At 38.1% G+C, this 288,358-nt stretch overlaps 12 protein-coding genes and 1 long non-coding RNA gene across 25 annotated transcripts; 11 read left to right on the forward strand and 2 right to left on the reverse strand.

Moving 5' to 3' along the window:
* The first annotated feature begins 29,592 nt into the window (after positions 1–29,592).
* pex12 (peroxisomal biogenesis factor 12) lies at positions 29,593–35,257 on the forward strand. Of its 4 annotated transcripts, none has more exons than XM_044099009.1 (4): positions 29,593–29,969; positions 31,477–31,604; positions 31,683–32,218; positions 33,976–35,257. In XM_044099009.1, exons 2-4 carry the CDS (start codon positions 31,482–31,484, stop codon positions 34,364–34,366), a joined length of 1,050 nt encoding a protein of 349 aa, XP_043954944.1. In that variant the 5' UTR covers positions 29,593–29,969; positions 31,477–31,481; the 3' UTR covers positions 34,367–35,257. The 4 variants fall into 4 exon arrangements, with proteins under 4 accessions (XP_043954944.1, XP_043954942.1, XP_043954943.1 ...); XM_044099010.1 differs by having other exon boundaries at positions 29,657–29,969; positions 31,480–31,604; XM_044099007.1 differs by having other exon boundaries at positions 29,656–29,969; positions 31,477–32,218.
* A 1,174-nt stretch (positions 35,258–36,431) lies between these two features.
* On the reverse strand, positions 36,432–44,063 carry prmt1 (protein arginine methyltransferase 1). Of its 2 annotated transcripts, none has more exons than XM_044099011.1 (10): positions 43,938–44,063; positions 41,624–41,719; positions 41,375–41,530; positions 41,231–41,294; positions 41,014–41,156; positions 39,545–39,632; positions 38,408–38,523; positions 38,174–38,324; positions 37,036–37,157; positions 36,432–36,958 (listed from the first exon to the last, which is right to left on the reverse strand). In XM_044099011.1, the coding sequence occupies exons 1-10, from the start codon at positions 43,962–43,964 to the stop codon at positions 36,875–36,877; spliced, it is 1,047 nt and encodes a 348-aa protein (XP_043954946.1). In that variant the 5' UTR covers positions 43,965–44,063; the 3' UTR covers positions 36,432–36,874. The 2 variants fall into 2 exon arrangements, with proteins under 2 accessions (XP_043954946.1, XP_043954947.1); XM_044099012.1 differs by having other exon boundaries at positions 41,624–41,710; positions 43,938–44,042.
* Positions 44,064–48,785: 4,722 nt separating this feature from the next.
* ap2a1 (adaptor related protein complex 2 subunit alpha 1) lies at positions 48,786–80,261 on the forward strand. 4 transcript variants are annotated; one of them, XM_044099015.1, is made up of 23 exons: positions 48,786–48,899; positions 49,543–49,642; positions 51,952–52,163; positions 55,181–55,374; positions 58,405–58,534; positions 58,627–58,728; positions 60,841–61,100; positions 61,386–61,554; positions 61,649–61,786; positions 62,495–62,677; positions 63,660–63,757; positions 63,838–64,069; positions 64,152–64,340; positions 64,411–64,565; positions 67,876–67,938; positions 70,470–70,532; positions 71,236–71,318; positions 72,327–72,416; positions 72,715–72,838; positions 73,962–74,078; positions 76,757–76,826; positions 76,933–77,067; positions 78,626–80,261. In XM_044099015.1, exons 2-23 carry the CDS (start codon positions 49,576–49,578, stop codon positions 78,701–78,703), a joined length of 2,952 nt encoding a protein of 983 aa, XP_043954950.1. In that variant the 5' UTR covers positions 48,786–48,899; positions 49,543–49,575; the 3' UTR covers positions 78,704–80,261. The 4 variants fall into 4 exon arrangements, with proteins under 4 accessions (XP_043954950.1, XP_043954951.1, XP_043954952.1 ...); XM_044099014.1 differs by having other exon boundaries at positions 48,799–49,249; XM_044099016.1 differs by lacking the exon at positions 67,876–67,938 and having other exon boundaries at positions 48,796–49,642.
* A 3,017-nt stretch (positions 80,262–83,278) lies between these two features.
* Positions 83,279–87,997, forward strand: si:ch211-195b15.8. The gene is made up of 5 exons (XM_044099018.1): positions 83,279–83,434; positions 83,700–83,792; positions 85,029–85,188; positions 85,372–85,495; positions 87,026–87,997. The coding sequence occupies exons 1-5, from the start codon at positions 83,297–83,299 to the stop codon at positions 87,726–87,728; spliced, it is 1,218 nt and encodes a 405-aa protein (XP_043954953.1). The 5' UTR covers positions 83,279–83,296; the 3' UTR covers positions 87,729–87,997.
* Positions 87,998–89,998: 2,001 nt separating this feature from the next.
* On the forward strand, positions 89,999–100,553 carry rras (RAS related). The gene is made up of 6 exons (XM_044099019.1): positions 89,999–90,631; positions 92,440–92,527; positions 94,556–94,658; positions 96,004–96,112; positions 97,236–97,354; positions 98,029–100,553. The coding sequence occupies exons 1-6, from the start codon at positions 90,545–90,547 to the stop codon at positions 98,114–98,116; spliced, it is 594 nt and encodes a 197-aa protein (XP_043954954.1). The 5' UTR covers positions 89,999–90,544; the 3' UTR covers positions 98,117–100,553.
* Positions 100,554–103,128: 2,575 nt separating this feature from the next.
* prrg2 (proline rich Gla (G-carboxyglutamic acid) 2) lies at positions 103,129–110,493 on the forward strand. Of its 2 annotated transcripts, none has more exons than XM_044099021.1 (7): positions 103,129–103,239; positions 103,332–103,422; positions 104,913–105,085; positions 106,206–106,239; positions 107,300–107,438; positions 108,273–108,422; positions 110,126–110,493. In XM_044099021.1, the coding sequence occupies exons 1-7, from the start codon at positions 103,198–103,200 to the stop codon at positions 110,163–110,165; spliced, it is 669 nt and encodes a 222-aa protein (XP_043954956.1). In that variant the 5' UTR covers positions 103,129–103,197; the 3' UTR covers positions 110,166–110,493. The 2 variants fall into 2 exon arrangements, with proteins under 2 accessions (XP_043954956.1, XP_043954957.1); XM_044099022.1 differs by having other exon boundaries at positions 107,303–107,438.
* Positions 110,494–110,573: 80 nt separating this feature from the next.
* prr12b (proline rich 12b) lies at positions 110,574–151,553 on the forward strand. 2 transcript variants are annotated; one of them, XM_044099020.1, is made up of 16 exons: positions 110,574–111,156; positions 114,367–114,524; positions 119,237–119,398; positions 119,563–124,022; positions 126,314–126,526; positions 131,382–131,465; positions 133,858–134,671; positions 135,669–136,270; positions 138,569–138,685; positions 140,151–140,284; positions 140,391–141,133; positions 142,613–142,732; positions 145,161–145,258; positions 145,375–145,506; positions 148,361–148,456; positions 150,505–151,553. In XM_044099020.1, the coding sequence occupies exons 1-16, from the start codon at positions 111,074–111,076 to the stop codon at positions 150,637–150,639; spliced, it is 8,151 nt and encodes a 2,716-aa protein (XP_043954955.1). In that variant the 5' UTR covers positions 110,574–111,073; the 3' UTR covers positions 150,640–151,553. The 2 variants fall into 2 exon arrangements, 1 of the variants encoding a protein (XP_043954955.1); XR_006368982.1 differs by lacking the exons at positions 148,361–148,456; positions 150,505–151,553 and having other exon boundaries at positions 142,597–142,732; positions 145,375–145,414.
* Positions 115,991–117,931, forward strand: LOC122821257. Its single transcript, XR_006368983.1, has 3 exons — positions 115,991–116,656; positions 116,990–117,577; positions 117,669–117,931. It is a non-coding gene; the product is annotated as an uncharacterized LOC122821257 (long non-coding RNA).
* Positions 151,554–152,840: 1,287 nt separating the features above from the next.
* On the forward strand, positions 152,841–169,618 carry si:ch211-195b15.7 (synembryn-A). Its single transcript, XM_044099023.1, has 14 exons — positions 152,841–152,941; positions 154,133–154,235; positions 154,976–155,023; positions 155,889–155,906; positions 158,695–158,784; positions 159,301–159,803; positions 160,326–160,461; positions 161,805–161,993; positions 162,518–162,612; positions 162,824–162,974; positions 164,189–164,284; positions 165,419–165,563; positions 167,259–167,541; positions 168,691–169,618. Exons 2-14 carry the CDS (start codon positions 154,146–154,148, stop codon positions 168,860–168,862), a joined length of 2,016 nt encoding a protein of 671 aa, XP_043954958.1. The 5' UTR covers positions 152,841–152,941; positions 154,133–154,145; the 3' UTR covers positions 168,863–169,618.
* A 4,971-nt stretch (positions 169,619–174,589) lies between these two features.
* aoc2 (amine oxidase copper containing 2) lies at positions 174,590–189,821 on the forward strand. Its single transcript, XM_044099025.1, has 5 exons — positions 174,590–178,028; positions 180,586–180,704; positions 182,263–182,429; positions 188,568–188,700; positions 188,791–189,821. The coding sequence occupies exons 1-5, from the start codon at positions 176,456–176,458 to the stop codon at positions 189,079–189,081; spliced, it is 2,283 nt and encodes a 760-aa protein (XP_043954960.1). The 5' UTR covers positions 174,590–176,455; the 3' UTR covers positions 189,082–189,821.
* Positions 189,822–195,692: 5,871 nt separating this feature from the next.
* LOC122821260 (potassium voltage-gated channel subfamily C member 1-like) lies at positions 195,693–254,662 on the forward strand. 3 transcript variants are annotated; one of them, XM_044099027.1, is made up of 5 exons: positions 195,693–196,356; positions 219,499–219,630; positions 220,045–220,906; positions 222,029–222,241; positions 241,391–243,953. In XM_044099027.1, the coding sequence occupies exons 1-5, from the start codon at positions 195,814–195,816 to the stop codon at positions 241,432–241,434; spliced, it is 1,794 nt and encodes a 597-aa protein (XP_043954962.1). In that variant the 5' UTR covers positions 195,693–195,813; the 3' UTR covers positions 241,435–243,953. The 3 variants fall into 3 exon arrangements, with proteins under 3 accessions (XP_043954962.1, XP_043954963.1, XP_043954961.1); XM_044099028.1 differs by lacking the exon at positions 241,391–243,953 and adding an exon at positions 246,588–254,662 and having other exon boundaries at positions 195,696–196,356; XM_044099026.1 differs by lacking the exon at positions 241,391–243,953 and adding an exon at positions 239,482–241,367 and having other exon boundaries at positions 195,696–196,356.
* A 2,106-nt stretch (positions 254,663–256,768) lies between these two features.
* Positions 256,769–265,617, reverse strand: ube2z (ubiquitin-conjugating enzyme E2Z). Of its 2 annotated transcripts, none has more exons than XM_044099030.1 (7): positions 264,755–265,617; positions 263,168–263,240; positions 262,528–262,715; positions 261,835–261,946; positions 260,193–260,305; positions 259,997–260,084; positions 256,769–257,660 (listed from the first exon to the last, which is right to left on the reverse strand). In XM_044099030.1, the coding sequence occupies exons 1-7, from the start codon at positions 265,198–265,200 to the stop codon at positions 257,478–257,480; spliced, it is 1,203 nt and encodes a 400-aa protein (XP_043954965.1). In that variant the 5' UTR covers positions 265,201–265,617; the 3' UTR covers positions 256,769–257,477. The 2 variants fall into 2 exon arrangements, with proteins under 2 accessions (XP_043954965.1, XP_043954964.1); XM_044099029.1 differs by having other exon boundaries at positions 259,997–260,087.
* An 8,823-nt stretch (positions 265,618–274,440) lies between these two features.
* eve1 (even-skipped-like1) lies at positions 274,441–281,471 on the forward strand. The gene is made up of 4 exons (XM_044100250.1): positions 274,441–274,545; positions 277,740–277,815; positions 278,386–278,609; positions 280,995–281,471. Exons 1-4 carry the CDS (start codon positions 274,441–274,443, stop codon positions 281,469–281,471), a joined length of 882 nt encoding a protein of 293 aa, XP_043956185.1.
* Positions 281,472–288,358: the final 6,887 nt, after the last annotated feature.

A 288,358-nucleotide genomic window follows, 5' to 3' on the forward strand; every position in this document is an offset into this window, starting at 1 on the left:
TAATATAACTTGGAAATGCTAAGAAACAGTAAATCTGGTTGTTTGAAGCTGGAAGCAGTTCAAAATTTTGAGTTTTAAGCTTTTTTTTAATTTCAGAAATTTCAGCACCACAATCAATGGACAGTTTGTGAAATTTCAGCACCACAATCAAATTTCAGCATAATTTGGTTAATATAACTTGGAAATGCTGAGAAACAGTAAATCTGGTTGTTTGAAGCTGGAAGCAGTTCAAAATTTTGAGGTTTAAGCTTTTTACTTTTAGTGACCAACGCTTTATCTCAGCGAGAGAAGCCGAAAATGGACAGTTTGTGAAATTTCAGCACCACAATCAAATTTCAGCATAATTTGCTTAATATAACTTGGAAATGCTGAGAAACAGTAAATCTGGTTGTTTGAATCTGGAACCAGTTCAAAATTTTGAGTGTTAAGCTTTTACTGTTAGTGACCAAAAACGCTTTATCTCAGCGAGAGAAGCCAAAAATGGACTGTTTGTGAAATTTCAGCACCACAATCAAATTTCAGCATAATTTGCTTAATATAACTTGGAAATGCTGAGAAACAGTAAATCTGTTTGTTTGAAGCTGGAAGCAGTTCAAAATTTTGAGTTTTAAGCTTTTTTACTGTTAGTGACCAAAAACGCTTTATCTCAGCGAGAGAAGCCAAAAATGGACAGGTTGTGAAATTTTAGCACCACAATCAAATTTCAGCATAATTTGCTTAATATAACTTGGAAATGCTGAGAAACAGTAAATCTGGTTGTTTGAAGCTGGAAGCAATTCAAAATTTTGAGTTTTAAGCTTTTTTACTGTTAGTGGCCAAAAACGCTTTATCTCAGCGAGAGAAGCCAAAAATGGACAGTTTGTGAAATTTCAGCACCACAATCAAATTTCAGCATAATTTGCTTAATATAACTTGGAAATGCTGAGAAACAGTAAATCTGGTTGTTTGAAGCTGGAACCAGTTCAAAATTTTGAGTTTTAAGCTTTTTTTTAATTTCAGAAATTTCAGCACCACAATCAATGGACAGTTTGTGAAATTTCAGCACCACAATCAAATTTCAGCATAATTTGCTTAATATAACTTGGAAATGCTGAGAAACAGTAAATCTGGTTGTTTGAAGCTGGAAGCAGTACAAAATTTTGAGTTTTAAGCTTTTTTACTGTTAGTGGCCAAAAACGCTTTATCTCAGCGAGAGAAGCCATAAATGGACAGTTTGTGAAATTTCAGCACCACAATCAAATTTCAGCATAATTTGCTTAATATAACTTGGAAATGCTGAGAAACAGTAAATCTGGTTGTTTGAAGCTGGAAGCTTTTTACTGTTAGTGACCAAAAACGCTTTATCTCAGCGAGAGAAGCCAAAAATGGACAGTTTGTGAAATTTCAGCACCACAATCAAATTTCAGCATAATTTGCTTAATATAACTTGGAAATGCTGAGAAACAGTAAATCTGGTTGTTTGAAGCTGGAAGCAGTTCAAAATTTTGAGTTTAAGCTCTTTTACTGTTAGTGACCAAAAACGCTTTATCTCAGCGAGAGAAGCCAAAAATGGACAGGTTGTGAAATTTCAGCACCACAATCAAATTTCAGCATAATTTGCTTAATAAAACTTGGAAATGCTGAGAAACAGTAAATCTGGTTGTTTGAAGCTGGAAGCAGTTCAAAATTTTGAGTTTTAAGCTTTTTTACTGTTAGTGACCAAAAACGCTTTATCTCAGCGAGAGAAGCCAAAAATTGACAGTTTGTGAAATTTCAGCACCACAAACAAATTTCAGCATAATTTGCTTAATATAACTTGGAAATGCTGAGAAACAGTAAATCTGGTTGTTTGAAGCTGGAACCAGTTCAAAATTTTGAGTTTTAAGCTTTTTTTTAATTTCAGAAATTTCAGCACCACAATCAATGGACAGTTTGTGAAATTTCAGCACCACAATCAAATTTCAGCATAATTTGCTTAATATAACTTGGAAATGCTGAGAAACAGTAAATCTGGTTGTTTGAAGCTGGAAGCAATTCAAAATTTTGAGTTTTAAGCTTTTTTACTGTTAGTGACCAAAAACGCTTTATCTCAGCGAGAGAAGCCAAAAATGGACAGTTTGTGAAATTTCAGCACCACAATCAAATTTCAGCATAATTTGCTTAATATAACTTGGAAATGCTGAGAAACAGTAAATCTGGTTGTTTGAAGCTGGAAGCAGTTCAAAATTTTGAGTTTTAAGCTTTTTTACTGCTAGTGACCAAAAACGCTTTATCTCAGCGAGAGAAGCCAAAAATGGACAGTTTGTGAAATTTCAGCACCACAATCAAATTTCAGCATAATTTGCTTAATATAACTTGGAAATGCTGAGAAACAGTAAATCTGGTTGTTTGAAGCTGGAAGCAGTTCAAAATTTTGAGTTTTAAGCTTTTTTACTGTTAGTGACCAAAAACGCTTTATCTCAGCGAGAGAAGCCAAAAATGGACAGTTTGTGAAATTTCAGCACCACAATCAAATTTCAGCATAATTTGCTTTAGTATAAGTTGGAAATGCTGAGAAGCAGTAAATCTGCTTGTTTGAAGCTGGAACCAGTTCGAAATTTTGAGTTTTAAGCTTTTTTACTGTTAGTGACCAAAAACGCTTTCTCTCGTGTGTTACGGAGTAAAGCTTCTTCTCAAACAAAATGGAGTCTCCTATTTCTTTTACTGAACCTTTCTGTTCAGTATTTATTGAAGAGAAAAAGAATGGCCTCGGCAGAAAAAGAATAAAACAAAAGGGCAACCCAAACGTTCGTAACCAATAGCAATCAGAAGTCAACAAAACAAGATAGTGACAATACAGTAACAGATCCTAAAGCATTCTTCAAATTACAGGACTTCCTGTATTCAAATAAATCATGTCTTGCTCTTACATATATTTCACTTCACCTTTGTAATTATATACAATCATGTTCAATACAATTAATAATAATCATCATTTAAATTATGCTTAACATATAGGTCTAAGTATAAAAAAGTCACAACAGCGAGAGAAGTGAAAAATGGACAATATGTGAAATTTCAGCACCACAATCAAATTTCAACAAAATTTGCTTTGGTACAACGTGGAAATGCTGAGAAGCAGTAGATCTGCTTGATTAAATCTGGAACCAAGTTAAAATTTTGAGTTTTAAGCTTTCTTAATGTTACTGACCAAAAACGTTTTATCTCAGCGAGAGAAGCCAAAAACGGACAGTATGTGAAATTTCAGCACCACAATCAAATTTCAGCATAATTTGCTTTAGTACAACGTGGAAATGCTGAGAAGCAGTAAATCTGGTTGTTTGAAGCTGGAACCAGTTCAAAATTTTGAGTTTTAAGCTTTTTTACTGTTAGTGACCAAAAACGCTTTATCTCAGCGAGAGAAGCCAAAAACGGACAGTATGTGAAATATCAGCATATGTACCCCCTTATGCTATGTACCCCCCAAGCATAAGGGGGTACATATTTATTAAGACTACAAATATGCATCACTGTAGTTCTAATCAACACTCAGTTAAAACAGAGAGCTGAGCTGCCATTTACTGGCTGTTTTGGCCCGTAAATAATGGATTTAACCCAAAGACTGTTAGACATTGGATTAGTGTGATCATTTAGCATAGCACTTTTTTAAAAAAAATAAATAAATAAAGGGCAAAGGGCAGCCTGAAGACCCCGATGATGTATAATAATTTTGGACTACGTGTTCCTTCGCCCGCACTCGGGTCACCGGGGCCCCACTCTGGAGACAGGCCTGGAGGGGGGGCACGACGGCGAGCGTCTGGTGGCCGGGCTTTTACCCATGGAGCCCGGCCGGGCACAGCCCAAAGAGGAAACATAGGTCCCCCCTCCCATGGGCCCACCACCTGTGAGAGGGGCCAACGGGGTCGGGTGCATTGTGTTATGGGTGGCAGCCGAGGGAGGGGACCCTGGCGGTCCGATCCTCGGTTGCGGAAGCTAGCTCTTGGGGACGTGGAATGTCACCTCTCTGGTGGGGAAGGAGCCGGAGCTAGTGTGTGAGGCTGAGAGGTTCCGGCTAGAAATAATCGGCCTGAGCTCGACGCATGGCTCTGGTTCTGGAACCAGTGTCCTTGAGAGGGGCTGGACATACTTCCACTCTGGAGTTGCCCAGGGTGAGAGGCGTCGGGCAGGAGTGGGCATACTTGTTGCTCCCCATCTCGGCGCCTGTACGTTGGGGTTTACCCCGGTGAACGAGAGGGTAGCCTCCCTCCGCCTACGGGTGGGGGGACGGGTCCTGACTGTCATTTGTGCTTACGGGCCGAACGACAGTTCAGGTTACCCACCCTTTTTGGAGTCCCTATAGGGGTACTGGAGAGTGCTCCACCTGGGGACTCCCTTGTTCTGCTGGGGGACTTCAATGCTCATGTGGGCAATGACAGTGAGGCCTGGAGGGGCGTGGTTGGGAGGAACGGCCCCCCCGATCTGAACTCGAGTGGTGTTCTGTTGTTGGACTTCTGTGCTCGTCATTGATTGTCCATAACGAACACCATGTTCAAGCATAAGGGTGTCCATATGTGCACTTGGCACCAGGACACCCTAGGCTGCAGTTCGATGATCGACTTTGTCATCGTTTCATCGGACTTGCGGCCGTATGTCTTGGACACTCGGGTGAAGAGAGGTGCGGAGCTGTCCACTGACCACTACCTGGTGGTGAGTTGGCTCCGCTGGTGGGGGAGGATGCCGGTCAGACCTGGCAGGCCCAAACGTGTTGTGAGGGTCTGCTGGGAACGTCTGGCGGAATCCCCTGTGAGACAGAGCTTTAACTCCCACCTCCGGCAGAACTTTGAACACGTCCCGGGGGACGTGGGGGACATGGAGTCTGAGTGGACCGTGTTCCGTGCCTCCATTGTCGAGGCAGCTCATCTGAGCTGTGGCCGCAAGGTTGTCGGTGCCTGTCGCGGCGGCAACCCTCGAACCCGTTGGTGGACACCTTCGGTGAGGGAAGCCGTCAGGCTGAAGAAGGAGTCCTATCGGGCCTTTTTGGCCTGTGGGACTCCGGAAGCAGCTGATGTGTACCGGCAGGCGAAGCGGCATGCGGCTTGGGTGGTTGCTGAGGCAAAAACTCGGGTGTGGGAGGAGTTTGGAGAGGCCATGGAAAAAGACTTCCGTACGGCTTCAAGGCGATTCTGGTCCACCATCCGGCGTCTCAGGAGGGGGAAGCAGTGCAGCACCAACACTGTTTACAGTGGGGATGGTGTGCTGCTAACCTCAACTCGGGATGTTGTGGGCCGGTGGGCAGAATACTTCGAAGACCTCCTCAATCCCACCGACATGCCTTCTATTTTGGAAGCTGAGCCTGGGGACTCCAATCTCTGGGGTCAAGGTCGCCGAGGTGGTCAAAAAGCTCCTCGGTGGCAGGGCCCCGGGGGTGGATGAGTTCCATCCGGATTTCCTCAAGGCTCTGGATGTTGTAGGGTTGTGTTGGCTAACGCGACTCTGCAATATCGCATGGACATCGGGGGCAGTTCCCCTGGATTGGCAGACCGGGGTGGTGGTCCCCCTGTTCAAAAAGGGGGACCGGAGGGTGTGCTCCTATTTTAGGGGGGTCACACTCTTAAGCCTCCCTGGCAAGGTCTATTCCGGGGTTCTGGAGAGGAGGGTCCATCGGATTGTCGAACCTCGGATTCAGGAAGAGCAGTGTGGTTTTCGTCCTGGTCGTGGAACACTGGACCAGCTCTACACCCTCAGCAGGGTCCTGGAGGGTGCATGGGAGTTCACCCAACCAGTCTACATGTGTTTTGTGGACTTGGAGAAGGCGTTCGACCGTGTCCCTCGGGGAGCCCTGTGGGGGGTTCTCCGGGAGTATGGGGTACCGGGCTCCTTGATACGGGCTGTCAGGTCCCTGTACGACTGGTGTCAGAGTCTGGTCCGCATTGCCGGCAGTAAGTCGTGCTCGTTTCCGGTGAGAGTTGGACTCCGCCAGGGCTGCCCTTTGTCACCGATTCTGTTCATTACTTTTATGGACAGAATTTCTAGGCGCAGCCAGGGTGTTGAGGGGATCCGTTTTGGTGGCCTTAGGATTGCATCTCTGCTTTTTGCGGATGATGTGGTCCTTTTGGCTTCATCGGGACGTGATCTGCAGCTCTCGCTGGAGCGGTTCGCAGCCGAGTGTGAAGCGGCTGGGATGGCAATCAGTGCCTCCAAATCTGAGGCCATGGTCTTGAGCCGGAAAAGGGTAGAGTGCCTTCTCCCGGTCAGGGGGGTTGTCCTGCCCCAAGCGGAGGAGTTCAAGTATCTCGGGATCTTGTTCACGAATGAGGGAAGAAGGGAGCGGGAGATCAACAGGCGGATTGGCGCAACGTCTGCCGTCAAGCGGGCGCTGTACCGGTCCATCGTGGTGAAGAGAGAGCTGAGCCAAAAAGCGAAGCTCTCGATTTACCGGTCGATTTACGTTCCCACCCTCATCTATGGTCATGAGCTTTGGGTCATGACCGTAAGAACGAGATCGCAGATACAAGCGGCCGAAATGGGTTTTCTCCGCAGGGTGGCTGGGCTCTCCCTTAGAGATAGGGTGAGAAGCTCAGTCATCCGGGAGGGACTCAGAGTAGAGCCGCTGCTCCTTCACGTCGAGAGGGGCCAGTTGAGGTGGTTCGGGCATCTGGTTCGGATGCCTCCTGGACGCCTCCCTGGTGAGGTGTTCCGGGCACGTCCCACCGGGAGGAGGCCCCGGGGAAGACCCAGGACACGCTGGAGGGACTATGTCTCTCAGCTGGCCTGGGAACTTCTTGGGATTCCTCCGGAGGAGCTGGAAGAAGTGGCTGGGGAGAGGGAAGTCTGGGCCTCCCTTCTGAAGCTGCTACCCCCGCGACCCAACCCTGGACAAGCGGAAGAAGATGGATTGATGGATGGATAAATAAATATATAGAAGCCTCAATTTCCCCTTCAGGTTAATATTAGCATGCATTATATTCTTCTCTCAGGTTAGGGTTAATTAACATTAGCCTTTTACTTTAAAAAAGCTATTAGCTATTTTCTTACCTATTAGCCTTGTTTAACATACTGAATAGAGTAAGTCAATTACAGACAGCATTCTAATGATACCCCACATGCTATTGACAGCATTTAGGGAAGGATATTTTCAGCCTGCTTTGATCAGAAAACCTAACTGCTTGAAACAGTTCGAATTCTGTCTCTCCAAGTGTCACTCACATGACATGCTGCTCTTTAGAACTACAAAGACTGAAGGTTAGAACTACAACATGGCGGAACTGTCAGTTTCTACAGAGGAGGACTAAGCTGACCTTTAGAACTACAGTACTTGTCTTTTGAGCATTGATAGGTATTTCTCAAACCTACAAAAAAAGAGAACCACAGACAACGTTTACGAGTTTTCAACCAAGCTTCTGCAGAAGGAGAAGACACAGCAAACCACTTCTCCAAGGTGTTTACCATGCATTGTGACTCGCTGTAGCAGAGCCTGTCTTTTTATTAAACAGGAGGAAAGAAAGGAGTCGGGAGTGAAATGTGGGAGAGTGATGAATAAAAAGAAGGGGGCTAATCTGAAACAAGGAAGAACTTCATACACACAAGCAATTTAAAGAGTATCCCAAGGTATGAAGCAGCTACAGCTTCAAGGTTTAGGGAAAAAGTAAGTTTTGTCTTTCACACGTTTTAACAAATTCTTCCTCTCTGGGGTGTGAAAACTAAACCTTTAAAGGAAAAGCAAACCGGTAACTGCACCGAAAAAAGTTCCTCTTTGGATGAACATTAAAAAATCATGGAAAAGTTTTCCACCTGATTACTTTGCTTTATTTCAGCACCATGTAATTCTGTTACATGGTGTTACACATTTGCTATTTAAAGCAAATGTGTTAGGTCAACTTAATTAATTAAGGTTATTCCAATGTAAAGCAATTGTGTTGGCTCAACTTATGTCATTATGGTTATTCTATTAAGTGTTGGCTCAACTTAATTTATTATGGTTATTCCAATTTAAAACAAATGTGTTTGCTCAATTTAATTTATTAAGGTTGATTCAACTCATTTACTAATGTTGGACCCAATTTAAAAGGGTCAGCCCAACTAATTTGCAATGCTTTGGACCAAACAATTTACTTGACTAAGATTAATGGCAATTTAGTTGAAACCAACTTTTTTTTTCTGAAGAGTTTTTGCGGCACCAGTGGCTCGTATTTTTTTGAGACAGTAGGCAGACAGGGTGAGGACATAGCAAAGGTTGCCAGGACCAGGAGTTGAACCAGCAACATCTGCGTCGAGGACTAAGGCCTCCAAACGTGCAGTGTGCTAAAGCCCTGCACCACCACAGCATGCTGGAGAAACCAACTTATGTCACAGTGATACCTTCACACTACTTATTAAGTTGATCCAACTCATGAAAATTAAGTTAGCTCAGCAAACATGCTTCATGGTGAAAAAAAGCTATTTAATCATGTGGAAATCCTATTCATGATTTAATTACATTAATTCAAAGACATTTTATAAAAAAGTGTTGGTTTTTTTTTTTATATTTTTTTACAGTTCTTAAATGCACTGTATCAGTGCATTTAAGAATAGTGCCCTGCAGAGAAAAAAATATATCTATAGTTTAATGTGTAACTAAAACCGCTTTGAAGTTTTCCCAGGCGCATAATTTCTCATGATAGACCCTCTGCGGAGGGAAATGAATCTGACTAAATTGAATTACGTTATCTCAACTTGACATCAAGACAAAAAATGATTGTCTTGCGTGAACTCGCGTGATATCCCATGATCTCACTCGGCTTCTGCACAAGATCAGTCTGACTAATGAATCGTGTTATCTCAACATGATTAAATTTCATAAACGTGAAGTTGCTGAATTTCTTGTTTATCCAACATGATTGTATCACGATTTTGTTTGAAACATGAAATTATTTAGTTAAAACATGATATTCTTTTGTTAATGTAATAACCCCTTAAGTTCATTTTTTACAGTGTAGAGACTTCAAACTTGGACTGGATTATTCTTCTCTAATAACCTTTTCTGCTTGTGTTTCTATCCAGGTGATGCAAGTAAAGGAGTCATTTCTACCATGCTCTAACATGGAATACACTTTTAATTAGTGAATTTGTGTTTCCTTTTTGTTTGTCTGTCTTCTTAAGCTCCCCAAGATTGTTGCTCATTTCATCCATAAAATCTTCAGATATTTCTGAGCCCAGTCCTGAAATGTACCATTTCTCTGAGTTCTGAACATTTTCTAGTTACTCCAGGTAGGTTAAAATTATGGGATTCAGTTTTTCTTCATACTTGATTCTTTTCAAAGCATTGGTAGTTATTTTTTCTTTTTTTTCCCCCTCAACCTGTTTCCTCTGTCAGGATCCATGTTTCTCTGTGTATTTATTTCTAGTTTTCTTGTGTGTCTGAGTCTCTGTGTTGTCCTGTCTCCCCGTGATTAGTTCCCAGGTGTGTCTCGTTCCCTGATTACCTCATGTGTATTTAATGTCACCTGTGTCTCTGTGTCTTGTTGGATCCTCGTCTATGTCTCGTCATACTTCGTCGTCCTGTTCCCTAGTGGTATCCTGTTCCCTGCGTTCTGGTTTTTTTTTGTCATTAAACTTCATCATTTCACTTTAACGGTCCATCTGCGTTTCTGCCTCACCTCCACCACCTCAAAACATGACAGAAGGATCCGACCACAAACGAGGTGAGGTAGCTACCTTTTTGGCTCAGTTGGACCGGGAGGTTTTTCGGGGGACTAGACTGGTCTTGGCACCCCCCGGATACGGTCCCCTCCGTTACCTCCGCCAGGGAAGTAGGCGACCTGAGCCGCCGGTGGACCCGGCCCCTGGTCGCTTCCCGAAAGCACCACCTCCGCAGTCAGTCTGGAGGAAGCGGCGTGAGCCGCCGATGAACTCGGCCCCTCGTTGCTTCCCGGAACCACCACCTCTGCAGTCAGTCCGGAGAAAGCGGCGTGAGCCGCCGATGAACTCGGCCCCTCGTCGCTTCCCGGATCAACCACCTCCGCAGGCCACCCGGAGACAACGACGTGAGCCGCCGGTGGATCCGGCCCCTCGTCGCCCTCCGGGAACGCCACCTCCGCTGCCGGCCCCGAGGCGCTTCGCCGGCACTCCTCCGCTGCCGGCCCCGAGGCGCTTCGCCGGCACTCCTCCGCTGCCGGCCCCGAGGCGGCTCGCCGGACTTCCCCCGCAGCCGGCCCCGAGGCGGCTCGCCGGACTTCCCCCGCAGCCGGCCCCGAGGCGGCTCGCCGGACTTCCCCCGCAGCCGGCCCCGAGGCGGCTCGCCGGACTTCCCCCGCAGCCGGCCCCAGTGCCAGTGAGGAGTTTCCCAGTGCCAGTGAGGAGTTTCCCAGTGCCAGTTCCGAGTTTCCCAGTGCCAGTTCCGAGTTTCCCAGTGCCAGTTCCGAGTTTCCCAGTGCCAGTTCCGAGTTTCCCAGTGCCAGTCCCGAGTTTCCCAGTGCCAGTCCCGAGTTTCCCAGTGCCAGTCCCGAGTTTCCCAGTGCCAGTCCCGAGTTTCCCTGTGCCAGTCCCGAGTTTCCCTGTGCCAGTCCCGAGCCTCCCTGTGCCAGTCCCGAGCCTCCCTGTGCCAGTCCCGAGCCTCCCTGTGCCAGTCCCGAGCCTCCCTGTGCCAGTCCCGAGCCTCCCTGTGCTCCTCGTCGCCGCCCCCGTGCGGCCCTAGAGACTCCTCGTCGCCGCGGACGGCCGCCGGACCGCCTCCGTGGCTCCCGCCTCCTGCGCCGCGGACGGCCGCCGGACCGCCTCCGTGGCTCCCGCCTCCTGCGCCGCGGACGGCCGCCGGACCGCCTCCGTGGTTCCCGCCTCCTGCGCCGCGGACGGCCGCCGGACCCCCTCCGTGGTTCCCGCCTCCTGCGCCGCGGACGGCCGCCGGACCCCCTCCGTGGTTCCCGCCTCCTGCGCCGCGGACGGCCGCCGGACCCCCTCCGTGGTTTCCGCCTCCTGCGCCGCGGACGGCCGCCGGACCCCCTCCGTGGTTCCCCCCTCCTGCGCCGCGGACGGCTGCCGGACCCCCTCCGTGGTTCCCGCCTCCTGCGCCTCCGCCCACTCTGTTGGGTTGGTTTTTTGTTTTGGACTCTTGGCCTTCCTGTGCCTCCGCCCACCCGGTTGGGTTTGTTTTGTTTTTTTTGTGTTGGACTCTGGCCCCCCGTCCAGCTCCCCTCCACCCACCCTTGTGTTTCAGTTTTTGGGCGTCTGGGAGCCGCCCGTTTAGGGGGGGGTACTGTCAGGATCCATGTTTCTCTGTGTATTTATTTCTAGTTTTCTTGTGTGTCTGAGTCTCTGTGTTGTCCTGTCTCCCCGTGATTAGTTCCCAGGTGTGTCTCGTTCCCTGATTACCTCATGTGTATTTAATGTCACCTGTGTCTCTGTGTCTTGTCGGATCCTCGTCTATGTCTCGTCATACTTCGTCGTCCTGTTCCCTAGTGGTATCCTGTTCCCTGCGTTCTGGTTTTTTTTTGTCATTAAACTTCATCATTTCACTTTAACGGTCCATCTGCGTTTCTGCCTCACCTCCACCACCTCAAAACATGACATCCTCTGACCATGCTGGCTATTTGCAACAAAACATTGGAATGTTTTTTGTGATCATGTTCCAATATTTTATCAATTTTAAGATGTCCTGCATCCTTCTGAGACACTTTAGGTTATTTTTGGCTTTTCAAAGTAAGATAATAATTTTTTTGGCCCATTTTGCCTAAAGAAGCTGCTCGATATTCATGCACACCTTGACATAGTGTCTTGACCTCCTTAGGCCTCACTCCTACTGACTACACAGAAACACATCACTTGTTGTGATTAAAGCCATTTAAGTTTATCCAGTTTGGAGTTAGAAAATATTCATAGAAAAAGGTCTTATGATCAAAATACTCACTTCCCAAATAATGGTGCACACAGCTTAGTTAAAAGCCTTTGGACATTCTGATTCCAGAACTGTGCATGGACAGAATTTACACTGCTTATCATCAATTTAGCCAGTAGTTATGTCTATCTCCCCTTTTCTGCAATCTTGTCTAGCTAAACCAAACTCTCCTGAGTGGAAGAGATCAAAGTTTTTACTGTAAATGTAATCCAGAAAGAAGATAATTCCAGCACTCGTCTCTCAGCTTGAGTCTGAGACGAGTGCTGATGGATTCCATGATGGATTAACTTCCATTATGGAAGTTAATCTCCCACTAATCCTCATTGTTCCTGTTTAAAAACCAGGGCAAATAGATCATGTAACTCTATCTGTGATGGCATATAAACCTTCTACTGTGCTATCACTGCACAGTTATTCCCATATCCTGTCTTACTTTAGGAGTAAGACAATCAGGTAAATTCTTATCATTAGCAAAAAGTATTCTAATTTAATGGTCAGTGAGAGAAGTGCATAGAAAATTAAAAGCAAATTATTCAGTCAAATAAAAACTAACTCTAAATGAAGCCAATCAGTCATGTAGAACAAAATAATTAGTAGAAAAATAATGGGAAATTTATCAACGAAGTATAATATTGCTGTAACATTTTTAAAATTTTGACAGGTTGAAAGCACCTTAAAAAATAGATCAAGCATGTTATCCAGTTTATATTTGACTGGCTTTCAGTTTTTTGGGAGTATTTTTGATAACAAAGTCTAAATTGAATCAATTGTGCTGATGAGCCAGGGTGAGTAACGCACCTGCTGAATAACTCCAGAATGGCTATCAGAGCTAACTGTACACCTAAAAATTAATAATTAATAAAATAATCTCCAGTAAAAGTATTCATATCTTTAAAATATTTTACATGTTGTCACATTACAACTACAATTTGCTATTTAGAATTTAATTTGATAGACCAATGCAGAAAATGATACATGATAAATAATAAAAAGTATGTTTGCATACTTACAATGCCTGTAAAATGTTCTCAATACTTTGGATCTCTTATACGTTTTTAGAAAAGAAAGTGTACCAAAAACTACTTTTTATGTGAAAATGGATGACAATCAAAATTAACATAAAATAAGTGATTGCATACATATTCACTTATTCATTCAGAGTTGATTGAATTATGAAAAATTATGAATGTTGAAACTAGGGTTCAATCCTGGAAGAAAACCTGTCACACTTGCAAAAGACTTGACACTGGTTGAATGATCCACATTCTATCAGAACACAGAGGCATTACAGCTAAAACTACAACAGAATGCTCTAAATCAGTCTGTAGAACAAACAACTTCATGTACTTAATACAACATCCACTGCACAGAAAAACCCCCAAACGAAAAAATATTTATTTTACAGAAGTGTAACTAAATCATAATTTAGAAAGCTTTTATTAGAAAGCTTAAATTTAATTCAGTCAAACTCCGAAACTAAGCACAGTTGAAAAGTAAACGGGTTTTTAATTTAATATATTTACATAAAAATAATTAATGTAATGTTCAAATAAAATAACACAGTTTATTAAAACAAAATAAATTATACTGATGTAAACAGTGACATATAGAAAATTCTTAGTTATTTTTGCTGAAATTTACATAAGCATTTGCTCATACTTTGCAGAAATCTAAGAATCTAACCTTTTCAATCTCTGAAGTCTATTTATTTAAATGCAAAACAAATCTACTCATGTAAGAGTATCAGTGGTTCATAATGTTTCTTAAGTAACTGTAAAAAGTAGTGCAGCAAAAAGAGTTGACTCAAAGTTGACTTGAGTCAACTTTTTTCCGAAAAGTTGACTCAAGTAAATGTAACCCCCTCTGAACATAGATAACACAACTAGTAGCTTATTTTTAATAGCTTGTCATTATTTTGTTAACTTTATGTGCATTCGACAGCATTACTCAACTCACTTGGTTTGTTTAGAAAAGGGCGCAAAGTTCTTTGCCTTTTGCTGGTTTGCTGCTATGATTCTGACACATACGGATGTGCAGCTCTCCACGGTAGCACGTCTCCATCGCTGCTGCACAGGTTGACTCTGTTGGGGGCCAACATTCCCCAATGCCCACCAACAAGGCCTGGCATGAATTGGAAATTATAGGTGCACAGAGTGATACTGTTATCTAGGTGGATAAAGCCTGAGATTTTTCTTTGAATAATCTTTTAGTCTCCTTAAGATGGTAAGAGCAACATATTTTATTTCAAATATTTGAAGTTAAGCTAAATTCTGGATCTGTGTGGTCACAGATGCAAGTGCTTTCATACCCAGTGTTAGAATAATTATGTTTTGTTATCATTCTTACATAAGTAGTTACCAGTTTGCTTTTCATCTAAAGGTTTAGTATTCACACCCCAGACAGGAAGAATTTGTTAAACTGTGTGAAAGACAAAACTTGCTTTTTCCCTAAACCTTGAAGCTGCAGCTACTTCTTTTCTTGGGATACTCCTTAATCTGCGAGTGTGTAGAATGAAGTTCTTCCTTGTTTCAGAATAGACCTTCTTTTATTTATCACTCTCCCATATTTCACTCCCGACTCCTTTCTTTCCTCCTGCTTAATAAAAAGACAGGCTCTGCTACAGGGAGTCAGAACGCATGGTGAACACCTCGGAGAAGTGGTTTGCTATGTTTTCTCCTTCTGCAGAAGCTTGGTTGAAAACTCATAAACGTTGTCTGTGGTTCTCTTTTTATGTAGGTTTAGAAAATACCTATCACCCAGTTAATCCATTAGAACAGATATATTTCTAGCTGCTTCTTGTCAGCATGCCTAAGTTTTCTGTGATTAGGTAAAACAGCTGAAAATCCTACAAATCAATAATTAGAGTCTTACTTGCTTTCTTGTAGAGTAGGTGGGTGTTTGGTCCTAAACTCCCATCACACTGCTTTAAGCACATGCACATATTTAATGAGTCCAGAGATAGCTGCAACATAAAGTCTGACTATTTGACCCCAGTAGCATTCTGTCATTCTCAAACTACCATGCAGTGGACTTCTTGTAAAACTATTGGACCAGTGATGGCCTGACCAGCTGCCTGTTCAGATTTTGAAACTGAGAAAGAAATCTGACACAGTATTGTCCTACTGCTGGAGGGAATGCAGCAGGTCCAAGGTCAGTCTTCATATTTCTTAGCAGATTTATATTTGCAGCCTTCTTTTTCTGTACTAAAAGCAAATAGGGTAAAATGTGTACATGAGTTATAAAGCATTTTTTTTTTAAGATGGGGGACTTTGTGAATCAGCATCCCAGTTCTTTCCACGACTTTTCTTCCTGTTTCTCTCTGCCATCACCACAGCTGCCACCACAGTCACCAGGACAGTGATGGTAATGACGAGGACAGTTGCCGTCTCCGCAACACAGAGCTGGCTGTCCACCCAGGCCAGAGAGGCCCCCACCAGCTGTGGGGGGTCCTTGCAGGTCACATTTCGGTAGTCGTCAATATGGAGGTAGCGGACATGTAAGATCTTGCTGAAGACACGATGTAGCTCACAGTCGCAGCTCCATGGGTTGCCTGGCATGGTAAGAATAAGAGTGAGAGAGACACAAGAAAGTTCTACTCTCAACATTTTTTTGACTTCTATTATTCTGTTTTATAAGCTAAAGATATTTCTAATGTCCAAGTATGTGAAGGGAAGGGTGTCAATCTGCACTTATTTTTATTTTAAGTAAATCACTGCATTTCTGCTGTCTCTCTTTGGTCCAGTGTACTCCGATAAAGGTGTCATATTGTGTGGAGGTTGAAGTGGACCTGTACACTGAAAAAACTAACTTAGGGGGTTATCAGAATAACAAAAGAATATCATGTACTTTTAACTAAATAATTTTATGTTTCAAACAAAAAGGTGATACAATCATGTTGGATAAACAAAAAATTCAACAACTTCACGTTTATGAAATTTAATCATGTTGAGATAACATGATTCATTGTAGTCAGACAGATCTTGTGCTGAAGCCGAGTGAGATCACGGGATGTCACGTGAATTCACACGAGACAATCGTTTTTGTCTCTACTAGAATATCGTATTCAAGTTGTGATAACGTGATTCAATTTAGTCAGATTCATTTCCCTCCGAAGAGGGTCTAGTGAGATCAGGGGATCACGAGAGATTATGCAACATAACTGTTTTGCGCCTGGGAAGACTTCAGAGTGGTTGTGGTTACACATTAAACTATAGATATTTGTTTTTCTCCGCAGGGCACTATTGGCATTTAAGAACTGCACTGAAACAGTTCTTAAATTTCTTTCAGCATTTAAGAACTGTAAAAAAGTCTTCTTTTGAAAAAACACGTTTTTTGAAAAACATCTTTGAATTGCGCTTTTACAGTGTTAACACAGCAGGTGTGTGTCAGTGTGTGTCGGGAAGAAAACCTGGAAAGGATTTCTTCCCGAACCTGGAAAAGAACCTGGAAAAATCATGGAAAGGATTTCCACATGATTAAATAGCATGAAGCATGTTTGTTGAGCTAACTTAATTTTCATGAGTTGGATCAACTTAATAAGTAGTGGGAAGGTATAACTCTGACCTAAGTTGGTTTCTCCAGTGTTCTGTGGTGGAACAGGGGTTTAGCACACTGCATGTTTGGTGGCCTTAGTCCTCGACGCAGACGTTGCTGGTTTGATTCCCAGTCCTGGCAACCTTTGCCACATGTCCTCATCCTGTCTGCCTACTGTCTCAAAAAAATACGAGCCACTAGCACCACAAAAACTCTTCGGAGAAAAACAAAGTTGGTTTCAACTAAATTGCCATTAATCTTAGTCAAGTAAATTATTTGGTCCAAAGCATTGCAAGTTAGTTGGGCTTGCTCTTTTAAATCACATTGGGTCCAACTATAGTGAATGAGTTGGATCAACCTTAATAAATTAAATTGAGCCAACTCATGTTATTTAAATTAGAATAACCATAATATATTAAGTTCAGCCAACACTTTAATTTAGAATCAACCATAGAATAACCATAATGACATAAGTTGAGCCAACACAATTGCTTTACATTGGAATAACCTTAATAACTTAAGTTGACCTAACACATTTGCTTTAAATAGGACTAACAGAATTACATGGTGCTGAAATAAAGCAAAGTAATCAGGTGGAAAACCTTTCCATGATTTTTTTTGTGTTCATCCAAAGAGTCATTTTTTTTCAGTGTAGAGAAATGTCAAACTGAAACGTGGTTTAATTTGAAAGTTATTTTTTTTATTTTTTTTTTGCCATTTTTATGTTCAAAAATCAAAATTTTACACATCATGTGTCTCAAACATTGACCCAACCCGTCTAGTAAAATCTAATTAGTTAACCTAAAAAATCAAGTAGAATAAGTTAAAGATTAGTGAGTAAGAAAACTTAATTTATTTTAAGCAAGCAGTGCTAAATCAACAACTAAAATAATGAAATTAAGTTCATGTAAGTAATTTGTCATGTGTCGTGTTAACTTATTTTTAAATATTTTTGTGTACTGCTTGATACAAATATAACCCTGCTTAAAAGGAATTAATACCCACATTTTTCAAGTTCACTTAAATTAAACAAACCAATTTTATTGAATGAGTTCTTCTCTTTCTCTCTCTCTCTCACTTCTTTTATTAAAGTTTTATTATCTGTAGTGGCCTTTATTTGAGAGTGGTCAGACATTAAAGTGGGTAATGAGAGAGGAGGAAGACATGCAAGCGAGCATCATCAGGTCAGGACTCAACCCTGTGAGAGGACAAAGAGGCCTCCATACGTAGGTTGTGTTTTACCCCTGCGTCACCACAGCACCCCTTTCTCCCACTTCACAGAATTAGTGAATGCAGCAAATATTTGAAATACACAATTATATACAAAACCTATTTTGTTCGTTAAATATACCATAAGGATGAATTCACGCTCCCTCTTGATCATCATTGTCGCTTGCAGGTGCAAAGTTTTCCGGCTTGGGATTTTTGCAAGTACAGAAAATGCAGTTAATGCCCCACCCCCCCTAACTAAAAACTAGTTAGTTGACTGTGTTGACATCTCTAGAGTGGCAGTCCTGTCTTTGGTAAGCTCAGACTGTTATTTTTTGGTGAATAAAGTTAGCATATTGTTAACAGCCTAGCTTAAGATAAAAATAGCCATGAAGGAACGTGTCTGTAAAGATGCACAACTAAACGGTATTATAATCATTAAGATTAAGATAAGTGTCACAAATGTGTGCAGCAGCCATCTTAGTGATGGAGCTGTAGGAGAAGCGTTTTGTACTTCACTCTGACAGCAAACACATAGCCGTAACACAGAACCTTGACTCTGGGGGCCGGGGGGATCTACAATCCTATTTAGAGTTTTCCAGACAATAGTGGAACACAAAAAAAAAATCATCTTTGTTACTCTTTCAAGGAGTAATCAATTAAAATTACTTTTTCTAAGTATCTATGCCATCACTGAGTGTAAGTGCGTTTGCCAATTCTTTTGCTGCATCCTTACCAGTCAACTAATTTACCAATAAAGTCCAAAATGGCCAGAGAAGAACCTTTCAGAAAAGCTCTAGTTAACCTGAAAGCTGAATGTGTGTTGCTGTCGTATGAAGACTGATGAAGGTCTTAAACTTCAGGTGATGCAAGTTGTTTCCTTCCAGATTAAGAATCGCCAGACTATAGAGAGGAGCCAGAGCGTCAGAGTCTATCTGGGAGATGTTGTTGTTACTCAGCTGCAGCACCTAAACAGACACACAGGCACAAACTTTGTACAGAGAATTATTTTCAAAATCATGAGAGGAGATGTTCACATGTCTGATTTACATTCAATTTACACTCTTAATTATTACTATCATTCTTTTTACACAGGACAGAATGTTTTATACTAGAATGTATTCTGACAGTTCCTAAGGATTGATTCAATGCACTTTTTATTTTTATATCCATGCATCCTGTATATAACAGGCTTGTCTTTGTGGGATTTAGACGGGTGCTCGTGTCTAACTCCAGCAGTCAGTGGGCGCAGGTTTTTTAAAATCTGATCTCAAAATTAAAACGGAACTCCTAGATCAGTGGTGTCCAAAGTCATACCTCAAGCACCAGTACGCAATATGTTGGCCCTGCTTCAACACACCTGCAGGCTTCTGCAGACGTTTATGACAAGTTTATGACATGTCTGCTACAATACAGCTTATTCAAATTGTCCATCTAAAACTGCACTTTCTTAACCCCTAACTTCATTCACAATAAAAAATGAACTTTGGGGGTTATCAGATTAACAAAAGAATATTATGTAAATAATTTCATGTTCCAAACAAAAACGTGATACAATCATGTTGGATAAACAAGAAATTCAACAACTTCACGTATATGAAATTTAATCATGTTGAGATAACACGATTCATTATAGTCAGACTGATCTTGTGCTGGAGCCGAGTGAGATCACAGGATATCACGCGAGTTCAGGCGAGACAATCGTTTTTGTCCCTACTTGAATAACGTATTCAAGTTGAGATAACGTGATTCAATTTAGTCAGATTCATTTCCCTCCGAAGAGGGTCTAGCAAAATCAGGGGATCCCGAGAGATTATGCGACATAACTGTTTTGTGCCAGTGAAGGTATCACTGTGATATAAGTTGGTTTCTCCAGCGTGCTGTGGTGGTGCAGGGGTTTAGCACACTGCACGTTTGGAGGCCTTAGTCCTCGACGCAGATGTTGCTGATTCGGCTCCCGGTCCTGGCAACCTTTTAAATTACATTGGGTCCAACTATAGTGAATGAGTTGGATCAACCTTAATAAATTAAATTGAGCCAACTCATTTTATTTAAATTAGAATAACCATAATATGTTAAGTTCAGCCAACACGTTTGATTTAGAATCAACCATAGAATAACTATAACATAAGTTGAGCCAACACAAATGCTTTACATTGGAATAACCTTAATAAATTAAGTTGACCTAACACAATTGCTTTAAATTGGAGTGTGACAGCTGACACTGCTGTCACACAGAATTGGTAATGGTTTTTTGTTCTTCCTTAATGTTACTTTACATATATTAATAAGTGCTTAGTTTAGATTTATCTTTATCTTTGAAATTATTTTTATTAGTCTGACCTTTTAAGTTAACTATTTGACGTGCACACATTTAGTTAACTTTAGTTGTCAGTTCTTTGTATTTTTTGTTAAAGACAACCAATTAATTTCTTTCTTTTGAGTTATTAGTTTCCTTTGGACCTGCCCCTGGAAATTACAGATGAGCTCCAGCTGACTGAGGTCCATGTCAAACTCCCTCAGCGGGCCGGTCCATGTGTTCACCAGGGGAAGGGGATATTTGGTTTATAGTTTATTTTGACCATTTATTTAATGTTTCTTCTTTTTGAAAGTTAGTTTAAATTTGATATTTATTTAATTTAAAGATTTAATAATATTCTCACCAGTATTTGTTAGGTTCTTGTGTGTTTAGTTACCCCCTTGTGTGTGTTAGCAGTGGTCTGATCAGCCACTTTTAAGTTCCCCTCATGTCTTGTTGTGAGGTCAGTTTATGCTTGAGTTTCTTTTGTTACCACTTGAGTTACACTTTGTTATGTTGACCTCAGTTTTTGGGCCCAATTTGTCATTTTTGAATTATTTTGGACATTTTTGGTAATAAATTAAGATTATTTTTGGAAATTATTTTATGTCTCCTTGGCTGGTCTATGCAAAACCCTCACAAGGAGTAACAGAATTACATGGTGCTAAAATAAAGCAAAGTAATCAGGTGGAAAACCTTTCCATGATTTTTTTTATGTTCATCCAAAGAGGTATTTAAAGCAGTGCTGGAGCTGGTCACCATTTCTCTAGATCAGGGGTGGGATCTAGAGAAATGATGACATCTACATCTAGATCTAGGTGATCTAGATCTTTTCAATGTGTCTTAAATAAAATTGCTGAATAATTCCAGTATTCAGTGAAGTTTTCAAGAGTCCTGCTAATTATTTGACTGAGGTGTGTTGGAACAGGAACACATATAAAGCTGGCAGAGCACCAGCCTTTTACAACTGGAGTTGCCATTTCTGCAGGAGTTAATATATTTTATATTTATATCGACTTTATTTACCTCAAGTCCAGGCAGCATATCAAGGCTGCCTTGCTCCACCGCTGTCAGTCTGTTGTTGTGTAGAAAGAGCTGTCTCAGCCTAGAGAGGCCCCTGAACACACCAGGGCCAACAGAAACCAGCTGGTTATAACTGAGGTCCAATTTTTCCATGTTGTCCAAGTGCTCCAAGCTGGAAGGTTGAAAACAAAAGGTATTATGTGAGATTGTCCAAAAACTCAAAGAAAGAAGAGAAAGTTTAGAATAGGGATCTACATATGCCAACTTTTGGATGCATCCTTGCTCCATCACACCTTAATTACCTTTCTGGCATGTCCTGTTCACGAACCATACCCATTTAAAATGAATAACTTGTTCAATTGATTCAGGTTTGTTTTACCAGGAATGAATCCAACAGTGGCAGTATGGTGGATTTTGAGGATTGGAGTTGCACTGAAAAAAATGACTCTTTGGATGAACATAAAAAAATCATGGAAAGGTTTTCCACCTGATTACTTTGCTTTATTTCAGCACCATGTAATTCTGTTACTCCTATTTAAAGCAAATATGTTAGGTCAATTTAATTTATTAAGGTTATTTCAATGTAAAGCAATTGTGTTGGCTCAACTTATGTCATTATGGTTAAATTGATTCTAAATTGATTCTAAATCAAACATGTTGGCTCAACTTAATATATTATGATTATTCTAATTTAAATAAAATGAGTTGGCTCAACTTATGTTATTATGATTATTCCAATTTAAAGCAAGTGTGTTTGCTCAATTTAATTTATTAAGGTTGATTCAACTCATTTACTACAGTTGGACCCAATGTAATTTAAAAGAGCCAGCCCAACTAATTTACAATGCTTTGGACCAAATAATTTACTTGACTAAGATTAATGGCAATTTAGTTGAAACCACCTTTTTTTTCCTCCGAAGAGTTTTTGCAGCGCTAGTGGCTCATATTTTTTTTGAGACAGTAGGCAGAGAGGGTGAGGACAAGCAGCAAAGGTCACTGGGAGTCAAACCAGCAACATCTGCGTCGAGGACTAAGGCCACCAAACGTGCAGCGTGCTAAACCCCTGCGCCACCACAGCACACTGGAGGAACCAACTTATGTTACAGTGATATGTTCACACTACTTATTAAGTTGATCCAACTCATGAAAATTAAGTTAGCTCAACAAACATGCTTCATGCTGAAAATAAGCTATTTAATCATGTGGAAATCCTTTCCATGATTTAATTACGCTAATTCAAAGATGTTTTTCAAAAAACGTGTTTTTTTAAAAGAGGACTTTTTTACAGTTCTTAAATGCTGAAAGAAATTTAAGAACTGTTTCAGTGCAGAGAAAAACAAATATCTATAGTTTAATTTGTAACTAAAACCGCTTTGAAGTCTTCCCAGGCGCAAAGCAGTTATGTCGCATAATCTCTTGTGATCACCTGATCTCACTAGACCCTCTTCGGAGGGAAATGAATCTGACTAAATTGAATTACGTTATCTCAACTTGAATACGTTATTCAAGTAGGGATAAAAATGATTGTCTCGCGTGAACTCACGTGATATCCCGTGATCTCACTCAGCTTCAGCATAAGATCAGTCTGACTATAATGAATGATGTTATCTCAACATGATTAAATTTCATAAACGTGAAGTCATTGAATTTCTTGTTTATCCAACATGATTGTATCATGTTTTTGTTTGAAACATGAAATCATTTAATTAAAAGTACATGATATTCGTTTGTTAATGTAATAACCCCCTAAGTTCATATTTTACAGCGTGCAGACCCCTGGTCTAGAACATCATCATCACCTCTTTAGTACATCGCTCAGCTGAAATTATTTATCAAGGTCTGTTATTCACCTTGACCCTGGGAGATTTTCCCAGCTTTTCGGTAGCTTTTAAAGTACCTAAAAAATATCATTTAGCTAAAATCTACATTTTGCCATGGGTGAATTTTCTATAATAATAAACCAAAACAAATACATGCATGATTAAAAAGAAAAGGGAATTGATACATGGTTTTCAGTATTTTCTATGAGCACAAATCTGAAAAATGTTGTGTTTAATTACATTTTATTTTAATGTTTAAACTCATGTAGGAGTAATATCATACATGTACGTTGAAACAACATACTCTTGTATAACTACCTACCCACATCACAATTATGCACAACTCAGTATTCCTGTATTCCATTAAATCTAAATAAAATAAAATATTTTTTATATAGTAAGATTTGAAAATGTTCTCTCTCAAAAATCTATGTCTTTGTAAAACTCAGAAAGGTACCTGAATCCAGAAATGTAATTTAAATTGTTGTGCTCCATTCGGAGCTCCTTGAGAGCAGACAAGCTGGAGGAGAAGTCCACAGGGAGAGTCGTTATCTGATTCCAGCTGAGATCCAACTTTTCAAGAAAGGATAAAGAAAAAAAAGCCTGCAAATACAAAGATGAGAAACTTCTTATTCTTTAAAAAATCATTCTTAAGTTATTTCTGTCCCGCTAAATATTAAGCAAGATAGTAGTTTTTTCAATTCAGTTTCCTTTTCTTTCAACTCTAATTCTTAGAAACAATATTTTATCTGCACCCTTGTCATGATCTCCTTCTGTTTCTGTCTTGTGAATGACTGCTACTTTACATTTGACACTTTTAAGTCCTTCCAAAAGAATTCTGGCCTATTTTTTCCAGCAGAACTTGTATAAATGAATGATGTTTGTTGGACATCTTGCTCGGACACACGGAAGCAGCTTGTCCCACAAATTATGCCACATGGTGACTAATTTGATGATATACTCGGGGTCTTTTTCAATTTTGAGGTCCTATTTGCCCCCAAGCCATGGTTTCCTGGCTGGTGACTTGCTTTCAATCAATCAATCAAACTTTATTTGTATAGCACATTTCAGCAGCAAGGCATTTCAAAGTGCTTTACATCAAATCAAACACAAAAATACAATGCAACATAGAATCAACAATAAAAACACAACATAGTCAGATTCCGTCAATAAATTTGCAATTGATTACGTTTCGAATACAACTCTAAACAAGTGGGTTTTTAGTTGAGATTTAAAGGAAGTCAGTGTTTCAGCTGTTTCACAGTTTTCTGGAAGTTTGTTCCAGATTTTTGGTGCATAGATGCTAAATGCCGCTTCTCCTCGTCTGGTCTGCTCTGCATCCCCAGAACCAGAAGACCTGAGAGGTCTGGAAGGTTGATACAACAGCAGCAAATCTTTAATGTATTGTGGTGCTAAACCATTCAGTGATTTATAAACTAACAACAGTATTTTAAAGTCTATTCTTTGAGCTACAGGGAGCCAGTGGAGAGACTTTAAAACTGGAGTTATGTGCTCTATCTTCCTGGTTTTAGTGAGAACACGAGCAGCAGCATTCTGGATCAGCTGTAGCTGTTTGATTGATTTGTTGGACAGGCCTGTGAAGACGCCGTTACAATAATCAATATGACTGAAGATAAACGCATGGATGAGTTTCTCTAGATCTGGCTGAGACATTAGTCCTTTAATCCTGGAAATATTCTTCAGGTGATAGAAGGCCGTCTTTGTGACTGTCTTTAAGTGGCTCTGAATGTTCAAGTCAGAGTCCATCACTACTCCCACTACTGGTTTTTAGTTGTAATAACTGAAGCTGTGCACTGACTCTAGATCGTTCCTCTTTAGGTCCAAAGATAATAACTTCAGTTTTGTTTTTGTTCAGCTGGAGGAAGTTTTGGCACATCCACACATTTATCTGTTCTAAGCATCTGTTCAGTGATTGGATGGGTTCTGAGTCTCCTGGTGACATCGTAATGTAGAGCTGTGTGTCATCTGCATAGTTATGGTAGCTAATATTATTTCCTGTTATAACCTGAGCTAGTGGAAGCATATAGATATTGAATAAGAGGGGTCCTAGGATTGAACCTTGGGGTACCCCACATGTGACCTTTGACCTCTTTGATGAGAAGTTTCCAATTGAAACAAAGAAATCCCTGTTCTTTATGTACGATTCAAACCAGTTAAGCACTGGACCGGAGAGTCTGACCCAACTCTCCAGTCGATTCAGTAATATGTCATGGTCAACAGCGTCAAAAGCTGCACTGAGGTCCAACAGAACCAGCACTGTGGTTCTCCCACAGTCCGTATTTATATGGATGTCATTGAACACTTTGTAACACATGGCTTCTTCATGATGCCATGCATTTTCTGATGCAGACCCATTCTATCCATCCATCCATTATATAACACACTTATCCTTGCATGGTCGTGACATACCCATCCTGTCTGTGGGAAATTATGTGAACCTAAGCTTAAGCATATCCACTTTTCAATCAAATGTATTTCAGTCAATTCTCAGCTAATGTTTTTACCCTTTTTCTTCCATCTGTTTCTGCCTACCTGTGCTTGTATTTCTTTGATGTGACAGTTGGTCAGCACCAGCACCCTCAGGGACCACAGTCCAATAAAGTTTCGGGTTTCTATGATGCTCAGATTGTTTCCTCCAAGCTTCAGCAGCCACGTACCATGAGGGAGGCCCCTGGGTACATGTTCAAATTTGCCATTGCGGCAGTCCACCAGGTCAGCATGCTCATAGCAAATGCACTGGTGAGGGCACATATGTGAGCTTCCCACAGGCAGGAGCAGCCACCCAGAGAAATTAATGGAAAAAATCACAAAGAGGATGGAAGACAAAGGAATGTTCATTTTTGTGGGAAAATAGCCAAAAGGAAATATAATTGGAGGAGTAGCTAGAGGAAAGGTTAAATGAAGGTTGACATCTCCTGTTTTCTGCTCCAAACACAGAGGTCACCTCGATGAAACTGTGAAAACAAAAAACAAACAAACAAGAAAAACAAAGAGTTTTTACAACAAGGTTTACATTCACACCAGGAAAAATGTTTTAAACCTTTTCAGTGTTCCACTTATTATTTTGGACAAAATGCCCTTTTTGTATACCTGCTCTACAGAAACTGGGCAAATTGAGTCCATCAAAGTGTTTTTGCACTTTCCCTCCTTCCAGAAGAAGTCTACATTGTTCATTTGTAACAACGTCCTATCTATCTCAGCAGACAAGTATGATCTTTGAAACATCCCTGAACAATGCCCATGCGAACAGTCATACAGAATTTTAAATTCTACTCAATGAAATTTATTACATTTTCCATTAGTAGATCTGACACCAGTAACACATGGATCCTTCTTTAAGTTCTGCTCAGAGCTCCAGGATGATCAGTCTGTGCAATCTAAATGCTAATAAACCATCATCAACATCTCCCAGCAGATCAATATAATCTCTGAACACAAAAAATCCTTCTATGGGTGATGTTCTCCATCAGTTCCAAGGTGTTCCACAATTATGCAGCCCACCTTTGTGTGATTGTCTACACACATTGTTCACCTTAAGAATAATCAAACCTGACCTGTTTGGAGTTAATCTTCTGATCCAACTCTATTTTCTTTTTCAGTGTAAATCAAAGTGTCCCACAGATAGCATGTATTTAATGCACTTTGGCGCTCAGACCAATCTGTTACATCTTTATGAGACATATACTTAGGAAATTCATTATTTACATTCGAGTGAGGTTTTTCCATTCTTTTATTGCTATTTTATTTATTTTGTGTGTGTTACTGTCTGAGGATAAATGTGGTTAAGTTTCATTACTTACATTTAGACAATAAAAGATTAAAATTATGAAAAAACATCAGGTTTGATGCTCCTAAAATGACACTGAAGGGTTTCAGATTTCAGTGTATTTAGGTGAGTTTTACTACTTTGTAGTTTATTATTGTCCACAAAATAAGTTTGTGGACAATAAACTTATTTTGTTTATTGTCCACATTCTTCATGATGCATCATGAAAATGGCGCACATTTTCACAGCAGGTAAAAAATGTGCATATGTTTACGTTCATTTTTATACATGCTGACTTGTGCGTAAAATATGGCGCTGCACATTATTTGTGTGTACGCACGCTTTATACATGAGGCCCCTGAAGTGAGGAAGCTTACACCGCGAGGGGGGGTAGGCACCATTGGGAAAAAATATTCCAAAAATACCGAAGCAATATCCGTGGTCAACATAAAGCTTGGGCACAAGAGGGTCTCCCACATAAGTTCTAATCATAATCATATCATAGGTAATAAAGTATCTTAAAGACAGAACAGTATTTGTTTTGTAGTGATCATCACAAAGACCTGGTCTCAGTCCCACAGAAAATTTGTACATTGAGCAGCAAAAGTGTTTGTTAGTCAAATGACCTACAAGCCTGATCACTTCAGCTACACCACCTCTGTCAAAAGGAATGGACAAAATTCCAGCAAATTACAGAGAGACGGTTGTGGAAAGATAACCAAAAATTATCTGAATGGAGAAAATCGATGTCTGAACATGTCTGAATTTGAAGAAAGTAAGAAGCAAAAGCATACAAAAGCCTTTGTCTGCTTTGTGAAGACATTAAACTGCAACTTTTTTGCAATGCCAACAAACATCCCAGAATACAAAGATCTTCAATCTTCACATAAGTCAAATTGCGTTCCAATAATAGCTTGAGCTTATCTTGATATTTTTTCAACTCACCTCTTCTGCTCCTGAAGACTCTGAACATCATGTTGCTGTATCTCAAACTTTTTCTGTTCCTTAATCAGCTAACTGACACTGAGACAAAGGCACCAGTACAGACACCAGCACACAAAAACAACTAAACACAAATCAATGTTGATGATGGAGGCTTTGACAGCAGACGGCTTTGTTAATAATCCATTAATCCCTGTCAATCACCAAATGCCTCCACTCATCACTGATCTCTCTGCAGTGATGGAATTTCTGTAGTCGTTTCCTCCCGCTTATATCACGTTAATTCCTCTGCAATGCCCTCCCATCTGTCTGTTCCTGCATAGTTTTTATTATATAAAGAATGTCTGCTTAGTGTTTAGAGTCTCTGTGTTTGCATTTTTTAGAAAACATCATGGAATCAGTTTTATTTATTCTGAAAAGTTTATTAGGGCCTTGCAAAAGTAAACTATACATCTTTTACACTTGTTTTTACATTTGGAAATAGGAAAACTAACATTTCTGTCCAGTCTCTTTACTCTGTCACCACTAAATAAAATCCAAATCAACCAATTAGTAAAAAAATAGAAAATACAGTCCAGTATAATTTAATCTATGTATTAAAGTTACAAGCAATTAAACAAATATTAACATAAAGTTACATACCGCAGCTTTATCTACTTAAATATCTATACATTACACACACACACACACACACACACACACACACACACACACACACACACACACACCTATCTATCTATCTATCTATCTATCTATCTATCTATCTATCTATCTATCTATCTATCTATCTATCTATCTATCTATCTATCTATCTATCTATTATTGAGGAAGAATTACTAAGTTAGCTTAATTTTGGAAAAAAAGCTTGGCTCTCTTTTTCTTCCTCTTTCCCGGGTCCTGAGCGGATGATTTCACGGCCGGAAGAAAACAATGAGGCGTGCTGACGTCACAGTGTTACAGAGTTTAATCCAATAGAAAACCACAATGAAGGAACAACAAAAACTGCAAAGCAACCAAGATACAGACTCATTACCTGAGACAGACAAAAAATAAAAAAGCAAAGACAGAAAGAAGGACAAAGACGCGTCTTTGGAGAGAGCTGGCAGGAAAAGCAGAATCGAGCAGCTATCTGAATTCTTATTATTGAGCATTCACTTTTCTAGTGAAGGCGTTTCTTTTTGTTAATATATGCGAATAGGGCGTACCCCTGTTTTGACCAACCAAAAGCTACCTTGTAAAAACTTATACCTTCCCCTAAGTTATGGCAGAAATCAAAAGTCGTTTACTACTTGTTAAAATTAAGTTATTTTCATTAAACTTAGTTTTCTGCTTTTCTGATTTCAGCATCTCCAAAAACTTAAATCTTTGTCTTGTCACAGAACAAAATGAGGTAGAATTCCTTTTTGTAATTAAAACAATTTTCTTTGATTCTGAAATTATCCCTGATAATACACTTTTTCAAATACATTCATCATCTAGTAGATTAATACTTCTAACTTGGATAATAAACTTTAATCAAAAACATGCGATTAGTATTTAAAGATGTATTAAAATTAGACGTTAGTACCAGGCTGTAACCATCTCCAGACGCAGCTCTCTTCTCTGAGAGACCCCCGACCTTCGACCTCTGAGCCAGGGAGATATGGTTTATGGCCCACCTAATTTAAAGCCTTTCAAGAGAATAGTGTTTTGGTTAAACTCCTCCAAGAGAATGTTTATCTCTTGCCTCCTTGCTGTCTCCTGGCTTACATCTGTTTAGCTTTTGTCCAGATAAGAATGTTCAATCTACCTAAATGCACATTGCTGTGAGATTAACTATATTAAACACTCAAAGTAGTTATATTTCCTCAACACTATCTATCTATCTATCTATCTATCTATCTATCTATCTATCTATCTATCTATCTATCTATCTATCTATCTATCTATCTATCTATCTATCTATCTATCTATCTATCTATCTATCTATCTATCTATCTATCTATCTATCTATCTATCTATCTATCTACATGCACACATACTTATACCTACTATATATTATCAAATTCTATTAAATAATTTAGTTTTCGTTTGAAATCGAATAATGATTTGTATGTTTGTTTACCACCTAAGTTCTTCAATAACAAGACCATCAAGAATCGCGCTCGATACCAGTACAGTAGATACCGCCTGGCGGTAATTCTACTTCACTTTTTTTGCCAACCGCCAATGAAAATCAAGAAGAAGAAGAATACTGTGGCAGTTGGTGGCAGTAATTTCTCTACTCTGAGCAAGAGCTCCAGGAAAAGCGCAGCGAAGAAGAATCTGTGTGCTGTGTGAAGAAGTGGCGTCTGCTGTAACTGTAGTCAGTAAGGATTCTTGGTTGCAGACTCTAAAGTAACGGAACCCTGGAGAACGAAACATTATGTCGGCATTCTTACCGCGAGGTCTCACGCACCTCGACCTGTTGATAAATCACCGCGTGACGCTGCAATAGTATGAAGACACGTTAGTGACGCTGCTCTCCTCTCCAGGAACAACATCAGCAAGGTGGGTTCATGTGGCTGACTCAGACAGCTTTCTGTTTTCTATTTTAAATAGATGATTGGAGACAACCTCACAGCTGAAGAATCCAACTAAGCTGCACGTGCTCCACTACGATATGAATATAGTGGATTTGTTCAAAAATATTCAGAGACTTGCTAAATTTAAATTAATTTTATTGCAGACTCAAAGTCTATGGAATTTCGTAATTCTATAATCTCGTAATTCCCAAAAAAACCCAATAATAAATATAAAAGTACATAACAGACCCCTCATACCAATGTTTCCAAAAAACAGATCAGTACCCTACTGCCGTATATTTAACTGTAGTCAACAACAGGATAATACTATTATAATACTTGTTCAATTGGCAAATAATAATATAGATCCGCTTTCATAAAACAGCCATCAAAGAGCTGACACTAGCATACAAACTGGTCTAGCTGGGGGTTTTTAACTTAAGCCTTTTTTTTTCTAGTTTTCATTTTTTTAAATTGAAATTGCAAAATGCTATGTAAATCTGACATTTTGACTAGACATAATACTAATTCAAGATATTAGTAATGTCATTCTGAGTAGTCAAATGTTAATTCAAGATATCTCAAATAGAAAAGCTGTGTAATTAAAGCTATCTAATTCATTTGGAGAGAGCTTAAAGGGAATGTTGACTTGTCAGAAGATATCTCTAATTTTAGTTGTGCTAATTAGTTGTGTTGCTAGTCTGAAGGAACTGATTGAGGATGCCGCAGGGGAGAGGTGTTCCGTTCGTACACTCCAGCACCCAGGAGGAGCGGGCGGAGAGGTTGCATTGATGTCAAAATCAAGTGTCACAGTAACATAAGAAAAACTCTTTACAGCATTACAGCAATAAAACTTGTCTCACAGTTGCTGATACTGTGAGGTTGTTTGAGGTTTCAACGCTTCTTCCCATGACAGTAATCTTCAGATTATTCCATATTGGTAAAATTAAAAGATTACTTTTACACAATTTTTACTCAACTATACAGAGGACTCCGTGTTTCAGGTTTTCTACATTTACTTTATTTAGCCAGGTGTGTTGCATATGGGGAAAAACATCTGATCTTATTTTATGTCTTGTTGCTACAAATAAATATCAGAAAACTGTTCATAGATGAAGACTATGATCACAAACACTACCACCAGTCTACAACAGAATACTGTAAACCAGAGAAACTGCTCAGTCCCATTAAGTTCAGGACTAAATCTTATTGAAATTTTGTGTTTGAGGACCTAATGGATCACTGTCAGCAAACCTCCATGAACCAAAAGAACAATGCACAGGACTCTGGCTCAGATTTCCTCCACATGTGAAACACTGAATTTGTGAAGTTGTACAGAAAGCAAGTTCTTTGTTTTCACCACGACTGAACATGGGTCCACATGCAAACAGAAGGCATCCTTTTTTGGGGATTAGTGGGTATAGAAATAACTCTTCTGTTTAATTCTTAGACATTTTGCCAGATAAATGAGGTGACAGGTTTGTCTCTTGCAGAAGGCATGGCAGAGGCTGGAGCCCACCTGACCTCCACGGTTGTTAATGAGCAGCCATCCATCTTTGAAGTGCTGGCCCAGGAGTCTCTCATGGAGGCTGTCAGACCTGCTCTGAGACATGCAGTCAAGGTGAGGCTTCCTGTTGGTAGATGCCAGACTATAGGAAGATTTTCCTTTCTTCTTACCCTACTGCTCCAACTGTCTCAGGTTCTGGCTGAATCCAACCCGTCCCAGTTTGGATTCATTTGGAAACGCTTCGATGAGCTCTACCTGCTGTTGGATGTCCTCCTACAGAACCACTTCCTGTCCCAGTGCAGCGCCTCCTTCTCTGAGAACTTCTATGGGCTCAAGAGGGTCTCAGGTGGGCGGGGCCTTCCTGCTCGCCTGGGCTTGCACAAGCGTTCCCATTGGCGGTCCCTGCTGCTCTTGTGCCTGGTGCCGTACCTGCGGGCCAAGCTGGAGGTGATGCTGGCCCGGCAGAGAGAGGAGGAAGACTTCTCCATCAGGCTACCACAGACCAGGAAGCAGAGGTTGTACCGAGCAGCAGTGGCAGCATACCCGTATGTCAGTTCGGCCTGGCAGTCCTGGATCTTCTGCCAGCAATTGCTTTTTGTTTTCGGAGTCAGCAGAACACACAGTCCCCTGCTGTGGCTGGCCAATGTCAGACTGGCACGGCTCACCACACATGACCTCAGAGATGCACAGCAGAAAACCAGCTGCAGGCCCAGGCCGGCCGATGGGAGGTAGGTGAACTGTTCAGGTTTTTCAGGAGTAGGGCTGGGTATGATTGAGATTAAATTTTATCGCAATATTTAGAGGTACGGTTGTGATAACAATAAATATTATGGTAAAGTATTACATCTACTATAGGTCTCTGTATGCCTGGCACTGTATGGCACAGCATTCATAGCACTAAAAACACAAACATTGGACAAACATTCCCATTTTAACCAGTCTTCTTCAGGATACTACCTACTGAAAGAAGTGTAATACATATCACTAAATTGTTTTTTATCATATAAATCTACTGATATTTCTTTATAGTCCTGTGGAAGAAACAGTGGAGAAAATAGTAAAAAAAAAAACTTCCCCTAATACTGTCAGGTTTTTTTTCTATTTAACATTTTCAATTGAAATTTATAGAAACAATAAATCAAAACTCTTTTATAATACATTTTTCACCATAAATGATAAAACAATAAATGCCCACTTATGCAGGAGGGAAAGAACATGTATGCTGCTGGCAGAGGAAGGGAATTTTTCACACAACAAATACAAACTTGAAAAAAGTCAGAATACAGAAATTTACGGAGGGATTCCTTCACATTCTGGAAAAGAGGTGAACCATTAAACAAGTATCATTGAAGAAGTATAGCACATGTTTTTTTTTTCTTTTCAGAAAAAGGGTGCACTGCACTGCACTCAGGTTTTGCAGATTTTAGGTTGGAATCCTGTCCTGTATCATATAACAAGATATCAGAACCAGACTAAGCAATTTTAATGAGAACAAAGTCAATATTAGCAGAAGAAAGTCGGAAACTCACTACAAAAACTTGTTTGAGGACGTGTTGTGGTGGCGTAACCCACATTTGGAGGCCTTCAGTCCTTGACGCGGTGGTCGCGGGTTCGATTCCCAGACCCGGCTGACGTTTGCCACATGTCTTCCCCCCTCTCATTCCCCCTTTCCTGTCAGCCTACTTTCGAATAAGGGACACTAGATCCCACAAAAAGACCCCTGGCGGGGGGGAAAAAAAGAAAAACTTGTTTGAGTGAGAGTAAAGCTTTGACACTAATCAGGATGTTGAGGTGAGCAGCTCTTTTCATGGTTCTTTCTTCTAAACAGATCCAGTCGTTGGCTCAATTGATCCCAAGTCCTGCTACTTTAAATAATCTGATGCTAATATGTTAAAAGATTAAGTATGCCCTTATTTGTAAAACTGATACCACTGTATAACTTGATGCTCAGCATTCCTCATTTTAATTTAGTATTGTGTAGAAGTCATAAAATTACTGCTTTATTTTACTAAGACTTCATTCTACTTTATTCCCATATTATGACTTTTTTCTGAATTTAAATGCAATATTGCAACTCAAACTTGTATTTTTTGTGCTACTTTTTTCTCTCACTAATATAACTTCATTCCTCCACTTAACTTTTCTTTAGTTTGGCCCTAATACTCAGTCAGGCATATCTTGGATAAAGTGATGGTGTACTGGAAACCCTAGAAACGGACCAATGTAGCATCAGTTTCAGTGTTCAAAGGGAACACTGCAAAACAAACATGTTGTTCTGCTGCTTAAGGGCCGTTTGTTTTTGTCATGTTTTTATATTATTGGTACCTGAGAAAACAGAGCTTCAGGATTTTCTTTAGCACTTATTTTTATTAGTTATAAAAAAAAGATCCTGGTTCCAGATTTCCTGATGAACACAACTTGAACATAATGTGTATATCTGAATGGAGAACAGAAAAACATCATGCTGTTGTTCCTTTGGTTGCAGAGTATTGCAGAGAGCATGGTGGCTCATGTCTCGGGCAGCGCGGGGTGTGGCCATCTCCCTCTCCACCTTCCTGTCTCTGGGCGTCTTCTTCCTGCAGTTCCTGGAGTGGTGGTATTCCTCGGAAAACCAGAGCACAGATAAAACCATTTCTTCCCTGCCGGCACCTCCTCCCCCGCTTCATCTGCAGGAGGATGTCCGACCAGCAGCAGATGAGAAGAACTGCCCGCTGTGCCAAAAGCTGCGGGCCAACTCCACGGTGCTGTCCACATCTGGCTTTGTCTTCTGTTACCGCTGCATTTACACTTATGTGAAGGCTAACCACTGCTGCCCACTCACTGGATTCCCCACAGAACTGCAACACCTCATCAAGATCTATGAGTCTGAGAACTAGGAGTTCTCTGGAGGTCATTCCAGATGTTTCCCGTCTTTTGGAGAAATGTGACCTTACTGTTTGCCACATTCCTTCTATCAACAGCTCTTTGTGAAGAGTGAAAATGGTACTTTACTTTTGTGTGCAAAAATTGATTTTAAAGTTGATAAATTATTATCTAATTCAGATTTTAATGGCTTACACTTTGCCTTTGTATTTATTAAATCAGTAAAAATACTCTATATTAGTGCTTCAAATAAAACCTTTCTTACCGCTTTTATGAAACTGAATCGACGCTTAATTCCGCCAAGATGCCCAAAAATTCCTGGTTTAATCCACTTTGCTGGTTTTGTAAAACAGCTGGATGAGAAGACAATCGATTGTCTGTTGTTTGGTCCCTTTAGAAGGGTCGTCCTGTTATGGTATTGAGGCCTCAGCCTAACGCCAGGAAAGGGAATTTCACATTAAATGACAGCGTGAATCACAATCTGTCTGCATGGAGAAACGCACAAGCCTGATTTTGATCAAAACGTAAAAGTATGAGATAGTCTCAAAGCTGGGCTGGATTGTGTAGATTGGGAACGGCTATTGAGGGGAGAAAACAGGCGTGGACTTAAATATTTAAGTAAGTACTTAGAAAACAAATATTAGGGTTCGAATTTGGAAAATAAATATTTAGTTTGGAAATTAAATATATAGGAGCTAAATACTTACACTAAGTATTTATTTTGGAACTAAACAGTGAACTAAGTATTTTTGCTCAGACATTTGGGAACTAAATATTTAATCTCCTAACTAGTTTGTGTACTCAATATTTATAGTGAAGGCCAAAATATTGCTGTAAATGTTTCACTGTGTAACTTTACAAACAACACCCCATAGAAACATGAACACACAGTCATGATTTTGCAGTTGAGGTTTATTGAAATGAAGTTACACCAAACCTAACAGACCAAAGTTTTTGAGGATGATGTCAGAGATTACAGAACTTCTGCTGCCAAGTTCTGAAATGGTGACTAACAACAAACATAAATTCCTATAAAATTAATCGAACCATTGGCTGTTTTCATTTGAACAGGCAGCCCATTTCTGATCATGATGGTGTTTCTGTTCCAATATCAGGGAAAGACAGTAGACATTCCCTGATATTTGGAATATCAGGGAAGTTTATTAAAAGCTTCCAGTCATGAAACAAAGTTTAGAGCCTGGAGTGAAGCAAGGTGTGACTGAAATTCTCTAACATGCATCATTAATCCACAGCAATACTGAAAACCTACAACATAACTGGTAAGTCTACCAGTTATGTTGTAGGTTTCAACCAATCACAGGCTCTTATCACTGATAGGCTGCTCTGCATGAATAATATTCAGATAATAAAGCCACTATATTTTGTACATAAAATTAAAGTTATGTTTTGGAAGTTCGTTGTGATTTTGTTGTTTGCTGAGGAGTATAAATGATGCACTTCTAGACTAGAAATGCATCCAACAATGACTATTAACGGCTTTAGGTAATCAGACCCAGGTTAGATACACGTGACCGTGACGGCAGAGTGGAGGCATTGTACTCCACTCTGCCACTCTGTCTCAGCAGTTGAAAATATTCGACTTGACGTCTGAGTTTCAAAAATGGAAAATCTACAACTTTTGAAACAGAAATTATAAAGTTTATTTTAGGAAATTTCTGAGCATGATGTCAGAAATTAAAGACAAAAACTACAGAAGTTGAGTTTTTGTCAAAAGTTTGAATTTTGGAGCTCAGAAATTTTCTAGGAAAGAAAATTTCTGAGATCAGTCTGTAAATTACTGACGTTTTTATTCCCCCCCCCGACAACAATCCCAACATGCCACCATATGTACCTCTTTATACCCTCAATCGGTTACATTCAAAAACACCATCCACTAAAGAGTCTGTGGCACATTTTCCCTCTTATCTCAGTCATTAGAAAAAAAATTTAATTAGTCCATATTTGGACTGGCAGGGCAGATGTCAGGAAATTAGAAATCTGCATAGACCAGAAAAAGTCTGATTGATGCACCTCTACCATGAAAGGTTGGGAATCTTTTAGAAGGTCATGAACACAGAGTGAGGGAAGAAAACCAGCAGTTTATTCACTTTATTTGTTAAAAAGAGCAGCAGCCAAAAACAATACAAAAAAAGAGAGAAAGAAAACCTTTCATTTGGCCTTGATTTCAACCCATTTGCTTTTGGACGGCAACATCTCGCTGTAACAGGTCTGTAGGCTGCTGAGGAACACGTCATTAACAAGTGGGCTGTTTGTACTACAAGACCTGGAAGCAGAACCCAGTAGGATGCTGAGAGTGACTACTGTACAAGGAATCAACACATCAATTTTCTTGAAACGTAAAGATGTGGAAATGTATAATACTATGAAAAAAAAGACAAAAAAAAATCATGTCTTTAAAAGGTTGCTGCACGGGAGCTTTTACTAGAGAACACCCTCCCAGTGAACCTGTATACTGTGACTGCTAATAAAGACTAACACAAAGACAGGGGGGAAGGGCTTCCTTAACGCATCTTGTACTCCAAAGTCTTTGACATCTCACACAGCTGACCCCTGAAGTCTACATCAACGGCAAAGTCCAGGTCCCTCTGCAAGAGAGAACACAGGTCAGAATTAGGGAGACTAAGTGGAAGGTGGTGGAACAGGACCTGCTTCGTCCACTTACATTGTTTTTGACGTTTGGCTTCATGCTTAAGGTGCCGAAGATTTCTTCTCCGGTCTTTACGGTCAGGTAGTCGTCCAGGTAAAAAACTGTCTGCTTCCAGTGGGTGTAAGGAGACTCTGGGCCTGGAAGCACAAAGATACACCACCTGAAGGTTACCTACTGGAAACTCCAAAAAAAATTTTCCCCTAATTGTGAATGCTCCATGTGTAGGCGTCTAAAGCCTGGTGTCAGCTACAGGTGCAGGGGGAAAAAATTAAGATCTAGAGAATCACAATTCCTGGGAATTCTGAATCAATTCCAAAGGCTCAAGAATCGATTATTCTAATTACTTTGTAAAATTATAGTGTGAATAACTCTGACCTTTTTTAATTAAGAAAAAGCCAGGGAGCAAAAGCTAACTTAATGCTAATAATTTAAGTTACAGAATTTATGCACAAACCTATTTTTGTTTAAAGATAAGCATTAGAACTTTGATACAGCATGGAACCTTATAAATAAATGCGTATTTGTTTACTGAGGTTCTTTAAAGGTATTTGCTACTTTAAATTAACATTTGTTATTATTGTGACTGTATATGGGGCGACTGCAGCTCTGTGGGTAGAATAGTCACCTTGTGATTGCAAGGTTTTAGGTTCAACTTCAGCCTTGATATGCCTCTGGGCATTGCTTACTGATCTGCATATATAAACGTTTAAGTATTTCAGTGCAAATAGGTGAAAGTGACTCTAGTGAAAAGCGCTTTGATGGTCAAAATGATTGTGAAAGAGCTATATAAGTTCAGTCCACTTATACAAAACAGACTAGGGTGTATTTACTAACTTATTGTAAAGGAATTCAATAGTTATTAGGAGGGAATGATATATTTTTGCGAGGTAACAAAAGAAAATAAACAGTACGATTACAATGGGCCTTCGCAGCGCTTTGCTGCTCGGGCCTAAAAATCTCCCATGTCTCCTAGGCGCTTTGTACAACAGAATACCACTAAAATATTATTTTACACCCACGTGAGAAAAGTTGATTTATTTTGTGCTGATGGTTTTTCTGACACTTAAATGCCCAGTCTGAACCAGAGCTGCTGCTGCTTGTAGGAAATCAGTGTGACTGGGTCCTAATTCAAGAAAGAGAAAAGCCCACTGACTGGTGGAGAAGCCGATCCTCTTGTGGCAGCGAGTGAACTCTATGTTGAAGTAGGTGACCAGAGCGTGGATGTAGTCGTTCCTCTTCACTTGCAGGCAGAACGGTGAGGTGAAGGTCAGGTCCTCTGCCTTCACTGTGTAAATGTCCACCTCCTAAAAACACAGAACAAATATTACCTGACACGTCCTCTGACCACTTAACTAGTTTGACTACGGACCTGTCCATATCCACTCACCCTGATAAGACAGGAATTGGTGACCAGCTGCTTGGGGTCGACCACGTCCACCAGGGGTTCCTTTATTGCCACCTCCTTGATGCAGGACATGTCAAAACCATAAACATTCTCCCACCCTGAGGAGAAAGCAGGTCACAGGTCACATCCAGCAAAGCCGTTTCAACCCTGACACGACTCCACAAACTTACAAGGAAACAAACAAAAAAAAGTGACTAATAGAGCAGGAAGTAAAAGAACATCCGTCCTCTAAGAAAGAGCTGAAGATGTATAAAAATAGCAGCATGTAGTGACCTTTGACCTTTCGGATCAGTGATGATAGAAAAACCAGCAGCCTGCTTGGAACATGGTCTGTGTTTGTTACATTACTTCCAGTCAGAAGTAACAAGTACTCAAATTAGTAATGAAATTACTTTAAGCTAGGGATTCTCTAATCAGGTTATCCTGTCGTTCACTGATATCGATCACACAAATTGGCTTTTTAATTCTTTGAGAAATGCTACTGACCATGTGATCTGGCAAAAAGGAAACTTCAGTCACCTGAATTTTGACAACAAAAAAATAACTTAGGCAACAATGCAGCAGGACAACTGAAATCCTAACTGTAAGACACTCTAAACTCAAATAATTCGATTCCCGGACCCGCCGACATTTGCCGCATGTGTTCCCCCTCTCCTTGTCAGCCTACTGTCATATAAGGGACACTAGAGCCCACAAAAAGAACCCCTGGTGGGGGGAAAAAAAGAAGAAAATGTACAAAATCCTTTTAAAATCTTTAGATCCGTAATGACTAACAACCCGTTACTACAAAAAAGCGCTACATCCGTTTGAGTTTAAGGTTTCTTTTTTATTTCTTGGCCCGAGAGTACTTTTGACTCAACGATTTTGGCCCATGTGATAAAACGTTTAGACACTCCTGATCTAGAAAACACAACTTCTTGCACCTGTTTACTGGCCCCATGCATGACTGAGTTAAGGTGAATGTTGAAGGTTTGATTTTTTTTCTGCTGTCTCCCAAACTACAAAGACAGAGGAAACAGTTAGGCCTGTCGCGACAAACAATAAATCAATTAATCGCATGATAAATTAAAATGAGGTCCATAGTAAAATTAGGAGACAAAGCTAGAAGCAGTTACTCACAGTGGATTTTGTAATCCTTGTACTGTCTGTCTTCAATAGCAGTGACATACAGTGTGGCTCTGTCCGGAAAAATCAGTCCGTCTGGTTTCTGTTGGAGAGGTACAGTAGAAAAAACAAAAACAAAACACAGACATTAAGACCATCGTTCTAAATGATACATTTAACACACCATCATCAGAAACTTCTGGATTTGGGCCAAATGCAGTTATCCATTCGTGCCAGTAGGTGGCGTAGTCCAAAGTAAAACTACCTACGTACTACACCAAAAAGAAATTAGAAAATCCTGAATAGATTACTCGGATCCAACTCCTGATGAACCACTGCCAGATTTTTATCCAGATTAATTAATCCATAGACTAAACGATAACTAGTGCTGTCAATCAAAAAATATATACATCAGAATAATCCAGGGCAGATGTTGGAAAAAATCCTTAGCCTAAACTTTTTCTGTCCACAGGAGGGGGATATGATTTGTGGGGTGTTGCGTATGCGCCGCACCTTTAACACATAACATATAATACTATATAAAAATAACTCTTAACCAATGGAATAATGGACTCCTGGACACAGATGTTCAAAAAGTTTGGTTTTGTATTTAACTCTACTCATCCATTGGAAAGAGAAAAGAAAAACTGCAAAAAATAAAAAAAATAGCCCCTTAAATGATAGATTCTGGTGAATTTTGTGGACAAATGGAAACATTCTGAAGAACATTGGTGAACAGAGTTCAGATTGGGCCAAGCCTATTACCAGGGATCTGCAGCCTGCAGCTCGAGAGCCACAACTAACTAAAAATAATCAAGAAACATGTTTTGCAACTAGAAAATAAATCAATCCATATTTTAGTAATTTCTATTTCATGGAGTAATTACATTTGATTTTCACAACAGAATGACTTTCAAGTCATTCTATTGTGAAAATGACTTAAAGCCCAACATGAAAATTACTTAAAGTCCAACATGAATGTACTGTTGGGGATAAATGAGTTTCTTGAAGAAGGATAATCTGGATTTTGTCCTTCTTATCTTGGACATTACTCTGTTCCTCTTAACAAGTTTGTTGAGACCTTTAACATTCCATGAAGCTGCTCTAATATTACCATTAGTCATATCAGTTTGTCTATGCTGACAGCTCAAACACAGAAACAACAAAAACCTAGAGAACACAACACAAACAGGAGGACTTCCACCCTCAAGGTTCTACACTGCCCCATCATCCAATTTTCTCTCATTGTAGGAGGAACAGCCCTAATAGTGGCTCCTTCTGCTACATGTTATAAATTAAATTTGTAATTCAGTATGTTTATGTCTCTCCTCAAAAAAAGAAAGGTTTTGTCAATACAGCAACGATTTTCTGAATCAGATTAGTATCGGCCGATACTAAATCTCATATCTGTATAGGAAAGAAAAAAACTGGATCGGCGCATTCTTAGTTAAAACCTTCAATTAGTGACATCTTCCAATACATACCAGCCATTTGTCTCTGGCATAAATGACTGTATTGAGCATGGACTCGTAAAAGAGACAGTATCCCATCCACTCTGAGATGATGATATCAACTCCTTCCACAGGCAGCTCCACTTCCTCCACCTTCCCCTTAATGATGGTCACAACTGCAAGGAAAAGAGCACAGATTTGACCCCTGATTCTTCCAGACCCAGAGTCCTGCTGGTTTCCATGGACTCACCATCATCCAGATTGTTGGCCTTCACAATTTTCACAGCATAGTCTGAAATGCTACTGCATTCTATCTGGAAAAACAAATCCCAAGCATACAGTTAACCTGGAGAGCCAGACAAGTGGAGCGGCTGAAGGGGAACTGAATGCATACCCCTATAACTTTCTTAGCTCCAGCTTTGGCTGCAAACATGCAGAGGATGCCTGTTCCACTGCCGACATCCAGAACCACCTTGTCCTTGAACAAGTGCTTGTTGTGAAACATGGAGTTGCGGTAAGTCAAAGTGCGAACCTCGTCTTTCAGCATCTCCTGCAGAGACGGGAGCAGAGTACAAATTGGAAGGCGAAAACCAGAAATCAATGAAGATTGTTTTCGTTGGGTAAATAAAAACTGAAAAATTACCTCGTGAATTCCAAAGTGAGCATAAGAGTCAAAGTAGTAGTCCTTAGATGTCATGTCCTCTGCTGCAGGTTTGACAGAACTCTCCCCCTGAGAAACCTCAACAAAGGGAAACACAGTGACTGGCTGAAGCTGGCAGCATGGATCAAACCTAAGCCTGTCGCAATAACCAATAGATGAAATGCATAATAAATTAAAATGAGCTCATTCTATATTCTGATGATTTGTATTTTTGAAGGTTTAATTTGTTTACAGAGGCTTCGTAATCAGTTTCACTTATGGTTTTGGTTGTGGGTGGTTCCTATTTCTTTTATGTAAAAAGCAATTTCATACTGAAACATGAGAAATTTTATTAATTGTTGAAGACCCTTAGAAAATCTAGAATAGACAAAAGAATATTGAATTGATGGAATGGATGGATTTATCATCAAAGTAGTTTGTTTTTAACTTATCTTTGAAATTGTAAAAAATTCAGTAAGGTCTGTAAAATGCTAAATTGTTGAGGATGATCTGAATTGAAAAGGTCTGGCTTTACAAAAGCAACCTACTCATATAATAATTACAGCTTTTGTTTTCTTGAAAAAAATTCATTCTGAGATTATTAAACCCACACATTCAGAAAAGCAACATGAGAGATAAAGATGTAGGACATCCTGGTTGGCATCTCATCGTGGCGGAGGGGTTTGAATGTCCCAGTGATCCCAGGAGCAATGCTGCCTGGGGGTTTCATGCCCCTGGGATTCTTTTAATGTATTTATGCTGAAATCATTAAATCCAATTTAACAGTATTGACATTCTCGATAGACAAATGATAAATTTCTGTAGTCTGTGTTAAAATATTATCATTATGGGGGGAGCATGCCTTATAAACAGCTGCTTAATTCATTTATGCCATGGGCCAGTTGTAAATGTGAGCAGCATTACATCATGTTTTTAGATCCACCAACTGATGACTTCATTTGGATTTAACAGACATGCAAATAATTGATGTTTATTTAAAACAAAAGATACATGATAAAAAAACGTAATAAATGTAGTTGAAATGATAAATAATAGATTGTTTTGTTCAAAATAGATTTTGGATTTAAAATTCATTTCAGCTGATTTATTTGGGGGTTTTGGTGTCAAACTCCAGTCCTCCAGGGTTTTAAAAACCGTTTTTCCTGCTATTTTTAGATGTGCCACAGGTACAAAACACTGGAATGAAATGGCTAGAATACCTCCTTCTTGTGTAGATCAGTCCTCCAGAGCCTTGTAATGATCTAATTACTCTATTCAGGTGTAGTGCAGCAGAGACACATCTAAAAGTTGCAGGACACCTAGTCCTTAAAGACCAGATTACTACAGTTTGACACCTGTGCCATAGTAGGACAAGGGGAGTTAAGATCGCACAATGGTTAAGGAGCTGCTGACTTAATGTGGATTTAACAGAAATGCAAATAATTAATATTTATTTTAATTCGGGTTTTTTTAATTATTATTTGTTGTTTTTAAGATTCTATAATTGAAGGTTTACGAATTGTCGGCAATGTCTTCCAGTAACATAATTATCCAGTAATATTTTTCATCTCCTGTCAACTTAACATCTTAACACTTAACACGGTGGAACGAATCCATGCCCCGACTTCCAGGCCTAGCAAATTTTCTTGGGGAAACCCTGCAGTTCTAACAATCGCGGGTGGAAAGAGGAGGGTCCGAGACCTTCCATGACTGCTCTTTCCAGCTATTAGCGTTAACTATTTCGAACACCGGCAAACTTTTCTCTGAACCTAATTGTTACGCTCAGAAAAACATGCCTAAGAAAAAACCGAAAAGCTACATACAGTTCCCAGTAGAAGAGTAAATGTGTACACTGAATGGTTTCGGCTCTGGTTCCCTTTTAAATAAAGAACCAGCGGAGATGAACGCAGCATCCCTTTATAAGCGGCTAGCTCAACTAGCTCAAGATGCTAACACGTTGAAGCCCATGCGGTCCAACCGGCTGAGGTAGCACACCATCTGAGGGAGGGGGAAAATCATCCGCTCTCTGCTCACACCTGCCTTAACCGCCCAATAAAAAACACCTTACTGAGTGTTTACATGATTTTTTGGGGTATCTTTTTCAATTGCGACAGAAATGAATGACTAAAGGCATCATTAAACGTTGACGCCGATATAAAATGGACGCTTTGCTGCTCGTTAACTACGAGGCCGAATCTGAAAACAAGTAGAGACCGAAACACATATTCCTAATTCTGTTGTAGACTAAGGTATGGTGTGAGTGAATCTAACAGAGCCGTGAAAGTCAGTTGTCGTGTTTCCTCCGCTAAGATCTTACCTCCATCCTCTCTGCTGGCGCGGCCATTTCGATCTTCTGCTGAACGTAGTTGACTTCTTCCTCTACTACTTCCCTTTCCTCCAAACAGGTCCAACCGTCCTATTTCAGGAGCTTACTGACACCTACCGGCAGGTCTCCGCTTAACAACCACAGAAGGAAGGAAGAGAGGATTATCCTTGCTTAGGTCCTGAGGAGAGTGACACTATGTTTGATCGTGTAACAAATGAAATATGCGAACCAAGGTTTATGCTCTTACTTGGTTTATGTGTTGTTAACCAACAACACAATTCTGAAAACTTCTTAGAATTGTGTTGTTGATTAAGTTAAGTCCTTTTTAACGGTAACTGACACCACCATTGGTAAAGCTTGTTTTCTTTCAGTTGTTAGATTTTTAAAAATGACCCATGCTCTTTTAATGTGAACTTTTTATCAGAGTATGTAAAGGTCACATTCCAGACTCAGTGAATTTTTTAAATTATCTTAATCTGTGTTTAAAATCTATTTATTCAACAGTGTTATTGTCTTTGTACAGCACTTTGGTGCAGTTTTAACCTGTTAGATATGTTTCTCTATGAAGAAGAGTTTGGAAAATGCCCACACACATAACCAGTCACATATAATTAATAATTAATTTACCAATAATTATAATTAAAATATTCTTTTTATTATATTCTAAATTAGAATATAATGAAAATGATAGATTTAACATCTAAATTAAATCTCGATTTAAATGTCAAAATTAACATCTGACAAGATGTTATTTCTGTACCTTCAGTAGTTTTCTGCTGGAAAAAGGTGCAGGCGTATTATCAGAAATTAAAAAAAAAACAACAAAATGAAAGATGTCTCCTTTAAACTGTTAAACAGAATTTGTCCTACTAATCCTCAGAACCAGAATCCAACATGGAGAAGCAAACAGCATTCAGTTTTATCTAATCTGAAACAAACTTCCAGAAAACTGCTAATCACCTGAAACATTGAGTTCCTTTTAATCAAGGCTAAAATCCCATTTGTTTAGAGTTGCCTTTGATTAATAATAACTGGAACACTGATTAATTCTTGCCTTCTTTCCTATATTTGACGATAATGATTTAATATTTTGATATTGGCATTATGATGTTTGTTGCTGTGTTGTCAATTCATGTTGTCAACTTAATTGCTTTTTGTGTCTTGTTTTTGTCACGTAAAGCACTTTGAACTTCCTTGTTGCAAAAATTTGCTATATAAATAAACTTACATGAAATAAAATTCAAAAATGTTTGTAAGAACAAAATAGTGGCTAACTTATTAGTATAAGAAAAAGGGTTAAAAAAGAAGGAAAAAATATTTCTGTTTTGAAAATTATAATTTCATTTAAATTTAGAAACATGTTAAAAGCATAGAATATAGAAATGTGAATTTCTAATCCACATTCTGATACATTGGAATTCTTGCACACTGTAATTTCTTAGATTGATTTTTTTTGTACATGCATGAGCTTGTTAAGAAGACATGCTAGAAATCCAACATTACAATTCTTCACCAGACCAGAGGTTTAGAGTGACCAGGTCAAAGTGTCTGTGACTGGTACCCCACACTCCCGGAGAGCCCCCCACAAGGATCCCTGAGGGACATGCTTGGACACCTTCTCCAAGTCCACAAAACTTATGTAGAATGGTTGGGCGAGCTCTCACACACCCTGTACGACCCTGTTGAGGGTGTAGAGCTGGTCCAGTGTTCCACGACCAGGATCAAAACCACACCACTCTTCCTGAATCCGAGGTTTAACTATCTGGTGGATCCTCCTCTCCAGGGCCCCTGAATAGACCTTGCCAGAGAGGTTTAAGAGTGTGACCCCTCTGCAGTTGGAGCAGACTCTGCACCTCCTTCTTGAATAGGGAGACCACCATCCCAGACTCCCAATCCAGGGGAACTGCCCCTGATGTCCACACAATATTGCAGAGTTGCGTCAATCAACACAACCTTACAATATCCAGAGCCTTAAAGAACTCGGGGCAAATCTCATCTACTTCTGGGACCTTGCCACCAAGGATCTCTTTAAGCACCTAGGCGACCTCACCGCTCGAGATTAGAACGCTCCACCCAGAGTACACAGACTCCGCTTCCTCAGTGGAAGACATGTTGGTGGGATCGAGGAGGCATTTGAAGTATTCTTCTTACTGGCCCACAAGGTGTGGTCAGCAGCACATCATCCCCACTATAAACAGTGTTGGTGCTGTACCGCTTTCCCCTCCTGAGAAGCTGGATAGTGGAGCAGAATTGCCTTGAAGCCATGTGGAAGTCTTTCACTTGGCCTCTCCGGACTCTTCTCATATCCAAGTTTTTCCCCTAACAACCACCCGAGCTGAATGCCGCTTGAACTTGTGGTACCCATCAGATTCTTCTGGGGTCCTATAGGCCAAACAGACCCCTATCGGACTCCTTCTTCAGCCTGACAGCATCCATCACCGAAGGTGTCCACCAGTGGGCTTGTGGGTTGGCGCCGCGACAGGCATAGACAACCTTGAAGAAGTGGTGAACAGATGCTGAAACGGTACCATGGTTGAGAGTGGACTATATACCAAGGGTTACTTTTTAACTTACACATATGTATGATTTAAATCAATTTCGAATATTTGATCATTCTATTGGCCATATCTACTTATTCTTGCAGGTCTGCAAGGGGATGGTGTCTATCGATAGCAGTCAGTTTTTAACTTAATTTATGTTGGCATGTGAGCAAGATTTTTAAAAAGGGGATAGGTCATGTTCAAGGCTTCTTTAACTCTTTCATGTCTTATCACAACCCTCAGTAGGAGAGCAGAAAATGTTGCAGTCAGACAGTAGGGAAGGGGGGTTGTTGTCCTGTCAGACCATCACTTTCCAAAACAACAGAACGAAGACCTTATGAAAGCATACATGAAGTCACTGCAACCCTGCTGGACCATGCACTGACCGAGTAAAAAACACAGAGTAAAAAACTTGTGGGGTCTAAATGACTCCATACTTGAAGACTATGGATATCTGTAGGTAGATTTCCTCCAGGGAGAAAAGAGATTGCGATCTGTTTAATGTACTTTTAAAAAGTACTTAAAACTTTTAAAACACATATAAAAGACTCATATTACTCAACCGTCAAAGCTGAATAAGTAAGTAAATAAGCAAGTGAATAAATAAATTGTCAAGTTTAACACCTATTAAAGATAAATTAAGCAAACACAAGAAAGACAAGACAGTTAGATTCTTTTGTACTCGCGAGGAGAAACAGCCAGAGATATGTTTTCAGTTCACAAATCTCTTCCGTTTCTCAAAACATGTGTCCGTTCTCCCTTTTTATTGCTGTTAGGATCCCTGTCACACAGAACGTTGCAATTCTCAAGGGGTGGGGAAAACATTTCAATCACATAATTGTAACGCAAATGTCAGTCACTATCTAGAAACATGGTATTTACACACTAGATTATTCTGTTCCAGGCACAGGGTAAAACAGAGCAAGTTGTACGTCTTCTATCTAACAGGTCAGGAAGGCCGAGGTTTCTGCTGAGCGATAAACCCTGCTGGACCTGGTCGTCACTGGTTTTCTTCAGAGAGGCCTCCTTGAGGAAAGAAACAGAGCAATACAACAACACAAACATTCTTTAGGCTAAGATAAAACAATAAAGGTATACAAGTCAAAAACATTACTTAGGTAAAACTATAAAGCTACATGAAGCAACAAATATTTGATAATAATATATACAATTGACCTAACATAAATAAATAAATGTTTCTCAAAGTCTGAGATCTACGGAAGAGGATTAGGGCCACTAGAAAAAAAAATAATTCTGTCAGAAAGTCCGAATTCTGAGATTAAAGTCAGAATTATTATTATTATGTTTTTTTTCGGTGGCCCTAATCCTCTTCCGTAGAGAGAACAAGTAGGAATACATTAAAAAATTTTATTTAAAAACAAGATTCCATACTAGTTGAGCTATAATACCTGGAAGACCCCTCAAATTTTCCTAAGACTCCAAAGAACTTTCGACCGGCTAGGGGTACCCAAAGTCGGTCTTGGGGGCGGCATCCTGCATGTTTTAGTTCTCTCCCTGGTAGTACCAACAACCTTCTTCTTCTTCTTCTTCTTCTTGTTTTTTTTTATGGCGGTTGGCAAACAACTTTTAGGTGCATTACCGCCACCTTCTAGACTGGAGTATGGATCAGATGTAAAATCACTATAATCTTCCCATAATACCTGTTCTCCTTAGAAAATTAAAAATACTATTAAAAACTACATCCCCCGATGATCTTTGAAGCAAACTTCTAATATCTAATTTATTTTTATTCCTATTTAAATTTCTAATTAACTCCTCCCTTTCTCGAACATACTTACTACATTCTAAAAAAAAAATGTTGTATTGTTTCTAATTTCCCACAATAACTACAGAAACCTGTATCATGTTTATTAATTACTTTAAGAGTACTGTTTAAACCTGTGTGTCCAAACCTTAATCTAGATATAATATCCTCTTCTTTTTTATTCCTGCTACATTTCCTAAATTCTCCAACTTTTCTTTGGATGCTATAATAAAATCTGGCATTGCTTCCTTTATCCCACTGTTCCTGCCATTTATCCTTAATATACATTTTACTAATATTTTTAACCTCATTTTTACTCATTTTAATATTTAAATCAACAATACACTTTTTTGCTGCATTCTTAGCAAAACTATCTGCCAGCTCATTCCCTATTACTCCAATGTGAGCAGGAACCGTACCAACAACCTTTTCAGCATGTCGGTGTTTCTTTTAGGCCTTCTAACGAGCCATCATTTGATCCAGGTGCGTTAAACCAGGGAGAGAACTACAACATGCAGGATACCGGCCCTAGTGCTTCCCTCAGCTTTCAGAGCTTTCCATCGTGCCCCCCCGTTGGCTGTTAACAGCGTGCACGTTCACGGCTGCGCTGCGCGGCCACGTTGTTTTGCTGTCACGAGCCTTCCGACAGTGAGTGGAAGCTGGTGAATTACAACGGACACCACATTGAGGTCAACACTTGCGACAACAAAAACAGGCAGTACCACAGATTTCTATTGTTCCATGGCAATTTAAAACCTGCCGAGTTATTCGGGTCAGCTGGTGATGTTTTGCTGTTTTTGAATGATACAGCTAGCCAGCTAGCTGTTGAACTAGCTTAACGGTCCGCGCGAGTCGAAGAAACTTAACATCATTTTCCAATCGACATTCATACCAACACGCCTGTCTGCTTTCATCTCAAAGACATCCAACTAGTAGACATTTTTAAGCTCAACGGCTTCTTCTTCTAGGTGTTGCGCGTCACTTCTAGCCCGAGTGAGGTAAGGTTTGAATGAAATAACGTTAGCTTGTCATAGCTAGCGGAAACAAGCCAGCTAACAAGGAAAGCGTTAACCTGTCTTGCTGCTGGACGCTTCCTCTCCGTCCAGTGAGTCTAGCAAATGCTACTTGGACTAGCCGCCGTCAAACATACAGTCTGTAGTTGGACAAGTGTTATTTACCGAATTGTGAGGAGCGACTGGACGTGCAAATTAGCTAGTTCCTTCTAGTTAAGTTGGCCATCTTCCCTCCAGTCCAGCGTGATAGGCTGTCCAGCATCGGCTTGTTTTTCCAGATAAGGCCGGAGTGAGAAAAAGAATCTGCAAAAATGCCGGCTGTGTCGAAGGGAGATGGAATGCGCGGATTAGCCGTTTTCATCTCGGACATTAGAAACTGTAAGTGGCTTTACTTTGATCTGTTTACTGATATGTTTCATTTAATCCCGACCGCACAGGTTTACTCTTCAGTTGGTTGGTTTTACGGAGACTCGGTGAAGTGACGTGGTGTCACATTGCTCCACACACTGTAACTAGGCTTAAATGTTACTTTAAACGTAACCTTTATACAACCACGCCTGTCACTTAATGTTGTCTAATGCTTCTGTGTAATTAAAAGGCTCTTGATTTTCTGAGTTTATAAGACATCCGAGTTAGCATTGTTTTAATCTTATAGGACTGCCGCCTTGAAGCATTAGCAGCCCGTGCCAGGTGCACAAGTCTGTTTTTAGTGAATGAAGGATTAAAGCACCCTGACATGACCTTTTCCCTCAATTAATTAAGATACACTGCTGAGCTCAACCCGTGAGAATTTTATGAAAAATGCTAATGCATGTTCCAGGTTTTGGGACAAAGTATCTATCCACAAAATGTAATTAAGTTTAGTTTATTTAATGCCAGTTCAGAACAATCTCAAGGCACTTTGCAAAAAATTTGTTTTAATTCAATCACACATATATCCTACTTATCAAACAGAACATGTACATGTAAAGTATATTGCAAGCTATTAATTTTTTCCAAAACAATTTCCAAATAAATAATATTTATTTCTAAACAAAGACGTAGGTGATATTTATAGTTGCTGTTGGCATTAGCCTCATTCAGTTGTGCGGAATTGCTTTCTGTTTTAAACACAACTAAATGATATAAAATTCTGGCCTGGACTTGGACATCCCTCACCTGGTTCAAGCAGTAAGCATTACTGTTGCAAACATTAGCCCCTATGTATAATCCATGTTGATGGAGAAGTCTGTTTGGACTGAGATATTTCCAAATGATTCCTACATTATCTCATGACTGAATTTGATTGAAATGTGTAAATTGGAGCAGCCTTAAGTGATCATGATAAAAAAAAAAGTTTTTCTCAAAGCTTTTGACGTTTTTGTTTTTCATTTGACATTATTTTTACCTGAACTGTTGAAGCTTAATAATGGTTCATTCACCCATCAACAAAAACATCAGATTTTTAGAACCTAATGAGTCATTTGGCAGTCATGAGCAGTGGAGAATAAACTTTGTAATTCTGGTTTCCACAGCATTTATCAGAGCAAGGAAACGGTTCCAGGATAACTGAGGCAATCAATAATAAATGCAGTATTATGAGAAAAATGATGGATAACTATTTTAAGCAGCACTGTCATAATTATGTGAGGTAGTTTTCAAACAACAATTGGTTGTCGTTTTCTGCATTATCCCTGATGCTCTTTAGTGAGTTCTTGATGTCCCTGGAAAGTCTCCTTATCCAGGAATTTATCTAGACATTGCCATTTGTTTTCATTTATTTTCCATGAGTAGTGATTTGCTGTTGTCTGACTTTTGTAAAATATTATATATTTGTATCTATACATGTATGTATATATAAATACATATGTATTCAGATTAAACATAGTAATAGTCTGTTTTCACTAGGTGAACTCTTTGCAATCTAAGGCTCAGAATCTTTATAGAATAAGCTAAAATGTCTCTAAGCAATCTGATTTCTCCTTATCTTCAATACCTTTTAACCAAAGGCTTTTTTAGGGAAGCTCTTGGTGGCTTTTACACAACAGTGTACCTGCTTATTATTTACCTTACATTGGCTCTTTGACTTAGCTAAGGTTGTTGACTCCTGTCATTGGGATTTTTGATTAGCTGTGGGAAATAGAAACATGACTTTGATGTTCTGAGGCTTGTTTTCTTGTAAAATGTTATGAAAAACTTTGTCATTGAATCAGAGTTGTTCAGTAAATATGATGCCCTGAAACTTATCTGAAGCCTGACTTAGATTGACTTGTACAGAGACTAAGGGTTGGTAAGCTAGCAGATTTAAAGTGAACATTTGTTGTGGTAACGCTGATATAAATAGTATTTTGACTGAAATTCCCAAGTAACCATTTATGAAACTTGCAGAGAAAACGCATTGTGTTCTTTTATAGCTGAAAAAATAAGAACCTCACACACTGGGACCACTGTCAGCTAGTATAGCTGTAACACCCATTGTTATGTTTTGGAGGGATATAAAATATAAAGCCCCACAATGCTAGTTTTCACATTCTGAGATGTATTCTGCATTTTCTGTAATTTTAAAAACCGGTCAGTTTATGCTCAAGAAGTGATGATTTTAAATGTTCTAGCTTTTTTTCTTGAATGCAAGAGATTTAATTTATAACCAGATTACTCATGGCTACCTTTCTGATAACAAATCTGTGGTACATTTTTCCATCTCTCAGGTAAGAGCAAGGAGGCTGAAATCAAACGGATAAATAAGGAGCTTGCCAACATCCGCTCCAAGTTCAAAGGTGACAAGGCTCTGGATGGTTACAGTAAGAAGAAATATGTCTGCAAGCTGCTCTTCATCTTCCTCCTGGGCCATGATATTGATTTTGGACACATGGAGGCAGTCAATTTACTTAGCTCCAACAAGTACACAGAGAAACAGATTGTAAGTCCTTTGTTGTTGATTTCTTATCATTTTGACATCAAGAGCAGAGATTTTAAATTACACAGAAGGACTAAAACCGTAGAATGGTGTGGCTGCAGGGAAGTTTTATGGTTTTCACTAGCATAAAGTTAAAACTTTCTGTGGAAACATTTTATTTAAGAATGAATTTAGTGATTTTTATTAAAGGTTGGTGACAATGACTATCACAATTGTGATAGTCATTGTGAAGAAACCTTAACAACTGTAGTTTTTTACAGCAAATTAATGATTGGTGATTGAGATACATATGCAACATATAATGTGGTTTGTGCTCAAATGTATAAGTTAAACTGCTTGTCTGTGGCCATTTCCTAATTCGGTTCTGGACAGTTTTCTCAGGAACAGGAAATGTTGAGTAGGCAGAAAAGGATGAGTCACCTTCTATCTTATTAGTGGATTGGGTTTTGTCCACCATAGTAAATCACTGTTCAGACAAATTTCTTTTAGATCTTTTTCAGGAAATGTGGAAACCATCCATGCATTATAAACGGTATTATTGCAGGACAAAACTAGTACTTGAAAATCTTAATTGATGTATCATCAATATTTTTTAAGTAAAGGGACTATAAAAGATAATCCATCTGTCTTTATTAGTTGTTTTAGTTAAGAACACCTTTGGGTTAAAGTGTTCTAGCACAAAAATGTTTTAACTTCTGGGTTAGAACACAAGAGTTAGAAATGCAAAGAGCATTTGCCAGGGGTCCCCGAAGTGGGTCCTGGAGGGCCGGCCTCCTGCATGTTTTAGTTCTCTCCCTGGTTTAATGCACCTGGATCAAATAATGGATTGTTAGAAGGCCTAAGAAGAACATTGACATGTGAAAAGGTTGTTGGTGCCACCTAGGAGAGAACTAAAACATGGAGGATGCCAGCCCTCCAGGACCCACTTTGGGGACCCTGAAATGCTGTGATTGGCTCTGTGTAGCCGCAGCCAGGCTTTAATACTAATCTTTTTATTTTAACTTAATGTTGTGTGTTATGGTGGGACAAGCAAATTTCCCAACCCGTTGGGGATCAATAAAGTATTATTTTATTATTAATAAAAACTCAAAAATGTATAATTGCTACTAAAGAAAATAAGCAATTAAATGAGTTACTTTAAAAGTATGATTACAATTTGCATAATATTTTCTGTAGGAGAAAAAAGTATCCTAACATGAATTTGTAAAAGTGTATTTATACTTCTGTCTAAATTGGGCTTACTCATAAAATGTATGATTACCAAGTGTATCAATGATTCCTACATTGTAGTCCATGGGCCAGACAGCGCTTAGATTTTGGTCCATCTTAGGGTGGCAAAGTCGGCCCGTATTTTGTAAATGATGCACGTCTCTAGACAATATTTTGGTATGGTAACCGAGTCGTAGTTATCGGTTCTGCGTTTCTTTGAGAGTTAAAATTTTTTTCATTTTGCTATACTTTATTTAATGCATGATATTAAAATGAATTATGAAATAAACCCAGATATTTTATTTATTCTTTTATTGAAATTTACTGCTGGACCAAACATAATGATAAAGACTCAGATCAGCTGATTATTTCTCCATGTATTTAAATATAATTACATTGTGGCACTTAATTTTTTTTTTTTTATGTCCAATCTTTTGGATTTAGGCAGTGCAGTCAAAAGGTGTAAACCAACAGCCATACATTAACTTTATTTATTTTAAATCCAATGGAAAAAGGAAAATTCACATCACAAGTTAATATTCTATAATTCCAGTGTCTTACATTGTAGGCTCTAAACTGCAGCTCTGTCAGAAAGCTGACCGCAACTGCACAGTTTCTCTGTTCCTCATTGCTGTTCATTCTTCATAGACAAGCTGCTAGCAGCACCGCTAAATCATGATCATTCCGCTCCTAACCTTAACACATGTGTTAACGCCTCCTGTATTACCATTAGGTTAAAAGAAATGTAGTGAATTAATTATGGTGTCAATTGTACAGAGGAAAATTAATTTTTTTGAATGCTATCGACTTAATGATTTCGTTTATACAGGAGGTGGCGGTAGTATGCTTGTTGTGCAGGCATAAAGAAGGCTAGTACAGTGGCTAACAGGAGTTGGTCCAGTTTTCCTTCATGCTTGGTCTAAACATGGAGAGATACTGATTCTTTTTTTGCATTGTGGTTGAAACCGTTAAAAGTATGCACACTCTGAGCAGAATCCTAAACAGAATGACAGAATGGTACTGCACAGAACTTGAGAAGGAAAAAATGACATTTGAGATTTTTCATGTGAGAATGAAAAAACAAACGTGCACACACTGCTTCTTATACCTCCCCATTCACATACAGAACCTCTCATTAGCCCTTTTCCATCGGACTTATAACAAAAGTCTCAAAAAAAGCACAATTTGTCGATGGGGCGGGGGGCTGGTAACTTTATGAGCTGATAACTATGACTCGGCTACTTTGGAAGGACTACCATATCAAAATATTGTTTAGAGACATGTATTGTTTAAAAAAATATGAACAGACTTTGCCACCCTGAGATTGGCCAAAAATCTCAGGGTGGCCCATGGACTAAATCAACTAATTTAGTAATCAATTAATTAACTTGGGTTTACAGACTCAAGAAGAAGTGTGCTTGCTAAAAGACTAAACACAGTCGGAGCAGTAATTAAGCCAAAACGGTAGAAAATGCATTTACATTTTGCATTTAAGATTAAAAAAACAAAAAACACCCTATCTGGAAATACGATTTAACCAAAATCCAAGTGGTAGCTTTAGCTTCACCTGGTTCACAGTCACTAAATAAATACTGAATCACATTTTTTGCTACGAGATATTTATGTTCCTTTAAATCAGAAAATGACCATTTGTGTATTACTTTTAATTTGTTATATTGTATAAAAAATGCATAATTGGTGAAATGAAAAATCTGACATTTTTTAAAATTATCAGAATAATCAATTTACTAAAATAATTGTTAGTTGCAACCCTAAAATTGAATGGTCATCTGATCTGTCTCTCTCTCCAGGGCTATCTGTTTATCTCAGTGCTGGTGAACAGCAACAGTGAGCTGATTCGTTTGATCAATAATGCCATCAAGAATGACCTGTCCAGCCGTAATCCAACCTTCATGTGCCTGGCACTTCACTGCATCGCCAACGTGGGCAGCCGGGAGATGGCTGAGGCCTTTGCCAGTGAGATCCCTCGCATCTTAGTGGCTGGGTGAGTCTGGTTAAGGGTGGGACATGGGAAGAAGTTGAAATAAACTGAAACGTTTTGGTTGTCATAGTATAATCGACTTTTTTGGGTGGTGAAGTGAAATTGAATTGAACAAAATGTCTGGATCTCAGTTTCATACCTTAGAACAGGGGTGTCAAAGTCAAATGGACGGAGGGCCAAATAAAAAATTTTGCTACAAGCCGAGGGCCGGACTGATCGAATGTTCATTGAAATTTTTTTAAATGACGCATATAGTCTAGTGAACCTAATTGAACCTACTGAAAACCTAACAAATATATTCTAATATGATCAGATAAATAAAGCAATATTTTCTTATGGCTCTCTCAGTAATCTTTAATTTTCAACAGACACAACTGAAATATTTTTAAAATATAATTGGATTGAAATACAATAAAATAAAGTGCAAAAATCTATTAATCAAAAACAACACTTTCATCAAGGAGAAGTAACATGCAGTGAAAACAAATATTAAACTTTAACTTTTAAACTTGAACTGAGTAAAAACTAAATATGTGATTGCACAGTAATGTTCACTTGTTTGAGGTTGAGGGTGATACTTGGTGGTGTCCCATCTTTTCCACAAGTTCATCAATGTTCGGGGTAAGGCTCTGAGCTGAGGAAATCCCCGGTTCTCAGTGTCCACCTTCCTTTTTGCCATTTTTGATGGGTATCTGAAAGTTAATTTTACAGTTATGCTGACGACTGCTGTGCTAATAACCCTTCTAGACCGGACGTGTCACCGGCGACACATCTAAATTTGCAGTACCGTAATTCCGCCACACGTAGCGCTAAGTGGAAAAATTCCAACGGTTTCTGAAAGGGGAGACGTTGCACTTTCCAGGTTAACCCGATACTTTTGCAAGTATCGGGTTAATACAGTAACTTTGCAGCTGCAGAGGGTGTAATTAATCTGGGGGGCACTCGTTTAATAGACGGTATATTTTGGCAATAACTTGGTGGATATTGAAAGTTCCGGTTGTTATGGATACATGGGTAAGTACATCATCTCACAGAACATTTAAAGAACTACTTACAGTTCAAATAAGGAAGATATTTTTTTTCAGACGGGGTGCCGGCTTGCTGCGGTCTGCGGGCCGGTTCTAATAATAAATCAAGATCATCCCAGGGGCCGTAAAAAATCTTCTCGCGGGCCGGATGTGGCCCGCGGGCCTTGACTCTGACATGTGTGCCTTAGAAGCACAGAGTGGTGGATCCTCTGAGTGAGTGGCTTAAAAAAAGTAAAGGCTGAGATGTGAGCACTAAGAAGAGAAGACCGAGCAGTATATATTCATTCATTCCATCTATAAATTTGAGAAATTCATGTCCAGACATTTCTTCATAGGTGTTTTGTGATTGCAATGAAGGAATTGGAGAGCTGGGCAGAGAGAAGGAGGTGTTGACATTTTGTCAGTTTGTTTTGGAATAATTTATTCCTGACATGTGGAGAGTTGCATCCTAATCGGATGTCCTTAAGGCTGTTTTTCTGAAGCAGTGATCACATTGTTCTTATTGATAAAATGAAAAGGGTTTGCAGTGAGTAGCTTTATCCCATGTTTTTAGATGGTGTCCGCCTCTTCCAAAGAGGTGAAAACGAAAAGAAGGTCACTGAGCTGGCAGAGCACACTATTTTCAGCCATTTGTTTATGATTAGCAATCTGTAGTAATTTTTGTCTCCCCATCGAGTTGATAAAGTTGGACCACTGAGAAATGGCTTCATTTTTAGATATCCAATAGTGTTCAGTAGAGTGGTAAAGTCCTTTTTCAGAATCTCTGGTCTTTGTTTTGCCAGATCATTAGTACCAATATGTACAACTAGAGTCAATATTTGGCTGATCAGTGGCTAGAGAGTATTTTCTATGGTATATCGGACACTGTCATTGTGGGGAAGGAAGTTACTGTCGTCTTCTTGGCATTGCAAAAATAACTCATTACATTTACTGCCTCATTTCCAACTTTTGGCATTTTTTTTGTTTTCTTGCTGTTCACTTTGGGAGGTGGATGTGCTGATCTTGCATCAAACCTGTTGATGTTTGAAGGTGAGGTTTCCCTCAGAAGTAAAGTAAGGTCATTTTATTTATATTGCACATTTTCAGCAACAAGGCAGTTCAAAGTGCTTTATGTAAATTACATTAGATACAAACAAAAGAAAAGCATGAGAAAAATAAAAGTATACTACATATTGGTTCCCCATCTTTAATAAGAATTTATAAACTAGTAGGGGTTTCTCTGGATTCTTGAGTCAGAATTTGAGGCTCGGGCTGCTCACTTTTTCCTTGGAAGCGGAGTCAGAGTTGTTTTGGTTTCCTCTGCTTGTTTATTTTTCTTTGGTGGAGCTCAGAGGTGGCCACGTTGATTTGTCTAGATGAAAGGTTTTCCCTGTTGGTCGTCTCGTCAGATTTGAAGTGTGAGACTTTTTTTTCTTTCTTTTCTTTTTTTTTTTTTCTGGTTTAGCTCCCAGAGAGTTCAGGTTGAGCTGTTTGGAGTGGGGTGTGCGACTTCTCAGTTGATTTGAGGAAGATTTGTTTCATTTCCATAGGCAGTGTTTACCTCAAAGTTCACCTTCAGTCATTGAATCTTCATTTTTATTGACTGCAGACATTGTGTGATACTGAGCTAGTTGCTGTTTTGAGTCATTACTGGAGTTGAACCTGGGTTGACCTCAGTATTCCTCTGCAAAATGTGAATCGTCATTTCTGCCGATTGGAGTCTTTGTATTATACTGCTAATGTCCTCGGAGTTGGCCAGAGGTATCTCTCTCTGGTTCAGCTTGGAAGTGGAAAAAGTAGAGTTAAAAAGTAAAGCCTTCAACAGTCCTTAGGTTTGAAGTCGTCCAGTTATGATGTCGACAATGTAAGTATAATTTTAAAAACTGTGACTTTAAAATGACATGCAGGCAAAGTTATCAAAAAGGACGAGGGAGAGCAGGATAAGCCATTCCTCCTTCAGCTAATGATCTACTGTGAAAACTCATCTATCTGATTTATTTATGTATTCTGTATTTGTGAACCACAGGGACACGATGGACAGTGTTAAGCAGTCGGCTGCCTTGTGTTTGTTGCGCCTCTATAAGACATCTCCTGACTTGGTGTTAATGGGTGAATGGACATCACGTGTGGTGCACCTGCTCAACGACCAACACATGGTAAGAGTTTAGACGCAGGTTGCATCAAAATGAGCTGACACGGTAAACGGTAATTGGTCTCTAAATTTGTGAGCTCTTTGTTGTGGATGCAGGGTGTTGTGACAGCAGCAATCTCTCTCATCACCTGTTTGAGCCAGAAGAATCCAGATGAGTTTAAGACATGTGTTTCTTTGGCTGTGTCCCGACTCAGCCGGGTGAGTGTGGCAACAAAACACTGGGTTTTAATTTCTGTAAATGCTGCTCATTTCCAAGCATTATTTCTGATGAAAGTTCAGATCTGTATTACTTTATCATGGAAAATTCCTTGTTATATGAATGTTAATTTATCATTATCACAATACATTTCAATTAATGTAAAAAAATTGTATGGGTGTACGAATATTTTATTAATAAATAATAATTTTCTACAGCACTATGTGGCGCTACGAATAGTGTTACCTAAAAGATGTAATACATTATCATTTATATCTCTATCAAAATAGTAGCTACTATAAAATATTGTGATCAAATGTTAAGATCGTATCACTCACTCATATTCCACAGCCAAAATTTATTTACGGTAATTAATTTTTCAGAGATGTTTATTATTTTAATACCAACTAATTTTTTCTTTAAAGACATTTTGGAAACTCTTTATTTGATGGGGTGTGGATAAGACTGACATGACACTGTCATAAACATAATGGTCATGAACAGGAAGGAGTTTTTATGAATGTTTACAACTGTTGTCTTGTCCATTAAAAGACCATTATAAGTGTCAGCTTTGCATTTGGTCATTATTTACCAAATGACACTTCATGACAAAAGTCATAAACATCCACGAGGACTCCTTCATGTTTATGGCAGCTGTTATGTCATGTTTATGACAGTGTCATGTCAGGCTTAGGCACACCCTGTCAAACAGTGTTACCAGCATTTTATTGAATGAGGGATATATCATTCTATCCACTTCGACAAAGATAGCTTGTGACTGTAGAAGGAGCGCTCAATAAAAAGTTGTTAGTTACTGAAGTCTTGATAGCAGAGTTGTGCTGTTTTCCGTTTGTCAGAACTCTGAGGTTAGATCTAGAAGAGACATACAACCTGAGTAGAGTTTTTTTTTTTGGGTTGCAAGCTGGAAATTAGTAGGGTTTGCTAATTGTTGTGGATGTAATTAAGAGACATTTCTGTGTGTTCAAGTAATGGTTTATGTGTGGCAACCACATTGAACTTCAGGGAACATTCTAGTTGTACTTTCAACTTTACACCATATTGTTGTCCATAATTGTTTCATAAATGTAGGAATCACTCCCATTGTCTGTGTTATCCTTGAATCTTTTAAGAAGCTTACCTTTTTTTTTTTGCTTGTTAAATAAACTAGAAATTTAAACTCTGCAGTTCAAACTAATTTTACTAGAGGCTTACCGTTTTATCAGTAGTTGAGTAAGATTATAAAACATTATTTTAGTGTTTCAAGTTCATTTTGTGACAGTTTTTCATGGTTTTGTAAAGCCATCCTCCATCTTCTGTATGGCTTTAGAGCAGAGGCTTTTTGGTCTTCTGTAGTAAAAAGGCAAACTCTTTTCTGAATTGGTCATACCTCCCTGAGGGGCAGCCTGAATGTTGCAAGACCTTGTATTATACAGTAATCCCTCGTTTATCGCGGGGGTTACGTTCCGAAAATGACCCGCGATAAGTGAAATCCGCGAAATAGAAAACTTTTTTTTTTTACAATTAGCAACTATTACATGTACTGTATACAAATACAGTGACTCACGTGTAGGCCGTTTCACTGCTCTTCAGACTGGGCCGCTGCATCCTGACTGCGCTCTGCAGTGTTCTCTTCTTCGAAATTACAAGATAATTTGGCCAACTTAATGTAAATTTGCCAAGCTGTTTTATGTACGTACATATAACTGCACGAGACGACAAAATGATAGCACAATTTGTAGCATGTTTTGATACAAGAAGCGGGAGTGAGTTTTTAGCGAATCAGAATGCAGAGCACAATGCACCAAAAAAAAAAAAAAGCATTATGAAAATCCGCGAAATAGCGAATCCGCGATAAGTGAACCGCGAAGTGGCGAGGGATCACTGTATTTCTTTTTTTGCATTTGAACACAGTTATTCTTCTCACTTGGTTTGACTCATCCCTGATTGAATGTTATAGTTGAACCTCTTTATAATACAGAGGGCCCACATGAGCACTTGCTAATAGCCCATCATCTCCTGCCATTGTGCCTTAAAAGATGCCAGTAACAATTTCTGAAAGAATTATTTTTTTTAATAAGAGACTTAGTTTTTTTTTGGGGTTCTTTTGCCCACAGATTGTGTCATCAGCCTCAACTGATCTGCAGGATTATACCTATTATTTTGTACCTGCCCCTTGGCTGTCCTGCAAACTGCTGCGATTACTGCAGTGTTACCCTCCACCAGAAGATGGTGCAGTCAAAGGCCGTCTGGTAGAGTGTCTGGAGACTATCTTGAATAAGGCTCAGGAGCCGCCCAAATCTAAGAAGGTGCAGCATTCCAATGCCAAGAACGCCATCTTGTTTGAGGCTATATCACTAATCATCCACTATGACAGGTAAGTTATTGTTTTTTTTGCAGCCACATGGCAAGAGATTTAAGGTAGCAGAAAGTTGGCTTATGGGTGTCAGGATTGTAATAGTTTTGGGTTTTACATTGTAGTTTAGTTTTATTTCTTTGTGACATGATGTTGTTTTGTGTGTGTGTGTGTGTGTGTGCACTTTCTCTCTCTCTCTTTCTCACACACACACACACACATCAAGTATAAAGATATTACAATTTATGTCTAATATCTGTTGTTATAGCTTTGCTGTTTGAGAAGCAATCTTTTTTTGTTTGCCAGTGAGCCAAACCTTCTGGTGCGAGCCTGCAACCAACTTGGCCAGTTCCTGCAACACAGAGAGACCAATCTACGTTATCTAGCTCTGGAAAGCATGTGTACTCTGGCCAGCTCAGAGTTCTCCCACGAAGCTGTCAAGACTCACATTGAGACCGTTATCAATGCACTCAAGGTGCAGCCTCACAAAAAACACTTATATTCATATCTGTAATGGAGAATAGATGCACTTGGTGACCTTCAATTTATTTTCAATTTTTTTCTTTTAGACTGAAAGAGATGTAAGTGTTCGACAGCGGGCGGCTGATCTGCTTTATGCTATGTGTGATCGCAGCAACGCTAAGCAGATTGTAGCAGAGATGCTGAGCTACCTGGAGACAGCGGACTATTCCATCAGAGAAGAGATGGTGCGTGTGAGACAATGATGCCCTGAAGAATTTGTGAATTGATTAAGTAGATTGCCACCAACTACTCTGAGTCACCTTGTGTCTAACACTAATGGGAATATATGAGTATTGTTCATTTTTTCTTCAGTGCATCATCCATTTACTGTAATCAGTGAAAGTAATTAAAGGTGAATGGTTTCAATAGAGGGATCATTTTATGTAACTTATTTTGGCAGAATAGCAACATTTTTAAACTCTGTTGGTCTGTGCCAGCCACATGGAGATGGCATCAATGCCATAACAGTCTGTAGCCCCAAGAATAACCAACCCAATCAACGACCTTCCTGAGTTTTTTTTTTTTTGTTCTAATTACAGGTTGCCTCTAAACATTGTGTTTATACTTCAAGCATAGGAAAGCAAGATTAAGATTTGCTTTGCCAAGAGAAGTTTTTGCTTTGGAGATATACGAATCCCTCATAATTTTATTAAGCAAGTCCAATATTTGGATTTGTTTAATACTCTTGATGCAGTTTAATACTGCATCAAGAGTAGCTGAAAAACTGTTGATGCAGAGAGTGTAGATTGGTTGAAATCACAAGCAATTGGAACAATTCAATTATAGTACGGAAACAACTAAGTGGACGGCGTCACATAAAATGTTGACAACATTGTTGCCAACAGTGAGTGGAATTGTCCAAACATTGACAGACTTGTACTGTTTCCATATAGGTGCTGAAAGTAGCCATCCTTGCAGAGAAGTACGCTGTGGATTACTCCTGGTATGTAGACACTATTCTTAACCTCATCCGCATTGCCGGGGACTATGTCAGCGAAGAGGTTTGGTACCGGGTCATTCAGATTGTGATCAACCGAGACGATGTGCAAGGCTATGCCGCCAAGACAGTCTTTGAGGTACCTCTGCCAAATAATTTGTCAACAACAATATTTTACAGATGCACTAAGGTTTTGTGGCCAATTTTTTTTTTTTCTCCAATTTTCCATGTCTAATATAGTCAGGTTGTAGAATTCAGCTTGATTTAAAGTGGAACTTATAATATACTCAAGGGGGATGTGTCACAGGAATCAGGTAAAATGTTTAATTTAATTTGATAAAGTAAATATCCAACCGCTCAATATGAAATTTGTTGATTTTTAGCAACAATGATTTATTCAAAAAAATCACAATACTAAGAAATAATAGTTATTCTGATAAATAACCAAAAATCTCAAAAAAAAATAATTATAGGTTAGATTTAAATCACTGTTTATATCAGCAAAAAAACCTAAATAATTAAATGTCCAAAATTTTCCGTTCTTTTTTTATTTTATTTTTTTAAAAAGATTAATGTCCGCAAAGGAGTTCCATATCCTCAAAAAACAAAGTCCTGGAAGTATTTCTCTGTTTTAATCCAAAAGAATAATCTAAAACATCAACTCCCCCAACCCCCAAAAAAGATGAGGGGAAAAAAAAAGAGTGATATCCCCAAAAAGAAAAGTAAAGTTCTTATCTGACCGGGAGCAACTTTCTTTCCTTTCGGTGGCGTCCTCTTGCACCAGGCGGCGTTTCCTGGGTGCAAGCTCTGATCTGATTTCTAAATGCACAATCTGTGGCACTGGGGTGAACTTTGATGTTGTTTTATATCTTTTCTTTGATAATTTTTTTTGTACTTGTTTTAAACATTCAATCAAGTCAAATCTCCTGCTGCACAGATCTGGTTGCGCTGACGCACACGCCCCTTTTTATTTATTTTAACTCAACTTGCTCATCAGACATTTAATAATGTCTTGTCCAATGACTCTTGCATTCACTTTCAAACAACCAAGCTATCCAAAAAGCTCTTGAAATGCTTCAGTTTTAGCTTAAATATATGAAAGTGGGATAATTCTGTTGCAGGCCCTGCAAGCCCCGGCCTGCCATGAGAATATGGTGAAGGTTGGAGGGTACATTCTGGGAGAATTTGGGAATCTGATTGCTGGAGATCCCCGGTCCAGGTATGTTGTATTTTGTACTTTTCTGTACACATCTGATATTTGAGGCTTAACGTTTACCTTGTCATTTTTTTTTTCTCTAGTCCCCTGGTCCAGTTCAACCTTCTCCACTCTAAGTTCCACCTGTGCTCTGTGCCGACCCGTGCCCTTCTTCTGTCGGCTTACATCAAGTTTATTAACCTGTTCCCAGAAACTAAGGCCACCATCCAGGAGGTGTTGCGCTGCGATAGCCAGATCCGCAACTCAGATGTTGAACTGCAGCAGCGAGCTGTGGAGTATTTGAAGCTCTCTTCTATTGCCAGCACGGATGTCCTGGTAGCGCCAACCGCCCGCTTTGATCAGACTTAGCTGTGTAAAAGAATTCCACTTGCAAAGGTTTTGGTCTCCTTTCTCTCAGGCCACTGTTTTGGAAGAGATGCCTCCGTTCCCTGAAAGGGAGTCATCAATTCTTGCTAAGCTAAAGAAGAAGAAGGGGCCAGGAGCAGTTTCTGTCACTGAGCTAGAAGACAGCAAAAGAGAGAGCAGCGAGTTGAATGGAGCAGGAGAACGGGGACCGGACCAATCAGTCATGGCTGCCTCTAATGCAGTAAGTTTCATTTGTTTTCTACCATCCCCATCCCTGGTCAGATTGCACTCCAAGTCTCCATGTTTTCCAGTCTACTCCATCTCCATCAGCCGACTTGCTGGGGATTCGTTCTGCGGCTCCAGTTAGCACCGCTCCAGCCGGTGCAGGCAGTCTACTGGTGGATGTTTTTTCAGAGGCGGGACCCACTGCATCTTCTGGTGCAGTGAACGATGACGGCTTCCTCAGGTGAAAAGCCTACTCTGTTCATCAGCAGGTTCAGAATCATCCAGATAAAGTCCAGTATGAATGACTGCACCTCTAGTTATTTGTCATTCATTTAATGACTGATTGGTCACGAGCTAGTCTGAAAGATTTAAATTTCTTTAGAGAACTGCACTATTGAGAATGTAACCAAAAAAGAAGCAAAATTCCCTCCAGTCAGGAGGGAATTACCTGGTGCACATCTGTTTCCACTCAAAGGATTTCACTGTGAAGTTTCTTCAAGCAGCACTCCTTCCTTGAAGGAAAATCCCCCTAAGGCTATTGCAAAGTTTTTTCGAAAAGCTAAATAACTACAAGTAGACATGAACAAATGTGTTTTTTTGGGTTTTTTTGTCACTCCTATCCTTAGCATTCATAAATAGCAGATCTCATACTGGACCTGAATGGCCATCACATATACAGCACATCATGTGCTGTTGATGTTGACCAGTCTACAAGTACAGCTCCAAAAATGAGTATCTGGAAAAAGAAAAAAAAATTCAGTCATTTCAGAAAGTCAAACTCTTAAATTATGCATATTTTGTTATAAATTTATTACCAGTTACACATAACTGCTTTCAGGTGACTTGCTTTGTTCCTTCTGGTGTCTCTCATTTTCCTCTTGACCATTCTCCATAGCATTTCTATGGGGTTCTGGTTAGGCCCATCTAACATTAATGCAACATTTTCACCGTAACATTTTTCCTTCCACTTGACTTTCAATGAACATGCTTAAACTTTTTTTGCAAAATCAAAATCTTCTGAGATTGAATTTTGGGTTTTTATTATTTGTAAGTCTTAATCATTAAGATTGCATGACAAAAAGCTTAAAATGTTTCACTATGTAGTAGGGGTTGATCAACATATTATTTTAAAGTTGACCACAACACGTTAAAAGTTGACGTTGACTAGCTGCAGTGACATAATAGAAACGTAAGCGAAAATACTTGACAGCAGCTTACAGGCTTTGTTTGGTAAATTCACAGCACATATTAAAGAAAAACCCAGATAATATTAAGCCTAAGTTTGTTATGCAGAATTAAAAGAACAAGAATCAGAACATTATCTCTGACATCAGCAGCAGAGCAGAGGGGGTCTGAAAAGCTGCACAAAGTAGAGACTGACTTTTTTTCTGATCACCAGCTGGTTCTGATGATCAGGTATGCTCATATTGCTAATCATAAACAAAATGTATTATGAACGCATCACGTTCATAATTGCAGTTGACTACAATTAAATTCAGCGCAGCCACCTGCTGCTCCCCTGCCCCAAAGCGTAGCAGGACATTCCGCTGACTCAGCAGCGGCTCGCTGACTTTGCAGGATGAGCAGACAGATGGCTGCACAGATGGCCTCTGTCAGATCCTCAGAATGCATCCTGAACTTCATTTCCAGATCTTGTAAAATAGTGTTTTCATAAAAGCATGAAGCTGCCTGGTTAGAAGCTTCAACACACAGGGTGATGCTGATCAGTTGGATGGATTAAAAGCTTGACATCATACTGCATTGGCGCACAGTATTGCCCTAGTGTTTTTTTTTTTTTAATTAGTTTATTCATTTATTTTTTTTAAGAAGTGGCCTTTCTTTGACAGTATCTGACAGGAAGGGGGCTGAGAGAAGAGGGGCAGGAGAGAGAGACGTGGCAAAGGGAACAGAGTCTGGGAGTCGAACTCTAGACTGTTCCGGTTTACAGCCTTTATATGCAGGGCGTCGTGCTTACCACTGTGACATGCAACGCCCCGATCAGTATAGCATTTGCTGGAGTTTGCAGTACCCGTTTGGTAAATTTACATTTTAAACAATTCAAACTGTTTGATGAACTCACCTAGTTCATCTGTCTTATATATTTATTTAGTTTTTTTTTTTTTGAAAATTCAGTTTTATTATGCGATTGTGACTAGTCGTGTTGCCCCATAAAAAGTTATTGCAGAGTAAAGATTCGACTAGTTGGTGCAACCCCTACTATGAAGTAAATATGAATTCCAGTATTTCTGAAATGAGTGACAAAAGTAACAATATGCAAATTTTTTTTGCCTTCACTTGTAAATGGCTGTGGTCTGTTGGTGTTTATAGATTAGTGTGTTTGTGTTGGTTGTGTTGTGGGACCATTGGCTCTGTATGTCTTTGGTTTATCTTTGTCTCATTCAGACCTGTCAACCTGAAGATTATCAGTCCAAAAGTCAGTAAAGAATAAACTTCAAATCAGGTTTCCTCCAGGCCTTCATTTCAGAACTACTAATATTTTCATGAACCTTGCTCATTCCAGTGGTCTTGGAGTCATCTTATTATGCAGTCTGGTTCTAGATTGAAGTCAAATAAGCTGAAGGTTTTAAGCTAAAATCCAAACAGCCTAAATACTGCTGCACTCTAAAGTCCCTTAAACACAAGCTGTGGCTCTAATGTTTTAGAGCCACAGGAACTGCATGGAACTGTCAATTTCCAGTTTCTCATTTTTCTAAAGCTTTGGCCAGATTTATTTACAATTTCCTTTAAGGATTATAAATAACATTGAAGATATTTTGTTTTTGCCTTTCTGTTGTGAGATATCATTAATTATATCTGAGGCACATATAAAGACATAATTCAAAAACCAAATTATTTTGTCTTTGTTTCAAATTGACAAGCAATTTAAAACAGTCAAAACAATTCGCCACCTTGAATTGACATTTTAAAGTCTTTGTCAGCTTATATTACTGATTTGGCATTACCAAAAGGAATATATGAGTCTCTATATGCAATCCTTTGGGATCATAAACCTTTTCACTCACCGAGGCTGTTAACATTTCCAGATCCAGCCAGACTGACCGGTGGTCAGGGCCGGTTTACTTTAAATTCTGATTCTTGTCACCAACCAGTTCTTTATTCAGAAAATTAGTATTAAGTAAAATAAAAGCTTCTGTCTGTCTTAAAAGTAGTGTTGGTTGTGTGACACTGTTGGCTTTACTCAGAGACCTATGATACTAGTCTCCTATACTGACCAGAAAACTGAAATACCTTCAACGTAAAGTTCTCTGTCAGGACTCTCATTTTATTTTTTGCCAACTTGAGGTGTTGTAAGGTAAACCTTAGGACAAAAGAGAAACTTTTCTCTAACAATCTGATCGGAAGACTGATCACTGATGTAGACTTCAGCGTTGGCAGATCTGTAACACTTGTTGATTTATCTTGCTCTGTATGTGACTGTCTTTCGTCTTTTTCTCTCCTTCCCCTTTCTCTTATTTCCCTCTTTGTGTGTGTGTGTTTTGACTTGACTGTGTGTTTGTTCCCTGTCCTCTATCGTGATTGTATACTGACAGAGATCTGGAACAACCCCCTGAGACCTCCGATCCTCTTTTGGTGGAGGGTTCTGGTGACTCAGAGTAAGGTCCCTGTAGTAGACTTAATCAAAATATACAAATGTGGCACCTAGTCAATTCATATTGTTGGGTGTATAATTATGCTGTCTTACTGAGTGACAAGCCTTACAGCACATTAGCTTTATTTAGACACCTGACGTGGTGATGGTTATTCCCTCTGAACAGCAACATTGCCATAATCAGCTGTCATGAAAAAAAAAAAACTTTGGTTAATTATTTTTGGTTGCACTTCTTTCCATCCGACACATTTTGGACATCAGTTACACAAAGTTTTAGTTTCTTTTTTCCCCTCTCAAACAGTATACAGAAACAGTATTATGTAACAATATGTCTTTGTTACTTTTTTTTTTCTCCTTCAAATTTAAAAATAGCTAAGTTGATAGTGTATGGAGTATTGAGAAAATTTATGCATGGTAAAAAACACAATCTCACCAAGTTTTATTGGTCTAGTTTCTAGTGGAAATATCTTAGTTTTGTTTTAATTCAAGTGTGCTAATGTACAAGTCTCTTTTCAGTAGAAAATATGGGCTGGTTCAAAGTCAAGAAATTCTTGATTGTGATGAAATAGTACTAGTTACAAGCGAAATAATCTGCTAGTACAACAAGATATTTTTCTCAGATTATAAATCATAATATGGCAAATATGAAAACACCCAATATTATCCATTCCATCATGTTCCCCAACTGTTGTAGGCAGCTGCTGAAACTAATTAATAAAATAACTTGTAATCTAACAAAGTTGCTTTTAAAATCAAGTAATCAGTAAAGTAACAAAGCTTAAGTTTTCAGGGAGTTATCAAAGATGAAGTTACTTTTTTAAGGCAACTATGGGGTTTCCTCCAGAAAACTAGCTAAGCCCGGTGGTCGGGGCATGGAGACAGTCCACCAGTGGCCAACCATGTTTTCATGTTAAAAGACGTTAAGTTGACAGAAAATGTAAAATATTACAGAGTAATTATATTTAATACGGGAATATTATCATCGAAATGCTATATAGTTGTAAATATAACTAAATATTAAAGAGTACAATTAAAATTAAAGCTGCAAGCATCATTGGAGGCCCTCCAGCCCCATGGCGACCGCTGGAGCTCCAGCAACACCACCCACTCACCGTGGTCAATGCTCTTGTGCAGCTTGCACACCGATGTGTTGAGCAGTACTCCCTGATGATGCACAAAAAAAATCTGGTGCAGATTGGTTAATGTATTAAGAAGATATAGCCTGTTTGAAAGATATAGTGAACACGGTGGAGTCAAAGTACAATTTAATGCTACTGGGCTTTTTTTAGAAGTTAACAAAGGTCATTCATATCGGAGAGAAGTTCAGCTGCTAGACGCACTATGTTTACAAAGTAGAAACATCTCTCAAACTGACAAATCATTTCTCCCAGGGTTTTTATTTTGGTTTGTATCAGTGAAACTGGAAATAGTAAAATGACTTGGATCAGTTTTCATCAAATTACTATTAACACTCACTTTGAGTAAGATACTTAGAATTTGTAGTTGAAAGGTTTCTCCAACTCATTCTACTTGAGTTGTATAATGTAGAAAAAGTAAGTCTTTGATAATTGTACATTTAAGTACTTTTGCTCAACACTGCATCCATCCAAGTACAAATGATGTTTTTTTTCTCTCTGTTCTAGAGCCAGTGATTTATCTCATCTGACTCATGATTAAGAGATAATCCTGGTGTTTCCATGAATAGAAGTCTCCATGTTTCATCTGAAAGAGGGTTACAAACAATTGAGAATCAAATTTTATTTGTATAGCACATTTCTGCAGCAAGGCATTTCAAAGTGTGAAATTCCTTGCAGTCTCAAAGAATGAGACTAAAAAGGGCAGAAAAAGAGCTGCTATAGGTATTAGCCATTTTAAATATTTGCATCTCATCAAAACTGAAAAGGCTCGTATTGGTGGACCTTTTTAATATTTAATTCGTCATGCTTATTTATGCATTAGCTGTTTTCATTGCTTTATTAATCCCATTTTTCTACCAAGTCTAAAACATTCTTATCCTCTAATCAGGCAATCACACAGTAAACAGAAGAATGAATTGACTGAAATCCAGCAATAGATATGGAGACACCTGCATGTTTATTCTTTTTAAAACGCAGTTCATGGCATGAAACTTTGAACACTGTCACAGTAGAGGGACGTCTGCATATAGAATGCAGAATTAGTGACGCAAACAATATCTATTTCTTTTATTCTTTTAATTTGCTTCAGCACAGCAGTAAAGCTTGTGAGACTTACCAGACACATGTAGAGTATATGCCAATGGGTTGCACAACTGTTTAACTAAATGGGTCTAATTATGTCATATTTTGGGTTAAAATGCTTTTACTAACAACCTCTGCATTTTATTCCCTTGTCCCTCTGACTTCCCTCCTGTGGCTCCTCTCGATTCTTTGTTGCTGTCCTGTTAAAACAATGGCTTTGTGATCTCCCATCTCTTCTTCGTCTTGTTTTTGGATTATCCTGTTTGCTCGTCTCTGGGCTGCCTGTTCATCCCTGTGCTGTCCTGTGGTCTCTCAGCTCTGCTCCTCCCTCTGAGGATCCTGCTCCTCCTTTATCTGAAGCAGAGGAGCTTCTTAACAAGTAAGGTTGTCTTCCGTACATTTGCAGTGTTCAGTAAGCATCTTTTAGGCAGGGTTCTAACCCCTCTTTTGGATGCTTTGTTTGCCAATATTCCACCACAACTTCACTTGTAATTCCAATTATGCCCAGTTCACCTGGCAAGATTTGCCCATTGTTTTCCAGCTTTTCTCTTTCTGACAATTTTAAGAACATCCTGATTTTCAGAATGGTTCTTGGCTACAACAGGTTTGGTTGTACACACCAGGAATATTTCCTAATTTTATCCTAAGTTTTTTTTTTTTTTTTTTTTTTTTTTAATTATTATTATTATTGTAAAGTTTTAAAAAAAAAAATCATGTTTTGAAAATTTACAATTTTAAATTCTTGCCATGTGAACCAGGCATTTGGGCTGCACCTAATATCTCTTACTTGTTCATCTGTTGCTGTCCAGTTTTAATTTCATATTCAACTTGAAATTGATCCAAATCCTTTAAGGTAAAACAATAGTTCTCATAATTTTCATTTTAATTTACTTCTATTCAATTTTTTTTTATATTTTTTTGCCCTCTGGTTTAGTGCAGATAAATAACAACTGGAGGTATGTTAGTCCTTCTCTGGTGGACTGCTGTCTGAAAGATTACAGCATCCATGTCAGGATACAATAAGAACACTTGGTGAAGTAAAAATTAAAGTACATTTTAACAAATGAATTGTCTCCCTCCAGGTTTGTCTGCAAGAACAATGGGGTTCTGTTCGAAAATCAACTTCTGCAGATTGGCATCAAGTCAGAGTACAGACAGAACCTAGGTGAGTTTACTCTGCATCAATATGCGATGCTTTGTGTGCATTAACATGTTCCGTCATATTGGGTGGATTGTTTCGCTGTCACCTTGACATCAATGGAACCCTATTGCCGGGTCGCGATGATGCAGTACCGACGTCACGCATTGCGCAGATGGGGGGTCAGGAAATAAATGCAGCCCATTTACATCTGTTGATCCAGCATCAAAATGCCTAAAGTCTTTGTCTGATACAGTTGTTCCAACAGTGCTAATGCAGAGAAAGATAAACATTATTTTTGTGTTCTGAAGGCAGTTGGTCACAAGGGAGTTGATTTTTAAAAACTTACCAAAGAAAGAAGATTGGAAAGAGGAGGTCCCAAGGCCTACATCTATCTGACTCCAACTAGAAAAGCCATCACAGGATCATGGTACAACAAGGAACCACCAGCTGTAAAGCAGTTTGTGGTTAACTGCAGTCAAACGGAACGTGTTCATAATAAGCTTGGTTTATGATGTTCCAAAAGCACAATCGTGGTCAATATAATAATTTGGCTCTTATATGTGCAGCTATCCAAAAGGAGGATATGCGATCATTAGTATCATCAGTTCGAGGGACAAAAACAAAGTCAAACCCAACTTTGTTCAATTTTTGGGACCCTTTCTGCTCCGCTGCTGACAAAGAAGTCTCAAATAATGTTCTGATTCTTGTTCTTTTAATTCTGTATAAAAGACTCATTCTAAACTTTTTTATTAATATTTTCTGTTAATTTTGCTAGTAAATCCTGTAAGTTGCCGTGAAGTATTCCTGACGTCAGTGCAATTAGTCAATGTTGACTCGACTTTTATCATGTTGCAGTCAACTTTAAAAAATATGAAGTCATGCAACCCCTAGTCTACATACTGCAGAAAATTTAAATCTTGGCAAGGATTCCTATGAATGTTTGGCTCAGTTAGTGTGTGAGACTTTGCCTGCTGAGTTTGAATCTTTTTGTTCCCTCTCCATGTTAACAGTGAATGTGTTCTCCTTCTTCAGGGAGAATGTATTTGTTCTATGGCAACAAGACATCAGTACAGTTCGCCAGCTTTACCACCACAGTGAACTGTCCTGGAGAGCTTCAGACTCATATCCTTGGAATAGGTTACCAGAATACACAAACCTTTAAATGCTTGACATTAATTAGCACAATTAATTACATCTATTAGATGATCTAAACTCTGTCCATTCTTTGTCAAAGTTTTTGGAGAAGAAGAAATCTGAAGAAGAGCATCCAGTTGAAACTGGATCACCCTCTTTTTACAAACACACAGATAAAAATGCCAGTTATGCTCCTCAAATGTGTAGCTATCATTCTTCTCCATGTCGGGACATTAACAGCAGGCTGACTCAAGTGTGTAGTTGCAAGTCCTTGACAACTGGCTACAGCTCAACGTTCAGAGCAAACCAGTGGAACCACTAGTGGAGGGTGGAGCACAAATCCAGCAGGTCCTGAACATTGAGTGCCTGACAGACTTCTCTGATGCTCCACTTCTCAACATCAAGTTCAGGTAGGCTTTGACTTCTTTTCCACTAGCTAGGAAACTGGTATATTGACAGTCACAGTTTGGTTTAGGTGTAGAAGCTGAAAAATTGAGAAAGATAAAACTGTTACTCTTTAGTCATTAAATGACTTGTGAATACCGCTATTGCTGATCTCAAAATTGAAATCTGTGAAAACAAAGATTTAGATTTACTTTTATACATAAATGTCCGACATGACCAAAAGAAGTGGCTGGGGAGAGGGAAGTCTGGGCCTCCCTTCTGAGGCTGCTACCCCCGCAACCTGACGCCAGATAAGCAGAAGAAGATGGGTGGAACTATTGCTGACCTCAAAATTGAAATCTGTGAAAACAAAAATTTTGATTTACTTTTTTACATAAATGTCCGACATGAGCAACCAACTTTCATCTGCAACCAACTTCAGGGTTTCCCCCAGTGTATTATAAACCTGGTGGCCTGCCAGGCTTTACTAGGACCCCCGCCTGGCTAAGCGTTACTTGTTTATGTTTTTAGGAAAATATATATTTTTTTAAATTGCTTAATTAAAAAAAAAAAAAAAACTTAAGCTGGACTGGAAGCATCTCTGTTGCGCTGAGCGTTTCACTGGCGGAGCAGATTTATTCCTAAAATATAGGTTTATGCGTTTAAAGGCGGAGAGCAGACTGATGACTCTGCACGTTGCGTCTCACGCTGCCGCTGCTTAATGAAGTTTATCTCAACGTGGATCACCCACTCCTCTTTTCACTCAAACTGGTCACACGCTCACTTGTATGGATATTTACATCAATTTCCTGTGAGGAATTATGTTTCTTTGGAGATACAAGGTAGGAGTTTAAACCTTGGCACATTAGTTCTGGTTGCACAGCTCTATGGGAATCGTAGGAATAACCTTTTTTCCATCTACTGGGTTGGAGTGAATCAACCAGGCTACACAGGGCATAATTTTGTCAGTTGTTGATGCTATGCATGGCCATAATAAACAGGAAGTAGACGTTGTTAACTAGCATGGACGAGACATCTCAGAAAAATTAAGATTTGACATTGCTTAAAGAAGCTCTTGGTTTTTCTTTCTTTTTATCCAGCACATCTATGATGTTTCAAACTTATGGGGGTTGTTATTTCTACTGTCAGATATGGAGGAGCTCTGCAGAACCTGACTCTCAAACTGCCGGTCACCATCAATAAGTTCTTCCAGCCAACTGAGATGGCCTCTCAAGACTTCTTCCAGCGCTGGAAACAGCTCAGCCAGTGAGTGTGTATGATGGGTGTGACTCACTTCCCCAGGCTCTCCTGTCATGTTGGCTATTGGCCTGAATCAATCTGTGGTTTACAGTTCAGCTTTACCTCTATTAAGTACAATCACTGCTTTTGCAAAGTTTTTCTGCTGTTTGATTCTCATTATCTGCCTAAAAATATCCACCAACTGCAAATGATCCAGAATGTTGCTGCTGGCATTCTCTCTAAAACCAGGAAGATGGAGAACATCACCCTAGCTCTTTCCACCTTCTCCTTGTAACTCAGAGAATAGACTTTTAAATACTTGTTTTATTTTATAAACTATTGAATGGCTTAGCACCAAAGTACTTTAAAGAACTACTGCTGTTGTATCAACTTTCTGGACCACTCAGATCTTCTAGTTCTATTTCTGCTCTGCATCCTCAGAACCAGAACCAATCATGAAGAAGCAGCATTCAGCTTCTGTGCAAATCCTGAACAAATGTCACAAAAAACAGCTGAAACACTGAGTTCCTTTAAACTAAGACTAAAAACATGCACTGTAAATGCTAAATTGAATTGATCAGTTTTCATCAAATTACTGTTAACACTCACTTTGAGTAAGTTACTTGGAATTTGTAGTTGAAAGGTTTCTCAAACTCATCCTATGTGAGTTGTATTAATACAGAAAAAGTAAGTCTTTGATAATTGTGCATTTTTTCAAGTACTTGGATGCTCAACACTGCATCCATCCAAGTACAAATTATGTTTTTATTTTTGTTCCTCTTTTCTAGAGCCAATGATTTATCTCATTTAACTCAGGATAAAGAGATAATTCTGGCGTTTCTATGAATAAGAGCACATTTACATAACAGAACATCAGGAGTCTCCATCTATCATTTTATCTGAAGCTTGGCTACAGCCAACTAACTTAATGTTTTGTTTATTTTTGGGGGGGTAGGTGGGCTGAGGGTAGCCATTAACATAATTGATTGATTTCTTTATTTTTTTATTATTATTATTTTTTTTACATGCAAAAGTCCACAGCCAGAACCTTTGTATTGTGTTTCTGGTATTCCTCTAAATCTGAAGCACAAGAGATACCTGCAAAAGTCAATGATGGCTAAGAGTGAGAGGGAATTTATCTTTACTTTATCAAACTGAATATTTTTTGAATACGTGTATAATATTTGATGTAATCAATAATTCTTTCAAGTGGGAAGGAATTACTGAGGTCTGCTACGGTGGGACAGGGATAAAACAAAACTCCTATATGGAGGCCTCAGTCAAGAAAACTGTTTTTTTTTTTATTTAAGTTACATGAACTTAGTTATTTTTTGTAAGCTGTACTTGATTGAGTACTGCTTAATAAAAATAAGAGGTTTCCTTACTTTTCTTTAAGTTTTTTTGATGCAATTGCATATTTTAATTAAGGTGAACTAATTAGATTTGAACCATAATTAATGGAACCTGGACCTTGCCACAGGGGCCGCTTTTCATTGGCTGATGCCCATTCTACATGGTCACGTGCATGGCCGTCTCACAAGCACACGCTTCCCGTTAGCTAAGTACAATATAATAGCAGTACTGATACAACTTCTACACATTGAACCCTGTCTGCTACACAGTCTTACGTTAGCTAAACAGATCAATATGCAATGTGTATTGTATCTGACATGCACTAAAGATTTTTATTTTAGCAGAAAAGGCTTTGGACTAAACTGTTTCTCGTGTTAGCCACTCTAGCACCAAGTACAGCTAGTCAATTAACCTTCGCTGTGTTCAGGGAGGATTAATAATCGAGAAATAAATATCAAGCCTGGAAACTTAATATTTTAATGGACTGAATGTTATGTTTTTAACGTAATCTTTGCTCGTCTTGCGGGGTGCAGGCGGTTGCCACGGTAACAGGTGTGCTTAAATTACAAAGAGAGAGCGTAAAAAGGTAGGAGTGGTTTTGAGTTGATCATCTGTTCGGGTTATTTTATCTTTGTTTACCTTTGATGCATTACTGCCGCTGTAGTTCCTAGTTGGACTAATTACCTTGTTCCTTTGTGAGTATATGTCATTCACAACAAACATCAAATGGAACAAATATATTTCATAAAATTTTAGCAAACAAATGGCTTCTACCGCGATAATTATGTGAAATTAAATTAATTATATCCCAACTTCAGAAGATTTGCCTTTACATTTACAGATCTCTTTGGTTCCTCCTATCAGTCTGTAGCTTCTCCTATTGTGATCATCAAACCAATTTTCAGATCTACCATAACTGGCTGACACCTGCTGGCCTCAGGTTTGCAACCAGCTTGTGACTGAGAAACCAGTAACTTCCTCCCACATGATGACATGAACGTGTTAGTTCCTCTGTCCATTGCAGTAGTTGATATATTGTGAAAATCCGGTAGAAATGATGCACTAATGGAGTCATGTCTACATAGAAACAACTCGCTGTGAGACTTGCGGTCACGTGAGTCGGTTGTGGGCAGAGCTTGGTAAGGTCCATTGACCAATATATTGGATGTGTTGATGATTTTAAATATTGCATTTGCCAAAATGCAATGTCTGCTACTAGTTTTCACAATTGAGTGTCTGACTGTTTAAACAATGTAGAACACTTTGATGTGCCTTGTTGCGGAAATATGACATAGAAATAAAATGTGATTATTAAATGTTTTTTTTTTTTTTAAATGGTTGTCTCTCTTTAGGCCTCAACAGGAAGCACAAAAGATATTCAAGGCCAACCACAGCATGGATACCGAAGTAATCAAAGCAAAGGTAGGGTTTGATAGAAGGGTTTCAGATGGTGTAGAAACCTCCTTTTCTTTAGGAGTCATCTAAATCATGCCTTGTGTGTTAATGTTACTGCTCTGTTTGCTCACAGCTGCTGGGTTTAGGAATGGCCTTATTGGACAACGTTGACCCCAACCCTGAGAACTATGTTTGTGCTGGAGTCATCCAGACCAAGAGCCAGCAGGTCGGCTGTCTGCTAAGACTGGAGCCAAACGCTCAGGCTCAGGTATGAGCATCCAGAATGTCACAGTCCCTTGGTAACCTTGGAATCTCATGCTTCTCTTTCATATCACTGCTCTGTTATGCTCACAGTAGGACACTGGGGTCCAAAATGAGGATTAGGATCTTTTTGTGCCCCCTGGCAGCAGTTCCAGACTAATCAGTTGACCTGCCAACAAAAAGGTCAAACGACCTCCCACCAGCAACATCAACACATCCAATATATTGGTCAATGGACCTCTCTACACTTTTTGTAATTTTTTAGGAGAGATTTGAAATTGCTAAAGTATATCTTTGTAAAAGGGAAATGTATGGTACATCTTTCATTTTACACTTTCATATTAAGTAGGGCCACAAACATGCAGTGATCTTTTGCCCAAAAAGACCTGTCACTTTCATTCATTAAATTTGGCTAAATACAGCAAGTGTTTTGTTTTGGGGTTTTTTAATTAAAATTACTTTTTACTCCTAGTTTAATGACTTTCTTCCTTTAACATTGCATCTTTTCTACTAATATGGCTTTATTCTTGTATTTGACAACAAAATCTATCCACCTCTCTGACAGTAGATGTATTTCAAAATATTCTCTACTCCATTTACAGTTGTGCTGTGTAGCTACTTCTACTGGTTTGTACAGGCAGTATGTTGATCAGTTTGAACACTGATGCCACCTAGTGACTGTAACCTTGTTCATCAGTTAAGCATGAATAAAGACAATTATGAAGTCCTTATCAATGGAGAAATTGTTTAACCACTAAAATCTGATGCCACTCCATTTATGTTTACATTTTTGAAGAATGATGTTTGTGTTGTTTCATTCTGTAGTTCTTGGTGCATGGCCACCGCAGGCAAGGGATGAGAGGGGGTAGCTTTTTACCAATTAGTTTGACACAGTGCAGTGTGAGGGTGAACAGCAGCAGCTGAAAATGTAACAAATGTTGCAATTTTGGTCCCCAATCGAACAATCTAGAAGACTATCAAGTGTGAAAACACCCTTAACTGCCTGAGTTTGGATTGAAATTCAGAACCAGATAAAACCAAATATGAAATAATTGTTGAATAAGATGAGTTGAAATAGTAAAACTTAAAAGGATGGAGGAGAGTCAGAGGCATCCCCTACACAGGTCATAATCTGTCAGTGGGATTTTGTCACAATGGAAAAACCTTCTTGTTTGAACAAGTTTTGCATTTCCTTTTAAACTCGTCATAACGAGAACGTTTGTAGTTATAACAAGATATTGCTCTTTATTTTTTTTATCTAGGAGTTAAAAACTTTTGTAAGGCTATTTATGTATTATTTAAGCTTGGCATTACAGGAGTTAATGTAGTGAGCCATATTTTTGCTATGCTTGATTGTAATGCAGCAGGAACCCCCAACCATCCCCTATATTTAAAGTTTTTTTTAGTCTTAAATTTCTTTCATGGTTGTTTTGAAAAGTCTTAAATTAGTCTTGCTGAAACCTGCAGATACCTAAGATAGTAGTACCAGAGGGATCCCAGATGGGGTCATGTGACCCGTTCCATTTCCTTCAGCGTGGTCACTGTATTCACCTGTGTCTCTACAGATGTATCGCCTGACTCTGCGCTGCAGCAAAGACTCCGTGTCCAAGCGTCTCTGTGAGCTGCTGGCCCAGCAGTTCTAGAGTCCAGGCCCTGACGAGTACTCCCACCGTCCCCCACCCCACCAGCGACCTCTCTCTCTACAGCACCCCTCCCACACCTGTCCTCCTGCCTCCAGCAAAGAGTCTTTAATTTGGGGGAGGGGGAATAAAAAAAGGTGTAACCTACATAAGGGAAAGTGCTGTCGCTGCCTGCAGCAATATTATTGTCATTATCCTTGTCCCAGATTCTGATTCCAGTTCATCTTTTACTTGTTTATTAACATGATGCTACAATCTAGTTTTTGTTGGTTTACCTGTGTAGCTGGTGTGTGAATGGCTAGGAGTGAAAGATGGTGTGTGTGTGTGTTTGTGTGTCCTGTGGTTGGGCTGGGGTTCTCATTCTGTTCATCCTGACCGCTTTGGAAAAGATATGTGCAACATTCCTTGAAGACAAGTGGGAGAAGCTATTAATGGCGCACCCATTCACTACTACACCCAACCCGCACACGCTATTCCCAGTGGTCAAGGCTGCAAAAGGAAAATCGAGCATTCCTGCCAAAAAAAATTAAAATGCACTTGATGTGTTGGGATCCTCCTGTTCATTCCTTTCATCCAGCCCTGCTTGGAGTTAACCCTTCATTTCAGTAGATTGTGCACTTGTTCTTATCGTGTATGTAAATATGTGCCAGTGAATCACTTTATTTTTGGACACATTCCCTTTGTTTGCTGAAGGTTAACAGAACGGACACTAGATTGCAGAGATAAGACGGTCCCATTCACCGTACAGCTAAAGGAGGCAGAGAGGACATTTATTGTCCCCATCTCATCACTGCTGTCTTTTAAACTTGTAGAGCTGGAGCTTTATTTTAGAGAGAGAGAAAAAAATATCCCATTTGTGTTTAGCAGGAGAGATGTGTGCAGACCAGGGAGAGGTGAGGTCCTGTTTTACTCCTCTGCTTGTGGATGTGACGCATTGTGGAAGGAAATGTGGATTACTACTCAAATATTTACATGGAGGATATTTTTTTTGCTTTGAAATGAAGCCTTGTATTGGCAGCCCAGTATAGTTAGAAAGATGAGGCTCATTTACATTTCCACAAGTCCATATTTCTACTGATGAGCGAATCCTGCACAGATGGATTTCTGCTGTTTTAGTGGGATGTGGAACCAACCACTACAATAAATCTTTGAAGTTTAGATTGCTTTATCAGCTCTGCTCTGGGATTCCCGTCACTTTGAAGCACTGATTTTGTGGCGAGGACAGGATGTGAGACACCCCAAAGTCCTTTCCAGCTACAGGGGAGTTGGAGTGTGAGTGTGAATGGTTGTATGTGATAGTAAACAGGTGGGGGGGCCTAAAGACATTTCTAACACATTACATTCTGTGACTGCACAGCAGTTGCTGGACATTGAACTTTGTAGTGGAAAATGTAGTCATTTTTGTGAGTGTGTGTAAGTGAGTTTGTGTGTGTCTATGCAGTATCCACTAGCTAATGCAGCCTCATGTATCGGTGTTAAGAAGCTGTCCAATACCTGTGTTTAGACTTAAGATTTACTCTGTAATTGAAAAATGTGAAGTAAAACTATGCCATATATCTGACTATCTGTCTCTTGTCTTTCATTGCAGTCATAACTACACTGTTAGACCTCTAAGTTTTCAAACTCATTTCTTTCAAAATAGTATAAACTGATACAAGAAGAAAATATGCATGCAATTTGAGGCCTATTCCACGTGTAAAAATGAATACTTCACCATGCCATTAAAAAAAAGGTGTACAAAATATAAAGATTTATTTTTTTTTTTTTTTGCAAAAATATCTTTATTGAAATTTTTAGTAGTTTAGATGAATGGCTCACTGCAAAATGATGTGATGGTATTACTTGGACACTGTTAAACCCTAATTAAAATACAATTTAATGTAAAAAAAGTGTCACTGCTTGTCACAAACTCCACATAACCTTCATATTGAGATATCATGTTCAGCAGTGTTTGAAACAATGGTACTTCTGCTATTCCAACTAAAGAACAGTATTTCTTATGCAGTTGGCTTCAAACGCCAACTGCAGCATACACCAAAACCATTCAGCATTCACACTTGGATTTTCACAGGAAATATTTTCCTTTGTTTTTGATAGGTCTGCTTTTAAGCCACTGGTAAACACATGTCCAACTTGGTTCAGTCTGAACTTCAGGGTTGAGTCTTAGATTTACCTCTCTGGCTCAGTGGTGTACTTTTCTTAGGCTGGCATCATGAGTATGTTGTCCACAATAATGGCACTGGGATCCAGAGAAAATTTGTTCCATGATGTCCTGGAACACCTCACTCACAGAGCTAATGCCAAATGGTATCCATAGAAACCTGTATCAACCAAAACAGATGCTTAAAGTGGTGAGCAGGGTTGATTGGCAGTCCAGTGAAATCTGTCAGAAGGAGTTCTTGGCATCAAAAACTGAAAATACAGCACTATTAGACATGCCACCCAATTCTAACATATACTGTTTGCATTGATGTGGTCTTTTGAGAGCAGTGTTGAGGTCTGAAACTCAACATATTCTGATCTTTTGTATTGGAGGCAACCATGGACGAGACCCAATCAGATGTGTCTGACACTGATGCGATTACCCCTGTTTCTTGTATCCTATCGAATTCAGCTTTGACCTTGTGTTTCATGGCTCCAGAAATGAAGTGAGCTGGGCAAATTACTGGTTTGACCTCTGGGTCAACTTGTATTCCTGCTCAAATGCATGCCAGTTCTCCGCTGTATTGCCATAAAATACTAGATTGTCAGGCTTGCTGAAGCTGTCTGCCATGTTTCGAATAAGCACAAAGGTTCTACAACATACAACACAAGATAATCCACAAAACCACTGTTGTCCAAAGCAGCGTTTCCCAATACCAGTCCTAAGGGCCCCCCTGCCTGCATGTTTTAGGTGTTTCCCTTCTGCCACACACCTGGATTGAATCTTTGGGTGATTAACAGGCTCCTGCAGTACTTGGTGGCTGCAGAAGATGTCATGCAATCATTTGAATCAGCTGTTCTGGTACAGAGGCACATCTAAAACATGCAGAGCAGGGGGCCCCGAGGACTGGAATTGGGAAACACTGGTCCAAATCTTCAGTGGTTGTGCATTGCGGTAATAAAGAGTTCAGTTGTGCTGTTATCTTGGTTTAATAACTGTTAGCTGCCAGCATACACAGCAGTAACCGGTGGAAGAAACCCCAGCGCCAGAATGAATAACAAAATTTAACCCAGTGCAGAACCAAAACAAAGGCATCTGTAAAACCCCAATATTATTGTGTGCACAGTCAATATTCTGCAGGAGGCCCCCAGGAGCATTTTTTTGTTCCACTTTGGGGCCGCTTAGTAGCCCTTGGCCCTAAGGAGCTGCCTAGATGGCTTATGCCTTGGGCTGGCTGTGGTGGCCCCTAACATAGAAATAATTCAAAATGGTATAAATTCTGTTGTATTTGTCCAACTAGTAACAATAATTTCACTGTTAAGCTGAAGCACAGGAGCACACATTTACATGAACCTCACGGACAGATAACTTATTTTTCAGGTCTGTTAAGTTTATGCAAAAATAGGTTGACTAGAGCAGAGTTACTAACCTATACATTCACTGGCCAGCTGAGGTACACTTATTAATGGGAGCTGCCTTAATTATTTGTTTTAGATATTGAACAAGACGTTGAGCACAATTCCCCGAATATTCTTTGTTCACTTGGACAGTATAGGATCACACAGTTTACACTGAATTTTATTTTAAAGATACAATAGATTACAATTATTATGGTTACAGCTTCCGAACACGACCGTGATGTCGGCCATTAATTAATGCCTAACAGTAAAGATGAATAATTGTGAGGGCTTTGATGAACAGGACTTTGAAATCAGATGTGCAGTAGCCTTCCAGTCTTGTGTGGATGCAATTTTTAATGAATAACTTAATAAAAGAAATAGATTCAGTTAGTAAGAACGACATTTTGTGTATTTATGTTTATGTAAATCTTTGACCAAACTAGGTCATTAAGTTTCATTAAAATTTTTTCTAAACCTTCTTTCTGCCTGAGCTTTTATTTTGGTGACACCACAAGATAACCACTGGTCCCCATTTAACCCTCTTTCGAAACTTCCTGGATACACCCCTGCTCAGCAGGAGGCATTTAATATAAGTATTAATATGCAGACATTGGTACCTATTCAGTGTTTTTGAATATGACGCACTAAATTAAACTGATTGAAGGAATATTGTTACTAGGGTAAATATTGTTATTTCAAACTCTTTTGCTAATTTTTAATTACATTTGCAGGTTAGGAACTTCATCGAGAGAGATGAATATATAGGAGATCTATGCTTTCAGTTTCATGGTTTGTTTTTAACCACAAATGAGAATGGGTGGTCAGATGAAGCGCATGCCACTGCGTGTGATGCATGAGGAGCTCCACAGCTCCATAAATCCGTGCGGGACGGAAGGTATGACGATAACTAAAACCAAATTCAATTAATTAGACTCTAGTGTTTGTCAGATTAACTCTCTTGCAAGAGTGTGAGACGGTGCGCCTGCGCATGTGAAAGCACGGTGATAGGCTGAAGGTGACATCACCCATAGCAGCTATATTTGTGGAAAGAGGATGAGCTCATCGTTTAGAAGCAGAACAGAGTCAGAGGAGCCAGTTTCTAGGCAGCTGCTGCAGACTGTGAGTGCGTTCATCAGCCTGCAAACACAGAGGAGGCTTCTGCTACTGCAAGAGGAAGACGCGCCACACACAGTAAGCAATGTTTGTTTTAAAAATAATCTGTGCGCATGCGGGAAATGACCAGCAGAACAGTGGCAATTTATAATTTGCTTGTTTAACATAGCTACAGGAGAAGCTCAATAATCCTCCTTCTGATCTAAGAAGGAAAAACTTGAATTGCATCACTTACTCATGCTACTCACAATCCTGGCGACTAAGAAGAGGATGCATGAATAATATTCTGCTTTTAAAAGAAGAATAAAAGCCACTATTTAACTTAGATGTTGTGACACTGCAGATGGTCTGGTCCCGAGACGCAGAGGCAGAGCGACCCCAGCTGTCCGTCATCCTCCCGCGGCTCTACCTCGGAGCGGAGCGCGACGTGACGCAGGTAAGAACCAAAACAACAGCGATTCTGCACAGTGCCTGGTGCCGCTACAAGCGGCGCATCCACGAAGTTCTTAAAGGGGCAGCCAGAAGGGGGCACTTTGAATCATAGACTAAGGTCACACAGCAGGCTTTGATGTTCAATTCCGATTTTTTTATTTGTTTGGTCACTAATGCAAGTACAATCAAACTTCTGTGTGTGGTTTATAACCCCGAAGCGACCCACACGTGCAGAAGAAGGTAGACATACAGCAGTAATAATGGATGCCTTCATCTGTGGATCAGTTTTAAAGTTTATTCAAAAATGGGAGCCGGCAATATCATTACAAAATCGTAAGATAAATAAAGATAAATAAAGCACAGCTAATAGCAACCATCTAATCCACATTGACTGCAGCCTTTATAGAGAAGTCTGTTTGGCTGTATAGTCAGAGCCAGCAGTGGTGCGCGTCAGTGAAACTGACTTCATACATAATTTTATAATTATGTTTTCAACCATTGATTAATTAGTCATACAACACCGTCAAAAAACAAACAAACAAAAAAAAAAAAACCCCAAAAAAACAAACAAACAGTGTAACCGCTGAAAAAAGGATAAACGAAAACGAACGGTGTTATACAAGTAATTTCAGTACGTTTTAGTTTTATAAATCCATGATATAATTTAGTTAGAATTTCCCCCCATTAATTACGATTTTTATTTAGTTCAGTTAATGTTCTCAGTTTCAGTTTATTTTTATTAACTATAATAAAACTTGGTCTCACCTCTATGACCTCAATGTCCGATTAAATGATCAGACTAAATAATAATGATACGTATCTGATTTCAATATTTTTAAAGCCAAAAATGTAATGGCTGAAAGTTGCCTGACTCCATCTTGAGTGTATTTTAGCAAAAATAAATAAATAAATAAATAAACAAACAAACAAACAAACAAACAAACAAACAAACAAACAAACAAACAAACAAACAAATAAATAAATAAATAAATAAATAAATAAATAAATAAATAAATAAATAAATAAATAAATAAATAAACAAAAATAGAATTCCAGGGTCCCCAGATGAACATTTCAAAACAAGTAAACAAAACCACACAGAGGAGACACCAAATCTACACTAACTTGGTATTTTGGAATTTCTCATATTTTGTTGGAGAATGTTGTGAACAAAATGCACTGAAGCAGTTTTCTGAATTAAAGTTTAGAAAGAGTAATATTAGAAAATGTGTGTGTTCAGGATCGACTGGCCTCTCTGGGTATTTCCTATGTGCTGAGTGTGAGCCGATGCAGCCCACAGCCGTCTTTCCTGCCTCGCTCCAGATTCCTGCGCATTCCCATCGATGACTCCCTGTGGGACGACCTGCTGCCCTGGATCCCCCAGGCTCTCAGCTTCATAGGTCAGGACTGCCTCCCCCTGCCTTTCTCATCCTAAACATCTACTTCACAGTTTTCTTTGTTATACTACCATGTTAATGCTAGCAGTTGACTGGTTCTTCAGTCTTAACTGCGCTAGCTGGATTAGCCATACTAATGTGACGGCACTAATACAAGGGTTATGTGCCATGGTGCGGTGCGTGCAGATTCAGCCATGTCCTCTGGGGCCTCGGTGTTGGTGCACTGTGCTGCAGGAATCTCCCGCTCCCCTGCTCTGGCTGTGGCCTACATCATGTACAGCCTGGAAATGGACCTGGACCACGCCTACAGGTGCTGCACACAGGCCTCGAGCTTTAATTAAGTAGCACTATCTTACTTTAGATGCCTGAACCTGTTTTGAAAAATGTCCTTTGTCCGACAACAAGGAATAGAGTGACAATCAGGCATCTTATAGAAGTTCAAACCAGGAGCCAGTGCTGCTCTCTGGTGATGTTTTGTTTGCAGGCTAAAGAAATCCAATTTTAAAAAAAACTTGGAGGTTGTTTTCCACAGTTTATTTATCCCGGTTTAGCAAGCACACAAAGATCTTTCCATTGTTTCCTGCTGCTGCTCTTGTTCTAGTTTAAAAAAAAACTAAAAAAAATATATACCTACAAATAAACTCTGCAAATAACCCCCCCCCCCCCAAATGTAAGTAAATGAATATGGTCCTGGGTACAATACCCACTAATGGGGTGTGGTAGGACCTCAAATCCTCAGACCTGTACACAGTTAAGCATTAACAGAGGTACTGCTTGCAAATTACATACATTTTATTTGGCTCACATCTTCACAAGTGCCTTGGATTAAGTTAGATGTGCCTTGGACACATCTTAACAGGTCCCTTGGATTAAGGCACCTGTTAAGATGTCTGAAGTAAGCAGAGAATTTTATTTTAGAAAAGGAAAAAAATGCCTATGCTGTTGGAGGAAACTTTGGAGTGCATTTTATTCATGTTTGTGGAGTATAAACCTGTCGCAATAAGCAATTTATTGCATCAAATTAAAATGAGCTTAATAATATCAATTCTTATTAATACTTTTTGAAGGTTAATCTTGTTTAGAGAGACTTCATAATCCATTTTTATTTAGATTTTTAACTATATTTAAACACTGTATGTAACACAAACTTTGTACAACAGTTGGCTTAAAAAGATGTTGTAGGATTTATATAAAAACCTAATTTTGTCAGGAGCTTTTATTTCTTTTTTTGCAATATGTTCCACAATTTTTGTGGAACATGGAGAGTTCTCGTTGAGCCTGATGGGTGGATATTGAAGGAGGGAGACTCACTCCTCAGATATGGAGACCTTCTTCTCTGTCAGGGCATTGGTTGATTTTATGCACATCCTGCAAGGAAATAAACATCATAATTGTAAAATAGCTAAAGTTTTCCTAATACCACCATCTACTACTGGATCAACTCTAAAATCCACAAATACATTCATAAGTAACTCATTATTTACACTCCTACTATGACTGGCCCGTGTGACAAGAAAAGCACTATAAATGTTTACGAAACATAGTATATTTCACTAAACTTAATTTCTGACTATTGTATAACTATTTACAAATGATCAATAAGTCATATTAATTTTGTAAATATATCATTTTACCACATTCATTATGATAATAAATAGAAGCTACTCTCATCTGCACATATTTATTTAATGAGCTAAATTCATTGATATCATTGTTTATTCAATGGATTAGTCTGATGATTTATCAGATAAAAAATGCATAGGAAAAGTTACAGGGTCACACATGTACTGTATAAAAGTAACAATAAGTCTTACCCAAATCTTTTCTGTCCCCTCATAAGGTTTGTGAAAGAGCGTCGGCCGTCCATTTCCCCAAACTTCAACTTCCTGGGTCAGTTGCAGCACTTCCAAAACATCCTGAACCAGAAGGCGTCCAGATGTGATATGACCAGGCAGCAGCAGGAGAATCAGCAGCCATCCACAGAGGACAGAGGGACTGGATTAATGCATAGTCAGAACAGGAACCACTGCGTCCACACCGCCACAGAAGACTCAATAATTCAGACAAGAAAATTGCTCTTAGACGACTGCGATAACAAGCGAGGACCTTGGACCTTTGACCTGACAGCATGTCAAAACCAACAATGCAACCAAAAGCGATGCAACACTCCTGCATCAAGCCTCTGTGAGTCCAGAGAACCTCCACCAAAGTGCAGACAACTACAATTCCCAACAGGTTGTACTTCTCTCGTGGAGAAGCGTAAAAGCCTCACGCTCTCATTGACACCCTTGGGATTCTGCCCGCCCTCGTCGGCGAGCAGCCGCCCACAATCAGTAGCGAAAGCGACCCCGGTCCATGGCGACCCCCATCCAGAGCGGAGTCCCCATCTCAGTGGGTACAGCCGAGCTGAAGAGAAGGAACGAGGCCTGTTATCGCCATTCGGCATCACTCTGAACAAGCTGTTGGACTGGGGGGAGAGAGTGCTGCTGGGGTTGATCCACCCGGTGAAGATGGGACAGCCTGCGCTGCCCTATAGGTGCTGAGGTTGCAGAGCAGAGCTACACTTGACCGCTTCTCGTGCATGTTCATCAGAACAAAACTCACAACACAGGATTTACAGAAATACTGAAGGAAACCATTGTCTTCTATTTATATATTTATTGAAGAGTTGATTCTAAAAACTATTCTTGTCAAGTGCTTCTTGTTTGGTACATACTAACAGTCGACAGCTCATGTTTCGCTTTGTAAGCTGCTGCCGCTTTGAAAAGTCTGTGGCGCAACATCTTGAAATAAACAAAAGATCACACTGAAAGCCAATGTTGTTGCATGTTTGTATTAGTGGAAAAACTTAAGTTTGCAATATTGTTTCAATCTGGGTTTTTTTTTCATGGTGATTTTTGAAGTGCAAGTGTTAATTCAATGACTTCTGGGCAATAAAACAGAAAATGTCAACCACCACAAAGATAGGCTTTGAAATGTTATAAGAAAAATACTAAATGTAGTTCAAGGTCTCTGTTGGTATTTAATATTCTTTACAATATGATCAAGAATTTACAGTTCTCTGGACTTGACCTGCTGTTCTGCTCGTTTTAAAACATATCAACTTTTTTAGACTTGCTAGAGTTAACTCAAAGTCCTGCCATTCTGAAGGCAATATAAATCTTGCTATATGCTTGGTACTTGTTCTATTTATAAAATTAAAAGATTATTCTTTTTTATAAAATAAAAGTTTGTATTGGGATTATACCAGACTTTTATTCTGAAGCCAAATTCGGAAAAATATTGAACTCACTCAAAACAGAAAACATATGTTAGAGCTTTAATGCAGTTATGCCTGTTCAAAATGAGACTGATATTTGGTGAAATGTGCGTTAGCAGGCTGCAGAAACCAAATCAAAAGTTCCTGAAAGCTGTCTGCATCGATCACTCTTCTTTGAAACGGCAGTTCAATTCATAGCATTCTGACTTAATTAGTATGATCACAAAAAAGGGATAGAGCTGTGCAGTTGGTAGAGCTGTTGCCTTGCAGCAAGAAGGTCCTGGGTTCGAATCCCGGCCGGGGGGGGCTTTCTGCATGGAGTTTGCATGTTCTCCCTGTGCATGTGTGGGTTCTCTCCTGGTACTTCAGCTTCCTCCCACAGTCCAAAAACATGACTGTCAGGTTAATTGGTTTCTCTAACTTCTCCCTGAGTGTGTGTGAATGGTTGTTTGTCCTGTCTGTTTCTTTGTTGACTGGCGACCTGTCCAGGGTGAACCCCGGACAAAATAATGACAATTGGATATTTTTCTTAAGAAAATATTCTAATTTTTTCCCCTGGCTGCCCACCAGCTCATGAATAAAACGGTCCAGATGGCGTCACTGGGTTTTAGTTTGGGGTAAGAGGAAAAATGCCTGACAAATAATTATCCTCCAGTTGATGTAGTTCACCCATTTTCCCTTCTGCGCACCACCTGGGTCCGCTTACTAGCTCCTCACTGTCATTACCTTGAGAAATAATGAGATTTGGTTAAGTATAAAACAACCTTTAATGCTGAAAATGAGCAAATGTTGCAAACCATGCAAATCATACAAATAAAAGATACAGAGCTACGTTCACCGTCCAGCGCTGGGCTCCACTCGGCTCACCTTAAGGGCGACACCAAGTGAAGAAAAGATTGTAGCGCGAGTTCTGCTTTTACCTCATTCTGTTCCTCTCTGAGTCTGTTTTCCTGCTTAATCAGGTTTTGTTTATGTGTGACATATAACACTGTCGCCTGCCTTAAATGTTATGGCTATATAAGCATGCAGCCCTGTGCATGTGAGCAGATAAGAAACTGAGGAAGGACACAGAATCATTTTATGCAACACATTTGCACACCACTTGTTAAACTTTCACACTGAAGTCAATGGTTGGAACTGGGTGACACAAGGAGATGGTAACTGGGTACAAATACATTCTTCTTGACTTTCAACAGCTCAACAACGGCTTCAGTGTTGGTTAGTTAGTCTACATGGTGGCGCTGGAGTGTGATGTTTTGGCAAATGTCACGTAGTTTGTGTAGCCTGAGGCCTGCATTTTCTATGTAAGGCTTTTTCTGCTCTTGAGTTATTTTTGAATGGAGCTTACTTGATTTAACACGTCTTTTAAAATCTGTACCCATTCTAACGTTTCCACTCTTGAGCTAAACTTAATCTGTCAAGCACACAGAAAAGGTTACGAGCATGAAACTGCTCCCTGAAAAAGTTTTCCGAGCTTGCGCTGATTGTACATCCTGCGAGAGAGTTGAAATGATGTCACGGACATCCCGTATGACCAAATAAGGAAAGTGACACTTGAAACTTGAGTTGAAAAGGAACAGTTTTCATCATTAATGATCTGCAAATCAACAAGGCATTTCAAAGAGGAAAGTCAGAACCGACCACAGGCTGCTGCTCTTTGAAAGTTCGCCTGAAAGCGAGCTCAGCCCCGCTGCTTCAGGTTTCTCACAGGGTTAAAGAGGAAGCAGTTCCGCCCTCAGAAGCTGCTCAGGGCTGAGGTAGAAGACAAGCAGAAAGAATAGGGAAGAGCCCAGCACTCGAGCTGTTTCTGTCCTAACTATCAAGACGAAACTAGGTCCTAAACTACACCGCAGGACTTTGGAGGACTTTGGCACCCAGGTGTGGCTTTGTCCGCTAAGGCGTCGTCGGGGGGAGAAAAAACATGCGCACGATAAATTTGAGTCTGAAACTGTGGCGATAGAATTGCTGTGTGTCCGTGTTTGAAGCCCCGGTTAACGCTTCAGGATCTGGGGAAATTTTGTTTTGGGCTTTTTGGGCGAGACCTGGTGAATCAGGCCTTGAAACGCTTTTTAATCTTCAAAGAAAGTTTCCCCATCAGGAATGAGTGGGGAAGAAGAGAGATTCAAACTGGTGGTGGTGGGAGGCGGTGGAGTGGGGAAGAGCGCCCTGACCATCCAGTTCATCCAGGTAGGTACATGAACTTTGTCTCTACAAAAACGGCCCGCTTTCTTTGTCATGAGGACTGTCCTAAAGTTAGGATGGGATTCCTTCATGGGAGTAAAAGACCAGTTCGCCCTGAAGTTCGGTTGTGATTCCTTATTGGAAGTAAAGGACCAGTTCGCCCTTTTTTAATGCGGGTTGTCCTGAAGTTAGGTTGTGGTTCCTTACTGCCAGTTTGCTGTTTTTAAGTATTCTGAACATTCATCTCAAGGTACTAAAACTCATACTTTTCACACCTGGACACAAAAGTCTGATTCTGTTCCCACTTTTAAGTCATGTCTTCGACATGCCAAGAAAGCATTAAATTCATCAGACAGAAGAAAACTTTCATAATCAGGTGACCCTTCAAAATAATTCAGTCCACTTTTGTTTTTAATGTTTGGTTTCAGTTCTAATGATATTTTTCTAAGTCATTAAAAAGGTAATTTCTGTTACTTTCATTAACAGAAAGGGTGGAGAGAGAGGGGGGAGACAAATGCAGGACTCCATCTATAGTGGTGTAAATGCATTAAGATGTAGTAAAATGGCTCCTTACAAGTTTTCCCAGATTAAACTGAAGGCTTCATAGGTCACAGGTAACAAACTATGTATGAAGGAATCCACAGCAGTGGTTTGGTTTGATGAAGAGCAGCACAGACCAGTTAAAGCAAGATACCAGACTTTTCTTCATAGACATCATTTTTTAGTCTGCATTGTGGCATCTAGAAGGTGAGGAGTTGGCGAACACTATGTGGGTATTGAGACAATTTCCACCACAATGTTTAGTAGTTCCAGCTGGTCAGCTTGATTGATGTGATGCCATTAACCCAAACCCACTCAAAGCAGAGTTGGGATCTAGTTTTTTCTTTGGCACTCTGCAAATGCATTGTGTTCCATGAAGTCCTGTTCTCCATTTTCTACCTGGAATTCTTCAGTAAAAAGATACAAAATGAAAGGCAGGGAATTACCTAGGAGTTGAGACTGTATTGGATGTGAATTTATTTGAATATCAGATCAACCCTCAGACATGACTGGGTTCTTCAAGTCCTGTTGAAACATTTTTATTATTTTTCAGAGTGCCTTTTTCTGCTAACAACGATCACTTTCCTTAAGGAACCTAGTTTTCATGAAAGCGGTTGGTTAGACAGCATAATCTAAAATCTCCACATATTTGACTGGTCCAAAGAACCACTGAAGGAAATGATATGCAAACTTCTGAAGAAGACATAACATGTTTATATTTCACAAAATGTGAGCAAAAATAGAGTAGAGTCAATTTTTAGTGGTTGTAGGATTTCTTTTTTGTCTTTGGTTAAATAAAAACCAAAGACAAAGACGTGCTTGCTTTAGATTAGTGCATTTTGTTTTTGCAGTTTACCCATAATGCACTGCTTGGGAGCGGCCTCTGGTCATCTTGGTGATTTAGAATGCATCACCAGCACCAGTGTTCACTTCAATTTAAGTTTTTTGGTGGGCTGGAGTTCACTTTTTTGGGTGAACTTTGACTCCAGCATTCAGTTCAATTGCACATTCACACATCCCCAAACAAACTGGACTTTCTTGACAAATGCACTGGAGTTCGATTAAAGCCGACTAAACAGGGCCGGAGTGAATGAAGTGCAGCATTCAGCTCCCTCCAACAAGTGGCTTATTTAAATGTTTGTCAGGTGAATAATGGGACCAAGCAAAGTCTCTGTTGCAGTTTAAGGTGGAATGATGTTTTTGTTTGGAGAAAGTAGAAGAAATCAGTACACTGTGTTAACTGCTCCGCCACTAACGCTGAATGTGTCCAATAGTCCTACTTTGTGTCAGACTACGACCCCACCATTGAAGACTCCTACACCAAGGTGTGCACTGTGGATGGGAAGGAGACTCGGCTAGACAGTAAGGCTGCACCACATTACACTGATTCACTCCGATTGTGTCAACAGTTTTGTTCCACAGCCTGCAGACTGAGAAGACTCAGGCAGTGTGTTTGTTCCCTGTGTGTGTGTCACTGCCCTGCTGGACTTGCAGCAGGCCAGTTGAGTTGGGTCATGCTGCTTTTTCACCTTTTCATGAAATCATCAGATAGACCTCCACCCCAATTCTGGACATCTGAATTAGGATGTCCAGAATTCATAGTAGAGTCACAAAAATGACTCTACTATGCTTAGGAAAAGTATTCACACCCCTTGCACTGTTTTACATTTTGCCACATCACAATCACGTGTGTAATGTATTTCATGTAATAGACCAACACAAAGTATTGTAGTACCTGAGTCACTACTTTGTTGAACCACTTTTTGGTCAGATAGGTTGGAGCACATCTGTGGACTTTCTCAGTTGAAATAATGTGTAAACTTTGACTATGCCATTCCAAATTATGAATGTCCTTAATTTAAACCATCTCCTTCTCTGATTGATTCTCTCAAGTCAGTTTAGGTCCAGAGTTTGCAACCTGAGTCTTTGGAATAGAAATGAAAAAGAACTAACTAATGTTTTTAAATATAGCTATAACAACAAATGCAGCTTTTAGTTGTTTTTGTATTTTTTTTTTTCATTGAATAATTACACTTAATTTTGACAAAAGAATTACAAATGCAGTACTGTCTTAAGTTAAAAAGTAGTTGGTTAAGGTACCAGTTCTATTTTGTTAGCTGTTCTTGTCATTTTGTTGGAAACTACACTTCTTTTTTTTGCATAGTTTTTCACAGATGTCAACATCCCACTGAATAAAATGTATCCATCTCCTGTCATAATGCCAGCAAACCTCTTAAGTTAATGGAGAAATCATGTTATTGGGAATATAACAGGAGACTACCACTACCACCAGGCCAGAGCGGCGCTGAGTGGCGAGGGTCGCCAGGGCTGCTTGTAGCTTTGATTTAATTGCTTTATATTCCTACGGTTATTCAGCAGCAGCTTCTGATTCTCTTTTTTTAGTGCAACTTGACACATTTCAGATTTGTCAACCTGCACTTACAGATCAGATTCAGATCTGTTGAATCTCTTGTTTCCAACCAGAAGTTTTGTTATTTTGCAAACCAGAAGTTAAAATGTAGAAGGAAATCTCTGCTTTGTAAAAAATACCTACAAACTAGTGGACAGCATCAACAGCTCTGCTGGATGCTTTTGTTACACACACCCCTGACATGCTATTGGTCTGTTGCAGTGTTTTCAGGAATGATTTCTTTCTTGTATGTTCAGTAGCTGCTTTTAGATTGTTTAGCCTCAATTTCGCATGTTTGACTTTACATTTGGGATGGGATTAATTTACTTTGTATTTATTTAGATTTTAAATTTACACCTGTGTGTAACAGTGGTGCAGTTGGTAGCACTGTTGCCTTGCAGCAAGAAGGTCCTGGGTTCGATTCCCGGCCCAGGGTCTTTCTGCATGGAGTTTGCATGTTCTACCTGTGCATGTGTGGGTTCTTTCCGGGTTCTCCGGCTTCCTCCCACAGTCCAAAAACATGACTGTCAGGTTAATTGGTCACTCTCAATTCTCCCTAGGTGTGAGTGTGTGTGCATGGTTGTTTGTCCTGTCTGTCTCTGTGCTGCCCTGCGACAGACTGGCGACCTGTCCAGGGTGACCCAGCCTCTCGCCCGAAACGCAGCTGGAGATTGGCACCAGCAACCCTCCCGACCCCATTAGGGACAAGGGTGAACAGAAAATGGATGGATGGATAGACCTGTGTGTTTTTGTTAGCGAACCACCATCACAAATGAGCAAATGTCTGCAGCAGAAACTATTAATGGAAACATTGACCCAATAAGTCCAAAGGTTGAGTAATAAAGGAAACACCCAGATTTAGAACTCCTGAAAGGCTCACAAGCTAACAGTGGTGACTGTATTTTATTTGTTTTACAAAACTGGACTCACCTTGGGCAAATTATTCACAGTGTCTAGTGTAATTTTTCTGTGTCTATCAGTTCTAGATACAGCAGGCCAGGAGGAGTTTGGTGCCATGAGGGAGCAATACATGCGGTCTGGAGAAGGCTTCTTACTGGTGTTTGCTCTCAACGACCGGGGCAGGTAATGACCTGGTGTGTGTGCGTGTGTATCTCTGTGTTTCTAGCATCTAAATGACAAAAGTTAGGGTTGGGTTTACAAAGGGTTTTGGTAACAACAGCAGTAGTGACCAAAATTTCTAGTGAAATATAATAAAAAAACATTTTGCTTGAAATATAGCATGATTCAACAGTCACTTACAGTCTCAAGTTTGAAGCATAAAAATAGTTTTTAAGTGAAAAAATATTCCATATTAGCTTTTAAAAATTAAATTATATATGTTATACAATGGATCAAATCTGTCTCTGCATCTCTATATTTGGCACATCATAAAAACAAAAAGGTTATGACCATCCTCTTCATTAGACTGCCTGAAGAAAACAGAGTACCTTCTGTGAGAGGCTTTTTCAGATTCATTGTAATACAGGACTCTACAAGAGATTTCTCCTGCCAACATGCATCACCAGCTACAATCGCCCTTTTAATAATCTCAATTTATTCACTTACTATATTTAATTTTCCGTTGGGACCAATAAAGTATTTTTGAATGGGAATTAGAATTTTATTTGGAAACTTGTAGTTGTATTGAAGCTCCACAACTTTCAAGATAAAGCTTGGATTATGCAGATTTACAAGAAGGGCACAAAGACGGCCTGATCATGATGTTTGAGGATTTTTCTGCAGCAGGAGTTTTACTCGGTGAACCAGCAGCTAGAGAAGGATCATGTTATCAATGCTGCAACCAGCTGTACTTCAGGACCGATCATAACGGGCGGAAAAACGTCTTTAAACATCCCAAAGATGTAGCTGCCTTTTTATGCACTGAGGATCTTCCCTCAGTATGCCTGGTCTGAATAGTGTGAGAGATGCAGGTTTCAACAAAGAAAGGTGAAAATGTATATTTTTCATGAGGCAGAAGATGTATTAGTTTGCTAATAAGCTTAATTGGTACCTTGTTAACCTTCTTGGAAACAGGGCCTCAACTCAGAATATCTTATTAAAGATGTTCGTAATTATAACAAAATAATCACTGATACTTTAAAATAATTTTATGAACAACGATACACGTCACAGTTTAACCCATCCTCAGATCAAGCTATGAGTGATTTAAAATTTTATTTCTTTTTTAAAATTTTCATCCATCCATCATTCATGCGTCTCTCTAATGGGGTCAGGAGGGGTGCTGGTGTCTGTCTCCAGCTGTCAATGGGCGAGAGGTGGGGTCACTGCGGACAGGTCACCAGTCCATCACAGGGCATGTCTATCATTTATTAGTTAAAAATCCATAACTTAAACTGTCATTTTTTTGTAAGTCAGTGCTTATATAGATACTGGGAGTGCTCATTGTTTTTTGTTGTGATCCGTACAGTTTTCATGAGGTCCAGAAGTTCCACACCCAGATCCTGAGGGTAAAGGACCGAGACGACTTTCCCATGGTGCTGGTTGGAAACAAGGCTGACCTGGAGCAGCATAGAGTGGTACGCAGAGGCAGTCCTAGCCTGTTTGGCGCCCTGGGCGAACCACCTTCATCAATCAACCCACCACCCTCTGGGGTGAGGGGGGTTGATTGATGAAGGTTTGTATTAGGCGCTGTTGACATTCAGATCAACTGTTGTAACATTAATGGGGACCGGGGGGTGGGGTGGGGGCGGGGCACAAAAACCAAGAATAATAGCTGGGACATTAAATCAGGAATTTAGTGTGATTAACCACATTTTTTTTTTTAGTTCAGTTTCACAAGCCACACTCAGAGCTTATTAGTGCATGACAAGTAGAATCAAGAAATCACATAATAGAACCTGCTTGACAACATGACATGGGCTAAAAGATCTCAAAAAGCAACTCATCATGTACTGATTTAAAGAAATGTGAGAAAGTCATTGAAACTTTGCAAAAATGGCCTCCCTGTCTAAAAAATACAAAGGCTCAAAAATAGTCTGATCTCAATAACTTCTGGGAAAATATTATGAGAGTGCAGTTGGACTGCAGTTGATGACGATTTTAGTAGTTGATTCATCTGATGATTAATCAGATAAGGATAGGTATATTCTGCAAACATTTCATTAAACCTTAATAATATAATATTAGAAATATGGTAAAATATGCAAATAAACAAATTTCTATTAAAATAAGAAAATAAAAATGTTCATGCCTAAAATTCATTTTTGTGGTTGATCATTTATAAAACAGGATTCCTCTGCAGCTAAAAAAAATCCTAACATCAACCTGTGAAAACCTTTTCTGTTTGACTTAACATCAGGACTGTGTAGGGCTGATTTGTTGGCCATTTTCTGGATTAACTGGATAGCAAAATGTGCATAATGGATTAAAGGCTCCACTTGTTCTGGATAGAAGATTACAGACAAAGGGTTTTATTTTATGTTAAATGCAAAATGTACGTTTTTTTTTTTTAACGTTTTGGTATAATTACAGATCTGAGTATATTGTTCATTTAACAAATCATCTATTATTTTTTCTAGCCTGTGTACTGTAATGATTAGAATAATCCGCACAATTACATAGGGACTTATCAGAGATTTGACGGTGTAAGTGGACCTTTTCGTTTAACTTGATTTCACATGAAGCTGGGTGTGTCTGCAGATCTCCAGGGAGGATGCTCAGGCGTTTGCCAGAGAGAACAAGATCTACTACATGGAAGCTTCTGCCAAAAATCGCTACCATGTGGATGAAGCTTTCATGGAGTTGGTGAAGATCATCAGGTAGAGGCTTTCTGCAATTGGGATGTCTGTCCATCTGTCTTTCTTTCCTTTCTTCTTTCATTCTTTCTTTCCTTCCTTCCTTTATTCCTTCTTTCATCCCTTCTTTCCTTCCTCCCTTCCTTCTTTCCTTCCTCTCACACGCTTATCCCCAGTGGGGTCATGATGGGTGCTGGTGCCTCCCTCCAGCTGGGTCACCCTGGACAGGCCAGTACATGGCAGATTTTGGGATGCTTACATGTTTAACTAAGAAGTTAAACATGTAAATGTTTACTTGCATAAAGAAAACCTATTGTGCTAAATATACTTCCTGCACATTTTTGCTCTTCCATTAAAAGAAAACTAAAGTGAAAAAAAAACAAATCAGCTTTTTTCCAGCAAGACATCAATGTTTTTTTAAATAATAATAATAATTTATTATTATTAGCATCTAATGAGTTAAAGGAGCAAAATTGAGGTGGTGAAATCGAATAATCTGAGAATTTTTTTTGTGCAAAAACTGTAATGAACATGTTTTGTAGCCTGTAGACATATAGTCACCTTTAAGATATCTTAGATGTAAATAATTAGACTACAGGTACTCTCACACATCAGTCATAATGCAGTGTTAACAGTTTGTGTGTAAATATAAATCTGATCCCATTTTTATTTTGTCTGTCTCCATCTTCCTCATTCAGACGGTTTCAGGAGATGGAGAGTCCTCCTCCTCCAACTCAACAAACTGGGAAACAGAACAGTCGTGGCTGTCCCTGTGTCATCCTGTAGGCATCGTTACTATGGACACCAAACCCTCATCCCACTTGAGCTTGTACAAAGAAATATGTGTGTGTGTGTGTGTGTCAGAGTGAGTGACAGATAAGGTCTATCAACCAACCTTCCAGAACATTTTCTTTGCAATTTACCAAAAACTATTTTTTTTTTCAGCCTATAATTTTTTGTTTTATTTTCATGAGAAGAATGTAAAGAGAAGGTTGTCTACAGCAGCAGATGGAGAAAGAGGAAGTGAAACTTCTCACATCAGAGCCTGATGTACAGAAGAAGAGCTGCCTCATCATTCTATGACAGACTGCATTCTGAACGCAGACCCTGGGTGTAGATTGGAGTCAGAAAGTATTTCACATTCTTGTGCAATGTGGCACGCCCTAAACTAGTCATGGGCTGTATTGTCATCTCCCATGACTTCCTGAGGGGGGCAGCAGAGCCTGACAGCTGAAACTACATGCCTGCTTCATAGTGTGCTTATGCCTTGGGTTCTATCTATAGTTTGGGGTGCTTTTGCAATGCATGGCCCACATAAGTTTGGTGCTTTAGTGGGAAAATTGTGTTTTTATGAAATATTACATAAACTTCAGCTGGGTGCAGTATTTCTTAACAGAACTAATTTCTTTATTTGAACTCCTAGGGCAATTATACATCGACTACAGCACCTGTACTGTGGTAAGAGGAGATTATCAGGGTAGTAATTTGCCACAGAAGCAGTAGTGAAGGCAGTATTTTAAAAATGACCCAGAACTTTTGGGGTAGATTTGCTTCAGTAAAACCGCTAGTGTTCATGTTTTCTGTTTACTTTAGAAGTAATCCTTTTAAATCACACATTTCTGCATTTCGCTTAAGAAGAGGAAGTTAATAGTTTAGTGCTTTAGTGCATCTGCGCTCCAAGAAACAAATAAAAACATAACCACAATTAATGAAGAACGACATTTTCTCACACATTTAAAGGACAAAATAAATTTGACTACAGTTACATGTGTAATCAGCAGAGTTGGATTTGGTTCTAGAGCAAGTTTTGGTTTTCTAACCACTAAGGAAAAAATCTTTTAGTAATGAAAATTACAGTACATTAATAGGTAATCCTTTACATCAGCAAAGGATTATCTTTGCTGCTTTAATTCATTCAAATATGAGTTGATTCATGTTAAGTTGAATATCTCCATGCTGTTTCCAGAGAAATGTGCTATAATATTTTGAAATACTTGAATATTGTCTATAGTCATAAAAATCCCAAAATATTCAGGCACCTGAACTTATTTAAGCCTATAAATTTTATATAAAGTACAAAGTTAGCAAAATATGCATTCATTAAAAAAAACAAACAACTTTCGTGGCCACCCACAAAAATCAGAGCCCTGAGCTACTGCCCCTGTAAGCCCATTCCAAAGTTTTCCTGGGTAACCAGAGTCCTAATGGAGGACTGTTTGATTGGAACTGTGGGAGAAATCCGAGGTTGTGAAATCCTCATGAGTCCATCCACAATGCTGTGCCTCTGCAAAGGAGGAATGATATATGTGAATAATAATCTGCTGTAATTTTAATTTTAAAAATAATTTTTATTATTGTTTCTCCCAAAGCAGCTTTGTTGTTTCATTTCTTGTTAACAGTATTACTCGCCAGCAGCAGCAGCGGCCCGGGGGATGGGGGGGCAGAGCGTTCAGGGCCAATTGGCTGCTGGTCATAAAGGTTCAGGGTAAAAAAACTCCCCACAATCTACACATTTTAATTCATAGATGAATTATTGGACATGCAGATGTATTTCTTATATTATGCTTTTATTGGGGATAGGTGAGGTGCTATTTGTTGTTTTATCACAATGCTAGATTAAGGTACAGACAGCCACCTTTGTGTTCTGATTAGTAAATGACTTAAAGTTGTTATAATAAGCTTTTTGAGATGCAAACTACTCTGTGGTCCTGGTGTTCATTTCACGTTGGAGGGGGTTGGTTCACCTTTTATCTGTTTTTCAAATCCAGATGATTACTGCGAAGCCTCTCATTTATTTGGTTTCCAACATAAGAAGGGAAGTGTCGTTCAAAGCTTTACCTGAAACTGTAGCAAACATCACTTGCTCACGAAGGGAAACTGCAACGTTCGATACAGTCCTGGAGTATAAAACAGTCAGTTTTCTTATATGACAATGTTGTCAGCATATTATCACCACTTTCAGGAGATCACAAGGAATTAATGTATATACTCAAATCTTGCAATAGACAATCAAATTAGGCACATTCTCAGCTTTTTATTTTAGAACAAGATAGAGTTTTATGACCTCCCACAGTGCTATCAAAATGTTCACATTTCTAAGTGCTGCTTTATGTTAATTTTTCTAAGAGGCATCATTTTTATCTGAAACCATACAATTCACATATCCAAGTTTCAAATTTTGTTTCATGCTTAAACATCAATAAAACATTTCTAGAAAAAAAAATTGTCTTGTGACTTTTGTGAGAACCAGATCTAATTAGAAAAAGTCAAATTGATAAAATGTCATTTAAGTAAACCATTGATTTCATCAAGTTATCTTTGCTCAGGATGAGAAATTGTTGCAACAGCAGAAAATGCAAAAGTAGATAGAAGTCTGAGAAAGTAAGAGTGAAGAAAATAATCTTGTCCTGCAGCAGCCTAAATCTATTGCAGCAAAATTACAGAGATTCTCACAATAACCTAAGCCAATCCTGGTATAAACTTTATAAAATGATTAAGCCTTATCTTAAAGGTAGACATGGTGTCTGCCTCGCACACTGAAACTGGGAGCTGGTTCCACTGGTGAGAATCCTGAACAGATTTTGTTTTGTAAAAGTGTTTAAAAACACGAACAAAACATTGCATTATCAGAATTTCTTAGTCTTCTATCTAAAGTCCCATTTAGGCTACACTGATGTAGCCTAAATGGCTACATCAGTGTAGCCATTTACAGTTCTGGCTGTAACATGACAACCAGTAATAAATCAAGAATGAAGAATAAGCTTGCAAGACAGTTAAACTGGTATTAGCATGATGCATTTCCAAGGCACATAGTTCCTTTTATAGCACAATCAAGTAATTATCCTACCTTCAGCTGTTATAAAAAGGCTGTATATATATCAGACATAATTTAAAATAAATTTGACTTCATAATTTGAGGCCTTGAAATTGGGCCTCTGTCTCTTTAAGAAGTTCCTACTCTTTCTTTCACTCTGACTTCAGCACTTTATCACAACTATGTTTCTCATCATTGTTAGCAAAAAGTAGAATATCTGAAGTTCATAAGTATACTGGAGTGTAAGTAGATCAAGTGTGCTACTGACCATCTACTTGTTGTTTACTAGAAAGAATACTAATTTAATAGTTCTTTGGATTAAATTGTGAGATTTTTAAGTTTATATAAAGTTTATTTCAGTATAGTGTGATAAAGTAATATGTCAACCAAATTATACATTCAAGAATGCTGCAAGCAGACTCATTTATATGCTATAAGTATAATAGGTATATATTTGTGACTCACATTTTAGTTTGCTGAAGTATCTGACACAAGTGTTCTGTTCTCTTTACTACCATTGCACTACTCCTATTCAATTCAATTTAAGCATGTTTATAAAGCACTTAAAAAAAACAACACAGTTCCCCAAAGTCCTGTACACCACAACCAGAATCAAAAACAAACAACACAATAACAACAGCAAAAAACAATACTTCAAGCTGAGTTAAACGCCAGTGAGAAAACAGAAGCTTTAAAAGGAGACTACAAATGAGAATGAGTGGTCACCTCTCAACTTCCTCTTCAATTTCAGGACAACTAACCAAATCTGATTTGCTGAGCAGGGAGAGAGTGAAACAGATCAGACAGATACGAGAGCAAGGCCACTAGTTATGTGTAAACGTCTAGTCCACAGTTTAGCTCACCTAAGTATACTTTACCAAAACATAGTTTTGTGTCAACTGAGACAAAACTATGTTGTGTCTTGGTTGAGGTTCTTGGTTGATAAGTCTTAATGTAAAGACGACTCTGCAGAGGGTGGGTCAGACTGCACAGAGGACTATGAGGAGCAGATTTCCTCCAGCTCTGACCTCTATGCAGCATGATGCTCCACCCATCTTGCACACAGACGACAACAGCTGCTCCCCTTAGGCAGGAGGCTGAGGAGCATCAAGAGCAAGAGATGGAAAACTGAAGATACCTGCTACATTTAGTGATCAGGACAAGTCATGTTTTTGCTGTAGAACCTCTGTCACTAAACTGTCAGGGTTTGTTGTTTTGAGGCATGAACAAAAGTTTTACTACCTTGATAAACAATGTTATTAAACAATGTATAAGAAATTTATATTCAACATTTTATATTATATATATTTAACCTTTTCCTTTTTTTGCCTTTTTAACTATAAGCAATTATATATGTAATCAGTCGCATGCTAAATTAAAGTGAGCTCGATCATTTCCATTCTGACCATTGATATTTTTTGAAGAGCAAAGACATAATCAATCATTTTATTGATGGTTTTGGGTTGTGTGGTTTTTATTTCAGATTAATTTATTGTTTTTAGTTGTGTTTTTATTTTGGATATTTAATGTGTTTTTCAGTTCCATTGTTAACCGTTTACAAAGTTTAAATTTATTGGTCACTGAGGGTGCAAAATTGATCAATATATTACTGGAAAAGGGTATTGGAACAACATTATCTTTTATCTCAATAATTACTGAGACAATTTATTGTACAGCAAAGTTTGACAGGCCTGCTGTACGTCCAACCCTTTTGTGTTGAAGTGACTTCTCTGCAGCAGAACTTGATGGTTTATTGTGTCATGCTGACTCAGTTTGAGCAGAGCTCCCCAGAAGAACTGATCTTGTTTCTTCTGGTCCCTGTTTTGTTTGTTGGTTCAGTTCCCTACGCAGCCAGTGAGTAAACAGAGGAACATGCAGGCACTCAGACTTGTTTTGAGAGTTTCCTGCCTTCAGTTGACATGTTGCAGAACAGGTTTGTGGTCATCTCAACCAGCAGTATCGAGCCAGCTCAGTGTCAGGCTTCATGGCTCCTCCCATTTTTCTGAAAGTCTGAAGTGTTGAATGGATTTTTTATCATTTAAGGAGTTGAAGAATGGGTCACTCTGACGGTCGGAGGCACAGTCCTCTTAGGCAGGTGAGTTCTCCTTTCTATTGTGCTGTACTCTGTTGATCTCAAATCTTAGGAGTTCACCCTAAAGGCTCAATGTTTTCTTATTTCTCTTCTAGGCGTTTCCCTTGATGGCAGTATTGCATTGGATCGTGTTGCTGTCCCTGCTGCAGACAGGCCAATGTTATGTTCGTAACCAACAAGCACCAGGTAAAGAACTCTTCCTCTCACAGCAAACAAACACCACCGACTATCAAAGGAAAACTTTTTGAGTGAAGAATCAGAAATATAATACTTCTTATGACTGTATGAGATTATGATCTCGCTATGCAAAGTGAGATGACTATTGAAACTGAATGAAGATTAGCTGATGACATCAAATAGAACTGGTCTGCTATGTGCATTCCCTTGTGAAAAATAAATATACTAAGAATATTATAGTTTAGCATACTTGAAAATACTTGAAGCCAATCATCACTTCCTTAATCCTTAAACTATACTTCAGGTTTAAGGATTATTTGACCTGAAGTATGTCATTTTGGAACAACTAATTTTGTAATTTTGTGTATTTTAATTGTAACTAAATTGTAGAAAATCCCAATTTAAGGTGTACTAATTGTTCTATCACATGCTTTTTGGATCTTTTAATTGTATACCAAAGGTATACAACTAAAGTTATACTGTGTACACTTCAAGTATATAGATTTTTTATGTAATAATAACTTGCTTGATTAGTATATCTTACATGTACAATTTTTGTGAACAAATTACATATAAAAAATATTTAGAATGTTTTCTAAATTTATAAGCATTATATATTTTATGTTAGTACTGTGGTCACAGTAACTTTTGGTTTATTATAATTGCTAATGAAGTACACTGTTTAGTTACTTATCAATGTCTTTCATTATTCTATTTCAAAATGAGTTTTCATTAAAGAAGAACCTGCTTATGAAAATCTGCTGTTTCAGAGACAATCTTCTCAGCTCAAAATTGCACCTTAAGAAAAGAGAACATCCTCCTCCTTATTAAAACACCAAAATATGTATAAATGTTTGAGTTCCAGAAAGATTTTTGTCAGCTTCTTGAATATATAATAATAGTTTAGTTGGTCTGCTAAAATATCATCTCTGATCACAGATGACAGTGTGAAAAGCATTAATGTATTACAGAGATTATCTGGATATTTCAGATTTGTTTGTCTAAATAGCCTCTGCCAGAAAATTCTATTTCTGTCGGGAAATTTTAATTCCATCATATGTGCCAGCATGAACTCTGATATTTGGATTGATACACTCTGAGCTATTTTTAAATTTTTTTATTTTTTATTTTATGACTATAAAATCAGAACAACTTCAGGTTCTCTGTAATTTCTTAAATCCCAAAGTAGTGAAACCACCACTATTTTCCTGTTTGATAAACTCTTGATTCTGTTTAAGCACATTGAGGATCGGAGTCCTTCAATCCTACATTTGAACTTAAAGTTCTGTGGACTTTTTTCTGCCACATGCCAAACGTTTACTCCTAAAAACACCCCAAGGTCATTTGACGATGCATGATGAGTGGCATTCCTACAAAGTTCCCTAACATTGTTCAATTAAAACCTCTCAAGAATTGGACCTCCCCTCATGAGTGCAATGTTGCAGCCTGTTACAGTCTAGTTTCTTTCACTGATCTGAAAAATGACTTGATTCCTGCAGGAGATCCAGTGTTTTTGGATGCAGAGTCAGCAACATCCTTCATGTCTCGCTCCTTGCTTGCTAACCACTGGGACTTTGAGCTGGTGATGCAGGGTGACCTGCAGAGGGAATGCAGAGATGAAATATGCAACTATGAGGAGGCCAGAGAAATTTTTGAAGATGATGAAAAGACAGTAAGGATTCTAAGAGTTCATTCAGATGTTATGCCTGAAACAAATCAGTTATGTACAGATGAGTAATCTCCTGAAAATACTACCTGTCTTAACAAAAGTATTCATACATCATAAACATTTCTGCATTTTAATGTGCGACAGCCACAAATCTCATTCCATCATCTCAACATGGAGAGATGATGGAACGCCTGATGTGCTCTGCTTAAATTAGACCATTGCAGAACTTATGGGCTTATATAGAAACATAAATATTTTAAATACAAGATACTTAGGGTGAATGACCTCCACAGCTTTCTTGTTGCTGTGGAGGTTCAGCAACAAGAAAGCAGGTCAGAGTTGATGAGAAGATGGTTGGAGCTGATAATGAGGTCTTCATGGAAGAAAGCCTGTTGAGGCCACAATACAAAGTGCAATATATGTTGAAGGACTAACAGTGCCTATTACTGCAGATGGTGGTAACAGCATCATGCTGTGGGATATTTTTCAGTAGCTTTATTTTTTTTTGCTGGTCTGTGGCCCTAAACATTGTTGTCAGTAACATGAAGTCACAATTTCAACCTGCTAGATGGTAAATATTGCAAAGATATGCTGCTCTGACTACAGTAAAAGATGAATTTAATAACTTTTTTATAATCAAGTAGCTGTGTCATTCTCAAAGCACTCTAGGAAAAGTAATGGATACATGCAAAACAGTGAATTTAACAAAAAAATCATTATCAAAGAAAAAGAAAAAGTGAATACAAAAATTAAAGATCCAAAATCTTATTACAATTTCTTTTCCTTCCTTCCAAAAAAACATACAGTCAAAAATGTTATTGATCTGCGCTACAAATGTAAAATTGAAAGATAATAAGTTGAAGTTTATGGCTGTGAGATGAGAAACATGAAACATGTTTATATAGGGTATTTATAAATAACAACTTGAAATGTCAAAGACATGTTCACATTGATCCAATTCTCTAAAACCTCCAGAAACCCTGTAAAGGTACTGAAGACCACTGGAGAAAGGAAAGTATGGTGGCTTGGAAAGAAAATATGAAAAATAAGCGAATGGAAAATGTTTTAAAGAGAATATTATCAGAGGCCACTTTATTGACCGGTTGTTTTCCTCTTTTTTCAGAGAGAATTTTGGAGTACATATGATAAGAAACCAGGTTTGAAAAATCTTCATCTTCATTCTTTCATGCATAGCTTTAGGCTGAGCTCATTCAAAATGAATTTATAACATTTAAGTGTGAGGGGGGAAAAGGGATGGATATGTTTTAGCGCACTAAAGGCAACAACACACTTCTGGAAGAGTTCATAATCTACAAGTTCAGTTTAATTCAGAATAAAACAGGTACAGTTAATTTCATATACATTATTGTGTCAGTTAAACTGTCAGAAGTTTTGAAAGCTATGACATCAGATCAGTTTTCTCTCATTGTTTAGTAAGGTAGCAATTATTATTTATACAAACGTCTGATTCTTGAATCTTATTGCTAAGTTTTCTGGCTTTTAGCAAATAGAAATCATTTTGGTAATTCCCAATTGACCTAAAATAAGAGACATTTGGTCTAATTTAATTTCTTTGTTCGGTGTATATAAACTTCTGGTTTCAACTTCAGATGTAAGAAAATAGTGACAAATTCAGCGAAGATTAGAAGCTAAGACGTGGAATAACAAAGCAACATTGGGCAAAATGTATTGCAAATGTAAAATAAGACAGAATATAGTGTTATTAAAGCTAAATACATTTCTATGTAACCAAATTAAAACTTGAGAAAAGACTAAAACACAAAACAAAAACACAAAAGAGGTTCCTAGAAACCAAGACAAGCGCCATTAAAATCAAAGTCAGAAACCTGGACTAAACAATACATGTAGTAAAACAATAAATTGAAAATCATTTCAATTTTGCTTGTCTGTTGAAAAAAAAAAACAAGCTTAAATGAAAGACCAAATCCATTGTTTAGCATTTTGGAAAACTGTGTAACTATTTTTGAAATAACCTTCATTGAATTATTGGTAAAAAGCAATACATTTTAACCTCATCTTCAAATCGTCAGTCAACTGTCTGCATATTATGGATTTCAGAGAGTTTTTGTTGCCAACAAACAGAACTGTTATAAGAAGTGAGAATTCACAGTAAAAGATAAATTCTGAAAGCAGATCAGCTCAATAGAGTGCAGACATATTTTGTTTTTATTGTTTGTAACAAACATTTTATTCTAGCAGGTCCAAGTTCCTCCAACTTGGATGTTTCTGGGTTGGTGGCGGGAATCCTGGCCATAGTAGTGACTGCTGTTATTGCCATGGTCCTTGGAGTCTACTGCTACAAAAACAAGAAGAAACCCAGAACAAGGACTGGCCGGTATGTTTACATCGAAGTGCAAAATTTTACTGAAAAATCAGAACAAATTATCAAAGTAAAAGATACATTTTAAACACAGTTGACCCTAAGGCAGTGGTCTCAACCAGCATTCCTGGAGGGACATGGTCCTGAAGCTTCTAGATGTGCCCCTTGAATTAAATGGTAGCCACACAGGTACACCTACTAGAAGGAAACAAACGCACCCAGACTTTCATTCTACTGGCCAAGAAGTTGCCAGGCGATGGTGCTCCTTTGTTCCAAGCGTGAGCAGAAAATGATTCACAAGCAAGCAGAGGTATGCAAGTGGAAATTTGATCAGACAAGTTTTGAGCGCGAAGAGAAAGATTTGAGAAAACACGGTGAATCTCTGAAACAGAGCAGAAGTTTTGAGTACAAGCATTACAAGTTTTGAGAAGAAAGACACGAAGTCCTGCTTTCAGACAGAAAAATATGTGCTCTCGAATTATGGCAGAAAATGTTCCCCATAGAGGAGGCATTATCTTGCTGAAAGAGACCACTGGCTGCTCGATACAGGTTTTCTATAAAAGTATGTACACAGTCCGTAGTACTGTGGATTATCCTTTTCCATTGAATAAATGTACTCTATTGGTTGGTTTTTTTTAATGTGAGCTTATCATGATTTTACTCCTGTTTGAAAAGCAGGCAGTAAATGTATCTGTATGTGTAGGAAACAGATGTGATTCAAGCTGATGTCATTGGTTTATGAAATTAATTTATTTTTATCCAATTTTAAAACATTTCTATCTTTTTATTGTTTTGCTAGTCAGCTTCCTCAGTTCTGTGCTTTTATTTTATTTCCTTGCTCTGCTCTAGTGCTCCAGTCAGAATGGGAGCAGATGGGGCCCCAGTCCCAGAGGTGGTGCCCCTGTCTGGAGTGGTGGTCCCACCTCCACCTTTACCCAGCTACAATGAAGCTTTGATCCACAGTGGACAGCATGATGCCCCTCCACCACCTTATTCAGGGTAAGTGGGTGGGGTAGTCAACATGTACAGACGTCCAATATGTTCAATACACGCTTCTGATGGAACTTAAGAAAACAAATGTGGCTCCAGTTAAACTATGACAGCAAACAGACTTTGTTGAACATTTCTTTTACATGCCTGGCAAAACACAGGGAAGTCATTCATCAGTATTCAACAGCAGTGTTCACAGCAATGTGATGAGTTATCTGTGGAATAACTCTGCCACCTAGTGTACAGGGGGCCAATCTCAACAGACAATGTGCATATTCATATTTGTTAAAGTCACAAAACTTCAGTCTGAGTTCAAAAGAATTTAATGTGGAAAAACAGAAGCAAAGTTATGTCTAACTAATAAGTGAATAGAATGAATACTATTTATGGGTCTTTTCCATAATATATTGTAATGCAAAATATACAAAACAATAACATAGAATAAATGTCTGTTAACTGTGGCAAACCTTCATCCGTCTAGTTGGATACTAATAATATGTAGTGTAGTAACTACATTCAGAAGTTAACTACTTTGGTAAATGAAGTATGCCTGAGTGTGTTCTATATGGGAGGCTATATCGAGGTTTGGTAGATGGATTACCAAAACATGGCAGCCCATCTACTGACATGCCTGGTAAGGTATTTGCAGATAAGTGACTAAGGGTGTTTTCACATCTGGTGGACCAGTAGACTTGGTTCGATTGGGGACCAACATTTCGACACTTGTTACCTTTTCAGTTGGTGCGGTTCACTTTCAAATTGCACTGTGTCAAATGAGTGCAGAAACACTGTGTCACTTTGAAAAACCTGTTTCAGGCCCTCACTTGTAGTTGCACTGTAACATGGACCACTGAAAGAAACAGTATGAAAACTTCTGAGGAAAAAACAGAGCACAACTTCTTTCTTCACAAAATGAAAATAAATATGGAGTAGCATCAGATAGCGGTTATAGGATTTCTCATTTTTCTTTGGAAAAAGACCATGAGCCATTTCTTACACTAGCTCTAGACTCACATGTTTGTTTTAGTTGTATTTAACCAGAATGCAATGGGCTATAGTCTGCTTCCTGCTTTTGAGTGTTTAAGTGTTGAGGTTTGACTTTACTACACCTCTGTTGTATCAGGCATAAAGATGTTAGCAGTAGACCCTTTAGGTTTTGCAAACCCTTAGGTTTCCATTGATCCACGGACTTTGGAGGTCAAGTGAAAAACCTTTGCCTTCTCAAACCATTCCTGAAGCATTTTTACTTGGTGGCATGTTTCCTATAAGGTTTCTATAAAGGGATGTACACAGTGTGTAGCAAGGAAACCAAGTAACAGACTCATGGAAGGAACCTAAGGTTCAGTATAACAGACCATCATACTCTCCCCACTGGATGCACGTTTTTATCATCATGCATCATGATGCCATGAACTCACACTCTGGAATCCTTCTGATGTTGAAGAAAATGTAATCCACTGGGCCAAACTGCCTTCTTCCATTGTTCTGAGGACAAGTCAGTATGAACATAAACTGGACTGTTGCTTAGGCACACATGCAATAAATCGTAATGATGTTACGCATAATTAATGTATGTATGCATTTGATTGAAGGTTTGTGCTGTATTCTGCAGCACTTACATCACCTCATCACTTTCTAACATCTCAGAGCACCGCTGTCTTTTATGCCCTGACACTACTACTTATAATTATACTTCCTATCTCTGACCACAGGGGGGCGCCATCGGAACCCGCTGAACCAGGAGACGGCTAATGAGAAAGGTGGCCCTGCTGGGAGCGTCTTTTTACTGTGCCTGATGTCTAACTGAGAGAACTTTATGCCTTCTGTTTTCTGTTGCTTGTTTGGTCATGATGAATGCGTATTTATGATAAAACACATCCACCCCAGGATGCTCACACCTGGTTAAACAAAGTGCACTCATGAGATTCATGTGCTTATTTTTGAGATGGGTGGGGTTCACTTTTGGTGGTTCTGCTGTTCACCCCAAGATGATTTATGCAAAAGAACTAAAAAAAAGTTGACATTATTTTTACACAGTGTGATGTTTTATAAAAATAAATGCAGAAGACATGTGTCCAGATGTTTTGAATTTGTCCCACATATTTACCTAAATGTTGGGGGCCCTTGAATCTCTCTACATGTGATGGATCTGAGTCTTGATATTTCCTCACAGGAATATAAATCTGCAGTCTTCCAATACATATTAACACGCAGTGTGTTTGTGTGTCACACAGATAAGGGTGAACGCCAAGCTCAGTCATTTCATCTCAGAAAAATGGCGTCTTGTGAACAAAATGAGGGAAAATAGCTTCAGTGTACTTGCGAGGCAGCAGCAGCTGTGCGACCGAATCCAGACTCTGGCTCATCAAAGTAGCTGAAGAACACGCAGCATCTGCTCTGTGGCCCATCAACTCAATACAACAGACAATAGACAGGGAAATATATGAGGAGAAAAGAGGCGAGGGGAGGAGGTGCTCCTGGCTGCTGTGTCTCCTCTTTTTCTCCCCTCATTCCTCCGAGTCTACAGGCTCGTCAAGCAGAGAAATAAACAGAATCGAGCGCTGAGGAGAGAGGACGGTCCTCCAACCCTCCCTTTCTCCCCCTCTCGTTCTCTCTCTCTCGCGCGCTATCTGTCCATCTTCATCCAGCCTGCTCTTTTCATGGAGAGGAATTATCCCACAGCAGGATTTGGAGACCTAGGGGCAGGGACGGGATGGAGTTACGACAGATCGGCAAAAGCAAGGTAATTGTGTGGTAGTGGGAAAGAAGGGAGGCTCAGTTGAAACAATGCCGGTGAGCAGAGCTGCCTGCGCCGCTGCATTCAGCCACAGAGGCACTGTGCTGCTGCTGGCGCTTCATGGCCACCAGTCTCAGGTACAGCAAGCAGTATTGTCATCCAGGAAAGGGGAGGGGTGTCGGGGGTTGTCTCTAACTAAAATGCATGGAATGCTTTGGAAGGTTAATAGTGATCTGAAAACTAAGGAGAGGAGAAATATGAAGGGGGATGGGATGTTGCAAGGAGAGACTAATAAAAATAAGAGAAATGACTTGCAGGTTTCATCACTGCATTGTCTCCGCTGCACCTTTGTCTTGCTTATTGGCTTCACCAGTGCATGACAGGTCTCCCCGGCTGCTGTACTGGAACGCCACTTAATTAGATATGTTCGAAATTAAAACAGATTTACTGTCAGCAGCCATCAGGCAAAGTAATGCAAGACACGAATCCACTGACAAGTGAAAGAGAGCGCAGAGGCACGTCTGTTTCTGATCTGAGTGGAGAACAAAAGTTCCCTGTCTGTGCTCGAGACGTGTACCTGCTGAGGTGCGCGGAGCGGCTCGAGCTCCATCAACTGACGCAACTGGAACATAAGGGTGGGAACACTCTTTCCTTATCAGTAAACAATACTTTACAGTAATGTCACATGACAGGCGACGTTGCCCGGGATATCACGCCGTTTAATTTTACGCGGTAGCGCTAACACTTCCACGATGTTAATAGTTTCGGCTCCTTCTCGCAGGATATTTCCCACGCTAGGAGGCAGGAGACCTGTCCGTTTACGGGTACGTCGTGTTTCATCAAGCTCACCGGAGACTTCGTCCGTATGTGTTTGTAAATTGCGGGGAAGCAGATAAAACGCAGCGTCCTTTCACGTCCACACGGTCTTGAAAGGGCGGCCCGAGAGTCACGTTAAAGTTAACATAGCTCCGTGTTAGCTTTTGTCCACATTAGCGGTCGCCTTGACAACCACATCAGTTTGCCGTCAAGTCATGCAAGCTGATTGGAGTGAGATTGTGGTTTATTCTACTACTTTCTGACCCAACTGTTGATGCATTACAGGGTATGTGGATAAACTGGTCCATCTTCGATCACTATTCATGTCTGCAGTCTGTATTTCATGTGAAAACGGCATCTTTTATCATTGGGAAAACTTTTTTAACCATAATAATAAAATTGTTATAATAATAATAATAATAATAATAATAATAATAATAATAATAATAATAATCGTCGTCATCATCATCGTCATAATGATCGCATTCTATATAAGAAACAGGTATTTGGAAAGACCAAAAACTAACAAAATTGTGCTCATAAAAATGAAATAATTGATATTTTCAATCTCTCTGGAAGTTTAGATGAGTTATACAGTTTGGCCATGTCCTTGGTGCAATTAAATGTACTTTTAGGGCCTTAATGTGTGTAAAAAATGTGGCACATAGCAGGACATCTCTTCAGGACCAGTGTAGCTTAGATTTACCTGTTGCAGATCATGCAGCAGTTGCAATTTCTAAAATAAAAGACAACCCATTGCACTGATACATTTAGGCAGTGGTTCAAGTACCAATATTTTGATTTATTTTAAAGGAATTTTTCTGATATTTTTAAAAACATTCATTTATTTTCAACTTGTTATGACATTTCCTTGTCCCATTAACATAAGAAGTGTGGTCCAGCAACCACTCAGCAGGTCACATAAAGCTGTTTCAGGTGGAAAACACACACAGGAAATTTATCAAACCACGGGGTCACTAACTTCAGCTTCTAACAACAACAGACCACCCTCCTAATGTGATTTAGCGCTGCTGCAGCTTAAAGAAGACTTTAGAAAGGTCAGCATTCACTCTGAGCCTCTGCAAAATCTAGTTTTAAGATCCTCTAAAGCATTTATACATTTTCAATGATGTTGGATCAGCTGATTTTGGCACGTTGATACAATTTTCAACACATTTGAGAGTGATGGGAGGTCTCTCAAATATATTGAAGCTCCCCTCCACCAATTGGTTTCGTAGACAGCAGCCTTTATGAAAAGAGCCAGTTCTGGATACATTAGTTGTCTGAATTTGGTATAAAATTAAATATGGCAACATTTACTTGATCTGCGCATATATTTATCCTCACTTACATATTATTGGAGGGATATTTGTAATGCATACATGGAGCCAAGTTTAGCCAATAACTATCATTGCTCTAAAAGCTAATTAACCAATTTGTTTAAAAAGAAAGTTTTACAAACAATTCATTTTTATTTGTTAATATTACGAGAAGCAATAATCTTAGGCTCACTGATTTTTTTTCCACAGATGGCTGTAAGCCACAATTTTGTGGGTTGTTCTGGATTGTCTGCAGTGAACGGATACTTGGTATTTTCTTCCCTTTTCTAGCAGACTGCAGAAGACTTTTGTGTTTGTGTAAATGTTTCAGATAACTGCAGGCATGTTTACAGGTTGGATGTCTGGCACTTTCCTCGAGGAGGGAATCAATTGAGAGAATGCTGCTAACCATTAGACATTGTTAATCTCCTGCTATTAACTTTATACTTCTCGTTGACATAGAAAGTACTCCTAGATCAGTTCTTCTGTTTCTTTTTGTGTCCCTTCTCTGGATTCTCCAGGTTTTGGTTTTGCCTGAGCTTTCTTCCTGTTAAAGGGAAATTTTCCTCTTCCCTGTTGCTACATGTATTCTCAGTGTGAGGGATTGTTGTAAAGTCATCTACAAAATGCCAGTAGTTGTCTACTGTCACTATGTGCTGGTCCAGGATGAGTGAAGTGCTGCAAGTTAATGACATAATAAAATCTACTATGGGTTTCCTTAGAATTTCTTTCAACTAATTTGATAATAAACTCAGGTTATTATTATTATTATTATTATTATTATTATTATTATTATTATTATTATTATTATTATTATTATTATTATTATTATTATTATTATTAAACTAGGATTAATTGGATATGTGATCGAATTGAAATGATTTTTCATAAAGTGCCTCAAGCCAACCTTTGTAGTGAAATGGTGTGAGATAAATGAACTAATAAAATAAACTAATAGTTAAAACAACATTACCATTATTATTTGCATATTGCTAGTGTGATGTTTCTATGTCAAAGCAGATTATAAAAAAATGTTATAAAAACTATTCTTAAAATCAAACTTTCTAAATATGCTCTGCAGCCTTTTATATGGGAGCTCCAGGTCATCCCACCCAGACTCAGAACTTCTACACCACCAAACCTACGGTCCCCCTCACTCCCTCAGAGCCTATGCAACCAACCACCACCCTGGAAGTTCCAGGCAGGGTGGAGCCTGGGGTCCTCCTGGACGGACAATAGGTGAGGATTTGCTTGTTGTATTTATTATATCAAATTCCTGTTTTTTTTTTCTTTTGAAATATAAAAATCTGATTAGTTGTGCCAATATAATAGGCAGCAAGGGAACACTTTGTCTTCAAAGTTGAGAGACAAATAAAGCAGAAGTGTATTGGTATTTGTAGTAAGGGTGTTGTGCAGATCTGCTCATGGCGTGCATAAACATATCTGCCACTCTGCAGCACTTCTCAGCAGATGAAAGCAATTTGGTCCAATCAGCAGCACCCTGAACTCAGGTAATATAAGGTATCCACCGATCAGTTGGCTGGTTTTGCAATAGAGCTGAAGGGAGTCACAGCCCCCAAATCTGCAGTTCAAAGGCAAACTGATCAAATTAATGGGAAAAGGACTTAGACTTTATAAGAATTACTGGTAAACCTTTCACTGGACTCAGCTGAAAATGTAGTCTGGCTTTGCTTTTGTATTTGATTAAGAGAAATGTAGAATTTACTAAAGGAACAATTTGTATTGCTGGGTTTTAAAGTTTGGCTCTATTATATGTATATTTAAAATTCAAAATTATGAGAGAAAAACAAGTTTAAATCTAATTTGGAAAAATATTTGACTTCACATAGGATTTGTTTGGTTTAATCAAAGAAAGGATTCAAGGATTCAGTCCTTGCGTCCTTGAATAAAAAAACAAAACAAACAAAATTAATAAAAATTGATAAAAAAAAAGATCCATTTGGTTAAAATTGTGAAAGAAATTCATGTCTAAAGTTAATGATGGAATGATAACTAAGAATTTATTAAATTTAAACTAAATCTCTATATTTTTGGATGTGTTTTGTAGGTTTTTCCCCTTTTCATTGTTCACCAGTGTAAATAAATTTGTGTAAATGAAATCCTGAAGCCTCATCAAGTCCTCTTCTTCGAGTGTGGAAAGCCATGAGGTCATAGAACATTTGACAAAGGGGTTTATATGTGAGAAGGATAAGCTAAAATATGAGAAATTTGATCTATCTTTTTAATTTTCATCAGAACACTTGTCGCATCATTTTAAATTGGTTAATGGCTTTGAACTGCATTTTATGGACTTCCTGATGGTAAAGATGGTAAAGTTTTTCAGTATAACACCTGGAGAGAATATTTCCAATTTTGGCAATATTCTGGAGATCCTTAGTGAAAAAAATTCTAGATTTCAAACATACTTACATTTGTGTAAGTACATTTTAAGTATGCTAAATATTAAGTGTAATACATTTAAATATATACGAAGTGTATAGTAACAGTATGCTTGTACCAATTTTGACATAACTTTAAACACACTGAAATATAATTGTACCATGTTACACTTTTAAGAAATATATTAAATAAAAGTATACTTTAAGTGAACAAAATATGCATTTGCTCAAGTGTACCAATGAAATTATATGCTTTTAAAGATATTTTGTGTATATTTTAAAAAATATGCTCAAAATAGAATTTTTTTAAAATTTCCTTAAAGCTTACATAAAAAGTAAACTATTAAATGCACAGAAATTTCACCATGTTTTAAATTACATCTCAGTTTATACTTTAAGCTGATAAAGTATGCTTTTTTAAGGTGCCTTAATAATCCTTTACTATTTTGTTAAAATGGCAAAGAATAAAAACAGAAATTAACAATCATTATTGTGGAACTTAATGTAATGTTACTTAACAAAGTAGTAAATGATGTTTTCATTCCTCAAAACAAACATAAACAGTTTAGTGACAGAGGTTTTACAACAAAAACAATACTTATCCTTAACACTAAATGTAGCAGGTATCTTCAGTTTTACATCTCTCCGAATATGATCTGTTGTCTCCAGTTTTTAACTAAAACACAGAAGCTAATTTTACCCAATCCATTTTCAGATGTGTGATGTAAGATCTATTAGCTCCAGTTCACACTCCAGACCAGATGGTGATGATAATGCACACTTTTCAAAAAACTGAAAGTTTATAAAGAGTATAGAGAGCCTTGATAATAGTAGTTTTGATAAATTCAAGCTGGTGCTGTCCTATGCAGAGTTAAATGATAACACAACAGAACAAGAACTGGATGGAAATTAAATTTGGGTCACGAAAGGAGCCCGAAAGGACGAAGACTGTTAACGTGTTGCTAGCTGGTGGTAAGTTTGCTTCAAAATGCTTATTATCTTTGTTTAATTATAAATAGTGAAGTATATATATATATATATATATATATATATATATATATATATATATATATATATATATATATATATATAAACAAGATTTGTTTCAGAAATAGATATTTTAACAAATGTTATTATGATTATATTTTATAACAATCATTCATCATCATGTTATAACTGCATGAAGGCTCTGTGTGTTGACACTTAATATAGTTTTCTAGATAAACTCAACCTGGATTTAATTAAGCTCAGTATGCCAAAGAGAATTTGATGATCACTGCTTTTATCTTCAACATATTTTTGCAGTCAAAGCAAATGAAGACGAAAAAGGAAGCCAGGGATCGGGAATTAGAAAACCTAAAGACTTTCCTGTCTCAGAGGCTCTGGCTCCACCAGATCACCAACCAGTTCTGAGGATGAACCTCCATGTCTTCATAGGGTACAGCAAGTTTTTTTTCCCTTGTCTACGGAACTGGTGTGTTTCCAATAATAAATGTTAATAAACATGATTTGATTGAAAAGTAATTGGACAGAATTTATTCCCCTTAAAATGTATGAAACATTTCGGTTTCATACATTTTGTTTGTTGTCCTGTTGCCCTGTGATGGGTGAATCCCACCTCTCATCTGATGACTGCTGGAGATGGGCACCACCAGCCCCCCTCAACACCCTCTAAGGATCAGTGTGTTCAGATCACGGATGGAAAGATTTTAAGGTAGTTTGTCTCCCTGAAATCCACAAGTAAGCCACACTTTATAGCTAACACCATCCTACTTCTAACATAAACAGGCAAAGAAGTCACCTAGAAATGTTTTTTCACCCCAGGCATCTGGTCCCAATCATCACACTAATTCTGATGCCACATACAAAGCAAGTCTACAATGTCCTAAAATTGTAAGCCATACTGTTTTCATTGCTGGTTTTCTGAACTCTTTAAAATACAAGAGCTTTCTCTGTTTAATTGCTCTATTGTTCTTTATTGTAGGTTTCTGTAAAGTACAATGAATGGGAAAGTTCTGTCAGTGATCCTCACTGTTCCTAAGATGGAGAGATCTTTGTTTGTCTGGAGTAATACTGGAATACTGTGGCATTGAATTAAAACAATATTTACGATAAAGTGTCCCAATTTTTTGTATTGTGCTAATTTTTATAAGCATATCTGTAAACATAATATATTTGCAGTCTGTGAGTGATGGTGTATTAACAATTTACACTTGAAAAATATGAACATATTGAATAAACATTGTATTTGTTTCTCCTGGAAAGTGTGTTGTAATTGGTCTTTCTGTGTTCTTGTAGCCTGATATGTTTGCAGTGCTGTAGTGTGTATGAGGCATGTAATGTACAAAGTGGCAAATAGAATAATGAAAGACATTAAGTAACTAAAAAGTGTACCTCATTAGCAATTATAATAAACTAAGACTTTATTTGGAACATACTGTGATTACAGTACTAATATATAAACTATATAATGCTTATACATTTAGAAGATATTCTAAATATATTCAATTGTGAATATTTCACAAAAATGGTAAACTTAAGTTTTACTAATCAATCATAGCTGTAGTACATATAAAAGCTATACACCTAAAGTGTAAAGCTGTTTCACTTTAGCACATAATACACTAAGTGCACTCCAAATGCATGAAAATGTGATTTTCTACAATTTAATTACAATTAAAATACATTAAGTACAAAATTATAGTTATAATACAGCATGCTTAAAGTTATATTATAATCCTTAGACTTGATGTATACTGATGATTGGTCTGGCTTTAAGTATGCTCAAGTATGCTAAGATTGAACTTATTATATTTATCTTTCACAAGGGTCCTGAGATTGATCTCAAGGTTTGAGGTTTTTGTCTGGAGGATTGCAACTTCAGATTTGGAGCTTTCCTTGTTTTTTCTTGATGGTTTCTGGGATTGATATGGACATTTCTGGGATTTTTGGGGCAAAGTTATTGTATTTTTTTTAAATAAAAGTTACCTCCTCCAACTTTAATGCAGTGAAAATAACAATCAAAATGACAAGAAATACAGGTTTGTAATAGTTCACTAGATGTACAAGGAATCTTTAATATGAGTGATATCACTCATATCACTTTATGATATGAATGGCAAGAAATTATGAACTTCACAATGTTCTAGTCTTTGCCATATCTTTTTATGCTCTCTTTCTTTTTAAACACTTAAAAACCATCTCAGAGCTTGTTTATTTGTGTTTTCTCCTAGTTGAAACCACTGACTTACCATTACTTCTTAGTTTTTTGTTAACAAAGAAAGTATTCTTTCAATTCAGTGTGTATTTGAGAAAACTATGTTTTCTCAAATACTGTCTATTGTTGCAGATGCCAGCTCACACTAAGTCAAGTTTCAGTTCTGTTGCAAGTCTCTTCCTGTTAAAAGAGGAGTTTTTATTTACTCTTTCTCTATTGTGTTTCTGCACTGTCATCTCAATGCACTTCTAAAATAGCTTGAGGTGATATTTGTTGTTTACTACAGCCATATAAAAAATGGAATTAAACTGAACTCAATTATTATTTGTTGCCAGGTCTTTCTGGGCTGTTTGACACCAGCCTACACCATGCCAGCACCTCTGGTCCTGATCCTGCTGTCATTAATCTGATCTCAGCACTAGAGTCCCGGGGTCCACAAGCTACACCCTCTTCTTCCTCTCTTCTCTCTCATTTTCGGACACCCTCTTGGCAGCCCAGTGAGTGTCAGTGATTTGCTCAAATTTGAATGACTGTTCAATTCCACAAAGATTTTCTCAAATCTAATTTGCAAGCATATCAAATTTAAATTTTATTGATTTGAAAATCAAACATTACCTTTGTGTGTTAAATAACACTTTTTGTTTATCATTGTGCTCCCCAGCAATGCATACACCAGGCCCTGCGGAGCTCTTTATTTCTGGGGCCATTCCAGGTTCTGGATCCTTTCATTCTTCTTCATCCCTTTCCGCTTATCAACATCCTGGCTCCTTCCCTGGACGATCATTCACTCCTTCTCTATCCTTGCAGGATGCCCCTACATATAACCCAACATCTAATGGATTGTTATCTCCCCATAATTCTCCTCTGCACATTAAAACCCCCTCCCAGTCCAGTTTGGGCTTTGATCGCTTGCTTTCTTCTCAAAATCCCACATATAGGGGGTCGCAGGAGTCCCCGGCTCCTCAGAACCAAATTTCATCCGACGATTCTAATTGCCACTTACCTCCTGCCCAGTTCAACCTGTTGTTCTCTCAACTTCACAATCGGCATTCTCAGTTATGCACTTCATCCCTGTTCTCTTCTTCTCCTGCCCTGCTGGGGGCAGCAGTTCCTCAGCCACAGTCTGCTCCAGAGAGGGTAGTTTCTCGGCAAGACAGTGTGATCAAACATTACCAGCGTTCACCTCCAGCTCAGTCTACAGCTCTACACCAATATACTAGTTGTGGTGGGTCATCTAGATACCAACAGTTAGTCAGTCAGCATCAGAATGCTGGAATGCCCTGTAGTCCCCTGGATGAACAAAGTTCGTCTATTGATCCTAAGCCATCACCTCAGATGGAACCTCAGTCATATCAACCGACTATCCAAACTCCCTACACAACCTCACCATCTAGTTCGTCTGTATCCTCTTCATCTGCCACAAAGGGACCCATTGGTTCCAGTTCCAAAAGTGGGTATTCCACTTCAGGTTCTTTGTCTTCCACTCAAACTGCACACAGTCCACCATCAGCATCCTCTTCTAGATCCAAGGCAAACAGCATTTCCTTGCCCACACGCTCTCGTCAGCAGCATGGTCCTCAGCTAGCCCCAGCACCACCTCTACTGCCAGTGGTGTCATCTTCCCTTGTTCAACAACCTGGTCTTAAACAATGCCTAACCAGCTATGGCTCTCAATCTCTGGTGAAATCTAGCACTGTCATGCCAAACCAGACCTCTCCATCTCCCCATGACGAATCTTACTCACCCACCCAAGTGCCATCTGCACACATGGCCCAGAGCTTTGGAGGATATAGCTCACCTCATTCCGAGGATTTACGTTCTGGGGAAGTAGTCACTGGAGGAAAGGCTTTCACCAGTATAGGTTCTGGAGGACACTCTTTTGCTGCAGAAATAGACTTTGGTGATTCCAATTATGGCTCTGCTTCTCTCAGGAGGGCAAGCAGTCCTTTGGAATATGGGAATGAATCATCAAGGATGGGACCTTTATCAGAAGCAGCTACACAAATGGGTGGAATTGAAACTATAGGGTCAGGGAGTGCTACTCCTGCTGTTGGTAATGAAAGTAACAGCTCCTATCATCTGCCTGAGTCAAGTACATCACCTGTTATCATTTCTACTCTCAGTCACTCTACTTTACATTCCCCTGCTGCTGATTGTCCCTCACCAACCCCTGGTAGCTCAGGAGGGACTAAATACTTGTCTTCTATCTTGTCTCCTGCTTTTATGTCCTCAACAGAAAGTTTCCCCAATATACAAAAAACTCAAAGCGACACCTATCACTCAACACCAACCAAACCAAATCTTGATTCAAAATTATTGGCAGCTGATCGATCTCGAGTTGAAGCAGAAGAAACTGAAGATTTCTTGTTCCAACGTTTACTACAGACACAAAGAGCAACACCTCATCGTTCCCAGCATCATTCACATTCTCAACAGTTATCCCAATGTATTTCACAGGCTAGAGATAGTGAAAGGAAGGGGATGAGCTTTGATATCAACAAGCTCTCAAATGAGCGGCACCATTCTCAGAGTGTCATTCGTACCAATAACGGTACCAACCACTCTGGTGCAGAGTCAATGATTACTGAAACAGCAAATGACCTAAACAGACAGAAAAAACAGCAGACCACATCAGAGTTGACTGTATCAAAGTGCCCTGCTGGAGAAGTACAAGGAGTTTCAGATTCTCTGTCTTGCTCCCTTACTATCCAGAGCAATCAACAGCAACATGAGTCTTTGGAGTCTGTAGTACAATATGGAAAAGGGGACCCCTATACTCAACACCCACACCACCAACATTCCTATCATTTACATGTGTCCCCATATTCTCAGCAGCACACTCAACACTCCCATCAAATTACCCAGCAATCCCGGCACAACCAACTTACTCAGCACTCTCAACATTCTCAGCATTGCCAGGCCAATTCCCATACTCAGAACAATCCACGTACTGATCAAAAAAAGCCTTCAAGTACAAATGATAATGCCTATCTATGTAATACACCTGACTTGCTTCAGGCTCGCCAAAGTCAGGCCCCCATTTCTTTGACAAATCCACCAGACCCCTCTCAGTCAACACATGTGATGCAGTCTGCACATTCTCATACTCCCTGCACTAAAATGGACCTTCAGCACGTACTCACCCAACAGCAACAGCAACCACATAACCCTTTGAGTCAGCCAGGTATGATTGGTATAATTGGTGAAGCGAGGGTTGCTGGGGTGGAATCCGATTCACAGAACCTTTCTCCTCAGTTGCCACTTCCACTGCAGAACCAAGGCATAGATTCCCACTACAGACTTGCTACTCAAGCAAGAAATCAGCTTCAAACAAGTCAGAATTCAATACCTCATCTGGAAATGCTAGACCAATCTCTTTCCCAGGCCAATAACATTGACACTAATGAACCACTCGACGGAATTGAACTTGGTATGACTGTTCCAGTAATCGAGGGAGGTGGTGGAGAAAGGTATACACACCAGCACAGACTTGCACCTCAGCATCATTCTCAACAAAAGCACCCAGATCTCCATAATCTTCTTGCTGAACCAGATTTAGGTTTATCCACATCTTCACACCTTCACCACCTCAACCTGCCACTTGCCCACACCCGCTCTCATGCTCTCCGAGGACAACAAGCACACATTCACCAGCAGGTATCACATGAACAGTTAGGTCATCTGCAACCCCATGGAATGTCAGCAAACATGGCTCCTCCTCACCATCCACAGCAAGCTCAACAAAGACAGCATGAAGCACAACTTCCACACTCCCGGTTAGACCAGCTCAAACAGCACCAGTTTGGCACAATTACCCCAGCAAATAAAGTTGGACTGGATCAAACTCAGCAACAACGGTTTCCACCTCTATCATCCATCTGCTTTCCAGACTCACTCTTACAAGATGAGGATCGCTCATTCTTTCCTGAGGTGGCGAATATGTTTTGTTCATCTGAATTTAAGTCAAATTGTGCTGGAGATTCTGGGGCAGGACAGGCTATTCAAGAAACTCTTAATCAGAGTTGTGGGCAATCACAGGAAGATGTAGAAGGCCTAAAGGTTGGAGGTGCTGGAGAGGGATATGGTCTGGGTAACCATCACACTGATCAAGTTTATGAACAGTACTGTCACACCCTTCCAGGAACAGGTAATGGCAATCTGCATTTAGACCTTGACTCTGTAAAGACCCATGAGCTTCCTTCTACTGTGAATACTGACCAGCTTGGCCTCATCCAGTCTCGGAATCACTCTATAGCACTGAGTTCAGCAGCCCAAGGTGATATGTCTGCTAACAAAATAATGGGAGCTGTGGTTGGAAGTGCCAGCACTGCTGGTTTGACTTCACCTATCTTTTGTTCTTCTAGACCCAAAAAACTACTGAAGACTAGCTCTTTTCACTTGCTAAAACAGCGACGTGATCCTCAGCCCAAAACAAAGAAAAACTATCCTCAAGAGTATGAATTTGAAGATGATGAAGATAAAGCCGATGCTCCGGCAGATATTCGTCTCAACACCCGACGACTTCCAGACCTGTTGCCAGATTTGGTATCAAGTTGTAGGAGGGCTACAGGGCTCAGTCCAATGACGAGTGATGTCGACTTCTGCCACCCTACTACCTACACTCTAATTGGGCACAATTCACACATTCTATCTGATGGCCCTAAGAAAAGGGGCAGGAAACCAACCAAGCCAAAACGTGAAGGCCCTCCTCGGCCACGAGGCAGACCACGTATTCGCCCTCTTCCAGAACCTCCTTACTGCAGGGGTTTGATGGGCTTAGCTACTGGAGAAACAAGGAGAGGACGTGGGCGAGGTAGGGGACGTGGTAGACGAGAGGAAGGATTGGTGAAAACTCACAGAAACATGAACAAAGCACAAAACCTTCCATGTCATCATCAGCAACAACACCACCAACAACAGTACAGCCAACGGAATCACGTCCAACATCCACAACAATATTACAGCCAACAGGCTGACCTTCGTCAAGCTCCACACAAACATGTGGAGCATCACCCCCATCTTCAGCAGGAAGTGTCCTATTCCCACCAACTGCACCACCATCAAGTTTATCAAGAAAGACAGCAGCATACACCCCAGCAAGACTTAGATAAAGCGATCAAGGTAAATACAACAAAATTTGAAAAAAATTCTATTTAAATGAATGGATTTTTTAAAGTCACAGTTCAGTGAAATTATTACAAATGGCTGTTCTACCTGTGGCAGACAGATATAGCACTACGAGTTTGTAGGAAAGCCATTGGAATGCTAACGATCCTTATTCTGGCTGTTGAAAACTAGACTTGAAAAGGTTCATGTCTTTGAGAAACAGTGCTATATTAGGAGATATTTGACTAATTTCAGATGGACAATAAATTTTCTTTTCTGAACAACATCCACGTTACTACACCCTCAATGTTTGAGGGTCAGTCAGCTGATTGGTAGTTGTTTCCAATAATCTCCAAACTACTCCCAGACATGGAGAAGCACAGGAATATGTAGTGTTGAATACCTCTGTGTACATGAAAGCCAGATGAAAAATCCAAATGCTTGTTCTACTTTTTGTGTATTTCAAGTGGAATGATGACTTTAGTAATATGGATATTACACTTTCATCACTTTCCAACAAACCCAAAGCAAAATTACATTTATATTCTGAAAATAAAAAAAATTCTTCTGAGTTTTAGTGCCTTGTGAGTCTTAAAAACAGAAATGACGGATTGTTGGCCACAGTAGCTTAGAATGCTTTAAATATTGAAGAGAAAGAAGCAACCTGCATCTACAGCCAGACAAGGAGGTAATACATGTTTTTCTGCAACCAGTGCCTGAATAATCCCAAAATTAAAAACCCAATGATAAGCCCTAACATCCAGCAAAGCAAAGCTTCCCCCTGTTTTTAGTCTTTCAATATCTGTTTTTTAATCCTAGGGTTCTTTTCAGAATCAAAATCAGAGTCAGATCTCAATATGGCTCTATTGTTGTATCTCAATGGTGGTGCGTCCCTGCCACCATCAGAGATGTTAAAACTGGTGTGGAATTTCTACATCTGTTTAGAAATTGAGATTGACAATGCTACTAAAATTGACTTAGTGGTTTCAACATACTGCGACAGACTGGCGACCTGTCCAAGGTGTACCCCACCTCTCGTCCTGAACGTAGCTGGAGATAGGCACCAGCAACCCTCCCGACCCCTCTAAGGGACAGGGTGAACAGAAAATGGATGGATGGTTTCAACATAGATAAAATAAAATATTTTAAATTGTTTAAAATTTTAATTTAAGATTCAAAGGAGTAATTTAAGATTCAAAGGAGTTGGCAAGTTTACTTTGCAAAAGGGCAAAAAATAATTCATTATTTGATTGTGGTATGTTACCATAGCTACAGCCTGATGGTGAGTTTAATCTTAGTGTTTGAGCTCAGTTTGTTCACAAACACATCTCAGCAAAAAACAATCAATTACCACAGATTGATCTTAAGTGTGGCTAGTTAAACTTGACCCCTTCTCCCACATTCCACCAAATCTGTATTAAAACATAGTTAGTGGTGGTGATGTTCTCAACAGGAAATGGTGGGTGGAGGTTAGTGGCTCCTAAATCATATTAAGAATATGATTAAGGAAATATTAACTAAAATTCACAAGTATGAGTCCACTTTAGTTAAGTATATATGCTTAACTAAATATACCTGAGGTTCCAAATTTAAGTATTTCTTATATAATTTTTTTTGTTTTATAATATTTTATGCTTGGTGCAATATTTTGATTGGTGGATTGTGATTGATTGATACTTATCCATAAAGCTTGTTTAAAAAAAAAAAAAAAAAATTCTCAAACTGTGCTGGGATGGTTTGGATGTGTTGGAGCATAATCCAATCAGTATTTAACAAGCACAAGAGTACCAGATTTTTAAAGAGCTTCTATAATTTTGCTTTGATGCCAGAAAGCTATGAAATGGCCCTTTAGCTTGCCCCAAAAATCAGAAATCACTGTCAGCACTGTTGTTTGGTGATTTGTGTTTAGTACAAGATAAATGTGTTGGGCTTAAATGTCCAGCATCTTATGAAACTTGCAGGAACAATTTAGAATGTGTAAATAAAAAATGAGCATAAACCTTGTTTAATAAAATGAACACCATTTTGTTCTCCCTGAGCCTCTGGCTTTCTCAGGCAGATGGTTGAATGCACAGCTAAACCCCTACTTTCTTTCCCATTTACACCAGCAATGAACTGAGTAAAATATTCACCTGAACCACGCAGAAGAAGTCATTTGTATTCAGTCAATTAAATGTTTGAAATTGAAAGTAGAAAGAGTGCTGCAGACATATGAACTTACTAATTTTAACATTTTAGCATGAATATTTAGAAATATTTAAAATGCTTCTGAATTTTCATCAGCATTCTACTTATCTGTGTCTCAGATGAAACAACTTCCCTCCACCATGCCACCATCAGAGTCCTTGCTGAAGACAGACTCTCTGTCCAGTTGGGAGCAGGTTCTGTCTGATGGATCAGTGGGGTTGGCACCATCTCTGGGTATGAGTCCTGGACCAAGCAGCATCATGGACATTGGAAGAAATGACCATGATGAGACACAAGACAATGTGATGAAGCAGCAGCACAGAGCAGGAGAGGTAGAGAATACTTTGACGTGTAATACATTAGTCAAGTTACCTGATCAACAGTGGGTTTAAGAATAGTGCATGTTTTAAAAGTCTTCTGTGTGGGTGGAACAGCTTGTTCAAATAGAACATACAAATAAATTAAAATATGATAAGGATAAGAGAGTGCCGTTAGAAAACAATGAACAGGAATCGGAGAACATGTCTGTTGATAGTGCAGGGGTGTCCAAAGTAGGTTCTTCAATCCATTTGCAGTGCAGACCTTGTCCACTTCAAGAATAGATTTATTTAAACAAAAAAAGTGAAATTCTCTCTGATCATAAAATTATGCAGATAAATTAAAATACTGCTAAAATGAAACATTTAGGTAACAAGTACTATTCATCTTTAATAACTAATTTCTTGCTTTCATTTTAAGTTCATAATGTATAGCACCACAAACAATTTTACAAACACAAACATTTTATTTCTAAAAATTCAAGATTTTGTTTTGATTCTTTTCTCTTAGAAATCAGCCTATTGCATTTCATTCTAATAGTGTATTTAGTCTGATTTTACAAGAGAATTGTTTTGCTAAAGAAGAAAAACACCTCCCCGAAATCTTCATTATCAGCTTCTGTTCTTCCCAGTAATTAAGCCAAAGTTTCTATTTTGTCATTGCACACAAATGTTTGTGGCTCAGAAGTACTTTTATCTGGACAGTTGTGTACCTGCTTTGGATACCCATGAAATAGTGTATGCTTTTTATATATGGAGGAATTTTTCTGCCATAATCTAAGAGCATACATTTTCAGTCTGAAACCAGGATTTCATGTATTTTGATCTCAAAACTTTTAGTACTTTTGCTTACATTTTGATTTTGAAAGCAGGACTTCATATCTTCTCAAAAAGTGTAATGACTGTACTCAAAACTTCTCCTCTCGCTCAGACTTAGTCTCTGCTCGGAGCAAATCGTCAGTTGCAAAACTCTCTGCTCGCTTGGTGGAATTTTTCTGCCACAATCCAAGAGCACACATTTTCAGTTTGAAAACAGGATTTCATGTCTTTTGTTCTCAAAAATTTATAATACTTTTGCTTACATTTTCATTTTGAAAGCGGGACTTAATATCTTTCTTCTCAAAACGCTTGTACTCAGAAGTTCTCCTCACACTCAGACTGAGTCTCTAGGAGATTTGCTCTGAGCAGAGCCTAAGGAGGAGCAAGAGGAAAAGGTTTGCTTACAATCATCTCTCTCCATACTTATACATTAGTAGAAAATTAGTCTTAAAACGTGTATCATGTCTTACATAGATTTAAAATGCATTGCTTTGCCAATTAAGTTGCACACTATAAAATAATATCTAGTCGGAACAATCACAAGGACCATTAAAGTCACCAAATGATGCATGCAGCTCAATAAGCTTATTGCTAGATGAACTAAACATCTCACTGATATCTGAGATGTTTTGGTTGCATGTCCCAAGGTTTGATTAGTTGTAAAACCATAAAGACAAATGAGTAAGGGCTACAAAGCAGGTGTTAAATGTCTTTAAATTGGACCTCTGTCTCCTTAAAACCTCCCTCTCTTTCTGAAAGTAAGTCTTCACAACATGGCTCTTCTATGAACCTTTTAAGAACTTTTTTTTTTTTTTACCATGTCACCTTTGTTTAGTGTTGGTTTTCATTCCCACTCAAAGCGCCTCTCCTCCATGTCCAAAATGTGGACATTGTTTTCTTCAAACAAATGGCCCCTGTCCTTGAGTAAATGGAAAGTTGAGTCTTTTTGATGACAGATGAAATGTCTTTAAAAACTGATATTGTTTTATATAATAAAAAACAAGAAGTCCCATTCTCTTCTGTTAAAGCACTTTGATTTGAACCCACACATCCTTTTCCTTCTAATAAAAACCGATGTCTGACTTTGTGTAGGGAAAATATAAAATAGTATAAGGGATGTGAATAATTTTTCAAATTTTATTTGTTCTGTAAATAGACTTAATTTGTTGATCCAGTGTTTTTATTTCTGCTGAGCATGAAATTAATTGATTAAAAATGCACCGTACCTGTACAGGATGACAGACATGCAGGATGGAAAGAAAGCTTGTTTCCTCAGCAACAGTGAAATGTTCAAGGCACTTCGAGTTTCCACATGAATCTTCAGGAGATTTTCAGGGGAGATGATTTGGTGAACTATCATCTACATACTGTGAGGGCTTTGTAGGGTTCTGTAGGGGAAGTGCTGAGTAATCCATAAAACTGTCCTCATCAGCAGACCTCTGCCTGCTTTTTAAAATGCAGGTGGAGCTTCTCATAGTTGTTCTACTGATTTAATGTCAGCATGAATGAAAAGTGTTAGGAACTTTAATGGTGGGTAGTAAGACATTATTTGTAGAAGAATTATTCATAAATTAGTGTTTTCATAATGGAACAGGAGAGCTATGGAAAAAAAAATCTGCTTTTATTTATGCAAGATTTTTGCAGAGCTAAAGTAGCTGCAGATGCTTCTTATGGCACAGTTCCTATAGAAACACAGGAACGCTATGCAGTCATTGCTGATGATGCTGCGTCCAACTGCTCTTCTTTCTTCTAGTGTTTTCACACCTGATAGTCCGGTGGACTCAATTCGATTGGGGAGTAAAATTGCAACATTTGTTACATTTTTAGCATTTGTGGTTTGCTGTCACACTGCACTGTATGAAATGAGCCAAACCCTTGGAAAAACTTGTTCCCCACCTCGCCTGTGGTGGTGCTGGACCAAGAACCACTGAAGGAACCAACACAAAAACCTCAGCAGATGTCGCTGAGCACAACTTTTGCGCATTTGCTCAATCCAGACTTCCATCTATCCTATCCTCCTGTTGTTTAAAGCCTGTAATCTTCTTCACCCCATCCACACATCTCTGATATTGTTCCTCTGCAGTTTATTCTCCAGCTTCTTCCTGTACGTCTCCTTGTTGTCTCTGATCTTCACTTTGAGGTGCTTCTTTGTACTCCTCAAAAACTCCCTATCTGGTTCCCTAAAGACTCTTTTTTTTCTTGTTTAACAGATTCTTTAGATCACAAGTGATCCAGGGTTTGTTATTTGGGAAGCATCTGGCAGAGAGTAGTCCAATCAGTTGCTTCAAAACAAGCCTTGAGGGCCCGTTCTGCTTCCTCTGACCACTTCCTAACAGCCGTCTTCCTAACAGGTAGCCTCTTCACCAGAGGTTTGTATTCAGAGCAGAAAGAAACTAAATTATGGTCCTATTTCCTCAGAGGAGGTCTTGGTTTAGAGACATATGCATCCTTGACATTAGCATAAAACAAATCCAAAATCTTGTTTTCCCGGGTAGAGCAGCTGACAAACTGGTGAAAAGTTGGTAGTGTTGAAAAGAGTGAGGTATGATTAAAATCACTATACATTGCCATAAATGCATTGGGGTTTATCTTACAACAACAGAACTGATGACATTACATGCATTATCGGCAACAGGAATGTAAATAACTGCCAAAATAACACTGGTGAACAGCCTTGGTAAATAATATGGTCAGAAACTTGCTACCAAGAGTTCAATGTTTGGACTGCAGAGACGACACTCACAGTAAAGTCTTGATGACACCATCTGTTGTTCACAGACACTGCTAATCCACCACTCTTGCTTTTCCTGCTGCTCTCTAAATCTCTGTCTGCTCATATTGGCAGAGAGACGTTGGAGTCAGGGATATAATCCTGCACCCATGTCTCCATGAAACACATTATGCTGCATTCCTTATATTGTTGCTGAGTCCTTGTTGGGGCTAGAAGTTCATCCATCTGGTTAGCTAACTATCTTTCCCATTACAATGGATGGAAGAGATGGCTTGAATTTCCTCCTTCTTTCTTTCCTTTTTGCTCCTGCTCTGCATCCATGAAGCCTCCTTTTCAACTCCTGTGGGATTTCTGGATTTTATTCAACTATTATTTCAACTTTTCGGATGATGAGCTGCTTCCTGTTGTAAACCATCCTGTTGCTACGGTTACGTATCATAACAGAACATTGTTATGATACGTAACCGTAGCAACAGTTACATAACAAACGTAAAAATGTAACAAAAATATGAAAAATATTGCCCAAAATCAGTCCAACTACAGAGTATCCAATTAAAAAGGAACAGTTGTCCAAAAAGATTTTTTCCTCCAAAATGGCAGGAATGAGGGTTTGAAAAAGAGAAAAAAATTTCATTGAAAGTGAAGAGTTACTCTAACTTATTGTACATACGTTCTAGAATTGCCCCACAGAAGGTGGCAGCACATAGGAGTATCTTTGCACTTTCATAATTTAATTTTCCTTTGGGATTAGTAAAGTATTTTTTGAATTTGAATAATATACTACCACCCTGAGCGGCACAGTTCTATAAATTGAACCAAAATTGCTCATAAATAGCGTCCAATTTGTCTCGTTTTGGTTACGTAGATCAGATGAAAATCTGGATTTGGTATGAATAGCAAGAAAAATATTGTATCCAATTTAATTCATGATTCATCAAGGGATCAATTACTATTTTTACATAGTGCAATGTTTGGTCAGATCTTTTCCCTGAAGAATGAAATCATAATAAAAAAAATGGAAAATGACTTTTTGTCATTTACCTTTTGTCATTTACAGGAATGATTTACTCAGATTATTCCTGTCCAAAATTCAAATTAGTTTGACTATCTAAAACATTTAAGCTCATCAGAAAAACAAACAGTGGGTCTTAATTGGCAATAGCATCATAAAGTGAGTATTTTTTAAAAAAAATATTTTTCAATAAACAAAGATTATGCTGTTGTTCAAAGCGATTTTGATAAACAATACTTTGCAGTTTGTGTCAAACCTCAGGCCTGACAAAGAGATTCTAAAAGCTGTTTTCTCTGATGTCAACTCAGGTGATGGTGTGTAGCTGGAAAAATGAAATGGACCATCCACTGAATCCTGAATCCTGGGCTGATCTGCAGAAATTCACCAATTCAGTAAGTTGCTTTCCACCCTCTGTAAAATGAAGAAGCCTCTGAGTCTGATAAATAATTCATACCTCATCTATTCAAACTAATGCCTCTGGTAGAGAAAGGAAATTCTCTAACTGATTCACACCTTAGGTGCCTATTGCTGCTTTTCTACTCTCTGTGTTGTAATTTGATGTACATATACTTACAGATGTTTTGGAAACATGAATGTATAAAAAATTTATTTTCTATTGTGTCTCTGACAGATAAAGGGAAAAATGCAACATCTGAATAAGATTTCAGCCCTGTTTCTCTGATTTAAGGTTTAGATAAAAGGGTGTTACAGCTGACTGACAGCCAGCTCTCTGACTGACAAAAGAGAGAGGAGAGAGATACGTGTTACCACGGCAGCTGTTGCCACAGTTACTGCATTTTTCGGCACAGGACCCTTGCTACCACCTGCTGTCTGTTGGGTGAAATTGGCTGCAGATTAGCATGTAGGCTCTTACTATATGAAACTATTTAAAAGGTAAAATAAGTGAAGCAAAATGTTACATCATGTAGATCTCATAATAAGTTATGATTTGTATGTATATATTTTTATCAGATTTTTCATCTTAGACATTCAGCTAATACACTACACAGTGTATTATAATAACATTATTATATGCGCTCATTCGCAGAGCTCAAATACAGTAAAAAAAACTACAGATATCATATGCTTTAGAAGTGGTTAACAAGTTAGATTTCATGAAGCAAATACCCAGTTTGGAAATATGAGGTTTGTTGCTTCATTAGGGTGAGCTAGACATCACCGCCCCCTTGTGGCTCAAATCAGAATAGCTCCATATTCTAAACGTGATATCCAAATAGTGTCCTTCCAACAGTGTTAGCACATTTAGTGTACTTTATTGTGATTTTATGTATAGAAGTAAATACAATACAACTCAAGCATATCAATGGACAGATTTGAATTCAATTGCTTTATATATCTTCTAGTGTGGTTCAATTTAGAGAATTGGTTTATTTCTTTATTTGACAGGTACTTTGGAGATTAAGAGCATTTGCTTCAAATGAACAAAAATGAGCAAAAAGGGTTTTCAAAAGCTTCAGTCCCTGGGCAGAATAGACACCAAAATAAAATAATGTATACACAAAGACATAGAAACACATAGAAAAAAGAGAAAAGAGACAACTATTCAAACATTTAACGCTATGTCAGGACGACAGGATAGTAGAAACAGAAACATGAAAGCTGCAGTATGTCACTTTTTTAACAGATTTAGTAAAACTGTCACTATACTCAGTGAGAGAGATAATTTTGCTAAAGTTTGAGGTCTTCCCCTCCCTGTGCCATCTGCAGAAATACACAGTTCTGTCAGAAACAACCAGTGAAGATCAAGGAAGAGGGAATTAGTGTTGTCAGTCACCCATGTGTACTTGCTAAATATTTAGTTTGAAAATTATACATTTCAAATATGACTTTGAGAAATGAACGACCATTTTTCTCTTTTCTCGATATTCTGCTTTTAATTTTTTTACATTCTAACTTTACAAATGAAACACTGTACACTGTAAAATGTAATTAGTTCTCCTATATATGCAAACTCATTGCTTGAGATTTTATTTTGTTTTCATTTAACTGATTGAGTAAAATTAACTTGAGCAATTCTAGTGAGCATATCTTATGTTGACTTAATAAATCTGAGTATGTTGTAATCAAACATTACCCCAAACATTTTTCATTTTTTGTATACATAAATGAATCCCAAAACTTTCTGAAAGCACTTTTTATTTTTAATTTGAAACTACTTGCATAAAAGGAAAATTACTTAGTAGAAAAAAATAGCTAGTAAGAGTTGTACTGCTCTGAAAGTGGCTCATTCTTGATGAACTGACTGCATATATGAAGCTTTGGAGTCTATCTTTACACCTTAAATATCTTGAAACTAATTTTTATGACAAAAAAGTAGTTTAATTAGTTGTTGCTGCTGGTTTTATAATGTTTTACCTCAATAGGGCATGAACTTATTAAAATCAAAGTATTATAATAAAAATTTTAATTCACTATTCTATTTAAATCAAAATTACAATTCACTGTACACTCAAAGATTTAGCAAAAATTTTGACCAAAGTCAAGTTATATTCACTCACCCTTTTCAAATACCGTAAGAACAATGTTATGAGTAACAGTGTAGATGCTTGTGGTTTTAAATATGACTGAAATGTTGAAGGGTAAAGCCTACTTGCAGAAGATTCTATAGTTTAATAGGGTTAGGGTATAACTATACACTATAACTACCATATAGTTATAGTGTAGTAAAATTATAGGGAGAGAAAAGAGCAACATTAGAAGTGGGACAAGCTTGTAATAAAGAATCCTAAATATGGTCACTGGTGAGATTTTCCTTTTTTCCAGGCTGATGATAAAGACTTGGACTTCAAACCTGGATTCATGGCGTCTTTTCTGGATTTCCTAAAGACAGGCAAGAAAGAGTCTGACCTGGTGCTGGAACAAGATGAAGTTGAGCAGGAAGTCCTGGATGCCAGTTTCTCTCTGAAGGGAGGAATCAGGCCTCTGTCCTCATCTCCTCCTTCCCTAATTCCACCTTCTCCCCAGCCACCTCCTAAAGACTTCAGCCGGGACAGGCAGAGTGAGGAGGGGACTGAGCTGGTGCTCACTGGCTGCCCAAGTCCCTGCAAGCCTCTGGACGAGGAGCTGAAGCGGAACCTGGAGACGCTGCCGTCTTTTTCCTCAGACGAAGAGGACTCTGTGAGCAAAAACCAGGATCTGCAGAAGAGCATCTCGTCTGCTATCTCGGCCCTCTATGATACCCCACACTCACTGGCTGCAGTGATGGCCTCTGCCATAATCAAGACCCAGCCTACCCTCTCCCCACTAATGCCTCAGGGGGCGTCTGTGAGCCCTCCCCTACCTGCTGGGCCTCCTGTTGTCCCCACTGTAGAGAACATAGAAGAGGAGACGCTGGCATACGGTCAGCAGGAGATACCAGGGGATGAGGATCAGAGGGTTAGCTCTACATGGGTAAACAGACTAAAAACAGAGGAGAAAGATGCACAGACATGGGTAGAAGAAGAGAGAGAAGAGGAGGAGAGAGGGGATGAGTCTGGGAATAATGAGGAAGTAAGAAAAGAATCTAAGAATCTGGAGAGTCAAGAAATGGAGGTGGAGGAAAAACCGACTGATGATCTGGAGGCTTGTAACACTGAAGGTAATAAAATCAGTAGGAAATGAATGATAACTATTTTGTATAATGTAAAATGGACTTTTATGAGCTTTACATCATGTTATGCAATTTTCTCATCAAAAACATACCTGGAGTGTTGCCGTATTCTTTTATGCATGTTTGAGAAATCCTTTGATCTCCTGTGGCAACCATTCAGCTGTGCAAAATGCCGGGGTGGATCGAACGCCACCTTCGAGACAAAGCTCCTCCTCAGGCATGGAGTTTCCAAACTTTTGGTGGAACTGTGAAGCTGCACTGGAAAAAACACAATCTCTTATCAAGTAATTTTGGTCTAGTTTAGCTTGGTACACTCTATATAACACAATGTTCAATTACAAGTAACTTTTCAGCAAGAGAAGAGAGCATACTTTCAATAATGAAGCTCCCATATTAATTTGTTAATATCAGTAATTCCTTAATATTGATGACAATGTACTAGTTCCATTGGTAGATTATTTCACTTATTTCAAGACATCTTTCCCATGTTATTAATGAAGTAATCTGCCAGTAGAAATAGTGCTTTTTTGTCAGTGTTAAGGAATTATTGACTTAAAACAAGCTCCTTGCTGAAAATTTACTTATAAGTTTGTTTTGTGTCATTTCAAGTGTACTAAGATATTTGCACTAGAAACTATACAAAAATACCTGGTAAGATTTTTTGTTTTTGCAGTTTGTTGAGTTCATTATATGAGATACGTCTCAGTGAAACACAACCAAGTTGTTAAAGGGTTGATAGAAGAGCCATGTTGTGAAGACTTACTTTCAGAAAGAACAGGAGTTTTTAAAGAGACAGAGGTCCAATTTAAAGGCATTTAATGAGGAAGTAAAATTTCTTTTAAGCCATATTTGATATATGTATATTGATTTTATGAAGGTAACAGTTACTTGGTTGTGCTATAAAATGTCACTATGTGGCTGGAAAATGCACAATAATGCCTGCCCCTTTAATCTTCAATAGAATATGTTCTAACTTGTGTTTCAGATCCTCCACCAGAACCTTTTCTTGCCCCAGTACGTTCATCTCAACCCCCTTCTGCCCGGCGTTCACCGCTCACCTACTCCTCACCCTCGCCCTCACCCCTCCACACTTTGAGTTTGTCTGTCCCCTCATTGCTGCCCATCCAGCAGGGCGAGGACAAGGCATGCCCAGTGCTCCTGTCTTTGGAGTCTCAGCCTCAGCCGCCGTCCTATCATCAGGCTTCCACCTCCCCACCTCCTTCCACCTCTCCCCCGGCTATCCAATCATCCCCCCTCTCCAGCCTTCCCCAGTCCATTCCCCCTCCTTCCACCACGCCCCCCCCTTCGTCCTCCGATCAGGACCAGGAATATGAAGCCAGCGAACCTTCTCCTTCTTCAAAGTCTGCCTCCTCACCCTCCCCATCATCCTCTGAGCCTCCGTCACCCCTGACTCCAGAGGAGACCCAGGCGACGCAGCGCCTCACCTCTCTGCACCTGGCAAAGAAGCAGGCTGATGCTGCCATTGCTGGGGAAAGTGAAGAGGAGGACAGTGGGAGTGGAGGAGAGGGAATCTTTCGGGAGCGAGACGAATTTGTGGTTCGAACCGAAGACATTGGTACTCTTAAGGTAAACTCCCCACACTCTCAGCTTCCAAGATCTGCATTTGAAACCACAATGCATAAAACATGTAGCCTTTATTACTCTGCAAAAACACAAAATGTTATGGCATTGCAAGAACGTCTTTTACTTTTATATGAAAGTTAAGGAATTATTGACTTAAAACAAGCTCCTAAATCTTGCAGCAAAGTTATTTGTAAGTTAGTTTAGTTTTATTTCAACTGTACTAAGATATTTGCACAAGAAACAACACCAAAAATACTTGGCAAGATTTTTTATTTTTGCTGTGTGTGACAATGAATCCAACTAAACCTTTTGTATTTCAGTCAGTTAGAATTATCAGTATATGTTCTATATCTATATAATCTCCCCCATCACTACATTGAACTCACCCCAATCCATGTTCAAGCACAAGACTAATACAAAGTGGAGATCCAGTCCATGTAGCTGCACATTGTATCAACACATGTGCTGTATTTTCTGGACAATATGTAGGACTTTTTCCATAGTTTGGCTACTCCTGTGTTTTATAGTCAGGAGGGAATTATATGTTATTTTTTCATAACGCATATTTTTAACTGATGAATTAAATATTCATTCATACTGATGGACATGAACCAAGCAATAAACATCACTGAAAGCTAAATGCTGAAAGCTAGATGGCCGGGGCTGGAGAAACAACTCCACAGTTGGGAACATAAAGAACATGCTGCCAGTGTTCTGCCAATCTGTGCGAACTTGTCACACTTTCCTGTCAAAGCGCAGTTAGATAGCTATCTGTTGGTGCTACCTTTGAAAACTGCTGGAGCACCTGTTGAGACTTGTTAACTGTCAAGTTACGTCTTCACACCCTGTAAGTTGCCATGGAGAGGAACTGAAATTACTTTGCAGGTGGGCCTTCTTGGTATTACTGCTTCATGCAACTCAACATCTATGTCATCCCAAATTTACACTGCATGTGTCGCTCATTCACTGCACACTTTGCTGAGGGAAGTAAGTTACAAGTATGGTACCATCACAGTGTGTGGATGTTTTGCTGCAGGTGGGAGTGGTAAACTATGAGATACACTATATGGGATCGTGAGGAAATTATGAGAAAATAATGAAGCATGATATCAAGACATCAGCCAGGAAGTTAAAACCACGACATTAATGGGTCTTTCAAAGGTACAATGACCCATACCACCTAATTAGTGTCTTAAGTGTCTTCCAGGTGTCCTAAAGAGACCAAAGTCAATGTGTTAGAGGTCTTAACAAAGCCCTGGTCTCAGTCCCATAGAAAACCTCTGGGCAAAAGTGGAGATGTATGTGGGAGCAAGGTTCCAAATAAGATCCAGTTATACTGGTTCTGTAAGGAGGAATGGGCCAATAGTACATCAACCATTATCAGACACTTGAGGAAGGAAACTCAGAACATTTGACCAAAACAGTATATATTAAAAGGCAATTACTGAGGAGATGGATTGAAACCTTTGAACCTGCAGTAAGTTAATATAACGTTATAAAAAATGTTTCTATACACTGCAAAAACAAAAAAATGTTGCCAAGTATTTTTGGTCTAGTCTATAGTGAAAATATCTCAGTACTCTTGGAATGAGAGAAGGCTAAGTCATAAGTAACGTTTCAGCAGGTTAGAAAAGCTTATTCTAAGGAAGCTCCCCAACAGATGAAGTGGACAGAACAGTATTTCTATTGATGCTGTGCTTCTGAAAAGCTGTCATCACGGTCTTGGTCTTTGGAAACCCTTTGAGGAGAGATTCGTAGCACTGTACAATCTCACCTGGTGTTAGGACTAAAAAAGAAATTAAGACAAAACAAATATTTAGTCTGTATGATTGACTCTGCAGAAGGTTGACGACCTATAAAGTTCACACTATGTGCTTCAGCTGACCTCACTCTGTCAGTTTATGTGGCCTACCACTGGTGGCTTCCATTTTCTTATAGTACTGCTTATAGTTGACTGTGCAATATTTAGGAGTGAGGAAATTTCACGACTGACTTTGTTACAGGGGTGGCATCCTATCACAGTTCCACGCTGGAATTCACTGAACTTATGAGAGTGAGCCATTGTTTCACAAATGTTTGTCAAATAGTCTGCATTCCTAGGTGCTTAATTTTATACACCTGTGGCCATGGAAGTGATTAGAACACCTTATTCGGATCATTTGGATAGATGAGCAAATACTTTTCCATCCATTGTATACATACAATATAGTGTATCAATATAGTGTATCTGATATCAACTGAATGTGGTGTGAATAAAAGATTCATAGTCAAATGACCTGAGTTGTTTCTTTATATTGATAGATGGCTTTGCAGACAGGCCGAGAACCTCCACCCATTTGGAGAGTCCAGAAAGCTTTGCTCCAGAAATTCAGCCCAGAGATTAAAGATGGCCAAAGACAGTTCTGTGCAACCAGCAATGTGAGTTTTCCAAAGTACATGTTCTTAGTAGAAGTATTCATACCCCTTGAATTGTTTTTGCATTTTGTCACCCTATAACCTCAAATTTCAATGTGTCTCATGAGATTTTATGCGACAGACCAATACGAAGTGCTAGAGAATCATGAATTAAAAAGAAGATGGAAGAATGGATTTCATTTATTTTTTTAAATGAATTGTTCAAAAGTGTGGTTTTTGTTTTTGACAATCTTGAATTCCACTTTTTAGAAGCACCTTCCACTAAAGTTAAGTCTCTACTAGCTTTGTGCATTTCTGCCTAATCTTCCTTGCAAAATAACTCAAACTCAGTCAGATTGGATGAAGTGTTTTTTCAGTTTTTAAGTCTTGCTGCAGATTCTCAGTTGGATTTGGGTCTGAACTTTGATGGGACCATTCCAGCCCATGAATGTACTTGGATCTAGACCATCTCCCAGTAGCCCCGGTTTGTATGTTTAGGACTATTGTCCTACTGTGAGGTGAACCACTATTGTCCATTATTAAGCTTTTCATTTACTTTTACAAACAAAAAACTCAGCTGAGGGGTTCCTCAAGAGTCCATTCTATACCAACTTCTATTAAAGGTTCAGTATTATGTAAAAATGACTTTTTTGAGTTTTACAAAATGTCCTAAATTTTTTTATGATGAGGGAATAACATCATATTTTTTTATGCATGTTTGAGAAATCCTTTAATCTCCTGTGGCAACCATTCAGCTGTGCAAACACTTAGGTAGCCCTAGCTCTGCCTTCAAGGCACAGCTCCTCCATGGAGCTGTAATTTCCAAACTTCAGAGCTTCCACCTCAGATCAGCCCTCCCCTGCAACTCCCCAGGTAGCTCCTTCAGATAAGCCAGCAAGAATGAGCAAACTCCTGGTGGAACTGCACTCATTTTACAAGCTACTTCTCAGTGTAACTCCTCAATAGCGCATTGCTTTCTGAAACTCCTGAAGGGTGTAGTTTCAGAAAGAGTAGAATTTTTTAAAGAGACAGAGACCCAATATCAAGGCATTAAATCACAAAGCCATTTTTTAAGTCGTATTTGATATACTGTATATGACATTTTTATAACTAAAGGTAGTATAGTTACTTGAGTATGCTATAAAATGGCACTATGTGCCTATAAAGTACATAATACTTAAAAGTATTATATGGGCTGCATAGCTCAGATTTTAGCATACTACAGTGTCTCCTACCAAGTATATGCTGATGCTCAGTTTTATATGTCTGTATCACCACATGATCCTGGTCCAGTTAAAACTTTAAATTTTCCTGTGCTGGATCTTAGAGATGTCATAGTATATTAGGTTGAATGTTCATGGCAACCCTACTCAGATTGTCATTTATAAACATTTGATGGATGCACTTGGTGTGTCTGTCACATAAAAATGCAGTAACTCTTAACAGAAGTTAATGTTAGCTAGAACAAGTGAATAACTGTTTTCCTCAGTATCTGGGCTACTTTGGGGATGCCAAAATGTGCTACCAGCGTCTGTACGTGAAGTTCCTGGAGAACGTCAACAAGAAGGACTACGTCCGGGTCTGTTCTCGCAAGCCTTGGCACCGAGCTGGCCTGGCCCTGAGGTAAGGCTTCTCCTGTTACTGACTTCAGATTCATTATCCAGCTCCTTGAGCCTGACGAGAGGCGCTCACTATGTTTGTCCTTTTCTTCCATCCAACTGTCTGACAGAAGGCAGTCTCTGACTAAACAGGTGCAGAGCAATCAGAGTCAGAACCAGTCCCGAGTGGAGAGAGATGACAGAGACAAGGAGAGACAGAAAGAAAAAGAGATGCAGGAGCAGAGAGCCAGAGAAAAGGAACGAGAGAGAGAACAGAGAGAGAAAATAGAAAGGGAGCTCAAAGAGAGAGAGAGAAGAGAGAAGGAGAAACAGAAGAGGGAGCATAAAGAGAAAGAAAAAATAATGAGAGAAAGAGAAGAAAGAGAGCGAAAACAGAGGGAGTTCAGAGGAATGGAGGAAGAGATAGAGAGGATGAATAAGCAGAAAGGGAGAGAGGAGAGAGAAAGAGAGGGAAATAACAGTGAAAGAGAGCAGATGGAGAAGAGGAATAGGGAGAAGAGAGAGGAGAAACAGGAACAAAAGTTCAAAGAAAGACTGAGACAAGAAAAAGAACAGAAGGAGGAAGAAGAGAAAGGAGAAAGGAGGGAAATCCTCAAACAGCAGAAAGAAATGAGAGAAAAGCAGAGTGAGCAGAAAGGAAGGGAAAGAAAAGATGTTGAGAAAGAAGAGAGACAAGGAAGAGATAGCAGCTTGGACATTTTAAGAGTGAAAGAAGAGAAGAGAGGAGAAGGAGAGAAAAGCAAGATTTCTAAAGACAGAGCCGAGCCTCCACCAAAGAAGAGGAAGAAGTGGCTGAAGGAGGTACTGTCCTCATCCTCTGAGTCTGACTCCTCCCGGCCCAGTGACGATGAAGGTCAGCTCCGTGTGAACATGGCTGTACATATCTATGTCATTCTGTCCACTCTCAGTGACACAAATGTTTTTATGACTTCAGTTTTGTTTTCAGATTGTGGTGAAATGGCATAGGAAGCACATAATGTGACAGAAACTGAAATATTATGACCAACAACACCATTTGGGGTTATAGGCTCAAGGCTATTCAAATTCCCCCTGTTTACAAAAAGGCTGGGCCAGGTCAAGACAACAAAAAGAGGTGGCTCTTTGTTGTCTTGTAAGTTAGTAAATTGTAAGGTACAATTTACTAACTGAACCAAATACAAAATGTATATATATTGCAAATTAGCTCTTCAACAGTAAATTGTATCCTCAAACCCAGTTGATAACTAACAAAAAGTTATTAATGCAAAACTGAAAAAAAAACCCTGAAAGCCAAACAGCAAAAAAAAAAAAAAAAATTGCAAATGATACCAAGAAACAAAATAGCAAAACAAAACATACAAGCAAATGATAAATTAAACCTACATGCAACTCTGTGGGCCCCAAAGCCCAATCCGCAAGCCCACAGTGCACCCACAGAGCAGGAAAGACACCACACCACCTGACAGTCCTGCCCGGAGAAGGCATGATTACTAACAACTAGTCTTAAAGCCAGGCAAAACTAACCTGGAAATGGTGGATGGAAAAGATTGTGGGGTCCGTTTGGGTCCCCACAACCCTGAACGCCACTGACCTCCACAGCTCATTAGAAATGTGTGTGAGTACGCACAATTCACAGCTGGCTTTAAAGATTATGTTGGCACCACCAACATCATCTAAAGTTGAATGTGCACCATAATACCGCAGCAGTAAATTGCATTATTGCAAAAAGTTTTCACCTCATTTTCTCCTTGTCCAAAGGAAGGAATTTTTTTTTTTATCCAGGAAAACTATCAATGGACACTGAAATTCTGCCTGGAATGTAAAGACGGACAGACGAAGACTCCTGAAAATGAATTTCCCTTCTGATTGTTTGGGACATATGGAGAAGAAAATCTGAAGTTCTCCTGCAACCAAGAACCTCTGCTGATCATAGGCCCTTTTTGCAACACATTATAAAAACACAAATCTAACCAAGTATTTTTGGTCCAGTTTCTAATGAAAATATTCTTGTACACTTTAAATAAGACACTTCACCTGCCCTGCCTGCTGGTGGGGGTCAGAGGGCCCACCAGCCCTCTCCATGGCACAATCTCACAGCCTTGTTGCTGTGAGACTGCCCCAGCAAAAGCTCTGGGTACTATCTAGTAGCTTGCCACCATTGTGTAAATGGATGAATGGATGAATGACTGAATGTCATGTTAAGTGCTTTGAGGTCCTCTGATCTTGATAAAGAGCTACACAAGTATAAACCATTTACTTAAAAAATAATATAAGAACTCAAAAAACCCTATAAAACTAAGAGTCGCCGCTGCGCTGTGTCCACCCCCCTCACTGCAGCGTCTCCATGCTCTAGGCCCGGTGTGGGGAGGCGTCAGCAGCCGGGCCATGAGGGAGATGTTCAAGAGCTACGTGGAGATGCTGGTGAGCACAGCACTGGACCCTGATATGATCCAGGCTCTGGAGGACACTGATGGTGAGTCTCACATGGACAACGCACTGCAAAAAAACCAGCATCTGACCTAGCAGGTTTTGGTCTAGTTTCTAGTGCAAATATCATAGTACATTTGAAATACTAACTTGCCAGTAACTTTTCAGCATAATACGTAGTTTTAAGTCAATAATTAATTCAAGTTGATGAAAAAGAAGTACTAGCAACAAGTAAAATAATCTGCCGGTGGAACAAGACATTTTCATTTATACGTAAAATGGAAAAAATGTCTTGCTCCACCGGCAGTTTATTTCAGTTATAATGAGTACTTGATGAGTCACCAATATTAAGGAATCATTGACTTTCAACAAGTTCCTATTTCATGCTGAAAAGTCACTTCTGAATTAATTTTGTTTATTTCAACTGTACAATGACATTATGCACTAGAAAATAGTCCTGAAATACTTGGTAAGATTTTTGCAGTGTACAACTATAGACTTGTAGAAACATAATTATTTACTATAATATTGAGGAAAGAGCCTGCATGTTGGTCAGAGTTTATAAACTCTCATCATCAGCAGCAATTTTTCATGATTTCCTGGTCTTTCTCTGTAGCTGAATCATAATAAAGGACAAAATTTAAGTTATTGTGAGACACCAAATTAATTAGTCAGATTGCATATGAATATGCTGTTACTGTTTGTATATTACTGTTCACATATACCCCACACAATTTGTTTTGTTCATTTTTCAATGTAGTTTGTTAGTTCTTTCAGAACCTAGTTTTTCACTTATATCTTCTGCCTTAATACTGCAGTATTGATATTCCTGAGATGTCATTGAGTTCAGTGAATGTGCCTTTTTGCACATCTGTGCACTGCTTCTGTTTGCTGAGGAGAGTTAGGCACAGAGTGTGAAGCAAGCTGAGTTTTTACATGTTAATAGGAGAAGACGACTCAAGACATCACCTGTGCCTGATCCCAGCAGCATGGTTTTTAAATATCAGGATTAGGTGCACACATTTTTTTATTGTAATTTGATGGAGTTCAATTAAAGTGGTTTAATCTGGTGTAAACCTCAGGAAGTCTGTGGCAGAAGTCATTCCTAACACTGTGCTGTGTGATTGGGCTCACTGTTTGATTGGAACATCCAGCTGTCCCAAGTTTTTTCTCATCTAACCCAAACTGTCTCACTGAGATGAAAGTAACAACTGAGGAACTCAAGCCTCACCTAAGCCTCACTGTCCACAAGGAAGCCAGATAAGTCCAGGGATTGTGAGATGAGGCTTGGTTGAAGCCCCAAAACTGTTCAATGTGTTGCAAAATGTTTAATTTCTCAAAGCCTCATTTGAAATGTCAGTTTTTTGGGTCTTTAGCTACATTCTCAGAGCAGACAAATACAACCCAAATCCATATCTAACTTTTTAAATGGCAGGCTAAACGGCCCAATTCCGATCTAGTCACCCTCCACAAAACATCAAATTTGAGCCACTAAATCACATATATATCAGATACTTTTTAGTGTCTACAGTCTGAATGGTCATGTCATACTTTATCTGACTTTTATATCACTGATGTGAGATGGCCATCACAAATTTCTACCAGCAAATGCCAGATTCCTGTTAATCCATGCAAGAATAAAAATGATGAAAACCTGGAACTTAGAAAAAAGTCTGTCAGTGAAGCACATCACATCACACACCACTCTTGGCTCAGACTACACATCCAAACATCCTTCTCTTCTCTCTTCTATCATGTTGTCATGATCATGTGACAATACTGTTAGCTCCTATTGCTGAATAACTTTAAAATCAAGCCATAAATGCATTAGCATCTGTTACTATAATTAGAGCACTGCTATCTGGCATCCACACAGAAGTCTGATTGCAGTCACATTTAATTAGTATATATGAAATACTACACACAAAAAAATTTGGATTTCAGCACAAAACTGAAATTCAGCATTAAGCTGTGCTATGTGAACATAGACTTTAAGCCAGCAGCTTGATGGTTGAAACCTGGACAATGACCCCAAACAGACATCAGAACTCATTTTAGTGTGGATAAAGCAGGCTAACATGAAGCTTCTGGTATCACCCAGGACTACTGAAAGTTTGTGAATGTATGATCAATAGTCATGTTCAAGCAAGGAAACTAATCTGTTTTTATGAAGTCTACCACTTCTGTCAAGAATTGTGATTAAATATTGAATCAGAATAATGTCAGAATCTTGCTCATGGGCTAGAATATGGGCTATTTTTCTGCAAATTGCTAAAAGACATTTAACTCAATTTTAGGTAATATTTATGCCTGCAGGTGCAACTTGGAAACAAATTTTGTGCTCTCTGTTTATGATTTAAAAAAATCCTGGTAGCTGTATTGTTTATTATTTATCCTGAAAAGCAAACCCATTATTATAAAAAACAGGAAGAAAGCAAAGTTAAAAGTAAAGGACTGTTGTTCTGACTGCTTAGATGAGCTGTACCTCCCTCCAATGAGGAAGATTGACAGCTTGCTGAGTGAACAGAAGAAGAGGCTGTTGAGAAGAATCAATATGAGTGTTCAGCATCAGGTGGGCCTTTACATTCTTCTTCTGTGGTCTCTCAGTTATATTCCAAAATTGTATGATCATTATACCAAACACACTAGTGGAAGAGTTCAGCTGACACATCCCCTTTTTTTCCCCAGGAGGTTTTGCATATGTACCCTAAAATGACAGCAGACCCTCTGGAGTCTGGAGCTGTCAGAGTTCATCTGGATGGTGAAGGTTACAGTCGTAAGACCCTCAATTGTGTCAAGAAGAGTGTTCCTAAGCAACAGGTGAGGTGATGAAGTTTCACACTGAGGTACAGATGTATGTCCAACTCACTTAGCAGGAGCTAAGGATCACAATGGTTTAAAAAAAGAAATCAGAACTCATATGTCGTTGTTACTTACTAGAATTCTATATTTTTGGTTTAATAATTGTATTCAGGTACATCTCAAACAATTAGACATAAGGCTTTTTATTTGTCATTATGTGTCTATCTAGAACATAATGACATTGGAGTGGCGATATATAGACAAATAAAGTCTCAAACAGTCTTTATGGTGCAGCAAATGGGGGTGAGTGTCTGCAGGGGAGATAGAAGGTAGACAGATAAATTTCACAGTTCTTGGGGGAAAAAGCTGTTCTTTTGCCATGTGGTTGTTTTTCTGTACTTGTATCATTTCCCAGATGGCAGCGGTTCAAACAGTTTGTGTTCTGGGTGGGTGGGATCAGCGGCAATGCAACTTGCCTTCCCTGGCAGTCTGCCAGGATATATTAAGTCCAGGTTTGGGAACTGATTCCCCATGATCCATTGGGCTGTTTTCACTACCTGTGCCATGTCCTTTTTGTCCTGGACTGTGCAGTTGCCATACCACACAGTCAGTCTGAGGCAGATGATGCTCTCAATTATAACTCTATAGAAGTTTTTGAGCAACTGAGCAGAGAGTCCAGCCATTTTCAGTTTCCTGAGGAAGAAGAATTAGAATATCATGAATTTCAGTTTGTTTTGTCCCTCATTTCAGAAAATGAATTTCATATAGAATCATAATAATAATAATGCAAGTTAAGTAATGTAGCTTCATGGTGTCTCACCCCAATCAGCGAACTAACTCTAAACACCTGCAAAGGTTTCCTGAGTCTCTACACAGTTTGTCAGTCTTTGTCAGTAAGCTACAAAGTCATGGAAAAGACACTGATTGAACTGTGTGAAGTTTCCACAGTCAGTGATGATTGAGGTTCCACGTCATCTGCTGGTTCTGAAGTCCACAGTCAATGTCCATCTATCAGGACATTCTAGCACACTTCATGCTTCCTTTTGCTCACAAACTGTAATGGTGATGATGATTTTATTTTTGGTACCAGTAGGCCTGTCACGATAGCAAATTTTGCTGAGCAATTAATTGTCTCAGAAAACTATTGCGATAGACGATAGTATTGTTTGAAGACCTTTGTACACTGATTTAATGGAAATGACATAATAATGTATGCGATTTGGAAGATAGTGCATCTATCTGCCAAAGATAGATACACTTTATTTTCAACACAGGAACTGATAAACAAAACAACCAAAAATAAAAATAAAATGGATTCTCAGTCTCCATTAACAAAAATGTACTTGAATAAAAACACCAAAGTGTAAATAAATACTGGATTTAACCAAAAGTGTGCAGTTTATGAAGTCTGTTTACTATATTGCCCTTCAGTAATCATAAGATTTAAATAAAGAAGATGGGCTCATCCGACTACCTAATGCAATAGTTCACACTACACGTTAGTACACACCTACATTTTCCCCTTATGACAATCTTAGAACGCTGGTCGTTCTAAGATTGTCGCTTGTGATCATCCTGTAGGATCTAAATCAGGGGTTTTCCCACTGGGAGCATTAACACAGCCTGTTGAATGTGACAGATAGCCAATCAGAAAGCACGGATTCTCCACCATGTTTTCTGAGGGGGAATTACAGAGGGGAATCCCAAACACTAGATTACCAACCCGAAGTCCAGGACATTGGTGATGATATGTGGAAACAACATTAATGTTTATAAAACATTTCGTGCAAAGAATATAGAAATTCTTTGCAAAGAATATAGAACCTGGTAACTTTTCAGCTGTTCTTTGTTAACGACATAAAGAAGTTATAATGACTTTCATTCAGTCAGGATTTTACCCTGACACTAGAGCCACATGCATTGCAGGTAGATTGTAGTAAAGCATTGATTAATGCCTGGTTTTAAAATTAGTTAACTGAACTTGTAGCCATTATTTTGTACCCATTGTTGGACACCACACGGCACGATTGAACCCGATCGAACCGTTATACCCAGGATTTCTGTCGGCTAATGTGTGGTCTCTCAGGTTTTGAAAATGGGCGGACAATCGACCCTCTAAGATAGTGTAGTGTGCGCTGGGCATTACACTAAGGAAATGAGGAAGGGAGGGTCAGTGGAGAGCATCGGAGTTGAGCCTTTTTTCAATCAGTGTCATCAACAGAAAGAGAAAAAGGCCGTAAGAGACGAAAAAGGCAATTAAAATGACGTCAATAGTTTTAATTTATTGTTCGATTAATTGATTTATAGTTTATCCGACAGGCCTAGGTACCAGCCCACATTGCCATTCTCTCCACCACTACAAGGTACCAAAAGCCTTTGGCAATTAACATGGTGGTACTGGGCTTGATTGGCCAGCAAGTGGACCTGACCAGACCCTGTAGAAAATCTCTGGCATGTTGCCAAGAAGAAGATGACCATAAACCTAAAATGCAGATGACCTGAAGGCAGCTATTAAAACAATGGCTTGGACATCATATTGATTTAAACTCTAGTAAGGTTCATAGTACGGTTCTCTTCAGTAAAGAACTTGGGAATTACTTTTTACAATAACTCTTTATAAACCAATCACTTTTAAAGTCTTTCTGTGGATTGCTGGGTCAGAAACAGATATGTTAACCTGGACTTAATACATTCTGGCAGACTGCCAGGGAAAGCAAGTTGCATTGCCGCTGATCCCATCCACCCAGAACACATACATTTTATAACCGGAAGAGTTCAGGAAAATGGGACATTTTTTCCTGTTTAACTGAAATGTTCTGGAAATGGTAAAAAAGATAACTGTGCTAATCTGTTCTCTTTCAACCTTCCTCAGGATATAAAGCTTTCAATCGAATCTTGTCGATTATACAGTCTATATCATTCTCTCCACCACTACAAGTATCACACCTTCCTGCACTGCAAGAAAGAGGTAAGGAAGGCTTCATACATGCATCTATATTCAGTTTGGTGATTATTATCCTGTGGCTGTTTTTTTTTTTAAACATTTTTATTAGTTTTGTGTTTTCACAAACAGAAAAAATAGAAAATTGTACACTGTGCAGCCAGTCACCTTACATGAGTATGGGATTCGGAATAAAGACAACAACAAAAGAAAACAAACAAACATAAAGAGCAAATAAAAAATACAATAAAATAAATAAAATAAAAGGAAGCCGTCGTACAATGTCACATTCAAGTTAAGTCATGTCTTCAGTGGTCGCCAAACATTAACAGACATATTTAAAGCCTGATATCAACACAATCATAACTAGCCGGGTGATCAAAGAAGGAAGAAAGACGCATAGTAATACAAAAGGAGGATGTTGATTAGTTAAGACCTGATGAAACCTTCCACTTTATAGGATTCTGACCTCTCATCACAAGTTGTGTCAACTCTTTAGGCAAATAGCTTAGCACAGGAGACCACATATCAATGAAATGTTTCTCATTACCCTTAAGAACTGCACTAATCCTTTCATGAGTGAGGACCCTAAATATTTCTCTATACTATTGTGTGATAGTTGGTGGTTTATACTTAATCCAATTAATTAAAATGCATTTTCTAGCCAAAAGTAATAATTTGTCACAAAGTTTGAAGTGCAATTGTGTCAGTGACTGATTTTGTCGGGAGGCCAAGAAGAAACAGACCTGGGTCACAGCTGATTTTTACGTGAAACACGTCACTCAGCTCTTTAGAAATTGCACCCCAGATTCGTTTAATCAGCCTGCATTGTCAGAAATAATGGTAATACGTTCCAACCTCTCTTCCACATTTATTGCATAAGGGAGAGAGCTGGCGATCCATCTTATTCAGTATAAAAGGTGTTATATGTAGACGATGTAGTATTTTATACTGTCTCTCTGAGTGTATTAAATATAAAGGTTGAATTAACCATATTAATGGCTCCTTGCCAGTCATCCTCGATGTATGCTATGTCAAGGTCTCCCTCCCATTATCCTGTGGGTGTTTTGTGTCTTCTACTCGAATGTTGTAGAATCTAAAACTGGTTGTTTGTCCGGACTCACTCCTCTGCTTCTGTACATTTGTCAAATTCATGACTTTTTTTGCTCTTAATAAATATCAGCAGTATTTTTACCAATATGTTTGTTGGTTGTTGAATTTCACACTGCTGTGCAAAATGTATGAGTATACAAATTGGACCTTAAACCTAAATTCACCTTTTTAGGTGCTTCAAAGGCTTGTTCCTTTACCAAAATGATGGGTGAGATTTTTGAGCAGACTTCGTCATCTCATGTTTGTAAACCAGCATGTCCATGAGCTAGGCATAGATTACAACACAGTAGAGCAAGGCTGTAGTAATCAGCAATTTAAAACATTTGACTCTTCATTTATTTAGAGACAGAAGAAAATGTGAAATGTTTTGTTCTGATGATTTACTGAACAAAAACTAGTGAGTAAAAATAATTGAAGGCTTTAGGCTGCCTATGTTCTGTTCACATTTTAATATGTTACTTTTGTACTTTATTCAATTTTAATGTGCTAGGCCAGCACAAAATAGTACATAATAATCTGAAAAGTGTGATATGTATTCAGTCCTCTTAACTTAGGTACCCAGGTTTAAACCACTTCAGTACACAGTCCAGATGAGTTTTATTTAATCTGACTATAAATCCAAGCTGTTCTGTGAGGACACCAGAGGTCTGATAAAGAAAACTGCAAAACACTATATGTAGAGGAAAACTAGACACTGTACATTACAGTGTGAACATAAAGACCGACAATCGTAGACATACAGCTGGTAGAAACGCATCCAGAAAAGACTTTTACATTCAATAAAGTAGTTTGAACATATAAATACTTCTTCCACCTCAGTCTATGACTCCAGTCAGAAATGTTTATACTTCATTTCATCATAGTCGTCAAACCCATTTTCCTTTCTATATTGTTGTTATGCCTGTATTATATCATAGAAGCTCTGATTCTGATTATTGTGATGTCAATTGTTTTCTGTCCAGACAGATAATATCGAGGAGGCAGCTGAGGACCCTGGTCAGGAGGAGGTGGTGCAACAGTGCATGGCCAACCAGGCCTGGCTGGAGAAGCTTTTTAACTCCTTCGTTGAACTGCTTACCCTTAGCACCAAGGCATGAAGATCAGAGCCTCAGTCTTAGCCTCTGAACTCCTGCACACGCACGCACACACACACGCACACACACACACGCCCACACACACAGTATCAAATAGCTGAAGATATCTGGAGTCAGTAACGTGAATGAATCTCACTATACAAACAGAGCAGCTGGTGTCAGTTTGTTGTAAAGTCCATCTTAAAGTAACTCTTGAGTTCAAAGTTTGTATTGACAAATAGAAGATAATGAATTCTGTGGATATGGTGGATTTTCCCCAAAATTCTATTGATGGAAGTCACGTGGGCAGCGTGATGAGAGACACTGTTTGTAAGGACATGTTAATAACTGTGGTTTGTATAATTTATACAGTGACATTTTTAAAATGACCACCCCGAGCTGTGGGTTGTTTGTTGTTATTTTTTGAAGAATATTTTCAAAGGATGTACATAAATGAGTCACCCTGCTTTATTGTACCGTTCAACCCGCAGTGTTCAAACTGGGGATGTATGAGGTAAAATGAGGTCTTAGTGCACTATATGATGTTTCTACAATCTTCAACAAAGATAAAAAAAATAAATAGCCCTTTGACACAATATAAAATGTATTCTTCGAACCAGGATATATATTTTTTTCTTTTTAAAATGCAGTTTACTGCTACAAATCATGAAGGAATGAAAAAATAAATACGCCTTTATCTAAAGAAATGTGAGAAGAAAGGATCCTCCAGCAGCCTAAATGTCAGTGTTTTAATGTGGTCATTTTTATCTGTTCTTGTTAATTGATATTTCCTATTGCCTCTCCTGGAGACTCTTTCAGTGTGTAAATACTGTACAGCTGCCTCATTCTCGAACTGGCAGTGGCTCTTCTGTACATGAAATTCCTGTATTTGACAAAAGGGAAATAAAACTGATCAAAATGACAAACGTGATGAAAAATGAACAGCATTGTGCTCAAGTTTTTCACATGTCCTTGAGACAATGTGAGTAGAAAACATTCATATTCTCCACTCATCATCCGAATGTCACAGTCATACACAGGTTGAAATAGTAGAGCTCATTTACCAACAGGAAGGAAGTCAAAATTGGAATTCAATACAAGATGGCCAAATTCCTGTTTCATGTAGGGTATGGGTACATGAGACTTTTCTGTGGGACTTTTCATGCCTCTAGATCAATGCAGTTGGTCATTTTGCTGGCACACACCAAGCTTTTAGACATAGTCCTTAGAGGTTGGAGACATTCCAGAAGCTTAAAGTTAGACTGATTTATTCCTCACCACTACGTCACTGCCAGTGGTGCAGGTGGACTGCAAAAGGTGGATGGAATATTGAAGAAATAGGCAATCTCCAAACTCCTAGTTGTTTATTTATCCAGTGCAAATAAACAACTTGGACACAGATTATTAACAGGACAGTGATTTTGAACACTCATCAGAATTGGCTTTAGAGTGGATAAAGCAGGCTAACATGAAGCTTCCTGTAAGGTCCTGGCATCAAGCCTGCTGATGTCAGAGTGATATGGGACCTTAAGTTATATGGACTGCAGTAGCTAACTTTGATTAAAAATATTTTTTTTTTAACAAACTTTTTAAAATCGTTAATATCATGGCGGTATAACAGAGATCCTGTATAAAAAAATTTGAGCTCGCATACCCAACGATAACAGCAGATAAAAAGTTCTCTTGCAGCTGTATGCATTTGTTTGCTATTAGCAAACTGGAAATCCTGAGCACTGTGTACATTAGCATGATTGTCAGCGCGAAGACCCACCACCTTTGCTCATGTTGCTGATTGGTTGTTTCTGAAGAAAAGCACTGCTGTAGTACGACCACAGGGAGGGGGGAGAGGAGCACTTTTTTTTCAGAATATCTGTCTTATGTTATACTGTCACAACATAGTAACAGTTAAAAAAATATATATGTAAAAAAAAAATAAAAGCTATCTTGTACAAGTTTAAAAACTGTTTTGGGTTTTAAATGAACAGTAATTTTGTTATAAGAATGGTGGATGCTTGAAGCTTGATGGGGGGGTTTATCTTTGTCTACGTCTATATTTGAGTATATATATACATGTATATATATACATATATGTATATATATATAAATAAATAATTAACTCTTAATTCTCCATCATGTTGAAATGTAGAGCAGATGATATAACATAGTGGGCTGGGTCAAGGGGGGCTGTGAGTCTATCCAAGGATTAGTGGGTGAAGAGGATGAGGGATGTCCAGAGGAGGAAGGACATTAAGCTTACAGACACTGTTTTATTAGGAGGACAGAGACACTGCCTTGGACGGTGAGAGTTGGGTTATTACACCAACGGGTAAGTACAACAGTTCATAGACATTAGTGCCCTGAATGTTAGAATTATTTCTTAGGATCCACTTCAAAGTATCTGAATGTAGTGCTTCAATTCACAATTTAGCTTTAATAGCAGCTTGATGGTTAAATAATTGCAACTGCAGAAACCACATTATCATTTGCTGTCTATTGGTCATTTATTGCAGTCAATATTATGTAAAACAGTCTTTCTCAATCTGTGGTCCCCGGACAACTGGTGGTCTGCAGGCACTCTCTAGTAGTCCGCAAAGTACTGCATGTAAACCGTTTATTTGCCGTGATGTCAGCTCAAAGTGTGATGCATACAATTAGCTTACCAAAAAATTGTTTAAAATTAATAATGGATAAATGGCTTAAGACCAGGTCAAACAAAATAAAAGCTGAAGATATTGGTGGAAAGAAAACAACACCAGGACAACTTCTATGATCAGAGGAAGAAAAAGTCCTATACCTGCTAATGTGCGAGCAATTCGATTCTTTTGAATGGTCTCCAGTCTTAGTTAATGCAAACTGTTCTTTGTTCTTACAACTTTACCTGCTTATATGGCTCTGCTCACACGTCAATAGCTGTTGTTTAAATTTAATTAAAAATGATTTAAGTAAATGCAATAGATAAATACAATTGATAGAAATTGGTGGATAACTTTACATTTAATAGTGCAGAAAATGACTTTTGTTTCTGTCAAAGCAACTACAGTCTATTTTTCTATTAGTCTGCAAATAGCCCTAAAATGCTAGAAATGCACAAAACACTTGGTAGTAAAGAACAACTTCTTTTTGATTTTCATGGGTTTGACATTATTGGAAAGTTCAAATCCATACTTTCAGAATTTTTAAATAACTCAAAACACCCAGAGTCGACTTGGTCACTCCCATTTACAAAACAGCATGGTTGAACACACATAAGTGTGTCAAGATGCTAATATTTTCATTTAAGTTTGTATACATTAAGATGTTGTGTTGTCGAGCAATTTCAAGTTAGTTTGTCTGAAAGTGTTTGTTCGATGGGTTAAGTGACGGTCAGCCTGAAAAAGTTTGAAAAAACACTTATGTTAATGTTACTTTTATAATTGCTGAGCCTTTATATAGGTGCATACATAAAGACACTTAGATAAAAGTGATTACTTTAGGGTTGGTTCTTGATTACAGGAAATAAGTTTGAATATTTCTGCAGCAGACGCTCAGGCATGGCGCCAGACGTGGAGAAGATCATCCAGAGCATCAGCCTGGGAGACCAGGATGCCGTCCAGCTCTTACTGGACAGCTACAATACCCAGGTTACTGATGGTTGCCATGACAACTGCCTCAATTTGGCTTGAAACATTTTCCTTCTTTTGTAACCATGGAAACAATGTGCAAGGCACAATGAGAATGGGTGTCAATGCCTAGAGGAATGTTTGAAATGTCTGCAGTAGCACCAAGTTGGTCGGCTCAGTCTCTGGCTTCATATCAGCCAGAAACATGTTGAAGCATTTAGCCCTTCTCTTTCTCTGCTCCACTCCTGCTGCTGCTGTTTGAACAACCATTTTACTACCAAATACCAAGATAATTTTGGTATATTGTGACAAAATTAATCAAGTAAATGAATACATGTACCGTTTACTTGTAAACGATACATGTAAATGGTGGTTTGAACGCCAGACCTGTCCATCTCTGTCATTGTGACTTTGGGTAGTCATAGGGCCCGGTGGGGCCAGCTGAATGGCAGTCATGCCTCTATCAGTCTGTCCCTCAGCAGCTGTGATTACAGTGTAGCTCTCATTAATGTGGGATTGGGTGAATGACTGATTGGAGTATGAAGAGGTTTGAAGTCCTCTGACTTGATAAAGAAATATAGAAATGTCACCCATTTATCATTTTACCATGTTTTTTTTTTTTGACACTGAGATTATTGTCTGGCTGTCATAATTTTAATATTTTCTCAGTATGTCATTTGCTTTAAGTTTTTGTCTTTATGAAATGACACTGATCTTTGTAAAACATTTAGTCCTCCATCTTTTTTTAAATCTCTCCACAGTACACAGAGTGCTTTTTTTTCAATACTGAGGCACAAGAGAGAAAAAAGGTCAGTAAACAAAATGTCTGAGTCTTTGAATCATATTGCAAAAATATTAACATATAAAGTTAACCACAAGCTTCATGGACCCCAAGACAGATGGACACCAAGTCCCAAGAACCAACTGGAACCAGAACCAACACCCCAACCCCACCAACTTCCACACACAGCTTTGTGGCATCTGCTGCAGATGCCAGCGGTTTTATTCTGAGTGCAGTGTCTGTACACCTGGCACTGCCTCCATTTTGAGCTTGCTGCACTTTTCAGTCTTCACGGCTTAGACTTAGACTTCCATCATGTTCCACCTGTCTTCATGACTGTCTTTCCTCAGTCATCTCCCTGCTGCAGAACCTCTGGAACAGAACCTGGCTGCTATAAAAACCAGACAATGGGCAACCTCCATGTGCAGCCCTCTACTAAGCATTTTCTTGTCATCAGATTGAGAATATTCATAGTGTATTTTTGTCATTGTAATACTGGACAGACTTCAGCTTTGCCTTCGGTCATCAATGATGTCCAGACCCTTGTCCACAGTTTTAAGACTATGAACATTTTTGCACAGGACCGCAGTTGTTGAAAACAGCACCACCTGCTGTTTGGTAAAGGCATCACACAGTCATGGATGTTGACTTTACTTCTTATCAAAAGGGATAAATGTCATAATCTCTTTGAATCTATTTCTGGACATCTTTTTCATTGTGAAACAGGAATCCCCATTTTTCTGACCAGACACTATCCAAGTTCAAAATGTCAATAGTAGAATGTCACCACTTCTTTGTTTTTGTCTGCTCTTTTTAAGTCTTACTCTTATTATCTTTTCCTTTTTCTTTTTTATACATCTGTTGCTGTTCATTCTTGGACCACCTGTCTGTAGCAACAACGACTGGAAGAGGTAAATAAATCACCCAGACAGAGCTGTGCTGACAAAGAGTTCACACCGTCTTACATTAATCTGAAAAGGTGCTTAAACTGTTTAGTCACATCCAGTCTCTGGACTGGACTGGACAGTCGCTTTTGGGTGTCCTCTAAACAGCTTTGTGTTCCAAAGCTGTTTAGATACCTCATGACTCATTATATTTCCATCCCCATGAGGGGGACATGATGTGAAGGATGTTGCATATGAAACTCACTTTTAACAAATAATAAAATAACTCTATTAACCCATGGAATAGTGGGCTCCTGATTACAGATGTATAGAAAGTGTCAGGATTGGTGAAGGCGAAGACGAAAATATGAAGTCTTTTATTATGTAGGGCATGTGATGCTCTCATTTCGACAGTCCAATGTGGTTGTCAGTTAAGGGGTATCAGGTTTTATGAGTTATATGATACATACTTCCTTTGCTCTTCTGCCATCTTGTCTGTATTTAGTGTTCAGTCAAGGTGCTATTTCCATATTTCCAAAGTAATAGGAAGCAGCAGTTATTTTGAGGTGTAGAAAAATAGAAAATTCATGGAACTTAAATATTATGTGGGACAGGTGAGGAAGATAATCAATCAGGTGAAAAAAAAGCTAAATTAACAGGGAAAATATTGAGCTGAATAACTAAATTTACTAAAGAGATAAAGGGAAACAAGAAATAAAACCTGACATTTGAAGGCTCCCAGGACCCGTTATAAACTGAGAACAAAATCAAAACATGGATAACAGAACCTAACAGGACTGAAACAGAGAGAAAATGATAACCAAGACTAGAACTGAAGACAAGACTAGGATACTGAAGAGACGAGACCAGGCATAAGAACTACGTCAGACTAACTAAAGCAAAAATCTAATTTATGGTAAATAACACAAATAGCAATTAACCTAAACCAGGGATGCTCAAGTCCTGTCATCAAGAGCTACCATCCTGCAACTTTTAGATGCATCCTTACTCCAACAGACTGGGATCAAATGACTGAATTCCCTCACCAGCTGTCATTCTGCTCCCAGCAGGCCTATCAAATTGAATCATTTGGTGTTGGAGCAGGGATGAATCTAAGTACCAGTCACTTTTAGATTTATTTTCTTGTTAGACTGAAAACTAACTTCTGCACCTTGTAAATAACATCCCATGTAGTGTAGCCATCACTTCTTTGAAAAGTTTATCTTTATGTTAAAACCTAAAAATAGGAATAAAACGATTGTTCTTTAAAAACAATAGATTTCCGGTAGTAAATATTTATCACATTTTTTTTTTCAAAAGGTCAGGTAATATTTGTGGATCTAAATTCATTTTATTTAGCTACATTGAGGGTATGAATGGTTCATTGGGTTGTAAAGGTTGCTGACCGCTGCTGCTAACATTGAGTCCAGTTTGATCCAGCCTGACTAATTAACTCTCTTTTGGCCCCAACACGAAGTGAACCTGACATGTTATTTTAAACTGTGACCCATTAAACTGTCAAATCTCTGTCTTTGAACTCTGTAGGATTAATGGTGTAACTTCTGGAATGTTTGATTGATAAGAGCGGCACATGTTTACAGTCCAATTAACTTCTGCATCTTGCTTTCCTCAACAGATTAATATACTTAGTCCTATAGTTTGACCAATGGTATAAATTTGTGTTGCAAGTTGGAGGGGACATATTGACATATTGAAGAGTTAGTTCAAGTTCCTACTTCTTACACCGCTGTAGCATGCTCTTTGGGTTAGGATTGTGTTAGGATCATCCCCACAAATTAAACTGTCATTCATCAAATAAAAACAGTGACCAGGTTTCATTAGTTGTGACAGCTGTCAGTCTTATTGACCCAGTGTTTGTCACACTGGGTCAATAAGACTTTTTTCAAGACAGAAAAAACACAGTAGGGACCAATGCTATATTAATGCTACAGCAATAATATGTAACACTGAAACCAGACTCATAAACATCAAGAGTTCTGTAAATGTTGATATCTATTGGAATATACCCTCATTATTAAACAGCCCACAACAGCAGTATCTGGTCAGTAACAACACTCCCAACATATGGAATCCAGCAATCATTTCTGAACATGATCTTGGCAAAAATATTAATACCTCTAATAAAACTACCCATGGCTGAAGTCCAGTAATATCTTCTGTCTCTTTCCACTACAGTAGAACATGTGTAACATCTGTTGTGTTGAGTGATCCACATTCATTAATGTGACACACTGTGCCTCTGCTTATCTACATTCGCTTTAAGTTTCTACAGATATTAAACAGTAGGGAGGGGACCATTCTGGCCTTAAAGTTTGATGTACTGAAAATAGATCTTTGTGTTGCCATGGCTAATCAACAGGGTCAATACATCTTTGCAACTGCAGCTCTTCTAGGACCTTTTTAGTGTTGTATGGCCTACCAATAAAACTCCAAAGAAGGAATGAAACCATTGACCTGAGAGAAAGTCATTGGTGGCCAGCTTTGTGTTGAACACTGAAACCAAGGATCTATAATTGGTGAAACTAATTTTAAAAAGTGTATCTCAATGCTGAATGATGTTCTGTGTGTGAAGTAACCCATATAGTAAGTCTAAACAGGACGGAACATATTATAAAAAAGAATTCCAGTGAGGGGCGATGTTGGATTTAACGTCTTTTTTGTGGACCACCCAACTGAATGGAACAGACCAGGGAAAAAACAGAGTACAAATACTGCATGAATGCAGTATAGTAGTGTGATTCATTATTAATGATGTTATCTGTGGTGTTACTAATTCCATCTCTTGGTTCATCAGTTCAGAAAGAACAAAATAAGGGACTGTGCTTCAAACTCTGATTCGGACATTGACTCAGATGATGAGAGGCCAAATCTTCTTCTCAGAGAGGTAGGTCAGTAAACTCATGTGGTCTGTTTGTTCTCCTGTAGCCTCTGGACCCAGAACCTCCATTCATCTTTTGCAGCAGATTTACCTGTATCTAGATTGATCTGTTTGATCACAATCATTTGTTTAATCTTATTCTTCTTCATAATCTTTGGAGATGATTATTCAAAGAAAGATTCTTCATAGGATTGAGAAAATTATGAACAACCTTCATCATCCTCTTCACAAGACTGTGTTGGGAAGGCAGAGCATCTTCAGTCAGAGGCTTCTTCAGATTCAGTGCAGTACAGACTGCTCTTGAGATCTTTCCTGCCAACAACCATCAGTATCTTCAATAAATCTTTGAAGAATCTAAACTCTTATTTAATTTCCCTTTAGGATTAATAAAGTACTTTTGAATTTGAATTGAATCTATCATGCTTCAGCGCATGTAATAAACTTAAGACTCTTTAAATGTCCATGTAGTTGATTTGTGCTGAGGCTGAATTCTTAGATTTCACCATAATATTTTTCCTGCAGGATCTGGCTGCAGCCCTGCTGTGCTTTGTTGGTGGTCAGTTGCAGGCTGCAGTGCTACGAGCTTGTCTGCATACTCTGCGAATCCTCTCTCGTGACCGTAGAGCTCTGGGACCAATGGTCACTGATAGCGCCCTTCTTACCTTGACACACCTGGGAGGTATCAATCTTCTGCAGCCCAGCCAGCAGCAGGACAAGACAAAAATTCAAGATCAGTGTGACAGAGCACAAACACAGATCCATGAAAAAGAAACAAGTGGGTCTCATGGAGCAGCAGATTCCGATCAGAGGTGTGCAGTTTCTTTTTCAGAGTGTCACTCCTTTAACCGGCGAGGGAACGTAGGGCATCTGGTGCTTGCTCCTGGGAAAAAAGATGCCCGGGAAGACGACAGCGAGGAAGACGGGAAAGTGGATGATGGGGAGATGTGCAGGAAGGAGGCCATGAAAGTCTTGTGTAATATAATCTACAACAGTCCACTGGCCAGGGAGAGAGCCAGCACACTGAGGTGACAGTTTTAAGTTGTCTTGTTGTTTCTGTATTATGTAAAAGTTCAAAACTTCAGTTAGTTTTGACACAAAATCAGAGATTATTGGAGCAGACAGAGATCCATTCCTCTTTACACAATCTCTCCAGTTAAATGTTTTTAAAAAAACTCTGTGAGGTTTCCTTCTCTGAATGCCTTTTTGTTCAACAGATTTATCAACAATTTTGACATGCATGGTTTGCTATTAGGAGATAACTTTGCTATAATTTTCTTCACAAAAAGCTATGCATCTACTAATCACATCAGTGTGGTTGTGTGTAAGTGAGGGTTACCTCACACAGCATCTTTGTGATTTGCCAGTGACACCACCATCCCAGTCCATGCATACTAGCACATCATTTCTGCATTTGAGTAGCACCAAACTGCTATTCATACATGTTCTATCAAAAGCTTAAATGCTCTGAAGGTTTAATGAATGGTGCTTTACAGCTGCTTAGCAACCCCTTGCCTCACTAAAAGCTTCATGTCTGTCTCCATGGAAAGGCTTCTACAGGGATTATGGGAGAGTCTGAAGCAGGGAATCTGGAGTGGGGCACCACCCACTGGCCAGTTTTACAAACTGAGGCTTCTCTTCTTACTAACAGCCCTGAGGCCTGAGCTCAGGCTGCAGCTGCAGCAGGTAAACACTCCTCACCCTCTCACTATCATTAATGGCTTCATCTAAAGTTTGTCTCAGTCTACTGCTAATCTCAACCATGACTCTGTGACAATGGTGATGAAGGTGATAGGAGTTTGCCCAGCAATTGACAGATTGCTGGTTTGGTCCCCGCTCCACCCACCTCCGTCTTTATGTCCTTGGGTAAGACACTTCACCAGCCATGCCTGGTGATGGGGGTCAGAGGGCCCGGTGGTGCTGGTGCATGGCAGCCTGTCCCCGGGCAGCTGTGTAAAGCAGCTGGGGGTTCTCTGGACTTGTTAAATTGCTATACAAGTCCCAAATAATTTACTCTGAATTCAACCTCTGTGTTTTGTGGTATGTTGCGCACGCAAAAATTAACTCATAGAAATGAATTTGCAAAAGTATTCCCACCATTAATTTTTTTTCGTCCTGTCACAACTACAAATTTCAGGATGTGATATCGGGGACATAGAAGAAAAATGATGGGTAGCTGAAAAAAACTTCTACATAAAACTCTGAGAAGTGTGTGGTGCATTCCTGTTTAGAGCTGCAACTAAGAATTGTAATAATTGATTATCTTGATTATTTTGATGATTAATTTGATAGAAAACTGGCACATTCAGCAGATTGTTCATTTAACTAGCTTCAGAATGGAAAGACTAAGCCTTTTTTATGTAATATTAGAAATATATAAAAAAGCAATTAAAAAACAATTCATTCCTGAGGTGAATATTTGAACACTTGTAGTAAAAGTTGCATCAGCGGCTAATTACATAATTCTACTATCTACATATGAAAAGCTCAGCCATAACTTTAATGCAAAATGTATATAGCCTTTTGTATAGGTTTGACTTAATTACTACTCTGATCATGTTCTTTCAGAAAATGGCTCTTTTTTCAGTCTGTACACTCCCGTTAACAATTAATTGATTACTAAATCAGTTGACCATGATTTCAATGATCAATTTCTGTTTAGACCCATTTACTTCAAAACCCCTAAATAACCTCCAGGCTGACCGGTTACGTTTAGAAGTTGCCTAAGTAGTAAACATCGTCTGAGGATAAAAGTTTTGTGAAGGCTGGGCAAAGAAACATTCAATCAGAGATGGAGCCACGAAGCCCATGGGAAGTCTGCAAACATATTCCAGTTATATATGACTTTGTGTTGGTCTGTCACATCAAATCCAAATTCAACACACTGAATTATGTGGCTGTAAAGTGACAGCATTCAAACGGTTCAAAGTGTGTGAATGCTTTTACAAACACTCAATTTCTTTATTACAACTAATGCTTCAGAAGCTGCTTACCACAGTCCATAGAACTCAGTGCGTTGCTTTGTTCAGGAACGTGGAGTATTTGTTCTGACCTCAGCCTTGGAGCAGTGCCTGGTCTTGAGATGGGCCAATGGAAATCAGCTGATCACTGACAGCACTCCCCCTCCTGTATCCAAAGAGGTGTCCCAGGATGTTATTGAGATTCTCAAAACCATCTTCAACGTCGCTCACAGGTTCTACAGGCAGGAGCCTGACGAGGTGAAAACACAAAGTCATTAGTTCTAGGCAAACGTGCCCATAGTTAGGCAGGGGGTCCTCAGAAAGTTTTCATAGAGTTGGTCAGACCAGGCCAGTAAAACATTTAGGGTAGAATGGAAAAACCAAATCAAATAAAATGAGCTAATGCAGCAATCATAATAAGGATTGTCAGAGTGCTTCATGTGCCCATGCCTTTAGAGCAGGGGTGTTGAACTCCAGTCCTCAAGGGCCAGTATTCTGCACCTTTTAGATGTGCCTCTGCTGCACCACACCTGAATAGAATAATTAGGTCATCAAGGCTCTGGAGAACTGATCTACACAAGAAGGAGGTAATTAAGCCATTTCATTCCAGTGTTTTGTACCTGTGGCACATCTAAAAACTGCAGGACAGCGGCCCTTGAGGACTGGAGTTTGACACCTGTGCACTAGAGGATTGTTTTTTTTGTTTGGTGAAATTTAAGATGACATCTAAATTTAGTCCATGAGGTTTGGTCAGAAATAAAATCTGAAGGATGTCTTTACAGGAGGAAGCTACTTTATATCGCCGCCTGGCAGCTGTCCTACGCCACTGTCTGCTGCTGTCATGTGATGGAGCAGACACAATGGAGGAACTACAAGGGTCAGAGGGTTATCTTTAACCCAGCAATTCCTCGTTATATATATATATATATATATATATATATATATATATATATATATATATATATATATATATATATATATATATATATATATATATATATATATATATATATATATATATATATATATGCTTGAGAAAAATTAACTAAGAACAGTTGTAGGACATTCATAAAGTATTTTCCCCTCAGACATACAGTAAACATCCTGTCAGCCCTGCCCCTGACCTGCCTGGACGTCCTGCTGGCTGTCCCTGTGGGACAGGCATCTCATAAGTATGAAGGTGTCAACATGGACTGTGTACATGCATTGCTGCTCTTCATGGACAGACGACTGAACAGGGCAAGTAGATGTGTTGTCATAGATAGAAACTGGACAAATCAATCTATAGATCAATCTTATCAGCACCAAGGTGATTATTGGTATCAGATCAATACTAACATGATGAAATTGATACTTTGCAATTTTTCTTCCATATCTCCACCACATTACTTGAAATTCCTCACAGAGTTCATACCAGTGCATATGCAGGACTTAAAATGCCAAATATCATGAGCTTACATTTGAGAGCAGAAGTTCATACCTTTGTACTGTTTGCACTTAAAATGTCTGCTTTCTTTCCAGTACAGTCTCTTCAATGAATAATAACTCTAATTATCAAACATGTTGAATTCAGTATTCAAGTTAGTCTAAAATGTTTTCAATCTGAAAAAGACAGCAGATTGACTTCCTGCATTTATTCCTCCTGGAGGGGAACGTACCAACAGTTGCTTGCATTCTGTCGTTGACTTTGCAACAATAACTTAGACTGAGCATGCAAGTTGTGACAGTGGAGAGGAAAACTTTCCATTAACAGTCATTAAGTCAAAAAGAAGAAACCTCCAGCAGAACGAGAACCTGGCTCAGTAGAAGGGTCCATTTGACCACTGCCTGAGGGTTTGAGAAGACAGAGCAGAGACACAAAAAAGAAACAGAAGCATTGATCCAGTGAAAAGTAAAAAGTTAATAGCAGGATAGGGAGAATGATTAGGGAGAATGACTGGCAAACCGAATGCCAGTGAGAGAAGACATAAAGTTCAAAGTTGAAATAGCAGCAAGCAGTGGTGTGTCTTACTCAAACACTGGAAGCACTGATTCTCTCTGCTGGGTGCCATCATCACTCCACCCATCATCAGTCAATGCCTTGCAGTTGCTGCTCCATTTGAGACACAGATTTCTCTGTTGTGGCGTCTTCAGATGGCTTGGTAATTGTAAAACCTCTGGTCCCATGCTAACCAATAATGTGGCCTAATCAAACTCCCTTGTATGGTGCCAATGCATCTTTCAAGTATCTCCTGCATCTGCTGACTCCCACCCTGTTGTGATTGACTATATCACAATATTTAATACTTGGAACATCCAGTCTCTTTAATCCAGTTCCTGGATGATTCAGGAACTGCCTGCAATAGTGTTGCTCAGCTGCCAATGTCGTGGCCATAGAACGGACTCAGTCTGCTCTTTATGATGGAAGCAGTCTCATAAGCTTTTGAAAACTATCATACTTATTTTTTTTTCAGGGTCAGAAGCTGAAAGAGAAGCTGACTCCTGTTCTAAGTTTATTGACAGAGAGTTCTCGGGTTCACAGGGAGACACGTCACTATTTAAGGCAAAAGGTAAAATGTTTGTTTTTCTCTGTCTGCACTGATATTCCTTATTCTGTCTCTCTCCTGTTTTTTTTATTTTTATCATCTCTGAATCAAACATACCACCACATAAAAATAACCTGAGTAAATACAGATACAGACATGAATCACAGTACTATTGAAGATGATCCAAACAGTTTTTGGATTCTTTCTCACTCCGTAGTTATAACACTTACTACTGAGAAAGGCAGTAGTAATGGTTGGAACTACAGAGACTTGACTGAAGACTTACTACATGCAAGATGGCAGAAGAGCATGAGAAAAATATGTGACTCATGAAACTTGATGCCCTTAAACTGACAACCACATTGAGCTGTCAAAATAAGAACATCACATACCCTACAAAATAAAAGCCTTCATTTTTTTCAAAGCAGGTAATTGCTGTTTGGGGCTTTATATGACTGGTTTAACCCAACCTCTGTTACACATAGGATAATCCCCATGTGCAACAGTGTGTAACCATACTGATGTAAGACCTTTTAAAATGAATCTTACTGAATTTTTTTTTTTTTTTTTAAAAAGCCTCATTATTCATTACGTATGAAGCTGACAAATGGCTAGAATGGGATATTGGCTTAGAACAGAGACTCACATGCTCTCTGATACAACACATTTTCATGGTAGAATCAACATGCTAATAGGTCAACATGCTAGTGATAACCCACATGTTACTGACAGCATTTAATATAACCTTAGCATTTTGGTTAATTTTAGCTTATAAGTTAATATTTACATACTGACTTGATTAAGTCACTGTTAGTCAACATGTTAGTCATAACACATATACTACTGTGAAAATGCTACCTGCTCTACATGCTTGCATAGGCCTCATGCTAACATTAGCCATATAAGTATTTGAGTTCATTAGGGACTGAACATAGCAATGCATAGGAGAGTAATGCACTGCCTTGAGAAGGAAGGTAGTGCACTGCATCGCTCCTGGATAGGATATTATTAATTTTGTGAATATTTTTGAGGTAAATGAATGCTTATTTGTTGTGAACAAAGTTTTGAACATGTATTTTTGTAGGACGTTCATTGGTGGTACAGTATTGACATTTGAATCAGAGCTGTATTTTTTTCTGTTATAACCTTTTGTCTCAGATCTTACCTCCTCTGAAGGACGTTGCTGTTCGGCCTGAGCAGGACAGTACACTCAGAGGCCAGCTAGTCCGCCTGATGACACATGTTGACACTGATGTTAAGGATTGTGCAGCAGAGCTGCTGTTCGTGCTTTGCAAAGAAAATGGTACAATTATATCCTACATCTTTATGATATTGTCTTCATAAAAGTTTTACTTAGATATTTTTGTGTCCAATTATTCAAGACATTAGTGATTGTTAGTCAACATGAATGCTTGAAAGTTTTTATACTACAAAATCATGGTCAAAAAAGTACACCATCTAATGTTATTTCTAAAGAACAAGCAAGCATAATTTGGCTTATTTCATTCACACTCTATATGAAGCCTTGTTGTAGACACAAAGTATTTACTTGTACAGTGATAAGCAGACATGTATATTAATTGAACATCAGAATCATATTAATTTGTGACTGTTAATGATGCATCTCAAATGTAGAGGAAAGTTAACACAACAATCTACTTTACTTCATTTTAAAAAAATTAATGGTTGCTCGACACACACCTGGTCCAGATGGAGACTAACAGGAGTTTAGTCATCAGACTCTACTTCCGATGGAGTCGCACAGAGAATTATGACATCTCCAGCTGATTATATTTGCTCATGGGAACTGAGTGAATTTCCTGCATGTGGCAGAATAATCCTCACACTCAGGTAGGGAATTTGGATAATCCACTCCGCTCTCTTTGTAGCTAAAGTTAAATGTTACTGAGATTATTTTAATGTTTGGTCTGAGATGTATATGAATCTTAAATCCAATGCTGGACTGCGATTAGAAAGAGATGTAAGTTTTTGCACTGTTAGTATTAAATAGAAATATAAACAGTAATATTAACAAAGAGTTCATGAGTATTTTGCTGTGGAAAAGTTGGGCAAGATTACTGAACTTTTGATTATTTTACAGAATGTGTCTTTCTGCTGTGTAATTAAAGTTTGCATTTTTACATTATTATTATTATTATTATTATTATTATTATTATTATTATTATTATTATTATTATTATTATTATTATTATTATTATTATTATTATTATTATTATTAAGTTTATTTGATAGGGACAGACACACAACAACATGGACAAATTGAGCAAAACAGCAGTCCCATGTATGCGTTACAGTGCAATAGCAACATCTAATTCTCAGCACTTGTTCGTACATGTTCTTACCCTCAACAGTAACAGGCAATCTGAGGATAGGAACCTTGGTGCTGCATTGTGTTCAGGGATGGAGAGAAAGATAAAGATGATCTGCTAAAATGGAGATGTCTTACCTGTACTTCTGTGTAGACTTCATGAAATATCGGAGAACAGAACAGATGTTACTTCAGCAGCCACTATATCACGTATCTTGCCTTTAGAATGCAGACAAGAATTCATTATTCTAACTATTTAAACTATTTAGAGTTAGGCTGATAAAATAATTTACAACTGGCAGACAGCAGATTAAATGCCCCTTGATGAATGGAGCTGCATCTTCATTTCCCCTGACCAAACTAGGATTTTATTTTTTTTTTTATAAAGAAAAGCTTACATTGCTCACCATAGTCTTATTTAGAGGGATTTGACATATCTCATTGATTTCACTGTGAACAAATGCTTTAATATTGCTAGTTGGTAATGTCTGACATGTGGGCCATTTCTCTTGTTACGGTGCAATCATGCAATCATGCAATCATGAACCTACCTGCTCATGACCCTCCCTTTTCACTAATATTATTGAAAACATTCTGCCAAGGAAAGAAATGCAATCTTTCTTGTGAAGAGTTGCCTCAGTATTGTTCTCATCCTATGTGTCTTTGCAGTAAGCCGCTTTGTTAAATACACTGGTTACGGGAATGCTGCAGGGCTGCTGGCAGCTCGGGGTCTGTTGAACGGCAGGAGGAACTCTGGGGACGGCCAGTTTACCTGCCACTACTCTAGCGACTCTGACTCAGACACAGAGGAGTACCGCCAAGTCAGATCGAAGATTAACCTGGTGACAGGCAGGGTGGAGGCAGAGCAGCCCGACCCTATGGAAGGCATGACGGAAGAACAGAAGGAGGAAGAGGCATGTCGTCTCATCTGCATGATCAACAGACTATCACAGTGAGAACATTTGATATGATATGACTCATGATCCTTTTGTCTACTCAGTTATTAAGAGTGCTCAGAAATTTTCCCTCATTTTATGATACAGCATATGTTTTAAACATAACAACCCATAGCAACAAAGGCAAAAAACAAGGCATACCAAATTTTTTAAAGGCAACAAAACAAAATAGATGTACAGAAGTATTCACACCCTGTTCCATGACTACAAATTGAGCTCAGGTTCATCTTGTTTCCACTGATCATCCTTTAGACCAGGGGTGTCCAAAGTGTGGCCTGGGAGTCATTTTTGGCTGTTGAAAGGATTTTTTTTGGCCCCAGACCAGAAGTTGAGACCACCTGAGGAATCATAGAACAAGGCCTTGGTCAGAGAGGTGAGCAAGAGGCCAATTAGCAAACCTCAATGGTGTCAGAATAAAAAAAAAAAAAAAAGTACTGAAACATGGACCACCACGGTCCAGTGGTGCAGAAACTTGGAGCCTGATGGCCATAGGAGCTCGATTCTTGGTGGAAGGTGGCTTGCAATGATGAAGGAGCTTTGAGACTGCAGCTGAATCTCTGGGGTCTGAAGGACCTGGCTGGAGACTACAGTGCGAATACTTGTGTACAAGTGTTCTTTTTTAGTTTAACTAACAAATTGAGGTTTTTCATTATGAACTGGCATTTAGATCAGTTAGGCTGGGCCACATACAAATCAACTAAAGAAAAAAATGAATCAAAGTCAATGCTGTTAATATGGTATTAATTTGAATTTTACATTTTGTCTTCTTTGCGTCAAGAGGAAAACAAATTTTTTTGGTTAAAGAGGAAAACTGTGGCTGCGCAATTGGTAGCATTGCTGCCTTGCAGCAAGAAGGTTGTGGGTTCGATTCCCGGCCTGGGATCTTTCTGCATGGAGTTTACATGTTCTCTCTGTGCATGCTGTGGGTTCTCTCTGTGTCTTCTGGCTTCCTCCCACAGTCCAAAGACTGTTAGGTTAATTGATCTCTCTAAACTCTCCTTAGGTGCGTGTGTGTGTGTGTGCATGATTGTTTGTCCTTTCTATCTCTGTGTTGCACTGCGATGCACTGGTGACCTGTCTACAAAATGTAGAAGTGCTGTGAAAGCTTTAAAATGTCCTGTTTGTATTTTCTCTCTCTCATTCAGAGACCAAATTATTCAGCCAATGGGTGTGACAAGAGATGGAAGACTGGCTCCTCTGTGGGGCCATATGAGAAGCTGCACAGAAGAAAAAGAAGAGGAAGAAGAGGTGTATGAAGAGGAGGAACAGGGCTTGAGTTCAATGCCACAGGGATTGAAAGACAAAACAATGAAATAGCAAAATATTTTTCTGCTACACTCAGGAATGAACAAACAAGTATGAGAGATTATCATTTCTTATTGGGGCCCTCTTATTATACACTTTGTTCTCTTTAATATTTATTTTTGTTTCGTCACCTTATACATATACATACACCCCAATAAATATACATCAAATGGCAGCCCACTCTCGAGAAGGGAGTTATTACTTCTGTTGCCATTTCGATTTCCATAGTAAACATGGCGGCAAACTATGGCTTTGAATTACAATGGAAAAGAATGTACCCTACAAAATAAAAGCCTTCAAATTTTACTCAGCAGGTAATTGCCACTTTGGGTTTTATATGACTGGTATAGCCCAACCACTGTTGCACATGGGGTTGGTGTGGCCTTTTAAAATGAAGCTTACTAAAAATTTAAAGATAAAAGCCTCTTTGTTCTTTACTTACTCTACATTTTAAGTTGAGGGAACTGTTCAATGAGATATTGGCTTAGGACCAAGAGTCCATGATTGCCAGTGCACATATTCTAATGGAAGGGTCAGCATGCTAGTACTTTATCATGGTAGTGATAGCTGCCACATTTAAGTAGGGTGACCAGACGTCCTCTTTTTCCCGGACATGTCCTACTTTTCAGACCTAAAAAAATGTCTGGGGGGGATTTCAAAATCGTCCGGGATTTTGGTGAACTGCCTCAAAACGCATTACATAGTGTTACCTCCCCCCGTTGGCGCATGTTTGTCCGCCGATTCTACCCCCCACCCCCCAAAAAAAGAAGTGTCCTCCTTTTCAGAAACCCAAATCTGGTCATCCTACATTTAAGCTACCATTTTAGCTGGGTCTTATGTAAAAGCTAAGCTTGATATACTAATTGGAGTACCTTAAAGTTACTCAACATACTGGTGATAATACCTACTTCCAACTAGTGTCTACATGCTTGTTGCTCAACATACTAATAATAGCCCTCATGCTAACATTAGTCCTGTAGCTAACGTAAGCATTTTTGGTGATTTTGAAAATTTGGAACATGTTTATTATCATGAATGTAGTAAGTCAATGTAAGTCTATATACAAGTGATCCCCACATTCTTCTGACAGCAGTTAAGATAACCTTATAATTTAATTTAAGCTAATAAACTAATGTTTGCACACTGACTGGAGTAATTTTATATTAGTTAACCCTAACCCTCACCCTACTGGTAGCATCAACATGTTAGTCAGTCATTATGCTTGTGATAACCACCATGCTAACATTAGCCTGATAGTTAAAATAAGCATTTTACCTGTTTTTTTTATTTTTTATTTATTAGTTATGTTTGCTTACTGAATGTAGTAAGTCCATGTACGTCAGCATATTGGTAATATCACACATTCTAATGACAGCATCTATGGTAATCTTAGCATTATAACAAATTTTAGCTTATACACTGATGTTTTGGATACTGAATAGAGTAATTCAGTATCCAATATGCTAGTGATAACCTCGTCCTACTGGTAGTTTCAAAATGCTAGTCATTTGATATGCTAGCAACTCTCATGCTAACATTATCCTTGAATCTAAAATAAACATAATGTTTGATTTATTAGCTATGTTTTTCATAGTCAATGGAATAAGTCAATGTAAATTAACATCTTGTTGATACCACATGCGCTACTGACAGCATTTAATCTAATTTTAGTTCATACACCAATGTTGTCATACAGAATAGAATAAGTCCATGTTAGTCAACATAATAATGATAATAATGAAGCTTTTGACTACATTTTAGTTCACGTTAGCAGTGTTGCTAATTTTCAGCATCAGAACACTGGGTTTAAACCGACACATGCTCTTAAATTTCTTCAGAAATGTTCCAGTTTCAGGATATTTTACAGCTGCTTCATCCTATTCAAGATTTTTTATTCATAGACTAACTGAGTGATTCTTCTGCTGCTGCATCTACAGCAAATCAGATTATGTGTCAATGATGTCAGAAAGAAAGAAAAATTAAACTTGTAAAAGTGACTATTTTCAACTGAATTCATATTTTCTGTTTGCATTCAAACTATTAAGCTCTTTAGAATGCCATGTGTTCATCTGAGCTGTTTACACAGTTTAAATTATGTATGCTGTTTCCACACCAAAGGAAATACAATGAAGTTCCTTTACATTGTTTTCTGTATTAGTCATGTTTTTAAATTGCTACTTTGTACAACATAATTCTACCCCCTCATTGTTTAGCAGTGTTCTTGGAGAATATTCAATGTAAGAAAGTGAGAAAATGTGTCCAAAACTTGTAACCATTACTGGATTCTGTTTTGTTATCTGAATATTATGAATTTAAACTTTTAAACTCCCATATAGTGACCAATATGTGAAAACATGGAAGGTTTGATCAAAACTAGTAATACTCACTTTTTCTTCCCATAACCTGTCCAACCTCTTCCAACCTATACTCCATCTGTTTCACTGTCTTTCAAGATTATCTCTAATGTGAGCCAACTGCCCAGATTTTATTAATTCCTTCTTACCTCAATAAGGAGGAATAATCCTATTACACATGTTCAGGATTCATTTCTCAGCTTGCCTCTCTCAGTTCCTCTGGGTGTGTGTTTCTGTTTTCCCTTCACTGAGAGAATCCTTCCAGATGAAGATTATTACATTGTTCTTAGAAATAAACTCTTTAAAATGTACTGTTGTCAACCTGAACAAATTATGCATGTGGATCAGAAGTCTACCTAAAACCACAACTCTGCTAGATATGGAAAAGATTAAGTCACAAGAAAAAATCTTGTGACTTAAAAAAATCTCAAATAATTTTTCTGTAGAAAAACCCCCAGACATGACAAAAGTTGAGCACACTTCACTGACAGAACTGTCATATAAAACATGAAGAGAAGCTATCATTTAGGTTTGGGCATTTATTGTATCATTTATTATTTATCACGATAAATTTCAAGTCAAAAAAATAATTTAGTTTAGTCTGATAAATGCCCTGCGACAGACTGGCGACCTGTCCAGGGTGTACCCCGCCTCTCGCCCGGGACGCAGCTGGAGATAGGCATCAGCAACCCTCCCGACCCCATTAGGGAAGAAGGGTGTTCAGAAAATGGATGGATGGATGGATGGATAGTCTGATAAAGTTTATTTTGTGATGATAAATTCCAACTAATAATGTTTTAAATCCTTCTCAAACTGCCCTTATTGTCATTGATAGTTTTACTATTTGCTGCACTGTATGTACAATGAAAGCACCGATAATTACTAATAAATTTGAAACTGAAAACAGTTTCTGAATGTAGTTTAGTGATACAAATGATGCTTCTTCATGTAACTGCTGCTACATAAAGAAGTGTGTTACAAATGGGAATGTTTTTCAAGAGCAGTATTTGTGTTTGTGGTTCTACAAGTGCTGTCACACAAAGTCACGGTTGTAAAGTTATCTAACAAAGAAATAAGGAACACGTCTCACTTTCATGTTTATTGTTATTATAATAGTACTGCAAAATATTGTGATAAAACCAAGTCCAATTTGCCCACCCCTACTCTCATTGTCTGTGTTGTGTGTTTAAGAAAGTTATGGTATTTGATCTGAAATGTCTAAGTGTGACACATCCTAAAGCAAATTAAATTCTAGAGGAGAACGTTCTCCCTGTAGTTTGTCAGTTGTATGGTAGGTCAACATTTTACATTATTTCTTGATACTTTTGGAATGGGGAAAAATGATGTGAGGAGATTGCTGCTTCAGCTGACCCAAAAAATTATATAAACATGCATGAGTATTTACAATGTCCAAATGGCTAGTGTAAACAGACGTCCTCAGTTTCCATGTTTTCATGTGGAAGGTTTCCAGAAAACTTTGCGAAATATGGCCTCTCCTGTTTTTTTTTTCCACTGAGCTTGTGAAAGAACATTTTGAGATACTTGACTCATCAAGAATCTCAAAAGGGAAAGGCTTGCTATAAAATAATCTGATCTTTCTGTAACAACGCACAGATATTTTTTCTGCATTTGTCACAAGGTTGAGCTTTGCTGCAGAACTGTGACAACATTCCAAGTGTTGGTCCTCCTCTCTTTTCTTAGCAACCCAAATCCAAAGACCAAATAAGGTGCTGTGTGAGATAGCCAAGGAGGCAGTTGGGAGTGTTAAGAAGGGAAAACCCCCATCCCAGCATAAAGATCTGAACTTGTAGCTGTTAATAAGAATTATGATCTGTGACTATTCCTGAAAAGACAGCACGCACATTCTGGAAATTCACAACAGATAAAAATAAAAATTAAGTTACAATAGCCATAGAAACAACATTAGAGCATGGTTATTAATTTTATTTATTTATCTCAAACATGATAGTAGAACAAAGTCACACACATAAACAAGAAATGCAAAAGACACATATTTTTTGTACCACAATTATCTTAACAGGTTTGAAAAGAACAATGAACACCTACCCCATAAACTCATATCATGTTTTCAGATGGACAGCTCATACATCACAACCAGCTGTAATAAAACACAATAATTTAATTAATCGACAACGTCAGCTATTATTAAAGAGTCAGTATGTAATTGTTTAAAATAAAAACTATTTCTTAAATATTTTAAAAATGTAATTATGTCATGAATATACACTGCATGGCGGGAAAAAAAGCAAACAAAAACCACAAAATGCAAAACAACAACAAAAAAAAATCAAGTCACCACCTAGATCTAACTAATAGGTACAAATGTTTGATGAAATAAAACAGTCCCAATTTACATGTAAATACAGGTGCATTTATGCATTATGTATTATGTATACATGTCTATGTATATATGCATTCATATACATACATAAGCATATTTTTATACGTTGTGTATTTATGTATGTGTAACGGATATTAGATATACAGTTGGAATTCTTGCTAAAATATGTTTGGTAAACATCTTTGTATATATTTTACAACTGCCTTGTGATGAGTGGTGTTTGGCGCCCCCTACTGGTTGCCTATAAATAAGAGGCGAAACTAGAAATTCCACACAGACGGTTTTGCACTCTTATGTGGTAAGTCATCAAATCTGGTTCTCCTCTGACTTGTTTTTGTGGTTTTGTTCGGGGACTAAATTGGAGTTTGTTGCGATACACAGAGTGACAGGTGGATCAGTAAGGGAGGCTAACAGGATGTTTTTGTCAACCACTCATTACAGATAAAAATGTCAATAATTTAATGTGTCAGTTATGTTTGTCAGTTTGTCAGTTATGTTTGCCAATTTGTTAGTTTGTTTATTAGCTGTTTCCATGACAACATGGCCGTTGTTTTCTGTGAAGCACTAGAGGGTGCTATTTAGTAATTTAATAATTAATTTTGCTTGCTATCTGTATTTATTTTTCTAGATTGTTTTATTTATAAAAGAAAGATGAAATTGTATAAAATTTATATTAAAGATGTATTATTAAGTATAACCACTATACGATCACATGTTAGAGAAAAATATATTGATAAACTTCATTCTAATAATCATTTGTGACACAGACGGTTTTGCACTCTTATGTGAGTGACAGGTGGATCAGTAAGGGAGGCTAACAGGATGTTTTTGTCAACCACTCATTACAGGTTGTAAATTAAACCACTTACAATCCAGCTAACTGTCCACCCGAGTCTGTATGACGGGACCGGTATAAAGGAAGCTGTTGTACATAATGTACATATGTGTACATTCAAATATATATATGTTTAATTGACATGTATGTATACATAATACATAATGTATAAATGCTCATGTATATACAGTTTATTTATTTATTTACTGATTTACTTTTTGTTGCATCATGTATGTGATGCAAGTTAAACAGACAAGAACTTGATGGAAATAGTTATGATCCACTTGGGTTCAACAGCATACTGATGATAGAATCATGGATCACTGAAACAGTGGAACATTATGACACTTTATTAATACCATAAACTCAGCTTCTCTAAGAGCTAAAACCAAGCAAGAACTCCATAGAAACAGGGGAAATGTGGAGTTGAGTCAGACCAGGAGTCACAGGAATCCAAAGAATGAATTGTATAAGCAGAATTGCTCCCAAGACATTAATCTTTTCAGAGTTCAGTTGCGGGTCACAACAAATTGGAAAAGTTATTGCCAAGCATGCACAACAAATTTTGCTTTCTTTTGCTTCTTGTGTTGTGCATTTATATTTTGACATAAGGGAGCAATAAAGAAAGACACATTTAAAGATATTAGTTATATTTTACAGGTGATCTGACCTAACTAAGTATTTCAACAGAAAGCACTTATAACTACAATCAAACTATCTTCTACCTAGAGTCATGTACCTATGACTCTGGGTACATGAACATGGGATAACAATGAACAATCAAGAAAACACTTTCCAAATAAAAAGTTTTAACTGCAAAACTTTTCAGATGATACTTGAAAAATGCAAAGAATTGAATCTATGGTTGTTTGTGTAATGAACAGATCTATATTTTCAGTGATTTCTTTGTGAACATCACACACGGTGATTGGTTTTGAAGACGACTGAGTGAGTTTGTTTGCTGCTATATATTCCCCCCGGCAGGAAAGAGGTGAGAGGTAGATTGCTCCACTCCTTATCCATCCATCAACTTTTGCTCAGGGTTTGGTATTCCCAATAGTCAGGTGGGAGGCAGGGCACAACCTGCTAATTCATCACAGGACAACATGAGAACACATGAGAACAATGAGCAAAAACCAACTCCATTCAGAAAGAAAGATCCTATTTGTCAAACAGTGCATTAAGTTCAGTTCAGCTCTTCAGATTAGTTTAAAATATCTAAGGCAGGGATGCCAAAGTCCAGCCTTCAAGAATCCCTCAGTTGCTTGAACCAGATACAGAAAACATGTTAATTTTTAATAGCTGAAAATGTAAAATACAATGTAAAACACTCTCCTCCACTATTAAACTTCACTGTTTGCCTGCAGCTGGCCTGGCAAGCTTCTCAAAATAAGTCACCATGGTAACTTGTGTGTGGTTGATTTTGAGACACAACAACAGCTGCAGCACAGATTGAAGAGTAGGATCTTGAATGTGTGAACTTGGAATGTTTGACCTACAGCTGATTTCTGGGAAAAGCGATAGGTTTGATTGATCACTTTTTTTGATATGGCTCGGGTTATATGAAAGAGAATGAGACAGGATTTTATGAGAGTTGAACATTTGGTGAGCAATATCTTTATTTGGATAACAGTTGTGCGTCACACTGTTCTTTTCCTTGGTTAGTTGGGTGCCTTATTGCATGCAATGTAGAAATGCAGGCCCAGTTGTTTGAGAAGTTAAGATTTTCAGGATTTATTTACTTTTTTTAGTTCTTACTCATTAACTTACCCTACATTTTAATTTGTCACCTTTTTTGCTTTCATGTGTTTTGCAATGTGCTTACACTTTTACAACTATATTGTTTTACTCCCCATTTCCCCATATACTAGAGAGAGAGAGAGAGAGAGAGAGGAGGCATTCCATGAAAAACAGGCGTGTCAAAAGGTTAAGGGTCCATGTGGAGAGGGATGGGTTACATTTCGAGACACGCCTCCCCTTTTTCATGCTATTTAACTGCCACAGCCCTCCTCCCCTTCAGAATTCTTGCCTGTCTTTTCTCCACATTGTGAATAATGGTAGAGAAGAGGATGAACTCCCTTGTAAAATGGGCGCTCATACTTTTTGGACTGGTCTCAGTCATTCTCAACATCGTCTTCATAGGCATCCACTTGGGTAGGAAGCCCAAATGTTCGGGTCAGCATGTCCATCAGCTGAAAGGTAGACATGATGACCGCAGCATGGTGTTTGCTGATCTCACTCAGGAGGAGTACTTGCAAGTCCAGCAGTACATGCTTAAAGAGAAGGAGCTGAATATCTCCACCAGACAGACCACCATGCCGTCGGAAAACTTTTTATTTCTAATTGATCTCTCACTACCAAAGAAATCGGAGGCTCTGGCGTACTTAGACGGGACAGGCAAAAAGCCAGAGAGAGAAGCAACAGTGGTGGTCTTCTATGGCATGAAGGGCCACATCAAGGAGTATGTGGTGGGGCCTCTCCCCAATCCGACATACCACAGAGATGTAACAAATGCAAGATACAAAATGGAATTACCTATCACTAAGCGTCTGGTTACTATTGGGGAGTACGCTTTAATGTTTAAATTTTTTGACACTGAGGTCTTCTCTAAGTTAAAGAAACTCCTGAAAGAGAGTTTTGGTGTGGATGGAGAAAAACGCTTGAATGCCTTTGAACAAATGCCCCGTGGGGTTCAGTCAGGGGACAGAAGAACTTGGGTTTCCTTCTTCAGAGATTTGAGCGGCATGTACATTCACCCGGTGGGCTTCGAGGTGCTGTTGAACCACAAGAGCACAAACGCATCTGAGTGGAAACTGGAGAAGCTGCTTTACAACGGGGAATATTTTAACACGGTGGAAGAGCTTAAGATGCAATATGATAAAGGGAATGTGACAAAAATTGTCTACAAGGAATCTCCTGACTACGGCTCTCTCAAGCCTAGAAAAAAGCCGCTGCAGATCCCACCCCAGCAGTTTTATGCAGAGGGAAAGCGCTACAGTATTCAGGACAATCACGTCTTGTATCTGGACTGGAACTTCGCTTTTGGACTTAGTTCTCTCACAGGTATGAGAGTGTTTGATGTGAGGTTTAATGGTGAAAGAATCGCCTATGAAATAAGCGTGCAGGAGGCGATGTCAGTGTATGGTTCAGTAACACCAGGGATGATTCTAACAAAGTTTTTGGATTCAAGCATCGGGATCGGGCGCTTCGCACATGAACTTGTTCGTGGTGTTGATTGTCCTTATAACGCTGACTATGTTGACACATACCGGTACATTGATGTCCCGGGTCCAGTCAGGTTCAGGAATTCCATATGCATCTTCGAGCACAACATGGGTCAGCCCCTAAGAAGACACTTCTCTGATTTTTTCCACACCAATTATGGTGGAATGGTGAACAGCGCTTTAGTCTTCAGAACAATAACAGCTATAGGAAACTATGACTACATGTGGGATTTCATCTTTTATCAAAGTGGATCAGTAGAAGCCAAAGTGCACGCGACTGGCTACATCTCATCTTCCTACCTGGTCAAGGGTAATCTGAAGTACGGACACCAAGTGGCAGAAAAAGTCCTCGGGAACATCCACACACACTTCATCAACTTCAAGGTGGACCTAGATGTGGCAGGTAAGCATCATATTATTTAATGTCTAAGTGACCTTTGGAAATTAGTTCTCTGTTAGTTATTTTCTTTACATGTGCAACATTTGGAAATATGAATAAACAGTTTTTCTTATTAGGTAGAAAAACAAGTTCTCCATACAGTTTTGTTAAAATTCAAATTAATTCAATTGAAAAAAAAAAAAAAAAAACTTTTGGATTGATCCCAGATGTAAAAAAGTAAAACCATGCTATTTAAAAAAACAACAACAAAAAAACAAAAACATTTACCATGGTAATTGTTTGTAAAAAACATACATGACCTAAATGTTTTGTCAATGAAAAAAAGAATTTTGTCTAGATTCCATCGATCAATGAATTACAGGGTGATTAGGTTAATAGACTTCCCCCAATATACAATACTCCTTTGATTTCATTCATTTTATTGGGCACAAATCATTGAACTTTTTATGCCACCAAGATGTCATGTGTCACGATTAATGGGTAAAAATCATTACTGTCCTAAAACTGACATAAGCTAAATTATGCTGTAAATCATTTTACTGTTTCCTCAAACTTTACATCTGTCAGATTGCATCTCTATAAATGGAATATCTCAAATTTATTCTTACCACTCAAACATTTTCCACTTCAGTATGCCACAACTCCAAACCTAGATGTACAGTCCTATTCTGTAAAATAATTGGGTGAAACTGTGTGGTGAAGGGTGCTCTAAGGAGTGGCAGCTCGGCTGGCAGCCCCAAAGTGAAGCTTTGGGTAAATGGACGGTGCATAGTATGAGCTTAGGCACCCCCAAATGACTGCCATGGGAGATTCAAGGGCTTCAAGAACAAAAGAATTAAAGTAAATTCTACACCTTAAAAGAAGGGAAATAGCAAGATAAATTATCCTAGAAGACCACTTGTATTGATTGAATTGTGGGTAATGCAACTGTCTGACATATAGCTAACCCCTCTTCCAAACAATTTAATTACTTTGTCTTTGAACAAAGTAATTACTTAAAACAAACTAAGTAAACATGCAAATGCAGATGGTCAAAATAAACAAGGCTAATATTAATAAAGTCAAATTGATCAGCATTATACCCTGCAACATAACAAAGTGGGTATATCTTTGATGAGAGAATGGCATTATGACATGATATAAAGCTCAACATAATTTTGCATAATACTGTCCCAGCCTTCCCTGCCATCCTTTCTTTTCCACACTTTCATGCTCTTCATTGCCAGTCATTTTAGGTTTTCAGTTTTTCCTCATACTCTTTCCATTTGTTGAGGCTGTACTTTGTGAGAAATTTAAAACTTCTGGTCTGCACTGCACAAATTCACAAATTCATTACCACTATATCACTGTCCACAACATCTATATCCAATGAACTTCTAGCCCTGCGGTAAATATCTTGGGCTTTGAAGGATTGGTATCTAGAAGTGAGTTTGGACATCCAGGGATTTTGAGGGTGAAGTGGTTGTTGCTGAAGAGCAGACAGGTAGATTAGGACATCAGAGTTGCAGGTGTACATGAAAAGTTTCCGTTCCACAAACGGATTGACAGGTAAGCAGGACCTGGAGGAAGACAACAGGATTCCAGGCATGTACAAAATAAAACAGGTCCGCTTCGATTATTGTGTCATCTTGCTGAAAGCCACGTGATACATAGCAAATAATGCCTCACGTCACATCAGACATGTCACTGCTTCATTGCATTTGTTAATCCTCATTTCATCAGCAGTGTCTGAAAAGAAGCCAGAAAGAAAGAGGAAAACTTTTCCCATCCATCCCAATGATTTCTGTGCTGTTATTTTCTGTTTTAACGAAATGAAATGAGAAGCTGCTGTGAAGCTGTATGTTTTTTCATGTTAAAATGGAAATACTGACACTGTTGTTCTTTCTGAAGTACAACAATGATGCACAGTATGTAGCCATGTAACCATTTGATTATTTCTACATGACCAAGCTTTGCAGGGTGTTTATAAAGTAGGCAAAAAAGGAATTGAACATGTGGTTGTTTTTCTCAGTAATTGGAAATCTTTCAGATAGAGAAGACATAGACATATCTGATGAACTCATTTATACTCAGATAAAACCAAAGCTGGATAAATTGGATGCCATTGCACACATCAAGTTTAGTGGAAGAGTTGCTCTGCACATCACCACTGAAACACCACGCCACATGGAAAGTCTGCAGTACAAAACATCATGGTGTGGGCTGTCTTAAAGCATACTGTACTTCTAGCCTTCAGATAACTGAAGGACAAATTCCTGGATAAATGTAATGTAATTGTTGTCATAATATTTAAAATAATTCTGTTATGAAATAACTTATTTTCCTTTATCCTTCCAATATTCTATCTAAAACTTCCTTTGTGGACTCATTTGTTTTGATTTCTTTGTGTGTGTGGATTATTTGGGATATATATATATTTCTAAAACAACACCCTGACATCTTCAGTACTTATTTGACTCACTGTATGAAACAAGTCTAAAAAGTAAAAATAGTAAATGTTGGGCTTTGTTGTACCCAACAACAAATATCTATTGTTGTAATATCTATTTTTCCTTTTCAGGAGTGAAGAATGTATTCCAGACCAAAGACATGGAGTTTACCAATGTATCTTTGCCTTGGATGACTGATCGAAATGCAATGGTGCCTCAGCTGGTGGAAAAGCAGCTCAAAACTGAACAGGTCTGTTGTAATTTTCCTCTGCTATCCTTCTAAGTTTTTATTTTATTTTAAAGAACTTCTGCTTTATTGTGCATTACTGTGACACCTTTTAGGAATAATGAATCCATTCTATGTTTGTAATAATGCATTATGCAATAATGCAGGATTTTGTAATTGTTTCTCCCACATTATGGAATAACATTATTATAAAATGTGGAGATGATTACAAAATGTGAATCCTGTATTTTTAGGAATGATAATTAGGCCTTTCACAATAGGCAATAAATCGATTATTCACATGATAAATTAGAACAAATTCAATCATTTCCTTTTGGATAATTTATTGCTTTTCTCTTTTGTTTCCTTTCTACCAAAAACTGGATGACAAAAGTCTTTAGTCTGGTGCTTTGCTCTCAACTAAACATTTTTGAAGGACAATTTTGTTTACAGAGACTGCTGAAGACTGAGAAGGCTAATCCAAGGAACTTAGCTGGAGAAGCAGACTAGACAGAGGATACAGGAACAAATGAAAACAAAAAATAAAACATGACAATTAAAGGATACCAGAACACAAATGAAAGCTAAAGAAAACCAAAACATGGATACTAGAACATAACAGGACTGAGGTATAGGGATGTTAATCATGGTTAGAACAGAACCCAGATGAGGAAGATTAGGTTAACAATGAATAGACAAGATCAGGACTAACTGAAACAAAAATGTAACTTAAATAAAACACAAACAGGAAATAAGCTAGAGAATCAAGACATAACACCAGGACAACTATACTTAGCTGTCAAGTCTTCCTTTCTTCTCGGAAAGCTACTGTATTTTGCCTCACTGTCCCGCCGATCAGTCTAAGCAGCGTTGCAACTTTAAAGATGTTGTTGTCATATTAGTCCTCATTTTGGCTTCTGCAAAAATGACATATCACCTTTTATGAACATGACTGTGTCTTTAGGAATATTTATGACTTTTGTCATAAATATGACAACATATTTATATTGCCATATTTAAATATGAGAGGCTGGAGGGTGCTATTATATCCTGGGTTGATTCGAGGTTTGTTTATTATTCTGTGTTCAATAGTCTCTTTCTTTGACTAGGTCAATCTTGTGTCTGTTTAGTTCAGGTCTTCCTAATGACTCTAGTTTATGTCTTTGTTGCTCTAGTTCAATTGTTTCTTATTTAGTTTTAGACTTATTTCATAGGCTCTGGTGTCCTCTCCCTCGCTCCCTGTGCCACTTTTGGTAAATTTTTGTTAGTTTGTTGATAATGTTTTTATTAAACATTCTTCCTTTACTCAATGTCTCTGCCTTCTGCATTTGGGTCCATAATCAAATCACACATCATGACAAGAGCAGCTTCAGTGGAAAACACTGACAGAGGGCAGATTTTAGAATTAATTGGTAGGCAAAGGCTGTGTACTTCATGAATTGAATGATGAACTGAATCACCATAGGATGCTGAACTCATCTTTTTGCTTCTCACCCGTAAATCTCAGTTTGTTTGTAAATCTGCATATGCCATTTGTCACATCTTGGATTTTGACTGTCAGACTTCTGGAACTCTTCCACAGGAGGCCGCCCTGCGTTATGACACCAAGATACCTCGCTATCTTCACATCGCTAGCAGGAAAACCAATCGTTGGGGCCATCAGCGTTCCTACAAACTGCAGGTGTTTAGCTTTGCAGGAGACCACCTACCAGAGAGCCAGACTGAAGAGAGATCAATGTCCTGGGCCAGGTAGGAATGGACAAATTAAATAAATAAATAAATAAATAAATAAATAAATAAATAAATAAATAAATAAATAAATAAATAAATAAATAAATAAATAAATAAATAAATAAATAAATAAAGGAAAATGTATGCTATGGTCCAGTTAATGCATTATTATTACTGTTCAATGTGTAACCTGCTTCTCACTTATTGACTGCTTGAGAATTATTATTTTTAATAATTAGTAATTTAAATATTAATTAAGTAATATTTATAATCAATATAATGAATACTTTATCAGCCAAACATTGATGATTCCTCAGACTCCCCTTTTCACAATTTACAATCTGATAATAGTACAGCAGCACAAAATTGGCATAAAAAATATATATAATTGCAAGCATACTTGCTATTATTTTTGCAGGAATGTACATATATGTTACTTTTTTGTTTTTGTCTTCACAACTTTTTGGTTGTTAAATTATGCCCAATTAGGTCTTGCCATCTTTTGTTCAGTTCCTGTGTTTGTTATTGCTAGAAAGGTTTTGCCACTTCAGTTCATTTCTTTGAGTTCAGTCGTATGCATTCTTGTTTTCTGTTCTTTATGCTAACTGGATTTAGTTCTGTGTCCAGCAGTAATTATTTAAAGCTCACATTCTAAAAAGTCCTCATGTACGTTTTCAGCAGCACAGTCAACTTCCATCATTGGTTCCTCTGATCACCATACTGAACTTCACAAGATTTATTTATTTCCAGTGTTGCATTTATAATGATGGCTGACTCTTCTGGTTTAATGAGTGGCTCAGGTTCCTGGGACAGTGGCAAAGAAGCAAAGCTGAGGGTCTCCTTTTGTTTCCAGTCCTAAATCCTTCTCTTTTTTTCAGTGCCTTTTCTTTTTATATTCTTACCCATTTGTTCATTAATATTTCATTATATATTTTGGTTTACTTAATGTACTTAATGGAATTGGTGGCATGGACTTTGGTTTGTTTTAACTTCATTTGTTGGGTTTCTCACAAGAAAATTAGTATTAACCAGCAGAGTGAGAACTCCAAAGATCACTGAAGTAATCTTGTCCTCCATAGTGGTGTTGTCTCAGCAGCTGCTGTCTGTTGGGGTCTGTCCAGTCTCTGGGACAGTGTCATTGTCAGTCAGTGAGCTTAAGTCCGTCCAAAACCAGATCAATGTTCTCGGCGCAGTGCCCTTAGTCTGTGCACAATGGCATTATATGATTCCAAATATCTAATCTACAGTCAATCAACCAGGCCTTTACACAATATAGTCAATTCACAACAACACTGAAACTTAAACATAATCTTGCTGATGCCAAGGTCACTATTGGTATTCTAATTTAAATTCTTATTCATATGGTTATTTATGATTTTGCATTAAAGTTAAAGTTATCATTTTGTTGTTGCAAAATTATAGTTTTGTTTTTATTTCATTCACACGATAGATTCATACAATTATTCTAGTTTTTTGTTGTCACTAGTTATTTTCATTTACCATTTCCTTATTTCTCTAAAGCTGGAGATCCCCAGAACCTTTGCTGGTATCCTACAGCCTTGTTTTATATGCACACAGTTATCTTTTAAACTCACTTTCCAAGTTGCTCCCAGGTACACAGCCGGTTATCCAGCACAAAAACTCTCCAAGGAAATTAATCAATGAGAAATTAGCCTTAAATAGGAGCATCATGGGAACAGTGGAGTTCAGTTGACATACTGCCATTTAACAGCCTGAGACTATATTCAGAGAAATAGCCCAGTATGGTTATCTATACAGTGACCTAGTCACTTGTGATACGTTTTAATCTTTTTTTTATATAATTGTGTATTTTGCTTTCTGTTGTGATAATGTAGTATCTTTAACTCACTTCTGTCTTGATGTCCTTGTCACTCTTTTGTCAGTCAGTGAGCTTAAGGACTATCAAGGTTTGCCCAGCTGGCCAATTGTTAGAGCCAAGGACTTTTTCTGAGTTCTAAACTTGACTGTGCAGTTTTCAGCTTCAGTCATAACCTATTTTCCAGTTTCCATTTAATTCACACAGCCTCCACCACTCTGTGTTTCTAATAACTTCACTTTGGTTAAGTTTGATATTATGCAAATCAGATTTATACAGTGTAGGTCAATAGCTACAGACCTAACTTCATGTGGCTCAGGGATGAACTTAAAAATAGTTTGGAGAGAGCTTCATGGAATGTTTCTGTGTTTGAATAGCTGCCTGTAAAACTTTAACATCAACAACTGCAGTGGAATCCTTTGGATGCAGCTGGGGGAGGCCGGATGTTTCACACAACTGTAGACTCTAGAGAAAAATAGACTTGTTCATTGGAGAAATAAATCATGGCTTTCAGTCTGAAAATTGAATAGGACCTCCTCGGGTGATAGGTATTTTGTTTACCTAAATAAAATGAAAGAACCACAGACAACATTTATGAGTTTTTGACCAAACGTCTGCAGAAGGAGAAGACAATAGAAAGCTGCTTCTTCAAGCAGCTCTCCATGTGTTCTGACTCTCCAGAGCAAAGCTTGTCTGTTTTATTAGCACAAACAAAGAGCAAGGGGGTTGATGCTGATAATAATATGGGGAGAACACAGACAGTTTTATAACTAAGGAGTATATCAGAAACCCATCTGCAATGAACATGTTTCAGGTTAAAGAAAGGTTAGCTTTGTCTCACACACTTTAACAAATTCCTCCTCTCTTGGGTGCTTATACTAAACCTTTAAACAAAAAGCAAACTGGTAACTACTTATGTAAGAATGATAACAAAACCTAATTATTCTAACAGTGAGTTTGGCAGTGTCCATTAGGATTCTGCATTGTGTGAAGAGTAAAGTGTATTTCCTTTTAAAATTCATCATAAGATTGTATTTGGTACTTTTCTGAGATATTTTTACCCTTGCTGTCAGAAACAGTTCGGTAGGATTTAAATAATTTCAAATTTGAATTTACAAACAAAACTTTAACATGGAAGCATAATGTTGGTAAAACTTCATTCAGCTGCATATTGGGTTGAAATGAACTAATTTATTGTTCTTGAAGGATATAAGCAGACTCTTTCAGAGCATCCCCGAACACCCTCTTTATTTCTGTTATGGCCCCAGCCATTCTCTACTAGAGTAACATCATATTAAGAGGAAAACCTGCTTGCTATCTGATGGTATGTGCCCCAAACATAGGAAATTCTTTACTTTTTTCCCCCTGTGAACATTGTGGCTTTATCCTGTGACTGGAGTGGACAAGCATTTCCTTCCTGCAATATAATTGCAGGCCCTTCCTCCCACCAACTGTCAGATCTACAACCAACACTGTTTCTAAATAACAACCATAAAAATAACAGAACTGAGCTGGGTAACATTCATTTGTTTTTCCAAATGAATTATCAGCACACAAAATTCATGTTTAAAGTAAGGTTTGCAGTCATGCAAAGTGTTATTTGGAGCTCACTGCTTTGCTGCTTACCTTGTTTGAATAGAAGGAAGGAAATGACATGTTAATCAGATAAAGTCTTTTGGAAAATTCCTCTCAAAACTGGCGCAGGTTGCCGAAGTGGTGGTCCACAAGTGCTCCAGAAACAGATTTTCTCCACTGATGTGGGTATATTTCCTTGAAAAATAAAAGTCAACCAGACACTTTGAAGAGGTTCTGATGCCGAGGGCCAATGAAAAGAATCCTGTGCGTTAATACATGACAGAAGCGAACATTTTGACTCCTTGCAAGTCAAAATGGCATAACTGAACTTGAACTATAAAATCGCTGCCAGGAAAAAAATGGCAGTTTCACAAAACTGATTGGCTAAAAGTCATGACCTTGTTTATCAGTTTAACAGTAAACACAATGAGGTCAAAACATTATAGTAAATATAGAAATATTAACAGTTTGAAAAATATAACCCAAAAAGAATATAAAAAATTCTAGGCAACTCCGGGAAAGAATAAATGTTATGTTTTTGCACTTCTATTTAGGGGCTAAAAAAAAAGGATTTTCTACAATGTATCTCTATTAAAGTGTATTGGTATTAGACATAAAACAAATCCCAGTTGATTAGTGTAATTGGACATTGTCTACAGTAAATAATCCAATTAATGAGCATTATATTGCTTAGTCCACTAGAAGTTTCACACATTTTCTTATAGACTGACTCCATGTGGAGAGACTACATCTCTCTCTCACTTACTGTCTACATCCTGCCTACGAGGAAGAATTTCACAGGACTGCAGTTAAAACAAACTATCTCGTGGGTACTACTTTTAGAAACTCTGGGAACCAAAGACGAAGTAGTCTTTTGGGATCTTAAGATAATAATTTTCCTTGTTTAGTAACATACATAGTTTCTTTTGTATTAATCATGGGTCTTAGGATAATCACATTGCAGTAATAGATTATTTTAAATCTAGTAGATAAAAAAAAAACCTTTTTCCTTTTCAAATATACTTAGGGGGGCTGCACAGTGGCGCAGTTGGTAGAGCTGTTGCCTTGCAGCAAGAAGGTCCTGGGTTCGATTCCCGGTCTGGGGTCTTTCTGCATGGAGTTTGCATGTTCTCCCTGTGCATGCGTGGGTTCTCTCCTGGTTCTCCGGCTTCCTCCCACAGTCCAAAAACATGACTGTTAGGTTAATTGGGCTCTCTAAATTCTCCCTAGGTGTGAGTGTGAGTGTGTGTGTGTGCATGGTTGTTTGTCTTGTGTGTCTATGTGTTGCCCTGCGACAGACTGGCGACCTGTCCAGGGTGAACCCCGCCTCTCGCCCGGGACGCAGCTGGAGATAGGCACCAGCAACCCTCCCGACCCCATTTAGGGAAAAAGGGTGTACAGAAAATGGATGGATGGATATAATTAGGGTGGATTAGTAATTTAGGTTGCAGATATATGTTAACAATTCTGATAGTGTTTATGTCAGCAGGTCCTGACAGCCCACCACTGAAAGAAATACCTTCAACAAAAAAAAATGTAAAAGCTTCACAGCTTTTTCTAAAATTCCATAATTGCACCGCTCATAGTGCAATTCTGCATATTGATGGCAATTTGGAGTGGCTTGGGGATTGTACTACCACCATTGCTTTCCATTTAACAGACTTCTAGCACAAGTCAGACTTGTGTCATGAAAAGAAATACTCAGTTTATTTGTATTTCCTTCATTCTAGGACAAACCTCTGCATTCTGCTCACTCCAGGTTTGAATTAGATGATTCTCACTTCCCTTTGGTTACTCAAGACTACCAGCACCTCCACTTAGCGCTACTGATTTTTCTCCTCCTTCAACGCTGAATGCTCTCCAATGTATTATAAGCTTGAAGACCCAAACTCTATTATATTCTGCACTCATCTCTTCATCATCATCATCATCATTACTTGACAACCACTACTCTCTCCTTCTTTAGACATTTCATAATGACTGAAGAACCAGAAGCAGTCTCTTTTGCACATATTTCTGTTCCTTTGCAAATTAACTATTTAACTCCTAATTTCAGTTTCTGTGTCTGTTTCTGCATGTTGATCTGGAAAAGCCCTGAAATGATGAAATCAAGTACATGAGCTCTCCTGACACAAAGCAGAGTCCCTCAGAGGGATTAAGGGTGCAGAATTTCTCGACCGATCACCAGCAAAGGATTCATCTTTCTTCCTGACAATGTTCTCCACGGGTTTTTTGAATTTCCCGTTCAACTCTAACCAAGGCTCTCAGAGAAATCTCCTAATCCCCTGGTCGACCACTGGATGGAGTTATCTAAGGGTCAATCCAAATTGTTTATAATGTCTTCCAAATGTTTTGAATACCAAGATAAAGTGATCTTGTGGTGTCTTTCATAATCTGGACCCAATTTCAGAAAATCCCACTCCACAAGTCATGATGGAGGTTCTTGCTATTCAAGGTCTTTAAGAGTTGTTCTGCATGTTTCTGGTGTTTCCCCATTTGAACAAAACTGATTGTACAAAGCATGTTATTAGTGAGGTACATTATATCTAAGAAATCATTTTCAGCAACTGCTATTTTCCTCTTCTGCCTTAAAGTATGTCAGTACGCAACTCCCTAGGACAAAAACTGAAGGTCACTAAACAATGTCAGGAGTTGAAATCTCTTTCTAACATCACAATCTGAGCTCTCTGAACATTCAGAGATAACAAATCTGTTTGTTACAGTATATTTTTGGTCTTTTCCAGGTATAAGGTTGCCATCACCAAGCATAAGGACTCAGAACAAACCAGCAGTAGTCTTTACAATCAGAATGATGTTTGGACTCCAGCTGTTGACTTCAGCAAGTATATTGAAGACGACGAAAGCATTGAAGATCAAGTGTGTTGTGACATAATTTGACAAAAGAATGTAACCACACAAAAAAACTTAAATTTGAAAAATATAACCTGCCTTATTTTGTGTCTTTAGGACCTTGTTGCCTGGGTGACCACAGGCTTTCTTCATATCCCTCATGCTGAAGACATACCTAACACTGTGACAGTAGGTAATGGTGGTGGAGTCATACTACGACCACATAACTACTTTGATGAAGACCCATCTATCAGCTCTGCAGATTCTGTGTACTTCAGCCCTGGTGCTGAAGGCAGCTGTGAGAACAACAGGATGGCATGCTTGACACACGAGACTTGTACCCCCACCCTGGAGACCTTTACCTACCACGGCTTTGACGGAGTCATGAAGTTTGAGGACTGGAAATGATTTATGTGTTGCTGAGCAAAAGCTTCACAGTTATTTTAGTATGTAAGAAACATTTTGCACTATGTGTTTAACTAAGTGTAACAAATTGAATTAATACACAATATATTGTGGACCTGCAAATCCCTCTGTATTATGTTATTTTATTTACCTATTATGAACACAGTTGTGTTTTTTACCTTCACTAAAGATAAAAAATGATTTTACCTCTGGTGAACACTGATGATACACATGTAAATACATACATATATATAGCTCTGGAAATAATTAAGAGACTACTGATTTTACTCTTTATAGGTCTATGTTTGAGTAAACTGAACATTGTTCTTTTATTCTATAAACTACTGACAACATGTCTCTGAAAGTCTAAGCAAAACTTTTGTATTTATTTGCAGAAAATGACAAATGGTCAAAATAACAAAAAAGATGAAGTGTTTTCAGATCTCAAATAATGCAATGAGAACAACTGAGAAAGAACAACAATGTTTGAACTCAGGGAGAGTTCAGAAATCTATGTTTGGTAGAATAACCAGGAGGTTTTCAATGCAGTTCAGTGCAGTCATCTTTTTTTTCCAGAGCTTTAGTTAAATATATATATATATGTGTGTGTGTGTGTGTGTGTGGAAAACAGGTTTTTATTCCATCCACTGTAATTACTCCTTATATTATTTTTGTAAAAATGCTTGCATGTCACCATTTTGCCATGACACAGAACATTTGAAAAATAAAAAATTACTATTTGATTTTGATTTTGCACTGGAAGATTATTAAGCCATATTTCTGGAGGAATTTATCAATTCTCTTATTTTCTCACAGATGGAACAGAACTGATGAGATCTGACAGTAATTCAACTAACTGTACAGGAGAGGGTGCTGCCTGCTCTGGAGTCATTTTCCACCATAAAATTCTGCACTATGAAGCCTCAGAGTATGGCAGGCCAGGTTGACATAAATTCGGTTTTGCCTGACAAGCCATAATTAAAAATAATAATAATAATAATGATAATAACATTTTTTGTAAAATTTGTTTAGCTAGGTAAAACCACACTGACATCCAGATCTCCTTTTAAGAGTGAACTACGCCTGATATGCACAACAACCTGGTTACACAAAAGTAAAATAAATTAAAACATATGCACAAATTTAAAACAAATTACAAAACAGTTCAAAAGCAATGGCATTGGTTGAGATGGATATGCTGCATGTTTTTAAGAACTGCTTGAAAAAAGTACAATGAAACAAGATCTGAGATCTTGAATTCAAGGCTCCATATAACCCAGTGGTGATATGAAGCTGATGTGATTTCTACTAGTCAGAGAGATATCACAAATAGGCATTTTGTCTAGTAAAAATATATTCACATATATCTTAATATCCTAATATGTCTAGTCATAACCCAATTTGCATCCATCCATCCATCCATCCATCCATCCATCCATCTTCTTCCGCAGGATGAAGGTGGATGCAGGTCACGGGGGTACCAGCTTCAGAAGGGAGGCGCAGACTTCCCTCTCCCCAGCCACTTGTTCCAGCTCCTCCGGAGGAATCCCAAGACGTTCCCAGGCCAGCCGAGTGACATATTCCCTCCAGCGTGTCCTGGGTCTTCCCTGGCACCTCCTCCCTGTGGGACGTGCCCAGAACACCTCACCAGGGAGGCATCCAGGAGGCATCCTAACCAGATGCCCACCTCAACTGGCCCCTCTCGACGTGAAGGAGCAGCGGCTCTACTCTGAGTCCCTCCCGGATGACCGAGCTTCTCACCCAATCTCTAAGGGCGAGCCCAGACACACTAAGGAGAAAACCCATTTTGGCCGCTTGTATTCGCAATTTTGTTCTTTCGGTCATGACCCAAAGTTCATGACCATAGATGAAGGTGGGAACGTAGATCGACCGAAGTTACGTTTCAGATGTCTGAAACATAAATGCAGTAAAACTGATTTTATGTCCAAATGGCCTGCCATACAGTGTAATCCGCAGTCTGGTCTGCAGTTGTTTTCTGTAGAGACTTTACACCAGCCATTCAGCGCATATTAAACAACCTTCTGTGAGAAGTATTGTGAGAACCGACTTACAAGCACAGATAAAATAAATGAATTATGTTTGTAAATGGATCTCTGGCAATAACATGACATGTCCAAAGGGCTAACTTGAGATGTTTCCACTCACAGAGAAAGAGCAAGATGCCAACCCTGCTGCACTGTGAGATAATAGCTAAACATCTGAAAACTCTGAAGGAGAAGTTGTCATTTTATTTGTCTTCATCCTTCACTGAATGCCTTGACTGGATCAGGGGCCCATTTATCAATCAAATCAAATCAAATTTTATGTGTATAGCACATTTCAGCAGCAAGGCATTTCAAAGTGCTTTACATTATAACAAGCACAAAAACACAGTGCAACATAAAATCAACAATCAAAACATAACATTAAGTCAGGTTCCGTCAATAAATTTGTAATTGATTACGTTTCAAATACAACTCTAAACAAGTGGGTTTTTAGTTGAGATTTAAATGAAGTCAATGTTTCAGCTATTTTACAGTTTTCTGGAAGTTTGTTCCAGATTTGTGGAGCAGATCGTCATCAGTTGTTGGAAAGGACATGACTAACTGAAGGAGCAGGAGAAACTAACTGAACTAAAACAACATCGTGTTTTAATGCTAAGGTTTGCTGATGTACCTTTGCACAGTTTTTGTTAAATGCTGCAAAGGAGTTCCCCATTTTCAGCCAAAATCACAGCATTAGCCAGGGCCTTATTGAATGCCTATACCCTGTTGGGAGTCAGCTCACTATGTTAGTTCCCTTTCTTGTCTCTAACCCGATGTTTCTTAATCCCAGACCTCGGGAACCACTGCACTTCATGTTTTAGGTGTTTCCTGGTACACACCTGACATAAATATTTAGGTGAATAACAAGCTGCTGCACTATTGAAGATATCATGCAACCATTTGACTCAGGTGTTCTGGAACAGAAAGACATCTAAATAAAATATTAAGGTGCGTGAGAACCAAAATTGAGAAACCCTGCTGTTTGTGCCAGGGGGTCTATAATGTCAGCTTCCCCTGGAATGAAACCATTATAAAAGCTCCCCGTTCCAAAAAACTGTGATTTTAGTTTATTGTTTATTTCTTGTGTCTAGTCCTCTCTTAGTTACCCTAGTTTTACTGTTTGTTAGTTATTCTTTTATGACAGATTGATTTCCTAGTCCACAGTGTGCCTTCTCTTGCCCCCTGTGTCACTTCCTGTTTCTCTGTCTCCCCTCACACCAGCAACCTGTTAGCCCACCAGTATCTAAACCTTTCTCCTGCTCACACTCCTTGCTGGTTCACCCAGTGTACCCCATCTATTCCCCTGGTCATGCTCCTTGTGTTCCTGTTTCCTGATATTGTGCTCACCTATATGGCTATAAGTTTTGTTGTTTCACCATCTTTTTTCATTAAAACCTGAACTTGATGAACCTCTACTTGATGTCTGAGCCCATCTTCATTTGAGTCCACCAACAAACCACTCAACATTATAGAAGAAATGAGCCCACAGGACCCAGCAGATCCCTTTTTGGAAGAGATTTTTATTAACTTTAGAGACTATTAAGAGTACCTCCACTCCAAGTCAGATTCCACCCCACTGCAATTTTGTGCTACACAAATGGGCTCCTCACCTTCCACCATCTCAGATCTGCAGAAGAGAAAGCAGGTGGATAATCAGGCTGCTTTCACAGAGTTATATCTTCAGACATTTCCACCACAATCACCACCCATATTTTCATCTGATGATCCCTGTCTCCTACCTCTGCTTTCCCAATTCTGTTGTCCTCTTATCGCAGACACCTCCGCCGCAAGGAAACCTCCACATCTTCTCCTGTGGGTCAGCCTGATGCCTCCACAGTTTCTCTAGAGGGTCAGTCTGATGCATCCACAGGAAGTGTCTCCATAGCCTCTCCTTTGCCAGCTCTAGGCGCAGCATCTGTTGAAATTGCTCCAGGGTTCCAGGCTGCACCTCTTGCTCCACAGTGATCTCCAGCCTCCTGAGCTTGGCTGAGGTCCTTAGTCTCCATTCTCTGAGGAGGATGAGGACGACCCACATCTGTCTCCAGTGCCTGATTCAGTGTGTCTATGAGTCCTCAGTGCCTGCTCCCCTGCTCCTCTACAGGCTGTCTTCCCCAGCTCCAGAGCCTTTTCAACATCCCCAGGTTGCAACGGAAACCTTAAGGCCCCGTCTTCTGGTGCCTCAGTTCTTCAGGCGCCAAGCTTCTTTGGCCAACATCCAGATCCTCTTTGGGTCTTCCTTTATCCCTGGTATCCTCCAGACTCTAGCTTTCTTCATGAATCTGTTAAGAACTTCTTCTTTTAAGTCCATTACAGTAACCCAGCTGAATGGTAATGAAGGGATGGATAACAGTCTCAAAGTCCTCAAATAATTGGCTTTATTTTGGCTAACTAAAAACAAAAATAATGACAAATAAATAAACATTTTCATCAATTAACCCTGCCCCTCAACTTTGATGGATGATTTTGACAGATAAAATAAATCATGGTGGAACTGCAGGAACAGGAACCATGAAACAAATAAATACACATTTAATTATTAATACATAGCATGTATTTTAACTTAAAATATTAATAATTTAATTCAATATTAAACAAATTAATTATATATACACAATAAATTCCTTAAACATTTATTGACATTTCATTAATTATTTAATTATGTCACTTTTAACCCTAAGTTTAAATGGCAAAATCTGGTAACTTTGGTAAAAGGAAAGAGGAAAGATTTCATTGGATTAGCCAACTATCCTTCAAGAAAATCAGGTCGACAAGAAATATTTTGATTTATTTGGTTAATTTATAACAGCCCCGAGCTGTGAATTGCGATGGCCAATATGGCATTGCCAATTACTCCAGATGGCCAGTCCACCTATGAAGCTGGCTTGCTCTTACACAAGCAAGCTACAGTGGGACTGTGAGAGTCAGGGAAGTAACAGTAACAACCTTCCTCACCATGTTGGAAAAACCATGCAGATAGCAAAAGCTAATCCCACACTTGCATGTTTTATTAAAGACCACTGACAAAGATTATTTTTGGCTTTGACGTTACCCCTCTCATCATGCTGTAAAACATGTTTGATTGCAGTACCAAGAATAAGTCATTTCCTCCTTACATGTCATCTTCAGATATGAATCATGGTCTGGTCAACAGTGGACACTAGTTAATGTGGTGGTTGAGGGTAACAAACTGAAAAGGCTATAGCCCAATAGAGTGTAAGTGTGTGCTCCTGTGATATTGGAACAGGCTCTGACTGTAGTGTGCTGCACAGTGCTGCAGGCTTTTCTCAATAGACCGACACAGCACATTAGCTCTGCACCAGAGAAAGAGGCAGAGATAAGTGGGGAGGGGAAGGTATACGTTTTTGTGTGTACATGTGTATGTGTTAATGCATGTTGGGGAGTGGATGTGATGATGATGATGTTGAAGACTGATTGATAGGGAAAAAGGATGCAATATTTGAGGAAGGTAGAGTGGAAAAAAATTAGAAAAGTCTAATGAACTGATGGTCTGCAGTATTTTCTGCATTTTCTGTGGTGCTCAGCAGATACTCGTTCTGCTCCTGGTCTCCCCCCTCCTCTTTGGTTAGTGGTACAGGGACAATCTTGGAAAGAAAAAAGAGAGAGAGAATGTTTAGTGGGCATAAAAAGCTGTTCCGTTCTCCTTTTTCTGTGTTCTAATTAAGTAAAGTGCTTTAGTAGATTGAAAGATAGTGGGAAGTGATGCAGAGTAGAGGGGGGAAAGGACACCAAAGTGTTTTAGTAATGAAAACGTACTTTAATGTCAGAAAAACAAATTTTACATAAATTATGTCAGGACTTCATAATTTACATACATTTATCAATACACACCAATGTTTTCTCCAATAATCTTTACATTTACATAATCTAATTTGAAATTTCTCCAAAATAACAGTACGTGTCAACTTTCTAATCCAGAGAATTATTCCAATAGAAAAAATTTATAATGAACCTGGGAAATAAATCTTTTGAAAGATTTCTGCCAACTTTCAACTGAACCACTGAAATGTTGGTATTAGTAAAAAAACAAAACAAAAAACAAACAATTCAAAACCAGTCATTCAAGAAAAAATGTTTTTGCCTGGTTGCATTAACGTTTGTAAAATTCACTTCACTTGAATTGAATCTGAATTCTATTGTATTGTTTTTAGACATTTTTTGGAATTAATTTGAATGAATGATAATTGAAACTGATGAATCCTTTCATACATCCATTACCTTTGCGGATTCACGAGTGGTGAATAAATCTACTGCATGGCAGTTTGTGATCAGGTAGTCATCAGAAGACTTACCGGCGGTGTGCGGTCTACCTTCAGGTACAAGGTGTTTCTGGGCAACTTCTTGAAAAGGATGCAGTAAAACAAAAGAAAACACGATGTTACTGAACAAAAAGCTGCATTAGGCTTAATCATCAAGCAACATGAAATCTGTCATTTCTCTCCTCTCTCTCTGTCCCTCTCTCTCTCTCGGTGTGTGTGTACTGTGTGTGTTCTCTGTCTCAGAAACACAAACCAAACCAAACTCCTCCTCTTTTCGTGAATTCTGCTGTCCTGTTTTTTTTTTTTTCACTGGCACTGTCCTGACTGAGTGCTGAGCAGGGACCAACGGTGGATGAGGGAGAGCATCATCCACAGCAGTTGGGCGCAGGACCGAAGCATGCCCCAGGGCAGCCATGACTTGCTCGGCTTCAGACAGCGAGAAGATTGTGATAAACTGCGGCGGGATCCGACACGAAACCTACCGGAGCACTCTGAAGACATTGCCCGGGACGCGTTTGTCTTGGCTGACCGAGCCCGATGCCTTCAGCAACTTCGATTACGACCCTAAGTCGGACGAATTCTTTTTCGACCGCCATCCAGCCACCTTCGCTTTCATCCTAAATTACTACCGCACCGGTAAGCTCCATTGTCCAAACGATGTCTGTGGACCATTATTTGAAGAGGAGCTCGCCTTTTGGGGCATTGATGAGACTGACGTGGAAGCGTGCTGCTGGATGAACTACAGGCAGCACCGCGACGCAGAGGAAGCCTTGGACAGCTTTGAGACTCCGGAGCCAGACGTACCTGAGGATGACCCGGCACTCACCGGCGGAGTGGATGGAGACCTAAAGCGGCTTTGCATGCAGGAGGACGGCCGCAAAGCGACTTGGTGGGAAGTATGGCAGCCCAGAATGTGGGCGCTGTTCGAGGACCCTTACTCCTCCAAATACGCTCGGGTGAGTGACTGGACAGAACTCCCGTATCTACTTATTTTTTTTTTTAAATCCTAATTTTCCTAAAATTGGTTTCTGTGCGCTCTATTAATTTGGCCCCTGATATATGTTAAACTTCTGGAGTAGCCAGTTTGAAAGATTTCAAGCATACTGCGGCTTTACCCCACAAACAAAACTGACACATTTTCATTAAACAATTTAGTAGTTGCAACTATGTACTCATTAAGTAGTTTAGAATATTTTGTTGTCACTCATGTTTTTCCATTCATGTGCAGTAGCATGGTTCAATTCATAACATAGTGGCAAATTTTTACTTTTTTTTTTTTCTTTTTTGATTGGGATTACTGAGGTGCGTTGTCGTTAGAAGGTAAAAGTTGAGGTAGTAGATTTCTTAAAATATTCCCTTTAATTCATAAGACTGTGTGATTGGTAATCTAAATAATAGGTCCATGTATGTTTCTGATAGTTTCTTTAGTATCTGAGCTAAAAAGTTTTTCAGTCTTCTGATGCTGAAAAACAGAAATTGAAAATCTGATAAAACAATATATTAAAGAAATACCCCTTGCATCTGTTATACTAATACTGGCATTTTTACTTGAAATAATAGAATAAAATTTTGTTTATGTATTTATTAATAAAAGAGAAATATAATTTGTTGTTTTATTAATAATAATTAATAAATAATTAAATTAAATACATTTCAAGATACAATATATACATAAATATTTAAGTGATATGTAGATTTCTTCCTGAGGAAAGATCTGACTCTTTGTATTGCAAAACAACACTTCTGACTTCTGTTTATTGTATTCACTGGTGCATAATGGAGCAATGGAGAGTGGTGGATTGCATGGGGAAGTACAGAGGCACATATTAATGTTCACCTGTAAACAGATTTCTTTTTGTCTTTTTTATTTTCCTGACAACTTTTGGTGCAACCCAAACGTAAAAGTTTGTCCACAGAGATACACTGATGACCCTTTCCTGTTGGGACCTCTTCGTGGGTGAGACATATTAAGCACCAAGTGGACAGTTTGTCCTTAAATCTGACGTGTTAGAAAACTGGGTAGCATAAGAATTTGAGTGAGTTTGACAAAGGCAACATGGTTATGGCAAGAAAACAGGACAGTTTCTGAGGGATGTCTCTGGATTGCAGTGCACAGAGCTGATCAAAACGGATCTAGGGAAAAGAACAGAGGTGAACCTGTGACAGAATCATGGTGAATTTATGCTGGTTGCAGGGTGGAGGCTGTGTGATCCGATCCAATAAATGAGCTATTGTAGCTCAACTTACTAGAGAAGAAAATTCTGGTGCACTATGTATTTTGACAGTGCACTGCAGTTTGTTGCATATGGTGCTGCATAGAAGCAGAGACCAGTCAAGGTGCTTATGGTGACATCTGACTGCTGTCAAAAATGAACCACCAATAAATGGAAGGTAGTGGCTTGTTCAGTGAATGATGTTTTCTTTTGTATCACATGGATAGCCGATTGGGCTCACATTGCTTCCTTAAGGAACATATGTCAAAATATCACACTGCCTTCTTGCTATTGCAATGTTATTTTGGGCAATGTTATGCTGGGAATCCTTGCCATCCATGCGTATGTTACTTTTTCATTCATATGTAGAGCTTTTCTGCTAAACTCATTCCTCAACAGGCTTAGTTCAGCAAAAAGCTCAGGATCTACCTCTCCTCCTACACGACTTTGACGAACAGCTTTCTGTCACAGCTAAAATATGTCACCTTGCTGCTCATCCATGGATTTTCTTTATAAAGCCAGAACAATCTGGTGAACACTTTGTCTCCTCATTCTGTCTATCTGTCTCTAGAAGTCAACTAAAGAGACAGCTTAGAGAAAGCTGATCTGTGACAATGCTGCAGGTCCAAAGGCGTCAGCCCAGCCATGAAGGTCTTTCTGGAGCAGCTCTGTGGGATTCTAACCTGACCCCGGATAACCCTGCCTTGTCCAGCACCAAAGACAATCATTCAGTCCCTAATGACCTTAGACCTGTTGACCATCACACATTATTAAGGTCCTTGATAGAATCCTATTTTTTGAATAAGCACACAAGTACCTCTCACCACCCACTGCAGTTTGCATTTTACTTTGGGGCTGAAGTCAAAAAGCATTGTACATCTTCAACAAAATCAGTTATAGGGATTAAGATGGCAGCACCATTTAATTAACTATTCACCTTTTTTCCTTCATGCCATTCTTTTGTATTTTTAAGCAGTTTTGAGGCACAGTGGCTAAACTGTGAACTACTGCTGTACAAATTATTCAACAGGTTATTGCTTGGTAACCAAAGCACCTTACTTTGCTAGCCAGGAGAGGCTGAGTGGCTAAAACCTCTCCTCTGCCTGCATCCCCCAGAAAGCTGTGCAGTTCCGAATTGGAGTTCAGTGAATATCCTATATTGTTAACCGTTCCTGCTTTTGTCTTCTGACCATAGTTGGAAAACACAGGGGAGATATTTCCCCCAGGGCAAAAGTAGGTGCGTTCTTTAGGGTTAACTCCCTCTTTTGCCCATGATGGGGGCGAAGCACATGAAAACACAGTGGCACTGAAGTGCTGAAGAGATAACTGTTTAATAGTTTCTATGTTCAACAACAACAGGCCACACAGACTTTTATTAACTACCGCTGCTCCAGTTGCCGTCTTCCTCTCTGCCACACACACCATCTCTCATTTGATCCAAAACATACATATTACAGCATGCAATGCCCCCTTCTGACCAGAGCACCACTGTCACACATCTTCCTCACACACAATATATACACTACTTACTGAACTCCTTATCCCTTATAATAGAGGTACATTCCACAGCAATATATTGAATATTCTATCAGACAATGTGTCTGTAGTGACACATGTTATTATTGATATATTACGTATATAGTCCTACTTAGAATATTGCAAAAGGTCAATGAAGTTCTTACAGAATTTGTGAATGCGCTGCTCATGGTGGCACCATGTTGAAGTATCTTTGTTATGTTAGTTCTGATATGTTCTTTAGTTACAGTTTTTTGGGGTTGAAGGATTACACGTTTAAACAATTATCCCCTCTGGTTTTGGATGCTGTATAACAGATATCACCGATAAATTGGCTGACCAATAAATCAGAAAAAGTGATGGTACAGCAAAACTCACAGGTAGATAGAGTATCACAAAACCACAAACCAAAACCATATGCAGCATAACAGGGGTAACACGGATTAAATAGGAGGAACCAGCAAGGAGTGACTGAAAATTGGTTGTTGGAGTATATTAGCCAACAATTATTGCAATACAAACATACTTTTGTGATATGAATTTTGCTCCCACTATTAGTGTAGTGACGATATATGTTCAAATACACTGGACCACCTCCAGCAGTCAACGGGCGAGAGTCAGAGTATACCCTGGACAAGCCGATAGGCCATTGCAGGAGTATAGATAAACCATTTGCATTTAAGGATTAACTTTGGTCCAATTCAAACTAATCTGTTTTCTGAATTGTCTCTATATAAATGCATACCATTTCTCAATTAATCTTCCTTGAGTTTTCTTTTTACCTCTGCTGAATGAGGAACATCATCTGAGCTACAGTGCAAAGGTTGATAGTGTGAAGAATTGGTTAGTTTGTACAATTAGATCAGCTCATTTCACCACTGTTGCTTAAGCCACTGCTATATTCTGAGATAGTTTGCTTGACATCTACATTTGGATTGCTGACACTATCTAATGGAGAGTCTGAGGTCTTAGGTCATTATCAAAATCACTGGCATCAGTGCTCCCTCCACCATCGGTTCTTCTTGTGATGTTAATTAAGAATTGTGACTTTTGAGAAACCAGATTTATTTCATGAGGAGTTTGGTGTGTGCTAATGAGTTTTAACTAATTCATATTTGCTTACATCAAAATATTCTGTGCATTCCTCATACACCAACACCAGAAATGAAACTCTCTATGGCAAAATCAGGAACAGTTCTCTTTGCCGTTGTTTTGAGTTACTTACAGATTCAGAAATGGAAGAGGATGCCATGTCTACCAACAGTCATAATGGACAGTGTAGGATCTTTGGGAAACAAGTAGGAAGAACTCCAAGTCCTGAAAATGGGGGTGACTAAAGCTCTCATGTCTGGTGGAGAGACCAGATCCAGAATACCAAAATAAATTTGGTGGTCCAATACTTTAAGTACTTAGAAGTACTTATTCAAAGTACTTTTAAATAAAAGTACTTTATTTAAGATACTTTATTTGCAGAAGTAGTTTACTTTTACAAATAATAAAGTTCCTTATAGCATCAGTTATTGTGACAGTTCATCGTCCATGGAGGAATGAAATGACAACAAAGTAAACTAAACTGCTGGTTATGATCTTCAAAGTATAAAGATGAAGAAATCCAACAGGATTTATCTTTGAGTCATTTGTGTCTGTCAAGGAAAAGAAAGCATGACACTTTTCTCACAATCAAAAGCCATCCACTCCTTTCTACCCCTTTGACTGCCAATATAAGTAAGTATCTGACTTATATAACATTGAGAGACATTAGAAATGTGAATATTGTCATAGGTTTAACAACTGTTGACATGCTTTTTAGCCAGTATAGTTAAGCTTTGTCTCACTTTATCAATGTGAAATGAACCATTTAAGCCATCATACCTCTATAAACGGTTTATTCGACCTTAGTGCAATTATGGCTGAATGTATCATATTATAATGACTTATTATTATGATTTTTTTTCTGTTCATTTGTTTGCAGTGTTTTCTTCATATGTTGATTTTTTTCTCTTGTAAAATGCCTCCACATGGCCTGACATTTTCAACAGATGAGAAACAACTTCCCATATTAGTGTAGTAATTCTTTTTGGCCATATGATGAATCCAAGGTTTGTCTAAACCTTAACATGCCTTGTCTAATTTAATCTACAGTGAATATAGAATTAATGAAGCTTATAATTAATCTTATCTGTATAAAGTACTGTCTTTTGGCCACAGTATGGTATTCATACTGGTTGTATATTATAATATGATTTGTATATATTCTTCTGTGTTTTGTGTTGTTTCACTTTCACATTTTTTTCACATTAAATCTTCTTCAATTAAAACACTGGCCTGTTCCCAGAAGGAAGTGGTGCAAAACACAGTTTAGCTAACTGTAAGCATCAGTACCTTTACTTGTCTTGTTCACATTGGGCGCAACATTACATTTATTTTCAGGACTGTCCTGTATCTGAATGCTCTTCGGGCTCAAACCTTTCTTAAAAAATTGTCAACTTGGTCATCGCACATAGTGCACCACCAAAATCCAGGTCGAGGAACGCACTCGTGAGGGGTGTGTGGGAGGGGGAAAGGGGGTATTGCAAAGGGGGGAATGTAAAGGTCAAGCGAAAAACCCATTATAACTGTATGCAGTTCTAGTTTCCTTTTGGGATCAATAAAGTATATTTGAATTTTGAATTTCAACTTGAACTTTATCAAGTAGCAAACACAGTTACAGAGCCAATCTCTGTGTGAGATGTACACACACAATTATCCTTTGTACACAAAGATATCTGCGTTCACATCAGTCTCACTGTATGCTCAACACAAACCACTAAATGCGCGACTATAAGTTTAATTATTTGCAATTCATTTTGAGCCACACAACCAGCTTTATTGGTTGTGTGGCCCAATAAAGCCACACCACCAGTGAACATAGAATAAATGAACCTCATAATTCATCGTATTTGTATAAAATATTGTTTTTTTGGCCACAGGATGATATATACAAATCATAATATGGTATACAAACCACAGTATGACGTTCATACTCTGGCCTTTGACAGTGACCCTTGTTTGACCATTGTCAAAAGGCCAAACCAGTTTCCAGGCATGTTTGTTCTTCACCAATGTAAGTAGCTCCCTCAATTAATTACATATCCTGTGCTATTGTTTGTTATTTTAGATGGAAATTATTTTAGTTCTGCCTGGAAATGTTTTCTTTTAATTCAGGGTGTTTAAAAAGTCTTGCTTCCATGAAAAAAATTTAAGGAAGCTTTATATACATTATTTACAGTTCTTAAATTTTGTTATGGCAGCAGTATGTATTTTTGTATATTCTCCAACATGTAGGGTTTTTTTTCTTACTCTTCTGTCAGGCATAAATTTGAATTGCTTGCTGACATCTCCATTATGTTCTACAACTGAAGGCGCTTAAGACTCTTAATATACTTTTGCCAGCTAGCTAGTTAGCTTTTTGTGTCTATCATGGGTAAGGTGAAATTTATCACCAGTTGGCTGGATGGCATTTGTCTCCACCACAGGCTGTCTTATGTTGCCAACACATACAAGGCTAGGTACATTCTGTGCAAAAACACTTTCAAGCTCAGCACAGTGGGGGTTAAGATTTTATATCCATATGCAGAGAAGCACAAAGCCACTGCCAAAAGCCACATACAGACCTCAGAAATGTCAACTTTTGTTATGTTTGATTGTAATATAACATAATTCTCCAACCATCACCTATATTTATATTTTCTCTGTCTTAAATTTCATTTAAGGTGGCATTGAAAAAAGTTTTCAAATGTTTTAAGTGGGACTTTCTGACACTTTGCAGAAATTTTATAATTACTGTAAATGATAGGCCATGCTGAAAAGCATCAACTCTAAGAGCCAGTGCTTTGGAGGGAATCAGAAGAGTCAACTGCTATGGAGGGAGAGCCGAGTCCCTACTTTTTTTAATCTTTCAGCTCTCATTATCAACCACTCCATCTTGGTAACAGCATATCTTCAAAGATCTGCTGATAGATTTTGGATTGTTAACAATCAAAATTTGTTTTGATTGTTAGCATGGTGGCCTTGTGGCTCTGTGAAAATATAAAATCATACCTTTATGTGAAAATAAAGGGGAACACTACATAGTTAAACAATAATTGGGTTTGATTGTTAAGCATTGGTAGATACTGACACTAACTGGATGCATGAATAGATGGACAGAAGGGTAAGAGGAATATGATAAACACACCTGAAAATGATGTGTTCATAAAAAAAAGATCAAAATCACTTTTGAGCTGTTTTGATCCTGATTTGGACACAGCACTATACAAGAACAAGGCATTTTGCCAATTTCCCTATTTCAAGTGGTTGAACAGCTGTGTTTTGAAATCAGCTTATGTTTTTCTAGTACCTGTGAGTCTTTGGAATAGTACAGAATGGTGCACTTAGTTCATTCATAAGAACATTCTATACATGTTTAGGTATAAAACAATGTTCTAATTGTTTGGTACATAAAAAACTGACAAGGGAGCACTGGATATTTTAGGTGTGAATAAATTTAGTATTACACTCTTAAAACTGCGTCACACGACAATACCTATACTTTACTAATCTCACAGTGGGGAAATTCACTGATCACTCATACATTTTGAGTGACATTATTACACATAACAGCATTACAGGTACTTTATTTCACTTGAGGAATTGCTCTTTGCTCAAGTACTATTAATGTCTCCCATGCTGCTCTGCATTTGTCAGTGACTGGACAAAGTAACCTTGTCAGACTCTGCATGAGTCTAGTTCTGACATTTGTACCCAGTTGTGTCCAAACCACTTTGTGCTGTCAACATGAAAATATTAATTTGTTAAATGTATAACATGGAGACAAGTCTGGTTTACAATAGTAGTTTATGGTGGTTTAAGATTAAAGGATTTCTCACTTAGTTTTAGAAGGAAGAAAAAGAAGCAATCTACATCAGCTGTCTGTTGTATTTTAGCCATGTAGTTTATATGACACCTTTTTAAAACTGTTTCAAAGTATGATTTGGTATTTTTGTGCTTTCTTTTAATCTTTTCTTCCCCTTCCTCCCTGGATTCAGCAGTGAGTCCTTATAATTTTCACCGTTTGAAAAGTGGGAGCTGTATAGCCCAATATCTTTATGAAGTCCCTTCAAGCAAGTATCCACTGCATGTCTTTCTCCTCCCTGGACCAACCCCAACCCGTAGCCCCCCGTTCTGCTTGTGCTATAGCGTAATACTGCAGTCTTCATAGTAGCTGACTGCGCTCTAGAGTGCTGCAGAGAATGAGGAGGAGAGGAACAGAGAGAGGGAGGGAGTGACAGAATGGGAGGTGTTTTAGTTGGAGTAGGAAATTCATGAGTATGAAGCAGTACAAGACTAAAAAAGAGAACAGGATAGGGGTCACTTTCGACTATCCTTTCTTTACACTTGTGCTACGTGTCTTTTATCTTTTCCATTCTAATTTGGGCAAGGAGGGACATTCAGCAGCGTTTTGGATCAAATTACACTCCTGAGTGTTCAGTTGAATATCCACCGAAGGTAAAAACCAATGTTTATGTTATCAAAATATTGGCAAGATAAATACATTTAGATGATACATATTATTTTATAGTCGTCAGTACGAACCCTCATGCTGAACAGCAAAGTCTGCATAATAGAAGACCACATTTAGCCCCCCATCCCATTTCCACCATCCATCTTTTTTCTCACTATAGTAGACAAGCTTGCTTATCTTTCCTCTTTGAAATCTTTTAGTACTGCTCTTCCCCCACCCCTACACCACATGCCTGCTGGTTTTGATGCAATATAAGCAATATATCCACCTGGGTTCCCTTCCCCCATTTTTACATGATAATGCTGCGACAGAGCTCTCTTTGTTGCCAGAGAGGAAGGAGGGTGAGTATGTGGGGGTGAGGGGTGGGGGTGCACTGGTGCTAGAGGACATTTGGTTACATAGCACCAGAGCTAACTTGGTGTCATGGGATTGCATAATAATAAACATCTAGTGAAAGTTTAATTCTTTTTTTGATTTTTTTGATTTTTTTCAGTTTTGGTGGAAGGATCGTAGTGCAGGGATAGATTTAACCTTTACAAATTATATTAGTTTCCTGAATATCCCTGCAGATAGTCTTACTGTTACATAATTTATTATTGCTGTTTTAGAAGACAAGCGAGGTTATTAACTCTTCCCTATCTCAACCAACTAATCTCTTGTCTAATTAGGACCAGAAGCACAGGAGAATGGAAATTAACTCGGCATTTGTAGAAGGACTTTCTCCCACTGATATTAAAAGGCTGACAGTATTTGAAAACTAAACTTGAAATAATTTGGACAATCTTGACTGTATGGGCAACTATTTCTACAGAATTGACCATTTCTAGCCATGGAACACTGGACCAGTTCTGGACCCTCAGCTGGGTCCTGGAGGGTGCGTGGGAGTTCGCCCAACGGGTCTGCATGTGTTTTGTGGACTTGGAGAAGTGGGGTTTCTCAGAGAATATAGGGAACTAGATCCTTTGATATGAGCTGTTAGGTCCCTGTATGACCGATGTCAGAGTCTGGTCTGTATTGCCGGGAGTAAGTCTGGCTTGTTTCCGGTGAGAGTAAGACTCTGCCAATGCTGCCTTTTGTTAACGATTTTGTTCATTCCTTTTATGGACAGAATTTTTAGATGAAGCCAAGGTGTTGAGGGGATCCCTTTTGGTGGCATGGGATTGCTTCTTTGGTTTTTGCAGATGATGTGGTCCTACTGGGTTCATCAGGTTGGGATCTACAGTTTTCTCTAGAGCGGTTCACAGCCAAGTGTGAAGCAGCCGGGATAAGGATCAATGCCCCCAAATCTGAGGCCATTATCTTGAGCTGGAAAAGGGTAGAGTCGGAGAAGATGCCCTGCCCCAAGTGGAGGAGTTTAAGTATCTTGGGCTCTTGTTCATGAATGATGGTAAAATGGAGCGCGAGATTGATAGACGAATTGCAGCAGGGTCTGCAGTGAAGCGGGCATTGTACCGGTCAGTCGTGGTGAAGAGAGAGCTGAGTCAAAAAGCGAAGCTCTCAATTCACTGGTCGATCTATTTCCTACCCTCATCTATGGTCATGAGATTTGGGTCATGACCGAATGAAGGAGGTCATGACTACAAGCGGCTGAAATAGGTTTTCTCCGTAGGGTGTCTGGGCTCTCCCTTAGAGATAGGATGAAAAGCTCAGTCATCCGGAGGGACTCAGAGTAGAGCCGCTGCTCCTTCACGTTGAGAGGAGCTTTTATGAACAGTTGAGGTGGCTCGGGCTTCTGGTTAGGATGTCTCCTGGATGCCTCCATGGTGAGGTGTTCTCCTGGACCCCTGGAGATGGCCCAGGGGAAGGCCCAGGACACACTGGAGGGACTATGTTTCTCTGCTGGCCTAGAAACACCTTGCGATTTCCCCGGAGGAGCTGGAACAAGTGGCTGGGGAGAGGAAAGTTTGGGCTTCCTTACTGCTATTCCCATGATTTGACTCTGGATAAGCTGAAGAAGATGGATGGATGGATGGATGTATGTATGAATGGATGGATGTATGAATGGATGGACCACTTCATCACTATGAAGTGATATCAAAAAACTTCAGGATCATGAAAAGATGAGTCTGTCATATTTGAAGCTACACTCTTGACCCACATGCAGAAACACAAATAGGAGATGGAAAATTAATCAGATCAATAAAGTTTATTTTTTTGAACAGATAAATATTTGGTGGAGTACATGATTTTGTCCTGGTGCCACTGGATCAGAGTCGTCTGCGTGCTGAAGGCAGGGAAGAGGAGAGGTACGTAGACTGTAGTACTGAAACAGAAACTAAATTCTGGGACGAGCTTACTGGGTGAGGTGATCTGCCGGGGGGTACTGAGGTTGGGGTACTGGAGCCTGGAAAGCTGATGGGAGGAGGAGGAGTCCAGTCCGGGTTCAATAGCTGGAGGATTCTCTGAGGCCGCAGATGGGAGAGTCGTTGGAGGGCGGGCAGGTAGTCAGACAATATGTAGGTTGAGGAGCGGGTCTTTGGAATATGTATAGATGATATTCCATATGTTTCTTCAGCGGAGGTTCTTGGGTGTGGATCTGAATGCGGGGGGGGGGGGGACTTCTCTACGACACCACGAGAGGTAAACCTGCAAGAAGGTTATAGAGAAAGGTTCAGGATGCTAGAAACACAGAGGACTAAACTCAAATGGGCTCAGAGTACCGTTAGAGGTTAACACTCAAGTGGTGGAGAACCTGCCGCCTACTCCTCTTATGTTGGCGGTGATGATGCTGATTACGCACAGGTGTGCGGAACCCAACCCTCCAACAGACTGCAACCTCATAGCTCCTCCTGGTGGAAAAAAACAGCTCCCCACAAGACCAGACTCCAGCGCCCAACAGAGTCCACATTATTTTATTGATCATCTGCCTTTTTTCAGTGTTTTTAAATGTACTTTTTATCAATTGTCCTAAGGTGGGCAGATCAAAACAGAGTTCTGGAGCTTTAATCACAGCACTCAACTTTTTAAGTGTTTTTGCTGGCCTCCTTGAGCTAACATAAGGCTTTTCTTCTGGCTCACTTAAGATAACACTAACCCCAACGTTTGTGGAAGCAGATATAAGAATTGGTGTGAAGCAAATACCTGCATTAGCTTAGCTCTGGAAGCAGTTGGCAGAAAATCCTACAAAGACAAAGGGACTCATTTTTTGATGTGTTTGTAAAAATAGCGTTTAATTAGTTCTAAAGTTCACCTCATATTTTGCTGAAAATCAGTCAGTGTATGGACACACATACAACCTCACATCATGCTAAATGCTTTGCTGTATTCTCCCAAAATCTGCAGAGTTTTGGCAAATTGCAATATCTAATGTTGATTTTTGGTTTCTGAATTTAGAACTCTCCAGGGCAATTGGTCATTAGGTTGGCAGATAAACAGTTATTTTGTTTCTTCGCCACCAGCACATTGAGAAGTCTGCATATTAGTGTGATTGGCAACACTAAGACCTCCTCCTGTCTCTGATTGGTTGTTTCTGATCTGGAGCGATATATTTGGCAGTAGAACAACAGATAATAGCCAGAGAAACTTGATTTTTTCACAGATTATCTCTCTCTTTTTATACTTTCACGACATGGTAACAGCTTTAACAAATAAAAATCTTTACTGCCAACAGCCATCACTATCTACAATTGAAACTCTTTTCAATTAATATGATTTACAACATTTAATTTCTCTTTGAGATCAATAAAGTATTTTTGAATTTGAATTGAATTGAAAACATTCACTGATATTATTACCGTAATTTATTCTGTGTGACTACATCTGGAAAGAACATGAAGTTCCCAGTTTCCCCTCCTCAGTTTGTCTTGTTCAACCTGCTCACCCTTTGTAGTGATCAGAGAGCCCTCTGGTGCTGACTGAATGGCCACCTCTACAAGGCAGCTGTGGCTACGATGTAGCTTAAAACCATTAGTGTGTGAGTGTGTTTAAGAATAGGTGGATAGTAGTTGGAATTAAGAACTACACAAAATGCAGACTTTTTGTTTTAAAAACAAAGACATGTTTAACAACCATGTATACTTGCTATCACCTCTTTGTCAAATGTCAAACCATGGCACAAAAACTGGTGCACACTTTTATTTTCAGTAGGTTTTTATAAGGTTGATTTTGCTGGTGTCTGTTAGGCTGCTGCGGCAAAATTTTAAATGAAGTTGTGAGAGTCATGGCTAAGACCAGGATAAAGGATGATATTACACCAACTCCTACATTTCTGGACTGGCTTCCTTTGTGATAGATTTTAAAATTCTGTTTTTGGTCTAAAAAGCATTTTGGGCCAAAGCACATTTCGAACTATGGAAGCGCCTCATATCATCAGAGACCTGAGTATTCAGTCTTCTACAGAGGTCTATTCTACAGCTACAGAAAACACTTCATAAAACCTGAAATGATCAGAAACTGCTGGTCCTTTTAAGTTAGGAAAACACTTTTGTTTACTGATCATAAATACTCAGTAACAAACTGTTTGCTTGATTCTTGATTGTGAATGATTAAAGTATTGATTTGAAGGTATAATTTACCTGTGTATTTAAATTTTAAATCACATCTTTATCTAAATTTTCCTTTAATTTTACTTTTTAACATTTATTTATATTTAGTAACTTATGGCATTTATTTTTTGTTGGTCTTTCATTTGATTTCCTGTAGAGCACTTTCTATTAACAATGCAAAATAAATTAATAAACTTACCTAGCTCTGATCTGATAATAGTTTGTTTTCATGTTTTCCTTTTCTTTTAGGTTTGATAAATTTACACAAAGATGCAAGCCTGTCATTTTTCTTTGAGTTTAGGTTCCTGCTGTGAGGTGAAAAGTCCAGAACTCTTTTACCCACATATTCTCAACCTGCCCTCCTTTAACCAAAGTCAGGATGAATTTTTTTTTACACATTGACCTGAATGTGTGTGCAGGTGTATTTGAAAAAAAAAAAAAGGAAATAAAAATTTGAGTAAAAAATTTCAATTAAAATCTTAGGATACATTACACACACAGTTTCTAAAATGAAGAATGTAAGTAAAACACTTCAGAGAACAGTGAGAGAGTCTTGTTTTGGAGTCAAGCTACAGCACTATTGAATCATTCTTGGTGGATAGAGCAGTCACAATTTTTATCTGAAGTGAGTGATATCATTTATTGGAGTAATAATCGATGATAATTTCAAAGGTCAATGGTACATTAATGAAATGGCAAATTAATTTGCACAATTTCTACATATCAAACAGCACATATATTTTTTGACATAAAAAACAGAGCTTTAGCATTCAGTATTAACAAAGTACAATGTGCAGTAAAATTGGCAGCCAGACTGATTTTATTGTTTCAAGTAAAACAGTAGCCGTAGAAATAAAGGAACAAGTAGCTGAACATCTCCAGAAAGTCTAAACATAACATGATAAAATTTGCCTTTTTCAGCACCTTGACTTTTATAAAAGTTCACAAGTTGGACCTGAGTTCTTCCTGAACTCTTACCAGCCAGTTCAGCCTGAAATCTGAAATCAATTACTTGCTTAATTTTCAGCAGCCTCATCAATGTTATCACACTTTGATATGACATTTTTACAGTTTTTTTATCTATGCGTCCAGAAGCCTGTCTGTGTCAGTGAAGCACATTTGAACAGAACTTCATCAAAGGTATTATTAGTAGCATATGAATTGTAATGTTACCCAGCTCTTTTGTTCTTATTTATGTATTTAAATGAAACACATGAACAAGATGATGTTGAGATTCTGTGATCTCAAAATCATCTAATGTTTTAAATGTGGGAAAGTACTAAAGTGGAATCAAGAAAACGGTTGGCCCACTGAAGATTAGAAGACACCCCCTACAGCAGTGTTTTCTTCCCGCCCCAGCAAAACTGATTGAAATTATTACATTAAATTCTTGACAGGCCTCCAATTGCTGCTGAAGTCTGTTAATAATCCATTCATTTCAGCCAGCTGTTCAGCAGCACTTGCAGCTGTGTAGCAGGACAGGATTCACTGTCCCTGAGGACCATCGTTCTATAAATGTTCTGTTCTATATATGTATATTCATTTATGATCCATGTAAAGACTCATTTTCCTTTGGAGAATATTGCACCAAGGTAGTTGTCGATTTTAAAAGCCACAGCATTTGTTCTGCTTGCACAAGCTCGTTGTGACCTGCAAACACAAGCTTCAGTCACGCTTTTAGAGGAATATGTTGAGCATGCTGTGAGAACGTCTTTGTGAACAAAAAATTATGTGGTGTGTGCATTTCCATCTGACACGCGGTTGTCAGGTGTCTGACTCTGTATCACTGCTGGAGCTTGATGAAGTTCATATACAGTATGTGTTCTACAGTGGGCTGGTGAGGAAAACAAAGCACTTGCCAAAAAACAAAAAAAAATTATTTTAATTGTAATGTTTTGTTTGGTCTTTTTAAGACTATGTATTTGCTCGCTCAAGTATTTGATAAGACCAGGCTTACCAAATTTCTTGGGGAAAAATCCTAAAAATATGTTGGGTTTTCTTCAGGCAAATTTTGAATATTTCTTTGAGAAGGAACCAAAGCATTGTCCTGTTAAGGTGCCCACTGCTGAGTGTCAGTGTGGACGGGCAGCTATATCAGTAATTTCCCCTCACTTTTATCTTTACAAGAAACAAAAAGACGGGTGAAGACATGCCACTATGCCAAGTACCATCTCAAAAATCTGAGCAATGATTTTAGGCAATCATAAAAACATTTACACATATTTAGAAATATAAAATAATTAATAAAACGGGAGACATTTTTCAGACAGAAATAAAACTGTGATATAAAATGTGTATTTTTTTTAATGTTTTCTTTCTTCCTTTGCAACCATAGCTTAATTTTTGGCCATCTTTTTTGCTGTATTTGATGAGGTCTACCTTAGTGGTGGAACATGTGCAGATACTTATTTCTAATTTTATCTTTCTATTTGTGATGTTCTTGTTTTTGGTGTTATATTTAGATTGGTGTACATAGATTTTTATAGCAACATTCAAAAAGCTGCTGAGAAGAATAGTACAATGGTAATTTTTGTTGTCACTGGGGTTAAAGCAGACAAAGTAACAGAAACAGCCCAGCATCAGCCCACCATCTAAAAAAGTCACAACTGCAAACATCTTTTTGTCAGTGATTATTAGTGAGATGATTATATTATGTCACTCATTTGGCCAAAATTGTCTCATACAATTTTTACACCTGCAGGTGTCTATCTTGGGCATTTGTGTGTGAACTGCTAAGCACAAGTGAGTGGTGATGGTGAGCCAGGAGCTCAAAAGTCTAAGAAGTCTCCTCAAATTCCAGAGGAGGCTGCGTGGAGCATGTCCAGGTCTGTCATTGGGGCCTAAAGGTTTTTATCGCTTGCTGCAGTAGCAGAAGGTTCATGTGAACCTGGAACCAGCTACATTACAGTTTATGCTATTTTAAAAGTAATTGCATGACTTTTGCTATGTTGAAGTAATGTAATTTATTAGATCAGTGACTTACAGCAGAACTCAACAATGATTTATGTCTACTCTCTTTAGAAATTCTTTAAACACATTAAATGTTAGTCAAACAACTGTTACGGCCCAGTCAATCACCTGACTTTGAAGTGAGGATCCCTGGAGCCCTGACGATTTGAGGATGACAGTTGGAAGGAGTCAAAATCACACCCGACCAATTCAAGTGACTTGTTTCTCCACATAGCAGATGTCTTGAAGTTGTTATACTACAATGAAAAAAGACTTTTCTTTTTTACTTTCATCCATTTGTCCTTCTTTACTTTCTTTCTCATTTTCCCCTTCATAGCATTGTATCAGACTCTATTATCTTGTGCTATTCTTGTCATCCCAGAGGTAATGTAGTGGTCCTAAATGCCCCTGGAGGTTCATATGCTAAAAAGTGACATGAAAATGATGAAAAAAAGAAGAAGGTAAAACAAAAGAAGAAAGACATTTATTGATAAATGATCAGATGAGTTTTAAAATTATTTTTTATTCAAGTAGGGTCTGTTATATATTTTTTGTGAAATAATCTATATTACTGTATGTAAAGTAAATGCTTGGCCAGATCCAAAATTATTTTGGAATGCCTGACCCTTTATGTTGTATCAAAGGTTGCATATGAATTTTAGTCCTTCGTGAATAGTTCCAGCTAGTTACCGTAAATCTTTAACACAAGAAGACAGCAAGGTCTGTTTCTGATAGACCTTTTATTATTTTAAAGGTTTTTATTGGCTCTGGCGGTCTTTATTTAAGAATGGTCCGACAGGAAAGTGGGTAATGAGAGAGGAGGAAGACATACAGCAAAGGGTCATCAGGCGGGTCTTGAACCTGTATCAGGCGCATTCAGGACTGAGGCCTACATACATGGGTTGTGCTTTATCCCTGTGCCACTGCAGCACCACACCTTTATTTTCTATAATCATTTTAATTGCTATGGCATACAGTAATGAAAATCTAGAGTTCAATGTCCCAGAAATTAAAATTGAAAGAAGATAAATAAAAATATTATTTGAACAGAAATATCAGGTCTCTGAAAAGCATATTCACTTCTATGCACTAAATGCTTATTTGGATGTCCTTTTGCATTGTTGACTTCCGTGCTGTGTGGCATGAAGGCAGTCAGCTGGTGGTTCTGCATTGAAAGCTCAGGTTGCTTTGAAAATACCTTCAGGTATTTTCAGGTATTTTGAATTATTAGGCCTGGGGTCTTCCATGTTCCTGTAGAGAACATTATAAAAATATGTAAATATGCATGGATCATAACAAAATTGTGTGACTTCCCTTACAAACATTCATTCACACAATATCATCACACATAACCATAGCATTAGATATAATACTATTTATATAGTATAGGATAGTATCAACAACAACACTAGGTCCTAAGCATTGTGGTGTTTCTGGTTTGCTGTACGGAAATATGGACCCGCAAAACACAAATTGTTTTGCTCCTCTTTTAGCATGACAAATGGTGGCGTAGCTCATAAAGGAGCAATTGGGACTAGCATCAGCAGTTTCTGGTGGCTGCATTCGCTGACTTGTTTCTATGATAAAGAAGAAAGTCTTTTTAAAAAAGTGTCTGTGTGAAGATATAAATACAGGTGCTTCTTTTGCATCATTTATTTTGGATCCTTTGTGGTAAAACTGTGGTGAGATTTTTTTTACAGTGTGAATCAAAGAATACAATATATGTACCAATGCATAAGAATTTGAAGAAGTGTAACTTTAGTCTTTCATGTTTTAATCATTTATTTTTTGTGCTCAGCTTATCATCTGAAACTTTTGTAACTGATTTGTGCCTTGTCCTACTATTTTCTATAAATTATCAAACGAAAAAGCCACATTACCATAATTCCTTTTAACTCAAAATGTAACACGACGCTATGAATTGTGAGTAAAAGGGGTGCACCGATTTATCGACCAGTGGATTTTCTTGCATTTGAGAGATGGGTGATCAGCTGAAACTTATATGTAGGACTGCTGTAGATGAATATTTTAGTAATCAAGTATTCGTACTTATTCTTATGATTAATCGAGTAATTTGATAAATAAATAAATAAAATAAAACATTGGTAAATCTAACATGACAGCAGTGTTACTATCACATATCAACATTAGTCCAACATTTCATATTTGAGCTTCCCTACCAATTACTTTAATGTAGTAAAGAATAGCTCACTTTCTAAGTTAACCTGAAGAAAATGTGTACAAAAATCAGAAATTATATTCAATGTACTAATAAAGTGGCAGGCTCAAAATACGCTGTATATATATTCCAGCTTTTAGTTTGTGTATTCATCTTCAGTTGATTATTAGATGAACTCTCACCTTGCCCAGACATTTATAGCTTTTGTGTTCATGTTAGCAACAGGATTTGACACCTTTGTTCGTCACACACAGAAACTCATCTACCAGCTATGCACCGCCACGATGCACTCTGCTACCCATTTGTTGAGACCAGGTGATATGAAATTAATTTTCTGGTTTGTCTGTAAAGCTGCACTTACGTTAAGCATCAACTACAGCATCCACAGCGTTCAGTTTATCTGTTCACCTGTATAAATGCACCTGACCCGCTCTTCCCTGACCTTCGCTCTTCACCGCTACCAGGCAGCAGTTCTGGGAGGAGAAAAGTTTCCATACTCCAGGCATTGCGCCAGTAATTTTAAGGAAGCTTATTGGTCCCCACAAAAATGATATAAACCCAGAAATTACTTGCTGGGTTTTTATAATTCATAACTGAACAAGAGACTGATCTATCTGGCTATTATTTCCTGATAACCCGCTGTTGCCCCAACATGGTAATTTGGATCTAAATTGCTAGATTTGATAAATTGTCCTCAGTAATTATTTATAGGCATTTATTGTCTTACTTATCGTCTTTGAGTTTTTAAAAATTTGCAACACAAATCTTATGATAATTCCTGGTAATCTCTTTCTTTACACTTAATTGCAAATTAAAGAAATAATGATCCCTCATCTCTGTATCAGCCAATGTGGAAAATGGTGCATCTGTGTACAGTTGGTGCTTAAAAACCAAACTAAGAATTTCTAATATTTGCATGAGCTCATGATGGTAAATGTTTCACATTGACACATTTCCAGTGATCCAATGACCGATGTGATGCAATTAAAATATTTATAATTTGATCCACAGTTCAGTAGGCCCCTTTAGGATGAGTATCTTGCCTATGTGCACTTTGAAATATGGTGTGGAGAAGAAGCTGAAGTCATAACTTCTAAAATGCTAGAAAAAATACTTTTTTCCCAGCTGAGCCACAGCTGCTCAGATGTGTATGTGTGGGGGTGCGTGGGCGTGTGTGTGTGTGTTTATATCTAGGGCAGCTCAATATAGCGGTTTTAATTTAGATCATCATAATAAGAAATGGGACCTAGTGTTCTCTCTGAGGGCTAAAAAAAACACTTCATCAGCCTGTCGTCATCACTGACCTGACAGACATACATACATGTGTTAACATGTAAGACTTTCATAGTCAATGCAAACATCCAATGTATTTTAATAGGCATGCTATGATCATACCACCACTCAAAATCTTGATAACTCTGAGATGTAAATATACTTTATTTGGAAACATCATGGTGTCAACTATATTTCAATTTGGGATTTCAGTGTTAATTCTGTCACGTGTCAAAGTGACTTTGTCCACTAACATGCTTGACAGATTCTACATAAACACTAAATGCTTAGAGTTAATGTGATAGTGTAACAGAAGCATTGCGTAAATACATGGTGATAACAGGTGGTGCTTATTAAGAGACAGAAAATAACACATTGCAGATAACTTTGTATAACCTTATTAAGTGAAGTTAAAGGTCAAAGGTTAAATAATCAACTAGTTAAATAAGTAAGATTTTACTTTGTCAGGTTATGAAAACATGGTATGTTCTTTTTAATTAAGGAAGATATGATTCATCTGATTCTTTGGGAAAGTCATTAGATTCCTATCCCAAATAATTACATTATTGACACATTACCTTTGATCAATTAAAATTATCTGAACATAAAATTATTATTATATTAATAATAATATAATAATATAATAATAATAATAATACTATTATTATATTATTAATAATATAATAATATAATTAATAATATTATTATTATAATAATATAATAATAATAATAATAATAATAATAATAATAATAATAATAATAATAATAATAATAATAATAATATGTTTCTTATACTCTCTGGTAGACATGAGAGTAAACTGTGATGTGTCTCTGGATGAGTGAGTGTGTGTTCCACATTAACACAGCTGTGTATGCTGTGCCATCAGCCATATGACCTCACTGTCTTCACCTTAGGCAGCAGAGGCTGACCCTGTCATCATGGCCCCAAGTGTTCCACATAGTCATGCCACGAGTGAGCCAATAAATTATTTCACATAAAAATTGCAATTCTTAGGGGATGCTGTGGTGGCGTAGGGGCTAGAGCAACCCATGTTTGAAGCCCTTGAGTCTTCGATGCGGCTGTCGGGGGTTTGACTCCTGGACCCGACGATATTTGCCGCATGTCTTCCGTCTTTCCTGTAAGCCTACTTTCATATAAGGGACACTATATCCCACAAAAGACCCCCTGGAGGGGTAAAAAAAATTACACTTCTCATCAACTCCAATTCAGAATTGATATAACATTGTCCCAAAATTGATTTATAAATACAGTGAAATAAAGCAAATCCTCTGGCTGTGTGAATATTTCAAAAGCAGAGTATGCTTCAAAAATGCACAGGCTGCTGAACTTTGCCAATTCTGCAGTTTGAAATGTACTTCCTTCTCTGTTTCAGCCGTTTCTCTCTAAGGCTAATCACCATTTTGTAAAAAACATAATTTCTGAAGACAACTCCACTCCCTCTCCTCTACTGTCCACCTGTCCTGCTGTCCTCCTGTTGTCCTGTACTCCTGTCCAGTGTTACTCACAGTACTGTATCGCTGTGTCTTTCACAGACAACCGCAGAGCTCAGATCACTGGAACAACCCTGAAATTATTTTACTGTTATCAACAAAACAGCATAATTTTACAAGCAGTTATTCTCCATTAAAGAAATACTAGAACCCGGTTAACAAGTGAAAAATATAATAAATTCAAATGTCCTGATTCAAAAATAATTTACTTTGACCAGCAGTGTTAAAGTCTGTTTATCTAAACTAATATTTTACCTAATTCAAAGCTCTTCAGACTTTGTGGATTCTCGTCCTGATGGATGTTCCTCAGGAGAACAAAGTATGTCATGTTTATGTTGATCAGTTTCCTCTGTAAAGTCAGACCTTTTGTTTGCATCAAACTAATTTAACACATGAAAGCAGCACTAAGTTTTTATTCTGACTGGAGTTCATAAGATGACTTTGTTTCCTTTTTGTAATCCATTTTAAAATCTGTTTCCTTTTTTAATTTTCCTCCATGACAGGTAAAACACAGTTATGTTGTGTGGGATTATATGCATAATAGTATTTCTGGCAAATGTCTTTGTATCTAGAGAATATGTAGAGAATATTTATCATTATACATTTTTCAGTATAGTTTTGAATAAACATTTTAACAATGCACACTCACAATTCACACTCTTGTCTAAGTTTTTCATTTTGTCCTGCAAGTCAGACTGAGGAAGACCATTAGGATTCTTTGGACAACTATAGATTGAAGCAGAAATTATTTTAAATAAAATTTTGATTTTGACTTGAATCACGGCCCCCAAAACCATCATGTGGTAGAGATGTAAAACTGGACTGTTTATTTCAGGAACACAATCTAGCAGAAGAATTTTGAAGGAGCTGAAGTCTTAGTAGTTTCTTTTGATAGATCTAAAAGTTAGCGATACAATAAATAAGAGAGAGAAAGAAATTGACAGGAATCAATTTTCTTGGGTAAAAAATATATGATCTGACATCTTTCTTACAGGTGAGTTTTGACTTTAGTCTGACTCTACACTAACCCTAAGAGCCCAGACTCTCTGTACCAAGGAAAGTGTACAACAAGTGTGGCATTTTTTTTCACTCAACATTGATGAAGAATATGGACAGAGTTTTAGATGTAGGTGTCCTATTTCATTATGATGCATTCAGGTGAAAACGTAGCACCTTTCCAGCAAAAAAAGTAAACATTGTGAATGCCTCACCATTAATGCTAGAACTAAGTGTCATATTATTTTCTTGTAAAGTAAAAACTGACACTGTCAGGGATGCAGATGGTAGAAATATGGTTTAAACTTGCATAATCTTAGATCCTTCCCCCTCCACTCTATTGACAATAAAGTCTGGATTTCTAGGGTTATACATAAAAATCTCTTTGTAAATCTGGGACCAGGAGCCCATAGCACCATAATCTGCTGAAGGGTTATTTTATATGTAATATTGTACATGTTAGCACCGCCTGCCCCCTATTGTTCCTCTGGTTTGGTTGACTCTGGTACAGTAAGTACTTTTAATTCATCCTGATTGTCTGTTACCTCCCTGGTTGTAGTACAACTCCACACCATCTCAACAGTAACACATTTCTTTCTGATAATATTGTTATTACTGTAAGTACCATATGTCTTTAGCTAACTTGATGAAATATTATTTGTGTGATTTATTTGCAATGATTTCCATTTCTAAATTAAAGATATTTTGTAGCCACAGCCTCATAATTATGTTTAGATCTGAAGTTATAACAGATAAAAGTTCCCTGATTGTCATATTTCCAAATCTGTTGAGGCATTGAAACACAGTGAGTAAAGGTGGGAGAGGTGTGGCAAGAGTTGAGTCCAAAATACCAACTCTGACTGCTGCAGAACAACTATGAGATGGTACAGTATATGACAAATCTGCATATGCATCAGTATTCTTAATGTAAGGTAATTATTCACAAAGTACCTTTTTGTGGTTATATAATAAAATGTTACAAACACGTCAGTGTTGTAATTCTGGATGTGTTTACATTTAATTATTTATTTGTGTTTACATTTATTTGTTTTCTTTTTACTCTCTTTTTGTAATAGTCCTAATTTTTAGGACTCAAATGTCAATATCAATATTTCTGTTCCTTTAGTATGTAGCAGATTTCAACAGTCAGAACATTTCTTTCTGACTTTGAAGTGTTTCTGTTTTGATCAGTATGTTAATTCTGCCACCTTTTGGCAGCTTTCTGTACTGCATATACTGCAATGACTCAAACCCTCCTCTAAATAGCCTGCAAAATATGAATATTAAAATTCTGCTGAAAGACACTTGTTCACAACACGCAGTGTGATTTTACCATTGTGTAATTTTTTTCGATATTTTAATGTAGAAATGCATAAGCTGGAGATGCAAATGTAACACATTTTTGGTTTGCATTATCTTTGTTTCTCTTCCTGCAGTATGTGGCCTTGGCCTCGCTGTTCTTTATCCTTCTCTCGATCTCCACCTTCTGCTTGGAGACCCATGAAGCTTTCAACACAATCTACAACAAAACAGAAAATGTCACTACTGGCAACATAACACATGAGGAGGTAAGGCAACAATATTAATATTAAGGCTATAGTTGCTTAGTGTGGATAACAACTCCTAAACTACTCATTGCATCTCAGAGGCATTGATTGAGGTTTGCATTGTCTTTTTTCTTTGCTGGATGAGGGAACTATATGCAGTTTCATCTACTTGATAGTAGTATCTTAGAATAAACATCAGTGCATGTTTTCTTGAAGATGGGGGAGCATAAGTCATACTTCTACAAAGTTGTGTTTAATTTTTTTCTCTGTATTTAAATTAGACCCAAAGAAAGAGCAACAAACCAAATAGTACTTTATACAGTCATACCCATGAAATATAAATAACATCATAGACACTGTAGAGAATGAGAAGGTAAAAACATTTCACTAAGTAAGTAATTAACTCCTCTAATTCCTTTTTTATTTACTTTACAGATTGTATATGAAGTTGTGACAGATGGCTGGCTGACATATGTGGAGGGTGTCTGTGTCATCTGGTTCACCATTGAGGTGGTGGCCCGGGTCATCTTTTGCCCTGACAAGGCAGAGTTCTTCCGTAGCACCCTTAACATCATTGACTTTGTGGCTATTGTTCCCTTTTACCTGGAGGTAGCACTTAGTGGCCTGTCCTCTAAAACAGCCAAAGATGTGTTGAGCTTCCTACGTGTGGTACGTTTTGTCCGTATCCTGCGTATATTCAAGCTAACCCGCCATTTTGTCGGTTTACGGGTTTTGGGCCACACTTTGCGGGCAAGTACCAATGAGTTCTTGTTGCTAATAATTTTTCTGGCGCTGGGCGTCCTCATCTTTGCTACTATGATCTACTATGCTGAACGTATTGGAGCTGACCCTAAGGATCCAACTGCTGCAGCCCACACCAACTTTAAGAACATTCCCATTGGCTTCTGGTGGGCTGTGGTGACAATGACTACTCTTGGATATGGAGATATGTACCCGGAAACATGGTCGGGAATGCTAGTGGGTGCCCTATGTGCCTTGGCTGGTGTGCTAACCATTGCTATGCCTGTGCCTGTTATTGTCAACAACTTTGGGATGTACTATTCGCTGGCCATGGCAAAGCAGAAGCTTCCAAAGAAAAGGAACAAGCACATCCCAAGAGCGCCACAGCCAGGAAGTCCTAATTACTGCAAGCCAGATGCTCTGGCAATGGCAACTGCTTCTCCACATAGATTAATGGGCAATGTAATTGGGCCAGGCCTGGTGGAATCTGGAAGCATGATAGGTACTGGAGACTGTCCATTGGCACAGGAAGAGATCATTGAAATAAACAGAGCAGGTAAGTTAGATGAAATATGCATGCTTCAGAATGTCATGAAGAACATACCGGACATTGTGTGATGAAATTAGCATAATAATAATAATAATAATAATAATAATAATAATAATAATAATAATAATAATAATAATAATAATAATAATAATAACAAATAAAAACACAAAAATAACACAGCAGTAAAACATTATTGGTTTAATGGTTACACTTTCTCATTAATAGATTTTTTAAAAGTGTGTACAATACCTCTCAGAATTAATAACCAGTAATAATGAAAACTTGGAGGCGTTTTCTGCCATTCATGATACCAAATCTTTCTATTAAATCTCAAACTATGTATTTTGCATAATTTTTTATTGAATCCATTTACTTTATGCTCCATTCCTTTCTAGGTTATTTGGGGAATCACTTTTATCAGATCTGTAATAGACTGGAATGAAAATTAGTATATAAAAAAACTCTAGAGAAAAGTTTATAGACGTTCTGTGTATTTCTCAGGGATGCATGCCAGTGTCTTAAAGAACAGGCAGTGAGGTGTTTTAGCTTGTTGAAACATTAATAAATAAGCAATCTAACAAATAAAACAATATTTCACTTAATAGCTGAACATTAAAGCTTGGTTAAACTTATGTTAGAAAATGTTATTTCAAATATTGGCAGGTGTTATTTGGAGCAGTGTGTCTTTTTATTGTGTATTATGAATGGGTTATTGAGAGATGTTTTTTTATTATAATTTTTTACAACGTATAGAAATCACAACAAAATAAAAAAGCTGGTCCTAAATCAGTGTGAAGTTGAGCCGTCTAGATCAGATTCTATGTTGGATTCCAGTTGTGACTTTGGTTGGGCCATTCCTAAATGTTAATATCGCTTCTAGGCTTTGATCAAACTAAAATATTAGTTTTCTGTTTACTTACACTGACTAGCATTTATTTGTTCTGTTAAAGTTGTGGTATTCTCAGTGTAAACTACTTCTTTTTTTCTTTTCCTCTCTTCCCCGTTGTATTTCATAAGATATATATTTTGTTGCACTTTTTGTAGTAACTGTTATCTGTTTGTCACTTTCATTTTGTCACTTTACTGATGTTCCATCTCTCCCTCCATCTTCTTCACCTTTTTTCTAAGACTCTAAGCAGAATGGTGATGCAGCTGCCAATGCAGCTGCTCTGGCCAATGAGGACTGTCCTACCATAGACCAGGTTCTTGGGGATGAGCGCAGTCCAGTCACTGGAGGACTTGGCTCTAACACCAGCCGTGAACGGTACCCACACGACCGTGCCTGCTTTCTCCTGAGTGCTGGGGAGTTTCAGCGAACCACAGATGGGAACGTTCGGAAAGGTAAGCGAGCAACAGGAAAAGGGAACCTCATTAAAAACAGTAAGCCTTTACTTGATGCATGTTCCTGAAAAAAATGATACAATGGTACAAAACCGGATTCAAAATGTACTGACACACTCAGAGAAATATATTTATACTTAAAAATGAAGTAATATTTCTGTTAAAATACCTTCTTTAATACATATAAAGACACATCTTCTCACAGTTTCCTACATCCATTATAAGGTGTAACAGCTCAGCTTCATCAGTGTCACTCCCTTGAGACCGCTCAACTTTGCATGCACTATCTTGTGGCACATAAAGAATCATTCAGATTTCAATGGCATTTGGTGGTCTCTTTGCCCTGAGTAGAAATTTATAAAGATCAAACTAGAAGTTTAGAGTAATTAAACTCAGCTTTAACGTTAATGTGCGTTTTATGTCTATCAAGACTTTGGCAACAAGACAAAAAATAATTCTTAAACTCACATACTTCAGCAGAACCAAACTCAGGCAGATATAAGAGGCTAAGAACAGTCAGAAAAAAGAGCTCTGCTGAGTTAGTTTTTTTGGTAAAGGAGAATGATTTGTTACGTATGTCCCATCCATACCATTACTTTAGTATTTTGGACAAGCAGAGGACTTTAGTGACCTACAATCATGTTGAGAAGAAATTCTTAGATTTTCTATTTGATCTGGTCTGTAACTGGTTCTAACATCATTAAAATCTAACCCTAAATGTTACACCAGCCTAAAGGACTAAGAAGACTTGAAAAATAGCACAAAAATTAAGAGTAAATTAAAAGATTTAAGATACAGAATCAATAAAACCATAATTGTTAACCATAACTTTCATTTTCTTTCTTTTTTTTAATCTTTATTTTCTGCATCACTTTGAGAAAGTATGGCACTAATTTAGACACTTTTACAAAGATGAAAGAGTGCTTCTGAATAAATAATGTGTACGAAGTAACTAGAAAGCATATTTCACTGAACCAGATTAGGCACAATGATACTGAACAAAAAGGGCAAGTAATAAACTCACGTTAAACTTGCACAAGATTCCTCCCAGAAAACTTGCAAACCCTGATAGTATGGTGCTAGGAAATTCCACCGGTATCCTACCATGCTTTTATTACGAAATGTTAAGAAAATTTTTTTATTTTACTTGGTAAATACGTACCATTGGAAGACATAGTTAACAATACTTAAACACCAACTTAAAAAAGGCAAACACAAAATAATGTAAGTGAGATCAATATCACTTTTTTTACTCTGAATTAATGTCTATTTAAGCAACCAGCGAAATTGGATGCGTCCCTGTGAGGAAGCACTTTACGGCTGTTTGAGTGTGTCGTTGAGTCGTTTTGAATGTCTTTCTCTGTAGTTTAGTTATTTTAAATAAATTATGTCCACACCAATACAACACATATAGTTGTATGACCAAGGTTACAACAAAGATTTTCTCTCCTTTACCCTACTCTCTCCCTAAAATTTGGGATGTTCTCCCATTGAGAGTGTCATTCGCGTGTTCTGTCATTTGTTGCTAGTATCTGCCTATTCAAATTTCTAATGTGCAATGCATGGAAGGAGCCTATTATTCTTCACCTAATTGAACATCTCTGTATTTATTTGTTTTCCATCACCGTTAATGTGGCTCGTACCGCTGCGTGCACACCTGCAATATACAATATGTATGCAATATGTGTATTAAATCTTGGTATTAGGGCTATGCTAAGATTAACCAAAATGTATTTATTAGCATCTGTATTATCACAAGCATGTTAACCAACAAAGATGTAATCCATTCAGAATGCTAAAACTAGTGAGCACATCAAATATGAGCTAAAATGCTCATTTAAGCTGAAGGCTAGTGAGGGCTATCACTAGCATGTTGAATGACTAGCATATTGGTAACCCTCAAAATGTTGATGCTACCATGAGAATGTGTTTTATCACAAGCATGGTGTCTTTGTCCTAAGCCAATATTCCATTGTACTGATTTCTCAGGTTAATATGCAGAGTAGGTAAGAAAAAAATGAAGATTTTATTTTGAAATTTTTAGTAAGCTTCATTTTAAAAGACCACACCAATCCCATGCATAATCTTGGTTGGGTTGCGAAGCACATGTTGTTGTCCGACAGGAACTTGGACTTCTTGGCGGCTCTCCAGAGGGCGTCTCTCACCGTACGAGACAGGAACTGGTAATAAAGTTGTGCGATGTCTTCTTGCTGTGATCCATTTTCCCAAGCCTGTGAATGACGTTGATTCCTCTGCCATGTTTATGTTATCATTAGAGATGGTTTTCTGGCAGATCAGAATCACTTTGTATTTGATTTTCTCCTGGTCATTCTCAGGGACCCCAACCAGCCGCAGAATCCATCTGCAAGAGTAGCGTTCAAACTCCATCATGCGGTTCTCCACCGTTCTCAGCCGTTCCTCCCCCTTTTTAGCTTTAGCATCCAGCCCCATTACTTTCTTTTTAATATCCATCAATTCTTCAGAGACAAAGTCAATAGTTTTTTTAAGCCTCTCAATTTTTAATGTTACCATGCTCTCGAGTGTGTCGGCCCAGGCATTTATGATGGCCGAGAGTCTAATAACAATGTCATCTGGGTCACCGGTACTGGTGGAGAGCTTTCCCTTCTTTATAAGAGGGGATTTTACTGGGATAACAGGTAGCGGCGAGAGTGAAAAGTCCCCGACATCCATAGATGCTCCGGCAGTAGCGTTGCCAGAAGCAGCGATGTTAGCATAGTTATGCAAATCAAGGTTTACACTGTTCATGTTGGACGATTTACGGTCTTTTCTCTTGTTATCCAATCTGTGTGTGATTGTGATAAGGACCGAGATGCCAAACTAGACAGGTTTAAATTATGGCTTTAAGTACAGTTTTTAGCAGAGCTTGAGAATAGAACCCTTACCAAGAGGACATCTCGTGCCATCCTCCCCCTCACCCTTGCTTTGTTACAAAGTGTCCTTAACAGGTGATTCCTTCCAGAATTGCCCGGTTGTAACTTTTGTAGCAATTTCCAGATTCGCCACTGCTTAAGTCAGAGCTTAGTCTCCTCTTACTGCACTAACCTAGTTTTCAGCTCCATAACAGTTTGTTTTGAGCGCAGATCAGTTGTCTTTTTAGCCACTTAACCTCACGTCCAGCTAAGCTAGGTTGGTGGCGTTAACTGAAGAAGCCTTCTAGAGTTCGATAACGGTCAACCGTCCCCGGTTCTGCTGGTACTGCCCAATGACCAGTACCATATGACTTTACTGTCCTTCCTTTTCCAATAGCAACACTTCGCTTTTCTCTAATTAATGGCGTATTAAGTTCTGTTGAGTTGCTTTTGACCAAAAAAGGTTAGAGTTAACTCCCGCTCTCTGGGTAAACTCCCTTATTGGTCTATGTCGCTCCTCGACTTATGTCTTCATAGTTCTAACCTCATTTTTTGCTAATTATTTTACCATGGTTGCCCTTTAAGCCAACAAAAGTAATAGGATACTTCATGGGATCGAGCCGCAAGTTTTGATAAATTGTGGGGGTGCATGCTGCGATTTAGGCCGCATTAATAGTGAAAGAAAGCAGCAGCTTTTTTGAGGTAAAGAATGCACATCAAAAATGATCCAAAGTGGAAGATTTACTGCAGACATGATGTCCAAAGAGCAAAGGAAGTAAGTTCCATTTGACTCATGCCCCTAAACTGACAACCACATGGACTAGATGCATTGAACACTTCTGTGTTTTACCTCCAACTCGGCCCAACTCTTCCAAAAATTTCCCTGTAGTTGGGGAAGTGATGTCACACAAGGGTGTTGGTGTAAAGGTTGGAGTGGAGGACTCAGTGGGGACCTCTGGAGGAGAGGGGCAGGTTAGCTGGAGGTTCTGAAGAAACTGTGTTGTTCTTCCCATGGTACCCTCTGGTGGAAACCTTGTAGGAAGCACTAACCATACAGACGACACCCCAGATCCCTAACGATAATAAAAGTTTTTATTGAGAATGACAATACTATTAAAATTTGATTTAATGGTTTCAGTAGAGATACATTAAAAACCTTTAATTGTTTAACATTTAAACGTAGTGTTTAATTGAGAAGCTTACTTTGTAAAAGTGAAAAGAATAATTATCATAGTTTGATTGTTGTGCTAATTTAAATTCAATTTAAAATACTTTATTAATCCCAAAGGAAAATTAAATGTTGAAACTCATTAATTTAGATTCTTCAAAGAGTTATTGAAGATTGTGATCACACTTGGCAGGAAAGATTTCCTGCAACAGTCTGTAATGCACTGAATCTGAACAAGCTTCTGACTGAAGATGCTCTGCCTTAGTGTAGATAGTGTTGTGAAGAGAATGGTCAGGGTCTATAATTTTCTTGATCCCATGAGGAATCCCACTTTGCATAATGATTTTCAGAGGTTCCACAGTCGTCCCCAGAACAGAACCAGAACTCGCCTTTATCAGGTCTGAGTCTTTTTAGGTCCCTGGTTCTGATGCTGCTTCCCCAACAAATGAAGGCAGCAGAGATGACGCTCTCAACAACAGACTGATGGAAGATCTGCAGCATCTTGCTGGAAACCTTGAAGGATCTAGCTTCCTCAAGAAGTCCAGTCTGCTCTGGACTTCTTGAGTCCAGAGAAATCATCTTATCATCTTGATGATAAGATGATTGTACTGTGTTGCTGACCACCTGGTTAGATGCACAGTCCTTCAGTCTCAACTGTTGCCATAGCTAAAATCTGATGCTGTGAGATTAATCTTTATTTTTTAGCTTGGTTTGTTCACAAATACATTGCGGAAGGTTTGGACGATATGGAAAAAGTCCTACAACGTTCAATTTTTTTTTTTTATGGTTAGACATAATATTAGACATAGACAGAGTTTATTGTCATTAATTGTATGTTTAAAAAATGTACAAAGTGAATAGCTGTATGATTGTCAATCATACAGCTATGTTAAATAAGAGGCATATTTTAAACTGAAATCTTTAAGCATTAAAAAAGAAAGAAAATTGACATATTCCTTTGCTGATATCAAAAAGATAAAATAGCCAAGTATCTTTAATATGTCCCTAGTACAAAGGATCCTCTGAATTACTCAAAGTGCCTCCTATTCATTTCCATAAGCAGTGTAAGTTATCTTTAATAATTCCTGCCCATAAAAACTGAAAACAAGTGAGCTGAGCCAAAACCATCTGACTGATAACTTACACAAAAACTGATGAGTCATAAAGGTCATTTATATTTCCATAGAAATCAGTTTTTTAATATTATGGACCAGTTTGATTATCCTTCTCTTAGTTTATTTTATTTTATTTCCTTTTGGGATCAATGAAGTATTTTATAATTTTAAATTAGCTGTTCTGTGTATTTTAATAGTTACTGTAAAGCAACATCTGTCTTTTTTTGCTACAACTTTGACATTCAGTTCCTCTTGATTCTTTTACCAATAATGAGTAAATTTGCTTTTACTGCTGTGATTAAAATACATATTTGAAGAAATAACTTGTCTAAAAGTCAAAATTAAAAGTTATGAAATTACACTCAATTCTGGAATTGTGTGTTTTCCCAAATCATCATTTACTCAACAATTGTTTTAAGCCAGCTCTGCTTTATTCATCCACATTTTCTGTTCTGTCTGAACAGGAGTCCATTATTATAAATTATAAAAAATTCCACAGGATAAAAATATAAAAATACTTCTTAAAGCTGGATTAAATTATTATATACTAAACAGTACTTATTTTTTTCATAGTTCACAAACTGCAGAAAAAACTTAGTCCTATCTTGACTTGTCTAGGTCTCTATAACTTTACATTATAAAGTCTGAACACTAGAGCCACATTCACCTCTTGACACTCAAAACACATTCATATGTGGGGAAGGAAACTGAAGTATCCAGAAAGAACTCAGACATGCAAACTCTACACAGAACGCATCGTCAGAATTTGTATCTAGGACCTTCTTGCTGCAATGCAGTCAAAGTCTCCAAATGCCTACAAAACAATAAGTTTGAAAGTTTCTTAAAGACTGTTTCTCCTGGTGAAGTATGCTGGGAGTAACACTAAACCAGTCATAGACATATCCCAATAAAACTCTTTGTATGTAATGAAGTCTGGATGGTTTTTGCATTGTCAGCCCGACAATATATAAGTGTTCATCACACGAATTCATCCAGTCGGATAATATTTCCAGTGTGAATTGGCCAAGAAGATGTTATAAAAGGTTAAAAATAAATTATTGATTTTTTTTTTTTAAACTTTAAATATATTTTTACTTTTTATAATTTATAATACTCTATATCAGTAGTGTATTATTATTAATCCTTTTGATGTCCAAATAGGAACAAGTTTTATTATTTTTATGCCACCATAATAAGTTTGAACAGAACGTGTCTGTTTGGTGTTTCTGTTAATTTCCATCATTTTCTCTTGCATAGAAATTATTATGCCACTTACAATATTGGTTTCCAGTTTTAAATTATTATAACATATCAATGTAGCTTTATTCTCTATACTGTTCTTGTATGACTGTGGGTCATGTAGACAGACTGAGCCCAGGCAGTTTGGGTTCTCCAGGGTCCAGAACAGCAATCCCTCACATCACCTTTAATAATGGTAGCACCACCTAGTGGTCATGGTCATTACAACATGTATTGGTCATGTCTTGCTGGTGAAGAACAGCTCTGCTTTAAATATAGTTTTGTCCTGAATGTCTCACTCTGTCAGCTCATTTGGACATGATAAATGTTGCAACTCTTCTCTTGTTAATGTTCAGGATCTAATATTTTTAGTCTAGCTTCTTTACAATAAAGTATAGTTGCCTAATTTTGTTACTGTAGTTACTGTAGCCACTTTGCCCCTCTATAAGTGAAGTACAACCTCTTATTTTATAAATTTACGATCTACACTCAGGAATTTATTTTGAACACATGAAGTATTTTTAATGTGTGGTTTGCTTCTACTGCTCAGCAGCAGGTGAATTTAGTCTGCCCTGGTTGCACACATTGGAGACGACCAGGCCAAGAAAATTGCTGAACCTTCAAACGTTTTTTATCTTCCATAGAGACGGGAAACAATGTGATCTATTACTTCCAATTGGATTGTAATTTTCTTTAGAACAGCATGTTGCCATATAACTGACTTTCTCAAAGACTTCAGCAAATCAACAGTGTTTATCAGCAAACAATACACTCACTAAGGGCACCGAAACATCTAGAGCTGGCTCCACACCAGGAAACTAGTTCTGCAAAGACATGGATGAGTGAATTTTCTGTTGAAGAAGCTGTCTTTACCTCAACCTAACAGAGGACAGTTTGTATAAATTCAAGTAGAAGGCAAGAATTCCTTTAATCATAGCCTTCCCTGATAATTTGTTATAGAGGCAAAGAGTGTGTGTAAGGTTAGCAGTGGGTAAAGTAACCAAATAGTTTTTGATATATAAAATAGGTATACAGTTCAGTGTAAAATACTTTGGTAGTTTTATTAAAAGATGAAAGGTATACTCTGTAGGACAGTGTTTCCCAACCCTTGCCTCAAGGCACACTGTCCTACATGTTTTAGAGGTTTCCTTCTTTAATGTGCCTGATTCAACTGATTACAGTTCAACAAATGCCTGTTAATCAGTCATCAATTGAAATCAGCTGGACTGAAGCAAGGAAATATCTAAAACATGCAGGGCAGTGAGCCTTGAAGACCAGAGTTGGGAAGCACTGATGTAGGAGAACACAAAGTTAACAGAACCAACCTCACCAACAATAAAATAAATGAAAACATTATAAAAGTGTGAAAAATATATTAACCTAACCTTAACCACACTTTCATTGTGACCCTGTTATGCAAAGGAATATTTTACAGTGAGAAAAAAATCAAACCAAAACAGATGCTTGTCTAATGTGAGTTGTTGTTGTTGCTGTCATTTTTATGTTTTTTATGTATCTCCTTTTACAGGATGTGAGTCAGATTGTGAATTAAAACATTTACTTGTTAGTCTATTTTTTGTCTTATTTTTGTCTTTTTCTGTTTTTGTCTCTACATCTGTCCCTTTTTTGTCATCGTCTGTGTTTTGTACGTAGTGATCTTTCCTTTCTCCTGCTCTTCTTCTTCCTCCTCTTTCTCCTCCTCACACCCTGCCTCTTCTCACTCTGGTACTTACAGCTAGGGTAAAGACTGTCCCAAAACAAGTGCCCATATAGCTTATTATCCCCTAGTATGCAAATGATATTAAGCAAAGAGAAAGAAGCAAAATGACTATATCATAGAGCACAGTGAGGTAGGAATACTAATAATAAAAATGGAAACTCAAAATAAACTAAATACTTTAACTGTGCATGTTTGTTTTGGGAAGGGTTCCAGAGTGAAAACAACTACTGTGCTGTAGATTGGTTTGTTGATTTCATGTTCCATCTCTTGATAGTGAACACAAGTTGCATCTTACAGCTGAAGCAGCCCAAGATGTCCTATTGACTCAAATTGATTAGGGCAAATTGTGCAGACTGACGTGTTTTAAAGACCTGCTGACGAAGGAGCAAATGTTTTCACTATCTTTTTAGAAAAGAACATGAATACTGTTATGCTCAACAGGCCATTATTAGATGACAAAACACTAGGATTGGGCGGTAATATGGTAATATCATCTACCTGAGTCGCAAAGTTATGCATACTGATTTATATACAGTGCTTATGAGAAGGTGTTTTCTTTTCATTAACCTGTTCAATTTATAAGCTCATAAAATTAGATTTGTGTTTGTGGTTTATGTTGGCTAAATGTAACACTCTTCTGTCAGGATTGTGCTGAAGCCGTTTGTGCATGTGCTCAGAAAGAAATGAGGTCAAGAATGCTTGCTAGTCACTTTTTAAAAATCATAATCCACATCAGAAAACACCTTTCACCCTTTCATCCACTGCTAAGTAAAGACTGGCATTCAGCCTGAAGGCTTATAAGCCTTTTGCATCTCCTGGCTAGATCTTATTGAGGTTCTTCTAAGTGTTGAAATATTAAGTGTCGTGTACAATAACGTCAGTACAACATTTTCCATTAACACAATGAGAGTAAAGGAAGATAACCTTATATCTGGTGATGTACAAATCACCTCTGTGACTTATATTTAAGATGTCATAACTACATATCACAGTAGTGAAACCATCACTACAACGTCCTCCTGCTCATCTTTTGTTTCAAATCGACTGCTCACAAACCACTGCAGCATAGGGACTGTTATGCCCTCAGGAGTTGCTGTTCCTGCCCCTATCAATCCATTGTAGCAGTCCATAAATGGTTAAATTTGAACTCAAGTTACTAACAAATGCATTTACCACAAACATAAATTTATCAAAACTTCCTTTACTGATTTAAAGATTAAGAAAGACTTTAAGTGTCGGTTCCTCAGAAGAAGTCTAGTCTCATTACCTCCAGTTGTCACAGTCATCACTCAGGCCAGCATCATTTGTGGCAATGCATTCTCTGCATCTGCAACAGATTGTGTTTGTCTTTGTCGAATCTGACGCAGCAGTGTGACTGTGGCCCTGCTGCGCTGTAGGTACACAGGCAATAGCAGGCTGAAGAATGTAGCTCTTTGCATGCACTGATGTTCTTTCTGGGTAAGATCCATCATCTGGCCCCATCCATTTTTCCTGAGAAGACTTGGTCTGGAAGTCTTTCCACACACCTGCTGTTTGTCTATAGATGTGGTTTTGCGGTTTGCACAGCCTGTTCAAGCTGAGCTTAAGTGGTGTGAACAAATCTTTATATTAGCTAATATCCCTTAACTCAGCAGATATGAACTGTGTGGGCGTAAGAGTCTCTTGTCTTTTCATTGCTCAGTCAGTGTGTTTACACTCATTGATGATCAATTACAAGTGTTGTTGCTTTAATTACCAATTCAAGAAGAAAATCATTCTCGATAATCATTTCTTTCAACATTTTAGTGAAATATGCGGCTTCAAAATGCTCAGTTTCTGCATTTCCTGTTTCTTTAGACCTGAGAATGTTTTGGGTTTTTTTGCTGACTGTGCAGCTCTGACTGACTACACAGACTGAGCTGTTGTGCAACAATAGGTTTGGTTTGGCTACCACATTAACAAAAGCCAGTGCAATTGTTAAGTGCAACTCACCAGTAATTTTGATCCAACTTACCAAGTTAAAGTAAGCTGGATCTAAATTATCCAGATTATCAAAAAATAATAGCTAAATAGTTTTTCAGTCTCAGTTATTGCTTATGAATACCTGCTTAATAAATCTAAAGTATTAAAGTGGAGAGAGCTGATTATATGAGTTTTACGTCATGTTATAATGTCATCAAAAACATACCTGGAGTTCTGTTTTGATCATGTTATATCAGAACAACATTATTTCATGCATGCTTGAGGAATTCTTTAATCTCCTATGGAAACCATTCAGGGATCCCTAAATGTTTGCGCTCACAAAGCTCCTCCTTGGAGCTGCTGTCTCCAGCTGCCGCCTCTCAGCTCCTCCAGACTAGCGGCAGCAGCGATTAGCAAACAGTTGGTGAAACTGAGCATCTGCTGAGGTCATCATATGAACTACTTCTCAGTGCAACGCTCCTTAGAACAGCTGTAATCGGCATAATAGAAAGGCATTGTTATGATGACCTGCTGAAAGCAGAGTGTCAAAAAGAGCAGAAGCTTCTTAAAGAGAAAAAGGTCCATTTCAAGGCATTAAATTGAGAAATAAAATTTTATAACAACCGATGGTTGCATAGCTTGTTGATTGTGCTGTAAAATGGCTCTTAGTGCCTGGAAAACCCATGATACTACCCCTTTAATTAGCACAGATATTTGCTACATACGACCTACGATTGCTGTGACAGCCCATGTAAACTTTGGTCAAAGGCTTTAACAAGGTCACAAGGTGTTTGTGTGCACTGGTTGCTATATGTTGCTTCGTTTATAACATTTCTCTGAGGATAAAATATTTAGAAGTATTTTTTCACACTGTTTTGCAATCAAACTGTAATTACCTTCTTCTTATTGTCAGTACCAGCCTTCTCAAACCCAAACGACTTTCATATTGGCACTTCTCTTCTCATGTCACAATGGAGTGCGTTAATTTGCTTTTCTTGCCATCCCGGTCCAGCTTTGTTGGCACTTTTACCAACAAAAGTGTTGGCTCCATATCAGCCTGTAGGGTCAGACAGGTTAACTCAAATTGTTCCAAAGACCACAACACTCGGGACCACAGCATCAACATGTTGTCTCCATTTTTAAATAGCACATAAGTGCATCAAGGGACATCTAGTAGTTGTTTTGTCTCAACAAAAGACTACTGGATCTTTTTCTTCTAAGAAATACTTCTTCTCTTCAGTTCTGTTCTTGCTCCCACCTTTTGAATTCTTGTCACTTGTGGAAGCTTCCTAACTTAACCAACTGGTGAAAGGATGCACTGTGCATATTTTATAGATGGAACCTGAGGCCAACTTGTGTTTCTACCCAAAGAAAGTCTAGGGCAACATGTCCTTTCTGAACCGTTATGACATTTTTTATCATACATTTTATTTCTTTATTACTGGTAAGCTGCTACTTAACAGCAACTGCAGCTTACACCTTTCAAAATTGGAAAAAAAAAGTTAAACACAATTTGAAGCATTTATTGAGACAAGCTGTTAGAGATAATGGATGGAATGACACTACAAGCCTTTTTCAACAAACTGTAGTTTTATATACATGCAAATAATTTGAAAAAACGCAGAAGGTCAAACAAAATTAATACCGCCCAACCCTATGAGTAAAATGTTTCTTTTAACAAGCCCTAAAAAACAATTTCTGTGCATCTTATCTACATTCTGCAGCAAAGACAGACTTGTGAGGAAAAATGAAAGTTGTGTATGCGAAAGTACAACATAAAGAAGAAAAGCTACAAATACATACACTGTAAAAAAACAACATTTACAGTAAAATATCAGTAACTGTAGTTGGCAAACTTTTACCTTATTTCATAGCTAACTAATTCTGGCAATCACAGCTGTCGGTATTTTACTGTAAATCAGAGAGGTTTTGTTTTCTTTACAGTGTACCTCCTTATTTGTTAACTGGGTCAGTTAGGACACAATCTGGCAAGATCAACAATTTGACAAGCAAAAGGGAGAAAGAAACCACATAACTGACTGAACTTAACTGCATTTCACAGGTTCATCAGGATCAGAACAACTCAGATTTTCAAGTGCTACTTCAGAACCCTATGGCCCAACAAAGCTTTAAATGTCTAAAACTGTGATTTTTCTTTTTGTTCTTATCAGTTATCAAGTATTTAGTATTTCTAGCTTTACAGGCTTTTTTAAAGAAACTCACTGCCTTGAAATTCAATCCAATCATACAGACAGTTTCAAAGTTATGTCTAAGGAAATTCTTCAGACTGCATCAAGTCTCTAACCTGCATGAAGCCACAGCTGAGTCAGATGCATTAAGTTGGAAACTCTTGAAATTATTTCTGAATAAAATCTCACCTGCTTCCTGATTTTCTTAAAATGAATATTTTTTTAGCTCAAAGTTATTTCAAATGAGTCAAAGTCATGTGACCAATTATTTTTACTTAGAGAAGGAAGTTTTCCACACAATGCACATGAAGAATTTTCCTTTCAGACATTCTAAAGTCCAAAATCATAGCTCAAGGGGAATTAGAAAATGGTCACCGCGATACAGTTGTAGAGAAACTCAAACTGTGCAGTTCCTCTAGAGTTACCATGGTTACCCTCTGATCATTTCTCTTCTACCCTGGCTTGTCAGTTTAGCCAGAGGGCCACGTCTTGATAAATTTGGTGGCTACGATAGACTTTCTATTTTCAGATAATGGATTAAACAATGCTCTGTGGGATATTCAAAGCATGGAAGTAAAAAATAAATTCAGTCACATCCAGGTTTCTTATTTGTATGTAACACTTAATCAAACAGAAGGTCAGGTCAGGAGAATCATACATAACAATCAGAATTGATTTGGGTCAGTCCCGCTGAGTGAAAATGTCATACTCTGATGTGTTGAGAATCCAAAAGGAGGAATGAGGAATATTTTAATTTTAATAAGATGAGTGCGTCCATAGCTTACAGAAAATTAGAGTCAGGTGGAATAACAGTAAACACTCAGGAACATGAGGGACAAAGAGCTACAGGAGTTTGATGATCTGACTAATACACTGAAGAGGTGATTACTGCATGAAAACTTTTGAGTAAAGAAAAACAACTTACTAAAAATTACTAAATAGATACACACTGAGCAGAACACCAAATCAGTCTTTAGACAGTAATCTTTATTATAGTAAAAGGCCAAATAATTATCAAGTGATGAACAGAGGCACTGCTTGTCACTAAAACTAAATTTTCCTGAAATCAAAGAGGAAAACAGTTTCTCGATTAATTGTGTTATCACACATTGAGCATATTCACTCTTTCTTCCAGTCTTATATTGGCCCATGTTGCTTTTGAAGGGCTCTGCTTTATGCTCTGTATCTTCCGAAGTGCCGTCTTTTCCCCACAAAATTCTAACATTGGTGTATCATTCCATCTTCAGGCTATCCTCCTCAGTCTCTTCCTCTTCGTTGTGTTACTAAAGTCTGACCAGTGGAGGTATGTACATGTCACAGCACTGCAGAATTGCTGCGATTAAAAGCTTTGCCTCTTGCGTTTCCATTAATGAAGAGAATAAGTGGTAAAACTAGTCAAACCGTTAAAAAAAATCTTATGTAGACAAAACTAATGTTGTGGCTTAAGTCATGTGCAATAATACCTTCAGGTATTAATATTACTTTGCGCTTGCTTGTATTCGTCTTACCGTCGCATTAATAAGCAATCCACTCACTTTAAGGTTTGCGCTACAAAGTTAGTGAGTTAGTTTTAGACATGTCTTGATTGAACTGAAAAATGCCAGAAACCTCTAGATAGAAGCTACCTGCAGACTGTGCTTTTTAAGGGTCAGCTGCTCCTTATGCAAATGTATGCTATGCCACATGGTCGCATGCCAAAGCAAAACAGTTTTTATAAGATGAGGAATTATAAGGCAACAAACAAGGCCATTATTATTTTTTGTTGACCTAACTAATACAGCATTGTGGCCATGACATGCCTGTCACTTAGTTTGGTTTGTTAGTAAAATCTCTTTTACTGCTGCAAACATGTTGCTTGTCAATTTACAATTACATTATGCACAATGGTGATAGCTTAAATACATTATTATGCAGAAAAAAATGTTAGTTTTATTATAGTATTTTTTTCTTAGTCTCTGTAGCAGAGATGTTTTCCTAGTCATTTCCTCAAGTTGTTAAGTAGAAAGTCTAAGTCAGGGGTCTTCAAGTCTAGGCTTCGAGGGTCAGTGTGTCTTTGGTCCAATACACCTCAATCACCTCCTCAGTGTCCAGTCAACCTCTCCAGAGTCCTGCTGATGACCTGATTATTTCACTGTGGTGTGTTGAAGCAGAGGGACATCTGAAAGCTGCAGAAATCTGGATGCAAGGACCCCTGGTCCAAGTCAAGTCTCAAGTATTTCACTACAAGTCAGAGTCAAGCTTCAAGTCTCTAATGACTTTCTGTTATTAAATTAGTGCTCTAAGTGCACTTATGCCAGTGGTTCAGGGCACCAAACCTGTGCAGTTTGTCTTTAGACCTACATTACCTCATGAACATTTGATAACTACATTTTATAGTTATTAAAGTGTTTCAGTCGCATTTTATTCACCATCCAAATTATCAGCTAAAAGCCCAGGTGTATTACTTTGAAAATTGCTCAGTTATGATATTTACCCCATTAGAAATAGAAACAGGCATTTATGCTCCAAGAAATATGATGCCATAATAAAAATAACACATAGATTCAAACTTGTTGATGTTGAATCTCTGGATGATTCAAAGAAAGTTTAAAGCTTTAATTTTTTGGTAATGATGAATGAGTAATAAAGTTAAAACGTTAACATCCCTGTCTTTACACTGTCTTCATTATAAATATACATGGTTAGGTTGTAATGTTAGAGCTAGCTTAGCAGAGAGAGAATGTTTGCTAATGTGATCTGCCTTTACACTACAGAAGTGACACTTTTAAAACTCTTCTGAATACGGGTTTTGTTCCTTGGCCTCTGACACACTTTGAGACTTCTGCTGTTGCATCAGTTTAACTTTTACTGATTTCACTGTAGTCTTTTTTTTTTTGTCCTTTGTGTATTTTGAGTATGCAGTGATTTATTTCACACAGCACTTTGTTATAAAGTACTAGTTGTTTTAGTAGTAGTAGGTAAATCACGTTTATTTTTAAGGGCGCTCTGATTGCAGTTTTGTGGTCAATCACCAGTTACTGAGCTTTAAAAAGCCTGACTTGCCGATTCCGTTCAATACTGATTTTTTTTTTTTTTGTCTGAAATGTTGCTTAATATAGCAAGACATTTGGGTGAACATGCAGACATGACCTGGAGGACTGGTCAGTCAGTCAAACTTCTAACAGGAGAACGGAAGAGAACAGTGGCTGATTTTTATACCTGTGCTAAGGAAGATAAGATCTGCTTCACATAAGGGCTGATTTATCGCCATTATTAATATCGTCTCCTAAATGATTCAGTCACCCAATACAGTATTCACTTGTCAAGCAACATCTAAAATGAACAGATTTCTATGAACCGTTAATTTCCATATTCTACCAGCGTTACTGTCCAATAACCCTGTCATCTTTTCACAGTAAAACATGCGCCAGATGAGCAGTCTACAGCTCACATATTGGCTTCATTTCAGTCTTCATTACATGAGATAAAACATTTTGGTCTGAGTCTCTGTCTCAGAACAACAGTCAGAGTTAAGTCTCGAAAGTCTGCAAGTCTGAAGTCTTATTTTTTCCAACGTAAGGGCAACTCGAGTCAGTCTGAAACTCTTTTGCCATTTCTGCAATGTAGACATTTTTGCATAACAGTAATCCAATATATGAGCATTAAACACAGATTTGATTTGATACAATGCAGTTCAACCAAAATTTGTGTATGATTCAACAGGATGTGACCAAATGGAACAGTTCTTACTCGCTTACACTCCCTCCTGAGAAAAGTGTTTAAAACAAAACAGTTTTCACATCTCATCTGAACAAGTCAGGTTTTTACAATTCAAGCCATATAAATTCAAAATTGGTCTTCCCTGATCATTGTTTTTGGTTGTTTTCTTTATTTCAGAAATTCTTTTTTTACATGAACAGCCAAATGCATAAAACTCTTAAAACTGTACTTCCTTGACTAAAATGGCTTTAAACTGAAGAGACAGACTTGTGCCCAAATATTGTATTGTAAACTTAACTAATAAGTTTCTCTTAAAAAGTCCTCTTGAACTTATTTCCTCATAAGGAACAAACATATAAAATGTAAATCAGAAAACTGTAAGGAATTTTGAAAATCAAGCATTGCTCGCTCATATCTTTGCTCTGATTAGTTTTGACATTTTGTGGAAATCAAAATGTGTGATGCCTTAAACGTCCCTTTAAAATGTTCCGATAGCTAATTTGAACATGATCATCAGATACAGGACACAGACATTGCTTACTGAAAGCCTGCAGGTGGTTTATGATGGTCAGTCTGTCTTCCTGTCTCTCTGTCTGTACTTCCGTCTTGATTAGTGTTTTTCAGGGTGAGTTCTTCCAGCTTTGGTAGAAGCCAAAAGAGCTGGGAGGAAAAATGTAACGAGGAATCTGTAAAGGATGTATTAATGTTTGTGTTTTGCTCAAGATGATTTTCTTTCATAGTGCTGTTACACTGTTCTTAATTATCTAAACCAATACAGTGGATGTAGAGTGAAAATACGTTAAAATGTGTTAATTAAAACATTTTGATGTGCAATGCAAAAACCCCTTTCAACATAAATATTTTGTTTGGTCTGCAGTGTGCCACCTATAGCTAGTTCAGTAATATAATGGCAACTGACAGCTTGTCCTGTCTCTGTCTGTTTGTGTTTGTCTCTCCATCTGTTTGTCCCTCCATCCATCTGTCTTTCTTTCAAAAATCCTCCTTTCACTCTGGAACATGTGTTATGTGTTTCGCATTGGGTTTCTTTGGAATTACTTTAATTTATTTTATACTTTATTTCATTTTAATATGCTTCTAACTCTAACGAATGGTTTATTCTTGCTGTACTTGATGTGCAATGCTGTCATAACATAACATCTATGAAAACATTATTATTTATCTGTGGTCTTCCATTCCAAACTGTTTGTATATAATTAACACCCTCACCTTCTGATATCTGTTGTGAATCATCTTCACCCTGACTTAACCATAACCTTTTGGCCTGTGCATGTCATGTAGTCACAGGCTATGAGAAGTCACGCAGCCTAAATAACATTTCCGGGATGACGGGGGGTCCACTGCGACTCACTCCAATCACCAACTCCACCTTCGAGACCTTTGAGCCATCTGGCCTCAGGCGATGTCACTCCCCCATCCCATCCATCTTGTAGCTCACCCAAAAAGAGAAGACTACATGCAAATAACACAAAAGCAATAACAATGAAGAAGTGCTATTTATAAGCTGTTCTTTAGTCCTTCAATGCATTCTCTAAAACTTTTGCTTCAGAAATCCTTAATTCTAGAGATTAGCTATATCTATGACACACAAAAAATTAACATTTTGGAATTGTATTTGGAAATACAACAATTTCCACAAACAAACTTTACCTACTGACAGGCCTTGGTTAATTAATACTGAGAATAACTTAGCTGTCTAGTTACCCTATACTAATCCTTGTCTGTTGCTGATTGCCCTGTCACTTTAATGTTTTAATTCAATGTTAAAGAGCAGCTGTGAAGAAAAATAATGCTAAGACTTCAGCAAACACAATAACCATACTATGTAAACTGTACATTTTTTAAATAACTGCATATAGAATACCCATTAGTAAACTAAATAAAGAAAAAGCATTTAGTGGTACATCCTAAAAACTCAGCACCTTAAAAACACCTAGCTGGCAGAGTTAATTTTTTCTTTCTAATATAAAACTGTTGTAAACTGAGAGGCCAGAGGTTTGATCAACTAAAAGCCTCAACCACAAGCTTGAGCTCTGCTTCTACTTCCTCCCCTATTTCCTCTGTAGCTGTACTTGATAGCTGTTTCTCTAGAGTCCCAAACTCTGAGGGGTGTAAAATATCTGAGTTAGAAGTTGTAGAAACTAATATATTGTTAGTCATAAGAGGTCTTACAAAGATTTTATATTGAATCAAGCAATAAATAATTAATGAGTAAGGGTATTATGTTTTTTCTTCCAAAGTGTCACAAGCCAATAGTTGTTGGGAATCACTGTCAAGGGATTAACACTGTAGAGCTGGTGCATGTAACATTCATTTTATTCACTTGGGGAAAAATGAAAGCAAACGTGATCACAACATATGAACATGTTTAGGTTGGCCTTCATTGTACCAACAGATTTCTTCTAGAACTTCACCCACCATCTGCTGTCCTCTCACCTGAGCTCTCCTCCAAACACTGAGCTGTAAAACCTGCTGGTATTATTTCTTTGTAAATCATGTTATACAATGATTAGTTTAGGTTTCAAAGAGTCAGAATGTCATCACCTGGGTGGATCTTTCATACAGTATAAGGAGTACATTAGTCAAATCTGCTGTTAATCTGCTGTATGCCATATGGAAAACCTTTTAAAATTATAAAATCAAGTAAAAGCTAATTGGTCAGTTTGTGAGTATGGAGATAAAGTATAGTTTTGGTTAAAACAAGCAAAAGTGAGATCAGAGTTTTTTCATGCAGTTTTCCCTTACATTTTCTGTGTTGTGTTGTAGTTTAACACTTTCAGTGCCAGGCAGTGGAAGCAGAGTCTGGATTTGTGGTTCAGGACGGATCCTGTGTTGAAGCCGTCAGCTGTTGGACGTTTACAACAGAAGCCAGTGGTTGTCCTGGTTACCCTTGACTTTAATTGACTTTTTGTTATGTGTTCAGTACATGATGATATTTTCAGATAATGCAGCTCAGGATCAGGATGAGAAGCTGGGTTTTCCTCAGGTCTGAGTTGATTGACATTTCACTTACCGCCACTGCCATCCATAGCATTACTACTTGAATCTGCAACCAGAATCAGTATTTTTTAGTTTTCTCCCTTTTTGGCTTCTCTGTCTTTCCCTGTTTTTACCCCAAACTTTTCCCCAAACCCCACCCTCCCTCTTTTGTCTGTCCATCTTGTCTTTTTTTTCGGCTGCGACTGCTTAGTCGGAGGCACCATGAATGGCTACTGGAGTGACAGTCCATGGTAGAAGAGCAGACGCCAAATGCCAGAAAAGAAGAACGGAACAACGAGGAGGAATATTGAAAAATGTCTGAGATTAAAAGGATTGCAGATTGTGCCCTGACCTGCATCTACCTCTCAACAAAGATGCATCCATATTTTTCAACCTGGATTTGTTTCTTTTGTTTTTTTAGTTTTAAAGAAAGACAACAAGAGAGAAATGTTTTCACGTTTACTTTGGCATCCATTAGGATTAATCTGTCTCAGCATCTTTGTCATAATTTTTCTCTATAAAGACTTCTAAAGGTTACGCTTTTTACACAAGATTGTTGTGCAGAAATTCTGCAACAGGCCATGAAGTAATGGTGATGGAGGGAAGCTGAGCTGCCCCGACTCCTGCTCTTACATTCATCACTCATGCTCTTATGCTGTTCTGGGAGCAAGAGAATAAGGTTTCATTAAATCAAACACTTAATTCCTTATGATTGAATAGACTTTATTAAGGCAGGCATCTGTGTTTGCTGGACATATGTATATATAACTCAAATTTAATGAAAACATAGTTTAAAAAGATAACATTTTCTTCCTTATTGACACCTGAGAACACAGTTTAGGATGATTTGATAAATACAGAGCTTGAATTTATTAAATAAGAGCTTTAATTAAATGCATTTAATATGTAGATCTTGAAAATCCAATTAAAGCTGCGGACTGAGATCAGAGCTGCATCTACAATATAACTTCAACTTGTGAAGAAAATGAGTTCATGTGATACAACCTAAAAGCTACAGACTCTTTTTCAGAGGACAGTTAAAAGTTAAAGGGCCTCTAGTTCAATAAATATTCCATTACAAAACATGGAACTACAAGCAGAAACAGGGACCCCCTGATCCTACATGCATTCAATAAAGTAACATCACAGCCAGTTGCATCATATGATTAAATAGGAGAAATTGTGCCAGAAAAAAAAGTTACTTTTTTATATGCATTGTATGTTATAGACATACATATACAATTCCCACTCTTCATTGTCTCCTTATGGTCAAATGTTCCTTATGACTGCATCAGTCACTTTACCTGAGGGTTCTGCTTGTCACAACACTGTAAATATGTAGACGATTTGCATGGTCTTCCAACGCAAGCAGCAAGTACAGATATGCGAATAATAACGTAAGAAAGCTTGGCATTTTAGTTTAAAACATAAGCAATGTATATAAAACATTTAAACTGCTGTAAGAGTGTGTGCGTCTGGACGCATACACATAGCATACATTGGCATGCAGAACAAAGCTACTGTTATAAACAGGAGGGGCTGAAATGATGCATGTTGGTGGGAACAGATGAACCTCGCTACTGTAATGGGGACGGGTGAGGGAGGGACAGATTATTTTTTCAGGAAGGGAAGGGGAGCCATTTCTAGTAACTGCTATGAAGCTGCTTTGTTATAGATGTTGAGATACTTCATTTTTTTTGCTTTTCTATTCAAGAGATGTTGAGAAAGCTATGTATTTTTCAGATATATGCAAGTAGAAGCAGAAGTTGAACTAATTCAATGAAACTAAAAAAAATATTTTTATCTCAACTCTTCTGCTGCAAGTGAAAAAAGAAAAATCTCTCTTTCCAAGACTGTTTCTCACCAAAGTTTCTGCATTCATAGTTTGGACACATTATTCTAACTGTTAGTCTGCAATGCCCTGGTGTCTGTGGTGTCACTTAAACTGCAGTGAGTTCAGAAGATAAAACCATCTGTAAGAAAAATTACATTTTTAATTATGTTAATGCAGAAAACACTGTGTGAGTGTATGATTGTTCACTACTATTTTGCCACAATTAGTTCATGTTCCAGAAGTGAGTATGTATAAGAGAGAAAATTTAACTAAGAAGACAAATATCTGAAATTCTGAAATGATTTCATTTAACATTAGAGTTTGTTGAGCTTCTTTTCATTACACTGTTTCCTTTTTTCCATTCATTGACAACTCAGGTATCTATTTTCCACTACTTTCCTTGGGATTCCTTTCTGCAATGTTTTTCAACTTAATGCATTGTATGTATAGAAAAAAGAGTGGAGAAGAAGAAATGAACTCTTTTGTGCATGTTTCTACCACATGCTCCGGTCACCTCGCTCCAAACTGCTATTTTACATTCACTATTCAACTATGTGTCCTGGCTCCTTGCTCCTTGTGACCTCCCCTAGACTTCACATCCCAAATAATAGAAGATCACTTTTGTGAGACATCAGCCATTTATGCACATTGTGCAATTACATAAAATGGCTAAATGAACTACTTTTTGCATATGAATAGAAAAAAACTGACTTAAAAGGGGATTTAACTGAGGAGGAGACAGGATAAGAAAATAAGCTGATGAAAAAAATAGAGTGAAATGTTATTGAAGAGGTAACGAGGTGTAAGTGCTTTAAATGATGTGTTCTGAGTAGTCTATCAACTGAGCAACATCGAAGAGAGGAGATGGAGAAGGAAAAGTTCTGGGCAAGACAGAAAAGTGTGATGAAATGATGGAGGACAGAAAGAAACAAAGGAAAATTCCCTTCATCATGTAAGAATGTGAACTCCACAGTTGTATTGTGCACTGTTTGTGTTGTTTGTCCTCACCCCGTGTTTGTGGTTGTGTATCGCTGTGACACTTTCTTTTCCGTTCATTTTGTTTTATGTTTCATAGTCCTTTTCTTTCCGACAGCCTCTGTTTGTTCCACATCAGGGCCAAACTGCCTTTCCAAACTCCACTTCCAGCTTTTTCCATCTCACACAGGTGCAGGGTGATTGATTGCAGAATGTCATATGAGCAAATACTAACTGCAACAAAATCAAAGTAATGATCACTGATGTGATGCAGCTAAAACTGTCTGTGACGTCTGAACAGGAATTGTGGGAAACACCAACAGAGGTTCACTACTGTTTGTTTATTTATTTATTTTAATTTCTTTTTTCTATACTTCAACCTGGTCCTGGTTGGCTGCAGTCCTCTGGTTTAAAAATTGAACTCTGACAATTTAACAATTTTATAGATTGAACTTTATTGCCAATTGCTATTTGTTTTATCAGAGAACTGCGCAGCCTCCTCAATGACTTCTGCATTTGAATTCTTGTTGTGGGTTATCCAGACGTAATCTGTGTCATAATCAAGCTTTGTTTATAGTGTACTTGCATGCTGGGTTTGCTGTGGGAGTGTCGTACTAATGTCTTTAATTTTACTGTACTGACACAAAGGATACACACACACACACACACACACAGACAACTTTTACATTGGAAACTACATACATAGAGAAATCAATTTCTTTCCTGCAATTTTGCACAAACTTAAGGGAATTATTTGAAAGCTGAATGCCTGTGGTAAAGTAAAAATGTCTTTCTATAATTTTTAGCATTGTAAATATCACAATGGACTCTTTGCCAGCAGCATCTTTGAAGACTAGCAGCCACTGACCTGTGGCTTGCATTTCATGTGATAATTCATTCAAATGAATGTAAAAATGTGGGAAAGTGTTACTGAATAAAGTAGATGTTGATAAAGATGTGAAACATCATTTTTGCAATAGTTGCATAATATCAGCCTGTAGAAAAGGAAGATTCCAACCTTTAATTACATTTATTGAAGGGAGGGAACTAATTGGGAGGGGATCCATATTCAGAAATAGTTAGTTTTAACATTTGGTTGAAACCAATTATTTATTATATATTTTCTGTGTAGAAACTGAAAGAAAGACCAAGAGGAAAAAATGAGTTTTACTTTCTCAAGAAAATACTGAATCCCTTAAAAATATGTTACATGACCTACTTGCTTATGAATTGATATTCTGGAACTCAGACACACACAAAAACAAGAGAACATACGTGAATGCGTTGACACTTATGTTGACACTTTTATCTTGCAGCAAAAGTAAGTTCTGCCTCGTTTACAAGTAGTTAAATAAATTTAAAATCAGTGTCAGCAAAAAAAGATAACTTTTAAAAAGACATGCTTATTTATATCAAGGCAAGGCGAGTTCATTTATAGCAACATTCATACACACTGGCAATCTGAGGAGGAGGAACCCAAACCACAGAGACTCCTCACTCTGTAAAAATGTTACTTCTCCTGTTTGGAAAGGGACATTTTACAAAGTATTACTGTGTCATTTGTTAATATAGGATCATTGTCACCACTAAATAAATGTACTCTTTTAAAAAGGTTGGATTCTTCTTTTTGGTGTTGAGATTATGCTGCTGCAATAAAAGATTCTAAATAAAATATTTTATTTTCATGCTTTTTCATGCATCTTCATCAGGTGTGCCAGTAAATTTGTCTACGTCTGTATATAGCAAGCAAACAAATCTAATTTAGTATTGATGCTTTTGGCAAAAAGACTTGCATGTTATGTGGTTTCATACTGGGTGTTAGTTAAACAGCTGAGGAAATAAGACAGTAAATGTCTTTACGTGAGGGTGGATAAAATAATTGCAGTGTTGCTCACTGATTCTCCTAAATCCCCTGTTTTTGGCTCTCTGGTCTAAATGACAGTTGACCATCTTGCCAGTCATTAACTGTGGATTTAGGATTAGAAGGAGTCATAGGAACATTGATTGGTGAAGGCTGCACCAGCTGCTTCAAACATCCTAAATCTGGCAGGTAGAACGGAGGCATTTAGGCATTTAGTTTCATTTGCTCTCTGTGACTCAAGGCCAATTAGAGATTTTGGTTTCTATCCTCCTGTGTGCTTTTTGTTCCAATAGATATGAAACCTTAGGAAAACATAGCTTCAACATTGCTGACCAATGCTCCTGACAGTGCCCTACTTTTAAAATAAATTGCTGTTATTAGTCACAATCTGTTTGATTTTACTAAAGGCTGGTGTTGCCAACTCAACCACTTTAAGACACCAAGTTAGTGAAAACAAACCAAAACATTATTTTACCCACCTGCAACATCACTGGTGATCTGACCTGACCTTTCTTTACACCAGACCTGAATGGTATTCATTCTGTGCAAAAATACAAGAAACAATAAAATGTATTAAATCATTTATATAAAAAATATTAACTATTAGACTTTTGACCTATCAATGATTACCCATCCACAAATATGGCAATGTGAACCATAGTCTGGTGATTGAAGGATCAAGCATTATTGCTCATAATCTTTGGATGCTGACTGATTTTCTCTTATCCTTCTTTGCAGTGCTGAGCTTCTAACTCAACCACCACTTTCTCATCATGAAGAGGACAACAGTAAATATCTCAAGTGCTGCTGTTCGACTTTTTCCCTAATATTTTCAGTGCAGAAATTGAAAAATGATCAAGAGGAACTGAGTATTACTTTCTCACTACTTCCATTATTATATTCTACAGAAAAGAGGTATGAGCCCCTCAAATCCTTCCACCATTTTTGAAGCAGATGAAGCACAGAAGAAGCTTCACAAATGAATATCGTGAGAGTTGGATCTGGAGGTCACTATTTCCACAGCTCCATGTAATTATTGCTTTACAGATGACATATTTTGTTTGAAGGAACTCCAGTTTTGGTTTCTGTAGCTGTTAGATCAGTTCAGCTCTACTGAGGACGATAAAAGATGAACTAAGCTTCCTACTGCTCCACTCACACTGATCTGTACTCAGCTACTGGACCTACAAGAAAACACTGAAGTCTAGTAGATTTCAGAAAATACAAGCCATCTCTCCAATCTTGCAGTGCATTTTGAATGTCTTCTTGACACGTCCCTAAAGTCCTAATGCTGTTCATTTTCACCAACTTTGACCGAATTTAACCAAAGACAGACACTTGGATGGACAAATCAGATGGTACAAGCAGGAGCTTACTCAAATTCTCATGACAAGCAAGACTCTTTCACTGAGGATTACGACTTAACTGGATAATTTTTCCTTTTTTTCAACATTATGATATCTTTCCATGCCACCTCCACTTCCTTCTCTGCAGCTCAGCTTTGAAGCTGCTCCTCATCTCCAGAAAATGTTGCATGGCATGAATTGAAACAATTTAAAACAGGAAAATGCAATCAGAGGAATGAACAAAATCCAGAGAATAGGTCAGTGGGTGAAATATTATATATTTTTCCACTTAGTAATTTTAGAAAAAAAATGCATATTTTGCCTTGAACCCCACGACTTGCTGTTAAAATAATAAGAAAAAAACAACATATCCTACTGAAAACAGCACTTTGGAGACATAATGAATGAAGAAGCACTTCTGTGTCCTGTTTTTCTTTTTCTTTTTTTTTTCAAATGAAGAGGAACAAAGATCCTGCAGACCATGCTCCTCCCAGAATGTGAAAGAAGATAAACTTAAAGACAGCAGGTTGTCAGCAATATTAGAACATCTCTGCTAAGCTATTCTAGGAACAGAAATGACAATGACTTTTCAAGACATTGTTTACCAGCATGAATATTTTGCATGACTCCTGCAAGCCACTCTGATCTCTCCTTATGAATAATAATTCTAAAAATTTAAGTGTGTTTACTTTAAACTGTGTTTAAATACCACAGACTGTATTGACAAAACATTCATTTTTGGATGTAGTACTATCCCTATGCTCAAAAAACTTCTGTGCTTGCTACAAAAAAGATAGCTACATCATACATGGAAACTTTTTTAAAAATGCAAGTATGTGTTCTGGTATATTAGAACATTCTAGTACATTCTTCTGTTACTCATATTATTTCCAATATGGTTGCTTTTTTACTTCCTCCCCACAGCAGTTCTTCCAATTTTCTTCTTGTAGCTTTTACTCAAACTTTGAACTATACAATGGCAGCTGTGTGTGCCTGTGCCAGTAACCGGATGCAAACATTATTTTAAACTAAACTGTGCTATCACTGTTTCTGAGAATCTGAGCTGAAAGTGTCTGCTGTCCCTTTATGTGGATCTTCCTGTCTGACCCTGGTATCTATGGTATTAACCTGTTCCATGCATTTCCAAAGGGATTTTTCCCTCCACAGCTTTTCTGTTTATTTGACTTTATGATACATCTTTGTCAGGAACTGGGATTAATAACTTGAGAAAAATAATAACAATAATATATGTTATGCAAGTTGCATAAAAAAAGAACAAATTAACAAATTAAGAACAAATACACAAATGTGGGGAATATTTTGGGCAAATCTTTGTCACAAAGCTGGCATAGTATCAACTTTTGAAACTTCTTGTTCAAATACCTTTCCAGCCCTTCAGTTTTACTGCTGAAGTACTCCTGGCCAAAACAGTCACCTTCTGAATCTAACTAAGCAAAAAGGTATGAGCCTTCTGTTGGAAGATTAGTGCATAGGCAGTTATGTTTCAGCTGGCAACAAGTTATTTAACCCCAACTGGTGCAATGAGTTGCTTCTCATTTCAACCTGGAGAGACTCACACAGAGAAAAACAGCAATTAGGAAGTTTTATTGACTTAAATGATTTAAAGTTCCTTGGCACTCGGACCCTGGCAGAAAATATTGTGCTGTGAATTGCGATAAGCTTGGATGAGCATTAGCAATGATGATTCAAGACGTCTTCCCCCAGGGCCTGTACACTGGAGGTTGGAGAAAGGAAAGTAGCCCGAAGGAGCCAGGAGCAGAGAGGTGGAGAAGGGGTGAAGGTGGGCTGAGCACAACTGGAAAGCAGATGGTATCATGGATGAAGATTCTTATAAATGGATGAGTGAATGATGATTGGCTATGACAGGGCATGGTCCGATGCTAATAGGCTGTGGTGTATTACACCCCAGCCTATTGGTGTAATAGGCTGCGTATTACAGCCTATTACACAGGGGGATGACCTGTGTCATCCACCTGTGATTGGATGGCACAGTGATTGGATGGCAGCCTATTGGTGTAATAGGCTGCCTATTACAGCCTATCAGGGGGATGACCTGTGTCATCCACCTGTGATTGGATGACACAGGTGAGGCTGTAGAGTTTTCCTGGTTGAATTTTCATCTAGTCTTCATGTCTTAAACAACCACATCTAAAGACACATATTGTGGCCGTGGAAAAGATGTCAGTCTGTTTGAGAAGAGTCAAATCATTGGTATGCATCAAGCAGAGGAAACATCTAAGGAGATTGCAGAAACTACTGAAACTGGATCAGTAACTGTCCAACACATTATTAAAAACTGGAAGGATAATGGAGACCAATTGTCTTCAAGGAAAAAAAGTGGATGGTAAGAAATCCTGAATGATTGTGATCGGTGATCATGTAAATGTTTTGGTGAAATGAAATCGAAGAAAAACAGTAGAACTCCAGTCTATGTTTTATAGTGAAAGTAAAAACATCTCCACACGCAGAATGTAAAGGGAAGTCAAGGGCCTGGGACTGAACAGCTCTATAACCTTAAGAAAACCACTGATCAGGGAAGCTAACTGGAAAAAGGCTTCAATCTGCTGGGAGCAGAAAGATTGGACTCTGGAGCAAAAGAAGAAGGTCATGTGGTCTGATGAGTCCAGATTTACCCAGAGTTCCACAGTGATGGGTGCAGCAGAGTAAGAAGAGAGACAGGTGAAGTGGTTACCCATCATGCCTAATGATTACTGTACAAGCCTGTGGGGGCTGTGCTATGATCTGGAGTTCCTGCAGTTGGTCAGGTCCAGGTTCAGCAACAGCATGCGGCATATTCCAAGATGGTAATGCCAGGATTTATGGGGGTTGAATTGTGAAAGACTAGTTCAGGGAGCATGAGACATCATTTTCACACATAGATTGACCACAACATAGTCCAGACATTAAGCCCATTCAGATGTGCTGGAAAAGGCTTTGCACAGTGGTCAGACTCTGTGATCATCAATGCAAGATCTTTTTGAAATTGGATGAAATTAAACCTTGTCACATTCCAGAATTTTTTTGGCCAGGCAATGTATAGACTAGGGTCATTGACTTGTCTAGATATCCATACATACAAATGAAAAAAAAAAAACTTTAAAAATGAACTCACGGTTTTTAGTTACAGAATGATCCAATAAACAGAAATGAATCTCCCAACATTCAGAGAAACTCCTTTATTTATTGTCAAACAAGCAGTCCTATTGCAGTAAGGTTTCCATTCAAATTCAGATCCTGCTCTTAGGTTTTCCCTGAAAAGGCATGAATTTCCTCAAGCTATGTATAACTTACACAAGTGTATCATAAATTCATTTTGGAAATAAGCAACAAGTCTGAAAACAGCAAAAGATTTGTGTAATGAAGTCAACTGAAGAAGCTTAAAATTGTCTGTGTGCAAACATAAACTGTCAGGAACTGGGAGTGAAGGAAGTGAAATGTTTTAGAGGAAGTGGAAGATTCTTATATGAATATTCTTCACTAGAGTGGAAACCAATTGATTTGTTTTCATCTTGTTAAAAAGACAACAGTATGTTTTTCTGAAATGAGCTGGGTCTGTGAGCTGCTAATTCACACAAGTACAGCAATTAATAAGAAAAGAAATGGTGCATAACAAGAGAGGCAGAAATGTTGAGTAAAAACAAAACAAAAAAAACTTGATAAGTTGAAAGAATATTGATTTGGCCAACTACCCACAGCATTTCATCAACCTTTTGAATAGACTGAGAAATTTATTTTTGCAGTTATTTGATACTCTAATTTCACCTGAAGATTTGTATAATATATATGTTCTGTATGGTGTAGTGTTTGGTTTGTCTGGGGGTGCTGTGTGTGAGCTGTTCTGGAGTTGTGACAGCAAATTTATGGGAAACTTTAAAGTGAAATAGTCAACAATGAGGGTGCAGGTCTATTCATTTCTTTGCCTTTGTATAATGTGGACTTTTAGTCCTTTCATATAAGGACGGGGTATCTATCACAGGACATTTCATACTATGCATTCTTGTCTACCCATCATGGGACTATTATTCACATCAACTTTAGTCACCAATGGTTTCAAGTCATTGATGGTTTCAATACATTCAGATAAATGTGAAATTCTCTTTATAATTCACCAGAACATTTAACTACCTAGAAGTATAACCTGATACCCGACGGTTGTGTAAATGAAATGGTGTGCTGAGTGGTATGTTAGGGGACTGAGTTGGGACAAAATGGCAGCTCAAGTGTATGAATTGAGGTATAAATTGGCAAAGGAGCCTGAAAATCGTCTCAGTATTCAGTTTTTTTTTCTCCTTGTTCTTTTATCATGTGCATGCATTTTATTTTGCACCAGATAAACTTTTAAAACATTTTACCTAAATTTTCCTCCCCAGCATCTTGCTTTCCTCTAAGGAAGTTAAGTAAATAATGATTAAAAATCTCTCGACAGTAATACATAAGAAATCATGTTAAATATTTCTTTGCTAAGGGCTATAGAAGTCTTTCTAGAATTCTAGTACTTTTGGTAAACCTGCTACAAAAGTATTTCCTAATGTTTTGCAATGAAAATTTATACAAAATCTTCGCTTAAAATATTTAAATCAGGGTTGATTTTGGTTGGGTAAGTACTAAGAAAACACTTAGTCATTTGTGTCCTTTGTGTATTTGAATAATTGGAAACTTGCTCATGCCTCTGCAAGCAAGATGAAACATTGAGTTTCAGAAAGACACTGAAATGATTCACGTTTGGAAACTGGAGTTTCATGAAGGTTTGCAAACTTTAAACTATGTCATATCTGATAAACATAAACTATAACATTTACTTGACTTGCAACAAGTCTAACTAAATGAAGTGATAAAAGACTGCTTTTGCTGTTATTTTATTTTTGCTGTTATATTTGCATATTTCTTTGTATTATGTGGAGGGTTATAACAAATGGTATATTAACTAAATCAACAGAGAACAACTCTCAGGAATATTTTGTATAAAAATCAGACATAAAATGTGAAATATTATGATGCTTCTGTATATATTTTCAAGATCATTGATGCTAACTTCAGATGAATATTCTGATTATTTCAAACTGTTGATCTGGATCTGTCCAACTTTACTTGAAGTCTTGAGGTAAATATTTCAGTCGAAGCTGTATCAAGCTGCCCCTTCAGACAATGTGCTTCACCTTCGAAAGGATCTAAAAGGAAGTTCCAACCTCTTATGTTAAATTTATCAAGTGAATGTCTTCATCTCACAATATTGTTCTGTATTTGCTTCAAGCAGAAAAACATCTGAACATCAGTGACATCATTTTGTTGCATGTAATTTTAAAACTGTGATCACAAATAGAACAATAAGTGCATCTATAATGACTTTGAAACAAAAGCATGCACTGAACATACTTAAAAGCCTATGCAAGAACTAAGTTTAGCTTTTGGTTATTGCTTTCCAAGAAACACCTGGTCATGTGTCACAAATGTCTTGATCAGTTCAGTAAGGTGGAGGAATTTCAGATTGTAGTGACTTACTAGTGCAACCCTACCTTCATTTGTTGTTTTTTGTCAAAAAAATGTTCAAAATTTCAGAAAATGAAATTTTCTGAAACTTAGTTTTAAAAAGAGCCTCACCATCTGCCGTATCAGGGGATGTAAAAAGGAAGACAAATTTCAGAAGAGCAAGATTGTTTACAAGATTCCCATCATGCATCTGTTTTGTCCAATTTTGATTTAGAAATTTATGCTCAATGTATAAGACCTATTTGTGTTTTGTTTTATTTTTGTTAAAATGTGTGTTTGTGCAAAAACATTTGAATTTATTTTTCAGGAAGTAACCTTTGGGTTGAATTAGCTAAGCCATGAGCTTTTACTTTTAGCTAACCTATATGTTTGATTATCATTATTTTAATGGAAAAACATTTAAATCACTGTAAAGTATTTTTTATAGGTTATTCCTCAGTTCAAGTGAATTTATCTTTTGTTTGGTTTTCTGAAGAAATGCAGTGAAGCTGTCCAATACTGTTTGTGACTCATGCAAGCTCTCTGACATCCTGATAACAATCTAATATATTAAATGATCACTGTTCATTTAGACTCAGAATTTCCAAATCACGGGTCTGTTATTATTGTTCATTCAATATACCTGTGATAAAATGGACTTTTAGTTTTAAAAATTGGAATGAGTTCCAGCAGTAATCTCTCTTCTATATGACTTCAAAACTTTTGACCTCATCCCCTTCATGTCTCCATCTCTTGCTCCTGAGCCATAAGTCGTTATATTTGACCTAGTTGTTTTCTACAAACTGTTTTAGATTCATTCCAAATGCATGTGCAGGACACCGACTAAACTGACCTTAATGTAAATGTTCTTTTGAAAGGAAGTCTTTCCTCTGCTAATAAAAAAGTCCTCTTCTTCTTTTCAGTTTCAGAGGAGAAAGCAATTTTATGGATTAACAAGAGTACACAGTGTCAGAGTAAAGTGTGCAAATGGATTGAGCTTCACAAATTTTGTGAAAATCTTAACAGCAGATTGAAATGGAGCAGATGAATGTCTCAGTTTTCAGCAGTGCTTTAAGTGGAACAAAAAACATGCTTTTAGGTAGATCTGTCTATTCACATATAAATCACAGGTATTATTATACAGAAATGAGAAAGAAACAAATTTCAAAGTGTCATGGAGCCACTTTTATTAACTTAAAGCCTCATGGTGATAACATGGACATAAAAAAATAAAGTTATAAAATACAAGCTTCTTAAAGACATAAATAAGTGAAAGACTTGAGTTTTTACTGTTACAGGGCATATAAAACCTATACTACTAAAGGAAAAACTACGACTCATTTAACATTTCCAAAATTCCCGTTCCACTGTGGGGTAACATTTAAAAGTGCTTTTACTGCGTACTGATGCATACCAGCCCACTTAAAGCACTGACCTGTCATGGTATTTTTTTTACCCACTTCCTCCTCCTTGTTTTTACAGCAATCCTGTTATAATTTTTAAATCAACGATAAATTGTATGTTTGCCATGTTGATTTTGTGATCACAATAAAGAGACAGAAAATAAATGACCTTAATGATGAGAGGCTTCCTTCAACTTATGAATGAGTTTATGCAATAAAGATGCTGAATCTGAGTATATTGTCAAAACACTCGAGAGAGAAAAAGTACAAAGTATCTTCCACTGTACACAATGTATTTTGATTGAATGTCATGCCTGGTATTTACATTTTCTATTTTTAAACATGTAAAAATGAATACAAGTGTTGAAAAGAGACTTATAAAAAAAAAGCTATGCTGTAAAAGAAAACACCAAGTTCTGACTGAATGCTGATTTACTTGATCAATTACCCTTTTAAAGAATAGGATGAATAAAAGAACTTAAGACTATTATATAAAAAAAATGTTTGGAAAAAAGTAACACATTCAGTTGAATGAGAAACTTCAGACAACAAATAAAAATATGACTAAGAAATTTTATTTATTTGTTGTGTGCTTTTTTTTCTTATTTATATAGTATTATAACCTCTTCATGTCACTGAACTCTAGCATCATGTCACCCACCAGTTTCACCCAGCATGATGAGCTTAGCTGCACGTCTTCTCTTTCATTACCCACTTTCCTGTCTAACTTATTTCAAATAAAGGCTGTCTGAGTAAAAACTAATGAAAGAGAGGTCCTTTACTAGTTTATTTCTATAAGATATTCTGGTGAACATTTACAACATAGAAGCAATGAAGTGGTTGTATAGGTGCTGAACATAAAATGTTTTACATCTTATGTTGTACTTATCATGTAGTTCAACATAAGAACCAAATTGTTCACAAAGCACATGTGCTGTGAGAAAAGTATTTTTTTATAATTCAAAGTTTTGCGAGGAAACGTGTCCCCTGGAGGGGGGAACCACATGGACCGTCCATTTGTGCGCGCAATCTATCCCTATTTTATTTGTCTGCCTGCACAGAGTCGGGAGGAACGCAAGAACTACTTTTGGAGCCGGTTCCCCGTTTTACAACCGAGACGTCTTTCGTTTGGCTTTCCGCCTATTTTTGGGCGTCGAAAATGCTAAATCCGCGCATTGAAACCCTAAAGGTTTCTCTGAGATTATTTAAAATCTTCCTACAACTTTAGAACCTGCTTCCGAACCAAAAACCTGCGGTTGTCGTACTTTTTCCGACAACGCGGAGTTCTTAACCTTTCCAAGACCGACACAAGATTTTTTTCCTAAATTGCATAGATTCAGATTTTTGTTTTAATTGAAACAGGTTTCACCGGAGCACATAAACACAACTTTCTTTAAGGGGAGTGGGTTAGTGACCCAGACTCGGAGGACTTGAAAACAAATTTGTCAGGCTGATCAGGAATCTGCAGTCAGAAAAAAACCTCCATGTCACTTCTGACACCAACTTGTTAAGGAAATAAATCTTACCTAAGGTGAAACACTGAGTCAATCAAGAACGAATCAAAAAGCATTTTGAGTATTATTTTATTAAGAAACTAAGCAAAGAAAACGAGCAATGACTCCACTGGTTATTCCAGGGAAGTGAAGAAAAGATGAAAGTACAAAGCTTTTCATATCCACCAGCCCTCTTACAAAGAGGGGGGGAAAAGGGAGCATCCCACCAGTTTCAGTTTATGTCACATCTCTGGTATTTGCACCTGCAGACTGCAACCCTGGACGGTTCAAATCCAGTTCAGAAATACCATTTATCATGTTTCCAGCGAGCTGCCTCCAACATGAAGGGTGCTTTATAGCTAAAATTGATTGATTGATTGCTTGATTGACTGAAACAAAACAAAGTTTTGTAATAACATTGTAAAACCTGTTTATGTATTAAAAACATCAATTTCTTTAAAACGCAAGTAAGGCCAGAAATCTAGTGTTGCGTGAAAATTACATCCAGAGTAATTCATTTATTTCCAATAGTCATAACACAGTATGAATAAAAGGCTGTGCCAAAATTATTCTGAAATATTTTCTTTAGTTTCTTTTCCAAGTCAGAAAAAGAATCCCGAGTTATGATCTGAGAACAAAAACACACAATGGTCCTCTCGACTTTTGGGATTAAAGCAGTCATTTTATTGGCCAAAGCATTTTGCTGACGTGGAAAAGGGCAGTGAGCATCTTTCCTTTCAAGCCCAATGATGACGGTGCATTTTCAGCAAATTACAACTCTGAGCAGACAGACATACATGATGGTACTGAAATGCAAATGCTGTTTCTATTTTTAAATAATGTCCATCACTGGTGAGGACTTATCTTTTTAATTATTGATTTTACACTTTTAAGAATGTGAAGACATTAAACAAAAGTCACTATTATTGTGTTATACTGCCTTAAACCGAACTGAAGTGTTACTTGGAGTGTTCCTTTTTGATTTTGGACCCTCGTCTTTACCATCGATGGACGTAGCTGAACAACTGAACTGCTGGTTTGTATATCAGTAGCAACAAACAAACAAAACAATAGACAAGAACAACTAATTCTGCACTCTGTACTCACCAGTTGTTTTTGCACAGCACTGAGGAAAAAAGTAATACCAAATGTATGTGATGGAAAAAGGAGTCCAATTAAGATTCAAACAGTTTCATTATATATCTGATAGTAAATTCTTTTATGATTTATTGACAACAGTCAGTCCCAAAAATCGAATCTGAAATTTTTTTGTAATACACTGGAACACTTGTTGGAACAAATACAGATGTTTTTCTGCAATCTTGTTGTCCACTGACTTCGATTCACCCAGAGGAGAAAAGGCACATCACTTAATTAGCCAACAGGGTTACTTTCTGTCTTCCTCTGCTAACAAGATCTTTCTTCACAAAAAATAATAAAAAAACAAACAAACCAAGGCTCCCATGAAGGAGTGCCTGATTTCTGCTCCAGCTTATTCAAGCAATAATGGACTTTCTAATCACCATGACTCTCTTCTTACTTGGAGAAATAATTTGAAGTTGGGTTTTACGGTTTTATTGTTTTGTTTTTTTATCCAAGTAAAACAAAGAAAAGTTAACCAATTATCTGCAAAGGTTGAACAAACAAACCTGGTAAAACCAGTCCCCATTAAACTAGCAGGAAGCAGTGGGTGAACAACAGGACCATGGAACCGTTCCCTCAGCCCACAGTGGGAGAATCATTTAGCTATAAGCCCTGGATTCATCTTGGCTGGTGAAGCCATAGACAATAACATCCCATCATAATACGTGATGTTCCTCCACACAAATCAACAAGTTAAAAAGAAAAACAAGCAAAACAAGAACTAAAGTTCTGATCAGTTCAAAGCCAGCCGAAGACTCAGGGCTGGGAGCTGCCCTGGCTGTCCAGGTCCGTTTCGGAAGAACTGGTGTCTGAGTCCGAGTTGTTGTCGTTCCGGTTATCGTCTGCCAGGCTTTTTTCCCGTATTCGTCTGTGAGTGGCGCCGAGGCGAGCCAGCAGGCTGTGGTAATCGAAACAGCCACGCTTCTCACCAAACGGGTCCTGGGAAAATTGTCACATTAGTTCATCTGTGGTAAGCCTCAACAGGAAAATTTTGTTAACAAACAGGGAACAAAACCCAAATCATCCCCCAACAATTCACCAGAAAAAAGTTGCATCTCTTTGTCTTTCATATTTGATATTTGCATCTTCTTTTGTTAAGTATTTAAAACTGTCCTATGACTGTGGTGCCTTAACTAGAGGTGCACTGATTTATCGACCGGCCGATCTATCAGCATCGATTTCCTTCATTTTTGGAAATTGGTGATTGACCGATAATTAAATGTGAAGCTGATCTTATCCACTGATTTTATCTTCCTCAGCAAAGGTGTAAAAATTAACCACTGTCCTCTTTAGCTCTGCTGTTAGGTTTGACTGTTAGACCTGCATGTGTGAAGTTAACAATAGTTAATCCAACTCCAGTGTATACTTTTCACTATCCACAGGGAAAGTGGACACTTTCTCCAATTCACAATTATGCATACAGTGGAACCTCTTAATGCCAACTACTAAGGCAAACTGACGGCATGAAAGGTATAAGCATTTCAGGTGATGTGCACAGGGTGGCGCTAAATGCAGATGATGTGCTGGTATAAGTGGACCAAACACATCACTGCCTATGTTATTTTTGAGTTTGAGCAACTTTGGTAACAATACAGGACATAAATTGAATGTGAATAAAACGCAGACATTGACATTTGATTATAAACCTTAAAATTTTTGTTTGCTGAACTAAAACCTAAATGGGACCAGACCGTATTGAAATACCTTGGTGTTCTAATGCCCAAAGATGCAACCACTATGGTTAAGTGTAATCATGAGGATCTCCTGACTTAAATTAGATTGGATATACAACAATAGGTTGAGCTCATGCCACCCTCTTCATGAGCTTAACTTAACAAATTAAATCTGTGAAAATGAACCTGTTACCAATATTTATCCTCTTGTTCCAAACCCTCATTTCTACCAAGAAATGACAAAAAAGCAATTTATAGAGATGGATACAATGCTCTCCAGATTTATATGGCTACAAAAATGCTGAGAATTAGATCTAAAACACTACAACTCTCAAAAGAATTAGGGGAAGTGAACATACTGCATCTAAAGAACTATTCCTATTCACAAATTAAACCTCTGATAAACCGATGTAATAAAAACTATAACTACGTTCGATGGAAGGACATTGAACTAGCTCTTATACAGAATCCTCTTCTACAGGTAACGGTGGGGAATAAAGATTTAGAACAGATTCATTTCAAAACTGAAAGAAATTGAATAAAACTCCATTTATAAACCTTGTCAGAAGTTAAATAACAACATAAACTACACAATAACCTGAGAATTATAAGATGGTGTGTCTATGACCCTGATTTTAACCCCAATCAAACAAATACTAGATACCCTAAATGATTGTTTAAAAGTATAACAATACATTTCTCAATAATAGACCTTTATTTGATAAAGGTCAAATAAAAGATTTTCAAACACTTACAACAAGTTGTAACTTATAGAAACAGGGTTTCTGTAGATATCTATAGGTACGTCAAGATCTCAACCAGGAAGTTATGAGACATAAGGAGCAGGAACAATGGTTCATGAAATATTAATGGCATGTCAGGCAAAATCAAAAAGTGTACTATGTCATGGCTATATGACGGACTAGTGATGTTAAAATTCTTAATCATGTTTATTAACACTCAAAATGAGAAAAGGAAAGTAAAATGAAAAACACAGAAGAGAGACGCAGTTATTGCATGACAGTGTAGAAATGTACAAACTTATATTCATGGACAAAGTTTAATTGGAAATGCTTGCTTAGAATTTTTAGAACACTGAAACTGAAAATCCTTGTACTGGGAAGAGCCTCAGTGCTGGAGGCAATGTGGAAACACAGAACCCAACCACCGGCATATTTTGGGCTGTACAGTAAATAAGAGATTATTATATAGAAATGCACAAACATATTGAAAATATTTTTAAAATAAGAATACCTTTCAAATTCCACACCTTTACTCTGGGTAGAACAGTATTTTTACCTGACAATATAAAATATTTGTATCAAATAAATAAAAAATAAACTGTCACCAGATGCTGGCTCCTTCCTGAATTTCCTTATGGTTATGTACAAAACATTATGTCTTTTCAGAATAGCATTTTTTGTTCCTACTTTGTGCTTTAGATCTGTTTTAATTTTTCTTGTAAATAGAAATTTTAAAGAGAAGGAATTTTGTAACCGATCGTAGACTGGACCTGTGACCTTGAGGTGATAAGCCGTTGTCATAGTCTCAATGTTTCAGATATAAAGATTTTTTAAAAAGTTCAAAATAAAACAGATTTACCTGCATGTTCTGACCCTGCAGATGCAGCCTCTCTTTGCAGACTCCTTCATAGAAGTCGTAGTATTCTAGGAAGGACTTCTCCATCACGCTGCTAAACATCACATGCAAAACATTCCACGTTACGCCAAACAGAAAGAAAAGAAGACGGTAAATGCGGCATACATAAAATCCTTAATGAGAGTGTGTGTTTTCTCACCTCAGAGCATCAGGACAGGGAACTTTTCCTTCCAGCATGTCACATACAGCCACCCTCATTGTCTCATGGCGGATACACTCGTTGTAATTCTTACTGTCCCCTGGGTGGCGCTCCTGTAGGACACACAGTTCAAAAACTTTCTGTGGAGCCTCTGATTACTGACATGAAGCACTCCTGAGATCTTTGCTCTATTAGCACATATAGTGAATGCAATCACTCACTTCACCAAGGCAACCGGCTTCTGGCTTGCTCTGTTTTCAGATAATTTTCACATTTTGGCATTATTGCTAGCAGAAAATGCAGAGTAGAGGCATAAAGCAACAGAGCAGCTTCCTGCTCGGATAAAGGCCAATAGCCATATGAAATGCTTTTTCTACTCACAGTGAATGAGATCAGAAAAACTTGCTCCTTAAATGCCAGTCAACTAAAACAAATATTCACTGGGGCGCTTATTAAAAACCCAACAGGCTGGACACTGGAAGACTTGGTCTATACATGTGCCAGGTAAATTAAATCTCCCCGTTTGTTCCTCTGTACCCATCAAAGAGATGTGCAGTGCAGCAGATTTAGCTGCTCATGGGGCCCTGAGCAGAATTTGATCTAGGGGCCTGGTTTCTGCTAAGAACACAAGCACCAATAAAAGTGTTCCAACATAGATTTAATGGGATCTGGGAGAGGGGCATTAGTTTAATTAGCCAACCTTAAAAGCAATCAGAGGTCATTGTAATTAACTTACAATGATTCCTCTGATTTACAACTAGAGGAAATCAGAGGATTTCCACCAGTATATACTTATTTTTGTTTATGTTTGTGAATAAAAATAATTACTCAAACAAAAAGAATGAACTCACAGCATCATATTGTAGCTATGATAACAATACAATATAACTATGGAGACTGTTATTTGCACTTTTAAGAAGTAAACTTGTTAGCTCCTGAAACTCTTTATTTTAAATGTTAATCAATTTTAAATATTTTAAGTTATCTCTGCTGAAACCACTAATTTAACAGCATTGTCATTCTGAATAAACCAATGTAAAATTTCTATATGTGTGGTCTGGGTTAAAATGTTTACGGGAGCCTTCATCACTAAATTAGATCATTTTGTGATCAGTTTTATATTGTGTTTATAGATCCACTGGCTGATTACCTAATTGGGATTTAACAAATGTGCAAAAACTGTAAGTTCATTGCAGTAGTATTTTTTGGTTTGTTGTTTTGAAAAATCTATAATTGTATGCTTCAGTTTTAAGAATAATGTCTTCCAGTTACATAAATACCCAGTAACACTTTTATATTTCCTGTAAACTTAACATTTTTTAATACAAAACGCGGTGGATTGAATCAATGCCCAGACCTCTGGGCTTAGCAAGTTTTCTTGGGGGAAACACTGAACTTTTAAAATCCAATGCTGCCAAGATTTTTAATGACGTGAACAAGCTAATGCAAGAACAAACTAACTCGTGTGATTTTACTTTCATTTCTTATATAATGGGAAAAACGCAACTGTGAAATTGTGTTTTTTCAACCTTAGCAGAATATAGACAAAGAGCTGCACACATTTGTGATGGAAACGCTCAGCTTTGGGTTGCTGCTGTTGTCACAGCTGCATGGTGTTAGCAGCCCTGCTAGGAGGCGCTACCTGCTCGAAGCCGGGCTCATTGTGATAGGGGTTCTCCGTCATCAGGGACTGGATGGATATGAGGACAGATGATATGCTCTGTGCTGGACTCCATGCTGGGCCAGTCCACGTCCTACACACACACACACACACAACAGCACAACTAATTTACATACAATCATTACTGGAATACTTTCTATTTATAGCCAAAAAATAAACATGACATATCCACTGTTCTGGTATTACCCTTTTTTTTAAATAATTATTTCATTTTAAGACTTCCAAAAAAAAACCCAGTGACCTCCAACCACATTAATATATTTACTAAACAAATAAAAAGTACATCACAAAAACTCCCCAAACACATAAAAATATATTCAGATCACTGAAATCTAAAGGGAATGAGCTTTTCTTTATCATGTCTGTTATTCTGAGCTATTTTGAGATAACATAAATTTTTAAAGGTAGTTCATCTTACCCAGGCAAAATCTGTTTGTTTTTCTGCTTGTGGGAATACTTTAGATTACTTAAAAACATGACTCCATGTTTTTAAGTAGCTAATGTGATCAGAGACTACAAAGTTAAGCAGAAAATGTGTATCATCCCAGAATTTTCCCATTTATCACAGGTGCATGTAGCAACACAACAAATGGGCTTAAATTTCAGGATTCTAAGACAGTGAAAAAGCACACAAAGCCAGAAAGGCAGACTCACCCTAGGATGCTGAGGCACACCTTGCCGTTGCGGTAGAAGTTGGGGTTAAAACGCACTGTGTTTTGTCCGGTTGTGATGAGCTTCACCCGGGGTGGATGGATGGGATAGTCAGGGGGACAGCGGAACAAGAAAAGGAAGAAGCCGCCCTCATACGGTGTGTCGAACGGTCCTGTGATCAGAGCGTGGATCTAAAATGTGAAAGATAATTATGAAACACAGGAAAGATTTTAATAGACTGGTAAAAAGGAAAAAGAGGGAGCCCATACATCAAACTCATGTATGGGCTGCTAAATGTGCTAATGGCAGAAAAACAATTTATTGTTTCAAGAAAATAGTTTGTCCCCTTTCATCAGTGACTATGCTAACTAGCCTGACCTGTCATGGTAGCTCTGTTGTGGGAAAACTAGCTGTAGAGTAGCAGAGAGAAATGGTTAGGAGTTGAGTAGCACATACATCAGGATGATTGACAGGACTAAGACCCTCCTCCTGACTGACTGGAGAGGAATAACCACAGAGTGCCATTATTAAAATGTCCCAGAATGAAAACAGGAACATAAGGAGAACGCTAAAAAAAGGAAAGGAAGGGATCTGGTTTAAGTGGGGAACGTTTCCCACATGGTGATTGGTCTGTGTTCATTACCTTGGTCATGTCTTGAGGATCCGGAACAACAAACATCCCAGGGGGGGGTTCCTTGTATATGGACATAATATCCCTGCAATGAAAGAACATACAAACTAACATACATTTACCATACAAACTAATAAAGACTGCCGGTTCTATTAGTGATCTGTCAAATACTGTTTAAGTTCTTTGAAGTGCTATGACTCCAGCATAACCATACCTAAGATTTATCTGGTCTCTCAGATGTTTATTCCACTTTTCTACACTCATGTGTCAAGAACTTCAGTGTAAAGTCTGACAGAGATTTTAAATTTGATAAGTTAGCAGGGTTTTTATTTTATTTTTTTTTTTATCAAATTTACAGTCAAGATGAAAGACTAGCTCCTTCTCAGTGATCTGGAGAGGGATCAAGGCCCTTGTATCATCATGGCTGGATTATTGTAATCCACCTGGTTCACCAGAAATTAATATGTCATCTGACTGCAATTAGTGCAGTGCAGCAGCCATTCTTCTCATTGGTCAGCAGAAGTGTGACCACATATCACCAATAACTTCAATGGCTTCCACTCTGCCAGGTGTAGATGGTGAAATCCCTCCTGATATTCAGCATCAGAAATAACCTCAGATGGACAATTCATGGCTTAATTATGAATAGATGTTAAACAGTAATTGTATTGCTATACACATCTACATCCATCATTATAAAATAATTGTGTTGTACTGTAAGCTATTAATATTGCATGATTTCTAGCAAATATTTAAAAGAACAAAGTCATCTTCAAGTCCTGAAACAAAAGTCTGATCTTTTCTTTCCCAACTACTTCATTCTGTTTCTCCTGGGTCTAATGCCTGGATCACTCACATTGAAAATGTGCAGGTTTTCTGTATGTCTATAGAGTAGGCTAGAAAGTAAAAGATTTTTGAAAATGAATACAAAACTATTAAATGGAATTGTATAGTCCCCTGGCATTCCTCCTCCTTATAATATGCATGTTATAAAATCTTGAGCATCCAGTTAAATATAGCAATAAGGAAATAATTCCAAGTAGACATTTTATAAATTTATACAGAAGAAATCATCTGAAATTAATTACAGTAAGATGGCGTAAAATTCATTTCTTCGTTTTAATCGACTTTGTTTTTCCTTTTTTTGTTTTGAGGGCAAAGCTCAGGTTTTGCTTTCACTTTCTGCTGAAGCTGAAAAAGTGCAGCTGCTTTTTCGTTGCTTTCAGTACCTAGGAAGTCTGCTTAGCGTTCATTTTAAAACAAAGTGTTGAAATGGTAGAAGAAATTAAAATAAAATATGTCAACTTATTAGAAATGTGTGAGCGTCAGTTATAGCTGGAGCAGGCGGCATTATTTATTAGGGTACAGAGGCGGGACTAAGTATATATTCAATTCGTTAAACCAAGCTGTAAAATAATCATGAATTACTTGGTATAACGTCGTCGAATGCAATTTTAATTAATAGTTTAGTAACAACACTTTGAAGGAAGTTTTCTAACTTTATACGGCTCCGTTCCTAGTCTAGGCCTTATTACATGTTAGAAGGAAAAAAGCTGTTTACAGTAAACCATACAAACAGTCCAATTACTCTTTATTTACCTCTTTATCCTCAAAATGCATTGCTGGGATGCCTTCTCGTTGTCCCAGTCTGCACTAAGAGTCGGGTCCCAGGAGGTGGCGTGGATTTGGGACAAGAGGCCCCCTCCTGCCAACCCAGCCACCCCCAGGCCGACACCGGACAGGGGTGAGGACGTGTGTACGATCGGGGACACGGCCACAACAGGTATCGAAGAGCCGGAGGTAAACGTGTTCCCAAACCCGGTGGCAGCGGACATTGGGGACACTACAGCGGTCAGGCCACCCAGCGCCGCTGTAGTCGGAGAAGGAGAGGCCGAGTTCGGGCTAAGGTGCGCACCGCTCGCTGCAGGATGTTCTCCCGGCAAAGAGTTGGCTAAAGTGGGCAGCGGGAAGGCACTGCTACCTTGTCCGGGAACGCCTAAGTCATGGGAACTGCCGCTGTACTCTTCTCCAAAGCTGTCCGCCATAGCTTACGAGCTAGCAAGCTAGATAAATCTGGTGTGCACTAACTTGTATTGAAACTTGTAAGCCTCATTGACTCTTGGGTAAGAAGTTCCCTTTACCTTTCTATTTACCAGCTCAATCACAGAACAAGGCGGCTTGAGGCGAGTCCAGTGAACAAGGAAATTCTTCCCAAGACATAGTGGCTGTCCCTCGTTAGCTTAAATATATATTTTTACCAACCCTCAATAAAGTGTTCCGTTTTAATCTGAATTCAAACGGTCTTCTCGCGATCACAATGACATCTGTTCTTCCGCTAGATGTTATCGGTGTAATTATATGTGTTTCTGTTGCGAAAAAAGCTTTAAAATGATCAAATCACTATCATAACGAAGCATATCGCAACTCCAGGAACATCTCATCGTCATCTCTACTGGAAATGAGGAAACTTGAAATATCCGGTGAGGATTTTCAAAGTAAAGCTCCTGTTTGGGGCATTTTTTTCAATGACCACTTCAAAACCATGACAATAATTTCTTATCATAAAGCCGGAGCTGCAATGGTTTAATAAGTAGCATAATTTCAGTAAGAATTCAGTAAGAATTGAAAACAAATAGTTGCATCACTCTACACATGCTGTATCTACTTTTAAGACTGTGCTAAAAACATTAATTTACACAGGTGCATTATTCTGAAATAGTGCATGGACGAGACTAATCCAGAAGGTGGTGGTAATGGTTCACGGCAGAATCGCGGTAAACTATTTCCGGTTCACTGGGACGGAGTGTGAGGGTGTGAACAACAGGGGTGGCATTTTGATCATTTTTAATATTAGTGAGTGCTTCAAAAATAACTATCTATTCTTTGTTGATATTATTATAAACAAATCTCCCCCAACCCCCAAAAACGTGGTTAGCTTCCCTTATGACCTATATTGTCAAAATCAATTTTTAATCATTAACAATCTGGCGGCTCAGACTCTAGACATTTTGTAAAACAGTCTGGGTCTTTCCAATGTGAGCACACATTTACATATAGTAAATAGCATGAACTATGTCGTCCTTAGCTGTCCTGATTAATACCTGAAGAAAATATGAGGTAGAAATCTTAACATTTTGAAACCACTAATATTGAAAGACCAACATTTTTGTAATATCTAATAAACACTGATCAGACAACAAGGCCTATATCAAAAGTTATTAATGATGACAAGAACAGACAACAGCAGCACTGACCAATGACAAGGACCAAGGACTTAAACTAAGCATGGACCCATGACTTTTTTCAATCACAGAAGTTAAAAACGTTCATACAACTCCATGAACCAACAACAGGGGGCAATCGCATCAAAAATCAACTGCAAGGCATTCACTGTTTTTCTGCAGATGAATTGAAAGGTGGCAGTGAATAATAACCATGACACAGCTACAGACATAATGCAACTTCTGCATATGTAGCAAACACATATGCAACATAGACATATGCATCATCTACATGGAGCATTGACATATCCATAAATAATTAAGACCATAGACATCAACCAAAGACACATAGCAACATCATAGACCAACAACTTCTGCACTTTTGACTTCTACTTATTTTTGATATAAATGGAATCCCAAAGTTCGATAAAAAGCTGTCTGTTAATCTTAGCAACTAGCCCATGATGGCTCTAGGATGGCTATTGTTTCATTGGGGTCTAGTTAGTTCCAGTATTTATGTACATTTTATCATGGTATGTTGCTTTGTTATCTTCTAAACTGTTGTATGTTGTTAAAGACCCGTCTGGGAATGTGCATAGCATGTAGCTAAGGTTATAAATGTGTTCTGTATTTGTTTATATTTAACACTTATCGACATGCAAATAATCAATAAAGGGCTCCTTATTCACTTGACCCCCAAAGAGTACAGCAGGTTCTCTAAATGGAAAATAATATATGGGAGGCTATTTTAACATAAAATTAATTTAATCATTCTTATGTTCCAGATTGGTTTATGAGTTGTGGCATGTCTTTTTAACATAAAATAGGTTTTGTCTGACTATCCATAATTACATTCCAGATACCTAAAAATACAGATACAAGACACACCTATACTTTAAATATCCAGAATGGTAATTTAAGATGTCTACAATTACATTCAGATAGTACGAATAATAATTCAACATATCTTCAATTTCATTTTGACAAGTCGAATTATCAAAAGATGTCTTAAATGAGATCGCCTGATTTATCACCTGAAATGTCACACATCTTTAATTGCAATTTATGAAACCTCTAAAGTAAGTATGACTAGTCAAAACTATATGTTAGCATTTTATGCAAAACTCTACCTGTCTGCAGAATTTTGCATAAAATTGTTAGAATGGAGAAAAAGCTCAACTTTAAGGAATATGCGGAGAACTTAAACTTGACGACTGCTTAAAAAAATCTGTGAAGAATTTTCTATTTATTTACTTGTGATAAACACAATGCACTTAAAAAAGGCTCCAAAAATTTAGAAATGCTTCTGTCAACCCATTCTCAAATTCAAAATAGTGCAATTTCAAAAATAATTTTTCATATCTTTTTCTTTTTCATTGCTTACTTGAAATTTCAAAATGCCATGTACGTCTGTGACTTTTTTTTTTCTTCAAAGAGTTTTTGCGGCGCTAGTGGCTCGTATCTTTGTGACAATAGGCAGACAGGAAAGAGGGTGAAGGACATGCAGCAAAGGTCGTCGGGAACGGGATTCGAGCCCTCGACGTCCACGTCGAGGCCTGGGGCCCCCAAACGTGGGGCGTGCTAACCCCTTGCGCCACCACAGCACGCCCCATGTCTGTGACATTTTGATATAAAACAAATTCAAGATATCAGCGATGTCATTCTGACGAGACATGATATTAATTCAAGATAATGTTCTGTATTAATTACACACATTCTAAAATGTGTGTAATTAAAGATATCTCTAATTCATTTGGGGATATTTTAAATGAACTTTTGCCAAGTCAAAATTGTCATTTCAGATATGTGTAATTTGGTTTTGCCTAGTCATTATTGCTTTGAAGATATCTGCAAATTAATTTGCACATGCCAAAACTACATATCAAAAAATACAATTGAAATATCTTGAATTATGGTGTCATTCAATAAATCTTTATTTAGAATTATGTCTAGTCAGTACTAAAATCTGAAATAGGTATTTCATATAGTCAATATTTCATTGAAGCTTCCATACAACTCAATGGTAAATCTGACATAATTAATACTACTCAAAATTAAATTAGATATATCTTACTTTACTAATACATCTAGTCGTAAACAAGTTTCTGGTATCTGGAATGTAACTTACTCTTGGCAGGCTGTTTTAACAAAATTGGTTTCCCCACTTACTGGGGTAGAACGGGAGGAAAACACAAACATGGTGTGATGCAGGACACACACAGAGCCACAAGGACAGTCTTAGCTCTGTCATTCATGGTTGTGTACATGCTGCTCATATGCTCCCACTTCCTCTCTGCTATGCTATATCTTTTCCCCATCTGCAGAGATTGACATAAATGCTACATGAATACTTAGGCTAGTTGGTGGGGTCACTGACGTGACAACAATAGATAAACAGCTTTCCTGTAACAGTAAGTTGTTTCTTCACAATTAGCACATTGAGCAGCGTATATCTGAAGTTGATTGACAGTGCTAAGACCCTCCTCTGGTTTAATTGCTTGATTTTAACCAGGAGCAGTGCATTTCTTTAGATCACAATAGTAGCTCAAAGAGGAGGTGGTCAATCAAGAACATAAAAAAAATGTTGCACTTTTACCCAATATAATTTTTTTAGATGTCATCACATGTTTCCAGGTTCTGCCCCAGTAACTTTGGTTGCCAACTTAATTGTTGTAGCTTCCAGCATAACACATTTCTGACCTCTGGGTCATGGGATGACTGACTGACAGAAAACAGAAAACTGACACAAAACTTTACTTTAAATTTCTTAAAAAAATCTAAGCTCCTCACCCTTACCTTCTAGAACAGTTAATTTTCATTAGATATTATCAGTATCATTCTTTCTCTAATGTTGTGAGTCATGAAACTCAAGAATGGATGCAGTTATTAGTAATGCTGTCATCAGATTTTACTCCTTTATAATTGTCAATGTCAAAATGTACTATTTAAAAAAAACAGCATTTTTATTCTGCCTTTGCACAGATAATAAATGAAACTCCATGTTTCTGTACTTTTATCAAAACAACAGTTCTTTGTTGTTTGTGCGTACCAATCGTCTTTCATGTAATGCAGATAACAGCCTCTCTTTTCATGCATGGTCTGCATGTCTGTGTTTGTGGCTGTTGTGTTTTTTACAAGCAATCTCTTTACTGTTTGTGTGGTGCAGACCTACTTTTATGACAACCACAGCAAAGAAAAGAAGACAGGCACACACACACACACACACACGCACGCACACACACATGCACACGCCCACCCCACCCACTCCCCACTCACACAAGTGCAGGTACAAGTACACAGAACCTAATCCAGTAAGTAATATGAGTTATTTGAAATAGCTCCCTTGGTATTGACTTCTCTCTGGTACAATTAATGAGAAAGCTGTCATGCCGGATGTGGAGTGACAATTGTGAGGATAAAGGGAGAGGAAGACTGATTATGTACACGCACACACACACCCGCATACACCCACACACATTTATATATATATATCATTCAGACCTTGTTTTTCTAGTAATGGCTGGGCCCAACAATATAACCCACCGGGTTTTCTGTATGACTAATATTTTGTTTGTATACCATTCAGTGTCAGAAGGCAGATTTTTAAAGATTTATTGTCCCAGCTGTATGAGCTTGCAGATTCTTACTCTTCATGTTTACAAATATCATTATAATGATTCTTTCACAGCTTTTTAGACTTTATGTGAAATCATGCTTCAGTTTGTCTTTTTCTTTGCTTCTTTGCCAATGTTTGTTTTCTTTAACTGAACGGTGACTAAAGCTTAAACACAATTTTTCAGAAAAATGATTGACACTCACTCCTTTGAAATGTGAAGCTTTATCACAGATGTTAGCATATCATATTAGGAAAAAATGTGTCATATGCATTATCAAAAGTAGTCTTAGAGATAGTGTGTAATGCAAGTTTGCTATTTTGTTGTATCAGTTGTTGGGTTGGGACAGAGGTATTAGCTTATTGACATACCAAACTTACCAGAGAGCTCTCACCAACTTAGCAAAGCCTGTTCATCTGACTTCTATTAGCTCTGACTATTTTCCTTTTGCAAATACAACTCCTTTCATAGCACCAGCTGCCTTCACTTATCGTTGACACAAGTCAAAATACATTCTGGAAGTGAAAGTACACCACATATGGTCACCATGATATTCTTTATGAGAGTCAGATGGAACAAAAATGAAGATTTTTCACATCTCTATTGATGCATGCATTGGCAAGCACATAATGCTCCAAGGGAAGGAGCTGAGTATTCAAAAAGTCTGTTCGGATTTGATTCCGAATGTATTGTAATGAAGTTAGTGCTCAGTGTGAGACTGCTAATAAAAGTTGTAATTAACATGTCTTTTGACCCATGGAGAAAGGCAGCAGAATCCCTCCCACACTGTGGGTTGGCATGTAAACAATATCTCTGAAGGCTTTTTTTTTTTTTTTTTTTTTTGTTAATTTATTATTTGTTAGAGTTTTTGTCTGCGAAGGGTGCTGCTATTCTAATTATTCAAAACACCCCCTTTGTTGCTTCTAACATTAGTTAAGATAAAAGTGGAGGATTCATTATCATATCAGGCAAATTTGGTGTATAAGATTGTGACACTGGTTAATGTTTATGCACCCAATGTTGGGTGCATAAACCCATATGTATTGATTAAATGTGTGCACCCATAACAGCAAACATCCCAATGCAATATTATAGAGAAAATGAATGATAAATAAATGTACAGTGTGAAAAGCATTTAAATAAATACCAACACTGAGGAAAAGCTGGAGAATCTCAACCATCATCTACACCTCTAATAGGGAGAATGCATAATTTCTATTGATGCTGAAAAGGATTTTGATGGAGTCAGTTCAGGCTATAAGTTTTTTTCTCTGGAGAAATTTCATTTTGGCCCTTTACTACTTTAATATTGATGAACAATCTTGATAAAATTTCTTCATAAATACGATTGTGTACATGGTGAGTTGGATGCATATTTCTCTTGGCCATATGTAAACTTTTCTCTAGGCAATGCCTCTCTCTATTATTTATTTATTTATAAATAAATCTCTCTATTTATTTCTCTTTAGTCTCTTTGGTTTTCTCTTAGAATGCTTTTGATTCCTTTTGATTGTGCCGCAGCCTGAAAACAGTTTCTAATAATGTTTTAGTCATAAATACATAAATAATAAACTTTTAGTGTAGTACACTTTTTCTAGATTAAAACATATATCACAAGGTGCAGGTGCAGTTGTTAATGTGAGTGATCCCAGATCTGGCAGTTTTAGAAACTTTTAGTGTGAACTCTAAGAAGCTGTGAAGACTGTGAAGTCCTATATCGTCTCCCCAACCTGATCCTGCATGGAGAAACTCTCTGGTTTAGGCTCCAGAATAGCTTATGATTCAGTTACAACAACTCCTGAAGTTCAGCACATGTCTGAATGCTGTGAACGGCCATCATCACTTGATCTTTGATCAATCTATTCTCTATGGAAATCTACTAAAGAATAGTTGTGAACTTTATTGTATTGTTTAATAACAAAGATATTTCAACAAGGAGAATTATTTTTATTGTTTGATGTTTCAAGCAAAAGTCCCTTGTGGATGTGTCCAAAGAAAAATCAAAAAATATGTAAAGATTTTCATCACTGAGAATTCAAGTTGGCTTTTGAAATACTTTAGTTGCAAATTCAGGTACGCAGGGAATTTATTATTAGTTTGAAGAGTATTAAATACTAAAAAGTAAGCCAGCAATGTCGTGATATATGGTGGAAACTCATACAGCATTGTAAAAAACACTATGGACAAACTATGAACAGATTTATAAATGATCACCAAACTGCAGACTCAGCACCAGCATAGTTGGGAAAAATGCAACAGGGTAGGGGTTCAATGCCCATGTGTTGTACAGATACAACTGTACTCTGATCATTTGATCAAAACTACAAACCCTGTGGGACAGCATGTTTTGCAGAATGTGACAGCAAACAATGTAAATCATTACATTTCTTAAAATCTCTGTGCTAAGGACAAAATCAAAGACAATAACAAAAACCTCATTGGCATGCACGGTCACAAATAATTCAATTCATCCCACTAAGAAAAAAAATAAGTGTTCAATAATTTATATGAAGTATCCTCTTTTGTAAGAAATGTGTTTCTAATAAGGCTCACATCTTTCACAGAACAAAGCGTTTGCCACTGTATCCAGTCACTGTCCCTCTTAACTGGTACTGAATTTGGTATTAGTGTATGACTGCTGAACTGAGCACAAAAGTAGCAGCTGGTGGTGATCAAGTCTGTGCCATGGAAAAACAAGCCTCAAAATTTGCCTTTCTTAAGTATTATCTTGCATTTTAGGAACAGCAGACTAAAAATCATAGTTTATTAGTTTGGTCACAACATACAAGTCTTTTAAATAGTTATTAAAAGCAGGAATTGATGGGAAATTTAATAACTCTGTAAAAGCTATTTATCATAATTCACAATCTTGTGTTCCGGTGAATGACCACAGAACAGGTTGGCTTCCAACACCATACGGTGTTAAACAAGTTGATGTCCCGTCTCCTACTCTCGTTATCTTATATATAAATGATAGTTAAGGAGGTAGATGTGGGAGTGACAGAAGGCGATATAAAAGTCTGTATGCAGATGACATGCTGATTATTGGTGAGATGTTCAGAAATTAAGTGTGGTTTATTTTTGGTGTAGCAAAATGAGGTTAAACATAAATTGTGATAAAACTGATGTTATTAATTTTCAAATGCTGAGTCACAAACTGACAACATTTAGTCTTTGCTTTGAACCTATTATTTTGTCTGTTCTGAAAAAAAACCTCTAAATATTTAGGATTTATTGTGGATGAACATCTTCCTGTCAATCAGATTCAACTGGTGTTATAAATAAAGTCAAACTTAGTCATGACCTAGTTTAGAAATCATACACTGAACTCTACAGATCGTGTGTGTGGGGTTATAGTCAACAATCATGAAGTGAGAAAGTTCAATGTACAGCACTGTGCTATTTCTTAGGGCTGCTAGAAACACTTAAAAACTGGCCTTATATGGAGATATGGGATGGGAACCATACATCCTAAGAAATTAAATTCTGATTATGCTTATTTTATGGAACTGTTTTATAGTGAAATTACTACACTGCCTGGCCAAAAGTAAAGTCGTCACCAGGATTTGACAAAGCAAATAGGTACAAGCCTCCTATTGGATAATTACTCCATGAGCAATTATGTTCCAGCTGGCAACAAGTTATGTAATCCCAACTGGTGGAATGAGTTGCTTCTCATTTCTTTAACAACCATGTCTAAAGAGATGGAAACAATGTCAGCCTGTTTGAGAAGGGTCAAATCATTGGTATGTATCAAGCAGAGAAAACATCTAAGGAGATTGCAGAAACTACTGAAACTGAGTCAAGAATTGTCCAACGCATTATTAAAAACTATAAGGATAATGGAGACCAATTGTCTTCAAGGAAGAAAAGTGGATGGAAAAAAATCCTAAATGATTGTGATCGGTGATCACTTAAATCAGGGGTGCCAAAATTGGTCATTGAGGGCCGGCATCCTGCATGTTTTAGTTCTCTCCCTGGTTTAACACTCCTGGATCCAATGATGGCTGTTAGAAGACCTAAGAAGAACATTGACATGCTGAAAAGGTTTTCACTACCTCCAGGGAGAGAACTAAAACCTGGAGGATGCCGGCCCTCATCGACCAATTTTGGCCACCCCTGACTTAAACTTAAATGTTTGGTGAAATCAATTCGAAGAAAATCAACATTAGAACTCCAATCTATGTTTTATAGTGAAAGTAAAAACATCTCCACACGTAGAATGTAAAGGGAAGTCAAGGGCCTGGGACTGAACAGCTCTATAACCTTAAGAAAACCACTGATCAGGGAAGCTAACTGGAAAAAGGCTTCAATCTGCTGGGAGCAGAAAGATTGGGCTCTGGAGCAATAGAAGAAGGTCATGTGGTCTGATGAGTCCAGTTTTACCCAGAGTTCCATAGTGATGGGTGCAGCAGAGTAAGAAGAGAGACAGGTGAAGTGGTTACCCATCATGCCTAATGATTACTGTACAAGCCTGTGGGGGCTGTGTTATGATCTGGAGTTCCTGCAGTTGGTCAGGTCCAGGTTCAGCAACAGCATGCGCTCACAGAATGAGGTCAACTGACTAAAATGTACTAAATGACCAGATTATTGTATCACCCCTGACGGCAGGGGCAAATTCCAAGATGGTAATGCCAGGATTTATGGGGGTCGAATTGTGAAAGACTAGTTCAGGGAGCATGAGACATCATTTTCACACATAGATTGACCACAACAGAGTCCAGACATTAAGCCCATTCAGATGTGCTGGAGAAGGTTTAGTGTGGCGGTCAATGAAAAATCTTGGTGAAAAATTTATGCAACACTGGATAGAAATAAATCTTGTCACATTGCAGAAGCTTATCAAAAATAATGCTACACTGGATGTGTGCTGTAATCAAAACTAAAGATGGTCCAACAAAATGTTAGAGCATGTCCATTTCTTTTTTTTTTTGGTAGTAACTTTTTTATATTTTTGGCCAGGTAGTGTATTTAAAATTTAGTTTTCATGGTGAACATAGGCAGGTTTCATTGTATTTAAATAACAAGATATTTTAAAACAACTAATAGCTAACAACTAACAGCAATTTAATTGAATGTAATCCTGTGACTTTAAGTCTAACAGGTATTTATGCAAACGAATATTGTCCCTTGTTTCTTTCTGTATAGCATCATCACGTCACTTGCAAAAACCTGGCTTAAAACCTGGCAAAAACATGACGCTTTTCACAGCGGCACAGAGAGAAGAACCTGTATTGTAGAGCACAAGATGTCACCAGAATCCACAGACTAAACAAAGCTTTTGTTTTATTATTATTATTGTTATTTTGTTTTCACCTCTGACACTCAATTTTTTTACATTTTAACGTCTGAAATTCCATTTCCTAGCATTGGAGAAATGTGTCCAGTGCATTCGAGCAGCGCTCCGTAATGGTTTTGGTGGAAATCACCATGATACAGTAAAATATAGGGAGTCAGGTCAGGCTTGGGACATATTTTCTTCTAAAAGGCATTGTGTGAGTCTCACAGGGACAACAAACAATTTTTTCCAGTATTCTCAGAACTTATTAGGAACATGTGTTGCATAGTTACATTCAATGTGTTTCACATATGCATTGAAAAGTGATGCAACATGTTCATCATTCTACAAACATGGATATAATGAAGTAGAGTCAGAATGTGTGATCACTTATTGAGGACAGAACACTAGAGAACTATAAGCAACAACTTCCCAAGATATTTGCCCATGACCGATAAGACTTTCAGAGCATATTGCTAAACGTTCATGTTCAAATTGGAAAAATAATTTTGTCATAGTTAAGCAAAGCCGTTGTGAATTTGCTTAAAAGACAAAAACAGAGTGTATTGCATCTGACTTAAGCCAGTGTGAGGTTTAGAAATTTTGATTCTAAAATTTGAGTGGCTTCTAAACCATTATGTTCAGTTAAAAGCTCTTAGCTGGCATGTTTTTAGATTTGTCCTTCTTCCAACTCATTTGGCTAAAATGAGTTGGATGACACACATAGCAGATACCTACTAATGAGCCAACCCTATAAATCAGGGTGTTAAACATCTAAAGTATGACACTGGTCCATGATGGAATAACACCCTATGCACACATCACAGTAAGTTTGACTCTCAGCCTCATGTTGTATTTAATTTGCAAAAGACATCAAACTCTACTTTGACTTTTACCCCAGAGACTTCACTTGGACTCCTGTTAAATAAATAAATAAATAAATAAATAAATAAATAAATAAATAAAATGGTCTTATTGTAAATTTATGGTAAAATGCCAGCAGCTGTGGTTGCCAGAACTTTAACATATAAATACAAATTTTACTGTGTTTATAAAGTAAATACAGTATTAGTCCAAAATTCAAGACTTAGTCAGTTTTTATCTCATTAATAATGGCCATGGATGTCTCTTGAAGTGAATGGTGTGTAACTAATGACTGGATCCTTTCAGAACAAATAAATGTAACTTACACCCTCAACCTTCTCTAGAAATCAAAAGCACATCCTGCTCCGTTCAATGAGACATTTGACGCTCATTTACCACAATGACTGATCCTCTTACAGTCTTAAGACTGGGCTTGACTTGGAAAAAGCTGAACATCTCCGACACACAGACATCACGCATGAACATTCATTCCAGTGGTAACCTCATGTATGTTTCAGAATTAGATTAGAAAGCACAGGACACTGGGAGACCACCCTCATGTCGCAGGGGTGTCCAGGTGAAGTCTCAAGGATTTGAGGGGTAGGTCAGGTCAAGTCTCAAACAACTGAAATAAACATGTTCTCATTAAATCCACAATATTTAGTGCTACACAGTAAGCTTTGACATTTTCCTTCTTCCTGTAGGTTAGGCTTCCACACCTGTACTGTTTGTCTTTAGACTGAAATTATGAAAAGAACATCTGAAAAATATCTTTCAAGCTTTTAATATTTATTAGCAGTTTTATTTTAATGTTGTGACATTTCCAAAAATCTACTAAAGCTTTATTAATATTAGTTTGAAAATTGATGAAATGTAATTTTATCAATCTCCCCCAGGGGGTCAATAAATTCTATTCTATTCTATTCTATTCTATTCTATTCTATTCTATTCTATTCTATTCTATTCTATTTAGTTCCATTAAAATAAAAAAGCATCAGAGATCTGCAGTTGTGGTGTTTTCTCTGCAGGTTTCTACTGGAGATAAGTTCTGAACAGTAAGGTTATCAGTGTCCACAGTTTTTAGGGGATATGGTCAACTGATCATGCATCATCTTTTCAAAGGTCCCATAAAATAGAGGAAAAATTGGGACCACCAAGAATAAACATTAATTTACTCCTTTAAAGCTCAAAAAAGCTTCAAAAGCTTAATAAGACCTAATGTGTCAGTGGGATTTACAAACTATGAATAAAGTTTTGAAAGAATGAAACTCGAAAAAGGTTTCAATATTTGTCCAAATTATGTTATTTGCAAAGAATATGAAAGATTATACATAGAAATAGCCTGGTATCATAAGGTAGCTACAAACTAGCAGCCTTAAAATTATCTAAATTACTAACTCCTCTCCCCCGTGATCTGCCGGTCTCTTTGGAGACAGTAAACCAGTGATAATTCGCTCCCAAACTCATGCACATCAAACAGACGAAAACAATAAGTGTCTGTTTGCGGTCTGAACCACGAGTCAACAACAGAGTCTTTAATTCTCCACAACAAAAGTACAAAGACTGAGAAGGCGACCAAAGATTTTATCTCCTTAAACACTTCTCAGAGCCGCGGCGCCGATCCTGCTCCACCTGGAAAAACATGCTGGCTGCAGGACGAGAGACAGGAGCGGGACAGGAGAGGTCTGTGTGTGACCGGTGGGGGGGTGGAGAGGTTTGGTGTAGGGTATGTAGATAAATATGTCTGCGTGTTTTTCCACTCCACTGGGTTAGAAGCGCAGATTGAATTAGGGAGAAAATTAACCTGAAAGGCACCCAGCAACAAACAAAGGGCGATAGGAGCTCTGATTTCTTTTTGAGCACAGAACTAATTTATGCGTAAGTAGATTAAATACAGAACGCATTTCTATTTAAATTTATCCAACGTAAATTAAACTATTGTCATAAGAGCAGTATGAAGCTGGATAGAGAAGCCAATGGAATTTTTGATTTGTACTTTTTGTGTAGGCTAGATGAGCCTGAGTGAGCAGGCCGGGAAGTAAACCTGATAGGTTACCAGATGCAATTACCTTGTTTGTTCTTGGATGTAGTTTATTGCTATGTTATCAGTCTCTTACTAAACAATCTTATTTTGCAGCCTAGCTCTTATTGAAACATACTCCACAGAAAAAACACTCTAAAATGTATTTATGGTATGATTGTGAAAGATAGTTTTCTTTTGTTCCAGTTTGACTTGAGCTTTTGTCGTTTCAGTGGCGGAAGGCAAACAGACAGCAGTCCGAACTGCTGTGGTCATCCCGGACAGCAGCCCGGAGCAGCAGCAGGGCTCACTGGACCCCAGTAGGCGGCACCGGACGGCCTTCACACGGGATCAGGTGTCCCGACTGGAGCAGGAGTACCGCAATGAGAGTTATGTGTCCCGGGCTCGGCGCTGCGAACTGGCCGCAGCACTCAACCTTCCAGAGACTACGATAAAGGTATTTACTGCTTTCTAAGAGTTTCAGCGGAGGATAAACCGTTCATTGTTGCTTAGTGCGGGATTATGAGGTGCCATTTGTAAAGTTACAGTTAAAAATTATCAGCTATAATAGATTTGTCATAAAGGGAAAAATGTGGATGTTCATTTTGCAAAGTCATATTTTCACGATGTTATTCATATATTTGAGTTCCAAACTAAATATTTATTTCGCAAGCTAAATATTTTGCTTACAAGCAATACATTTAGCTTTCAAATTAAATATTTAGTTAGTGAGTTAAGCATTTAGTTTACACACTAAATATTGATGTCTGAGCCAAATATTTAGTTTGTAGAAGAAATAATATTAAAACATCCAGAACATTTCCGATTCTTGTTTTTTGCTTTAACATCTGCTTATAGTATAAACTTTACTTAATATATAACAGGTTATCTGATGAGAAATCTGTTTTCTGCTACACAGTGAATTACATAATATAACAAAGTTTGCTTCATCACATTTACCAGGTTAATTCAATTCATCCTATTCTTATAGCACACAAACTCTGACAAAATCAGCAGATTTTGTCAGAGTATCTTTCCTCTGACTCTTTTATCTGCTCACATGTACAGTGCTGCATGCTTACATAACCATAACATATGGTAAATGGCTTTGTTCTTCTATAGCACTTGATCAACTGCAGAGGACCCCAAAGCGCTTCACAATAATTCACCCATTCACACACACACTGACATGCTGATGGAGGCAAACTACTGGACAGTAGCCACAGCTGCCCTGGGGCAGTCTGACAGAAGCATATAAGACTGGCGTCACTCACTGATTTAAAGGATTGTCTAAAATCTCCAGACTTGGATGTATTAAACTTCCAGAAATGTTATTCCCCACTAGCGAAGCCACACCATCTATGGTAAATCTGAGTAGACAGTGACAGGGAAAAATCCTGTCGCTGTCTACTGGCTTCAGTTTTGATTATATGTAAACTCTGTGGACTGTTCTTGGAGCATAACCAATCTCTATCCCTCTCAGAACAGAGTTGAAATCACATCCACTCTCATGTGAGAAAGGTAAGACATGTGAAAGAATAACTGATTCAGAACCTCTGGGATCTACTAGGGTGTGAACTTGCTTTAAAGAGCGATCAGTTGTCAGTGAGACCATCAGAAATTAACGGTTCCAAACAGGGATCAGGCAAGTTGTCACCACAACCAGTGCTCTTATTACAGGGTTCTGGTTTCACAAAGCCAACTGAATTATTCCACCATTGAAAAAGAAACCTTGACTCTGTTGCATGAACAAAACCTAATTAAGCAGAACAACAGCCTCAGAGAGGCAACAGAATGAGGAGAAGGTAAAAGCAAAACTTGCGTTACAATCTTTGGTGTAATCTTGCTCTCGACCTTAAGGTGAGTTGAGTGGAGCCCAGCGCTGGATGGTCAAATTCTCCCTGCATCTGTTCCATTTTTATGGCTTGTTACATTTGATCATTTTCAGCATCAAAGCCTGTTTATACTTAACCAAAACTCATTATTTCCAAAGGTAATGACAGTGAGGGGTTTTGGTTGGGTCCCGGAATTGGTAAACAGACATGGGTGTTGCACAGAGGAAGAATGGGGGACTACATCACTGTCATCCTCTTCATGAGGAGCTCAGAGCTCTAGCCCACACAGTGGGACATAAACAGTCCCTCAGAGTGTCTCAGTGTCCTTGCACCACGTCTTCACTGTGCATGTCACAGCTGGTTCTGTGTGTAGACAGGCTGCTGATGAACTAGGCTGTGATATGAACACCCCATGGGTAGAGAGGTGATGAGGAATATGTTTATACCATATCTTGGGGTTGGTGTACAGTAAACCCAGTGTTTTATTGTACCAGGTGACATGCTGAGTGAAGGTGGGGAGAGTGAAGGACAGAGAGACACGACTCCAGGAGATCCCTGTGGTTCTATGCTTGGAGTCTGCCTGTGTGGACATAGCAGGCTGCTGCAGCATTAGTTGAGGGGGGCACAAACACAGTCATCACAATAACATCTAAAAATATATCCCAATTCCCAACCTAAATAATATGGCAGCAGCAGTTCAACACCTATACTGCAGTTACTATTACTATTTATTATTATTATTATTATTATTATTATTATTATTATTATTATTATTATTATTATTATTATTATTATTATTATTATTATTATTATTATTATTATTATTATAAGTAGTAGTAGTAGAAGTAGTGCTAGTGTCTTTACATTTTTTCCAAATGAGTGAAAGCCCTGTGTAAACCTTTGTATTGCCTGCTGTAATATTATTCCTGTAATGACACTTGTTGTTTTTCTTGATTTCTTAATATTTTTATTGATATTTTTGCTCTTTTTTTTTTTGGCTTTTGCAGGTGTGGTTCCAGAACAGGCGTATGAAGGACAAACGTCAGAGGCACTCCCTACATTGGTCCCACCCACTCATCAACCCACTGGGCACACTTCTGATGGGTCATGCTTCTCCATCTTCTAACCTGATTTACCCGTTTTCCACATCCCAACTGCCCCACCTACCTTTGCAGCACTACTGTCCACTGACTTTTTCTGGTATGATACATGGTCCACACAGTGCACTAATGAAGCAGCCAGAGCGTTTCTCCCTCTCCCAACAACACAACAAGCCTGGGGAGGGGCCTCCAACAGCCGTACTTGTTTATCCCTCTCCTGGCGTCATGCACCATCATGTCTCATGTCATTGCTCCTTTTGCCCTCAATGGGGACAGCAAGATCTTCATAAGGTCCAGTGGGAAATGAAGGGACTGAGCCATGCCAACAGCTCTGCAGCCAAAAAACAGACTGGTTCTCTGCAGCAGAGGGACGAAAAAGTGTGAATGCATCTGAGAAAAACTACAACTGCAATAATCAAAACTGAAAGAGAAGAGCAAGGCAGAAGAAGTGTTGACGTCAGAATCTAAAACAATCACGGTTAAAACCATATACTTAATAACATTTTATTTAAAGACATTTGTTTTTTCCTTCAATTTTTGACATCTTGTTTATGGCAATTATGATTACCATTTTTAATTTTTTCATTTGTTAGATGACAGAATAATGGTTGATTTTTTTTTTTTTTTATAATTGTACCTTTCTCCAAATTCAGAAGTTTACTAAAATTGTTCTTTTTACATTTCCTCACCCAGACCAACATGTTGGTCTATTGGTTGCTAACCAACCAATAGGTAAAAGATGAAGCCTTAAGACACCGCCCTCCTCATTTTCATAATGAAGTAGAAATGCATAAACAGAAGTAAAAAAAGAAGAGGAAATGTAAAAAGAACAAACACTTGTGTGAAAACAAAAGATTTATATATCTTCTTATATTTTTAATTATGTCAGTTTTGGTCCCCCATAATTATTCATGGTTTCCCAATATTACTATAAGGCTGTTATTTTCCTACTAGAGCACTGTTGATTGTACTCTATTTCTTATTGCCACACTGCAGACATGGCAGTCTGTCTCCTCCATTTGTGGCTCCACATGATTAAAGCACATTATTATCATAGCTGTTCTGTGTCCTGCCATGCTAAGCTCTGTTCAGATGTGTATACCTATATTTAACCTCACTGTGTATTGTCTGGCATGATTACACAGAGCACATGTAGAGCGGCTCCTGGTTTAACCAAGCATAAAAATGGCTGGTGTTGCGAACACCTGTGCAGGTGGATTATATCAGTGTATACTATTTATGGTGGAATATTCTGTTGGCCTCTAATCAGCAGAAAAGAGAGGACTCAGCTGGTTTCCTTTATGATTCTAATCCAGTCCGAGAGTTATCCCACAAAAAGTTCAGAATATAATTTAAGCTGCTTCTCAGATTTAAAATTAGACAGAATCACCTCTAGATCTCCGATTCTGACCCCATAACATGGCACCTGGTTATGGGTTCTGTAGAGGATGCATGCTGTTTTAGAGGAACTCAGAAATGTGATGAGGCAAGATCATTCAGATCCTTAAAAGCCAGTTGCAAAAATCTAAAATCAATTCTTTTACAAACAGGAACCCAGTAGAGTGAAGCCAGAATTGAAGGTATAGGTTCCCATTTCTTATTTCTTGTTAACAGCAGCATTTTGTACTAGCTCCAAACAATGAAGAGATAACTGATCTGACCCCTCATAAGTCAAATTGTAATAATCTAGGCAAGTTAGTATAAAAGCAGAGATCAATCTTTCAATATCCTTAGGAAGAAAATCAAGTTTTACTTTGGCCAGAATTCATAACTAAAAATATTTTTAGTTCAATTCAGTTCAATTATTTTCAACTCAGTTTCAATTCACTTGATTTCTATGGCACCAATTCACAACTTATGCCATCTGGCTATTGCCTTCTTGTGCTATTCTGCTTGATTAAAATTTCACTTTCTTCCATTTACAAGGATTACCTGTAGTTCAATGTCTACCGGCCCAATCAGCAAACACAAGCAAAGGTTGTGAACAAATTAAAATTGTAGTCTGCCTGTAGTTTTAGAAATAGCAACAGAGAAAGTGAACAGAGCTGTTCAGTCCTAAATTAGAGTGCATTCACACCTGCCCACTATAATCCACTTTAATCAAACTTCTGATCGTTTGGAGAGGTGTGAATGTGCAATCAAACTTGATCAAAATTAAAAAGTGAACTCTAGTTCACATAAAAACCTAGGTCTCGGTTCGGTTAAAGTGAACTCTGGTGCTGTTTGAATGCAATGTGAATGCAAGTGAACCGAAGACCGCTCTGGAAACAGGAAGCTAACTATACTGCAGAGGATTCTGGTCACTATATTACTCTATCCTTAGGAAGTTAGCTGAGGTGTTTTGTTGGTTGCCATGAAAATGGGTCTGCGTGTAGAATAAAGCCGACACAGAGAGCGAGGAAAAGCAGAAATTAAAGTTGTTCACACCTGCTTATGTGGCACACTGCAGCCGCTGTCATTTTGAAACCTTCACTAAACAACAAAAACTGGACTAACTGCCTTGTATGTTTGTAGAATGTGGCGATATTATGGTAATAACAATCATCAAATAGGATGAAATATTTCATAAAGCACTGGTTAAATTTTACTAAACTAATTTTAACAGTTTATCAGTTATGCACCACAAAGAAATAACACAGCCATAGTTACATTATGTATATAATCAATACATCAAATTTTATTTGTATATCAGTCTCTCAGTAGCAAGGTATTTCAAAGTGCTCTACATCATAAAAACATAACGTCGTGCAACATAGATACAAGCCACTAAAAGTAATACCTAGGTGTTTTAATAACTAGGTCATAACCAAGATTTTTAAAAAGTGGTACAAAGCTTGTAACACTGGTGTAAAAACATTGAAATATAATATCTAGTGAGAAAATATATTGTATAAATAAAAGGTCATGATCAAAACTTATGTAAATATCTACTTTATAAACTGTATTATGTTTGTTTCTTAATTATGTTTTTAATATGGCAAAAGATTTGTGACTACCACTTTTGGGGTTGCAGATTTTAAGGCTGCATAGCAAAACTCAGTCAAAAGAATCTATCTGGGCAATTAATGTGTTATGCATTTGCCCAGGATGATAACCTGAGCTGTGGACTGTTGTACAAGCCTCCCTCCTATTGGTCATGTTAGGAAAAGATCACACATAATCTGCCAAAAATAAGTCCAACCTTTCATTTGGTCATTCAACTATAATTCATTTCTATTGAATGTTTCCTTAGAGTATACCAAAAAAAGAGAAAAAAAAACCCAACAACTTCTGTGTAAAACAGATTCATCATCTTGTTTTCTCTATATAAAAACAATTCAAAGCTGCAAACTGCTGAAACATTGGAAGTGTAGCAGAGAGCGAAGACTGATTAAAATCATTAGACATTACCACAAATACATTGTGTTGTTGTGTCTGGTAGGTTAGCAACAACTCAATTAATGATATCATATGCATTGTCTGCAGCAGCAGAGGGTGGTCTCCTGTGGCTGCTTGTATAGTCAGGAAGCTGAGAGACAGATGTCAGGGCTGGAATAACCAGCCTGGGATGTAAACAGGGTTTTCTCATCTCCTTCAGCAGAGCTGTAGCTTCTGATGCTTCTTTCAATGGTCTCCTCTTTGTTACACTGTCAGTTTGTGAGGACACACCTGCCATATTCTTTCCATTTTGTGATGACGGATTTAACTTAACTTTTTTGTTTCCATCTCCTGACTTGTACTTTTCAATATTCATTTCTCTGATTGGCTTGGAGTGTTCTCTTCTCTTGATGTAGTGATGGGTGAGGGAGGGAAGATTTATGCAATCACTTATTTTGTGTTAAAAATATTGAATTATTACTATTTTGTACAAATCAGTTTTTCACTTTGACATTAAAGAGTTTTTGTGTCAAAAACATCAATTTTTAAAACGTCCAAGAGGGTGAATATTTTTAGTGACATTTAAATGAGAAACTGCTGTGATGAATAGGTAACAAAAAAAGCTACATGCTAATTCTGAAATATTGCAATATTTGTTATGTAATTCAAACATCTTCTGTGAAAATCTATGCTAAGAACATTATTCAACAAAGTACTTGTTAAAGTGCTTTAAAAAATTGCAAAAACCAAATGGTATATGAAATAAAAACTTTTTTTACGTGAATTTCAGTCTTGCCTATTGAGATAATTGTGTCATAGCACAGATGATTTTTAAGACAAATAGAGGTCGTATTTTTATGCAGTTTTAAGTTTATGTTACAGCCGTGGAAGATTTCTTTTAAGTCTCTATATGTTTTATGAACGTCAAAATGCGTTGCTCCATGATGCTACATTTTACCTTTTTTTTTTTTTATCGATTTGCATAAAGTTTTCTTCACAAAACAAAACGTTAATTATTGTTTCCTTGTTCTGTTTGTGTAATAATAAGTTTACATCCACGACAGCTATTGTATTGTACCAGGTACTGTTACAAAGTATAATTCCACTAAAGACGCCAGCAGTTCGGACATTACTAACGCTGACATGTCTGAACGCTGATCTACATTCATGACCCCCCGCGATTTTCCAATCTGCTGCTCCAAATTCATCCAGCCCTGTATAATTCCTCATTTACCATTTCGTGATTCGTTCGGCATTTAACTTTCAGTAAGGAATTAAGCCATCTTTGCTGGGCTATTTCTCGTGAACCAGTGAGAAACAACTTCATATGATTCATTCTAAATGTGGTGACACACCTCCAATAAATATCAACGATATTTCGGTTTTACACAAAATGTACGAAATGGATGTAGGAAGCTATGAATTGACCCGCAATCTCCAACATACAAATATTCTTGTTTTCTTCTTCTCAGGCTGAATGTCCAGGCAACGTTTCAGCCAGTTTGTTCAGTCCAAATGGAGCCTGAACAACTATATGTTCAAACGCAAACCTGATTTGGCTCCTTAAGCCACATCCACACCTTTGGGTCAGGTCGTGATTTCTCTCTCTCTCTTTATGTGTTATTTTTATTTATTTCTTTTGCTTGTTTTTGGTGTGTGTTTGTTCCGCAGCTCTTGTCCTGTTTTAGTATCGCCTTTGACACTAAACCCTGTCATCACAGTTTCCGAATTCCAGAATGAACAAGCTCTTTTGTAAGTGTACCTGGGCTCCATCACCAATCTATACAGCAAGAACTTGTTATATAAATCATGTAAACATCTTGCAGATTTGAGATTGAAGACCCGGGCAGCAGAGCAATGGGGGTTCTGGCCGCTCCCCAAATGCCAGGGAGCTGATTCCTGTTAGGAAATGCCAGTCAGCCATCTCAGTTGGTCCCAGTGGTGTAATTATACCGGAGAAGTTCGATCGGTCTTAATGCAGAGCTGTCAGAGGCCCTGAACGCCTCTCCTCTCCAGCTTTTATTTGGCTTCTCTTTCGCTAATTGTCCACTATCTTTTAACACGAGCAAAAGCCATTTCATTTAGAATTTAAATCATGTTAATGTCTAGTTTTTGGAAATATAAGCATTTTAAAAGCAAATGAAAACAAAGATACTTACCCTGCAGGAATTTTATTTTATTTTTTACAAATTCAAAGTGTGTGTATGTCACGGGGCCTTTGGCTCTAAATGTGAATGCACTTTTTTCCGGTAAACTGTGTAGTAATTTTATACGAAACAGAGCAACAAAATACAAACTAGCAAAAAAAAAAAAAGTGAGGGTAACAAATAAATACTAAAACCATCCAGAACAACAAAAGCTGACTTTGCCTCGGCAAGAGAGTCAGCTGGAAACGCAGAAAAAAGCCTAAAAGTCACAATATATCTTTATTGTAAACCTCTTAGTGGTTTACATATTTATTTATTTATTTTTTTGTCTTACGAATGCGCACGATATCTTATACGTGACTGTTTACTTTTCGAAACTCTTCTGTATTAACCCGATGTTGAATCGCATGTGAAACTCGGATCAGTTGAAATGCGTGAATGAAAGATTTGACGACACACTTGTGGCGCTAAGTACTTAAAATGAATTGAATTGTTTTGTACACTTCATGTTTGATTTGAATAACTGTAGGACCTGATAAGAACCGGAACAATATGTATCAGAGCTGCTGTGGAGTTTACAGTTCTCCTTTGTTCTTTTACAGACTGTTTCACACTTGTCCCAAAACAATTCACACTGTACAATAAATAAATAAATAAATAAATAAATAAATAAATAAATAAATAAATAAATAAATAAATAAATAAATAAATAAAAGACTCAAAATTTGTAATGGAAATACAGTTAGCCTTATGTAAAATAATTTGAGTGAATTTATTCATTCATGAAAAAATGAATGAATGAATGAATGAATGAATGAATGAATGAATGAATGAATGAATGAATGAATGAATGAATGAATGGTCACCATATGCAGAGAGATGAACAAAGAGGTTTTGATAAAGGAGCGTCTGTGTGCTTTAGTGAAGGAAACGTGGATCTTCTGTGTCTGGAGGTTTAAAGCCTGACAGAAAAAGTTCCGCTTTATTAAAATAATAATAAATGAATAAATAAAATAAAATAAACTGAATCACTCATTTATAATTGTTCTTAATGTTCAGGCTATCGAGGCCAGGAGAAAGTGATTATCTCTTGTTCCAACGCTAGTAACGAGATGTCCCATATTTACTAGTTGACTTTAAAAACCACGCGGATTTCTGATATTCAGCTACTCTGTCTCGAGACAAAAAGTCCGAGTAAAAGAGAAAAACACCAAAAGAATAGTAGGCTAATACAAAAATACAAGCACAAAAAGAATCCAAAAAAAAAAAAAAAAAAAAAAAAAGTAACGCATCCATGAAGATATTAGAAATAAATAAATTGTTGCTTTTTTTGCAACGAATTCGGCTTGTGGTCTTTCTGGGAACCGTTTAAAGAACATTGACCTTGTTCTCGAGAGTTGCTGTTACATTTACTCATTAGTTTAACCTGGCTGAACTCCTCTCACCGTGTCTGATCCATCTGAACCACGCATTTTCATTAAAATCATGTTGAACTGGGAAGTGAGGTTGCAAAGTTGAGAAATTACGATAAAATGTTTTTTTTTTGTTTTTGTTTTTTTTGCTTTTTCGGGGGGCCGTTGACGTTTTTAAGATGAGTTCTCGTGGGAAGCATTCCTATGGTGGCTTATTATGACGCCGGCAGTAATGATTTTTAGCGGTTATATGGCCAGTTTTTAGTGACACTGCATGTTCATTAGGGCGGCAACAGTTACAGCTACAACACCCAGCTCTGGAACTCTGAAACTCTGAAACTCTGAAACTCTGAAG

Source organism: Gambusia affinis, linkage group LG19 (assembly GCF_019740435.1).
Source record: "Gambusia affinis linkage group LG19, SWU_Gaff_1.0, whole genome shotgun sequence".
Lineage (NCBI taxonomy): Eukaryota > Metazoa > Chordata > Actinopteri > Cyprinodontiformes > Poeciliidae > Gambusia > Gambusia affinis.

What these genes read in the sequence shown, in the direction of transcription:
- pex12 (XM_044099007.1), top strand. Translation starts at nt 31,482, where the DNA reads ATGGCAGAGGCTGGAGCCCACCTGACCTCCACGGTTGTTAATGAGCAG. An exon ending in CCCAGGCCGGCCGATGGGAG is followed by an intron (nt 32,219 to 33,975) that starts GTAGGTGAACTG and finishes CTTTGGTTGCAG; the next exon opens with AGTATTGCAGAGAGCATGGT.
- prmt1 (XM_044099011.1), bottom strand. Translation starts at nt 43,964, where the DNA reads ATGGCCGCGCCAGCAGAGAGGATGGAG. An exon ending in CTCACTTTGGAATTCACGAG is followed by an intron (nt 41,531 to 41,623) that starts GTAATTTTTCAG and finishes CCGTCTCTGCAG; the next exon opens with GAGATGCTGAAAGACGAGGT. An exon ending in AGCCAAACGTCAAAAACAAT is followed by an intron (nt 36,959 to 37,035) that starts GTAAGTGGACGA and finishes TCTCTCTTGCAG; the next exon opens with AGGGACCTGGACTTTGCCGT.
- ap2a1 (XM_044099015.1), top strand. Translation starts at nt 49,576, where the DNA reads ATGCCGGCTGTGTCGAAGGGAGATGGAATGCGCGGATTAGCCGTTTTC. An exon ending in AGTACACAGAGAAACAGATT is followed by an intron (nt 52,164 to 55,180) that starts GTAAGTCCTTTG and finishes CTCTCTCTCCAG; the next exon opens with GGCTATCTGTTTATCTCAGT. An exon ending in AGCCAAACGCTCAGGCTCAG is followed by an intron (nt 77,068 to 78,625) that starts GTATGAGCATCC and finishes GTGTCTCTACAG; the next exon opens with ATGTATCGCCTGACTCTGCG.
- si:ch211-195b15.8 (XM_044099018.1), top strand. Translation starts at nt 83,297, where the DNA reads ATGAGCTCATCGTTTAGAAGCAGAACAGAGTCAGAGGAGCCAGTTTCT. An exon ending in CGGAGCGCGACGTGACGCAG is followed by an intron (nt 83,793 to 85,028) that starts GTAAGAACCAAA and finishes GTGTGTGTTCAG; the next exon opens with GATCGACTGGCCTCTCTGGG. An exon ending in GACCTGGACCACGCCTACAG is followed by an intron (nt 85,496 to 87,025) that starts GTGCTGCACACA and finishes TCCCCTCATAAG; the next exon opens with GTTTGTGAAAGAGCGTCGGC.
- rras (XM_044099019.1), top strand. Translation starts at nt 90,545, where the DNA reads ATGAGTGGGGAAGAAGAGAGATTCAAACTGGTGGTGGTGGGAGGCGGT. An exon ending in GCTCTCAACGACCGGGGCAG is followed by an intron (nt 94,659 to 96,003) that starts GTAATGACCTGG and finishes TGATCCGTACAG; the next exon opens with TTTTCATGAGGTCCAGAAGT. An exon ending in GAGTTGGTGAAGATCATCAG is followed by an intron (nt 97,355 to 98,028) that starts GTAGAGGCTTTC and finishes TTCCTCATTCAG; the next exon opens with ACGGTTTCAGGAGATGGAGA.
- prrg2 (XM_044099021.1), top strand. Translation starts at nt 103,198, where the DNA reads ATGGGTCACTCTGACGGTCGGAGGCACAGTCCTCTTAGGCAG. An exon ending in TACATATGATAAGAAACCAG is followed by an intron (nt 106,240 to 107,299) that starts GTTTGAAAAATC and finishes ATTTTATTCTAG; the next exon opens with CAGGTCCAAGTTCCTCCAAC. An exon ending in CCCAGAACAAGGACTGGCCG is followed by an intron (nt 107,439 to 108,272) that starts GTATGTTTACAT and finishes GCTCTGCTCTAG; the next exon opens with TGCTCCAGTCAGAATGGGAG.
- prr12b (XM_044099020.1), top strand. Translation starts at nt 111,074, where the DNA reads ATGGAGAGGAATTATCCCACAGCAGGATTTGGAGACCTAGGGGCAGGG. An exon ending in GACACCCTCTTGGCAGCCCA is followed by an intron (nt 119,399 to 119,562) that starts GTGAGTGTCAGT and finishes TGTGCTCCCCAG; the next exon opens with CAATGCATACACCAGGCCCT. An exon ending in TGCAGAAATTCACCAATTCA is followed by an intron (nt 131,466 to 133,857) that starts GTAAGTTGCTTT and finishes CCTTTTTTCCAG; the next exon opens with GCTGATGATAAAGACTTGGA.
- si:ch211-195b15.7 (XM_044099023.1), top strand. Translation starts at nt 154,146, where the DNA reads ATGGCGCCAGACGTGGAGAAGATCATCCAGAGCATCAGCCTGGGAGAC. An exon ending in GAGAGAGCCAGCACACTGAG is followed by an intron (nt 159,804 to 160,325) that starts GTGACAGTTTTA and finishes CTCCATGGAAAG; the next exon opens with GCTTCTACAGGGATTATGGG. An exon ending in ACAGGCAGGAGCCTGACGAG is followed by an intron (nt 161,994 to 162,517) that starts GTGAAAACACAA and finishes ATGTCTTTACAG; the next exon opens with GAGGAAGCTACTTTATATCG.
- aoc2 (XM_044099025.1), top strand. Translation starts at nt 176,456, where the DNA reads ATGGTAGAGAAGAGGATGAACTCCCTTGTAAAATGGGCGCTCATACTT. An exon ending in GGTGGACCTAGATGTGGCAG is followed by an intron (nt 178,029 to 180,585) that starts GTAAGCATCATA and finishes TTTCCTTTTCAG; the next exon opens with GAGTGAAGAATGTATTCCAG. An exon ending in ACGAAAGCATTGAAGATCAA is followed by an intron (nt 188,701 to 188,790) that starts GTGTGTTGTGAC and finishes TTGTGTCTTTAG; the next exon opens with GACCTTGTTGCCTGGGTGAC.
- LOC122821260 (XM_044099026.1), top strand. Translation starts at nt 195,814, where the DNA reads ATGACTTGCTCGGCTTCAGACAGCGAGAAGATTGTGATAAACTGCGGC. An exon ending in ACTCCTCCAAATACGCTCGG is followed by an intron (nt 196,357 to 219,498) that starts GTGAGTGACTGG and finishes CTCTTCCTGCAG; the next exon opens with TATGTGGCCTTGGCCTCGCT. An exon ending in GCAACATAACACATGAGGAG is followed by an intron (nt 219,631 to 220,044) that starts GTAAGGCAACAA and finishes TTTACTTTACAG; the next exon opens with ATTGTATATGAAGTTGTGAC.
- ube2z (XM_044099029.1), bottom strand. Translation starts at nt 265,200, where the DNA reads ATGGCGGACAGCTTTGGAGAAGAGTACAGCGGCAGTTCCCATGACTTA. An exon ending in ATCCTCAAGACATGACCAAG is followed by an intron (nt 262,716 to 263,167) that starts GTAATGAACACA and finishes TTCACATTTTAG; the next exon opens with ATCCACGCTCTGATCACAGG. An exon ending in CCCTGTCCTGATGCTCTGAG is followed by an intron (nt 260,088 to 260,192) that starts GTGAGAAAACAC and finishes TGTGATGTTTAG; the next exon opens with CAGCGTGATGGAGAAGTCCT.
- eve1 (XM_044100250.1), top strand. Translation starts at nt 274,441, where the DNA reads ATGCCTAATGATTACTGTACAAGCCTGTGGGGGCTGTGTTATGATCTG. An exon ending in ACAGGAGCGGGACAGGAGAG is followed by an intron (nt 277,816 to 278,385) that starts GTCTGTGTGTGA and finishes TTGTCGTTTCAG; the next exon opens with TGGCGGAAGGCAAACAGACA. An exon ending in TTCCAGAGACTACGATAAAG is followed by an intron (nt 278,610 to 280,994) that starts GTATTTACTGCT and finishes TGGCTTTTGCAG; the next exon opens with GTGTGGTTCCAGAACAGGCG.